Raw genomic sequence first — 254,342 nt, forward strand, 5'->3', positions numbered from 1 at the left:
TATGCATTATAGAACAGCAGAACTCCTCCATTTAACTTTTTGTGGATTTTTTTTCTATCCTTGGGGGGAAAACCCCTCTGTCTTGCTTTTCTTTCAAACAATGAGATAGAAACTTCTAAGTTCAGCTGTAACAGGACTAGGAAGTATCCTTAGAGAGTGAGGATTTATAAAAGTTATTTCAGGATAGCTGTGGCAGAGTTAAAGATTGGGTTTTTCTTTGCCTTCTAATGAAAAGATAAAGCCTTCAGGCTTTGGATGCAGCCAAACCCTCATCCAACAGAAAGAGATGAAAATGTGAATTAACCACTGTCCACAGAGGAAAAGCTTTACTGATGTCACACTGTCCTAGGCTGTCCTTTCTCCCAAATTCGCCCTAAACCAGGACAAATACAAACTTCAGCATTCCTGTCCAGAATTTTCCAAATTAATCAATTCTCTTTCAAGCTCATTCTTACCAGGAAACTACTCAAAATCAAACACCTTGAGAAAAGTTGAGGTTTGGTCCCTCTATCCAAAATAATCTCAAAAAATTTAATCAAGTCTTGTATCTGAATGCACCCAGCAATGGATCCCAAGGAAGAAAGAAAGAGAAAAAGAGCAGAACAGACATTGAGAAATCCTGCCCCAATAAACCCTTCTACCTTTCAGCACTGCTGCCTTTGGGCCTTCCTAGCCCAGAGATTGCACACAGATCTATGTCTTTAATAGCTGTGAATAGCTTGCCCTTTGTAAATCTGTCTAGTGTTTTTTGAACCCATTCATACTTTCAGTATCCAAAACATCCTGTGGCAACAAATTTCACAATATAATTAGGCGTTGGCTGGAAAACTGCAAAGTAATTTTATTTATTTTAGATCTGCTTCCTGATGGCTTTGTTGCATGCCTGCCATTCTTTGAGTTACAAGGAAAATAATGAATAATTGTTCCCACGCCAGTCATGGTTTTACATACCTTTATATAAACCTCCATCCTCCACTCCTGCTTGGTACCTCTTCCCAAAGCTGAAAACTGCAGCTGACAACCCCCACCATGGGAACCACTCCAAACCTCTGAACAATATGCCTGCCTTTGTGCTTTTTCCTCATTCTGCTACAGCTTCTTTGGAGTTATTCCAGTAACACATCAAAGCTGTGCTAATCAATATTTTGATCATCAACTTAACTGTGTAAGCCTCTTTTTCTTAATTTTTTTTTTCCCTTCAAGCCAAGACTTGGTTATGGGACCTGATGAATGTAAAATTCAAAATACTCAGCACCTTGAACAATGTAGGTGCTTCTGTTGGTATCTATAGAAATGGGCTGACAGACAAGTAGGGATTTTTAGACACTGGGATTTATCTTAAGCACTAAAATTATCCAGGGCAAGCCAGCAGAAGTAATGCATGAAAATAGTCTCAGTCTGCTTTTAAAGAAATTAGGTTTGAAATTTAAAAAACATGAAAATTTTGAGTTTCCTTTATGTAAGTTGAAAATACTTTTATTATACTTATCACCACCTAAATGTCAATTTATTTTTAGTTAAATCCTTCATCCATTACTTAGAACACAGACCAATGGTTACTTTATCCACCAGTGGTTTCTTCTTGGCAAATTTTTTTCCACCTGAGGGAAAGAATTTAGGCAACTCAGACAACAGCAGAATGCTCAAACTTCAGGGAAAGGAAAGTTATTTTGGTAAGAAACCAAGCAATCTTAATGGTGATAAAGAAATAGTTCTGATGCTTTAAAACAGGGTTCAGAAAGCAAAAGTTCACTGCAAACAGCAGCATTAGAAATGATAAAGGACTAGAGGACTTTGTGCATTTTCTGTAGCAGAGTACACAATAAATCAGCTATGAGACACTGATTTCTGGTTTCAGAAATAAATGCCTTTTAATTAACATCCTACGTGGGTTTTGAGAACATAAAAGAACAGACAACTTAAAATACCCAGAAGAAATTGGTCATCAGTTAATTCAAAAAGACCTGATTATCAAATGTATGACATTTTCCCCTGATAAGCCTAAAAAATATTTCCTGGGAATGTGTTAACAATGGACATTTCCAGTGTTAAGCACCAGTTGCTACATCTAGTGGCTGCTGGTGTCTTAGGTCACGCCTTGCAAATTCCAGGGTTATTAATGCATTTGTGATTTATTAGAAACGGTGTCTGGAACACTTACTCATTCTTGGTTGCATCTGAATGAAAAAGAAAAAAAAAAATAAAGGATTACGGCCCGATGTCAGTGAACCTTAGTTTGGCAAATGAAAAATGTTATTAGTAACTTGGCAAAGTAAGACAAGTTAAATGATGAATTAAGTTCTCTTTAAAAACGATTAGGAAGTTGCAACTTTGGTTATATCCTGCAGCACAAGTTTGGGAAGTTATTTAGGCAAATAAGCTGGAAAGGAAGAGAATTAAAAGACAAAGAAATAAAAATCCCCACAAACATGAAAGCTACGATTGGCCTAATTACCACTATCATGCAAAACAGGCACATAAAACTACTGATCACCTTAAAAACATCCAGCACATCCCTGAAGGGCCACCTTGCTGCTGTTATTCTGGATTTGCTCATGTGTTCACCAAATTATTACATGCTGCAATTTATTTTGCAAGCTTTAAAGCAGTAATTAATTAAATTAGAAGTATTAATTGCAGGAGAAAGAAACACAGTTCATCTTTTCCCTTTTAGAGCTTGTACTCTGTGCTGGAAGGGAAAGCAGAAATCCCCAAACCTGACAGAAAAGCTTCTTCCAAACAGAAGAAATCTAAGGCATGACCTTAAAACATCAAAAGGAATTGTTTTTTGGTTTTTTTCCTAATCTAGACGCAGCAGACTTCAGTACGTATAAAATTTAAGCCTTTTCCTAAATCAGTTCTTCAGCTGCTAACAAAGTTTCTGAGCTTTCTCCCACTTAAATAAAATTCTTTTACTCAAATAATGAAATGAGCCTTTTAAATTATTATTAAAATATCAGCTTTTGCTGGTAAAGCAAAGGGAAAAAAACATGTTTTAACAGCAACAAATTATAACAATTAATCTAAACTTCCATTCAAAATTCAATTCCTTTCCTTTTGCAGTTTCAAGATTTTTCTGGTATGGTATCTGAGAGTTTGCTGTTGTATCCCACAGGCAGACAAAATTTCCATTTAGGATTTTCTACCTGGCCAAAGAATTGTGTCACTGTAAAAACTGCTCTGCATTTATACCTGTGCCTTCCCTCTGCAGACAATGCTCCCCAAGAAATAAAACACTAACTCACCCAGTAAGTCTATATTTAAGGACTATCAAGGCATATTTGTGATGCCTCTGACAACTCTCTTTTTTGAGGACTTTAATCCAGTACTATAAAGCTGGAAAAAGAGGAATCCCTACCCATTTCCTCCACTGCAGATGGAGAGCAAAAAAATCCATGCAAAAATACAATGCAACAATCATGAATTGACCTTTGTGTTACCCAAGAGAAAACTTGGGAATAACTGAAATTAATACATTGTAGGCTGCAAGAAGATCCCCTCTGATGTATTGTTCTAACTACTAAAAGAAAAATACTTTTAAAACAAACAATCAGTGCCATTGGTTTCAAGTGGATAGGCTGATTCTGAAGAAATTAAAAAATGAAAAATAACATCAGTGACATACTTCAGAAGCCGCCCACAGTTTTCTCTACAATATTAATGCATCTCTCTAAAAAACCTTAGAGTGGTATTTCTCAAACTGAGCCTCTGCCCCTCCTGGGAATTCTGAAAGGCTGAAAACAGTAGCAAGAAACCATTTGGTAATTTCTTTTTAGCTACAAAGGGAACTTAAAAATAAAAATCTTCTGAAACATTTTACAAAATAGGTTGAAACCAGGCTGATGTATGCTGGCAACAGCTCAGCTCCTCTAGAATATCAGGAAAAGTATTTATTTCTGCAGCAAGCCCTTACAGCCATCCCTTATTTCACAACGGTGAGGGAATGCAGCTACTGGCAGCAATTGAAATGAGTTCTGAATTTGTTGGCTTTTTTGAAGGGGGGAAATGAAAAAGATAATTTAAGTTATCAACTGGAAACTCACACCCAGAAAACACACTGGGGAGGATGCAGAAAAATGGGATCACAGGGAAAGGCTGGGATCACCTAGGGAGTGACAGAGGCTGAGCCAAGGGGAACTCGGCTGCTCAGTGCAGTAGGTGTAAAGTTAAGGAAATGCACTGCTTGTACTCTGTATAAAACAACTGCAGAAGAACTGGAGATTATTGCAATAACTGCCAGCATTCAAAACATCAGAAAAAGCTAGTATCAAAAATCTACAGGTCTAAAATATTAATATCAAACAGGCAGGGATGAGTGTAGAACTCAGAGTGTGCATTGAGAGCAAATTCCTCAGCTCGACAGGACATGGAGAGCTTTTTAACTGGGTATCATACAAGCTATTTTAAAAGTTCTAATTTAATTTTGTGTTCAGTACGTCTCTGCTAGAATGTCTGAGCCTGACATATGTTTTCATTGGTCTCTGAAAAATAATTCCCCACAATGAGTTTTAGATGTCTATTAAATTTCAGTCTCTCTGGCACAGAAATTCTGTACTATTTTGGACTGAAAAATCCTATATGAAAAAGCAAATATCAGTAAGGCTCAATGTTATACTTAACAGGTGTATTTGGCAATGAAATTAAGATTTGAATAAGCTTGCAAAGGTATTTTTTTTAAAAATTGTGATATCTCTGTAAATTCAGTCCCACTGAAATTGCTATGGAAATGCAGCTAAGAATTTCAACACCATAATGTTTATCTATTTTTAGGAATCAGTAAGTAAAGTGCTCTGAAAATCAAGACAGGCTTAAGACACATTGTTTTGCTAGTTGAAAATTATTTTTGCAGAGTAGAGCATAGGTGTACAAATGGCTGTACCTTAAGTGCCACATATAAAAATAGCCTTCAATATTTTTTTTATGAAGGCCTCTTAAAAAATTCCTCCAAAGTAAATAACTTATATGCCTACACAATATGATTCAACTACTTAATATAGTCAACTGTAGAGCAGAAAATTAAAAAATAATCCCCTTATCCCAGTTCCCTGTGTAACTGGATGACAAAGCAGACCTCAATCATCACTGCAAGATTTCCAGCAGCACCCAAGGAAACAAGTAAAAGCTGAGATTCCAGTAAAGATCTACTGTTATTACAAACATAAAAACACCATTTCCTTTGCAATTATCCATTAAATAAAATATGTAGAAATCTACTTAATTCACTATGACACTTCTGTATTTATAAAAGTTAAAACTATGCAGAGAGAAAGTTTTAAAAATCTTCTTCCAATTAAAAAATAAAATTCTAGTGAAAAATTATCTTGATTTAGCCAAGGGATAGAGACAAAGGATGTACAGGATTAAGGATTTTCTTAACAGAACTTCTGTCTCAGTTATTCTGTATATTTACAGTGCTGTATAAATTTAAGCACAAAATTACACTCTCCAGCCAAAGCCAAAGAACAGCCCTTTGAAAAATCAGAAAAGGAATGCAGCTGAAACATTTGCAGTTAAATTCACTGGGTGACCTTTAGATGCTGCTCCAGAACTGAACTGGGTTCTTTGGTACCTGTTTCCACACCAGCCACATCACACTGCTCTGGCCAGACCATTTCCTGAGCTCTGCCTCGACACAGAGCAGCAGCTCCTCACAGCCTCTCCTGCTCCTGAGCTGAACACAAATTCAATTAAAGGGGGGCTATGGGGAGGGGGAAGTTTCCAGGCTTTTGTAAAATTCCCTTATTTAAAGATCCTAATTGAAATTCCTAATATCTTGAGGTTTATTTAAGCCCTTACATATTTTTCTAACACTTGCATTTTTTCTACCTCCCACATTCGTTTTCTAAGTTCTAATATTCTCAACTCCCATTCAACTTCAAAATAAATAATTTCATCCAGGACTGTGATTGCACACTAATTTTATAAATATGCACACTACCAATAATAGTCTCAATGTATCTCTGTCTTTCTATACACTTAAATTTCTTTACTTTGATTTGCATTAGTGCATTCCAGGCTTATCACATTAACACTCCTGAAGAGGCAGGTTCAGACCATGTGAAAATGGAAACATTTACACTGCTCTAAACCAACTCTTTATCAAATGATCTTAGGTACTATGGTGGCTGCCAATAAATGCTTTTTGAAATAGGAAAGTGTAATACAGATAAGGAGAAGGAAGGTGATTACTAAAATCATTGAGCAGTTTTCATCCTCATTTTTTTTTTTCCGAGGGAGACTTTGCTTATTTTTGTATTGTAAAAAAGAGAGAGGGGAAAAAAAAACACACAAGTCTGAACACCAAGTCAACAGCAGACTCATGGTCAAAAACTCTGCTGTTCCTAACTTCCAGCTTTGTGCTTAAATACTGAAACACAACTATAGAATAACTTCCTCTTGGAATTATTCTAGGAGCAAAGGAATCTCTACCTGTAACCAGGAAGAATATCAGACCTTCAGGGTCAACCCCCAAAATCCAATATCTTCTTGTAGACTCTCAGGGCCAATACTGAGTATTTCTGAGAGCTTGGTTTCTTGCCTGTTATTTTCAACCGGGGACCTGGGCTAAAGGCTGCCATTATTACCGATTACAATACCTACCAAAACAAAAAGAAATTCACAAATGATGTTTTCTGAGAAACTGAAACTGTACAAATACGTTTTCCAAATATAAAAAAACCAGCTACTCACAGCTTACATGTAGACTACTAAATTGTATCCCATTTATATGCAGCATGCAACTGCTTTCACTTGAAGACACAGATCAGTTTGATAACTTTGGGATTTAATATCTATTAATCTTTAGCCTTAAAAATGTTCATCTACTGTAAAAATATAAACTATTTCCTGTTTTACTAGCAAATATACTCTTCAAAACTTCAGATGCAGATATAGAACTTACAGCTATAGATTTCTATATAAATCACTTAGTATAAGATTCAAATAAACTGAAATTCCTGTTAAGCCCCACAAACAAGGCACTGCTGCCAACCTCAGAAGAGTTTCAGGAAGAATTCCAACAGAAAAACTGTCAAAAAAGTTTGTAAATTTTTTTTATCTAGAAAATACATATTGCAGTAGACTCATAAACAAGATTCTTTCCCAAAGTACTAAAACATGAGATCTCAACAATTCCCTGTACAATCAGACTTAACTGGGAGCTCCACTACCAAAATGCCAGCTTGCTCTTTATCCATCTCATCTCTTATACAGCATCTTATTAAAGTAATTATTCATGAAAAGCAGGGAAGACAGTGTTTGGATATTTACAAAAAGGGCAGCAGAGTTTGTTTACAGTGGTTTGTAAACATATATTGATAATTATTTTGCTCAGAAGCAGAGAGCTGTTTTTGTCAGCACTGCTTTCCCAGTTCTCCCTCCAACAGCACAGAACTGGGACAGCTCCAACACAAATTAAAGCCACTTTTTTTGTAGCAGAATTTACTTCTCACTTAACATTAAACCCTTAAGGTATGGAATCTGCAAGCTGAAAGTTACAGTACCTGTTTCCTTTGGTCTTTAGACACTGAGGAAACACAGGAGCAGCCTAAGCTTTCATGCTTACTGATACATCCTGAGACTGAAACACTGCAAGTCTGGCTATTATATCATCTCCTAAAATCCCTGACACTGCAACTATATAGTGAGAGGCTTCCAAAAAGGAAACCAGAAAGAAATGTGTTTAAATGAGAAGGGGCAGGCAAATTAAACCAAAATTGCTTAATTGCTTGTATATCTTATTACCAACTTCCACCTTTCCTGAAATTCCCTTTCAATTTCAGATATGAACAAAAACAACACCACAAATCATTATAGGGAAAAAAAGGAAATTCCAAATGCTTATTTGTGTCAGCTACTGACAACAGATCTCAGCTGATTCACTTCCAGCCCACACCGACTTTCAGTTTCTTTACAGAATATATAGGTTATCTAATTCTCATTAAAAAATTACCACATTCAAAAAATAAAAGGAGCTGTAGGGGACAAAAAAAGTATATCTGAAACACCAGATCTTCTGTAGTGCAGAGATCATTCTAGATGGATGACAATTTGCCAGGCCATCTTAACATATTTGCATTGGCAAACGCTGCCAAATGCTTATCAGCAATTCCTATATGCTTTAGGAAATACTATGACTATGAAACATTAGTACAGCATTCCATGCTGAGAGAGGAAAACTTTCAGTAGATCTAGTGCACCAAAAACTGGGAATCAAAAGCAATCCGGAAATTCGGAGCCCAATACTTTTTCTAAATATCAGAAGTCACGATGAATTAAAATCTCTCGTATTTCAAAGACATCAACAAAATAAAATCAAAGCTACACAGCACATGAAATCCCTTCAAGTTGCAGGAATGAACTGTGGCATTTTTTTGTCTGGTTTAAGGGAGGGAAGGAGGGAATGTGGGAGAACACAAAGCAGCCAAAGCTCTCTTCTGCCCTAGTTGTAGCGCAGATGAAAAAGCCATCAACTGCCGAGGATTTGCGTGGCAATAAAAAAGCAAAACAAAAGACACTAAAAAACCCCTAAACAAACAACAAAACCAAACTCAAAAGTCTTACGTGCTAAGGCCAGAAATAAAATGAGATTTTACAGTTCACTCTTTTAAAATTAATGCTTCCCATAGATATTTAAACAAAACTAATTTAAATGAAGTACACTTAACATTAGCTCCTTTGACAAGTAAGAGTTTCCCAGTATCACAATCCCTTCACCTTCCCAGAAATTTTCTACTGCGTTTAAATAGCATAAAGGGGCAGAGAGGAAGCTTTTTTTTTCCTGGGGGCTAAATTCAAAGAAGGCTTTTAGAGGACATTGTGTCCTGTGATTAACTTCCCTTACATACATACTTGTCACTTCTTGTAAGAAATCCAGACAGGGTCGGCTACTTCCAGAAATACTTATTGAAACAGCCAGTGGGGTCTGTCCTTCATAGTTCCTTGTGTTAGTGTCTGCTCCATAATTATACAACATTTGTGCACAAAGCACATCATCTCTAAGAGCAGACAAGTGCAAGGGTGTCTGTCCATCTTCCAAGCGCCCCAAGTTTGTATCGGCCCCTCTCTGGAGGAACATTCGGCAGTACGAGTGATTGCTTTTGATCACAGCGTATCGCAACAGGAAACCGTTCTGAATGTCGATGTTGGCATTGTGGTCCAGGAGGATTTTCACACAGCTTGACCTCTCCCGGATAATGGCCAGCTGGAGTGGTGTAGTACCTTTATCACTGAGCGGATCAACCTCAGCCTTGAACTCCAGCAGGAGCCTGACAAAGGAGTCCCTGCCGTAGTGAGCAGCGACGTGCAGGGGAGTCCAGCCGTCGTTGCTCTTGGCGTTAATAATGTCACTCCTGTAGTCGGATTCCAGCATCAGGCGCGCGATCCTCGCCCGGCCGTGCATGGCTGCGTAATGCAGGGCGGTGAAGCCTCCAATTAAGTCCTTGACTGTGGGATCAGCTGAAGGTAAAATAAAATTTAAAAATAATTAGAAGGCGTTACGGTAATCCGGTGCTGGAAAAAAATAATTAACTAAAATAAATTCCAACGGTAATTGCTAGTCTTTCCAGGCATAGCATGACAGGATTTTTTGTACTTCAAACTAATTCTTGCTTTCATGAACATGCTATTTTTAAGACAAAGTTAGAAAAGAAGTTTTTTTGGTAACTCGTTCTTAAAAACAATTTTTTCTCATACATATGTTTCCATTTGACAAATACTTTTCCACATCTTCCTAGCACTCTCAGGAATTAATTACTAATTACTCAAATTTTTCTGTCCATCCAGTTTTCCCCCAGCTCTACAATACTACATTTCTTTCTCAATGTTCAACTTTTTATTTTCCCTTGTGTTGCTTCTTGGTCTTAAAAAGAAGCATGTGTAGAAACATCTGCTGTCCCAAATTGCGGATGTTTTGTGGTCTGGCAGCATTGTATTGTTTTTAGGGTGTAATGCTGTATTAGGTAAAATGTTTCTCTGTGGTCTGCAGGATTTCCAAAGCATGTAGGATATATGTTATTTTAGATTATCTTGATAAAGTCTCTTTTTATAGATGATGAAGCTGTTTAGAACCTGTTCTGAATTTATAGTTTCATAAGAGTTCAAGAATGTAAAACCCCACTTCTGAAAGGAGTCAGATAAACTGTTAGTGCAGAGTACAGGTAATTACAGATTTATTTCCTCTTCACACAGCACAAACACTCAGACTGATTTATTAATTTAAAAATTAAAATAATCCAATCAATTTACTTAATTTCCTCAGGACACCCAAACTTGTTATACAAGTGACTAATTAATTACCCAAGGCAAGGTGCCATTTCTCAGCTAGAGAACAAGCCAGGCTTTGAAGTTTCTCCTTCCACCATACATGGGTGCTGCTGTTGGACACTAAAAGCAAAAACTACACTGTGGAAATCTGAACACTTTCCCAATCTCAGTTAGATACCATCTGCACCAGAAGATCTGCTCTAAGTTCAAAACAAAAGATTAATTGCAGGCTACCCTAGACTGAACACACCTGAACACACAAAGGTGCAAACACAAAACAGGAATAAGCTTCCCAACCCACTGTGATCATATCCAGATAACACCAAGCAGATATTATATCAAAATGAAAAGACTGGAAGGGAGGAGTAGAGAGTACAGCTGCAAAGAAGATCCAGCAACTTTAAGGGCATTTTTAAATTGAAAGAGAAGATGGAGAGGAAGGAAGCAAACTAACAAAAAAAAAAACAAAAACAAAAAAAAAAAACCCAACAAAAAAATGAATTCAGCCTGGCTACACAGAGAAATAAGTTGTGAGAACTGCCTCTAGTGCACAGAACAGGAATAAACATAGAAATACGGGATATGTTAAGGAAAGTTTAGTTCCTTGCTAATGACAGCTTTCCTAATCTCCCATGAAAAGCAGAAGTCTCAGTGCTCTGAAAAGTCACACTAACCTGAACTAAAGGAATGAATGCACTACCCAGAGCTCAGCAGGAAAATGCAGCCAGTGACTGAATGGGTGCTCTTAACTTGCACTGTGATCATGTCCAAAATGCAGCAAAGAATCAGCACAACCCACACAAAGATAATATTTCAAAGTGATGCTGCTCCCAAGGTATCTTTATTCACAATAGCTCAGACTACTCTACATTGACTTCTGAGTGGTGATAAATAAAGTGGGTAACAGGCATGAGAACAAGCAGAGGGATGGTACAATCTGAGGGGCAGAACTGGGGACAAAGAGGGACACGATGGAAGGAGACAGCAGCAGGCAGAGCTGTCTTCCACCAAAAACTATTTTTAAAAGAAATAATGTTTCAGTTGTACCTTTTCTCTCCCACATTGCATAAGGCATGCAAGACATCATTTCTACCCCCAGATGAGGTGCAGGTCATTGCCAAAGCCTGTTTAATCAGTGCCATTTCCAAATTCAAGCAGATATGGCCCAACTTTTATATCTGCACCTATATGCACTTCTATACTTGTTGTTGTAATCCAAACCAAACAATTTCCTTGCAACACAAGGATGCCTTTTACCTACAGTTTTCAGTACCTTTCCACACCTTCTTTACTCCCAAAATGTCATTGCTTTGGACCACTAAAGTGAACCCAAAAATTACTAAGTCATGTAAGAGAAGTTTCCTTAGAAGGGTAGGAAAAAAGCCTCAGAGCTGGGCTAACAAGCTACACAAACAACCAACCTTTCCATAACAAACCCCTTAGAAAAACCTCGTGAAAATATACTGTAATTACCATTAAGATTATGGATTTCTAGTGAGCCAACAGTCTGCCTCTGGATTAGAGAAACAATTTTAACAGGATCAAAAGGTCTGCTGCTATTCCATCAATGTCCTGCTGCCACCTCCTGGAAAACTCCCGAATTTCACAGGAGCTTTTAGCAGAGGCTGGACCTGCATGAAATTGCAAACCAATTCCATCCACTCAGTCCCTGTCTCAGTAAAAGTAACACCCCAAAGCTGATGCTGCCTAAAGAACTTGTGCTGCTATGGGGCTACTGCCTGATTTTTCTAAAATTTTCAGTATCATGTAAAGCAACTCTCTTTCCCTGGAACATGAGCAAGGTAAAACTGAATTGGGAATGACTCTCAGATAACCTTTTAGAATCTGCAGAGGGGTAAAAACTACCTGGAAGTTTTAGCTAGAAAAGGATCAAGCCAGCACTTGCCAGTAGTTCTCTATGTCATCTGCATCCTGACTGTCAAACATTTCTTTCATTTCAAGCTTCCCACTCATATGGAGAGAGCAGATTATAGAAACATGAACAACTGCATTTGGTCATTTCCAATGTTCTTAAATATAAGGCAAAATACAATGGCACAAACCTTGAACAGCTTATCAAGGGTACCAATTACTGCAATCAAGCTCACTCCAGATAGAAAATCTGTAGCATTGAATGATACTGAGATTACTTTATTTCATGTGAAAGTTGGGTACATAAACTAGATATTAGTTATTTAAAGTCCACTGTTAATAAAACTCTTTCTAATACTGCAATCTAGAGGATATAAAGACTGATAGATAAAAGACTCATATTTCAGAGTTTCAATTTACAGCTCAGTGGGACAGTTTTCCTTTTTCTTTGACACCTTCCTTAGGTCACTCTATCACAGTAATTTGGAAGCCAAGAAAGCAATGCTTAAGCAATACTTCTGGCTTCATGGAGTACTTCTATTATTTCAAGCTTATTTCCCTCAGCTAGGGCTTAATTCTGACCACAAGGTTTAGAAGCATGGCTACATGCAGCTTCTGTTTTGAATTTGCTAAGATAACATTGATACAGAGATGTCCAGGAAAGCATTACTGTTCAGAGACAGAAGCACTTTAGGAGCTTGGGGGGGTAAGCATTTGGCATTCTCTAGATCCTCCCAGATTCTGCCTGACCTTACTAAAATTTAGATACCTTGAAGCCAAGACTAAAAATAAATTATAGGGCTGCTTGGCTACTTTCTCTTACTATTTCATATCTAGGAGCTTTAGTGAATTATTTCTTCATTTTAATATGAATAACCAGAAAGTGCTCAGTCAAAGGTATCACCAAGGGACAGCTATCTGGACACTTTCAAGATTTTAGCTTGTTGTAACATTAATAGTAGTGGTTGGAAATTAATAAAACATATTTCTCGTCCAGTGTTGGATTGTCTGTCTCTGTATGTCATATAAAAAATTTACAAAGTACACTAAAGGGAAAACAGGCTTGTTTTACTAGATTACTAAAAGCTACACTTTCTGTTTTGGGGTTGCTTTGTGACTCCAGATTGTTTTTATGGGTGGGAAGAGATGGCTTCATAGAATATTCACTTTAATAAAAGGAGGCAAATACACTAATAAAGTAAAATTCACTATTTCTCATGAAACTAAGTTTCTCTATGGCTATGATCAACTTTCTGCATTTCACCAGTTGCTAAATAATATTTGTTATCTGACTTATCCCCTCTGTATCTAGCTGGTATTTCTGCTGGCTTCATCCTTTAGTCTGGACTGCTTTTTCTGCATTTTCCCCATCTATCTGTGTCTCCTTCCTCAGCAGATAATAAAAAGCTTCCTGCTGTTCCACCACCTCCACTCAAACAGCCAATCTGCATGCACAACACTGTCCTCTGGCTCTTTTCTTTGCTGGTGAGCAATGATGGAAGAGAAAAAGCAAAAGCAGGAGGCGGACAGGTCATGACTCCCATAAGAATCTACTTTTTATTTCCAGGTCAGTGACCAGATTCCCTCTCAGCCTTTATTAGCCCAACTCACCCTCCATCCCACTAGCAGGCTATGCTGGGAGTGCTCTACCCTCAGCAACAGCCCACTGTGCTTTTCCCACTCCTATTTTCCCCATGAAAATATTCCCAGCTCTGCTCAGCTCCATCACCCTCCAGACAGCCACAACCACCACCAGCCACCCCTTCCTTCCCACCTCAGCTCCCTCTTTTCCCCAGAACTCCACAGGCTCCCTCTCACTGCCAATTTATTACCAATATATAGTTCAATACTCTCTATTTTACAACAGAAAAGGAGTTCTTCCTTCACCCCAGTATCTTTTTTTTGTTCCATGGGGATTAAACACCAGCAGCAAAACAATCCACTCCAGAGGGAGAAAAGCAGAGGCCACGTGAGCAAAGGTAGACACAAACCTCTGCCTAATGAGGGTGACATGATTAACTCAGCTTGTGAGAGTCAACTCACTTGCTGCTTAATAACTCATTTGTGACATTATTATGTGATAAATACTCATTATTTTTGTGCCTCTGTTTTGAGGGTAAACGAGGCAAGGCAGCAGGCAGTGCCAATTTTGGGGAGCGAGGCTCAGCTGCAGGGAAGCTGCTGTGGATGACTAAACCTCACACTATTTGTTACTCAACTTTCTCATCCTAGTGATTCAACTCCAAGCTGCCTCAGGACAAAGGTGTTTCATTACTGGCAGTTTTCATGAGGCACCACATTCAGCTGCTACTTTGTATGGGAAAGAGTAACAACAAAAATAAAAACAAACCGCTGCATCAGCAGCTCTGTATTATGAAAACCTATAAAATGAAAATACATAGGAATACAGAAGGGATTGGGGTTTTTTTATCATCTTTAAACTTACAGATAAAAAGCTAAAAGCAATGCATGTGACTTAAAGCCTTAAACTTTTGAAGGTTTGAGATTATCCGCATATATTACTTTTAAAAAGTGGAATTTAAAGTTATATACTATATAGAAATAAAATTTTTTCCCCTTCCAAGAAGGCCACGAGGATTTGCCCTTTCTATGTGGTTACAGTCTGTAGTAGGTGCATCCACAGAGTCCAGTTGCTCAGGCTGTATCTCACCACTGCTCTTAAGGAACAAATCACTGATTGTGCCATCATCACAGCCTGTTAATGCCACTCCACTTCCAGGATGATCCATAAGCTGACAAACCCAGTGACAGACACAAGGGGTCCATATGGCTCAGATACACAAAGCATCAGAGAGATCATTTCAGTTTCCTTGGGACTGAACACCTCATCATTCATTTGGTAAGAACAGTGCTGGAATAGAGGATGCTGTTCTTCAAGAGCACTGATCAGAACGTGGAGAACATCTACTGCTTTCCTCTCCAGCACCACTTTAAAAGATTAGGATGATCCCTTTCTAAAGCTTCAGGTGGCCTTGGAAGATGATAAAGCAAGGAGAAATTCTGACTGTACCACCTGAGGCATAATAATCACCCACATGAGTACCACTTAAATCAACAAAACTCACTCAGCTCTTGAAATAAAGTTTCATCGTGGCTGGATGCAGGAGAGCTGTAAACTCATCTGGATTAGCTGACACTGAAGTCCTTGCACAAAGAGGACTGTTTTCATAAAGTTTAGCAGATTCTGTTAAAGCCTATATTAAATTTAGTCTTTAATGCAATTGGTTAACCTGCTTTAGAATTCTGAAACAAGCTTCCCAAGGATTTAAATTCAGGGATCTGCCTTCCTCTAATAATACCCCCTAACAGAGAAGAGAACCCTGTAGTGAGTGCATTTCATTTTATAATGAGTCCTTATAATGCCCTATTTTCATAATGCTTATTCATTCCTTAAACAATTCCTAGGCAATGCTGGGAGGAAATAGTTATTAAAATATAAACCTAAGCTATGATGTCATTGACAGAGTATGCATCAGAAATAAACAGATATTAAGAACAAAAGAATAAAAAATAAAAATTACAAAAGATAACCAGAAGTTATCTAACCAATTTGTATCTAACCAATGCTGGAAAGCCCTGCAGTGCAAACTGGGACAGAAAGGTGTCAGATGATGTCCTGGGTTGGCTAAATGATGCTTTTATCCCCTGGGTTTGCTATATGATGCTTTTATCCCCAATTGTCTGTTCTGTTTATGCTGAATAATAAGTTTTGCACCTTTAAGACTTGTTCCAGAGAGTGGAGTGGGGGAGAGAAGCACACAGTTTGTTTGCAGACACTGCACTCACTCCTCCACATCACTACTCCTAAACTGTTGTTGTCTGCAGATAGACAGACAGCAAAACAGAACTCTCCTTTATTTTAATTAGTTTGAACTAGCTAAAGCAAAAAAGTTCCCTAAACTATAGATTTTTTTTCCTTTTTCTTTAAACCTACTCTAAACTAAACAGCCAAAAAACACCAACAACTCACAGCTATAGCCCACCAAGCCAGGCCGGAGCCACAACATTTCCAACGCCAAAAAAAACTAATAAAAGACTAAGTAAGCCAAACTGCAACCCCAAAAAGAGACTTTTCTGAGATGAAAAAAGTTTTCATCTCTTTTAAAACAACAAGAAGTTTTATTATTTATATTATTTTTCATTATTTATTTTTTTCCAATTTTCTCCAGAAAAAAGTTTTTTCCCAAACCGATAAAGAAAAGAACCAATTAAATCTACTGTTCTAAAAAAAAAAAAACCCTTTAAAAGTTCTCTCCCAAATTTACCCTAAACCAAAAAAAAAAAAAAAAAAAAAGAGATGAGTATAAAGCTTTTTCTCTGTGGGGAACTCCCAAATTTACCCTAAACCAAACAAATTGACGCTAAAGCAAATTTCCCCTAAACCAAAACAAATCCAGATGAGTATAAAGGTTTTTCTCTGTGGGGAACTCACCTCCATGTTCCAGAAAGACACGGACACATCTCTCCTTGCCCCTTGCTGCAGAGAAGTGGAGCAAGGTCCAGCCGTTGGCGTCGCGGCCGTTGGGGGAATAGCCCTGCTCCAGCATCTTGCGCACGGTGTGGACATCGCCGGCGGCCACGGCAGCCTGGATCTGCAGCTCTTCCTGCAGCTCAGGGTTCCTCCTGCAGTGGTGGTGTAACATCCTAGCTGAGTCTGGCCTTTACAGGAGCCTCATGAGCTCACACGAGTCACCTTCAGTCAATGGGAAGCAGGAATAAATTAGGATTGGGATCAGCAATGGGGGATGTAGGAAAGAAAGCATCGCGTTCCGTTATTCCTAAGACTTCTCTCTGTATGCTGGGAAAAGTGATGTTACGCGGAGGATAAACCCCAAATGATCTCACTCTTATTAGCAAAATCATAGTACATGGTGACATCACTGAACAGCAAAAGAAAAGGACACTTGCACATTATAAATAGTAAATGTTTTCTTCAGAAGTGACAGCATCAAACAGCAGCTCACAGTTAAAGCAACCACGCAATGAGCAAAATGAAAAATCTCCAGAAGCCACCATTCATTTCACAATCACACTGTGGTTAATATCACTACCTCCAGAGACACTGGTTAAATGGATTATTCAAACTATGGAATGGATGATCCAAACAGTTGCAGGGAACTGCCACTGCATTGCTACAGTAACTGAACTGTGATACTCTTTCTTTTTCTAGAAATGCACCCCTTGTAAGCTTCAGTGAAAATATCTTACAATAGAATCCTGTGACCTACTGCATGTGAGTATTAGTAACACTAATGATCAAATTGAAAACTTTAATTATCTTTTTTCCTTTTTCACCCTTTTTTTTTTATAATTAGAGTTTACTGTTTGTATTCTGGCTTGAGCACTTCTTAATTAGTACACACAGGCTGCAAAGAACTTCTACGTTCCAAAAATCAAATACGAGGATAATATTTTATGAGATCTGAAAATATATTTAAGTGCATTTACTACAGCCCTGTCAAACACCATGAGAACATATATCAGAATAATTCCATTTATAATTACCTTGATACAGTACATGAGAGCTGGGCCAAAAGGGTATCTAAAATAGCCACTATAAAAGAGCCTAGAAAGAAGCACACCTTGGGAAAGAGAGAAATACTCTGTACTCCATGCTCTGTTTGTAAAGTACCACCTGCAGTTCTACTTGGGGGCAAGAAAATGAACAGGTGTTTAGGGATTGTTCCCCAGCACACAAAGTTAAGTGATTGCATTTTCACATAAATTGTATAGTATATCCCATAGTCCTAAAATAGAAAGGAGTATTAGAAGAAAGAGTAAAAGCAGGGTATGAGAAAGGTAATGCTGAGCAACAGGAGCCTCAGAAAATACTCAAACGTGGATGGATATCAACACAGACCTAGAAGATTAAAAACAGAAATGTATTTAAACTCCTGCAAAGTTAATCAACATTAAAATACAAAGAAAAGTTCTAATGACGAAAATTAATTTCAAGCAAAACTTAAAATTTACAGGAATTTTTTGGTTTATTAGGATGTCAACACACATCATCACCTAAACCTTCTTTTAGGTATCAAAAAGACTTCCAGATCCTCATGATCCACAGGTCATTCAAAAGAAATTGCAATCACCTCCCCACATCCCACTGGACACTTGTTTTCCTGTGATGCAGGTATGCCCACAGACAAGAGAAAAGTGAAAGCATCAATCACTGCCAACTTTGCAGACAAAGGCACAGTGTGTGTTTGCTCTTCTACAACCTCCTCACGCCTATGGTAGGGAAGTTATTTATCTGCTTTTTGGAAAGATATAAACTTATAATTAACAGGTGCTGCAGTGACCCCACTTACCCTGCAAATATGGAAATTACACACAGCAAATGCCTGTCTTTGACATTTATAAATGCTTCAGCTTACCATGTATGGCAACAATCACTACTTCAGCATAGGGTTATTAAAGAAGACTTTTTAGCTCCATATGTTATGCATGGCTTAGAAACTGGCTTTGTTTTGTTTTACAGTGTGAACTTCATTATCTGAGGCTGGGAGGAAAGGGGATTTACAAAGCAGCAACTGCCAACTCAATAGGTCAGCTTTTGCAGCATATTCCAAAAATCAAACTTGGTTAATCTGATGACAATGGAAGTATTTCTATTGACTCTAACAAGCTTTTGCTAAGCTCTTTTCTAAACTCCAATTAGCACTTCAGAACATGCTCACCTATAAGACAGGGAGCTTGACTTCACTCTGCATCACACCACTAACAGCCCTGGTAATGAAATTCCAGCTGCAAGAGCAAGATCTTCTTTGGATTTGCAGATGAAAACTGACAGTAGAATCTAACTGATGATGATGAGTCATGCAAAACCCTTAAAAAATTCTAATTCAGACCATGTCTCTTCTAGCCCTAGTTTCTGAATACCTACAAAAACAAGATATGAAAACTTTTTTTTCAAACTGAGAATACCTGATCAAAACTTAATGTAAACAAACTTCATGATGCCATTTTTACAGTCCTTTCTTGTAAAGGACCAATACTTGCAAGCCCTCAAGTGATCCTGAAGGTTAAGGTCAGGCTAGTTGCTCAAAATGCTACAGAAAGAGATGGGATGACTGAAGAGATGAAATGAGATTTCTCATTTGAAGGGACAGCAGTATTCCTTCCCCCTGCAACTCTCTGTGAAGACAGTTGGTTGAGGAAAAGCAGAGCTCTCTCTCTCACACTTCTCAGCTGGTGGGTATATTTGTAATGCAGCATTATAAAAAATTGGCATTGGCTCCATATGTTGCATGTGACTAGCAGAGCTTATTCAAATGAGCTGGTACTAAAGTACATAAGTACTAAAACATACAAAGCAGAAGACAAAGTCAGGCAGCTCCTTTTATCACTTGCACAGTTTCTGTAAATATCCACTCTTCCATCTCACCCCTATGGCAAGCAATGAAATTCAAATGACAAGAATACTTAACCATAACATTAAAGGTTTCAGGATAGTTTTAGGTACACACCAGCTTTGAAAACATTTTTACTTCTGCTCCATAGATCATTTAAAACTCCTGTTTGCAAAGCCCCATTTAAGACATCAATCTTTGGAGAAGAGAAGGAGGACTACTGGAAGTAGTCCTTTGGCATTTAATATTTAATGTTTTGCAACTGTAATCAATCTCATTCAGGACTCAGCATGCATTTGGGTTGTTACATATTGGCTTTCTGCATGCAAGTAAAAAAACAAAAGGAAGCATAGGGGGGAAAAATAGACCTATATATTCTTGGTTATAATGATTTTATAGTGCCATGAAAATGGAGGACAGCAACAGTTACTTAATTGATTTTGCAAATACAACAGGATAAACTCAATGTGGTCCTGAATTACCTTATAAGAGGTTGTTACTCTTTGATGGATGTCCCACTCTTCATTGTCTTCACTGTTCATAATCTTCTGTGCCCATGTGTGTCAAACAACCTGCTACCCCTTCAAAAAAATGGTATTTCTTGTTAGTTGTAAAGAATAAAAGCCAGAGGTTTATTTACTTTTACTTTGTTTGGTTGTGAGAATGCCACATTTTCATGCAGCTATGTCAGGAAAGACCCAAAGTGTGTCTCCTATTGTTATCAAAGAATCCTCCAGAGGTTGGGGAGGACAGAGTTTGCTTCTGCCACATGAGGAAAAGGCTACAGGGAATATTTTATGGAAGACAAGAGAAATGAGGGATGTGCTTCCTCTCTGGAGTATACCTTGAAGAAATGGTCTACACTCTTCTCTAATAATTATGTGTATCTGCCCCTCCTGTATGGAACAAGAATGGATACAAAGGTTACAGTAGGCATTTCTGCCTCACTGCTCAACACCTCCCTGTGGGAGTCAGATGCCAGGAAAAACAGGATCCATTTAGTTCTTCCCAAACTACTCTTGCGGGTTTTTTATTTGTTTGTGGGATTTTTATTGTTGTTTTTGTATGGGGTTTGGTTTTTGGTTTTTTAAATCTCCATCCCATCTGTGTTTCCCTAAGTAAAGAATAAAACCTGAGCACACAGACCATTGAGCTGTGTCCTTCAGGTGGATTTGCAGAGCCACCAGGCTGTCTCCTGTCCCTCATGTGACAGCTCAAGCTGATACATGCTGTGTTTCACAAGCAGGTAAAGCCATCTCCACAGTACAAGAAAACCACCAGCTCAAAAATCTTCACCTTTTCTTCATATAGAACAACCAGCCTTTTAGAATCAAGGTTTACCAAAATCCAGTTACAACCCCTGTGCAGATTCCTCCTTCAGAGGAGCCCCTCCTTATCCCCCCCATCACCTGCACTTAATGGGATCAGCCCCAGACCATTCCTCCTGCACTCATCACTGTTATTTCACTAATTCTTTCTACTAATTCTTTCTTTATCTGACCTTTCATTTCCTTTGGCTGCAAACTTTTAGTGAAAGGCTCCCTTATCTCATCTGAGCACTGCAATCATGCAATAAACAATAAAACCATTAAATACTTAATTGTACAGCTGATCACACAAACCCAACTGTGACTCGTTTCTTCTGCAAACGAGTTGCACCAGAGCAGTTCCCTCAACTGTGCAGCTCTCTTAGATTAAGTTGAAATTTCTGCCACTTAATGCAACATAAAATCATCCTTTGCAATGATAGCTCAAAGAGGAGGATGAAAAAAGCCCTTTTTATCCCTCTTATGCACATTTTCCAAGAGCTTTGCTTCCCAAGATAAAACATACAAGGTCTTCAGATATGCTTACAGCCCTGCACAGAACTGCACTGCCATGACCTAATTTGATCACATTTCTAGCCTTGTTTTTTTGCCTAGATGATCAGTCGTTCACCTTTTTTTTTTTAATTTTTGCATGATTTTCACTTTAAAACCCACACATTTTTTATTAGCTGATGCAAATTAGAATTGCACTGACTTCACAGACTACAGACAAGGTAACAGATTGCTCCACTAAAAAAGTAACAAGCTTTTTTCCCCCCAAAGGAAAATTAGCTGCATATGGCAAGAGTAAGATCTGCAACTTTAATAAAAATAAGTCATATTTAGTAAGAGTAAAGCTCCCTCACTCAATGACTTAACAAAGTTTGATTAAAACACTAATAATTATAGTAGAGGCTGCACTAAATAAAAATAATAAGACAAACATCCTCATTATCTATTGATAATGTCTCATGTTGTCAAAGAGATCTTAGACTTTGCCACATCAATGTGTCACTTCTTTAAAGTCACGGCAAACATCATGTGGAAAATTAATTCCAACATATGTATACACTTACTTTAAAGAAAGTTAAAGGTTGGTACAAAAAGCAAGACCTCAAAATTCAGTATTTTGCTCATTCACATGGCCTGACAGAAAGAGCTGATCCCTAAACTCTGAGATTACACACCCAAGAGCAGAACAAGGACCATAAGTTCCTGATGTCAGCCTAACTCTGTCCAACAAGGGAAGTGTACCATTACACATGACATTCAGTATCTGGCATGGACCTCATCAGTGTAGGTCTGAGTTGCCTGTGGTTGAAGTATTCTGAGACATTTAAATCAAATAAACAACAGAAAAAAGGAAAGCCCTGTGGAATAAGGATAATCACATCAGCCTTCATTAGTCTCACAACTCACTTCTCCTACCCATTTCAAAGCTTGAACAAGCTAAATGTGTTCTCACTCACATGGCATTTTAAAAATGGTCACTATATTTTTGACAAACTAAATACAACCATCATTTCAGCTGTCACTCACGCTCCTATTCCAGGAGCTCTTCAGACAAGAGTAGGGCAAACAATTGTGTTGTCATTTGCATTCTCACATCACAATCGTGAAGTTTGCAAGTAACATGTGAAATATCAAAATTTCACAGAGCCTTATAATCCCAAATACATTTTCTGCTGAAAGTTCCATGCTACAGCCCAGAGATGAAGAGAGATATCCCTATGGTTGAGATAAAAATCACCAAGCAACACATGGGAGCTGCTGGCCCTGAAAGCAATGAGTTAACAGTGCATGAATCCAAAACATCACAGAGGAACTGCTGCTTCAAAGGGAAGAAGCCTTCACTCCTCACAAGGTGTCATTAAAAGTTACACATTTCTCATGAGAGCTCCTGTGAGGCCAGCTCATAGCTCGGACATACTAAATTTAAAATAACCAAAAAAGTTAACTTACAAGTGCCACACCAACTTCAGATGTTCCTAGAACTAGAGGTGGTGTTGTTACACACTAATAAGCAGCTGCTGTGTAGTTACATTCTGCAGGTGGGTGAAACTGAAGCACAGGGGTGTCATTTTACTACAATTATCCATCTCACTGAGAGGTTGTGAGGTCTAACTTTGGGCCTGATGGAGAATCAGAGATCACCCAGCTCAAGCAACTTTAGGTCTGCAAATCTGAGGGAAACTTCACCTTCAGCAAGCACAGCAACCACTCAGCATCCTCAGCACCCCTACCCATACACTGGCACCCTTAAGCACAAGCAGAGCCCTGAGAATAAAATCCTGCAATTCCTTCTGAAGGCAGGACCTCCATGCTGCTGCTAAAGCCAGGCCTGCCAGCTCCTTTTTCAGTAGAGAATGCTGCATCAGGTTCACACAGCCAGAGCCTCCTCCCTCAAGATGTGCGCTGACAAACTGCAGAGAGCTTGTGCTCTGCAGCATGCTTGGAGATCCTCGTGTACCAAGCAAAAAATACCAATTCCCCTCCAACTTCCAGCAGTGACACCACTAAGTTTTAAACAGCAGAAGTCAGGTGGAAGCTTAGCCTTATGAGTAATTAATTTGTAGCAAGTGTTAATTGCTAAGATCTATGTATTTTCACGTGATTTACTACCATTAGAGCACCCAAACACCAACACTGCAAGGAATGACAGAAGCAGGAACCAATGGTGAGTTCAAACCACATTAAAGGAGTCACTTCAGCCCTCATTCTCACAGCACAGCTGATAAAGCAACTGAGTGCTGTTTACAGAGTTTGGGCATTCAACAATCTCTAGAAATACATTTGATATATATTACTACTTAATACAGCCTAAAAGAATCCAAGTGGACAAAATTTTTTGGATGTCTTTAGTGGACACAGCGAGATTTTCACTGTGATAATATCCTTCTGTAAGCATTGCTGGAACAAAACAAAACCATCCCTCAGACAGCACATTTCCTTTAAGGGTTGAGAATTCCCAGTGAGGAAAAACAAACTCAAAATGAGGATATAGCCTGAAGACTAAAGCTTTCTCTAAAGGGCTGCTATACTTGCAACATACTGCATTTCTTCCAGGGATCAAGGGCAGGACTTCAGCATTTCAGTGATCTCTGTGCCTTGTTTCAGCCATGTGCAAATTTCTGCCAGAAGTTAATTCCCTGATTCCTGTGAACTCAATTCCAGTCTCTGCATCTGAATCAAACTTTGCTGCACTGGCATTTCACACTAGGAAGGAAATTCACAAATCAAATGAAAACTTAAGTCTCCTGTTGTGAATAAATCCCAAAGATCCCATGAATTGTTGGCACCACGAGGTGTTCTGTCAGAGCAGCTACAGCCCTGATGTGAGAGGCACTGGGTGGGTTGGGAAAAGGGAGTTAAAATAAACTAAATTCAGATGAAACAGCTGTGCAATAACTGCACGGGTAAGTTTGTACTGATGCACATCTGCCTCACCTATTAGCAGGAAAATCCCTCCTGGAATCATACTGGGCATGTCCACATGTTCTGCCATTACTCCTGAGTTATCAAAATAACATGGAAAATTTCTTCCCTGCACTTCCAAAGCGTGCCTCAGGAATTGCTGCACTTGTGTTACAGAGGGATTTTCTATTTAATCTTCAACACAGAGCAACCACTTTTTGTCTTGATCTAAAGACATCTGTATTGGAAAAATGATCCAGCCTTGACCAAGGCTGTTGGCAACAAACACTGCTGCTTCTCCTGCAGGCTAATGCTCAAAAACAATTGATTGCCAACAATGAACAACGTTTTGATACGGCCAGTGACATCTCTGAAAACACGACACAGACCACAGGGACCTCCAGGGAGGGCATTCTAGCCAAAAATCCAAGCTCACCTACATTTGAAACAGATTAAAATGGCTTCAAGACAGACCCTCCCTTAGGAGAAGGCGCAGAGTCTCCATCCTTTGGAGCACACTGACAGCAGGATGCAGAAAAAGTCTGACTGACATCATTCACCCCCCACTCTCTCTCCTAGGATCCATTTCTTCATCTCACCACGTAGAACACGCAATTCTCCCTACGAACAGCTCTCCCCCTGAAACACAACCTCCCTCCTACCAGCAGCACTGGCTTTCAGGACTCCTTTCATTTTTTCCCCTTAAGCACCCAACAGCATCATCTTCTTCTATGATCTCAGCCCAAAAAGTAAGTACTTGTAAGCAGACACCATCCAATTAAATTAATTTCAATTTTTGCAGCTCCGTTACAACACACACACAATAAAGTGACCCACACAGGAGTGAGGCATGACTAAAGCAAGGTACTGCAGTTACCAGGACCTAGCCTAAAATAAAGATTTTAGAATTGAAACAAAAAGAGAAGCAGTGCTGAACCCATAAATTTATGGAAAGACTTAAAGAAAAGATCCTTTTAACGACTTAGAGCAAAGTATTTTTAAGTGACACCCCTGAGATGAAGACACAAAAACCCCATTAAGTAGCAATTCATAATCAAAACAACATTTGCAGAATAATTTTGGAAAATTATAAAGCGTTACAAGAGGAACTGTACTTCAAATAGGATTCAGAGCTTTCAAACTTTAAAAAAAGGTCAACAGAAAGTAGGTTTTAAAAGAACAAAGAAATCTAATGCTACCTATTCAAATCCATAAAAACACAAGAGGCCCCAATCCCAGCCAAACCATGTGTCGAGGATGACTCTGAGAGTCTAAATGAATCATCACCTTTCTGGGGGCTTTTTGAGTGCTGTTTTCTCTCTTCTGTGTTATTTTGTTCTTTGGAGTCACTATTTTTAATTCTCCTTTAAGGCAGCTTAAACCTAAAAAAAAATAAAATAAAAGTAGAACTGAGCCACACAATGACATAAAAGAGAGCGATGAAGAACAGAATTGGTTAATACAAAAGCAATAGCTGGGCAAAATAGGAAGAGCCTTCACAAATTTGGAAGGAAAGGGGTTATTCATCAAAATCGGGATCTCTCCTGGAAAAGGAGGACACTCTCCCAGGATACTGAGGAGTTGAAGGGATAATAACGGCAGGACCGCTGCCCTGTCAAGGCAGCTCCTCCAGGGAATGGAAGTAAAGATAAGTGCTAAAGAATGGGACAGGAAGTAACCCAGAAAGCTGAGCTGCTGGGAAACCAAACCTCTCCCTCGCAGGAGTTCACGCTCCAGGAGCCGTCAGCGGCGCGCACACACACACACACACACACACACACAAAAAGCCGGCCAAGCCCCGGCGCACAGCCCCAAGGCCCGGCGGCCGCCGAGGCACCGGGGGCGCCGCCGGGGGCTGGGGACGGGGACCCCCCTCCTTGGGCAGCCCCGGGGGCGGCCCGGAGCCGGCCGGGGGAGCGGGCAGGGGCGGCGGGGGGCTGCGCAGCCCTTCCCGGAGGGAGCGGCGGGGGCTCCCCTCACGGCCCCGCACCCGCCGGAGGGGCTGCCCGGTGTGGGCGAGGGGAGGCCACGGGGTCGCGCCCCCCCCTCCCCGCGCCGCGAGGGACCCCGGGGCAGCCGGGGTTACCTGCGTGACCCGCGTGCCGGAGCGGGGCGGGCCGGGGGCCCCGGGCGCGGCCGCCCCCCGCGCTGGCGGCGGCGGCGGGCGGGGGGTCGGGGGGGCCGAGCCGAACGGGGACACTTCGCTCCGGGCCGCCCCCCTCGGCTCGCGGCGGGGTCGGCGGGCGGGGACTGACCCGCGCCGCGGCCAATCCGCGCCCGCCGCGCCGGCCCCGCCCCCGCCCGCGCGCCGCCGCCGCGCCGCCATTGGCCGCCGGGCTGACGGCGGGCCCGCCCCCGCCCGCGCGCCGCCGCCGCGTCCCATTGGCCGCCGGGCTGACGCGGCCCCGCCCCGCGGCCCCGCCCCGCTGCCGTAAAGCCGCGGAGGAGTGGGGGGTGGCTTTGCGACAGGGGCCGGCGGCGGCGGTTCCGGCGCTGTGACGGAGCGGAGTTTGGGCCTCGCGGTCCGCCGGGGGCGGGTGAGTGGCGAAAGTTGCCTGGCAGCGGCCGCCGGGCAGCGGGGCGGGGACGGGCCCGGGCCCGGGCGCTCCGCGGCTCGGGGTGACTAAGCGGGGCCGCGGGTGTGCGAACCGGAGGGGCGAGAGGCGCGGCCTGGAACGAAAGAGGCGGGCCCGCATCGGGAGGGGCGGAGTGATGTTTTATGGGCGTGGTTTGATTGTACGGGGGCGGGGCCTTGGGGAGCGATGGGGTCCGCTGGCGGGGAGCCCTGGAGGGGCTGAGGGAGAAACGGGCGGGTGAAGGAAAGGTCGCCGGGTGCTTGCGGGGGCCGGGGGTCTCCGCGCTGTGCGGATGCCGAGCTGGTGGCTGGGTGGGAGGCCTCGGCCGCCCTCAGCCTGGCAGGCCGGGGCTGTGAGGGCTCGGAAGGAGCGGCCGCTCCGTGCTCGCTCTGTCACCCCGAGTGTCGCGGTTCCGATGAGCTCCCAGCGCTGCCGGGGCCGGTGAGGGGGGTCCGGGTCCGCTCCTGCCGGCGGGGTCTGAGGGCGCCTGGCAGAACTGCAACCAAAGCGTCCGGCGTGCTGAGGTGTCACAGTGAACAGGGATTGCGCTGCTCAGGTTGTTTGCAAAGTCTGGAAGGAAATGACACGAATTTAGAGGCGTTTACAGTATTTCAGCACTGAGCAGAAGCTTATTTATTGCGAGATGAGCCTACGAAATCATTCCGGGTACAAGGAGTCCAAAGTGTATTTTATTCCTTAAATGCTATGATTATAAACAGATCCAGCGGCTTCAGATTCATACCCAAAAGTCATGGGCTGAGGTTTCATTTAGCTTTATCAGATACAATTTTATAATGAAACTAGGATGGGGTTTTGGATAGTTTTTTCTAGAAAAAAGGGCCTTTAAGGTCATCTCGTTCCATCCCCTGCCATGGCAGGGACACCTTCAGTATCCCCGATTGCTCCAAGCCCTGTCCAGCCTGGCCTTGGGCACTGCCAGGATCCAGGGGCAGCCACAGCTGCTCTGGGCACCTGTGCCAGGGCCTGCCCACCCTCACAGGGAACAATTCCTTCCTAATTTGACTGAACTACATTGTCGATAGCACATTTTCCTTTCTTTTTTTTTTCTTTTACTAACACAAATGGCTTATATTGGCACACAATAACTCAGAGATATAAGTGAAGAGGCATAAGTTTCTTCCCTCATTCTGTTTGCAGCTCCACTTGACTTTGGTTTTGATTTTAAAGCATTATTAATGATGAAAGTAACATACAAACCCCCTTTTTTTGTTTGTTTCTTATGTTCTGGGTAGTTTTCCTTTCTGTCTTTTATGTGATTAGTCTATATATAAGGTTTTTAGAACTGTTCCTGTTTATGCAGGAGTCTGGCTCTGTGAGGCATTGCCTTAATTGGTTTTTAGATGCTGTCGTGAGTAACTCAGATAAATAATACAAATCAGGGTTGGAGTTTGTCACTGCTTTTCTTTGCTCTTCAGCTTTGAGCTTTTCACTCTCGTGCTGTGTCTGAAACAAATTTAGTCCTTGTCTGATATTTTCTCCCTCTTTGAAGTAAATGCCTTCAAAATAAGCCCCCTCACTTTTCATTTCCTTCAATGGCTTACGTTTGTGCGCTGTTGTCATGTGTGAGTGAGACATATCTTAGAGATGCTTTTGTAAAGTTTGCAGATTAATGGTGGGACACAAATGTGCTCTGGGAGGATGCAGGAGGGCGCAGCCAGCACTGTGTGGTGGAGGTGGAATCCCACAGTGGGTCTCCTAGAAAAGTTCTGACTCCCTTCTGCCTTAACCACCCTGCTGGATCGTGTGGATTTGTGCATGAGATCTCTTCATCTACCACACGAGGTGATAATTCCAGCTGATCTCCAAAACAGGAGTAAATGTGCTGAGATGATTTTACTTTATTAGGTATTCATTTAGGAAGAAATAAAGCTCAAGGATGGGAACAATAGCTATATAAAATATTCAGAGTGATTTCTGAAGAAAATTTATGATGTTTCAGGTCATAAATTTCCACCTCAAGTAGAATTCTGAAAAGATTCTGCAAATGAAGGGGGAATTTATTGCCTGAAATACCAGATTTATTCTTAACATCCAGCAAAATGTGGAGTATGGGAGAGGATGGGGAAGGGTTCTTGCTTTTATCAGGTGAGGAACATGCTGTAACATTTTGGAGTTTCCAGGTCAGCCCTTGCTGAATGTGTCTTTAAAAATATCACACCAGAGGGAATTGTAGATTACTCCTGCAGGCAACTTCATGCTCTCACATTTTACTTTCTTTTCTGAAGGAAATGCTTCCTGATGGTGGGAGAAGTGATGAGTCAGGATAGCACATCTTGGGCTGCCTCTAATCCTTGGTGCCTTTGGGAAGCCATTTTGTCAATCCGTGCTTCCGTTGCAAAGAAAAAATCAGGTTGTAAAAATGAAGGTGTAATTTTCAATGTTTGATATTGCTTTAAAAACTTGTCAAGATTATAAGCTAGAACAGAAATGCCTCATATACCGACTTTTACAATTTCATTCTTTTCTAATATTCTGCTAAAAAGAACTGGTAATTTAAAATATTTGGTCTGATGACAAACGCAGGTAAAACTTAGAATTTCTTACTGGTTGGAAGACTAAACTGTTTTCTTCTTTTGGTAAGAAAGAGGAATTGCAGTATTTAAGTAAAAGCCAACTACAGGTGGATGGCTGCAGGATTCTGCCTGGTTGATTATGCCAGACTTAGAGATGGGGATCAAAAAAGTATGCAAAGTATGAATATTCCTATAATCAACTTTAGTTCCACTCCTAACTTCACCATAGATGAGTTTGTTGGTTTTAATTAAAAGAGATCTGGTTAGAGAGTATGTTAAAACTGCTCTAAGAAGATAAATATTACAGATGAGCATCACTCTTAATGTAGGTGAAAAAGAAACCCTGATATTTTTAAGGGTTTGTTGTTGGGGTTTTTTTTCCTGAGAAGATGGGGTATCTGTTTGGCCATTTACATACTGGACAGAAAATTGTGGGGGCTCAGGTGCTCACACTTCAGAGATTTGAATTCTTAGTAGCGCTTAATTTTAAGCTGTAGCAAATCTTCCAGTGCTGTAATTGAAGGATGTCTTCCATTGACAGGGAGAATAAAGACTTTTTTTTTTTTTTTACCTTTCCTGAATATGTTTAAATGTTTTTATTGGTTCTTAATAAATTTTGCACTCTGTTTTTAAATTTTTCTTTAATTTTCAGCTTCTTAGTCGCTGTGCCCTGGAGGTCAGCCCACCTTGAGCCTGTGTGCAGCAGAAGTCAAGACTTGTCCTCCCTTTGGCTTCCATTTTTTTGAGAGCTGTTTCCAGTTCCAGCCTCAGTGCAGCAATGAACATTGCCAGTTCAGAGGAAAATTTGCAGCTGAAATTTGATGCCTGTTTTTAGAGACATCTGTCACAAAAGAGTTTAGGTTCTAGTAGTTTTAGCAGTGTAGTCCAAGTTCTCATATCTTTGAAAGTAGCCCCTAATAACAATCTTTGGGTTTGTTAATTCCAGCAAATGAACTTTGGTGTTGGTAATATAATACTGGAGCTGTGAACTTCTTCCCAGCATGGGAATTCTTCATTTTAATGTCTCACTGAGACAGTTTTGTGCAGCTGAATTTGCATTTTCAAAACAAGTTTCATAATGGTAGCATTAACTCTGAAAATATGTTGTTCCTTTTTATTTTGCAGTTACTTGCAAAGTAACAGCAGAATGTTTTATTTATAGGTGACTTAGAAGAGAAATGCCCAGTGTGCTCCTGTTTCTCTGACTGGATGAAAGTGACCTGGAAGCTGATTTGCAGTGAGCAATCAGTGAAGCCACACAGTATTTTGTGGAATATTGCATGATCTCATCATGAAGCTCTCTCTCCTGCAGCAGATGTATAAGGATGTCCTGGCAGGCATTCCCCTAGCAAGGGAAAGCCATCATTATTCCTCTTTAATTAATCTGTGTGTGGAGCAGCCACCAGAAGGAGATGGATCCTGTCATCAGCAGCATCTGCCATCTTCTGCTGGTGGCACTGGGAGCCATCAGGACTCTGATATGTCAGATGTTGTCCCTGCAACAGATGATTTATCCAAGAGCTTTGCAAACATGAGCTCCTCGTTCTGCCCACGGGAGGTGACGCTGCTCCAGCTCACCCTGATCGAAATGATGGTGGCCAAAGCAGAGTCCCAGGAGACTGAGCTCCACACGAGACAGAAGTACTGTGAAATCTTTGTTCTTCTTCTGAAGGAGGCAAAAATTGACTCAAAATTGGTAACTGCTGAAAGATTTATTTAGGAAAGGAGGAAAAATAAAAAGGGATGTGCCTTAGATATTTTTTCTTTTTTACCTGTCTCCAGATTCACCTGCTGGGTTCTGATGACCGGCTGTTATCTCACATGGCCTCACAAAGTTTGGCATCTCTTGTGTATTTCCAGCTGAAGGAAGAGGTGAGTGTGGCATCACTTCACAGCTCAAAAAATGGCTTAGTGAACCTGTGCCTGCAGGTTGTTCCATTTCACTCTACAGCCAGGTTTTTCTAGTGTTTGTATTTTCTGAGAAACTTTGTCAATGGTGTCGGAAGAAGCCTGGAGTATAGAAGGCCAGGAGATCTGGTGTGTAACAGAGGCATAGAGTGTATTTATATATAAAAAATGTATAAAAATCTGGAATTTTATGAAACTCATTTAAGGTAAAATGGATGTAGATGATAAGAATCTCTTTAAAGTTGCAACGCAGATATTAAAAAAGCCATGATCTAGACTATCAGTATTTTTACAGTTCCTTGGTATCTGCTGGGTGATGCAGTAGATAAAACTAAATAATAACCTCTTGGAAGTTAATAAAATGCCTTGGTGTATGCTCTTGTTTGAATAACCCAATTACTTGAGGTTTTTTTTTTTAATTTGCTGTATATTTATTGAATATGTATTGCAGTCTCCATAGTAGCATCCTGAGCACAGATTTATTTCATAATTATGTTTGTAATATTTCTCATCAAGTTGTCTGGGAATTAGGAGTTCAGATCTGGTCTGTCTACAGAATTATCTGATTTTGGGTAGGTCACATGACATGAGGAGGTTTGGTTTTCCCTTTTTGGAACATACAGATAATTTCTATTGCATGCATATGTTGCTTCATGTTTGTAATTAAAGACCTAATTAATGGCCCAGGACAGACGTTGTTTCTACCCGTGTTTTGTCTGTGCCTACATTTCAACCTTTTTACCATACAATTTGAAATCACTGTGTTATGATTTCATGTCATTTGCATAACAACCGAGAGCATCCGTGATCGGGTTTGGAATTGTTTTCCTTAGGACGCTGTGGACGTGCCGTGGCTGAGCTTCAGCCTGGCCGCGCTGCTGGGCTTCCCCGGGAGCGCGGCGGTGCCCGGCTGCCTGTGGACCCTGGCGGCGATTCTCAAGGAGACGCTGAAGGACGCGCCCGCAGCCCGAGCAGGTACCGGCGGTGCCGCCAGGAGGAGCCGCTCACCCGGCGTTCCTCGGGAATGGTTCGGCTCCAGGACACCTCTACCCTTCCTTATACAGGGGGTGACAGAGTGCTGTTCAAATGCAGTGGCTTGAACGTATTTATGTTCTAAAAGTAGTCACAACACCGGTTAATTTCTTATTTACTGACTTATCTCTTACACCTCAGGTCAATAATATGCCTCTTGTTGCCATAGGTGCTCTGAAGAAGCTGTTGGCTCCTCTTGATGCAGTGCTTGAAGGATTTTATAATGCCATCCTGCTCCATCATTTTGACAGTCACCACTACACTTCACCTTATTCTGAAGCTGCAAACAATCTGATCAGTTTTATAGATCTGCTTGAAGCACTTTTGGTTTCCAGAATTGAACTGGAATTACCATTCAGGTGCCAGAGAATTTTATTTTTGAAAGTCTCTTATGTCCTCAGTGTTATAAGCTCATCGATTCCTTATGTAATCAAGAAGAAATTCATTTTGCTCCTTAAAAAATGTGTCCTTTGCAAGTCTAGAGAAGATGCTAAAGGTGGATCACAGTTCTTACAAACCCCATCTTTGTGTGAGGATATGCTTGCACTGAGTAATGTTGTTCTGCAGGTTGTGAATTTGACTTGGCTTAATCAGATCCCACTCAGTGGGAAGTCCAGCTACTTTGGAAGCAGTGAAACTGCTCCTGGACATGGTTCTCAAGGTGCTTCTGACCAAACTGTTCTCAGAGCCTTAAGTCTGGTTGTGCTTAAAGCACTGGAATTCAAGATTCACAACTCTGCAACAGAAGCAGAAATCAAAGGTAACAGTCCATTTAAATTTTGTTCATTAAGCAGCAAGAGTTTGAGCTTTCAGATTTTGTAGTCACAGCTCATTAAGACTGTAAATAGATTTCAGCTGAATTAGTGGTGGTGGGAGGGAGGAAGGAGAAGACCCACTCAAGAAACTGCTGTTGCCGTGTCCTGCCTAATTAGTTGTCTCCTTGCATTTTATCAAATCCTTAGCCCTGCAAGATGTTGGGCTTGAAACAGCTGCATTTGGGGTTGAAATTTTTACCTGTTAAGAACATTAAGCCAGCTTGAGAACACCAGGCTCTTCTTCAGCTGGACAAGGAGAGTCCCTAGCACAAGCATCTGCTCAGTTCAGGGTGGGGAACTGAAAGGAGCTGCAGGTAACACTCTTTTCTAAGGTGGAGGTAGAACTTCAAGCACCATTATGTATTTATTTTACTGAAGGTACAAGGCATTACTGGTCAGCCAAGTAATGTCATGAGGCAAAACCAGCTGGGGTATACTAGGTAATAAAGTTAAAGGTAAATAAAAATAAGGAAGCGCCAAAGTAAGGCACAGGGGAATTGTGGTACACAGAATCACAGAATGGCTTGGGTTAGAAGGGGCTTTAAAGATCATCCAGTTCCAACCCCTGCATGGGCAGGGACACTTTCCATTAGACCAGCTTGCTCCAGGCCCTGTCCAGTCTGGTCTGGACACTTCAGGAATGGGGCAGCCACATCTTCTCTGGGCTCTGTGCTAAGTCCTCACCAGCCTCTCAGAGAAGAATTTCCTCCTAGTATCCAGTCTAAGCCCTCTGGCAGTGGGAAGCCATTCCCCCTAGCCCTCTCCTTCCAGGCCCTTGTCCAACATCCTTCTCCAGCTCTTTTGGAGCATCTGTAGGCCCTGGAAGGGGCTCTAAGGTCTCCCTGGAGCCTTCTCTTCTCCAGGTGAGCACCCCCAGCTCTGCCAGCCTGGCCCAGAGCATCTCTGTGGCCTCCTCTGGACTGGCTCCAGCAGCTCCACATCCTCCCCATGTAAATGGTTGTGTTGTTTTTCACCCTGGCTGACACATCTGGCCCTTCCAGTTAGCAGGTGTGAGCATTCCTCCCCCAGCTGCTGCCTTGGGCTGGCTGGCTGCAGTGAGGGGCTGGGCTGGGTACAAGAAGGGCAGAGCTGCTGCTGTGCCAGGGCTGGGCTGGGGCAGCAATAATCTATTTACTGATGATGTGGCCAAAAGTAATTTCTGTTTCTTTTTAAACAAGGGTGAAATTTTACAGCACTTTAAATACATTGAGGTGTTTTAGTAGAAGTTCTAGACATAAACATTATTTCACTTTTTATATTTGTGTACTAGGCAGCAAGCCTGAAATCAATTTTAATTCATCCGTGTGAAAGAGCTACACCTTCCATAAGACAGCTTGTGAAACTTTTTCCAGATTTTTGGAAGATGTTATATTTGTGATGTCAGTTGCATTCTTAAAGATTTTTAAGTATTTGTAAAGAATATTTTACTTGTGATCCACCTTCTGAAAAATGTATGGAGACTGAGACTGTGAAAAAGCAAGTGAAAAGAAAAAATGTAGGCTATATCAATTTTAGATATCTCTGTGAAAATCCTTTCTCATTCTCCTTTCTTTTCCAGATTCATGACATAAAAATGAGTTTTTTAATTAGATTCAAACACCCCAACTGTCAAGAGGAATTTCAATCTGAAAAGAATGGTACTTCCTTATTTTACTGAAATTACAGGAAGTGTTTAAAACAAGCACCTAAATGCTTTAATATGCTAATTTCCCTTCCGGGAAGCTGCTTGATCTTCTTGTCATTAACATGGCTTAAAGTGGCTTAACTTTAATTAATTTCAATTTTGAGAATCATTTCCAGGTTTATAGGGAAGAGTTTCAGTCTGAAGAGTAACTATTAATAACAAAGATAATTTGATGTCCCTGTTATTTGCTGGGAGGAAAAACAAATCTTAAAGTCAAATATTAAGGAAAATCATGTAGTGATGCAGTAAATAAAATTGATTTCAATGTTGCAGGAAAACTTTGTTTTCTAAACATTGAGTGTGTGCTGTGTTACATCAAAAACTGCTCTGTAGTATCTCATTAGTATTGAAAGTGTAAGTTTTTTGACTTAAGGGAAAGAGTCTCTGTTTAATGAATACAAAGTGATTTTTATGAGTAAGCTACTGCACTAAAACAGCAAGAACTAATCTATAAAATTTGATGCTGTGATAAATCAGTTGAGCTAAGGAAAGAACTGCATTCATGAACTGTTATGCACTGTTAATTTAAAAAATAAAGAGTGTGTGTTGTTTGGCAATAAAAATGTATAGCCAAGTTCATGATTAATTTTGTTTTCCAGGAGACTTTGAGAGCTCCATGTCCCAGCTGCTGATGTTCTGGAGGAGTCATGGAAAGCCTTCCCCACACTCTCACCCAGCTGGGCATCACTGTGAATGGCTCTCCTTGGTTTTCATGGAGCAGGATGATGACATGTGGGAAGCTGCTAAAGCTTTATTGCTCATCTATTTAAAACTTGATAGGTCAGTCTATCTTCTTATTTCTGACAGAACTGTGAAGAATTGTACTTCAGTGAGGTTACTGGGACATTCCCATTGGTTGCTTTTGTTGGAAGCAAAATTATTTTTTTATAATTTAACCCCACCCCACCCCCCCCCAACCTCAGGATGATGTAATAATGTGTGGTGTAAGAGCTGATAATTTAAGTATTTTTTGGATGGAGATGGGAGTTGTGAAAGTTTCCTACTAAATAATTTATCATATCCTGTAATTCAGGATAATTGACTTCATGTCTAAAATAGTGGTTACAGATAAAAAGCAAGATTGCTTCCTTACAACACTGAAGGTTTGACAAGAATGGGATATTAGACTTAAACTTCAATAATTCAGGTACTTCTGGCTGAGTTTATAAGGATTGGCCCTATGGGAATTCCAGTTACTTGATATAAATGGTTCTTGCTAACAACTGAGAAGTGTTCTTCATGGATTTGTCCTGGATGTACAATGCTTCATTGTTGTTTAAATTACCTTACAAGATATTATGCTGATTTATACAAGGCTCCCAAGCTTCAGATGGGAAGATAATGCAAGTAACACCTTAGACACACACAATTCTCAGACACTTAACTACAAGTAGGCTCCTCTTCCAGTGTGTGTAACATTCTGAAAGTTAGCCTGAATTCAGGTTAACAAAAATATTCAAATAAGATTTTCATATTGATATTAAAGTACAGTTGATGTGTTGTAAGTACCTTTGTTTACTGCAGAAGGTTTCCTGAGTGCTCTTTAGGCCTGCTTTAAATGCTTGGCTTCCTGAGCTGTCCCATCTCCTGGTCCCAGCTGCCTTCATTCTTTCTCACTCTGATACAAAGACTTCTCTATTTGTTCTTAATTTTCACAAAATTAAAGAAAATAGCAAGAATTCATCTGGATATTGCTGCTTTTTTAAAAAAAATTATCTTCCACTAAATGATTTCCTGGCTTACTTTTCAGGTTACAGTGTGATGTTCCTGATAACCTAAGCCACAAAGAGGAGGAGTCCTGGCAGTTCCTTGTGCATGCAGGTGGATATAACCCACACTGTATATTTTTATTTTTTCTGGAAAAGATTGCATTTGATTCCACAGTACTTCTAGATTTTCTGATTTCATCAGAAACTTGCTTTCTGGAGTACTTGGTCAGGTACTTGAAGCTCCTTGGGAAGGAGTGGCCTCACTTTGTAGAGGTCTGTAACCATTTCGATACCAGGCACAGCGCTTTGCACGCAGTTTCTGTCAAGCAGAGCTGCGTGACTGGGGCGAGTTTGCAAAATGCTGTTTGTGCAGCAGAGCCACAGAGTGCGATGGCTTCGGCTCCTCACAATTGCCCGGTGTTTACAGCGCGGCAGGGTGGTAATGAGGCTGCAGAGTGGAGCCAGTCTGACTCACTGACCAGCGCTGATAGCGCGTCCCTGCTCGCTTCTCTTCAAAGCCTGGTTAATTATGACAGCTCAGAGGACTCGGAGGTGGAATCCGATGGAAAAGAGTGTTTGGTAAACACAAAGCAATTGCCTTCAAACAATGAGGGTGAGGTGAGGAGGAGGGAAACAGGTTGCAGCTGCAGAGATGATGACCGGAATTCACGAACCTCTGAAGTGTCGCCTCCGAAACTGAAGGGATCTCCTGCCTCATCCTGTTGGACTCGTATGGCATCTCCAGATAACATTGCTCCCCTAAGAGTAATGCTTTACAAATCAACCAAGTGTCTGGAAGAGCTGCAGGAGGCTATTTCTAGGTTGCAGAGGAGAAGTCTTTTCCCATATAATCCATCTGCGTTGTTGAAACTGCTGAGCCAGGTTGAGAAGATGAATAAATCCATGAATCCACAATAATCCAAAGTGTTCTTGTGGGGTTTTTTTAAACAAGTTCACCAGGGAATATTTCCATGAGATTAATGACTTGTTGCCTCATGCCTCTTGCACCAGTCAGTGCATTTAACCTCAGGCAGGGTGAACATGGATTTGGTTGGAACCCTAAAATCTGGCATTGCATCCAGTGATATGATCTGTGACCTGAGGGGCCTAAGCTCATTCATGGTGTGTATGTCAATGTACAGTAAATAAGGATTAGTTGTTGGATTTTCAACTTTTTGTAATAAATAACTCATGTGAAAGCATTTCAAAAATATATGCTAAAGTATTGTCAATTATACTCAATGTCATTCTATTTTTAGTTCATTGCCAGATTAGTAGTGGTTCATGGACTCAGGGCAAAGTTAATGCAACACTTGACTGCTTAGAAGTTGGGCTAAATAAAATAATATGGCTGGGGACAGTTTACTGTTCATCCTGTGTGTTCTGCATTGGTGCATTGCTCAAAGTGGACCTTCAGATGTCTACATTCCTTTAATTAAAAGAAAAAGTAGATGTGAAATTAAACCATATATTGTCTATGGAAAATTTTAGTTGAGCATTATAACTTTAGGTTTAGGTGATGCAGAAGTGACATTCCAACAGAATTTTTTGCATCCATCATGCATTTCCTGTAAATATAGGATGTATATTTAATAAATCAGAGAATTAGAAAATAAGTGACTCCAGTGCAGTGAGAAGGATATTGAAGATGTTAAATTATTATACTTATATCTTTTATTAGATGTAATTTGAATAACCAGAAGAGTGAGTGTCTGAGAGTTTGCCTGGGGGAGCAAGTTCAGAGCAGGATCCAAGGCAGTTGCACTTAGCAGGAAAGCACCTGATGCTCCTTCATTTACCCTGCAGCTTGTAATGATCTGCCAAGGGTTAGGCATTGGGAAAGTACTGACAACAGGAGCACTGGGAAAACCTCAGACCTCTTCAGAACTGTGGGAAGCAGCTTTCCTCCTAGGATCTGCTCTTGAAGGTAAGTGCTCTGTTCTGACTGAGAACAGGTGCTCTTTTCCCTTTGAATAGAAATTTAGTGTTAAATTAAAATAGATACTGAGCTGAGATGAGCAGTCTCTGGAGAAGGTTGCTGACTTTCAAATCTCTGTGGCCATCTTCTAGATTAGTCTTTAGCCCTGACAATCTGCAACTGGGAGGGGAAGAAAACTGGATGTATTTCATGGGATCCTTGAGCTGGCAGTTCCAGTGCTCTCCAGTGCCCCTGGAATGGTATGAGTGCACAGACAGGGAGGCTTGGACCTGTCTTACCCCTCCAGGGTGACAGCAGTATTTTAGGTAGGAAGGAGATCTGAATATTCTGGGTGTTTGCTGTACTGTGGTTTCTTCCTGAGATCAAGACAGAGGGGTTGTTGTGCAGAGGGGTGGGTGGGAATGTGAAGGAATGGAAACCTTTCCATTCATGCCTGCAGTTGCTGTAGTTGAGAGCTAACCCCAGAGTTGTCCAGGGCAACAACATGCCTGGCCTCTCTTTGTTTGAGCCCAGTTGTGCTGTAGCTGCTGAGTTGCTCATTTCTGTCAGGTCTAAAATCCCTCTGGGCGTGTTCAGAGCTGCAGCTCCAGACAACTTGGGAACTTTTTCAGTTCAAACACAGGAAGTGCCATGGGCAAGATGGTTGAGCAAGAGTTTCTCAAGTTCACAATTTTCAAAGTAGGTAGGTGCTTATATTTCAGTGAAATCCTTTCCACTATCCTCACTCCTTTTCTAATCTAGACTTTGCTGACTAGTTTATTTTAATTGGGTAATTCTGTTGTTTACACTGAACATAAGATTTAGTGTAGAAGATTGTTCAGCATTTCTTGATCTACACTTTGCCAGTTGGAAGTATCTAAATTGCAGCAATATCTCTGACACTGATATGATAAGCTGAGTGGGAAAGGTAGAGTGGTGTATGATAATTTTGGATAAATCCTAGGCTTATTTGTCAGTGATTACTATAACTGTATAAGCTTTTATAAAGAGTTTAGACATGTCAGGACAGTGTGTAGAGTGTAGCAAGAAATGTAGGTGTCCATAACCTGATTTTTTTAAATACAGCAAATCCAGTTGCAGTCCAATTGTATTTAATTCTTACAGGCTTGAGACTGATTGTGTGCCCACCTGATTATTAGAAGTATTAGAAGTTATGTTTCCCTTCTCATAAAGCCATGGTTTTAATTTTTAGAATGTTTTAGTTGTAAAAGTGGGTGAACATAGTTTGTATCTGGCAACTAGATACTTTAATGCGTTGATATTTTACCATTTATGACCTGGGATGGAGTTAAATTGAGGAGCTGGAGTTTTCTTATTGGACACAAATTGAGGGTGAACCGTGAAGGTGGATTGGACTTCTTTGGCTGTATTGATAAAACCAACCACAAAAAAAAGTACCTTGCTAAAGAATTTGTGTTTTAATCAATTGAGTGTAGAAAGTGGTTTGGTTAGGTTTTGGTTGGGTTTTTTCAATGATATAAATTTTTAGGCACAGCTGTTATTTCATGTCCTAGAACAAATTAATTCAGCTGCAGAACCTGTTACCAGTGTTAAGTTAGAACTTGGGAATTGGGTCAATGTGCCTTACCTTTGGATATTGAGCTGTCAACTTTTCTTGTATTATTTCAAAGCCAGACAGAACAATCAGGTGACCTGTGTGGACACAGTTTTCTATCTGAGGACAACTCCTGAAATGTTCACAGTTTGCCATTAATGCAGTTTGGTGGAGTTTACCTTCAACATCAATAGAATCAGTTAAGCTTTAATGAGGTAAGCAGTTAGCACTAGAAGATGCTTACAGGATGTGCTTTTTAAAAGAGTATTTTTTAATTTAATGTTTGTAGAGCTTGATTGAAGCTATAACTGAATCCAGGTGGTTCCACAGTTGTGGCTCTTCAAACTGGATTTTCTCCAATATTTTTATGGCTGCTTTTCATTCTGCTTTTAAGACTCATAGTGCAGGTTTTAATCCTGTAATACAAGAATAAAAACCAACCTTGGGAACCTCTATGCCTGCAGTACCCTTGTAAAGCTGGGAATAGGGAGCCTTGCTTGTTCCCTGGCTCATCACTGTAGGATAAATTTGTTTGTAGTTCTTCCAGAGTCAGTCTGGGATGTTTCTGAAGTCAGTATCAGAGATTTATCACAGTGTCAGTAGGAGTGAATATATTGTGGTCATAACAATGTTACTTCAGCGTGTTTTCCCTTAGAGTTATCCTAATGAGTTTGTAAATTCTTGGTGTATTTTGTTCAACCCTTCTGGGCTGTCTGGTTCACTCTGAAGCCCTGTTGGAAGCCAGTGATGTCAGAATGGATGGCAGCAGTTTTTTACTGTCTCTGCCCCCACAGCAGGCATGGACCTGGAGTTCATTGAGAAACATCTCAGGGATTTAAGCTTTTCTAAGTCATTATCTTCTTAACTGTTGTGTAAATGAGTTTATTGCTGATAACTGACAGAGATGTCCTTTAATGCACCAGCTGCCTTGGTGCTGGCTTACATCATGAATGGAAGGAACAAAATATATTTTATGGTAAAAATTTACATGGAAAATTACAATATCCTTAGTTATTTCTGATTCCTACTATCCCTGTACTGCAAAACATGAATTTTGCCAGTCAGCAGTGTCCTTTTAGGGGGGAGGTTTGGAAAAAATAGCACACACAACCTCAACAGTGCACACTGCTGAATGTTGGCTTCCTTAAAGTTTGTAGGGAAGGTTTGCAGGCCCTTATTATGAAATTGTCAGGAATTGTAGCTTCTAATTGGAGTTATCCAAGTATCTACCCCATCTCATCCTAGTTCTTGAGAGTTAAAAATTAATATTTTCTGTGGAACTTCTAAAATGTTCCAAATGCCCTTAGCATTTGAGAAAGTAATAGCCACATATTAATACATGAATAATAATTTGGAGTCTATTTTGCAAAGGAATGTATATTGATTAAGTAAAAAAGTCAAATTACAAAATCCTATGTCCATATTTCTTTCCTTGCTGGAAAGGAAAAAACTTTATTCTCAAGTGTCACCTTCCAGGGTTTGTCAGATCTTGGAGTAACTTTGTCACGACAGATCTTTCATGGTTCTTTCATGCAGGGATTTAACTGAAACAGAAATTAATGCTTTCTGGGCATTTACCTCTAGTACTTGGCTTCCTTGATAGTATTTATTTTCTTCAAAAAATTTGTGCCTTTCTGCTGATGCCATTGCAGCTACTGTGAAAGTCAGGCAAAGACACATTAAGCAGCAAATACCAAACTCAACCAAATTTTTTAAAAAGTTATATCTTCAAGGGAGAATCCAGTACTTGGTCACCTTCAACAGAGCATTGGTCCTTCTAAAGGAGGGTTTCTTCACCTCAGCTAAAATCACTGACCAGTGTGATGCCACTATTTTCTGTACAATTATTTACAATTATTTTCTGTAATTGTCACTTAGTGCTGATGCATACGTGGGAATTGCTGAGTGTGAAGCATCAAAGGAATTGTCTTTGTTTCACCAAGCAAATGCTCATATTTTGTTTTCTGTGGGTCAATAAAGATTGATGCTCCAGGAGTCTCCCAGCAACGTAATCAAACAATGTTGCAGGATTGTCTTATGTGCAAGTGTTACAAATTGTTGAGGTTTATTTTCATACTGTTGTTAAACCAGTGCTTCCAGCTCCAAGGATTAATTTTTTTTGAATCCTATGATATTCCTATGTTGTTGGAGATGGATTAAGAAACTCTGAGTTGATTGGATTAATTGTTAAATCTCTTACTGCTGCAGCCAGAAGATTGAGTGAATTCTTCTCCTAGATGTTCAGATAGTGGCAGCACAGGAGTGTTGGGTGAATTGGCAGTGCTGTAGGTGGAGAGGAAAATGTGACTTTTGCCTTTGCAAATGTACTGGAACAAACGTGCTGGCAGTTCCTTATATAGATAAGCAGTTATATTTGACTTTTCTGGTGTTTCTGGTTAACAGAAAAGGGACTTGGACAAGTATGGACAAGTTGATGCTAAATCAAGGGAAAGGAAAAAAAAGCCTTCTCACCAAGATAATTTAAAGACCAAACAATTAGGATTTTGCATAAAGAATGTCACAACCAAACTGTGAGAAGATGAACTCTTCAGCAAATCTCATCCCTGTGCCCCTGCATAGGAGAGGATTCTTAATTCCTGTCCAGGAGGCTTATTGATACAGGGTGTGTTCAGCATTTAAATGGAATACAGCCAGGGGTTGTAAGAGCATAATTGTGGTGTTCCTGGCCTTGGTGGTTGAGTGTGTGAGAGAAGTTGGTTGGAAGGCAGTGCCCCCCAGGTAAGGTCTTTTCCTGGAGCCCTTTTTCCTAAGGCATATCCAAAGCCTGTGGCAGGGTGGATCAGCAGCAGTGAGTTCCTTCCCTGCACTGACTTTGTCCTTCCATTTTTGCTCCTGATATCCTCTCTTCACCCACGTCATCCAAGTCATCTTCCTCCTTATTGCTAAAGCCCAGATTCTCAAAGTAATGCATTTTCTTTCTGGCTAAAATTCATCAAGTTCTGAAACAATAATTTCAAAAGATTTAATTGATTTGAAGATTTCAGCCTGTGTGTTCAAATTTTCCTAATTTGTACCTGCAATGGCATTTGTGGATGATAAATATCTATTGCATTAATGGCTGCATTCAAGATCAGGTATCTAGTCTTTATTTATGACAGATGGCATTACTAATTAATTACTAACGAGCCTCTCCTTAGTGAACCTTTCCCTGTAAGGATCTGGATGATGAATCAGGTCATACTGGGAGGAAACATCATGAGGAAAAAGCTTTCTGAGAGAATTTTCTGAGAGAGTTTTTAATTCCTTTTGTGTAAGGGAAGGGTGGCATATTAGAAGGTGTGAATTCCTGTGGAAGGAAGGATTTTGTCTTTTCAACTACAGATTACAAGGTTTTGAATTAGGATATTGTGACACATGACTTGGAATGATTAATTTTCAGGCTCCTGTTGATTCAGGCACCGGATGTACAGGAATGTCAAGGCTTTTAGTTTAATCTTGAAGGAATTCATGATGGCAAGGAGATGGGTTTCACTGGTGGTGAAGAGAGAATTCAGAGTGCAAATGATTATTAGATCAAATTGATTCTTACTTTTCCTCCATGTATACATATGGTTGAGATTTGTTTAACACTCTACCATTGAGAGAATCAAAAATGTTAGCAAAAATGGTTAGGTACTAACAGACAGTATATCTAAAACATTTATTTTTGGCTCCCCACATTCATTCCAGGATTTTTTATTTTTTTTTTTTTATATTAAGGGAAAAAAAGAAACCCTTAGGGGTTTTGGGGATTGTTTTGGTGTTTCTTCTCCTTCCCTGTTGTGTGTGGCAGGTGCCACCACACACAACAGCTCTGATTTTAGGAGCTTAAGATTTAATACAGTCTCAAAGATTTGCCAGGAGGATTTTCTCTAGTGAGAAAGTTTACTAATACTATAAACTCTCTTATGTAACTGCTTGGAACCTCAGCTGAAAGCTCACACCCATTGTGTGGATTCACTGTAATTCATTACATGAATTCAGCTGACTGGATTCTGAAAGAAGCAAATTTTTCTTACTTTGTTGTAATACTTTTTTTTTTTCTGAGAACTTATACATAATTCCCAGTGATATGTAAAATAATTGAGTCAAATACATGTCTCCATTATCTAGCTATATTTAGTTATATTATTATATTGTTATATTAAAATGTCCAGTGAATTAGTAGATATTGTGCTGCAAGTAAGAAATAGTAGCACTTAAACTTTAAAATTTCTATTTTCTCAGTGAGATGTGCAGACTAAGGTATATTTTTGGTTTGATTTTATTTTTTAGCATTCAAATTTAAGACTCCTGCAGGATATGCCCTATAGAGGTTCAGGGATAATTGTATGGTCAGTGGCCACTTTAATCAAGGGGGTATGATTAGCTTGTTATTTACCACAGAATATCTTTAATCTTGTAATAGTATCCTATATAGGTGGTGCCAGCCTAACAAATGCTGCTCAAAAAGGGTGTTAAAACATGTGTTCCTTTTTATTTTTGTAGCAGTCCCATGCTTGCTCCAGTCAACCAAACTTTTTTTTTTTTTTTTTTTTGCAATTTGTTGTAACACTGAAGAAATTGTGGTTTTAAGCATAAGAAAGATGTTGGTGCCAATTACCTCTTCCATTTCTGGCCCAGCATTGGTCAAGTGATGTATGAATCAGCTTGCTCTAGGCTTTCCTAATTGGCAGAGAGTTCCTAAATCTTCTGCTTGGTTCACAGCAGTGGTTCATTCAGATGTGGGAAAGTTTGGAGATTATTTAAAGCAACAGCCAAGCCATAATCTTTTCTGAAATACCCTTTCATGTTTAATGTTTTCTGGTGCATCAGGTTATTGAATAGTGCTCCCAGTTTCATGGAAGGACCAAAGACTTGTAATAGGTGCAAGATAGAGTACCTAAAGAAATGCTGTCTGAAGAAACCCACGTTTTTCTCACAAGGAATAATAAATGAAGAGGTTCCAAATATTGCCTGGGTCCCATCTTCTTTCATGGCAGGCTTGGGGGTTCAGATGGGAGTTTCAGTATGCTCCAGAGGAGCTGTGGGAAGGAAGGCCTGCAGGAGGGAGCCTCTCCACTGTTGTTCCCACAGAGCCTTCTGTGGTTTGAGAACTCTTGGAGCCCCACAGCACTGATGGCTGGGGGCCTTACCAGTTACTGCTCTGTTTCTTCATTCTTGTGCTCTCCCACAGCCATCTGCTCCTGCCTTCCTTCTGACAGAGAGAGGGCTGGCTCAGATGGAGCTTTGGCTCAACTCTGGCAAGTCTGGTCCCATTTCCTGGGCTGCTGTTTGCTGACTGCAAGCAGGAAGAAAAGGCTAATAAAAGGTTCTTGGCTCCTGGCTTTTCTGTGAGGTTCTCTTCACCACATTAATGTGTCCACCAGAATGCCAATACTTCTGAAGGTTGTTGTTATTTGAAACTGGGGAGAGCTGCTGAGGAATGACTTTCAGCTTGATTCCTTAGTCATGGAATTAAAAAATAAATTAAACAGTCAGGTTAAGTAAAACTGCCATGTTTCTGTGGTGTCTCTAACCAAACACATGCTCAGTGTGTGCTTTCTTCTGCTTTAGGAATTTCAGAAATTCCATTTTTGATCTTCTGAGGAACTGGAACACTTGTTGTAGAACATTCAGTTGATTGAGGCTGGAAGTACTGCTGAGAGTGCTCAATAGCAGCAGAAACCTTTCTCTAACTTTATTCAAAACCCCCCACTTCATCTAACAGCTGTCAGAGTGAAGTGATGTTTTTGGTGCTCCCTTTTCTGCACCCTCAGCAGGCTCAGCATCCTCCCGTGCGTGTGGGGAGCAATTTACAGCCAGCCAAATTCTCATCGTGCAACAGAGGCCACGTGACTTCAAACATTTCTTCATCTGCTGTGTTGAAAGGAGCAGGGAAGGCAGTGGCACTGCTGCTGCTGCTGAGTTTCACGGGGTGATGTGGATGACATCAGGATTGCCTTCAGTCAGAAATCTTGAAGTGCAGCTTTGCTGGGCGGGTCTCAGAAGAATTTGAAAGGGTTCTGGAGATAGGGCGTGTTTACCTCGGTCAGAGTAGTGAGTGTGATGCCTCTTCCCTGCTAACGTGCTCATAGTCTCTGACTGCAATATCAGGAAGGTAAGAGTTCCTTTTTCTGCCCTTTTTTCCTGGCCTGGTACCTTTTGTTGGGGTTTTTTCCCCTCTCCTCGCATCACCCTGTGTTCTGAATTGTCAGCATGTGCTTGGTCTCTAATGTTGTTTAATAAGGGAAGAGTAGAGTAACTCCCATGAGTAGTCTTCAGATAAAGAGTGGAATGACATTAATGAGATTTTATACTTTGCCACTAAGTATTCCAACCTATGAGAACTGCTTCCTATTGTGGGAAAAAAGAAAAAAGATAATACAGGTTACAGTAGTAGCTTTCCTTTCTACTTCTTGTACCATTATCCTGTTAAGTGCCTGTAACAGCACTTCTTTGTGAACTGGGAGGAAATTCTTAACAGGAATAAATGTTAACTAAGGATATCAGTGTGATTATATAAGAGAAAAAAACCCTTGATTTTGAGTAGTTTGTAAAAGCTGCTTCTAAATTTTTATGTAAAATGCTAAGGAAAAAAAACTCCTTTAAGAAACTCAGTTAACAGAGGTTTGGGGTTTTTTTTGTAAAACTTCTCTTTTGAAGCTCTGAAGAAGCTTGTGCTATAAATAACACACCTAAACTGGCTGCTAGAGAGGGTTATTTCATAGTAACGCCACAACATTCAGATGGAAGAACCCCAATCACGTTGCAATGTATCTCTATTTTTCACTACCTTCCCAGCTCAGCCCTTCAGCTGGCTGCCACGGCTGATGGAGAGGCTGTGCTGTGGATGAAAATTTCCCTTGCATTTGTTAGGACATGAAAAGGATGGCAAAGTGGCTGAAATAATGAAAGACCAGTTTGGTTCTGGCTCCTCCTCTGGGTGTCTTGGTGGGTGGGGAATGTCTGGGCTGGATGATATCCCTGCTCAGGAGGGATAACAGGGGGAGCTGGGAACCCCAGGAACGGGGATGCACAGCAGCCTTGGCTCAGCTCTGGAGATCACAGATGGCTGAGTGGGAGCCCCTGGTGCACACCATGGCTGAAGGTTCTCTGGCAAACAGAGTTCTGCAGGGTGCAAAGGCACCAGTCCTGTCCCTTCCAAGGGCCAATTTAAAACCTTGAGTCATTCACTGAGGGTGGAAAAGCCAGGAGTCTCTCCACCCTCAGGTCTCCTCTCTGGTTCTCCTCTCTATTCTGCTGCCTCCACGTGCTCTGTGCTCCCACTGCTTGTCCTGACCTCTGTGTCCCCTGTGCTGCTCAATTCTTCCCTGCCCTTAACTCTCACCTGAAATAAGTGACACAACTCTGGTAAAATCTCCATTATGTAGCTTAGCATTTTAAGTTAGACTTCAAGTTTGTATTTCAAACAAAGCTTTGGTAAGCTGAAAAAAACAAATCTTTTTTGCGGCTTTCCCCAGTAGTAAAAATTTGAAGTCTCATAATTTGAAAGCTTTTTCTTTACATTCTGATAAGTGTTACTAAGTTCTCAAAGCAACATGTGTTGTTCCTTTAGGATTGTTCAAACTTTCTGTGAATTAATCATCTATCAAGAACCTCTAGCTTGGATAGAGTTAGGGTTTTTTCCCAACAACTACTTTTTACCTCAAAATTGTTGCAGTTACTTGAGTTATTTCACAGCTCTTTATTCCACTCTGTTCATCTTATGGATTTCTAAAGCTTAAAAGTGGACATAGTTTGCACTGTAACTGTACAGTGAGAGAACTGTATTTCACTTTCCTCAGCAGCCTGCCATCACTTAAAACCATTTTAGCTGCTCAAAAATGATTTACCTTTAAGTAGAGAGGGAGCATGGTGACTTTCACCCAGAAAATGAATTATTTCAAAGAAGTCAGATTCACTTTTTTGTGGTTTTGTTTTCCTACCAGAGAACAGGGAAAAATAAAAACTCACTTGCCACCTGAATTGAGATATATTCCAAGTGCTATTTTTGCCTGCTCAGTATAATACCCAAGTTACAAGAAAGAACAGTAAAAAGTGAAAGAACAGTAAAAAGTAAAATGCTGCAATTGCCCTGTAATGAGGCACTTAAAGTGTTTACAGTTGAGATTTGTACAAGCCAGGGAGTAAATGTGAAGTTAAAGGTCTCACAGCAATCTTAATTCAGCTGTTTGAATTCAGTATTTTGGGGTTTCATTGTAAGAAACTGAGTCCAGCAGCTTTATTCTGTGCTGCCCCTGCTGCTGTGTGGGCTGGGAGAGGTGTCAGCCAGCCCTGCCTCAGGCTGTGCAGAATTCAGCTGGAATCCTGTTTTCCCACTGGCACCAACCAGGTAAGACAGGATGCAAAGAGGTGGCAGCATCAATCCAACATCCTGCCTTCAGTCCCTTGCTCCACAAAGCACAGGTCAGTGTGCAGGACCCACCTCTGTTCAGCTGTTTCATGCTGGTAGATGCACTTGGATTCTTCACACATTGTCAAAAAGAAAAACCCAGTCTGTTTGTGGTAGAACACATATCTGCAGCTGAAACCTGTGTGTAAACTCCTGGAAATATTGCAGAGTCTTAAGCAAAACCAAAGCCTGTGATATGGTGGATCTGATCTTTATTTGCTCTTTTAAACCACTTTTATTTCATGTTGAGGATGAACAGCTTTGCTATCTGTTTTGATATCTGAGGCTTGATGTTTCCCAACAGTCACTGCACCAGCTTTGCCAGCTCTGCCAAATTATAAGGGGAATAGGAGAATTATGTTCTTCTTGCTGGTTTCAGTCTTTCCCTGTTACCTCTGGAGCCTCACTGAGGAGACTAAGGGGATGCTTAGGAGAATTAAGGTCACATTCACTTGCATGTTTGTGTTGTTGATCCACTGGGTTTTGCAATTTATTCAGTAAATAAGGATAGGAAATCCTCCTAATACATCCTGCAAACCTGGATATCTCCTTCTCTTAGTCCTGGCTTTGGAAACACAGTTTTCAAGCAAGAGTTTTTGAGCAGAGAGTACAATCAAAGCTTTGGCTCAGTTTCTTTTTATTAATTCCTCAGACTGCGGCAGCCAGAAATTCCACTTCAAAGCAGCTCCTGAATTTGTTTTGCAAAATGCAGCCACACAGCTTTTGTCAACCCCAGATTTGCCCTTTTTCTTTTTTTTTTTTTTTTTTTCTTTGCTTAATATCATTAAAAATGAGGGCTTTTTTATTGAATATATCCAGGATCCAAGAGACAGCACTTTGAAAGAAACTTCACATTAGTACTTGCCAACTGTGTGGGCTTTCCTTTAATTATAAAGGATGCAGCTCCTGAAGTAATCATTCCTGATTTTCCTGTTTTGCACTAGCCCATTAAAACTAGATTAAGCTACAGAGGTGATCCTTCCATAACAGGGAGATGATTTGATTTCTTTACTGGGAGTATTTAATCCCTGCAATGCAGAGGAACTTGAGTTTTTTAAAATATCTTTATTTTTGACTGACTTTTTGCCTCTTCCAGAGCAAGGATTCCAGTTTTTTCAAGGAAAGTGCTTCTGACAGTGCTGCTCTATGGACAGGGATCTGGTGAAGGCAGAGGTTTTTCACCCTAGGCTGGGCAGAATGAGTCACTCACTGCTGCATTTCTCACTGCTGCTTGCTGCGTGCTGCCACAGGGTGTGAGGAGAAGCTCTGAGCTCAGCACTCAGCAATAGGAGGTTTAGGCTGAGTAGGATTTAAAATTTTTAGTTGGAGCTGGTCCCAAATCAGGCCAAGCTTGACCTTTGCATCTGCTGCCCATTCTTTAAAAGCAGTGTTTGCAGGGGAGAGAACTCGTGACAGTTTGTGCAAGTAAAAACCATCTACATCTGAAATCTAGCATTTCCAGCCTGATCCCAGCACTGGGGCTGGTGGCCACAGCTGTCCCCTTGTCCTGCTCAGGTCAGTGTTTGTAAGGAATTCCTCACCTCCCAGGTGCTCCAGGAACCTGAAGGGAGGCATGAAAGCAGCCCAGATATTTCACTGCTGCTGTTAGGAAGATGGAAACCTTCATGGTTTCCCAGGGAATGGCCTGATTTGCTGCAGTGAAAACATCCAATTTAAAGGTAATGAAACTTAAGAACAGGCTGTAGACAGATTTGGAATCTCATCATTGCTTTTGTCAGAATCACTTGGGCAGTGTTCCTCAGGGATGGTCTAACCCCCATGGGCCAGTCCTGGTACAAATAAAGGGATTACAGAAGGAAGAGTTCCAGTGAATCTACCTTTTGATGAATCTGTTTAGTGATTGTGAGGAAAGATTTCCCCTGAAATATGTGAACTCTGGATCAGACCTCAAATCCCAGAATTCCCTAATATTTTAAGATTATGCATGTACTTATGAGCTTAGTTTAATAGTTCTATATTAACTAGTTTAAGAGGTAATCATATGGTGAGGCATCCATGTGTTGAAGAATACCATCAATTAGAGAGATCCCAAGAATCCTATAAGAAAATATTCACTACTGGGCTTTTGTAAGGTTTCAATGTTTTGGGGTGCATGTTCAGCCCCAGCCCATCTCACCACAAGGCAACTGTGAGTGCTCCTTCCACTGGGCCATACCAGACTGGCCTCTTTTATTACAGTTTGGGATAGCTTGCAGTGCACAGTCTAGCTAAAAAATATAATATATTAGGAAGCAGAACTGTGTAACAAGGCTTTCCCTTGGTCTTCTGCTGTCTGCAAGCCTTTCTGTCTGACCCAAAATGTCACGTTTCAAAGCCCTGCTTCATTAGGGTGGCGCCTGCAAGCTGCTGTTTAGGGTCTGTTAGCAGCCCCAGCATAAATCCCCACTTCCAGGAGTTTATAATTCAGCAGTAAAACATTGCTCTAGGCTGGAACTTGGCATATAAAGTCTCTCAGGAACAATTGTGATTTCTCCCTCCTTTATTTTTGCATTTATTTATACACACACACATGATTCATTCAGGAGATTTTTACTGTCCCCTTCCTGCATTTAAAAAGATTAAATGACTGGGTTATTAATAGTTCAATTCTGACTACTGTGCTGGGCCAGTCCATGGATCTGCAGTTTGCCAGCTCTATTTGATGGATGCAGGTCTCTGTTCCACAAACCTGCTCCAAGCTTAGTGCAAACAGCCCAGTGTGGACCAGCAGTGGTTTTTTGGCTGTTAATTAACATGGGCTCCAGTGTTAATTAAAGCTGTGTCCAGGTCTGGGATGCTCTGGGCATGGTGTCCTGAGCCTGCTGCAGGCACAACTAAAACCCTGTGTTCCCTGGAAGAACATGGCAAGGGCTGAAACCATGAAACCATGCCTGACCTTGGCATGGTTTGATCTCAACTCAAGATATTGCTGGGAGATCTTCTGATGAGATAAAGATATGGCTGAAATCATCCTCCCAGCTCAACTGTTTCCTCATCAAGGCTATGTTTCAATGGTATCAGTTATTTCCTCAAGTTTTTCCTGGTTTACAGAAAATTTTAGCATGGTAAAAGTAATTCAAGTTTACTATTCCTAGAAATCATGGAAAAATTGTGTTTCAGCCTTATGGAAAATACTGTAGTAACTTCTATTTTTCTTCAACATTAGGATATTTTTATAGGCTATATAACATGCTTGTACTGTAAAGTCCATACAAATAAATAAGAGAGAATAGCAATTTCTAAATATATAATGTAGACTGCAAAAGTTAAAAAGGAGGTTTTACAAGAATGAAATGCTTTAGTCCAAGTGATTTTATTTTTCCTCCCAGAACTTATTTTAGACATTTGTTCCTGATCTAGGTTTTGGTCACAGTTAAATCATATAATTTCCCACAATTCCTGGAAAAAGCTTGCTGTGCGCTGCATTTCCCCCCCCCCCACTTGTTCTGTGCACAGGTGTTTGCAAATTCAGGATATATTTCCATTAGCATATTAGACAGCAGTAATTCATCAGTGCAATGCCCTCATTACTATGGAATTGAGGCACTCCCTGGACCTTCTCATCTCTTTTCCACTCTTCCTCCCACTTATATTTAATTTATAAAGGCAGCCCCAGGAAGATCAGTTCTCATTAGTATGAATATGATAGATAATACATGAGTGTTGCAGGAGATTTGACCAGGTGCTAAGCAGGGCAGTGTGAGTGGCTGGAAGGAGGCAGCAGGTTCCTCCCTGTGCAGGTTTCAAAGGCCCTGTATTGCTTTATAGCAGGTAAAAATTTGGCTTTATTATTTTATCTTCTGCTGGGTTATAATCCCACCTCTTTGCTCTAAACCAAGAGGGTTTTAATTTCCTGTATGTTTCTTTTTCCCCCCTGAGAACACTGACTTTACTGGCTTCACACCAAAAGGCTCAATATGGGTTTTTTTCATGCATTTTCTCTTTAATATGTGAGGAATAAATGAAATTCTCTATTTACTCAGCATGGCATACATCCTAAAGACACTCAACAGCTGGTTCTGGTGGGAGAATATCTGGATGCCCATCAACTGCACATGGGCAGATTTTGTGGACCGTGAGGGACTTGTGTTTCCCAAACCCCATCAGCTGTACGCCACAATCCCGTACGCTTTTGTGCTGCTCATCATCCGCTTCTTCAGTGAGAGGTAAGAAACTGAAATGCAATTCATCCTCATTCATGCTGAAAATGAGATATCTGTAGAGCAATGTAATGTTTTATAAAGGAGGATTAGTTGGTGGTTTACTGGGAAGATCTAGTACAGATAAAACAGCAGGTGAAAAATGGGAAAATATTTTCATTATTAGGTATGTGTGGCTGTGGTCCAATCCAGAAGAGAAATATTTCTATCTAGCTTTTCTAGAACAGCATTTGGATATTTCTGATGATCTTTTTTCCATTCTAAACCATTTGGGCTTCCTTTTCCTCTTTCAGTGGAAGGCTAGAGAGATTTGTCCTCTCAACCAAACCTCTCATTTGGTCCTGCACCAGAACGTTCGTGTGATGTTGATAGACCCCAGGTGTCTCTCTTTGGCCAAGCTAAGCAGACTGGAGGGATCTCAAAGCTTCATGTGAACATTTTATGCAGATCTAGTAAAGCTGGTTGCTTTTTTTTTCCCCTCTCTTTGGCACCAAAAAGTGAATTGCTTCTGCAGCTGGAATCTTGGGGGACAGGCAGATGTTGGCTCCACAGAAAAAAGCTACAATCATATTAAGATTTGCCGTGTTTTGACTTATTTATTTATACCTTTTTTGCTTTACTTTCTTTTCTTTTTCCTCTAAAAGATGTGATTAGTAGGTTTTTATAATTATTTCAGGACAGAATGAGGAAATTTGGAATGTCGTAAGTTGGACAGACTTAAACCAGAAGCAGATAAGATCATTCATGCTGGAAATGAAAAGTAATTCGGATCATATGTTCATAACCATTGCCAGTGTGTCTCACTGCAGTGCTGAGGGTAATTAGCCCACACATCTGGCTGCAGTGAGTCTGGGGAAAGCTGACCACTGCTCTGAGCAATGAGGAATCCATGGCTGATACAGCAGGAGGGAGGGGCTGCTCCTGAACACCCTGCCCAAGCAGGAAGGTGAAATCTTTGGAGCACTTTGCAGTGATTTGGGGTGGAAAAGGGAGGGAAAGAGAATCTATCAGAATCAGGGAATGGCTGTGTGCCACAGGCTGGATCCAGCATTGATCTGTGCTGGTGGCCCAGTGAAGAAGGTGCCAAGTGACTTTGCCACTGGAGGAACTTGCCCAGCATCAGTCCCTGAGCTCACATGGGACAGCATCTGGTCTCCTTTCACTCAGCCCCAACACTCCTCTGATGACCATGAAAGTCAGGATGTTTCCTTGAGTTTAACAGCATTTCATGGCCACAAACTGCATTCCTTGGGTCTTCTTTATTGTATAACAGCTGATAAATTGTGGTTCCCTCTTGGGATTAGCTAGGGGAGGTCCCTTTTTCTCAGTGCACTGGCACGTTCTATGGTGGATTAAATTGAATCCGATTTGTTTTCTTTGTATCCTGGCATGAGAACAGCCAAGGTCCTGTAACTGTGTTGTGTTTTTAAAGCTTTTCCTGCTGTGTCTTTTCAGATATGTTGCTATACCTTTAGCAAAAGCCTTGGGTATAAAGAATGTAAGACGTGTGAAGCCACAGCCTAATCCTGTGCTAGAGAGTTATTTCCGGGAGTGCTCAAGACAACCATCCCAAGTAAGGATTCTCATTCTTCCAAACTCATTTTACTTTTGGAAAATCCCACTCTTACTGTTTCAATCAGCTCTCAGCAATGACATCATGGGATGAGTTCCAGCTGATTGACAGATGACAATTTATTTGGGTTTTTGTTGCTGTTCTGCTGACAAGGATATATGGCATCCGAAACAGAAAATACATTTAAGATGTTTAATTTTCTGGCATGCTGTTCTAGGCTACATTGTTAATAATATTTCCAGTGAAGATTAGTGTTCCATCTTTAACTCATTCTGCCTGGAGAAAGCTTCAGCTGATGTCTGTTGTTGGAAAGCAGGATTGTATTTAGTGCAGGAATGCTGGCACGGAAGCCTTTTGATCCGTTATGTTACTGCATACTTAATCCTGGCTTATGTGAGAAAGAAAAGCAATCCTTCTATTACCCTGCTGTTTGTTTTTAAAATTGAACAAGGAAAAAAGACTAGCCAATGCTTGACACCTCCAAAAATGAGGCCATTGATTTTTTTATGGGAGGCAGGTACTTTGCTGTGAGTGCTGCCTCAGGAAGTTCCCTTACCTGACTACAGTTCCCAAACAATTGCAGTTTTCCTACACTGGTTTTGAAAAGAAATATGTGCTTTCTAGTAATGAGGGATTTTGATAATTATTGATAGTGGAACTTGGCATTCTATCCCTAACTTTGTTATTCTTTCATTGTGTCCTTTGCCTGATAACATCAGGAATAAATGCATGGGTGTTCACACACGAGCTCCTCTCTCTCTGGGCAAGTATCCCAATCTCAGTTTCATTCCTTCCTTCTGCTTGAGTACAGCTGGACATTTGATTTCTGGAAGGAAGCACAGCATTTTTAGACTCCTCAGAGCATGGGAAAGATTTAAGCTGCCTCCTTCAGGTGTCCAGCCTGGGGACCAGTGTGCCTGGGAAAGGCTGGCTGGCAGCTGAGGGCACGTGGGCTCTGCTGTATGGACATAGAGTCGCTATTCCTGTGTGGCAGGTGGAGAGCTGGGAGCCAGCAGGGTGGGCTGGACACGGTGGCTGTTTGCACTCCAGCCCTCCCTGGCAGCTCAGGTGCCTTTTCTCACATTCCAGAGGTTTCCCTGAGGGTAGGAGACTCCCTGGACTGGCCTCACCTCGGTGGAGGCAGCTGCTGCCACCCACTATTTGCATACTTCCCTTGGGAGCAAAGAACTTCCCCAGGGATGAGCCAAACACTCTCCTTGCTCCTGAGGCAGCCCTGGGAGGTCAAACCACACTTCTGCACTTGGGGATGGAGGAGAGGCAGGAAGGCCACAGGCTGCTGCATGTGGGGCACTGAGCTCCCCAAAGTGCAGGAGTGTCACTGCCTTGTGCTGGGCACGTGCTGGCCTGGCCACTGTGGGAGCTCAGGGGATGCAGAGACCCCAGTGTGGCACCCCCATGGCCATGTGCAGTTCTAGGCCCTGCTCCACCCTCAGTTCTGCTGTTGGAGGGGGGCACTCTGCACCTTGCTCAGGAGGATAGATTGACTTTGGATTTGAGAGCAGAGCTCAGGTCACTTTAATTCCAGGCCACTTTTAATCTGTGGGACTCATAGATAAACAAATTTTAATATTTATGATTAGGTAAGATATTAGGTGCCATGTCCATGTCTGTTCAATTATGGCACTTCCCCCTCCAGCCTAAGCTCTCATCTAACAGTAAAAGTTCTATCTCTGAAACTCTCAGGAGTGACCAGAAAGACAATAGCAGAGTTTGTGAATCTGTTCATTTCGTGCCTGCATTATTTACATGAATAAAAATCCAGGGTTTCTGTGGGCATTACTCAAAAATACCCTCCATGCATATTTAATATTGGTACTATTTTTAAATTAAGACCTTGCAACAGTGGGAAGCTCCTCTGTGAAGTACAAAATAAATGAAAATTACATCTCCTGTTAACACTGTTCCATTTCTTGCAGTCAGAGATCAAAGGCCTTGCCAAGAAGTGCAACTGCACCGTCCACTTGGTGGAGAAATGGTTCAGGAGGCGGCGAAACCTGGAGATCCCAACCGTGCTCCGGAAATTCCAGGAGGCTTTGTAAGGATACACAATGCCTTTGGTTATCATTGCTATCATCTTTCTTTTGGAAGAAAATTATTGAGGTCCCCCCTTTCCAGAAGGCTGGGTCTGCCTGATGGGGGTTTTGGTTTCTGAATGCACAAAGTTGAAATTATTTAGTAGCAGTTCTCCAAATGATGGTTAAAAGTTTAGGTGAACTGTTTCTCCTGGAAAAAAAAAAAAAAAACCCCTTAAAATATTTTACAGTTTTTTTCCTTGTGGAATAATGGATTTGTAGGCTCCTGGTACAACATATAAGATGAAAACAGGCAGAGAATATGAAAATATTTTCCCGTCTGCCAGTAATCATAGGATAACAACAATGCTTACCCTAGGGTAAGTTTGTACCCATGCTGTCATTTTGGGATGCTGTCATGTGTACCAAAGTCAGTTTCAGAGCAGGAATTGTGGCATCCAGACTGAAGGACAGGTGCCACAGCTTGATCATGGGATACTGTGTGAAACAGGAACTCAGAGTCCCTGCTGAGAGTGGGCCAGTGAGCAGCTTTGAGTGACAGTAATGAATATGTAAGAAGTTTCAAAACCTCCTGCATATGATTTTTCACTTATGTGTGAGAACTTCCTCATACCTAAACACTTTAAGTGTGATCTAAAATCTCACACAAATTGCAAATCCCCAAATGGGCACAGCTCATCCCTTTTGGGTACTGACATGAGCTGTACCAGTGTAAAGCACTTTCAAATGCTCTGTGTATTTGGCTTTACATTAGCCTAATTACATTTGCAAAACTTCACCTGATTAGAACATTGAACCTCTGTAACTGTAGATCAGCTTAAGGCATGAGGGTTAAAAGTACAGCACAGAGCTTAAAGCTGAGTACTTTATCAAGATTATTTCCAGTGTTAATCAATGTGATGATGATTTAGTGGTGTCCTCAGTCAGACATAAATCCAGATGATAGACAGAGGTGTCTCTTTGAAGTCTGAGCTGAGTAAAGTCTCCTGCCATGGTTTATGTCTGCTGTTGTTTTGGGGATCAGTTAGTTTGGTTCCAGAAGTGACAATAAGATTTCCTGCTCTTGCTAAAAGACCTGCCTGCCATGTGTGCCAGTCTCTAGTAACACACAGCTAAAGACTGAAATTCCAACTTGCTTGGTAGCTTGAGTGAGAATGAAGCAAACAGGTTTCTCTTGTGCAATTTTGTGAACCTTGCTCTGCTCTTTGTCAGTGAATTTAATTGAATATAATTCTCTAGGCAAAAAAAAAGAGGAACAGAGTTATTCCACTCTAATAGTCAGTGTTATGAGCGTTATGAAATTTTTTGAAAGCCTGCAATCTCCAAGATCTTTTTTCTGAATGACAAGGAAAATCTGATGAGCCAGATCTAAACCATACTTATGCTATTAGTGCTCCCAGTTAGGCAACCCTGGGGTTTGGAAAGCCCTTTGCATGAAACTTCACTGCCTTGTAAGATTTACCAGCCTTTAACTTCCCCTACCAAGTTCTTTTTTGTTACATTCACTTCAAGAGAAAAGATTCCTGAAGTTAAACCAGAAAATCCTCTTGCACAACTCTTGTTCAGTGCTCTCTCTGGTGGCCAGGATCAGAGTTTAAGAAGCACTTGAGTAAAATTTGGCATATTTGGATGAGTTTTACTTCATGTTTTATTCACCAAATTCATAAAGAAGCTGGGCTCAGTGTAAAATGAGGCAGTGCTCTGGCAGCCTTGCACACAGAATGAGTTCATCTGAAGTGCTGTTTATGGCCAAATGCATTCAATATATAAAATATATAATAGGGCTGGGGACTAATGGCACAGTCTTGTAGGTGCTCTGTGCTTTGAATCCTATTCAGAAAACCCCACTTGCACTTTACAACCAACACAGAATCAATTCTGCCATATTCACTGGCCACTCACACCTTGTTTGGAATGGGAGGCATGAGGGCACAAGCAGCTGCTGTGTAAGGTCTGTCCCGTGCCAGTGTTGTGTTTTCCAGCACCTCTTGGTTAACTCTGAGCCAGGTATTCCGTGTGGACTCCACTCTGCAATTTCCACCATGTACCTCTGTGCTTCTCCTGTTCATGCAGTGCTTGTTGTGTAGCGTTATTTTCAAATCATCTGAGGGAAGATAGTTTAAAGTTGAGAAGAAAAACAGTTGTTTATCACATGTGTATCAAGTGGCAATTTTATAATTATTTTCCTGACTTCTTTCTCAGGTGTGAGACAATTTATTTTGTCTCACCTCCAACATTCCACATCATCATTTTTGTTTGTTGTTTTTATCATAAAACACAGTCTCAGCCTTTGAAAAATCTCATTCTTTCTCCTGGAATATCAGCTTCCAGGGGATGTGGGGCTCAGAAAGTAAGGGCTGCTTTTACCACACAGGTTCTCCTCCTCTTCTCTCATTTGGCACTTCATTAAAGCTTGCCAAAGACCCCAATGTCATTTTCTACATCTCTCAATCCACTGCTACAGTGTTCTTGTGATGCTTTCTCCTTTTTGAGTTGTCTGGGAGTTGCTTGCTTCTCTCCTCTGGAATACTCTGGTTCTAGAAGTTCTCAGCAGCTCTGGGGCCCTGTGCCTGTCCCTGTGTCACAGCCTTCCTTTGCTGTGAAGTCCTGCACTGTTTCCTACTGGACTTGCAGAGCTGCTCAGGGGAAAGGTCAGGCTTGACCTGCCCAGGGGAAGAGTGGAAAGGAAGGAGTTTTCCATCACCTGTCGAGGTGGGAGTGGGAATGCTTGGGCTGAGGCTGCAGCCACACCCAGTGCTAGGGACAATGCCTCCCACACAGGCTCCAGAGTCATCAGCACTCCGACAGCAGCCTGCTCTGCCACCCAAAAGCAGCAGCACACTTCACCGAGATGCTCAAGAGCTTTTTCCCTTTGCTGACTTAGCAAGCTGATGGTGCAAAGCTGGAAGGTTTATCTGCCTTGCTGGATATCCATTTAATCTACAAAAAGCTTAGATCAGGCTAAATTCTGGCACACCTAGTCAAAGATGAGGTTATAGTTAATTGAGACCTTGTAGCAAGATTTAGACTAACCCAGTAGATTCTAATAATTCATAAGGCTCCCCTGTTGTCAGCAATTGGTGTTGAGAGAGATGAAGTGAATGAACCCAGGAAAAGGTTTGTGTTCTCAAACATTAATTTTTAGGGGATTTATTACACCTTTTGTGGTCATTCTCTTGATCAGTTCATGCCTGGCTGGAAAATTACTGCTATCATGACAATTCAAATATCTGTATCATGATAATGTAAAAGAATTTCCTTATTTAGCAGTGAATCAAACCTTAAATATTTAAGTGTTAATAATTCAAATACAGTTAATATGTGTCTATCCTTAACATTGAGTGTGAGGCCACATTTATGTGAAGATTGTCTGTGATGTACAATGATCTGTAGTAACTGTGGCTCAGGACAATATCTTTACAAAATATAATGGTTTGTTCCTATTTTTTCATTTCAATTTTGCAGCTGGCGATTTTCATTCTATCTGACATCCTCCATTGTTGGATTTATATTTCTGTATGATGTAAGTTAACTTTTTGAAAGATTGATACTTTATTTAAACAAAATAATTTCTAGATTTTCTTGAATCGCATTGAAAGACTGTGAATTCAATGCCTCTGTGGGATCAGATCTTTGCTGTATGTAATCTGGATGTTGGGCTGCATTATGCACTGAGATTTAATTTTTAAGTTAAACTTTAGACCTTCTATGACAAAGGAATTTATGAGCAATCAGTATTTTTAAGGCAAGCTTGAAGAAGTCACGCAGATGGTTTTACAACATGCCTTGTTAACACCTACAAGTGCATCACATGGCCATGTTTTCCTCAGAGGACACCATAAACTTTTTTTGGCAGCACTTTTGGTGGTCACAGCTATTTACTGAGGTGTTGCTGCTGAGTCAGAAGTTGGGAATAACAGAGATTGGTGCTTGCAGCTCGGTGAGCCCTGCCTGGGGTGTCATTAGTGCTTCCCCAGGCAGCGGAACAGATCCCGGCGTGTCTCTGCTCATCTGGCCCTTGTCCCCAAACACTGCTTCTCATCCTCATCCCCTGCTCTGTGTGACTGGTAAACACAGCACATCTAATCACTGTGGCAACATATCTTGAGTAATTGCAGTAATAAAACACACACCCACTGCTTTGGATGATGAAATTGTGAACTGGAACGTTTCAGGTGTCCTGAAGAGAAGCCAAAAAGCTGGGAACAATATAATAAATCTGAGCTGCAAGTTCCCTTTAGAAATTGGTGGAGAACAGTTATCAAGATTACAGCTTCTTAGCCTGCTCCACTTAGAGAGAGTTTAAGTAGTGAAGATTTTGAGTTAAGGTGATAATTGTTGCTGAGCTGAGCAGTGTCTGACTGAGGTGTCTTCCCCAGAAACCCTGGTTTTACGACATCTGGCAGACGTGGGTTGGTTATCCGTTTCAGGTGAGCTTTTTGGCACCGGGCCAGTGGCCTCCAGGCATTCCAGGTATTTCCCCATTGGAAGGGATAATTTACAGCGGCCTTTTCCCTCCACACGGGCACCACCCACAGAGGTGTGGCACCAAATCCTGCCCTTTTCGGGAAGTGCTGCCGACTGCTGCAGGACTTCCCTGGGATCAGCCTGTGCGGCAAGTTCCCCCTGCAGCCCCCACCCCGGGACCAGTTACTCACTGCAGATGTTATCAGTGTTCCCAGACTGGGTGCAGAACCCTTGCCCTGCTCCAGGCCCCACGGTGCTTCAAGGCACTGTTATTGAAATAACTCTGCCCCATCCCACTGCCTTCCTATTCCTGTCCTAGGCAGGGGCCAGGAATACAAATAATCCTGCCTCCAGCTGAGCTTTCCCAGCTCCTGCTACACACCTGGGAAATGTACTGACCTAAGGGAGCAGCCCAGCTCTGCTCTTCCCTGGGCAGATCCATAGGATTTTAGCATAAATAATTGACATTTCAGTCTATTATTTTAATTGTTCACCAAAACCGAGGGGGTTTATTTGCAGTTGTTTGTAATTAAATGCAGAAGGATTCTGCTTGTAGTTCTGTGACAGAAACATGGAGAAAAAGCATGTTAAAATCCAGAGGTGGGGGAGGAACTGTGGGAATTGAGAGTTTGGGCTGAGCAAAGGTTAACGTACTTGGCTCTCAGAACATCCTTCTTAATGAAGCCCAGGACAGGAATTTAATTTAGCTTAATTTTTTAAGCAAGAGTCACCAGAGGAGCCGAAGTCAGGAAAGGAAAAAAGAAGTAATCTCACTTGACATTTACTTTTTCCTGTTCTCAGAGTTAACTGTGTTTCTCCTCATCACAGACCTTGCTGCCATCCCAGTACTGGTACTACATGGCCGAGATCGGCTTTTACTGGTCTCTCATATTTACCCTCGGCATTGACATCAAGCGGAAGGCAAGTGCTTGCGCCTGTGGGCGCTTGGTGAGCGGGGAGAGGGAGCGGCAGCGCCTGGAGCGGCTTTGGCGCAGCCACGGGAGGGCAGCATCAGCCCGCACAGCCCGGGGGCTGCCCGGCCAGGGACCCCCAGGGGCTGGCATTCACCTCGATTTCCCTCTGTCCCCCCCAGGATTTCATGGCTCACGTCGTTCATCACCTGGCAGCCATCGGGCTGATGAGCGGCTCTTGGTGCGGCAATTACGTGCGGCTTGGAACTCTGGTGATGTTCGTGCACGACACTGCCGATTTCTGGCTCGAGGTAACCCTGCTGTCCAGCTGTCAGGATTTTTTTTTTTTAATTTTTTTTTTTTTTCTGCTTTGAGTTTTTTGGTTTTGGTGTCAGCGACATTTTAATCTTTCTGCCACGAGTTTCATATGATCCCTTCCTATCCCCGCAGAGACACAGCTTGGCAGATTTGTAACTTGTAAGATAAAAAAGAGCTTCTAGATAATTTAAGCTGATACTTTGTTACACAATACTTTATGAGCAAGAAGCAGAAGAGAATTTCCTCAGAACAGGGACTGGAAATAAAGCTGCCTCCCTGGGTTATTCGTGTTTCACTGATAAAATTAGACCAGGTTGTCACTGAGGTTGGAAAAGACCTCTGGCATCAAGTCTAACCTGTATCAGGTATTTTCTGGCAGAAGAAAAGTTTCTTCTCCTGGACTCAAGGCAAAGTCCCTTCCCTGCACAAAATATCAGTGGCAGGGTTTAAGAGGTGTCCTACTCTGCAGAGAGCACTGTGATCAGAGTGGCTTCTGGGCTTTTTGGAAGACACACACAGTGTTTCTTCACTAGAATTACCCTGAGTTTGTAACACCAGGTTTGAGGGCACAGTTTCATCACCTCCTTTGGTGGCAGTGCCAGTGTAAGCAGTCCTTGTGGGCTCTTGTGTGCCACTGTCCATTTCTGTTCCTGATTATCTTACTGTATCAGAACAACTAATTGTGGGGTTGTGCACTTGGGATTGGTCCAGATTAAACAGGTTTTCTTGCTGGCTTACTTTTAATCCTGAATTGCTCCTAGGTCCAATTAACTCTGTGGCCTTACAAAGAGTTGAGTTGACAACTGGTAGGGCAGCACTTGGATGGAAACTGGAGTTGAGTACCAGAACAATGTAATTCAGCCCTGCCACTCAAAAGGAGGAGGAAAAGAAACTAAGTTAATCAAGCTGCTGTTTAAAACTTAGGCTTGGCACCTGCAGCTTTGCTCCCACTTTGCCCAGGGTGGTTCCTAATGGAGCAGGGGGAGCTGGACAGTTCATTTAGGGGAGAAGCAGCACTTAGAGCCCTTATTAGTGGGATAGAGACCAGCACTGAGATCTCCTGCTCTCAAAAAGGAGAAGCCAGGAGCTGAATCAGGCCCTGAGCAGGGTCAGTAACAGGCATGTCCCAAACACCTGCATTTAAGGGGTCTCCTGAATGTGCAGGTGTGGCAGCAGCTTCTCTTGGAATTCAGTCTGTTTGGAATCTGGTGGAAAAATGAGGAATTATCTCTGTTCTAAAGAGCACTTTGTGTTTCTGTGACACCTTATATTCTGGTCTGAGTGCTGTTCTTTAGGCCTTTGATGCAGAGTCCTTTCCTTTGAGATAAAAAGAGAAATATAAACAAAGAATCTGGTCTGATGGTGCTTTATTAGGTATCAGTAAAATGATTGCTTTACATGTCAAACTGGGAAGAAATACTCTTCCTGCTTAGGTGGAAGATGAGTCTTTATTTATAAAAACACAGAATTTATTTCAGAGAATATTTATAATATGTTTGGGGATTTTTATCCACTGCAGGCAGCCAAAATGTTTAATTATGCTCGCTGGGAGAAAACTTGCAACATACTGTTCATCATCTTCTCTATTGCATTCTTCATCACCAGGATGATCCTGTTCCCCTTCTGGTAAGCAAGATTTAATCCAGTCCCAGGCTTTTACTTCACTCTCACTCCCCCTGAAAGTTTAGTGTTGGTTGTGATGGAAAAAGGAAAGGAATGGACTGGACTTGAAAATTCTGCTAGTGAGAAAATTGACAAAAACTGCCCTTTTCTTTAAAAATTATTATGTAAAAATAATTTTAAATGAGCCTCTTTAACATAAATATTTATTGATGTGTTACGTAACTTGCTTTGTAAATAGCAGTTAAATGCTACTAGCCCCTGCATTTTCAAGGGGACTGAGCTCCTTAACTAAGAGAAATCCTTTTCCTTTTCATTCCACCCTTTCTGCTGTAGTTGCAAAGTCAGAGTACATGACTGTAGTTCATTTTTTAGAGCCTTCTTTATGCTACCCGGTCCTTGGGTAGTGCCTCACCTCACCCACATGAGGATCCCTCAGAGAAGTTTAGGTGAACCAATTAATTTATGAAGTCAGCACAAATAAATCTTAACTTGCTAAATACTTGCATGCCTTTGGAGTGCTATGATTTAATCTGCTTTGGAGTATCCACATGGGTGCTTAACATGTTTATCTTTTAAAAAGTGTTTAATGTGTTTCACATTCACAGCTCTAATTTGCCCCTCCCTGCACATGGACAAACCCTTAGAGACTCAGGCTGGTTAAATTAATACTTCTGAACATTGATCAACATAAGGCTTTAATTTCCTGTAGTATTTTCTTTCAGAAATGCTGATGTCTTTTACTTTATTGTTGTTTTTTTAATTAACTGTACAAGTGATCTGCAATCATTTTGCTTCACTGAGTTTCTTGTTCTTCAGTTCTTGAGCTTGGAAGTGAAACACGATGAGATTAAAGGGACTCAAAGAGCCCCAAATAATACAGAAGTAGTGAAGTCTGAAGATGGACAAAACATATGTTAATTAACAAAAAGCCCTGTTGCAAAGCCTCTAGGATTTTCTCTGGAGTGTGGATTTCAGATTAGAGAGAATTTGCACTAAAAAAGGCATAGGCAGGCTCTGAGTTGCACAGTATCTAGACCACACAGAGATGGAGATCTGAAAAACAGGGACTTTTTCTAACCTCACTTAGAGTACTTCCATGCCAGACTCAAATTTCTCATCTTCTGAAGTCTGTATTTCAACAGAGATGCATAATCTAGTTAAGGCAGGGCTTGTTAATTAATCTACCATCTTTGCAGAGCTTTTTAATATTAATCAGCTTGGAATATGAAATTAGAAATAAGTGTAAATAGCATAAGGAAGAGATCTTGCACCATAACAATAATCTTTGTTTTTTAGGATTCTTCGTGCCACGCTATATCTGCCTACCTACTATTCCACCACTCCTGTCATAGCATATTTTTTATTCAATGGGATGCTATTAACCCTCCAAGGCTTGCATTTATATTGGGGTTATTTAATTTTCAAGATTTTGAAAAGGTTCGTTTTCCTAAAGGTAAGAAATTTTTTTCTTCAGAAAAATATGTGAAATATCAAACTGATGCCAATACCTCCAATTGATTTACTTGGAATTTTATTGTTATCCTGAGTTTTCAAGTCAGAATGTCTGATAGGGATCTGCAGAGCAGGGAGATGTTCAAATGTGCTTTGCACCTCTTGTTGTCACACCCAATGTCTTGGTTGGAATACAAAGACTTCAGCTAGAATGAGGTTTTTTTTGCCTGTATTTGATGTTTTGTACCAATAGTAAATGAGAAATGAGCTGTCCCAGAACCTGAAGCCCTAAAATGGTCCAGAACTCCTCAGGAATTCCTGTGTTCTGAGTGAAAGCAATCTTTTGTCACTGGGCTTTGTAGGAACTTACCAAAAAAGAAGTGAGTGAGTGAGTGAGTGAGTGAGTGAGTGAGTGAGTGAGTGAGTGAGTGAGTGATAAGAGCTTTGACTACAATTTTTCTGCAGTATTTAAATTTCTTCAGGTTTGCCTAAATCTGAGGTCACCTAAACTTGAGCACTGGTTTTGGATCACAAAGACCAAATTAAGCATATCTGGTATTATATTATGACTCAATGAAATAGTGTCATATTCAGCTGGAGCAGAGGAACAGTGCAAGTCTGGTCTGCTTTTTACCTTGTAGAGAAAACTCACATGGGAAAAATCTCTGGATAAAACTGCCATTTATGTCTCATTTGATTGCCTGAAGTAGTGACATTTTCACAAGGTCTCGTGCCATGAAATGTGCAGGGTAGATAAAATATTTATCAAAAAGCATTTAAGGGAAGGCCTCTGGAGAATGTCTCTAAGATTTGGCACAAGTATTGACAGATACATTTTTCTAGTTAAGATGAAATTTTAGTTGTGCTGTTGGAGAATGGTATTTTTTCTGAGGCTCAAGAAACAAAAACTTAATTAAACTGAGTGTCCTTTTATCTGAAGCAGTTCAGGCTGTGAAGCATCTTTAGGAAATAGAAATATTCCTTTCTCCCTATGTTTAATTGTTGAGTGCTAACAGGAACCATCCTGTAATTATTGGATTTTTGGATTCCATCAAATCTTACACAAACACACAGCTGGGTATCATAGAGAGACCCAACATCTGCCCTAGAAGTTACAAACTCAGCCCCTGTAAGACAGCAAACAGCAGCACAGAAGGGACAAATCTGTGGACGAAATAGTTTGTGTTGCTGTGCCTCTAAAACAAGCTTTTATGTTCCTTAGACACTGAGAATTTTGTATTTCTTGTGTCTCATTTACCTCTGCTTGACTAATTACTACATTAGTTCTGGCCTAGGTGTAAAGTGCTTTACTTCTTGCTTTCTTTTGTGATTTTGGCCCTGTCTCTGTGCTGTTCTTGTTCCCTGTGCACAACCCCTCTTCAGAATGGAGAGACATCCCTGTTCCTCCCAGCTGAGGAAGAGGAAGGCTGGGCAGAGCTCTCCATCCACACTGGCTGAGGTTCAGAGTGCCAGAAGGTGTCAGATGCAGTGGTGAGCAGGACATTGCCAGGCCAGCTATATAAGGCCACCCTGCCCTGCCTGCTCTGTGCCTTTGTAAGGGGCAGAAATGTTTTATTTTGAGACAAGAGCTTTGCTGTGTTCGTCACTGCTAAAAAATGGGAAAGCACCAAGCCTGCATCCTTACCACGGATTTTTGATTCCTTATACAGCTCTCTGAGAAGATGGTTTCCAAATAACATTTTTACAGTGGTAGCAGCAGCAGCCTGGGCCCTTTTCAGTCTGGATGACTTCAGCTGGCTTGCATGTGCAGCCTGTTTTCCATAGCAGTGGCAAACTTGGCTGTGAAAGCAGCCAGTGCCTCCAGAGCTGGAAAGGCAACGTTGAAAAGAATGGTGTTGGCAAGGAGGGTTTTTCTACCAACATCTTTGTTACAGACAGGCTGCACACAAATAGCTGCTGCTATTTTAGGGAAATACCAGTGGACCATCATTCTGGTGTTAGTAGGGGTTTGTTTCTCTGCCCAAGACTAGCTGTTTTCTGAATGAAAACTTAGCAATTTCTGATATTTTTCTTGAAGCAACAGTTAGCTACTTCAGATGGAAAAATGAAGTCATGGTGTAACTGGGAATAGAGACTTCTGTTGTTTAACTGAAGGAAGCTCTGAGCATGGAAGGGTGTAAGGAAGTTTTTCAGTGCCCTCTTGTGCCTCAGTCCTGGAGTTTTGGGGTCACTGCACCCTCGAGAGTTGGTGGCTTCTTCCATGCTTTCCTCTTGCCCATGAGGAGAAGACTTTTATTGAGAGTGGCTGGTCAGAAGCTCTTCATCTCAGCTGTCACCTCCCCCTGCACTGACAGAGGGGACAGTTGCCCTCAGCCCTCTGGGACGACTGCTCAGCCAACTGACTTGCTTCAGCAAAAAAGAGCTTGGACTAAAAGTCTTGTGTTTTTCCTCCTCCTTAATACTGCAGTGAGACATGGCTGAAAATGAGGGAAAAGGAAAGAAGGGAGATGATTTTCTGCCATCCCTCTGTGTCCTGTTTTCCCAGCCATGGGACTCTGCCCAAGGTCTGGTGGCACAGAGCAGCACTGGTGGCCTCCAGGCTCGGGGGACTTGTGCCACCTTTCCCTTGGTGCCCTGGGAATGCCCTAAAAACAGGGAGCTCTCCATCCACAAGCTCAGCTGCAATCAGCTACTTCACATTAGGAAGCTTCTAATTTTCCATAGGGGTAAACTTGAGGGTTCAGAATTTTTTTTCTTTATTTTTTCCCTCTGGAAAATAGAAATGTTCCCTAAATGTCCTTTCTCACGTGACATTTGTGACCTTGTGTATGAGTAAGGCCTGTAAGCAAAGCCCTTCGAGGTCAGACCTGTAGCCATGAACCAGTTCTGCTTTGGGAGGAAGGAGGACATTCTTCAGTGTAATTTCTTTTCAAGTTAGGTCAGGCAATTGCAATGTTAGCTGCTGGCTGCCATCTTGATGTCCAAGGCCTTTTGTTGCTAGGAAACTCCGTGTGTTTCTGTAATATTGTTCAATTACATGGTTAAATTACCCACTTGTATCAAGTTTCAAGCACCACTGAAACATGTCTAGTCATCATGTCTGCACATATGAGAATATTTTAGGAAAATTGAAAAAGCATATAGAGAAGTATGTACATATGCACTGATTTAAAACATCTCGCCAGGAAAATCCCGTGGAGATTAAACATTTTATTTCCAAGGTCAGAAAAAGGGAGTGAATGACAGCAGCTTATAGCCACATTATTATGGCAAATTAAGATGTAAAATATATGTTAAACCCATTACACACTGAGTTAAGGTTTTGAGACTATGGTGCTTTAAATCTTGAAAAATGTGTAAGTTGTAGGAAATGGGCATGATGTCCACATGTCTCAGATACTTCAGGGCTGATGCAAAGTCCATCAGTGGAGGGTAATGGCAGGTTTCTAACAGACTGTAATGTGTCCAGGAATAGGTTTTCCTGCTCTTGTAATTGTTTTGCCACCATCAGACCACCTTCAGGGAAGGCAGTGAGCTGCTCACTAATGGCTGCTGTTATTTGGGAGTCCTCAGCAGCAGTTTCCTTGGATTCACTGCGCTTCTTTCCTCTTCCTGAAGCAGAAAGCACCCTGCACTGCAGTAGATCAGGATTTTGGACTTGTCGCTCTTTAAAAACCTGTCCATGTTCAATATTCCTTTGGCATTTTGTGCTTGGTAAGCTTTTTAAAGACTGCTTGAGTGTATCTTTGTCCATGGTTTGTTCAGTCCTTATTTGGCCCAAATTCCCAAGGCAACAGTGAGAGTTAGTGTTCAAAGAATGACTAAAAAGAGTAGGGGAAACTGAAAATTATAAGAAAATACTATTTTGGGTTGAAATGAGAGCTGTGAAGTGCTTGTTATGATACTTCTGCTGTTCCCAGCCATAATTTTTCTACTGCAGCATTTTCCCTCTTACTTTTTTTATGCTTGATCTGCTGGCATCAAACAAATGGAAATTTAATGAGAATTAGCACATTCAGTGAGAAGTAATTTCCTTTAGAAAATTGCCATACTACAGGAGTTAAACAGAGGACAGGCTTTATTTCCTAACCTAGTGGCACATAAGATTTTGTTTTCTTGTGTGTTTTGTCAGGCCTGTGCTGCCCAGTGACTGTTGGGGTGCTGGTGGTAAAACAGACCTGGAGATGCACTTGCCTTAATTCCATGTGGCTGTTTTGAAAGGAGCAATACATTCTAGAGGATATTGATAATCTAGTGAGTTACATTTTCATGACTGGAACTGGGAAGTTGTGGAAAAGCTTTTCCTGGATATTTTGTTGTTCCCTTCCCTGGGAAGTGCCAGTTCTGCTCTGGAGTTTGAGCTCTCTCAGTGGAGGGTTGGCACAAACATAAAACAGATTGAACTAGATGAGCAGGGGTTGCTTTTTCTCCATTTTAAAGGAAAACAGGTTGCGGAGAAGTTGGATTTTTTGGTTCTCAACAGATGAATATTTATAGCAGATTTTCTCATGAGGATGGCTTACTGGGGGAACAAAATAGGCTAAATGAAAGCTTTCCCTCTTAGACATGAAAACCAGTCAATCTGGGAGCCTTCCCAGTTGCTTGAAATGATTGCCCTGGGGACATAAGCTGTTTAATAGCCTGGAGATGGGAGTTAGCCAGCCAGGTCAGCAGCGTGGAGGCTCTTGCCCTAGTAAAGGGAAATTACTTCCTGCTATGACTTTCTTTCATCTGCATATTTCCCATTCTCCTGCAGCAATCTAGTTAAACCCAAAGCCTGGCTGCAAGTCTCACTTGATGGTGCCAAATTGATCCAAGGGAGGAGGGTGGGAGACAGGCAGAAGGAGCATGGAGGTGTTTGGGGTTTGCTGGATGGTATTTACAGTGGTAGGCAAAGAGCAGAGGAGCCCTGGAGTCAAGGCTGCCCCAGACATGGGTATGGTCAAAGTGCAGCCCAACAGAGCCTGTGAAAGAGGAAAAGCCACCAGCTCTTCTCCACTGTGCCAATCCAAGATCACTCTTTGGTCTCTGGGGCCTGAACCAGTTTTCCTGGCACTGGGAATTAAAAGGCAGATTTCTGTTTAGAGCTTTGCATTTACTCCAGATTCTGAACAGGGTCAGCAGCTGAGCAGTGACTTCCAGAGGTGTGTTCTGTAGGCTTAGTGGACTGTGTGTTACACCACACACTAAAATATACTTCTCAGCTTTCAATACAGCAGCAATGTTCTTTGCTGGATTTTTAAAATTATTTTTTATAAACTCTGCTTATATGCCCATAATTCCATTATATTTTTCACTTGAACATTATATAAAAATCAGGTAAAGCTGCAAAAACCTGGGTTAAAGGCTGTTCTGATGATTGTGGAGGGATGAACTGATGAGAAACCACAGGAAATAAATTGTGGGCATTTGGGTGTGATAGATGGGTGGTGAAGGTATGCTGGGGTGGGAGCACTGGGGCAGAGTACCCTTGCACAGCCCTGCTGTGCACACACAGGACTGTGCAGGAGCAGCTCCAGTGCCCAGGCCAGGCTCCAGCAAACTGAGGGTGTGGATGCTCCCTTTGCCTGTCTCACGTTGGCTGAGCCATAAGCAGCCCTGGTGTGCTGCAATAAAATCCTGCTCCTTCCAAAGCTGCTGAGCTGCGCTCCAGTAGGAGCTGTAGATGACCAGTGCCTCTAAGAACAGCAAGCCAAGCCTCCCTGCAGTCCTGAGGCTTCCTGGCCTGGCCATGCCCGAGGGTTGATGCAGGGCCAGGCTCTCAGCTGGTAGGAGTGAGCCCGGCTCGGTGGGGTTGTGTCACTTCTCACCAGCAATGGATCTGGCCAAACCAGCACCCTCGCCCCTCTCTGCGTGTTCCCTGGCACAAGGCAGCTCCACTTATAGCAAATCCCCCATCCAAATGGTTCTTTTGATGTGCAAGTTCCTAATTCAGAGGGAAGACAAATGTTGGTAAAGTTTTTGCTCTAAAATTAATTGCTTTACCTTGCTGTTCACAGAAGGGCATTTACTGACGGATTTTCTGGCTTCTCATTTTAACTGCTTGTATCTTTTAATTTTCTAGCAGGATCTTTATGAAATGTTCCATTTCTTGCTAGTTTTATATATACACCTATATAAAAATAATATATGTGTAATAGTGTGCATATGTATTTATTTTTTCAATTGCCAAAAATCAATTCACAGAGCGAACCCTAAGCCTTTACAGAACTTTTGATGCCTTCATTTACTATTTTTAATATATTCTGCAGAGATTTGAATTGTGAATGTGTTATGAGGTGAATAATTCTTATATTTTCAGAGGGAGTTACTGAACTGCAATCTGGTGAATCGATTTTAAAAAAGATGGAAATAAAGCTAGTTAATGATAGGATAATATCAATTGAGAAAATTGTTCTGTTTTGTATTTAAAGAAAATGTTTCCCTAGGAGGACCTAGGAGCGCTCCAAAATCATAATTCCATGGCAAGAAGGGAGGAAATCCTTTCAAGGAGCAGTTTGTCCTCTGTAACACAATTGCAGTGAGTGTTGATCAGGCACAGGACACTGCAGGTTCCCCTCTGCAGGAAGCCCATGGGAGTCTGAGCAGGCAGGGATGGGTGTGCAGCAGCTCCAGGCTGGGATTTGTCTTGTCTAACTTAGGCCTGGCCATTTCCAGGGTCCCTCTGTAACCAGTGGAGGAAGAGTGGGGTCCCCATCTCTGTATATTTGGCTCAATAAGGAAACTGCATCAACTTTGTTCACTGGGTGCCACTGAAAGTGTTCCATACCCAGCCTTGATACCAGAGTGGTTACAAGGACTGGGTGGATTTTAAGTATTGCAGTATCGATATAGGAAAAAAGCATTACTTGTTAGGTATGCCACTGAAAATGAGGTTGATGTTTAAGTATGGATATAAAGTTTAGATGCATCACAACAGGAGCGGAATGGTCTCTGAGGACGTAGAGAAATGTCCCTGCTGGACAGAAGTCCTGTCACACACCTGTGTGTTGTGGCCTCAGTTCACAGTGCTACAAGGCTTCTGCAGGGATACTCCTTAGCAGCTGTGTTGTTTCAAAACATTATTGAGTGCAGTATCATACCTCACTGAGAACAGCACGAGTGTCTGATCAGCTGTTTTGCAGCCAAAACAGCATTTCTAAGGAGTAAAAGTGCATGTTCTGATAAAAGTTCATACCACTGAACTCCTTGGCTTAAAGCAAGTTCTGTCCTAGGGTAAAAAAAAGTTCACTACAGAGAACAGCATCAAATGCCTATTATACTGTTCTTTGTTTCTTTGCCAACTGTGGATTTAAAATTGGAATAATTCAGAAAGCAGTGGGACATTATGAGTCACCCGGTACCTCCTGGGCCTTTGACATTATCGTAAAGCCCCGCAGGCCGCGTGCGAGGTTCACTCAGTGCATTTCAATAACTCAGCCAGCAGACTCTGAGCAGCACAGAGCCTGATTAGCTGCAAACAATGCCTTGGTTCTTCAGAGCCCTCAGGGCACTCAGCCCCAGCTCCAGGTGTGCTGTGCTCAGGGACACCACCAGCCAGGTTTTCGTGGGGTTAAATTTATCCTGTCAGTCAAAATCACGGACGTGTTCAAGTAGCAACATCTAGTTTTATAAAGTTATTCTTTCTAATAATTGTGGAATTAGTGGAACTTTTAATTTTTTACAAGTCTTCTTTGAGTTCCCTCTGAAAACTGTCAGTGGAAAGCTTGAGGAATGGATATTACATGGAAGAGATTAAATAAGAGGACTTTTTGCCACAAGATGTCCAATACAATTAACTTAGAAAGTCTGCATCTTCATTTTAAAACTGCAGAAAGCAGAGTCCAACTGTGCATCTTCCATGGAAGATAAACATTATTTATGTTGCCTAGTGTGTATGAGCTGAAAAGGGAAATGTATTTTCCAATAAAATCTTCCAGGCTGGAAATACAGAAGAGTTTGCTTGAATCCAAATGTATATTGCTTAGTCTCAATAGGAAAGTAAAGACTTATTAAGTCATGTCAGCTGAGTTGAATTATTGATGTTGAATTCAACATGTTGAACTCAGAGATTCATCAACTTTATAGTATTATATGTTAGAAAAGTATCCCTTTCTATCTATTTGGACTGACTTTTTATAATCTCTCTTGTTTATTATCTCTTTTATTTGAGGCAGTGGTTGCTGACCTGACTAATAACTTTCATCTTTGTACTTCAAGCTGTTTCCATATGTGCAGGTGCTGTGGAATTTACTGTCTTTACATTGAAAAATCAAGATCTAGTCAATGTGTTTGTGGATGTTTAAATGAAAATATTTTTAAGGTAGATTTAAGGCATAAGGTTCTCATTTTAATAGAAGATACATTTAAGAGTCAGAAAATTCCAACTAAATGTTAAGAATAAGTATTTGAAAGTCAAGAAATCAGAATTTCACCAGATTAGAAAACAAAATTCTGCAATCAGCTCTGAATTGTTTTGACACATCAGTACTTGGTAGGAGAAATCCAATTAACTTTGTGGGTGTAATCTGTGCTTAGCCCAAAAAATTAATTGGTGCTAGTCTTGTCCAGTTTTAGCCAAATTGAAATCTTCTGATGCTGCTGAGAAGCCTGGAGTCAGTGTTGATCCCACCAGGTGAGTTAGGCCTAGACCATCTCCCACCACTCACATGGACACAGTTGGAATCATGGAATGGTTTGGGTTGGAAAGGACCTTAAAGCTCATCCCAGCCCACCCCTGCCATGGGCAGGGACACCTTCCACTGTCCCAGGCTGCTCCAAGCCTGTCCTGGCTTTGGGCACTTGCAGAGATCCCTCCCCAGCTGCTCTGGGCACCTGTCCAGACCTCCCCATCCTCACAGGAACTGACATTTGCCAGCAAGGGCCATTCCCCTTCTGAGAAAGCAGAGGCACGTTGCTAAGGTTTCCTCTCTGTTTGTAGGATCAATCCACGTTGCTATAATTTATTTTTGCCTTCTAATACTGCCTGGCACTGTCTTTGCCTCTGCTCTTACACCTTGCACTTGAAGTACCCTGCTGTGGCGGATATGGAGCCCTGGCTGCAGTGTGACCAACTTTGCTTAGAGGGCCCTTTACTGTTCATCTAGTGCTGATGGCTTCAATGACATGTTCTAACAGCAGTGAAATGCAAGAAGCCAAAGCTACCTTAACAAATCCGGTTCATTTAACTAAAAGAGGCAGACTGAGCAGCAGGTGGAAGGGTTAAACAAAAGGAAAAAAAAAGATTATAAAAGTTTGTAGCTTTGGCTTCACTACAAATGGCTCTCTTGCAGACTTTAAAGCATTAGTGTTGCTTCTCATAAACCTTGAAACCATTCATCCATTTAGAAAGATTAAATTGGTTAGTCATCCAGAACAGAAAATGTACACATCCATTTTGTCTGTTACCCAAAACCAGCTGAAGTATAAGAAATGCAGTTGATGCCATTAAACTGAAGCATTGAGTATTAATGATGGCCTCAGCTGTGGTATTTACAGTTTGCCAGCTCTTGTGTTCCTGATAGTGTATTCATCTGCTGCTGCTCAGGGACAGTCAGAGAGAGCCTTTGAGCTGGAAAACATGAGTAAAATATATGATGTGAGGGGCTCAGAGAAAACATCTTGGTATTAAAGCAGAGAAAATCCTACAAATGTTACAACTTTTGTTATTATTAGAAAGTCAAAGTTAAGAGGCACAAACTTCACTTAGGATATCCTAATATATTTATAATGGTCTGTTAAACAGTTTGCAAAGACAGGTTTGTTTGGATTTCCAGTTACAGATGAAGCTATTGCTATTTCAAGTTCTGTCACTTAAACAAGCCAGACAAAAATGGCCAGACTCTCCTAAAGCAGGAATTTGTAGAGGCACTTGGTCAGGAAGCAAGTTTATTTTTACAAAATCTAATAAAAATTAGATTTAATTTAGCAGCATTTTTTTCTTGATTAATATCAGAATTTCAGAAGTAACACTCTTTCCCAGAATTAAGAAAATTGGCAGTGATTACTTCAGAATATGAAAAAATTTAATTCTGCTGCTTTGAAATCTGTAAGATGTTCTCTCAAAGGCAGGGATTTGCAGTGAGCTGGAAAAAAACATGACATGTTTTTAAATTTACTACATATAGTGCCTTTAATCAGAGCATCCAGCTTGACAGCATTAAAACTGGGAAGCCAACTCTATCTGAGTTTCCAGTTCCATGCTGGAAATGCCAGCTCATTCCTATAGGAAACAGGAATCAATATCACAAACTGGCCATCATTCAAAGCAGAGCAGTTTGCCAGCTGTTCTAAAGCACATGCCTGAGCACCAGCAACTTGTGTGCAGCACAAGGAGGGACTCCAAATGAAATACCACAAACTTCCCTGACATTATTCCCAGGGAGTCCCAAAGTGCTGCTCCTGTCACTGCCCACAGTGCAGCCTCAGGGAGATGAGAGCATTTCCAGGGTGTGCAGTGGATTTGCATCAGACACTGCTTAGGATTAGTTTGCTTTTCTTTCTGAAATATTTCTGGTGGCAGAAAAGCAACAATCTTCCCCCCACCCCCTCAGCATTTGTCTTTTACTGCAGATACAAATGGCAAAAATACCAGGAGGGAGTGAGGTGATCTGAAAGAGCCAGAACCTCATAAATTGTGTGGGAAAGGCTGTCTTGCCTTTTCTCTAACTGATGGCATGCCAAGTTTATTTTACAGTATTTACAGTAAGATTTGTTTGTTTTGATACCCTTTGTAAGTTGTTAGGGAAAAAGCAAAAGAAAATCTCCAGGAAGTTTATAGTTTGTGATGAGCCAGAGCTCAGGCTTTAATTTGCTTTCTAGCCCTATATTTTTACTAGGAGTGTAATATATGAAGGGACATGAGATTGCAATTGGATGAGTTATTACTGGGCTGCTATTTATTTTCTCTGTATGAATTTGGTGCTTCAGAAAGACCTCAGAGCAGCACGCTAAGGAAGTGGAATTGTTGGTTCATTCCAAGAGCAGATACAGGAGGGGCAGGAACAGCCCTGGTTTCTCCTCTGTGTCGCTGCTCTGACCTTGGCACATCACAGGGAGCACAAGCAGCCTCTGCCTGTGTAGCTGAGGTGCAGATGGATGGCATGAGAGCAGATTTCTCCATGCTGGAGTGGTCCCTGTGTGGCTGTGCAGGCAGGGGATTGTCTGTGCTGAATTCCTGCCAGCTCCAGCACAGGCTCAGGTGGCAGAGCTCTGTCATGAGGAGAAGCCCCAGCATCCTGCAGTACAAAGAGACACAAAAAGTGGTGCCTGTTCTCAGGAATTAGGAAGAAGTGTTTTCTGGATGTACAACATCTCTCACTAGAGCATCCTGCCCCGAGTCTGTGGAGCAGGTCACCCACTGGTGTGGAAAGTCCTCCAGGCAGGTGCTGCTCTTGTGAGCTTGTTGCACTGAAGGGAAAATAGGGGTGTTTGGGTTTAATGCTGAAGCCTCAATTTTTTGAAACAAACTTCTGAACACATTTTGGAGCCTTGGGTTATGGCAGGAGTTGAGAAATAAGAAACTAATGGTGTGGGTTTTTATGTGCCATGACAAACAGCACAGCATGGTCTCACCTCTCCCTGAAACACGGGGTAGATGTGATGACTTTTCTCTCTGTGGTGGAAACATTCACTATTTCCATTTTTGACTGTCTGGCATGAAGCATGACTGCCAAATGCTAGGAGTTGTCCCTATGGAGCTGGGGAGGGATTTTCCTGAGGGCATTTTCCTGCCTTGCTGACCCCTTCCATCCCTGCTCCTGGAGCTGCCATTCTCCCCTGGGCACTTCCCTCAGCAGGGTGATGAACCCAAGATGCACAACAGCTGTACAGACACAGCCTCCCCCATGCCAGTGTTGATGTGCTGTGTATACCACTGAGCAGGAAAGACCATTTTAGGGTCAGCAAGTGTCTTTGAGCAAAGCTGGTGCCAGGAGATGCTGGCACAACTCATCACTGTTTAGTTTACACCTGTCAGAAGCAGGCAGCCTCTCAGCTCCTGTGTTTGGGTGAGTGTATTCATCATATTTAGCTTTTAAACAATATTCTTTTCATCTTCCCTGCACTTCACAGCTGTAAATTAATCCCACAGCACCCAGGGATTAATAGCCACACTTTACAGGGAAAAGCAGAAATGAACAAGAAGCGGTCAAGTGGCTGGGTTGAGGTCATGGAAGCAGTTTTGTCTAAAGAACATTTGGTTCTGCAAAATGAAAGTGCTGCTAATTGATCTCCCCTTGGATGTCAGCCTCCATTTTGGGGGCAGGGTGTGTTTCTGGGGGGCAGTAAAATGTGTTCACAGTGCTTTCTTCTCCCTAGGACTTGAAAGATGATCGGAGTGATGAAGAGGAGGAAGATTCTCTTACAGACACTGAAGAGGAGTCCACAAAGAGTGGCAGCAAGAACAGCAGTGGGTCAAGCAAACACCTCCTGAGCAGCAGTCACCACTAGCCCTGTCCTGCCTCACCTCCTGCAGCGATTCCTGCTCTGGTTTCAGCCCAACCTACAGGACAGGATTTAAGTCAAAAGGCTTGTGAGAGACTGTGATTGATTTATTGTTGGCTACTCGGCCTGGAAAAAAGCCCAGTTTGGAGGGGAGGGAGAAATTGCATAACATGACAAAATGTGTTAATGACCCACTTTCAGAATCGTTGTGGAGTGTGTGAAAGATGTTTGGACATGCTGACTGACAGTGCTCCACAAGGGCAAAGCTCAAGAGAGTCAAGTAATTTAGTGTCCCGTTGACTCTAATGTTGTTTTTCAATCTGATATAAGATATATTTCATCAAACAATTTAAATCACAGATGTTTTGTGGTAGGTAGGTAGTGTGAGCTCCATTAGGAACCAGAATTACTCAATGTGGGAAAAATTTGATAGTGCTGTACAGTGACTGGCATTTTATCTGTACTTTTCAGTTTAAACCCTCATCAAAATGGGTATTTTTCTGACTTATATTTCATTTCCTGGAGGCCAGGGGAAGTGAACATGGAGGAATTCAAATTACTTGTCTGTGAACGGTTGGCTTCAGTGTAGAAATATAGTCTTTCTCTGAAGTGATAGATAGCTGAAATATTGTGTCAAGGAAGTCACTGTTAAAACAGCAAAACTCAGCCCCAATTCTCCATTGAGCTCCAGGCTTCTCAAATGTCTTTCAGTCATTTTGGCCCAGTGTTAGAACAGAAGGTGCAGAGGGAAGAGAAGAGGGGAAATGGGAATTGGGAAAAACACCCTCTGCTCCTCACTCATCTTCAGACCAGAAAGTTAAAGCCAAATCTCATCCATTCCCTTCTTGTGACCTTGTCTCACAGCTTTGGATGCTGCCTTCTCTGGAGTGAGGCCACCAAGCTCTGATTTGTGGTTCTGGAGTGTTCACTGCAGGTACCTGGGCACTGGGGAGCACAGGACTGGCACAGGATGTCACACTGTCACTGCTGGGGGTTCTTTGATACCAGGATCTGTATTTCCATCTCTGCTCTTTTATAAAATGGGGAATCACATCAGCTAGACCCAAATTTGGATGTGTGGGACTTCAGCCACAGGGTGTTTATGCTGTAACCCGTGGGTAACAGCTCCTCTTACCCAAAGTGCCTCTATCCTAAATCTGCACTTCTGTTCTAACACAAGTGGGGCTGCAGCAGCATTTTCAGTCCTGGGGCTCTCCATGAAGAGCACAGGCCTTGTAAACAGGGTGGTGCCAGTCCCATTTCCCTCTGCATTAGCTCACAGGGTCATAAAGGATTTGTGTCATAAGTTTGGGAGGTGAGAGGCTCTGCATGTGGTTCTACAGTAGCTGAGATCATCTGGGGAGCTAAATGCAGTAGTTTGATGGAGGCCAGGGGAGCACTCCCAGAGCAGCCTCAGGCAGAGCGCTCGGGTCAGAGCGGCTCCGTTCCCCTCCTGCAGGAATTGGTGACCTACAGGAAGTGTTACAGGACTGACTTGTTTTCCCAAGGTTTCCTTGGCAAGTGGGATGTCATTCAGTGACTGAAGCATTGAAAGAATGGGAAATGTTTGGGATCTCAGATATGAAGAAAGAAGTCTGTTTCATGCAGTTACAAGAAGCTGTAGGAAGGCTTTGGTACAGAGGCTTTTTTTACAGTGTCTACATTTTTACTTGTATTTTGACCATTTTGGACCCAAATGTGCATCTTTTACCACAAAGGGAATTACACTGAGGAAGAGGCATGGGCAACAGCTTCTGAGAAGGAAGGGAGATGTGTGGTGGTGGAAAAGGACCCCTGTCCTGGTGCTTGTGGTTCACTTGGGCTGAGCGGGCAGAACCCTGTGAGCAGCCTTTGGCCACCAGTGCCCTTCCTGCACGGATGAGGAGAACACCTTAAATACTGCAGGGAGGGATTATGGGGAGTTTAGGCACTGATGGCAACATGCAAAGCAACTGCAGAGTTTGGCAGGGGCACAGTTGTTATCGGGGCCCGTTTATTGCCTGAGTGAAAAACACTTTCCTAACAAAACGTGGAAATCCGGCGTCTTGGAGGATTTACACTTCCTTGGGAGAGACAACGGCGCTTTCTTCGAGATCTAACGGGCTTTGGGAGGTGGCCAGGGTATTATCATTCGATTTTGGTGCCAGAAGCTTTCCTCCTATGACTAGGAAAGGAATTTAGGAAAGGAAACACAAAGGATGATGTTGTCACAGGAATGAGCCTCTGAACAACTACTGATTTTTAAACTGGAATTTATAGTCTCCTTGAGGCCAAAACTTTGCCTTTCCTACTCAGGACAAGTCTCCCACTGAAGCCAATTAACTCTATTGGAGTCTTGCCTAGGAAAAATTTTGGACTGCAGTCATCCAACCTAATTGCAAGAACTGTTGTTCTAAGTTGATGTGAAACTGGGATTTTAGAGGAAGAACAAAAGGTAGATAAATACACTCAGGTATAAAACTTTGAGGGAAATTTTGGGTGAGTACAGAAGAATATGGAAGTAACTTCTTATCCTGAAGGTGAAGTCTGGCCACAGTAAGCAACTAAGTAAGATTGCAGGAGGAGGGGTGGAAGGCAGGCAGGCCATGGAGGGCCCTTTCCAGGGATTACTGTCATGGACAACCAAGGGGATTAGACCGAAAAATTCGGAATGTAAATCACTAGATCCTGGTAATAAATACCCACAGCACAGAAAGAAGTGGGAATGGGCTGTCAGAGTGTCCTCTGTTAACATCAGATTGGTCATTCCTGGAGTTATGTGCATTTAATTTCCCCCTTTCTACTGATGGAAACTCAGAAAGAAGAAGCTGAGATCATGGGGGCACAATTTCTGCTAAAGAAATTTATGTCATGGTGCTTCAAGATTTTCAGTCTATTCAATGCAATGCAATGAAGATTCAACATTTTTATAATCTTGTTGTACAAAGAGTCTCAAAGTGCAGGTGCAGAACAGCTGTGGGTGTGTGTGGGAGCACAGGTAGACTCTGACATTTTCTTTTTACCATTTCACACACTGTGTCCTGGTTCAATGAGTTGACACTGTGCATCTGGCTTTGCTGTGTCACTTTGACTGTGCCACATATTTCTGATAGAGCTCTAGACTGCAAATCAAATCTTAGTCCATAAGATGCAGGGGAAACTCTTCTGTTCTGTTTAATTTCTCTGGATTTAGTTCATATATTCCTGTCCATGTGTACTCTGCTTCCTCCATACTTGTGTCAGATTTGTCAGTCTGCTCTGGATTGGGTTTACAGATCTCCTTTAACCACAGAACTCATTTTGACTGTTCATGTTATTTGGTATAATTATCACTTTTTTGTTCTTAATGGCACTGACTTTGGTAAATTGAAATACACACTACAAATAAATATTTTTTAAAAGAGGTGTCTAGGTAAGGATTTCCTTGTTTTCTCTGCCTTGCAGTGTCCTCCTCTCTGCTTGCCATTCCCTCCAAGATTTTCAAAGGGAGCATCATTCATTCAGGAAATAATTCCTTACTCTTCCAAGTTTTTCTGTTGCCTGGAATAAGCTGGATGGCCCACAATCTTCACAAGACCTAACAGCAATGTCTGTAAATGAACTTGTGGTTTTCTGAACAATTAACAAGTGGAGAGGAAGCAAAATTAATGGGGGCATCACTCATCCTTTGTATTATTCAAGGTTTAAGCTTTGATTAAAGTACTTGTGAGTGCTCCTGAGTACACCAGGAATGTTACACCTGCTTGTACCTCCACCCAGCTGGGTTTTGAGGTGCACAGTAGGGTTGCCTAGGAAGCTGTGTGTGTTCCAGCAGGTTGTTGTGGCATTATCAGTGGCTCATCACCAGCACCTGTGAGACAGCTCAGCCATGGATCTTCAGCTGGCAAAAGCAGGAAAGCTCTGCAGAAAACAAGGGGGTTGTGCCCATTTGTATCAACTGAAAAACTGCTCCATATTTCCTCTTTCCATTTCTGCCTCCCTGCTTGGGAAGATTGCAGAGGTTCTCACCATCTCCTCCCATGGGCAATCAAACAGAAGGGAAGGTGTTTCAGCCCAAATAATGAACTCTAGCAGAACCCTTTGGTTTTATTAGCTGATTTTTTTAAGCTTATGAGTAAGAATAAAGTAGACGGAAAACAAACCGAGCAGGGCTGTGTGAGTTTTGGCTACAAACAACTTGCAAACTGTGAAGAATAAAAAAAAAAAAAGTTGCTGAATTTGGAAGAAAAACACCATCTCCACAGGCACTTCCCCCAGCTGTGGGTTTGAAGAGCAGCAATCACCAGGAATGACAATCCATGCTGAGCCCACGGATGCAGCCCAGGTGTGAGAGCTCCAGAGCAGGCCCAGGGCTGCCCCTGAGCTGGGAACCTTTGGTGAGGATCCACACATGAGCCGTGAATGTACCTGGGAGCTGATTTCACCCAAAATCACTGGAAATTATTGTTCCTGGTTCCCTGGCAGTTTGATGGGCTCCCTCCAAGGAAAAGGAGGTGATCAAAGCAGTGTGATCTCCACCCAGGCTGGCTACAGAGAGCTTCAAGAGGGGCTCTGAGAGGTCATTGGACTGGAGAACCCTCTCTGGGGCTACCTGAAGTTTCTACTGTAACAGAAGACAAGGCTGAAAGCACAAGCCTGAGCTTTAGCACACAAATCTGCAAACACAAAGTCATAACAACCCACACAGGATAATGTTGTTGATGTTCCAATAGTCTCAAGATTTATGAAAATAGCCTCTATTTACTCAGCTGGAGTGAGCCCTATTCTTCTGAGTTTTGTTTCCCCATAAAGCATTCAGAGGAGACCCCATAATCATTTCAAAGTCAGAAACATTAAGTGGAATAACAAGTATAAACCCTCTCCACAGTGACTTTGAAGTGCAAGAAGCATGGCCTTGTAGCCATGGAGCTCTGTTTTGAGCTGGGTGGGAAGAAACAGGTCCCAGGCAGTTGTTTCAGGTGGTGAAAAGTCCATATTTTTCCTACCACAAAAGAAGCTGGTCTAAAAGAAGGTAAGTTGAGCAGGGAAATAAGTGATTAAATTTCCACTGAAATTCACAGGAGTTTTTCTCATGATACTGGTGAGAATTAGGCCCAGATCTCATGTGAGCAATAACAAGGACAGCACAGCACTGCATTCTCTTGCCATCAGGCACAGCCCCAGGGCAAAATCCTCCCTGGAAAATTAATATTTCTGTTTGCAGGACCCTCACCTGAGCACAGCTCTGCCTCTTTCCAAGCTGGGCACGTATCCTCTTAAAGACATTCCTGGCAAAGCAGTCCTCTCTTTTTCAAGGCAGAATCCTCACTTCCAGCGAGCACTCTGCATCCTGTCCCCTGCCTGCTCAGGATCTGAGCAATGCCTGGGTTCCCTTGCCCACAATCCAAGGCCAAATTTACCAGGAAGAGGTGAAATAGCTGCTGTGGTTGTCACAAGTGCCTCAGCACGTGGGTGCAGCTGGAGAGAGAAGGGAGCAGAGGGAAAAGCAGGAGCAGAAATGGCTGGGACAACACAGCAATGGCTTAAACACAGAACCGACATCACCAAGAATCACAAAGCAGAGCAGGATCAATCTTAGCAGGAACAAGTCCCAAGAGAAGGAGGAGGAAAAAGACAGTAGTTGTGTACGCAGCATTCCGAGCAGCAGCAGCAGCCAGCATTGCCTGGACTCAGGGATGAACTTTGCAGCCAGGACAGCTCCTTCTCCCTGGGCACCGGCACCTTCACACAGCCCAGCCAGAGTTCCCAGGGCAGAGCAAAGCAGGAGGATCTGGGAAAAGCTCCTTCACAAAGTTCCCAGTATGTGAGTGAGGGGACTGGGCTGGGGCTGGGCCAGGGCAGCCATGGGTAGAGCCCAGCAGACCTGCAGCTGTGGCAATGACCCCAACCTTCACCTCCAGTTGCTGCGTGAGCCTGACTCCCCCGTGGACCCCAGAGCTGGTTCTGTGCTTTTCCTGGCTGGCTGGAAATCCCAGGAGTCCCAGAAGAGCTCCTGGAAGATTTCTGTGTTTGCTTTCTACAACAAAGAGCAGGAGAAAGCTGCTAAAAGGCCTTCCTGCTGCATCTCTGGGTAAGTGTCTCAGTTGTCATGGGCTGTAGACAGAACAGGAGAAATCCTAGGATTTTATAAGAATCTGTGAGAAGCAGGAGCTAAATCTTATCAGGTTGTGCTAAATCTTGTCAGGCTGTGCAAATCCTACCTAGTTCCTTTGCTGATTTAAAGGAGGAATTATTCAGCAACCAAAGAATGTCTCATACATTTCCCCAATGCAAGGGCAGCGAGGTCAGGTAGTGATTGTGCGTTTGCAGCTTTTTTTATCCCTTTGGGTCCTGCAGGGGTGAGCAGAGAGCAGGACCCTGTAGCGATGTCCCCTTGGGCCTAAGGGCAGGACTGTTCTGTAACCCTGACAGTTCTGCGGGGCATGCGGAGCATCAGTGAACTGGGGAATGCTTCCCTCCGCCTCTGGTTGCCCTTGGAGGGCGCAGCGCTGCTGGACCCGCTGCGGTGAGAGCGCCCCGGGCCCTCCCGTGCCAGCCCGTGTCGGTGACCGGGTCATTGCTGCGAGGCCCCACGAGGTGGCAATAGCAGGACACGGCTCCCGTCGGGACACGGCTCCGGGAGCGCTGCTGTCCGTCTTTCTGCCCCCGAAAACAGATTCCCTTGAATATCGCCTTGAATATGCAAACTTCACACGGCTGGTATTTGCACTTGATCGGTCCCTGACAGTGAAACAGGTGTCGGGTAAAAAACTGCTAAATTTTGCTGAGATTGAGTGTTTGGTGCCAGCCCAGAGGCCCCGTGCGCTGGTGTCCCAAGGGCTGGCATCTGCTGGGTGTCACTGCTGGCCCTTTCCCTGTAGTGCAGCAGTGTCCTGCTTTCTCTCCTGGTGCCAGAGCTGTACCTGGTGTTTCTGGGGTAGAGAAGAAAGGATGTTAAATCTGCTCTGACACTGCTTTACTGCCTGTCATTTATCATACTGTCTCTTTAACCTACATATTTTTCAGCCACAGGGTTTGTGGCTGGTGGTAGGTGAAGTCCTGTTCTCATCTATATCCTTAATGTCTGTAATGCAAATAAGGAGGATAAATCTCGCAGAATAATGAGGGTTACACTGCCATTCTAATGATGCCATTCTGATGGTGCCATTCCACCTCAGGAGACAGGCTCTCCAGCACAAGCATGAGGTGCAAACTCCTACACTCCCCACGGGTGTCAGCAGGAAAAAGGGACCCATTGGTCCAAACAAACTGCTTTAATCCCATTTGGCACAACCCTCGTGGTCAGGCTGTGCTCAGCTATGAGAGCTGGGATCTGGTTTGCTTTGATAGCAGGATGAAAACTTTCCATGAGCTCTCTCCATAGCTGTGGGTGGACAGGAGGTGTTTGGATGCTGGGTGACCATCTCTGGTTCCCAGCTGACCCCAGCTCTTCCCTGGGATTCACTCAGAGCCAGGAGTCAGCTGGGTTTGACTTGCCTGTCCCTGCAGGTTGGAGCTTTGGGGTTGCCTGCAGGCTCTCTCCATGCAGGGTTTCCCTGGGCTGGTGCAGCACAGTTCCCTCCATCCCAGCTCACAGAAGGGGCTGGTGGATGCTCCCTGCCAGCAGGTCACTGACACACACCTCCCCTCCTTTCCTGTGTGTGCCCAGCCCAGAATTCCTGACAGCTGGCAGGTTAAACAGTCCTAGAGTGACACTGATGCTTGGCTGTTATGAACAAACACCTGCAGCCAAGCCAAAGCCAATTGCCAGCTCTGTTGGGAGAGATGATCCAGCAGCAGAGGAGCATCTCAACTCTGTTCCTGGTTCACTGTATGACCTTGCAGAAAAATGACAATATTGGCCCCAAATGGACTGGGATGAGGTATTGGTGGCTGTTGCTGATTAGGAGCAGGATGTGTTTCAGACTCCAGGCGTGTTGCACCCTCCAGACCTCGCACTGACCCTCTTGTTAGTGACTCTGAGCACTGTGCTGACGTGGGCACTGGGGTTTCCTCTCTGGCTGTGGAGGAAAAGGCAGCCCTTGCCATCCCTTAGAGGAATGTGAGGGGAACAGCACCTGCCAAAGTGCACAGGGCTACAGATGTGGCCCTGCAGTAGTCACAGCACATCCTGCCCACCCTGCTCCTTTATCCCCTGAGGACAAACGTGCTTTCACTGCTTTCAGTGAGCTCCACAGCCTGGAGATGCAAACTTGCACCCGGTCCAGGCTTCGGTAGCATCCATGCAGATGGATGAAGTGCCCTGTGCATCCCCTTGGCATCACCTCTTCCAAGCCCTGCACCACCTTCTTGGCTTACAGATCTCCCCCTCTGGCTCCCTGTGTCCTGCTGCAAGGAGCAGGCAGAGAAGGAGAAGCCTTATATGAAATTTTCAGTTTGGGGGAATGATCCTCATCCAAGGCAGGTGTTGGACACAAAGGGAAATGATTGAGAGGAGATGGAAAACACCAGATGTGGGATATTGCCAGTGCCAAGGAGGTGGCACCTGCATGAGGGGTTTGCCATTGTCAGCACCAAGCATTCAGAGCTTCTGCCTCCATACACACACACACAAAATCAATAGCATCATTTTTAAGAAAGGATTATCTTAACAATTATCAAACAATCCCATGGTTAGGAACTTTTTTAGTTTGCTCCTGGGCAAAAACCCTCCAGGCTTCTCCAAGCTCACTTTCCCAGCCTGTCAGGAGGTCAAACATTGAGTTAAATGAGAAATCAATCTCATGATTGCAGGAGCCAAGGTCCAGAGAGGAAAAACCCAAACAAACCATAAATCATAACAAAAGAAAATGCCAGCTATTCCCAGGTTCCTGATAACATCATCAGAGGTGGCAACACTGGACTCCATAAAAAGCCTGGCTGAACTTTAGGGTCAAGCAGGGCAGCTCTTTGCTTTGTCCGTTTGTCCCCGCATGCCTGGGGAGTGACGCGTGGCTGACCCGGCCGATGGTATCTGTGCACAGCCTGCCATCCCAGCCTGACCTGCACCACTCCTGTCTGTCTGTCTGTCTGTCTGTCTGAAAACCCCAGCATGGCCTGCCTGGAGGTGCTGGAGCACTTTCATTTCTAATTTCTCTACACAAAGTGCTGCCTGCCCCGAGGGAGCGGATTCTCCCAGCACCCTGCAGTTGTGTTGCTCAGCTGGGAGTATGTTCTTGTGTATTCCTGGCTTTTCTCACCTGCTGTGGCCTGTGTGCAGTTATTTTCTGGTCCTGATCCCTGCAAATCTGCACCAAAGTTACCCTGGAAGGTTTTGCACAGACAGCAGTGGCACCAGGGTAGGAATGGAGCCAGATGTGAAGCAACCTGGAATTTCAGGAGTCCATTCCTCAGCCCCTATCCCACAGGAATATTTTTCTTCTCATTTCTCAGTATTCTGTGGAGCAGGGTGTTTGTCCCCACTGCATCTGGGTGAAGCTGGGAGCCCCCTGGAGATAGGCAGGGGGAAAGTGTTTGCAGGGAAGATCTTCAGGGAAAGCCTCATGTGATGCACTCACTGTGAGACAGACTCAGCTCAGCCAAAGCAAACTGCCTGTGACAAAAGGGACCCTTGTCAGCCTGTGGATAAAATCCCCTGCCAGGAGAAAGACAAGGACAGCTCTCCTGCCATGGTCTCAGCTGAATTGGAGCAGGCTGTGCACTCCCCTGAGGACACAGGTGCTGGTGGCTCAGCTCTGTCCCTGGACACCTCCAGGGTCACTGTCACTTTTCTTTCTGCTCTGCTATTCCCAGGAGCTCATGAGCAGACTGTCCATTTCGAGCCCGACTTGAGAGAGGTGTCCCAGAGGGAGATTTTCTCTTGCAGGCTTGGGAGAATTCAGGCTGCTGTAAGGAGAGACCCCCTAAATGCCTCTGCTGAGGCTGCATGAACAGTACTGGATGCTGGTGATCCACTTAGAATCGTTTAGGCTGAAAAAGACCTTAAAGATGGTTGAGACCACCTGTAAGAAGTGAGTCCAGCATGAAGCAGCACAGCCTGAAACACCCTCCACCAAAGAGCTTTAATTGAACCTCTGGCTCAGTGTGTAAAGCCAGTCTGTAAGAAAACCACTGTTGGCACCTCTGAAACTACTTGTGCTTATTTGGCTGATGATTTGAAGTTACAAAAGAACTTTTGTTGGTCCCTACTTGTCACTAAACTGTCTCTGGCCTCTTTGGGGGGTCATTTGCACAGGTAACAGCAGCACCTGCCAGGTTTGTGCCCAAGCAGCCTGGCCAAGCTCTGCAGCCCCCGGAGGGGAGGAAATTGCCGATTCCCAAAGGCTGCAGAGAGCGGAGGAGCTGCGGGGAGAGCAGCAAAAGCATCGGAGTGTCCCGGCAGGAGAGCAGCACCTGTGGGGTCGGGGAGAGGACCAGGACAGGAAGGGTTTGGAGAAGGGAGAAGCTGAGCAGCGGCCAAGTTAACCCTTCCCATGCTGGCATTTTCCAGGCGGCGAGCCAAGTGGCTGCTCGGGAAGATGGATATAACACATGTCTGCAGTCTCCAAAGGGTTATTAACTCTGCAATAATGGCCATGAAACTTGGCTTCCTCGATGTACATTTAAAATTGAAGGAAAAAAACCTACCCCAACACCAGTTTCAGAGGGGGAAAGGGCTTGTTTCCTAGGAACTGCAGGGCCAAATCCATCTCTGTGATGGTGAGAGGAGAAACCCCCCTCCCCACGGGCTGGGAGCAGGGGAGCAATGCAACCACCCAACAGCACCACACTCCTGCCACACACACCTTATCCTTATCAATAGCAATTTCAAGGCATTTTTGAAAAGTCCATGGTGTTCAATTAATGTGTGTCACTGGAACGTTGGGATTTGGATTCAAGAAAACCACCAGTGCTGCTCCTAAGACAGATTCCTCTTCTGTTGTGTGGGTAATCTGTGGGGCTTGTCCCTTGCTCCTGGCTCCAGCCCTTGGCAACACCAAGGCCTGCCTGGGATGTTGCCCCTGTCCTGGGGTTTGCAGCCTCTTGGGCTCCTGTCCAAATGCTCTGGAAGCCTGGGATGCTCCATTGGGATTATCCCTACTCCAGTGTAGTCTGTGCCAGCCAGCCCAGCCACTGAGCAAGTCCTTCCATGCAGTAAGTTACAGACTTCTCTTTATTGGTGCCTCTCTTCCCCCACACTATTAAATTTATTCTTTCTCTGTATTGTTATTATTTTTCTGGCAGAGGACTTTGGAAGGTGGGAGAAAGGATCTACTAAAAAGTGAAACAAATCTGAGCCCCCTTGTCAAACCCTTGCGAGGCACCAGCTCCAGTCCCTCAGCAAATGAAGTCAGGGGGTGGTCTGGGTCTAAACGTGGCTGTGGAGGGCTCAGGCCAGGTTTGGCAGCTCACAAATCAAATTGCCTCGTGGCTCTCGGGAGCAGAGGATTGCCACAGAATGGGGGAGCTCTGCCCCACTCTGTGCCAGCCAGGGCCTGGCCTTGGAGAGAGGCATTGGAATCATTGGTTCACAGCAGGGCAGGAGGGAAATTCAAGCTCTGAGGTTTTGTTTTCTGTGTTATGTTACACTATTGACACAGAGCAAGGCAGCCCCAAACTGAGATTTTGTCTCACTTGAATGGGTCCAGGCCAGTCCCTTTGCTTTGGTAAATTCTTATTAGGAGCAGAGAGAGCCCTGAAAGAGAGAGTGGGAAACACAGAGCTATTAAAACTCATCTGATCTCATGTTAATAAAGAGTTTGAGCCACGGATCTTGGCTTACTCTGATTTTCCTGCTGGGAGCTGCTTGCAGGTCCCCAGTTTTGCTCTTGCTGCTGAGCACAGATAACATCCTCCAGGTGCCATCCCACAGGAGGGACAAGGGGTATTCCTGAGGCCACAGCAGGAGGTGGGACATGCTCCTGTGTCCGTGAGGTGCTGCAGAGGCCCTGTGCAGGGCAGGGCTTTCTGAGGTGCTACACCAGCCCATGGTGGGTGTCCCTTGGTGCCTGGAAAAGCACAGCCAGCAGGGTGAAGAGCTGGCAGCAGCTCCAAGGTTCTGACTCTCAAACAGCCTCTCTCCTTGTACAGGAGCAGCTCACCAAGAAAATGTGGCTCTTGCTGCCTGTTCAATGCCTGGAAGAAGGAGAATGGTGTTAACGTGCTCATGTCTCTCACCAGTCCTGTTCCCAGCTCCAAACACCCTTTTCTCAGCACTTCCCCAGTGCCTGCCCTCCCTGGGATGAGCATCCAAACCTAATTCCACTTGTTTGGGACTCAGAGCCACTCCTGCTGTCAGTACGGCTCTGGACAATTCTGGTGGAAGTGCTGCAGGGAGATCTGCCAGAGTCATTCACACTTTTTTATGGGTCTTCCTTTGAATTCCTCTACAATTTCAGCAACAAAGTTGCAGATTTTTGCAAAGTTTAAACTCTAGGACGCTGCTCTGCTGGGCCACCACAATTTAAATCTGCTAACAGGTTGGGTCTTGACTGCTTTCCGTGACTCAACCATGCCAGGAGCACAGGATCCCATCCAAAGCCCACCAAGCACAGCGGAAACCTTTCTGCTCTTGGAAATCACCCTACAGATTCCAACAGCCCCTGTCCAAATTAACTCTTCCTGATCCCTGCACAGCTGAGGACATGCAGGATGTGGCCCAGCCAGGGGGAAGGAGCTCAGTGAAAATGGGAATTGGTAGCAAAAATCAATTTTTATATATCTTTATGCACTTTATGTTTCTTATTTTCATCCATGCAATGAGTGCTTCAGGAGTATGTGGTGTCCTTGCCCAAAATCTTTGTATGTCCATATACTGTGGTCTGGGATGACCCTGCTTGAGCAGGGAGCTTTGACCAGATGTGCCTCTGTGGTGCCTTCCAACCTAACCCATTCTATGATATCGCCAACCTAATTTTTTTCCTGATCTTCCAAGCCCTGGCACCGGCCTTGTGGTTGGCGCTGGGAAAGGAATATGACTGTCAAGCGAGCTGCCGTAACCGTGTCTAAATTCAATTAATGCTGAGGAAGGGGAGAGGAAGGAAACACGACGGGGCTGCCCAGGGACGGGATACCGCCCGCCAGACCCCCTGACCCGGCCGGGATGTTCCCGGCGGCTCCGCGGCTCCCTCAGGGCCCGGCCCGGGGCAGGAGAGGGCGCCCCCTACCGGCCGGCCTCTCCCACGTGCGTTCCCCCCTCGCGGCGCGCAGCCAATGGGGGAGCGGGGGGCGTGTCTCGGCGGCCGCCGCCGCCAATGGGCGCGCGGAGCCGCGGCGGGGGGCGTGGCCGGGCGCGCGCCGCGGCGATCCCCGGTGCCGAGGGCGGGCAGGGCGCACTCGGGCCCCGCTCCCGTCGCTGCGCTGCGCGCTCGGCCCCGCCGCCGCACTACCATGTTTGACGGCTGCCTCCTGCCCCTCGTCGTGCTCTGTCTGCTGCTCTGCGGACTGGACGCCGGCACAGGTAGCGCTCCCAGCCGCCCCGGCTCCCCTTCCCCGGCGGCGCTGACAGGGTCCGGTCCCGGGCGGCAGCGTGCGGGCGCGGAGCGCTGGGCACGCACCGCATCCCCTGCGTGGCCGCGGTCCCAGCCCGCGGGATGAATTGCTCCAGGCTTTTGTATTTTCTTTTCCTGTCCTCCCGCTGCTGCTGTAGCGTTCCATGTGGAAAGCTGCTGACTGTCCTTGGCTGCTGCTGCGGCTCGCTCTGCTTTTCCCCTTCTCCCTGCAGATTTTTATTGGGGTTGGTGAAATGCGATGCTTGTGTCTGAGCTATATATATATATATATATTTTATATTTTTTTAATGATACAAGTAGCTTTAGCGTTTGCTCTGTTCCTCTCTTCCTGCACGCTTCTGTCTCTAATATATGTGTATATAGAGAGAAATAAATCGCCGTGCTCCGCTGCCTCCATTGTCTGCGCAGCCCGTTCCCGGTTTCCAGCGGGGCTGTCTGCGCTGAAACCCGAGCGCGGGGCTGTCCCGGGGAGCGGGGGGTGCCGCAGCCACCGGCCGCCCCGTCGGGCCGCAGCTCCGGGGTGCGAGCGCCTGAGCCTCTCTCCTTCTCGCCTGCAGCTGGCGGAGCGGAGCTGGAAGTGGTGATCCCGGAGCGAGTGCCGCTGGAGAAGATCCACCTGCTGCCGCCCGGAGGGGATCGCGGCGGCCCCCGGCGCCGGCGGGCAGCGGCGGAGCAGGACGAGGAGGAGGAGGCTGTGCTGCTCCGCCTGCCCGCCGCCGGCGCCGAGCTGTACCTGCACCTCCGCCGCGACCTGCGCTTCCTGGCCCGGGGCTTCGCGGTGGAGCAGCGGCGCGGGGAGGCGCGGCGGCCCCCGCGGGAGCGGCTCTGCTTCTACTCGGGACACGCTCTGAACCGCAGCGACTCCTTCGCCTCCCTCAGCACCTGCGCCGGGCTGGTACTGCCATCCCACCCTTCTTCCCCACCTCAGGGCTGGTGCTGCCATCCCACCCCGCTCCTTCCCTCAGGGCCCGCTCCTCCCCTCAGGGCCGGTGCTGCCATCCCGGCCCGCTCTCCCCTCAGGACCGGTGCTGCCATCGCACCCTTCTTCCTTTCCTCAGGGCCGGTGCTGCCATCCCGGCCTGCTCCTCCCCTCAGGGCTGGTGCTGCCATCGCACCCTTCTTCCTTTCCTCAGGGCTGGTGCTGCCATCCCGGCCTGCTCCCTTCCTCAGGCCGGGTCCTGCCAGCCCCATGAGGCGGGATACCTGCCCTCAGGGAGGTGACTCTCCTGTCCCCTCGCCTCACTGTCCCCTCAGCTCCCAGGCCCTGCCAAGCACCGCCGCTGTCCCATGGTGGGTGTTCTGCCCACCCTGGCTCTCCCTGTGGAGTTGCCTCAGCCATCCCTGAGGGGCTCAGGCCCTGCAGTTCCATTGTGGGTGGGTGGCAGAACCCAAGGGTGCTGTAGAGGAGCCTCCTGATGGAAGAGAACATCTTGTGTCACTGTCCCCAGGCATGGGGCAGGTGGCTGTGTCCCGCTGGGGTGATTTGGTGCCATCCTGGCTGATGCTGTGGCAGCTCTGCAGCTGGCTCTTCCCAGGCTCCTGCTCTCAGTGTTGGGATGTTCACTGTGGTCAGGGAGCAGCCAGTGCCCCAGCAGGGTCACAGGAACATCCCACTCAGGGGGGCTTTTCCCACCACAAGTGTCAGGATTTCTCTGCCCCAGGCTGTAGTTTCAGGTGGCTCTGCAGGGCCTGGCTCTCCTCTGAGCATCCCAGTAGGAGCAGGTGATCTTGTGTGGGACAGAAAGTTTCTCTGTGTTTGAGACTGATGCGTAAGACATTGAGTAGTTTGCAATTATTGTTGATAACTTTTAAAGTACTTCAGGAAGTCAGCGGGTCATTAGGCAGTGATTCCCAGCAGATGGTCCTGGAAGGTGTGCCTGTCAGCACAGACCTGATGGTGGAGATTTATCCTTAAAGCGTAGTGAGGAGCAGTTCATGCTCTGCCCTCGGGGCTCCTGCCTTCGTTCCGGAGCCATTTGAGGGCGCTGTGCCTCAGGATTAAAAAAACCCCAGCAAACAGAGATGCTGAGGTCTGAGTGGCACTGGAAGTTGAGCTGAGTTCCACCGAGAGCAGCTTAAAACTAATATCTCTAGTTCAAGCCTTAAATCACTAACAGCTCTATGCTTTTGCCACCAGGGATCAGGACCACTGTTTTGTTAATCCTGCTGGACTTCCAAAGCTGGAAAGCACAAACAAACAGAGGAGAAACCTTTAAAAAAAGAGGAATGTAGTTGTAGGCACAGTATTAACTGCCTGAGATCAGGGAATGGAGGAGGGGGTGATAAAGCTTGGCAAAATTCCCAGCAGGAAAGCTGAAAAAGAGACAAGACTAGTTAGTCTTAGCTCACTACTCAGCAAAAGTGAACAGCAATATTGCAGTACCTGTTTGGATCATGGCAATTCTAAGCAATGGCTAAATTGACATAACTGGGCTGGATCAGCCTGGAATCAGTGTGAAAGCTGCTGGTTTGTGCCAAAGCCCCTTGTGTTAGTGGCAGTCCTGGTAAAGCTCTGCTTGCCTTTGCCTTGGACCTGGTCCTGGCAGTGCTCAGAGTGCTGTGGGCAGATGTGTTGAGAGAGAGCTGTTTCTGCATGTTGGGATATTCCTTTCCTGTTAGAGGAATCCATTCATCCTCTTCATCCAGATAATCACCAGGCATGGGAAAGGGCTAGAAGCAGGTGCATGGTACATTTGGATGAGTTAAGGTTAAAACACCCTTGTAAGCTCAAAACTAGAGAACAGAAAACTCCAGTGTCTTGAGGATTAGCCTGAACTTAAGATGGATGAAACTAAACTTAAGATGAACCTCATTAATTATTGAAATGGTTTCATTGAAATAATCCATACCCCCATGTAGATGAACTTTATTTTAGCTGAGTGGACCATTTTGGTTTCTTAAGTCTGTCTTCAAACATGAAACATCTCACATTTTAGGCTGTTTTCAGTGTTTACACAGTGGCCACACTAAACCAGCATACCTGTAGTGAAAGCTGTCTAATGTAGTGGTAAGATGTTTTCTGGGATCAGAGGAATCAAAAGTTTGCCCCAAATTGTCTAGGAAGTCTTTAATGTGCTATGAGTTGAGAGCAGGTGACTCTAGAGCCTAAAATTTTTTGCCTTCTAATCTGGCAATTTTAAAATACTAAGACCATCACTTAAAAAAAAAATATTTTCCCATTGCTTCCTTGAGCCCTGTTTGCTGCAGGAAGAATAAGACTTTGCCCTCAGCAGCAGCTTCACAGGTAGGACATGGGCCAGACCTGCTGGGCCAGAGGAAAGACCTGGGTAGTGGAAACCTTGCAGCCTGTTTGTGCTGGCATTTGTCTTGTGAGCAGTGCTAGTGCTGCAGTGGGGGTTTCCTGAAAATTCCAGCAGGGGAATGCTCATTGGACTCTGACTGGGTGATCAGGACATCTCCTTCAGAAAAGCTGCTTGCCAAGAGGTAGAGTGGGCAGTAATGCTGTGTCCTGATCTCCAGCTGGCTCAGGCCTTGCTGTAATCACATTCTCAGCCATGCCATAAATCATAGCAAAAGTGATAGAAAATGATCAGGGCGAGTGGAGTTCTAGTAAAAACAAAATCCCTGACACAGTGGCACGAAAGCTGAGCTGCAGCCAGGCTGAGCAATTGCTTCCTGGCGATGGGATCAGATTCCCAGTGTGGCATCTGAAGGTTGGGCCCTGGTTTTCAAGCTCTGCTGGCAGATGCTGCTGTTAACCTGTGTGTGGCTGCTGCAGCTCTGCTTTGGGAAGGGTGGCTGAGCTCTGTGAGCTCAGAGTGAGGTAAAAGCTGCTCTACCCAAGGTCTCACCATTGAAATACAGCTCAAGTGCTGGTGTGAGGATGCTCCAGTGCTCCCGTTCCTCGTGACAAGCTGGGAATGGAGCCTAGAGAGGCACAGGGTTCCTGGAAAGTGCTGCTGCCTTCCCCTTGGCAGCCCCGGCCTCTGGGGAGTGCAGCTGTGCCAGCACTTGGACTCTGGCCACAGCTCAGGGCTGCACTGCCCTGCCCTGCTGCTGGGCACTCACAGGCAGCTCTGCAGCCCTGGGACCATCACTACAGGACAGCAGCCAGTGCAGGAACTTTGTGTTTTGGAAAGTTCCAGCTTTGTAAGGCCACAGTTGAGTCACTGTCACGTGCTGAAGTGCTGGACTGCAGCATCAGCCCCTTAGAGCAGGTGTAGGCTTTTCATACCTGTACCTGCGTTTTGGAAACAGTTACAGTTTTGAGAGGGTCATGAGTCCATGTCAAAATAAGCATTATAATTAGAAATTAAAAGAAACTCTTGAAAACTGTTCAGCAGCCAAAAGGTGACAATCACTGGGATGCATTTAAAGGCAGAGGTTTGATTCTAAATAACTTCCATTTTAAAACCCAGAGTCTTTGATCTTGGGTTCAGGATTGCTCTTTGTCTTGTCTCTATATAAGGTGGCATGTCCTTCTCAGTTGAATTTAGAGAATAGTTTGTGCCTCCCTCCAGTTCAGGCTGGTTCATGGAGTTCTCCTGGAGAAGAGGAACAAGGATGCACAAGAGGCTGCCGTGTGTCAGGGTTAGGCCAGTCTGGGTGTCAGGGGTGGGTGAGTGATGAAGTTGAGCACTTCCCTGGCGGCTCATCCTGTGCCACAGGTACCTTAGGCTGGTGGATTGCCAGTTTCACTGCAGAGGGAGCTGGTGCCTGGTTCAGAGCGGGTGCTGCAGCTCAGGGAGCTCCATCCTGGCCAGGGAAGTGTTTTCTGTGTGCACCAGGGCGGTGCTGCCCCGCAGGTGACTCGGGAGCCTCTGCTGCCGTGGGAAGCAGGGCAGAGCAGGCGTGTGGGGATTAAAGATGATACAATTTCCCCCGAGGAAACCTTCAGCTCCACTGAACTCTCCTGTCTGGGAGAGGAGCTGTCTGGCATTCATCCATAGCTGGGCCACAAGCTGAAAAGTTAAACCTCTTAAATTACTGTGCTGGGTTTCCTTGTGCTGGGATTTTCTTTCCTCTTCCACAGTGGACAAGAGGGAGAAGATGTTGGGGTTTCCTTGTCTAGCAGAGTTGGAGGCCAGGGCAGATATTCCTGGGTATGTTCTGCTCTCAGAACTGAGTGTAAACCTGAAATGACTCTGGAACAAGACTTAATTTAAAGCTCTTCTTTTCAATTTGCTTGAATTGCACTTTTAAATAATAACCAAGCAAAGCTGAAACATGTTTAATAAGGGTGGGACTAAAACCCACATGAAGTTTATTAAACTGTATTTGTGGGTTGTTTTGTTCTTCACTTTAAACATTAACTTCCTTTTAACTCTGAGGAAATGGTTAAACAACAATTTACAGCGTAACAGTTGAGAAATTGAGAAGGGGATGGAATTTGTCAGATGTTTAAATCTGTTCTCTTTTCAGCATGTTCTATGTATGTAACTAATGAACACTTAGGAGCAAGAGAAAAATCTGTTAAAGATTCAGCATTTCACAGATCTCCTTCAAAGATGTTGTGAAAATAAAAAGGGCTGGAAAAACAGTGTAACTGTTGGAGAGTATTAACATGTGGGAAGGTCGGGAACCATGTGCAGAGAGCACTGAGGATTTGGATCCCTGTTCTGAGCAAGCCCTGGAGCTGCAGCAGCTCCAGCAGCACTACCAGGGCACAGGGACAGAGCCAAGGAGGCAGGATGGGGTCACACAAAGGCTGTGCCACTGCCATTCCAGTGTCACTCTGTGAGGACCTTCCTCCTTTCCCTGCTGCATTTAGCCCAAGAAAAGCTCCACTGTAGCAGAGGAGTGGTACAAGAGTAGATGACAGTGAGCAGGTTGCTTGAGTGACCCCTGTGTGTGTGAAACCCTGGATAAGAGCACATGGGAATGTTCTGGTGGTGAGCAATGTTGAGCTGATTTCTAAAATAAGGATGTGAATTATCCTTAATGTGAAAGATCTTGCCACTGTTAGGCACAGTGGTGAGTGGGGCTGTAGTGGGAAGTGTGGATTATTGTTTGTTTTAATCAGCTTGTCAGTTTGCCTGCCTTTGGGGGGCTGAAATCATTCCAGCCTTTCCTGTTAGCAGAGCTGCAGGGCTCTGTCAGCTGCATGGTCTGGCCACACCAACTGTAAAATTAATGCAGATGGTGGTGAACTCCTGCACTCCTCTGAATTTTTGGGTTCCTGTGTCTCAGCTCCTCCAGGATGGTGGGGCTGGGCAGCTGCTTTTCCCAAAATTCAGCTATCCCAGGATCTGGCACAGCAGCAGGTCCTGGACTCCCACAGGGAGAGAAGGATGGGAGGGAGTATCCCAGCTCTTGATGTGCATCTCCCCAGGCAAATGGGAATTGGCAGGTCCAAAGCATTTCACTTAATTGGAGTGATTTCCTGGGATGTGGGAAAAGTAGCTCCAAGGGTTACCTGGTATTCTGTACTTTTACTTCCTTACTTCTTTTTACTTCCTTGTCTTCAAAATCCAAAGCCCTCTTCAGTCCCTCAACTCAGACAAGACAAGAAAAGCCCAGAGCCTCTGGTTTAGGGCTGATTTCTGATCTCTCATGCTGGGATTAGCACAAGGCAGCATCTGCAGGATTTGAGGGATGTAAATGAGGAATGCATTTCTTATGGAAAAAGCAAAATAATGACCAGACTATTTAAGTTGCAGGGTCCAAAAGATCTCCTTGGGCCAGCAGGTTTGGGGACTCTGCAGAACCCAACTGGCAAGTCTGGGGGAATTTTTAGCATTTTTAACTCCCTAGGGATGCTTTACAGGCCTCATCCTGCAAACCCTTCCTGCTTGAAACTCTATTTGCCTGTTCAGATTGAGCTTGAGATGCTTCCCAACGTATTCCAGGGTGAAGACTCATGGCTCTTTCTCTCCATAGGTTTCACAATTCCACAGCAAATGTGAAACATAAGTCTTTTCCAATGGTTTAAATTATTTTCACTCCTGATGCCAGAAAATTGGGATAATGTGGGGTGGTGATGAAACTGACTTCTTCTTACACGCTTTTGGCACCAGCTGAAATGGTTGGCAGTCTGTCAGGAGCTCTGGTGTGGCTTTTAGTACCATGGCACCAGATTTATAACCCTTCTTCTAAATAATTAAAACCTATATTAAAAAAGGGGGTTGGGGCTACCTCCCAGCTGGAAGATTGGAACAAGGAGGGGAAATAGTGGAGAACATCATAAAGGAGGCTGAAAGAACAAGTCACCAGAGCTTTTGCTGTCTCTGGAGCAACTCTGACAAAGCCCAACTTGTGATTTAAGTGAAAAGGCAGCGCTTTGGACACTCCAGGCAGAGGGGGTCTTGTAAACTGCTGAGCATTCTGTAGGCCCTAGGAATAATGTTGGGTTTTCTCTGTATGCAGGAAGTGCCAAGGCATTTTATCCTTAAGCAATTCTCTGTCCCAAGAGCCAGGTCTCTTTTGGAAGGCCCCAGAGAGGTGTCTCTTGTCACCTCAGAGACAGGGCACTGATTGTCTCTGCTGTGCTTTGCAGCCATGCCCAGTGGAGACACCAACTTTTACAGTTTTCTCTTTGTCCAAGCTCCCTTTGGAAATCAGTGACCCCTCTTGAGAGCCCCTGAATGCTGTTCAGTTCGTGTGGCTGTCAGAGGAGGAGAGCTCTCATTTCTGCTGCAGAAATTCCTCTTGCTGGAAATACTGGGCCAAAGGGATTTCCTGGGTGTACGTGAGGACGGGATTTGGCAGGGAGGTGTGGAAATGTGCAATATACAGTATGGATGTAATGTATATTATAAATCATACTAGTACAGTCAGCTGTTGAACATACAGCATTTGGATGTACGTGCAGAGCATTTCTTTGGAGAGTTGCCTGGCTGGCACAGAGTGTGGGGAGGGGGGACCAGGAAAGCCTGGCCTCTGTTTTTGTGTGCAGGATGGGTGCTGGAGCTCTCTGGAAGCACCTTTACCTCTCAGGTGCACAGTCCTGGCAGAGCAGATGAGCCCTTCTGTTGTTAACAGAAGTTAAATCCGACCTCAAGACTTCTCTCAAGGGGGAGGTACAGGGCAGAGCTGTGTTTTGAGCCTTTTAATTGCAATATAAATAATCACTGGATTAGTGCAATGAAAAATAAGAACTCCTCACTGCAAATACCCACTTTGTGCAACATGTTACAGCCTTGGTGTTGATTACTAAACCTGGAGGCTTTGTTAAGTTTTAAGGTGATAACTTTCCTTTCACTCTGTTCTTTTCATGCCAGAAAAGGAGTGGAAAAAGCATAAAAGAACCTTAAAAGCTCTGGGTTGTGAGCAGAGGAGGGCTCTCCTGGGGCAGAAGCTGGCTTCCAAAGGTGTTCTTGCCAGCCCTGCTGTAAGGTCTGGACTTGGTGCAAGGAAGGCAGGGATTTAGTGCTCTGACCTGGACCCTATGGAGTTATTTAGGCAGGGTCTTTGCCTTCCTAGTGTCACTTATTCCAGGAATGGTGGAAAATCCTGAAACTGGGGCAGTACAACAGTCCCTTCCTGACTTCACCTCTGAAACCCAACCCATGGCCTGCAGGGAGAGCAGAGCTGACTGTGTGGCCCCTAATGTAGTCAGGAAGAGGTGTTTGGTCCCAAAAATGCTGTGTGGCTCTGCAGGTCACACTTGCATCAGTTCACTCAGTGTTCCTTGTGAGGGTGGTGCCCACAGGGTGCAGGCAGTGTCACCTCTGTGCTCTGAGACAGTAAATGCCTTTCAATAGCAGGGCAGTCCTGGCAGCTGGAGAGGTGATTTTGAAGGGATTTCTGTTAACAGGATTTATTTGTCCTCATGTGAGCCGAGCATCTTGTAAAACACACATATTTGTGGCACTGTGTCTGGAGGGGGAGGAGGAAGGGAAAGCAAAAGTGTTGACAGGAATCCCCACCTTTCCTTTGTTCAGTGCATTGTTTCTAGTGCTCAGTAATATAAAAAGTAAACAAGAGAAGCAGATGAAGTTCTTTATTCTGTATTACACAGGCTGAACACAACCATCATCCCGTTGTTTCCTCACACTGCAAATGTGAGGAAATGATGGGATTATGGCTGTGAAATGACCTGGGTGAAATTTCCTGGGTTTCAGACCAGGCTGGATAGACAAGGCTTGGGCACCAAACTGATGGGGTTTTTTTTTGTTCTGTTTTGTGCACAGGTTGGCTACATCCAGCTTGGGTCAGAGCAGCTGCTGATCCAACCTGTGAATGCATCTGAGAGCTCCTTCAGTGGGAAGGAACATTTCATCAGGCGGAGACGATCCACCAAGCCTGGCCACCCCTCCAGGCCCCAGGGCCCTGAGGAGCACTGCAAGGTTGTGGCAGGTGAGCTTGGAGTGGCTCCAGAGAGCAGCCATGGCAATTCTGCTTGGATTTTGTGATTCTGGTGGGTGGGCAGCTGGGGCTGGGGAGGCATGGCACGTGTGGGTGAATCCTGTTTCTGCTTCAGGCTGGAGTCACATCACAGCCATGAGGTTATGCTGTAACACTGGACATGTGAGATGATAAATTCTGCTCTAATCTTGCAGTGTGACCACTGTTCAGGGAGGGATTCACTGGGTTTTTAGCAAAGGTTCAGGATTTTTAACTGAAGTCAGTGTTGATGGGGACTCTTCCATCTCGCCTTTCTTCTGGAGTTGTGCTGAGCAGGCAGGGATAGAATGGTGATCCTCACATTTCAGAGGGTGGAAAACATCATTTCACCTGCTTTGATATAATTGAATCACAAGTATCATCTATGGAGTCCAACTCCAGGGATCCAGCTCATAATGGGATAAAGGGATATCTGGAGATGGAAGAGATGCACAGTTTGTCTTTCAGAGGAATCTGCTTTCTTTTTCAGCTTCTCATGCCATCATTCTTACTTCTGTGTAGGAGAGCACACAATCCATGTCAGGGTCAACTGAGCAGACTTTGTATTCTTTTATGGCTTTAAATTGCTTTTGTAAGAGCTTGTGTGCATTTGGAGCTACTAGATGTAGTTCAGAAGGTGACTTTTTTAAACTAGGAGCTTGATTTTGCTTTTTCTTTCTGGTGTTTGATTCATCAAACTTAAACTCTATCTGATAAAACAGCTGTTATACCATATATTATAATGTGCTATAATTTTTCAGGAGAAAATGGCCAACTCTGTTCATTGATCATATCCTGTCTTCTCCCACTTTCAAAGCTACACAGGCAAATTGCCAGCTGATATAAACTATTTTTTTGCTTCTTCAGAGTAATTAAATTTTATCATTTCTGGAATTCTCTCTGGGTGTGTTGCAGAGGGGGTATTTTTTATGCACTCTGTGAAATCTCTTCATTAGGTTGCAGTGTCCCTGTATTTTCTGCTCCTTTCATTCCTCTCCTGCCTTCTTCTGGATGGGTTCCATAAATGGAGCAGTGGGTTCTGCTGCTGGGGAGCAGGGCTGGGGGGATTTTCTGGGCACAGGAATGAGGATCACTGGTGTGGGAAGAGCTGAGTGCTCAGGGACAAGGGCTGCTGCTGGATGTGGAAGGTTGTGGCAGCAACAGGAGGCACAAAAATCTTCCTTGTGGGAGCAGCAGTGGAAGGGGCCTGAAGGAGCTCACTGGAGCAGGCAGGAGCCTGAAGTTTCCTTGTAAGGCTTTGTATCTCAGTTTTTGTATTTAACCACACCTATGCACCAGCAAAACAACCTGTGCCTGCTTCTGCAGTGGGTGCTGGTAAATCCTGCAGCCAGGACCTTTATTTTCTCCTGTGTGGAGCTGAGCTCTTAATAGTTCAGCAGGTTTATCATTCTCAGGGGTTCAGACTAAGCCAATCTGCCCTCTGATTCTCTGAGAGTGAAATCTTGGATCTGGTTACAGTTACAGATCCCTTATGTCTCTTTTCAGAGAAAACATCAGAATTCAGCACTGCTCTGATTTCCCAGCCAAGTTCTGTAGGTGCTGCAGCCCTGTGGTCACAGAAAATGCATTTCAGAATTCTTACACTGTAAAATGAGACAGCCATTAGTTAAAATCTGAATTGAACCAGGATCAGTCCAGGAAATGAGCCTCACCCTTTGGCCACTGAACCTTTTGACCTGTTTTCTAGGGGCAGGATGCTCCCTGTCCTTGGCAGAGCTGGAATTCCCTCCCTGAGAAGAGGAACTGAAGGAAGGAAACTGGGGAGACACTGGGTAATAATTACATGGCATCACAAAGGGAAAGAGGAGCTGAGTGAGCATGAAGGTACTGAAAGAAGACACTGATAAAAGAGCATTTCCAGTGGCACCTCCTGCTTCCTGAGGGCCTCTGGGGAGCCCCTGCTACACTGGAACAGAATTCCCATCCCTTGGGTGCTGACTCTTGCTGTGCTAGAAGGGAGCCAAGCCTTGCTTGGCAGTAGCCCTGATCTAAAATAATGCAATTGCTCATGGATTTCCCCCTTAAAGGCCGACCCCTGGATCTTTGTCATTGTTGAGGGACAGAAATGTAACTCATGGCTGTTAATAGGCTTAGCACATTAATGACCTAATTGCCTCCTGTCTGCTTTGGATTAACTTTTGTGCATAAGGAGTTTAGAAATGAAAAAATTAATCCTGTCTGACACACAAAAAGTCCATTTCTAATAAAACTGTGTGGAAGTGACCATCTAGGAGGGTGCTTCCAGAGTTTCTCCTGGGAAACTTTACAGGGAATCTCACCAATGTGGACTGGCCAGATTTGTACTAGAGGTTGTTTTCCAGTGGCTTAAAATTTGGCTCACCCAGGCTAAAACTTGGCAGGAAAGGTTGGAGGTTGTAAATACATGGGGATATTTCTATGCCAGACATTTAGGTACAAACCTTGTATTGTAGAATGACATAGACAGAAAAAGACAGGTCTGTGTAAATACAGTATAAAATGAGTATTTTTCAAGGGCACAGAACTGCCATGCTTGGGCATTTTTCAGTCCTTTACTGCTGTTCTTGTATTTTCTGAATACACAAGAATCACCTCTGTATGTATTTTCTTCTTCAAATTCTGTAATTCAGAGGTAGCTGGCATAATCTGGGGTTATTTGGGAATCAAAGCACAAAACATAAGATGAATTTTTAATGCTAACTATTGATCATGCCATAAAAATTTAAACAGGGCTAAATTGCTCAATGGCAAATTTCCTGTGATATATGAACTTAATAACTTGTAAAACAAAGGTGCTTGGTGATGTAATGTGTGAGCATTTGGAGGAGGAGCAGGAAAGCACTTTAGGAAGGCAAAATGAACTAAATTAGGAAGTGCTGCTGGGGGCACAGAGAGCACAGCTTTCCAAGGGCTGTGTTCCACCCAGAGATGTGGTGCCCTCCCTGCAGACCCCAGCACTGGGAGGGGGAAAGTGGCTTGGGGCCAGGTAAAGCCATCAGGCTGGTTTGATAAGGGCTGGTTACAATCTCTAAAACAACTCCCTTAGTCTGAGTGGTGTTACATGTCCTGCAGCACTCAAAATTATTTTTAGGTCTGCAGGAGAACTTCATGGGAGCCAAATTTCTCCTGGAATAATCTGTATAAGAGGATTAATCTGGCTGTAGTCAAGAATGGGAAAGTACTTAAGGTTTTGCATGACTGGATCCTTGAGATTTGAACCTGAAAGTGTCTGCTAATGGGTTAAAAAAATCCCAGAGCTGATGTTTTAATTCCTTTGTTTGAATTCCAAAGTGCTCCAGCAGCAAAGGAGGGATCCCATCACCATGGGCCAGGTGCTATTGTTAGTCATATGATATGTGAATATGTTTTATTTTTATCACCTGTCATCCAGCAAGAGAGAGAGAGTTCAAGTCACAATGCACATTTCTGCTCAGGCATGAACATGAGCCCCTGTGAGGCAAACACAAAACCTTTTAAAAGGTTCCCAGGTGCACATGCAGTGAGGGGGAAGGAAGGGAAGGTTGGGTTTCACTTGCTCTGAGCAGGGAGTGGTGAGGAACGGGGGAAACAGCTCCACAGCAGTGATGGGAAACACCTCTCATCTCTGGACACTGGGCAGCATCTGCACACAGCTCCTGTCACACCCTGCTCTCACTTTAAACACCAGCTCTGACAACTTGCTTGTCAAAGGTCCTGGATGAGTGGTTTTGCTATGGAGAGAGTGGAGTCAAAGGGAGTTTTGTTTGCAGGCTTTAATAGATACAAGTAAGTTTCCCTGCAGAAGAGCCAGGCAGGAGAGAAAGATCTCTTTTTAAGGCATCATACATGATTTTTGCAGTGCCCAACCTCTGAGATAGAGCTTCTTTCATTGTCCTCTCTCTGTGAGCTTGGGACATATAATAAATGTTTCCATGTGACAATATCCACCACAGCCTCAGCTGCAGTAAATGGGTTATTTTTCTGAACTATCATGGAACAACAGTAGTTTAACTATTTACTGAGATTTGCATGTTTTCTTTGCCATCAGAGTCTATGAATAGGAAAACAATACAGTTTTTCTTACTTTTGAGAAGGTACCAGTGTTCAAGACAGAATCAAAGCCTGTTGTGAAAGCATAGGAATCTCCTCTAACCATGTCATAAAGCTTTCTGTTTCTTCAGGAAAAGTAAGTTCTGTTACAACTTCTCCAAAGGTCTCCAGTGATGTATTAAAGTCTCCTTACATAGGAAGGATTTGATATAAAATACAGTCCAGGAGCACAAGAGAGAGCAGCTTGTCTTTGGACAGAAGGTTGTTATTTCATGTTTATGATATAGACCTCATAAATTACTCTTAAATGTGGGTTTGCTTTAAACCCTTTTGTCAGTTTAAATGAACCAGTTTTCCTTTCATGCAAATGTGCTGCACATACAGTGAAATAACAGGAAGATCAATATTTTAATTCACAAAATAACAACGTGTTGCTTCTCTGCACAGTTACTTTGCAACCTGTTTTAACAATTTATCAAAGCTGGTAATAATTTAAGTAAGTGCTGGTGTACAGGTATCAAATGTAGGGAATGCTTTCCCTGAGCAGGTATAAATCTTAAACACATGTTACTGCTAGGTTGCATTTCCCCATCTTTAATCATTGTCTCCTAGCTGTGTTTTCTCTGCAGGTTTGACTTGGCCTGAAAGAGCAGTTGTTATGGCCAAAAACATGTGCACTAAAAATAGAGAGATGTAATGCAACCTGTATTAGTCCATATTAGGAAGCAGCTGTTGGAGAATTAAAGCAGATTTCAACAATGGGCTCCACAGAAGATGTAATGTGATTAAGTGTTTGCAAGCACAGGAGGATTCCCTGTATCAGGAACTCAGCACTGTGCCCATGGGAGTGTGTCTCACTTCTGTGGATAAATCCCTTGGTTTTTCCAGGTCCCTTCTCTTCCTGACGGGGAGTCTGGGTTTTCCCTGCAAGCCTGTGATTGTTTCCTCATGGCTGGTAAACAGCAGCCTCCTGCAGCAGTCTGGCACTCAGAAGTGTCCTTTTCCATCACTTGTGGCAGGTGAGGCTTTACTGCAGGTCTGTTCTGGATGATTCCCTCAGTGTGGATCATGAGGAGTGAGAGGGACTCCAGGTTCTCCTCCCTCTGCTGTCAAGGCCAAAAAGAGACACAAAAAGGAAATGTAAATGTACATAGTGGATGGATTTCTTTCCTTTCCAGAGCAGCTGTGCTGCTCCTTTGCTTGGTTCCTGATAAAGCTGAGTGCTGGTTGGCATTGAAATCCAGCCTGGCAGGTGGTGATGAGCTCCATTGTCAGTGTCCACTGTCCTTGTCTCAGGACATTCATGGATATTCCATGGTCATATATTCATGATTAGATTTCATTCTGGCTAGAAAAGCAGAGAGTTAGTTCCTGGACTAAGGTGGATTGCTCATCTTTTAGGTGTCTTTGCTTCTTCCATGTTATCACTGTCCATAGCTCAAGCCATGCTCACTGTGCCTGCTCCTGCTCCACTAAATTGTTTTATTTATGTGCCATGAGTCCTTGTTTGTGCCACCAGGAAAGTGTCCTTTCCATGGCACATGGGTGTGCACAATCCAGGAGGTGGGACTGACTCTCTGAATCCTGGTGATAAATTGAACCCTTGAGCAGAGATCACAGTGCTTATCCTGACCTGCCATTAAAACAAAGCCCTCATGAGTTGTGTTGATGACTGAGTTTGTTTTGCAGAAGAATAAGGTTTTAACTGGTATGTCCAAGCCACAGATTAGCTTGGATAACAATCCTTGCAGCAAAATCTGTGGTGTTTTGAGATGCAGCTCAGAGTTCATGACTTCTGTCTCAAGTTCTTGTTTGCTGCTTTGCCAGAGAAATAGTCATGAACTTGTGATTTAGTATGAAAGTGACTGTTTGGGAGAAAAAAAATAAACAAAAAAAACCCCAAAGCAAAACAAGGCCATTTTTGGAAGGTGAATTAGGGAATAATGGATCATTCTGCTCTGCAATAATTTTTGCTAGCAGTTGATGCCTGATTTTGCCATTCCAGTTAGAGAGAAACTGGAGATGCAGTTTTGTAGGACAGAGCATTAAAAATGAGAGGACAGCTCTCAGTCTGTAATCAGCTGTTCTTTCAATAAGCAACCATTTGTAATTCCTGAACTTCAGGCAATCCTCTGGCATCAGCTGGCTGTGGTAAATCTGAAATTCCAAGGTTTTGGTGGAGATATAACAGGCCAGGGTACAGAGATAATTCTTGTGCTGCATCCTGGCAGAGGCAAAGGGGCTCCCTGTCTGTGATTAATCACCTTTTGAGAGGTGCTTCTCTCCTGCTGCTGCTACCAGGGACATTTTGTGGCATCCTGTCCCTCTGATAATTCGGCAGTGACACAGGGTTTTAGGTTGAGTAGTAAGAATACACCTCAAGATTTTCCTTCCTCTAATTTCTAGGCTTGGTTTGTGTGCAGGATCTCCCTTTTCTTTCTGTTTTGCTTTGGAGAGGTGATGATTTTTACTTTTAGGTGAAGCTAATAAAACCTGCCTAATGTGAGTACCAGTCAGAGGTTCTCTGGAAATTCCTGGGGCTTAGGGAGAATTAATTTTAGCTGTTTGCCCCACTTGGATGCCCTCTCTTCTTTTTTATGCTGCTGAAATAACAGGACATGGTATAACAGAGCTTGCCCTCCATCAAGGGTATGGGGAGATGTTAAAGGGGTCATGGGAGGAGGGAAGGGAGCAAAGGGCTCCTGAGGAAGAGCTGGAGAGGGTTTTTAAGGCTGCAATAGAAAAGAGCTTCTAAGGAGAAATCTGGCCTTGCAGAAAGGATTCTGCAGTTTAACTTTTATTTGTGGCTTTTGTTGAACAGCATCCAGAAACCGTCAGTGGGTTTGACAAGAATGAGGTAGCTAAAATTACAAAGGGAAAGATCAGGCAGGAAAAATAATGGAAGGCTGTAGGAGAAGATGTTGCTTTTAGATGAGTCTGGGAAATACAGTTGGAAGGGAGGTAGGAGGAACAGGAAAGGACTCTGCACTTACAGCAAGAATCTGCCAAAAGCCAGACAGTGCTAGACAGTGCTTTTGGTGTGTAATAGGAAAAGGTCATTTGGGGCGGTTGCTCTGGAATTGCACATCTGTTGAGTTGCCATAAAAAGCACTGAACGTCAGGAGTTTTCTACAGAGGCCTCAGAAGAGCCTTGTTGTGCTTCTGATCACAGTGGGGACTCTGCTGCTTCCCATTCTGAGGGAGACTTCAAAGCCTGCAGGACGTGGTGTGATCATGTGGCTTGGAAGGTGGTGAGCCAGGCAAGGGTAAATGAAAGTCACCTAATGAACTTGTGCAGTGTCACAGCCATTTTTTGCTGAGGATCTGGGGCTGTTTCACCCTTCTCCCTTCACCTCACAGTCCTGAATTTTGTGGATTTTTTGGTCCAATAGACTGCATAACGCACTCTCAGAGTGACTGGCCAAAGAGTAATGTCCCCTGTGCCCAGTCACCTGCAGCATGTACGTGCTGTGTTGTAGATTGGCTCTTTCAGCTCATATTTCATACTAAATTCTCTGACCTCTTAAGCAGGGAACACCTGACTCCTAAAATCATGTGCTGTGTGCTCCCTGCAATGTAAACTCCTCTGACAGCTCCTGCCCGTGGTTTATGGCCTCTTATGCCTTCACACTAACACTTGACATCTGCACCACAAAATTTGTAACATCAGTTTGTTCAAATAAAGAATCCACCAAGCATTTAATCCTTGGTTTAATGGCTGATGTTTATTTTAGTTTGGGGTTTCATGCACTCATGGAGGGATTCTCTGCCCATGGTCCATAAATCTTGCAGGGCAGGAATGAGACTTCTCTGTGCTGGCTTGTTTCTGAAGTGAGGCTCTAGAGACGGGGTATTTTTATTTTTTGGATACCTCCATAAAACTGACTGACTTTCAGGTATGAGCTGCAAGTGCACTTAATGAGGATTTTTCCTGCTGGTTTTGGATCTTTCTCTTCATCAAACATCTGTGATACAGGACATGCGTTTCCTTTCTCTTTGTTGTGGTTCAGCCATGCAAATGCCTTCTTTTCTCTATGTGCTTGATTATTCTGGAAAATTATTTGCATTTGTGGTAGGCAGGAGGATGCAAAGAGAGACCACTGTGAAAGTGGACAGAAATGACAAAACAATTTACCCTATGCAGGAGCTACAAACTTGAACAACCTCTCTTTTTTTAAGTAGCTGGTGCTGCTGTGCCTGTTGTGGAGGGTGCAGCAGTGACCTCCTGAGCTCTTTGTGGGCTCCCTCGAGTCCTGTTGTCTGTTTTAGGTGCAGGTAAATTACACTTGGGCAGTGTGAAGGGGAGGTAAGAGCAGGAGCCTGGATTCTCCTGTCAGGTCACTCTGGCTGTGTTTCCAGGCAGCCTGTGGGGTGCTGGTTTTCCACACACATCCTCCAATCCCAAGCACTGGTGGAAAGCAGCCAGCCCACAGGGAGAAGGGGGCCCAGAGGCTGTGTGTGAAGCAAGGCTGCCCAGCCCTCTGCCAGGAGCCCCTTTGGCTGCTGCTCTCCAGGAGTCACAGCTTGCAGAGTTTTGTTCTGCTGCAGAGGTGCCAATTCCTTCGCCTGCCCCTGGAGGAGAGACCACACTGGCAAATGACCATGGCATGGCCTCTTCTCCCCAGAGTGAGCTCCAGTCCAGCAGAGTCAGTTCCTCCTCTGACACAATGTCTTCTTTCTCACCAAAAAGAGATTTTTAAGGGAAAAACCGGAGAAATCCAATATTTTTGTTCCACTTAAACTTTTTTACACAGCTCATTCAATGCCAGGCCAAGACTTAGCTGAATCAAGGCTTAGCCCCTCCGTAAGAACTTCTCTACAGGTATGAGATTTGTACCACCTGGAAACATTTATTAGGGGATTGCCAGAACAAGAATTTGATGGGGAAATGCTGCTGTTTTCAGGAAGGTTCTGACTGATAGCAGTAAGACCCAAAATGTCAGTGTTTTTACTGAAATAATTCACCTTTTCTTTTTTCTTTGATTTCTCTTTGGTATTTGAATGATAATGTTGACTACCTGTAGCTAAAGATGTGCTGCTGTGCAGATGGAGGGATGGGAAATGAATAGAATGAAAGAAATAAAGTAACACACAAACATGTGAGCTGTTCCACAAGAGTTTGAAATCATCTCCATCTCATAGCTGGCAAATCAAAGGTGCATTCAGCTCTCCTTGTTTCTTGCTTTTTCTTGTATTTCAATATTTTAAATTTTATTTATTTTATTTTTATTATAGAGATCCTCTGCTCTGGGGCAGCTTTGCCATGCAGCCTATGTGAAAACAAGCCTTGAAACTTGGTTATTTTCATCTTTGCTGCTGGCATGCAGCTTCCATAATTTATGATCACCCCCCATTTTCATTTTTTTTTCTTGTCCATAGACTCCTGTCTGTCTCTTTCAACCCAGGGGGATGTTTCCAAACTCTCTTAAAAAAAATCAAATTTCATGGTTGTTTTCTCAGTTTAAAATATGTACCAAGTGTTGACAGTTGATGCCTTGGGCAGAAAAAGCACGTGCAGAATTGTACTGGATGACTGAAGAAAGCCAGGAATGAGGAGATGGGATGGACGTGGTGAAATGTGCATATTGACAAGGCAGAAAATGCATGAATGGATGAAGGCAGGGAGTCCATTTCAGGTGGGCTTTGGGGGGCTTGCAGCTGATGGGGTTTGTCACCCTGAATGCAGGAGGGTCAGTCAGGAAAAGCTGATGATCTGGGAAAGAAGGGAAATTCAAGCTGAATTATGTCAGGGAGCTGGTAAACAGGCTGTGGAAAATCAGGATCAGTGAACACCAGCTCAGCTCTGGCTGCTGCTTTGCTCAGAGAGGGTCTCAGGGTAAATCTAGAGAAAATTAAAAAGTGATTCTCTGCTCTGGGGAGCGAGCAGCACGTGTTGTGTGACATAAGAGGGATTTGTCTGACCATCCATTAGGCTCTGTCCCATGTCAGTTTTGCACTGAATGTTGTGTTTGTGCTGTTTCAGGACTTATGTGTTCTGTTCCCTTTTCCACAGGAAAAAATCAATAGTAATAGCAGTGTCAGTATCACAGGTGGAACAGTAAGCAGAGATCATTTCAGTGAATCTTAGAAGTCTGTTTCTTATTGCAAGAATAAATTTCTTTTAATTACTTCATTTGCTTCTTTCTTTTTACAATTTAAAACATGAACACAATTTTGTGGCTGCCGTGAAGTGAGCAGGTTTGAATTCATATCTGAACTTAATTTCTCCTTTGGTCATGGCTCAGCTGCTTTGAACATCTGCCTGTGAAACACAGTTCACCTTTCAGCTTAGAAGAAGACAAATTATTAATACATCAGTCCTTTAGTTGGTAGGAAGGAAGGTTTAACTTATCTGTAACATTTTTATTTGAGTTAGTTAATTTTTTCTTTTTCCCGAACTTATGTTTTGTCACATCATCTGCTGTTCTCGCACCCAGGGGCACACACGTACCTGCAATGCAACCTCTTCTTTAACCAGCCAAGAACACTTCAATTTAAAGGTTGTTACAACCTGAATACACACCAGGGTGTTTGGTGAAAAGGCTGGGAGTGTTTTGTTATGATCTGCCAGCCTTAAAAGGCACTTTGACCTTTCAGAAAAGAAGAGGCAGAAGAAGGTGAAGGCCACGAGCGACTGGCGGGAGCGGAGGAACGCGATCCGCCTCACCAGCGAGTACACGGTGGAGACGCTGGTGGTGGCAGATGCTGACATGGTGCAGTACCATGGAGCTGAGGCTGCCCAAAGGTTCATCCTCACTGTTATGAATATGGTAAGTAGGCATTTTACTCTTCAAAGAGGAAACAAGAATAAGCAGGACATATCCAGGGTCGGATAAAGCTGACTTGGCAGCAGAAATCAACAACTGGTTTGACCTTCAGGTATGAGAAAAGGTTTTGGTTTTCTTGTGTTATGTGCCCCTTCTCCACTTGTGTTATTCCTGGTATTTGCCACAATAAAACCCCATTTTTCAAAACTGAAAATGTAAGTTTTCACATAGGAAATAGTGGTTCAGGAGTGGTGTTTTCTACCAGGCTTTTGGTGCTGCTGTGGTTTACCTTGGAGGAGGGTCTTGTCTGACATGTTTCTTGGGTTCCTAAAGATTCCTCTGCCACACCTGTTTCACAAAAGATATGGCTCATTGTTCTAGGCAGTTAAAGCCAGCAGTCATATTGCTTTCCAGCAGAAGACCTGGCTTTAAGTCCAAAATGATTTTTGTCTCTGATTTTTACACAATGAAAATGGCTGCTTCCCTTGATGTAGAAAATGTGGCAAACTCATGACCAAACTGCTGGCTGATCCCATTCTTTTCACCCAGAGCTGCATGAAGTGATGCTGATCATACCTATGAGTTGTTGGTGGAATTGGGCTTGAAAATCATTCTAGAAATCCTAGGGATATATTTTGGAGTGAGGGGAATCTTTGGAAATTGCAGGCTCTTGGGAAGTGTGGGTGTTAATTTGTGAGCTGTCCCTGTAGAGAGGCCTTCTGGCTCAGCTGATAAGGGAACACAAAGCCTCCCACAGGGAATGCTCACTCAGCTGTTGGCAGTGCCACTAAGGAGGTAATGGCTAAATTGGATGTAGACATGGAAAACTCTGCTCAGAGGCTGCAGGGGTCCTTGCAGAGGCATTTGCACAAGAAAGTCTTGGAGGAAGCTCATGTTCCTTTGCCCATGCTATTGTAATATCCAGGAACAGCTCATTCTCCTCACTGTGCCTCTGCTGGTGTTTATGAGCAGCAAATTGGCTTGGGAAAAAATAACAGTCCTGAGCAGTAATTGCCTGGTCATGCTTCCAGTGAAGAGATGGATGCTCAGCATAAACCAGCTATGGAACAACAGCTTTTTAAGAGGTCTTGTGTTCCTTCATCAAGCACTGGTGTGAGAGAGCCCTCCTGGAGGCTGACTGAGTAGGGAGTTTGATTAGTCTTTTGCATTAATGAGCTGCTTTTCTATGTCCCTTCCTCTCCCTTTTATTTGGCCTCCCAGTTGTCACTTGATTAGGCTCCACTGTGGCTCTGCAGTTACTTTTGATGACCCTCATGCCAGCAGGTCAATGATTTCACTGTGGCCATTGGGGATGTCTGTGTTGTGCAGCTTTTTCAGCCTGTGAAGATGGTTAGGGATGAACAGACTGATGGACCAAGTCCTAAACAAAAGGTGGCTGTGGGTCTTTGAATGATGTCTGTCCAGGCTGAGGTGCTGCAGAACATCTCAGCAACATCAGCTTGCCAGGTGTGACTAAATCTGTATGGGGAGGTGCTCAGAGATGGGCTGGCTTCTCTAAACCCATCTATTAAACAAATATTGAAGGTTAGTTTCCTGTGGATTAGGCTGATGGGCTTTTAAGCTGGGTTCTGATGCTGTAGGGTGAGCTCACCCCTTTATTGGACACCAGAGAGAGCACATGGAGAGGACTCTTGGATGAGGAACACGTTCATGTGACATCTCCTCAGGTGCAAGGTCCAGCTGAAATGCTTCCCACTGTTAAGTCATTGCTCCTGGGGGCTCACTGCTGTGAGGTTTTTCTGATGTCTGATAGGATCTGAAGTCATGTTTCAGCTCTTCAGCCTTCACAGGGGCAATGGGAGGGTCTCTCCCTCAGCCACCTACATTCCCACGCTCTGAGGAACATTTTTCAGGTTTGAAGGAAGGCTTGAGAGTGACTGCAAGACCAAAAGATAGAGAGGACTAAGGATAGGCAAACACAGAGATGGCATCACTGCATAAATCTTTTATTCTGTGGTGATAAAACCAGGTGGAATTCAGAGAATCAAATGGCATTTTTATGTTACATTTGTGTAATGAAAGCTGACCTTCATCACAGGAAAAGAAGCTGAAGGATAATTCAGAAAAATGTATTTCAGAGAGATAATCATGAGGTTTGGGGAGGCCTTAAGCCAAGCTCTTGGCTGCTTGGATCTTTGTTTCTGTCAGCCTTGGGTGTCTGTTAGCTGGGGGACAGGATTTGCCCCATGATATTAGGCAGTGCTTATTCAGCTATACTGCAGGATGGCAGGCTGCCTCTAAAAGAAACCAGAATGTTAATTTTGGCTTGGGTGCTTGCATTTAAGCAAATAGAACATTACTGGTCAGGGGTATATTAACTTAACTCCTCTCTGTAAGCCATTACGTTTACTGTCAAACCACAAAACAAGCATTAAGAGGTCTTATTAATGCATTTTATATTTATAGACATTTTAAATAAAGTGATCTGCCTTAAAGTATTTAATATCTATTTATGTTACAAGAATTTCTGAAGGAGGAAAAAGTCAGCATTACAAAATATGGGTTTATTGCTCCCTTGGTAAATGAGAATCTTAGAGGAAAAAACCCCACCACCCTCTTCTAGAATAACAGCTTAAAAGCACAGCAAACCCATTTTGGAACCCAGAAATAACAGGTAGCACTTCATGTAGCAAATGCTGTGTTTTTAATGTTATTCTGTAGTTCCATGCCCCTGAACAGAGAGTGGATTCACATTAAAAGTACTTGTTTTTTGTGAATGTCACTGTAGAGGAGCAAGCTCTTCCATTTACTAAACTAATGCTTGAAATTATAAGACAGGTTTTTCCAAGATCATGGAAGAATTTCCCTCTAAGGTGCTCTGTAATGTATGAGTAGGAACAAGCAGGGCTCCAGGGATTTGAGTTGGCTTTTTTCAAGTCACCACTGCTAAAAAGAAATCTTTTCTTGTTTTCTGGCAAGGTGTTTGATTCAGCACTATTTTCCAAACAGGTGCTGAAGTTGTTGTCAAATGCCACCATGCACAGCTGCAGCCTTAGCAAGGCAGTGAGGAATGGAAGAACATGGACAGGGAGCAATACCAGCAGAGCTGTGGGGATGCAAAACCACCTACTTAGATATAGGTGCTGATCTCTTTTTCTAGGTTAAACTCCCTTGTTACTGAGCTTTGTTGCAGTGTTTGCATTCCAGTTCTTGTCTCACCTTTGGCTTGAGAGCATCTCCTGTTCATGTCCTCCTTCTGTAGTGACCAGTGTTCAGAACTTCCTCTGAATTCCATTCCCAAGTGCCTTTGTGGTAAATCCAGCTTTAAAACATGCTTATTTTGCTCACCCATTCTGCTGGCAGCTAATTTCTCAGTGCATTTCATCCACGTGGAGCTGTGAGGGTGGATGTTCTGTTCTTGCAGGAGTTCTGTGCTTTTGTTTGCTCTTGTGGTTGCTTTTCATCTGAAAGAAGTGACCAGTAAATGAAAAAGGAGATTCTAGAAACTGCACTGGTCTCTGCTGTGTCTGGTTTTCATGGTTTAGGTTTTCAGCTTTCTGGTTCTGGAGATAACTGGTTCAAGTGGTGATAAATGGGGATGAGAGCCTTTGGAAAGTCCAGTCCATGGCTGTTGTGTGGCTGAGGATGAGGAGTGGCTGTTTCCAGGCAGGCTCTGAGCAGGGAGTTGTGGATGTTGGCTCCTTGCAGAGTGCAGAGCTGACTTTGCAAACCCAGTCCCACCCAGACTGACCCTCAGAGCATTTGGAGACAGAGACATCTGAATTTCTGAATTTCCAAGACCACAACACAGTCGTTTAACAGCTGCTTTCTATGGGTTTGAAAACCTAAAAAAAAAAATGGGTTGGTTTGGGTTTGGTTTTTTTTGTCCCCTAAGTGTATTTTTTTGGGTTTTGCAATAAATTACAACTGTGGCTTGGTTTGGAGCTTGCCTTTTTCCCTGAGAGTGCAGTGTGGAGGGAGATTTTCTGCAGTGTGTGTCAGTTCTCCTGCAGCTGTTGCTAAGCCATGAGATTACTGTGGAAGCTCTTTGCAGCAGCAAGCAGGAACTTGAAGTTAGTGATCTTTTGGATGTCATTAAGAGGGAAAATTCTTATGTTGTTCTTTAGGAATGATACTGTTTTACTCTCTGAAGCCTGAGTTTTACGCTCCACAGATTGTTTTTCATTTTGGATTTCCCCTGTGAGGGTTTTTTATGTTAAAAAAGCAGATAAAATCATTTTTATCATGCTTGCATTGATGGATTTATATGTCTGTGCTCTTGAGGGCTGGCACATAAAGGCTCCAGAGCTGCCACTGATAATGAGCTCCCTTACCTTGGTCTGGAATTTTCATGATGAGAACAGGGACATAAGGGAAAGTAAGGGAAAAGGATCTGAGTGTTTCATCACTGTCTGCAGATTTCTCTTTTTGCTCCAGCAGCCCCAGGAGAAGGAGTTATGTCAACTGTATCTTATAAAAAGCTATGAATATGTTCTTTTTCATAATGTTTAAAGGAGTAATTTGAAAGCTTGGCTTTAGGTGGGTGTTAGAAATCCTATAGCACTTTTCAAAACAAGAGAAAGACAGCCTCAGTAACCTGACTAAGGCTTCTGCTGTCCAAACCTCATCCAGCAGCCAAGGCAATGGGAAGGCTCCTGCTTGAGTGCAGTGCTCAGGGAAGAAAAAAGGGAAAAAAAGTCAATTTACCCCCAGGGTTGCTGTTCTAAACTCCAAAACATCTGAAAGACACACATCTCCCTCCCACCGTCCACCTGCAGAGGAAGCTCTTGAGAATTTAAAAAAAAAATTAAATGATGTAGTTTAGTTCCTCTCTGAGCCCAATTCCTTATGTCTGTGTTTGCTTTGTGCGTGCTGGGGCAGGCCTGCACAGCTTATGCCAGAACTGCATTTGTTCTGCCCCTTCCATGTCAGAGCTGAGGGGAGAAGGAAAGGCAGGAGGAATGCAAACAGAGGAGGATGGTTCAGCCTTGAAGCTTTCCTGTTTTCTTTAGGGCATTCTGCACAGTAAAGCTCTGTCAGAGAAATGCAGGTGAAGGGGGAGATGCCAGAGACAGGCTTTATTCTCTTCTTGTTCTACTGCACTTCCCCTTCCATTTTTTCTGCCTGTTGTTATCGTTCCTTACCATATCTTCTGTTTCCAGAGCTCACCCTACTTCTGATGACTCCACACAGAGAAGTCAGTGCAGAAGTGAAGAAGCTCCCCTGCAGCAGGGCACCCACAACACTTCAGTCACATTGACCACTTTTGCCATCCCTTCCTTTCATCCCAGTGATCCAGAACCTCCATTTCTTTTCCATCCAAGCTGCTTTCTGCCACTTGTGGTGATGTTCTAAACAAGTAAACTCTGCACTCTCCATGGCAGAGTTTCATGCAGCTGACACTTCTGTTCCCAGCTGCCTTGTTTTATTAAAAGGTCCTAAACCACCCAAATATTTTTACTTTTCCCCTGTTGGAAGCAGTCACAGCAGCCTGAAGGGTGTGATGCAATTGCAGGCTTGAGGAAGGGTGGCCCTTGGTGTTGGGAGGGGGCAGGGAGGTGTCTGTGAGTCAGTCTCTCTGTCTGTGCAGCAGGAAATCTTGAGAACATCTGCAGTGGGAAATCCCATTCCTCATGGCCTGGTACCAGTTATCCCACCCCCCAACCTGGCACGTGCTGCAGGTGGACACTTGGATGTAATGTGGAACAACTCAGACACACTGAGTCTCTGGGGTTTGGTTTTCTTGTTGGCTGGGTGAGAAAGGCAGAAGGTTCTTGCTGCCATGATGGAATTCCATTCTTAGCAGGAAAGACCTATGTATTTGAATCGTTTTATTTTAAATTCAGCTGGATCCTGTGATGATGCTTCCTCTGGGCACAACTTACCTGGCACAGCCTGCTTTAAATCCAGCTGGGAACAACCTGAGCTGTGTCAGGCTCATATTTTTTTATCAAGTCATTTAAAAGTCAGTTTGCCTTCTCTATGGGGTTACTTCTAGCCTTAAAGCTCATGATCTGAGAGAAGTTTCCCTCTGAAAGGACAGTGCTGAGTGGGGCTGAGACCCAGAGCTGCCTCATGCTGGACATGGATGCTCCCAGCCCTCCCCACAGGGCACAGCAGAGCCTGGCAGGAGAGCTGGGGAGGCCTCTGTGAAAATGTCTTCAAAAGAGGAGGAAAAAGCTGAATGGTGGAAAAAAGTGGGGGAAAAACCCAGGTGAGAGCAGGAGGATGAGGAGCTCCTGGTGCTGGAGCAGAGGTGCCCTCCAGCCTGTGGGGAGACCATGGTGGGGCAGCTGGCTGTGCCCAGCACTGTGACCTGAGGTGAGGAGCCTGTGCTGGAGCAGGATCTCCTGATGGGAACTGCAGCCCATGGAGAGGATCCATCCTGCAACAGGGCAAAAGTGTGAGGAGGGAGCAGCAGAGAGAGCTGTTCCAGAGGACAGTCCCCATTCCCCATCCACCTGCCTGGCTCTGGGTGAGGGGGAAGGAGTCAGGAATGCAGGAGTAAAGATGACGTATGGGGAAGGTGTTGTTTCAATTTATCTTTTTTTTTTTTCTCTGTATACAAATTACTTTAATCGGCGAATTAAATTTTCTCCAAGTGTGTGTTGCCTGTTACTGTTAAGTGATATCCCTCTCAGAGGGAAAGGTTAATGTTCCTTCAAGGCAATACCATCAGCCTGGGGCTCCTTTGGCCTTCATTTAAGAAAATAAGCAAACAAAGCTTGAATAAACAAGCAAAGTGAAGCCTCTTGCACTCCCAGGGACTTTTTTTTGGTTTAGTGTCCAATTGCTGCTGATATCACTGGTGGATGGGAATAAAAGTGCAGTCAGAATTATCTTTGGGATAGAGAGCACAATAGGAAAAGAGGAAGGGCTGGCAGCTTTCAAGATGCCATCCTGAACTGTCCAGCAGCTGGTGCTTGGTGGGCAAGTTTTGTCAGGGCAAACAGCCTTTGGAATCAGTGGTGTTTGGATTTGTCTGTGCTGGCTCTGGAGGCAGCTTGGCTGCTCTGATGGGAAGCCAAGCACCAGCACCCAGCAGGCTCAGTGGTAAGGACCTGTTTGCTGGGATTATTCTCATGTCATGAGTGGGAACTTCATGGGATGGCCAGAGCTAGTGGGGAGCTGGGAAACCAAAGATCCATCCATCCATCCATCCATCCATCCATCCATCCATCCATCCATCCATCCATCCCTCCATCCATCCCAGAGAGTGTTTGTCAGCCTCTGTAGTGGTGCAGCAGATCTCCACTTACACAGGGGTCATCTGTCAGAGCCCTTCTGTGCAAATGTCAAGTTTATCCCTGCCAGGTCTGTAGAGAGAGGCCTGAAGTGCTCTCCCAGCACATCTCCAGGCTGAGCAAATAGTGCCAGCCCTTGTGTGCACTTGTACACCAGCCCCAGGGTACAGAAGTGGCTCCTTGTGCTCAGCTGAAGGTCACTGGGTCAAACACTGAGTAGCTCTGTCTTGCAATCTGTGCCTAAAGTGTAGGAAACATTTATGTGTGTGCTTAAATCCAACCACAAACACTGGAGAGCTTCTTCCACTGAGCACATTCCTGAACATTTGCACAAATAGGAAAAATACCAAGCGTTGAAAGCATGATGTGCAAGATGTGCTCGTGTCTGAGGTTTGCTGTAGGAAATTTCTGAGCCTGGGTGATGCTTGTAGCCAAAGGAGCAGTGAGCAAGGAATATTGCTTACCTGGGGCCAAACCTGCCTCTCATTTGTCAGGAGTCTCACTTCACTGGTCTTGATTTTGGTTTTTTTGACCAAGTAGGGGATACAATATTCACCCAAGGCCTTTTATGTGGCCTTTTACACCTTTTGAAATAAACCCTTCCCTCACCTTTTTGATAGTGTCTAGTTAAAACATTTGTACACTGAGAAACGGGTGGAATAAAATCCTGGGATCAATTAAGATCTTATGTTCTAACCTATAAAAATGAGGTGAAGTATCTGAGCTGGAATGCAAAATCTGGAGAAAGTAGTAAGGTAGTTTCCGGTGCTATTTTTGTATTTCCTGAGGCTTGTGTCATTATGTGCTGCCTTATTACTATTCTCTTATATAAGATATGAAAATAACAGAGGGAAATTGCTTTTCCATTCTATTTCCTGAAGTCTAAAACACGCCATTATTTCATCTTGCATTCAGATATCTCTGATATTTAAATGCTGAAGATCCATGGTAGTTGAATGCTTCATAACGTATGTCCATGCTCCTGAGACTTTATCTTTAGAGCTCCTTTGGAATATTTTTCTCCTTATCGCAGCAACTCTTAAATATTCTTTATTTTATTGAGTGTAGTAGCACAATCCATGTGGGGGGAGTTTTTGTGTAAATTTTTAAAAGGAGAAATGTCTAACTTTAGTCACAATTAGTTTCTTCTACTATTACTAGGTCTTGATATTTCTACTAATAAGCTTTGGATGTTTTTCTTTGCTTTTTGACAGGTGTACAACATGTTCCAGCATCAAAGCCTGGGAATTAAAGTCAACATTCGAGTGACCAAGCTAGTCCTGCTCCACAGTCGCCCTGTGAGTCCCAGCCCCTTTCTCTCCTGCTCCTGGAACTGCTCTGTGCTGTCCCACAGGCTGGGAGGGGGATGTGGGGCCTCAGCATCACAAACTGTGAGGAGTTGCCCGTTCCACTTCACCAGGCAGCATTAAAGGTGGGAAGTACAGGGGCTGTGGGAGTGAAAGGAACCAGAATCCTTTTATTTATCCTTCCTGGTAAGGCTGTCTGCTTGTAGCTGCAAACCAGTATGAAGTTAGCTGTTACAGAGAGGTCTGATGCTTTATCTAAACACTGGGGATAATAATTTCTACTTTTATATATATATATATATATATTTTTTTTTTTTTTTTCCCAAAGGCAAAGTTGTCCATCGGGCATCATGGAGAGAGATCTCTGGAGAGCTTCTGTCAGTGGCAAAATGAAGAATATGGTGGGGCAAAATACCTTGGTAACAACCAGGTTCCTGGTGCCAGGGATGACACCCCTCCTGTGGATGCTGCTGTTTTTGTGACCAGGTATGGGAAGGTCTGGTTTTTGTTACAGCCAGTAATGCCCATGGCCAGTGATGGGGTTATCTGGTCAGGCAGAAATGTAAGAGGAAGATGACATATTTGCTGCTCAGGTGGCTCAGGTGAAAGTGCTCTGTGTTGGTTTTGTGCATTCTTAACAAGGTTGTACAAAAGCATCTCTCCCTTTGAGCCAAGGTGTCACAGTCAGGGTCAGGACGTGGCTGTAGCACAGGGGGGCTTTTTCCTCACCCCAGCTGGTAGGAGTGGAAAAAACAGGGAGGTTTTGGAGCCCTTCTTCCTAGGAGAAGGCAGGTGTGGAACTGAACACAGCTGAGCTCAGGTGCTCTGTGTGCAGTTAGGGGTGAATCAGCTGAGCAGAGAGTGTGGCAGCAGTGGGCAGGGAGTTATCTCCTAAAGAAAGAGGGAGAGAAATACCATAAACTAAATTAATTTTTTCTCTCTTTACCTGAAGAAATAACCACTTTAACAACTCTCCTCTATCACAACTGAGGTAGAGGAGGGATGTCATTCTGATTGGTTTGTGTATTTGAAAACTCATGCATTTATTTCAGATGTGAAATGATCTTTACAGAAATATTTGATCAAAATTCTTTGCACTTTGTAATTCTGAACTTACTGATCTGTCAAACACATCAGATAAAGCAAGAAAAAGGGTGTTTAGGGACAGCAATCTTTTTTCTCTAACTATCTGAGCTCAACTTCACAATACAATGCATGTCCCATGTTCCTCACAGTTACTACAAATTCTGAACAGCACATTCGTGGTGTTTTAAGTTTTTTGCATCCTTTAAGATGTAAAAATATTAATTTTTACAGAAGTGATCTCTGAATAATGAAAGTGAGCACAAAATTATGGTGTAATGGTGCTAGAAAAACACTACTTCCTACCCCCTTGTCCCCCAGTTTGAGACAGGAAATATCTGTATTGCAGTTCAATATTACTCACCTCTTTCACTTCTTTTCTCTGCCAACAATTTAAGTAGAAATACATGTTTTTGTATAAACTGCCATCCTGATTGCAATAATCTCCAGTGTTAGATTTGTGTTAACAGCCCCACTGCAAACTGTCCATGGGATTCTGGTGAGTGTTCAGTGCAAGAGCTGGTGAGCAGGGCATGAAGCCAGCAAAGTTCCTGAGCACTCTCCTCCCCAGACGTGTGTGCAGCTCCCCCAAACCCTGCTCCCTCCTCTGTATTCACTGCAGTGCACCAGGCACTTGTGCAGATATTTAACAGTTTAGACAGGGGGAATAGTTCCTTTGAAGTCAACTGGCTGCACATCCTGGTTGTAGTCAAGCATGTGCTCCACTGGATCAGGGCCTAAATAAATAACTAACATTTTTGTTAACCTCATCTGGGTATCCAGTTGTCCTGCATGACAAGTGAGGCAGAGGGAATCTCTTCTGATGGGCTCTGAGCACAGGGTGGGGGGAATGAGCCGAGCATTTCATCTCTGCTGCTCTCAAAACTGAATGCATAATGTCAGGCTAAATGAGCTGGACTCAGGCTTCTGAGGAAGAACTGTAAAAGAATTGGTAGGAGGAATTGTTCTGTGGATTTGCAGGGTTTGGCAGTGGGAATAGCTGGGAAAGTTCAGGTTTGGTTGGGTTAGAAACCAGATTCAGCTTTGGTGAGAAGGTTCAGGCCAGGGAGCACATGGCTGTGCACAGCAGCAGCATTTTTGGCTGCAGTGTGCACTTGGAGTCTTTCCACCCTTCTTGCTTGTCCTGTCATCCTTAACCCATCCTGCTTCTGCTGCATGGAGGATGCTGCATTGCTTGGAGGGCTTCTGGGCCAGCAGCCCCATGCCTGTGTCAGGGAAATGCATTTTTCTCCTCTTGGCTTTGGAAATGTGTGTGTGTGTGTCCCTGGACCCTCCCCAGACTGTACAGATGGACCAGTGGTAGAGGAGTGGGAGCAGCAGCATGTCCAGCACGAGCAATTGCGCCAGGAAAAGCAGAAGCTGAATTTTCAGCAGCTGCAGCTGCTTTAAGGACTAGAAACAGATTCTTTGGGGTCAAGCTGAAGAAATCCCTGTGGTTCCAGTCTGGCTGGGTTCATTTGAAACACCAAGGCACTCTTGCCTTTTGAAACTTCACCTCTAAGTGATGTTTCCCATACCCTCGTTTGTATGCAAAAGTAGATTATGTAGGTGGCAAATATTCCTCTTGTGGGATTTAAGGTATCCACCTGAGTTCCAGGTAAGGGACATACTGTGCCTGTGGAATAAGATGCATTGTCCAGCTCAGTAAATAAGTGAGACAGTGGGAATAATCTGCCACAGCTGAATATAGTGTTGTGGTCTCTATAACCATCACAATTTTCTCATTTAGATTCTGGTTTTGAACTTGCAGAAATTCAAGTCTCTAGCATCTTTGGATAGTGTACTTCATATTTTACCAGACAGCTGACAAGAATAACTTCTGTCTGCAGAATCTGTGTCTTAGTGATTTTACAAGCATGTCTCATTTGAAACACATTCCCTCTCTTGATCCCTCTGCCTTTTGCATTCCTGGGAAATCTTCAGGCACACTGATGTTATCCCAGCTCCTGGCTGGAGGTGTTTGGGTCAGCTATTAGACTGTAGGTGATGTGATAGCAGAGCAAAGAGTGTCCCAGCACTGACAGGAGCAGAATTCAGAGCTGTCTTTAAGCAAAGACTTGTTTTCTCCTGACACAGTGGTGTAGTTGTTCCATTTACAGCCTGGTCCTCCCTTCCACACTTCTCCAGCTCTTTGCCTTCCCATTAAATGGGCAAATGGAGGAATTCACTGTGCATGGAGGAAACTGGGCACATAGTGCTGCTGAATGTACCTATGGATGTGGAAAGTTTATTTTGGCAGGTTCTGCACTGTACCAGTTTCCTGTGTCCTTTAACTTTATGACCCTGCAGGGTTAGATTGGTCGAAAGATGTCCTTTGAAGGATGCTGGGAATGGCCACTTAACAGAATGCTTCTTATTCCTGTTGCACAGTTCAACTTCTGTCCTTCTTTCTCACAGGAAGGACTTGAATTGCAGAGTTCAGCTTAGCACAGTTAGGTATTTTTTTCCAGTTGGTGGGAGCCAGATGGAAGAGTGACTGTAGGAGGAGTTCTGAGCTCTTTTGGCTGTTTTTATTGAACAAAAGAACTAAATTGTTGTCATTTTTTGAGAATTGTTGTACTCTGCTAGTGGAAACCTCTGCTGGGTACCACCCATGATAATGACTGAGAATTTCACAGGTCACAGGATGAGAACTTGTGTCCTGCTTGATTCAGTCAATGGCTAAAAGTGAAGAGTAAAACTAGTTCACAGCTAGAGCTGTGATTTCAATGTTGATTATCCAAGACCTTGTGTGATAAGGTCAGATGTTGGACTTGAGCTGCAGCTCCTGCAGTAAGAGTTTTATTTCAACACAGCTCTGTAAAAAATTCTGCTAACAGGACTGTGTCTCTGTGGTAAGAGACCTTTGCACATGCAATAAATATTAAAATACCTTTCCTGCATTGTTGAGTGTCATTATAGTATCAGTCATGTCAAGCTCTCACTTCAAAATTACCCATGCAGCTGAGCTCAAAAATGTGCCAGAGAGACAACTGTGACTGAAACCTTTTGAAAAGCAGATCAGTGTCAGGTGCCAGGATGGAGCCATTTAAATCACAGGTGTGACTGAGCCACGGGTGAGACAGATCACTCTCAACACCTTTCCATGCAGTGTTCTCCCTCTGGCTGCCAGGGAAGGACTGTAGGAGTTTCAGCATGGGCTTTGTGATGAGGTGTGCCCTTGCCTTTGGAAGCAGACTGAGACACACCAAGCTGGTTTGTGACTAAAGGTCTGGATGTGCTTTTCTGTTTGGCCACACAGTTTTGGGATAAAATATTTGCAATGATCCAGATGGTTTAAATCCTGGTGTATTTGAATAGAAGATGGAGTCTCTTGGTCTTGTGTTTATCACAGTTTTAAGGATGGGCTGAGCAGGTTTTTTACTTGATTTGCCAGCGATGTCCAATTCTGCTGCTGATGTGCTTCAACCCTTTCCCTGACCAAACAGCCCCACAGCACTCTCTTCACACACAATGGTTGTTCTACCTCTGTAGGAGAGTCTGCAAGGTGTGCTGGATCATTTACTGACCCCTTATTTGCTGGCATGGTGGTAATTCCTCTGTGGAGCTGCCAGAAAGTGCCAGACACCTTTTGGTGTGGGACAGTGTGAGCAGCAGAAATTCTGTGCGTTATTTGCAGGGCTGGACAGGCTCTGGAGGGAGAGAAAGGCTTTCCTAGCTGTGGCCTCCTGCCATCCACTAATAGTTCAGCTATCTGTTGTCACAAGAAAAGCATCTGTTTGATTTAGCAGTTTATATAACATAATAAGTCCTTAAATAAACCTCTGTCAAGCTGACTCTGGGAAGCCGAGCAGGCGCGCTGGTGCCAGCTCTGTCAGGAGACTGTCATTAGTCTTCCTTGGGAAGGCTGCAATGCCAAGGTGTTGAGACACAGGCTGCAGTGAAAAATGAAAGCTGGGGCTGGTGTGTGGTCGTAGCTTCCGATTTTTGGTTGGTTCCTGTCTGATTTTTTTAACACTTTGATGGTTGTTATGGTTTTTCTGCACTGAAGCATGGTTGGTTTTCAGTATGTGCTGAACGAGAGCTGGGAATGGCTGTTTGTGCTCTCCTTCCAAGCCCTTGACAGCTTGATTTGTGGCTTTCAAAGGAGTTTGGTGTGGAGGGTCTGGATTCATCAGCCACAGTCCTGGGCCTTAAATCTCTTTTCCTATAAACCCTAGTTTCATAACTTTCTTCAAGGAAAGAGCGCTTTTAATATTTATCTATTTTTATATTTCTTCTAAGTATTTTCTTTTTCTAAGTATTTATCTTTCTCAAAGTGTTTTTGATCTTTCTCCTGCCAAACTCTTACACTGCAAACCCCAAGGGGACTCAGGCATTTCAAATGGCACACTCCAAATGTACCAATGGGATTCTCTTGCCTCCTCCCAGGCTGGGGAAAGCCAAGGTGATGGAGACTACAGTTCCTCAGCTTCCCTTGGCTTAAAGAACTTCTGAAATGTTTTAGCACACGTGATGTTTCTCTGCAACTCCTCTTCATGGTGGATTGCACTGCAAAGCAGCCCTGGTGAAGAGAGCTCCTAAAAGTTTAGGCCTAAGTACTTCTTGAAATGCATTCAAGATATTAATTTAGTTATAAAATACTTCTCCCCACACACACACACTTGTTTTTCTGTCATGAGGAACCTCGTGTACTAAATCTCACATGAAATGTCAGTGCTTTGATGGTGAGCTTCAAGGCTTTTATTCTGTTTAATACAGCTCCTTGGATCCCTGGCTGATTCGTGGGTGCCACTGGCATCTGTAGTATCTTCTCCTGCCTTGATGAGATGTGGGGAACAAATGGAGTCTCTTGAACCTCTCCGTGTTGGATTTGAACCATAACATGGCAAATCTGAGTGTAATAAGTTTAGCTGAAGCCAATTTACCCATTACCAGGAAAATCCTGAAATTCTCCTTCTTTTGTGTCAACATCTGTCTTTCTCTGTTTAGTCCTGCTTTTTTCATGTTCTTTTCTATTCTAGTGAAGAATTGAGAATTTCTGGGTACATATTATTAGTTCTGTGCCTTCACACATCTCCTACTCCCCCTGTCTTTTAGGGTGCATCACAGGGTGTCTGCTCCTTATTGTTACAATTCTCTTGTGGAAGGAGCTTCAGTTTTAATCCAGTTGTGGAATAAATCAGACATCACAGACTGAGGCAGGGCTGGTTTAGGTGCTGATCTTAAGTCTGATGATGGGGCTGATTCACATAATTCTCTGTAATCTCAGTAGCAATCAGGGCTGCTATCTGCGTTGTCATCGTGTACACTGCACAGCAGCCTTACAAAATCCCAGACCTCAACACCCATGATATGTGAGTCATGCACCACTGCTTCTCCCTGCTCTGGAGGCACAGGATACATTTCACTTCTGTTCTGTTTTCCTTTCTAGGACAGATTTCTGCGTGCACAAAGACGAGCCTTGTGACACTGTGGGTAAGTGCAAGAGGCAGGGGAGGGGATTTTGATAGGCACCTCTGTGCTAAGAGGGGTGTTCTGGGCAATATTTCACCCCTTGGTTTGCTGTCATGTTGGTTTTGCTGTCATGTTGGTTTTGCTGTTCTGTGTACCTCTGTGATGCAGATATGGATTAGTATGAGCTAGAAATAAGCCATTAAATTTTAACCCCTCCTAAGCCCGGAGGTCTCTGCGTTCAGGAGTTATTCTTGAGTATTTCTGCTTCTTTGGAGTGGATGCAGAAGAAACTGCCTCTTGGTGTGTCTGTATAATGTTCCTTTCAATTCTCTCACCTCAAACAAGAATTTCCTAGCTAAGGAGTGTATTTCCCATTGTAAGAACCATTGTGACATTCCCAGATCAAGCTGGCACTCAGACACTGGAGAAGAATACCTCATTGTGGGAAAGCCAACTTAAATCTTCTTTTCAGCCTCCTGCTCCTCCTACTTCCTAACCGCCTTTACTTGTGTCCAAAGCCTGCATACACAGGGTCCTTACATCCCACACATTAAATACTTGGTTTATTTATTTCACTCAGGTAGCAGTAACCTTCACAGTGTTCTCCTGGTTTGTTTTTTTTTAATCCCCACAGTGGCAGCAGTGTTTGGAGGCACAGCTCAACATCCTCTCTGTGATGATAGCATGAACTTTTTTAAACTTGCCTCAAAGTCAGGTGGCCTCTCATCCTCCATTCTGAATAAACTTGGGATGGATCCTAATTTTCTGCTGTACTTACACCCCAGTGTTCAGGGAGACACTTGCAGGGATTGTGGGCAGTGGGTGATGCAGAGCAGGGAGGGAAGTGCCTTCAGCAGGAGCCCTGTGGAAGGCTCATCTTGGAATGCAGCTCCTTCCCTCTCTGGTGGGGGGATCAGGTGAAAGGAGGAGATACAGAGCTGGAGGATACATACCTATGAGCAAGGACTGGCCTCTGTGTCCAAGCTTTTTCCATTTGGAATCCCTCACAGTGTGTTTATTCTGTGTCCAATGGAAAACACACTTCCACTGAGGAAGGTTTTTACACTGTGTGCCTGCACCTGGAGGTGGCTGTGGTAAGATACAATAAAGAAGTTAAAAAAAAAAAGAGAAGCTGATGGAAGACACATGCTGACTAAAGTCAGAGCTCTTTCCATATTTAAAGAGAATATTGTTGAAGATCTCTATTCAGGGAATTATATTACCAGAGACAGCATGACTAAGGAAATATTTTTATGACTTCTTTTCTGTTCTTACAATACCCAAATTATTTCTTGTGCTGCTGCTTGCTGCACACTGTGGCTGCAGTGGAGAAAGTAGTAGATCACAGCAATGAAGATTAAACTCACTTGTTACTCTTTCCAGCACAGTTTTCCAAGATATTTAGAGAGTGAATATTCCTGGGACAAAACCAGTCTGGCCTCTGCTCTCTTCAGTCCTGCTTTTCCTACCTTCTCCTCTGACAGTTTGATTATGTGGCAGCAAAGCACTTATATCTTCACTTATGCATTTTCTGTGCCCCATTTGGCCCTGTTGTGCCATTTGGATTTTTTTCATGGCAGAGGAAGAATAAATTAATTAATGTTCTTTTGTGACACACAGCTGGTTTGAGAAAGTGGTAGTGTTGGGAGTACTGAATTTTAACCATGCCAGACATTCTCTGGTTGTCCTCCTTTGTCAGGATTGGGTAAAGCAGGTGTCAGTTGCAGATAGGTTTTTAATAGCCAGGCTTCCATGCCATGTGCACACACCTGGGTGACATGAGCAGCAGTGTAACATGGCTTGGGCTTGGGCTTAATAGGTCTGCAACAATTGTACAGGTGGATGCCCATTGATCCTCCATTCTGGCTTAGGAAGGTTTATCTTGGTGTTTCAACCATCTCTGCTGTAGCCAGATTCCTGTTTATCACTCCAGCTCCCAGATACCCCTCCCAAATCAGCAGGGCTGCCTGTGGGACCAAGAAATGAGTCCAGGAGTGACATCAGGTTTGGTCTTAGTGGTTATGCTGAGGTTGCTGCACTCCCCAAAGTCCTCAAAACAGCAGCTTGCTTTCATTTCTTGCTTTACACTGAACAGAAGAAGAACATCTCAGCAGATTCATGTGTGTTTTTACACCTGCTTATGGCTGAGGGTGGCCCTTGCAATGCCAATGCTGCCATCCTGTAAATGCAATGAGTGCTCCTAAACCAGGAGACTGCTGCTCTATATAAGGCAGAGAATCTGGACTCTTAGACTCCTGATTTCTATTCCCAGCTCTGGCACAGACTTATTTTGTGACATTTGGCAAGTCACTTGCATTCTGAATGCTTCTGTCTACCTCTGTGAAATGAGGATTTTGAGTGCAAAGCTACAGGAGATTGCATGGCTGAGGGTGGTCTCCTGTAAAGAGTGTGGGGTTCTTGGGGATGTGATGTAGTACAATTCTAGAATCTAATGTTGCTTAGTCATGTTCAAGAGACTCTAAGGAATCTGTTGGATTATATGTCCTGAAATAAGAGGACTCAGAGTGCTGTAGGTAATGTTATTTTCAGTGACAATGCCTTGATTTTCTTTACATTGTGAGAAATAAGAACTTACCCTGGTGGAAGCCTTGAGACCCAGCTGTTGTTGGGAAGTGGGATTATGAAGTTTAAATGGCTCATAAGAGGTGTTCATTTGTGCTCTGGAAGATCCATATTGAAAAACCTGTCTGGAATCTTTGCCTGCCATGCAGACCCAGCAAGAAAGCAGCAGCAGGAGGTTTGTATTTGTGTTCTGGCAGGGCCCCTCACTGAAACCAGTTGCTCTGGGGACTTGGTTCAAATTTTCTTGGCCCAGCTGCCAGGGTAGTGTGGAGGGTTACATAATGGCAGAAACAAGCTCAAAAATGGAGAAAATGTGTATGTGTGTCTTGGGGTGATACCCCAGTGGAACAGAACCATGTTTGTGTGAGAAATTGTTTGTTAATGCTCATTGCCCTACTTGGTTGGGTAAGGTAGGCCTGGGAATGGGTGGATTCCAGAGGAGGTGGACAGAAGGAAAACAATATTCCTGTGTGGAACTGTGGTGTTTCAACAGCCCTGCTGTGGGATCCACTCCTCAGTTTGACAGGAAGGTTCTCTTGGTGTGACACAGCCTTGTCACACACCAGTCACAATTCCTGAGTCTGCTTCGGGCTCATCCCTCACCCAGAGCTGCCGTTTCCTGCAGAACAATCTCTGTTCCAGCAGAGCTGCTCCCAGCCAGCCAAACTGCCAGTTTAATGTCTTGCTATTAATATCAGGCTGCAGCTTGGAGCCTTGCACACTGTCAGAATCCAACCTTTCTGTGACATAAGCAGATTGAGAATGCCCCTTTCGTTCAATATTTCCACTGCCAGTGCCAAATAAGCAGCTTTACAGTTAGTTAGGAATGATCCTGCATATTTCAAGGCAAAGCTTGGCCTTCATTCCTCAGTGTACATGTTACCCCAGATCCAGGCTGAAGCTTCCCTGTATTCAGCTAATAATAAAATTGGGGGCAGTGTGGAATTGGGAAAGGGAAAATGAGAATGTGTCTTAAATATCCTTAAATTGCCCTGGTTAAAAATGACTTTGCCTCTGCTGCAGTCACATGGGCTCCTCTGTGGCCTGATGTTGGGGAAAAGAAAGCAGAGTAAGTGTGTGTACTGCAGAGGGGCAGGCTGAGCTGAAGGAATAGCTGCCTGGAGAAAACCAAGCACAGAGTGGAGGTGATTGAGAAACACAGTTTTCCAGACTCTTTCCACAAGTGAATCAGTGTTTGGAGAAAAACATTCCCATCTACTGGCTGTTTATTGCAGTAAAGTATTTCAAAATATGCCCAGGTTTGGCAAAAGAGGATCTGTGGTCTGTGTCTCCAAGTAGGATTTTTATTCCATGTAAAACACCTGAATAAGGGACTGCACATTTTTATCTTTTCCTTGGCCATTTGCCACCTCTGGCTGGCCTGTCCACAGCAGGAGACAATTCTGGTCATCCTGCCTGTACTGTTCATTTAAATCTTCCTCCCTGGGTTGGGTTGATTGCAGTGCTTTGCCAGTGTCACAACAAAGAATTCATCCCCAAGGAAAGGGAGAAGACTAGCTGGTTTGCTCTGAGTGGAAAAGGAATTCTCACATTAAAAACATTTTCCATAGTGGTTGATGTTGAATGTTTCTGTATATTCCAGGGCGGGTTTTTATTTGATGCCAGAATAAATAGAAATACCTGCTGCTTAAAACAATTCATTAGAGCAGCAGTGCCTGGCTTTAGCAAAAGCCTTGCTGGGACTGTCCTTCAGACCAAACCCAAACCCAGCTTAATGCATTAAAATGAGCACACTGGAGGTTAAGATGCCTCTTAAAAAAACACTGTCAACTTGATTTGGTGTTTGGGAAAGAAAGGGACCTCAGAGCACTGCAAATTTCTGTCACTTGTGGCTCTGCAAGGCAGTGGAGTCAGGCTGCTGCTTTAGGAAACCATGGGGAGCTGTGGTCCAGTGCAGTGGGAGAGTTTTTCCCTTGCCTTTTGGTTGCTAGGGGATAAATGCTGGGCTGCACAGCCCAGACAGTGCTGAACTGTGCTATTGGGCATATTCATCACTACCCACCCTACCCACCACAGCCTTCCAGTTTCTCTTCACCAGCCAGCAATCCCTCCTCTTCCAAATTCCCACTAAAAATTCATGTGCCAAGCAAGTGTAATATGAGATTGCATAAATCTCAACAGAGCCCTGGGATAAGCACAGCCACTCAGGTACTTGGGAATTCCTGCTGCTGTAACCCTTGCTCTGCCTCACTCAGTGTCCTGTCTGTGCTTTTCCTTTTCTTGTTTTGGGACGTGGCTTCAGCCAGGCTGCCTCGCTGTGCACTAAAGCCCAGAGGAGAATCCTGCTCACACCAGCCTCAGAGTCCTGGTGGTGGCTTCATTGGGGTCAGGATCCTGCTCCTGGTCTTAGGTGTTGCCTGAGACATGCAACCCTCCTGATACCATCTTACATTCTGCTGTTGTTGTTAAGAAAAGTAGAGCATTTGTATTTTATTTGCCTTTGGGTTTGTTTTGCAGCTCAGTAGTCTTGTTTAAGTTTGTCTTTATTCATTCCATGTACTGAGGGCACTGGTGGATTCTTGATCTCCTTGGCTGAAAAAGTTACTGTCCTTAGCTGGGAGCTCATATTGTCCTGCTGCAATGAGTTTTTGTAGAAAATATGATCACTCTTCTCTTTGGGAATTTACCAATCTGTGAGTGCTATCGACTCACAGTTATGTCAGCTTTTAACATTTTCTCTCTGTTTCATGTCTTAGGTGAAGGAAATAACTTATGTAATTAAAACAAATGCAAGTGTTTAGTGGGGAGAGGATTAGTTACAGGTTTTCTGTACATTTCCCATTTTTCCCTCTTCCATGTATTTCCAGTTCCCAGCTCGGAGGTCTCGCAGACCCTCAGTTGCTCTCATGATTAACTCCCTTCCCTTTCCTTTCCCCTCTTTCTCTTTGGGGTTAGTTCAGGGCTCATAGGAGCTCTTGTCAGTTCTGTTCCTTCATGTTGCCTTTGTTCAGCTGGGCCTGGGCAGGCAGAGCTGCTGTTCCCAGGGGCCCTGCAGGGTCTGGTTTCCATCACTCAGACCTCGGGACGTGCCCACCGAGGTCATGGAATTTCCCTACATTTACTCCACTTCAGTCTTCATAAACCTCCAGCAGTTCCTCATTAGTTCTCCTCAATACATCATTTTCCTTTTGCAGCCCCCAAAATGTGTTTCAGGCCCTTTTATTTTCCCATTATTTATCTGTCTGTCATGCCCACCCATCCCAGCAGATAAAACAGTGGCCTCGCAGTGTGGTGTGTGTTTGAAGCTTGTTCTCAGGGAGCTGGAACTAAACACTGTCAGCAGGGAGGAATAACACACTTCCTGCTCTGTACCTGGCCTTTCATCTCCTCCCTCAAACTGCTATTGGGAATTAATGCTCATTGATGTTTAAGCTGGTTTCTGAAATATGTTCACTCATTGTCAGTCTGAAATATGTTCACAGTCATTGTCAGATGTAGGGCAACGTGTCCAAAATCTTCCCATCAACTTCCCACCCTGTTTTAGTTTGTTGGCTTGTCTCTGCTCATCCCAAATCTTGCTTTTCTTGTTGATTGCTCCCTCCTGACCTTCTGACTTTGACAGAGCTTTTGTCTTTGTTGTGCCTCTCCCCAAAGCTGGTGCTGGATGTTTAGGCTGATTTTAGCTTGAAAGCTTTGCCTTCTCCCATAGTTTTATTAATGGTTCATGGGGATGTGTTTTGATAAATGCAAGTGAGCAACTGTGGAAAGGACCCATAGTGCTTTACCAGGCTACATATTATTGAATAAATATTCTCCAGGCCATCACATCTCAGCATTATACAGGGTGGTGATTCCTGGTTGAATGAAATCCATCTTGATAGAATTATCATAGAATTTTAGAACGATTTGGGACCATCAAAGCCCAGCTCATTCCAGCCCTCTGCCATGAGACATTTTCCAGTACACCAGATTGTTCCAGTCCCATCCAGCCTGGCTTTTTTCACAAAATTCAGTGGCTACCAGAACTATGGTTCTTTCCCCTCAGGAATCCAGGACTCCAGCCCAAATCCCAGCCTGGTGTCTCACTGGTGGGTAACTAAGCTGCTGTCTGCTGCCTTTATTGAAAGGAGTAAGTCACGAGGGAAAATATTTGCCATGACTTTGTTGATATTTTTTCTGATACTCTGACTTTATTCTTTGATTTCAACTCCATCTCATAAATCACTTTATGTGCTAAATCATTGTGCAGCTTGACTGGTGCAGGTGCAAACATGTCCTGCATTCCACTCCAGGGCCATTTCTGTCTGTGTGAAATTATATAGACATGTACACAAAGCACCTGGGAATTTTGGTCTCATAGCTTAAAGGGCAGATACCTGCATGTGATGTTCCTCTCCCCATCTCTTTCCCCCTCACCCTCTTGCTATGTCTGGGGCTTTGACATGCAATCACTCTGGGGGAAAAGGCTTGTTAGGACTGTTTGAACTAATTCCCAGTGAATTTACAGGATAGTGTCCTTCAGAAGCAATTCAGTACACTTTCATGGTGACATGGAGAAAAAACAATCAGAAGTGTAATATTTTAATATTTTATTTTGTGTGACAGGCAGGTCTTAGGGTTTTGGTTCTCCTGAATATATTAGGCCAGGACTTCTAAATTACAGTTTTATTTCCTAGACATCTTTGTGCCTCAATTGTTTCCTAAATTAGAGATGATTTGTGGGACACTGCTTGAGAACCAAGGCTTTGCTTACGGCTAAGCAGCATTTAATGATGATTTAAAGAAATCTCTGCTGTTTATCTCGGAAAGGGGTCATTGTGTTTGCAAACAGAGAAGCAGGAGCCTAAATAATGTCCAGCTAAGCCCACTGAGCCAAACAACTGTCAGGAAAAGCTCTGGAACTGCTCCTGGCTACTGTGTGTGTGAGGCTGAGAAGCCTTTGAGGCCGACACGAGCAGAACAAGCTCATTATATTTGGTCTGTGGACAGACCATTCGTGTCTTTTGGAGTTTGTAGTATTTCTGCTCTTGTCTCTTGCCTCATCCATGTAAATGGAGATTTGCCATGCTTGCTGCACTGCTTCACTCTGCAGCTCCATCACTTCCCCTTGCTGAGGGTTTGTTTCTCTGGGGGATTCTCACCAGAATGATCATAAAACAAATAAAATCATCAATTCTGCTTTCATAGCTCACCCTGCTTCTTACTTCCCATTTTGTAATAAAAGGTTGTGGAAAGATAAATAGTATTTCTTTTCCACAGTGTCAGACCTGCTGTCAGTGCTCTATAAATAACCCCTCTGGGCTGGGAATGCCAACCCCGGGCTCTCTGCAGCAGAAAGCAGAATTTTCTGCTATGACACGCTTCAGGCCAGGTGGACAGGGGAAAATGAGACTCATAAAAACCATTTCTCCCTGGTTCTCATCCAAGAACATAGAATGATTTTGCACATCCCCATTTCCAGCCCGGCGCCGTACCCGTTAATTCCTGGTGCCTCCCTGACAGACCATGAAACAACACATTCAGGGCTTTTTGCACTGTATTTTATTGGGGAAAAAAAAAGAATGTATTGAGAGGAGAAGGAAATGAATTTGTAAACAGGGCCTTTCCTCAGTAAAATCCAAAGCTCTGTACCAAAGAGATCAGAGCTGTGATCCCCTTGGTGCAAGGCTACCACAGGCAGCTCCACTTCCTTGGACCCCAGCCAGTTCTTCAGGTCAGTGAAATAGTGGTTAAGCCCTTCAACAGGCCAGAGGTTTGTGTTCCTCCTTTCCACTGCCTGGGTCCTTGTTTTCCCCTGTGTTTACACATTCCTGGTCAGTTTGCTGCAGACTGCAGCACTTCCAGAAAGCTGACGCGTTTATAATCGAGAAACCTCGGAGGTTTTTCTTCTCCTGTCAGACATAGATGGCTTTTATCCAGTTGACTGCTTTACAGTGCCTTTATCCTTTGCTGGCTTGAAAACATTTCAGATAGTTCCTATTGTTTTATAGACCCTGTAGCTAGAAAACCAAGCTTGTGTAAAAACATCTGTACATAGCTGTGCAATAGGCTGCAGACATGCAGGGTAATAAGGCATGATTGCATTCATTGTAGCATTTGCTCCACTGGATAATCAAATAGAAGCATTCCAGTTGCACACAGGATATGTAAGGGTAAAGGAAGGAAATGAAGGACAGTTGCCTACTGTACTTTTACATTTCTTTTGTTTTGCAGCTGCCAAGGTGAAAGGCAATTTTGAGAGTGAGTTTTAAATAACGTAGAGATGAGATTTTACTGGTGATAACCAAGAAAAGCACAATGGGAAGTGTGCATAAAACTTTCCCTCCCCTTCCCCAAGAAGGGATTTTGATCTGTGCTGATTTTTTTTTCATTTGAATTGTTTTTTTCCCAGCTTTGGTTGATCATCTGGTAACATGACCTGGTATTATACCTAACCCATTTTGCAGGGTGTCTGGTCCTGGCAGGATTTTGCTACACCAAGTGCACTGAGTAGACTGAAAGTCACTTTAAATCCTTGGAATGTTGTTGGGTTTTATTTAACAATTCTCCCCTGCCTCAGCACAAGCTCCAAGCTTTTCAGCTGGGATTGTGCTCCACATAATGCAAATAGGAATTGAGTATCTAACAGTACTCTGCAGCACTGAAAATCTTCACTGTGTTTACAAACACTGAAAACGTTCCCTGTGTTTACCAGTGTGCTGAAAATTCAGTGGGGAGTGTGCACCAGCCAGCTGTGATCCACTACAAGCTCATTCCATGGCTGGAAATATTAATGGCAGGTGCTGTGGGGAAGGTGATGAAATTTTGAGCTGACCCAAGAATGCACAGACACATTCTGGAAATAAATTACTGTCTCTAAATGCATGGCAGAATACTTTGAATTTTACACATACAGATTTGATCAGATATTCCTTGTAGAAAATACTGGGGTTTCTTTATCAAGTCCTTGCCAGTTTAGATAGGAAGGTGACTGCAGATAGTGAAATTTTAGCCAAGTTATCACTGACAGGTGTATATACATATATGTGTGTATTTGTGTGTCTTGAACAGAAGTGGATTTCCTTGGAATTTTATTTGTACACAGGTTCTGCTATGTAGGTTTACTAATTTCAGGTTCAGAATCCTGTCATGTGCAAGGGTTTTGCCTGGATTAGGTTGACAAGTCTTTTTACCTTTTAGATCAGCTGATAGAAATACATTGAACTTATCAGAATAATAATACTAAAACCCACAGACTCAACCCATCAAATATCTTTGTCCTCCTGTACTCTTTCAGCATGATTTGTAGAATGTGATGGATTTCTGTGTTTGCTTAGCTTGGAATTAGCCTTGTATTCCTGCTTTGGCTGGTGGTGATGAGCAGTCAGCAGGTTGAAGGCATTTGTTGGTTTTGTGTGTTTGTTTCATACATTTTTGTGGGGCTGTTTGCACTAAGGCTCTGCCTGGCCATGGCTGGCTGCTGGGTACACATGAGTGTTCTGCTGAGGATCTGCTTGTTGGTTTTGCTAATATCATCCATCAAGCTCCAGCATGTACAGCAGTATTTGTGCTGTAGCAGACAAACAGTGTAAACACTGCAGTTATTTATAAGAAAACTGGCCAGTGAGTTAGAAAACTCTGTGTGGATGTTTTTATTTATTGAAAACGAGTCTATCAGTCTAATCAGACTTTGTTGTTCTTGAAATGACAGGAAAATAGGAGGCTGAAATTACATTTCTATTTATAATGTATATTTTGTATTTCTGTTTAAGAAACCTGTATGCTCCTGTTTCTTTTGTGTGCTCCAGTTTGTTTGCTTTTCTGGCTCTGTCAGTCAGAGAGCAAATGTTGTCTCCAGCTTGGTCTTGTCTGGGTGCAAGAGTGGATGAAATTCCTGCTATAGCTCTCTTGACCTGTGTCCTGGCTCCTGGGAAAGTGCGGGTGCTCCTTCTAATCCCTTTGATGGCTCTTCCAAGTGTCTGTTCACTTCAGAGGGGCAGCATTGCTCACTGGAGCTGCTCTGCCCTGCCAGATGGTTTCCCTGTGATTCCTGCCTGACCTGTACCACATTCAGCAGCATCTGAACAGAGGTGCTTTCCTGTGGGAATCCTGGGATCCTGCAAAAGTGTTGCTTAAGGGCTGCTGAAGTTCTAAACTTTGTAGTTTCCTTTCAGCAATGTCTGTTACCTCACCAGAGTTCAATAATTATGTTTCAGTTTTATGTTCTTCCTCCTGGTATCTGATTCCTTTTTCCATGATGTTCTCTGATTTGCCCCAGATTTCTTTCTCTAGGTTATCTGTCTCACTTGGATTTTCCATTTCCCTTCTCCCTCTGGGGAGCTGAGGGAGGGCCAGAGGTTCCTGGCACAGCCCTCCTGTGCTGGCATTCCCTGGGATGTCTCTCTGCACCTGAGGAGCTGTGCAGGGTGTGATGCTCCTGGCTCAGAGCACAGGGCTGGATTCTGAGAGCATTTGGCCCTTTCCATGATGAACCATGTGCTGCACACCCAGCACAGAATTCTCAGTCAGGGGCACGGGGCTTTGGCTCAGAACTGGAAGTGTCACCCAGGCAGGTATTGAGGAGCTCTTGCATTTCCTGGGGTGTTTTATTTAGAAATACGTGGGACTAGAAGGGACACTTCTGTCCCTGTTGGGAGAACTTCAGCACAAAGCCCTGGAGCAGTGACATGAGCACAAAGTGTCCCTGGCTCCTGCAGGATCCTGTGACTATTTTTTTTAATGCTGTCACTGTCAGCCTCCTGGGCTGTCACTGCTGAATTGAGTCCATGAAGGCCCCAGGACTGGGACTGTGTCTTGACTTGTGCCTGTGAGGCACCAGGGACTCTCTGGCTGCTGTCAATCATTGCAGGGAGCCCAGTGGTAGTCATCCAAAGTTGTGTTTTCTTTCACTGGAGCTCAAGTTTGAACATGAGAGATTTCTTTTTATGAAGTGTGAGAAAAGCTCAGGCTGGTCTTTTTCAGAGTGAGAATTTCTCTGTAGCTGGTGGCTTTAAAAGTGGCATTTCATTTCTGAGCAATCTAGAGAAAGGGGTACTTTAAAAACTAGATTCAGGACATATTAAAAATATCTCCAGCCATGTTACCTCTGAAATTAGCCATTGCTTCTCTTCAGTCAGGCTGATGCTGTGATGTGTTATGTCTGCATAAACCACCTTGAGGGTCATTCCCTTCCTGGGCAGTGGGTGCCAGGATGGGCAGCTCTGTTTGGGAACCCAGAGGAGAGGCCCTTTGGGTTAGCAGTAACCCAAATATTTTACCCTGTTTTGGTGGGTGTGTCTGTGCTGTCTTTGTGCTGTCTCCCCCTGTGATGTGCTTTGTGCTGTCTCCCCCTGTGATGGCTGTTCCATAGTATTTTTATAACCCATTGGCCAATTGGAATTAAACTTGGGGATATGGAGCTCAGAAATATTAGGCTTTCAGAAGTTTTCTGAAAATTAGGAAGCTAAGCAGAGGAAGGAGTCATCTCCCTCTGATGCTGCCTGGGAAGGAAAGATTGTAGCATCCACATTTACATCAGGAGCCCCAAGTGGAAGTGGTAATCCCTAGGAAATCAAGCCATTAATTTTGCAATAAGTTTAGGGATTTTTTATTTATTCTCACCTCCCTTTCCTTGGTGCTGTTGTGCTCTACCAGAACAAATGTGATGCCTGTTGGTGGTGTGTGAGGAGAGGAGCAGAGCCATGGCACTCACTGCCTGCTGCCATGGAAGGATCATTTTCACTCCTCAGCCCTGGCAGCAGAGGTATCAGCCAGGGCTGCTGAGGGCAGGTGCTGGGGAGCAGCTTTGCAACCCAAGCTCTGACTTAACAGAGAAACTCAACCCCATTACCCTCATCAGGCACAGCACTAGGGTTTGTCAGGCTGTGAGGTTAAATCAGCACTCAGCAAAGAATTAACACAGAAGGGCTGAATCAAGAATTTCTAAATGAGTTTATCAGTGCTGGCTTGCAGCTCACCAGTGGGAAGCCAGGAGCTTCAGCAGCCCTGGAAGTCAGGATGTGGGAGCTGCAGATGAGAAATATCACAGGAGCAGTTTGGGAAAGGGTCTGTTTGGGGTTGGATCACTGTGCATCATCCCATTTGCTGCCTTCCCTGCAGCTCACCTGATGCTGCCAGGAGAACAGCTTTGACATGCATACAGCACCTAAAAATAAAATACACTTAAATATGAACATGTTTCAGAAGTACAGATTCATTCAGGTTCTGAGAGTAATAATTGCTGAGTCATTCTGTAAGAACATGGGAACAATTTAATGGGGAGCTGTGGAAGAATGCCATGCATCAGCAGCACAGGTGTTCAGCCATCTCCAGAACACTCAGCAGGCTGGGCTGACACTCTCCAGACACTGAAATAATATTCATTAATGTTGTTTAACCATTGCAGGACTGATCCTTGCTCATGAGCCCACCCCTGACCAGCACCACAGCAGGGTGAGATAGGCATGGCTCAGGAAAGCTCTTGTAACTGTTAAAAGAATCTTTTAATTTAATTTGCAAAGCTTCATGAGTTTCTTAGTGTTTGTAACTACAGGAAGGGAAAAACTGGAACTGAATTCTGGACCCTGTCTGTTTGCTCTTAAAGCAGATGCTGTTTGGTACAGAGACTCCAAATATTTTTTCTGAATAATTGCCAAGTCTGACCTGTCTCTTCATTCTGGAAGGGAGATAGTGAGGAATTTAAAGGCTCCAGAATCCCTGCTGCTGAATTCCATTCCTTTTAAAGACTGTTAGCAGTCTCATTAAAAGCTTTGATTTGATATTTTTCTTCCTTCTCTCTGAATTCAGGCCCTCTGTTGAAGCAGGTGGCTCAGATGAGTTGCAGGGACAAACTGACAAGTCCAAAAGTGGAATTGACAGAACTTATCTGAAAAAAGGAAGATGAAAATAGCCCCAGGCTGGTTTTAGAGCCCTACACAGTTTGCAGAGCTGCAGCTATGGCAGGCAGTGCCAGGGTTGCTTTTCCATTCCTTGGGGGATGGAAGCCTGCAGGTGGGAATCCATCCTGAGGACAGGTGTTGGCAGACTGACACAGGCATGTAGCAGAGTGCTGGGAATGGAAGAGTTATGTTTTTTCTCTTTTTTCTGGTGAGTTATTTCCTGAAAGATGCAGCTTAGGGGACAACTGATGCAATTCTTGAGTTCAGGCCTCTTCCACCAGACAGCACAGATCAAAATGAAAATACTGAAATAGTGACTCTGATAACATCTGGGAAAGGGAAGGATGAGATTAATAAAGGCTGTTTAGAGCAAGAGCAGGTGGAGCTCTCTCCTTTTGTCAAGCTATCCAGCAGGTGAGAGATGTGGAGTCATTTTTATCCTGTGTCTCTGTGCTGCAGCCACTGCAGTGAAAGACATTTACTCCCAGAGCTCCACAAACCCTGCACCCAGTGCTGAGGCCTGCTGCTGCCCTGATGGGCTGCCTGCCTGTTTCATATTGTCATGCTGATGTTTCCATTCAGGTGGGAGGGGAAGGTCCTGCTTAACTCTCCAGCAGCTGTGGAAAGGACTGGCAGGTTCCTCCCCTGAACACCATGAGTCCAACACAAGATATTCAAATCCAAATGCCTTTGAGCCCCAGGCAGAGGTGACTTTGGAGGGCCAGGATCCAAATCCTGATTTGCAGCTTGGTTTCCCTGTTGTTGGTGATGTTTTCTTTGAGTTCTCAGTCTCTGTTTCTGTAGCCTTTCAAAAGCATCAGATCTCTGCTGCCTTCTGCCAGATCTGATGCTTTTCTGGTGTGAGGTATCCCTGAACAACATTGTCCCCTGTGCCTCTCTCATTTTCTCTCACTATCTTGTATCTCTCTGATTTCCATCTCTTGTTCCTATACCAGTTCCAGCAGCTGTCCCTCCTTTATGCTCAGTGCCAGGTTTTGCCCACACCTCCCTGCCTGAACAAGTCCATGTCCTCAGACTTGTTCAGTAATTCCTCAGTGAACCCATGATGCCAGAGACTTCTAACCCAGGGCTGGAGATCCATTTTTCTCCAGCAGTGAGTACACACAGACATTCTCAGGGAGCTCATCTTCCTTTCTGATCTTATCTGCTGCCCTCCTTGACCCCTGCCTCCCTCAGAAGTGACTCCCTGCTGCCTATGAGATCAAAGTCATGTTTCCTGAAGCCTTCTGGAAAACCCATATTATCTCCATTTGCTACTTTTCTGTCCCTGTCTCTTCTCATTCCCTTATCACTTCCCATTTCTCTTCCTGCCTTCTTCACTAAATATGAATTATGCCAGGCTTCTGTATTCTTCCCACCACGGTGTGTTAACTCAGTCCAATCCTCAGCTGGAATCCCTCTCTCAGATCCACCTGGTCAGCTCTTCCTCTGCCTTTCCTCTCAGCAGCTGTCCTAATATATCTTGGAGTGATCCAGCCCATGTAATCCCTGTGTGTGTGTGAGCATGGAGGCTTTCAGCGCCAGGCTGTGATGTCTGTAGGCAGATGGTGAATTAGCTGCCTGCATTTGGGAATCAGCATTCAGGAATGGTGGTGTGATTTGGACTAAATGTCCCAAACTCCATATTTAACTGGAGAAACAGGATTGCAGGAAGGAGCTGTGTTTGAGATCTGCATTCAGCAGCAGCCCAGGCTCTGGGGAGTGTTGGGGAGAAGCTCTCTGGAATGTGGCTGTTAGCATATCAAAGTAGAGTAAACATGGAGATGATACCCTGCTTCCTCTGCCCCAGTTAATTAAGGCACTCCTCATGTCTCCGTGGAAGGGAGGATTTATTAATGTGCTGTCATCCAGGGGAGTGATGGTTGCTGAAAGGGAGGAGCCATTAATGGCACGGGGGATGTCACGCTGAACAAAGAGCAGATGTCAGAGACACAGGGAATTTCTTTTATCTTCTGCTTTGCTGAGGTCTCAGATCCTGGTGTTTTATCATAAAAGCTTAGAAAAGTAGGGCTGGAAAGAACTTCAGGTGGGCTTTTAGTGCATTCCCTTGCTGCAAGGCAAGATCAGTGGCACCTGTGTCCCTGATGGATATCTGCTCCGTGGGGCTGAGCAGGGTGCTCGTTTCCAGCTTTCTCTGAATCCAGTGAACACCACACCTCTCCTCAGCTCTGGTCAGTGTGGTGAATATTTGTGTTTGATCCTGGTGAATGGCACTGGAAAGGAATGTGGTTTCACAGATGCCTGTGCCAAACCTCTGAGTGTTTCCAAAGGTTGTCTGCTCTTATAAAGCAGCATGAATAATGATGTTTTTGTAGGCATTGGTTAAAGGGATCTTCTTGGCCAAAAAAAGTGTTAGAGCATCTCTCAGCTGTCTTATCTCACTGCATTTGGTGTCTGAAACAGCTTTTGCTGGTGTGGTTGAGGACAGATATTCCTGAAACTGGGAGAAGTCTCAGTCTCTTCTACTGTCTGGGCAGCCCCTGTGCCTAAATCAGTGAATTAGCAGAGTGCAAATCCAATGCAAACAACATTGGAATAAAGCTCTTGCTAATGTTGGGGAATGTCTGTGTGTGGGCAGGTTGGTAAAGGGGCAGATAAATGATTCATCCATTAAACTTGTAAAACCTCAGGAGGGTTCCCAAGAAACAGAAAAGCCCTGCAGAAAGACTGAGAGGTGAAACTGAGGGTTGGCCGTGCTCGCGAGGGGATTCCACAGGCTCCATTAATTGCTGTCCTGCAGGGTAATTAAACAGAGAAAAGGAAGATAGCAAAAGCACTCCTCTAAGCTCTGATGATTAAATCTTGCTGCCTCTGCAGGTTTACAGACATGAAGAGGTCTGGCCTCACAAAGGTATTTTTATCAGGAAGGTGCTGAGGAGGGCAGCTGGTTTAGGTGTCAGGTAATTTGTTTGGAAATAGGCAGTGCACTCCTGCCTAGGCTCCAGTGTGGGATGGAAGAATTGACTGAGTTCTGTGGTGCTGCAGTGGTGCCATGGCTAAAATTTGGGTGTTTCTGCCTGAATCACAATCCTTCCACAAAGAGTGAGGCACTTGGTTGAATCTGGCTTGTTCAGCCAGAGCCCTGGTCTTGTGAAATGTTATCCAGGGCCACTCATCAGACCCTTGGGTATTGTATCAATATTCAATGCCAAGGATCTCTAGTTATTCCTAAGAAACTGAAAACTATCTCCTGCCAGAGGTATTGAGCATTTCATTCATTTGTGCTGTGAGGACCTTGTGTTCTTGTGAGGACTTTATCCTTGTGAGCTCCTGAAACATCAGCTGGCACTGTGAATATCAGGGAGAGATTTGATCTGTTAGTCCTTCAGGGTGAGTGTAATGAAAATCAGGAGATTCAGAAAGTACCTACACTTTGTGTTCCAGCTGTTTATGTTTCTTGCTGGGCTTTTGGAATTCTGACAGCAGTTGTGTACACTGGAAATGACTGTTTTCAGAGGAAGAAGTTATTTTATTGAGTATTACAGGACAGCTGTCTGAGTTCTGGGAAAGTTGTGCTGCAGGTCGTGGTGAATAGAGTTTTTATAGGGGTCATGGTGACATTCAGGGCAGGCTATATAAGAGGATTCTGTGCTGATGCACATTTGCAACAAGTTGCCCAGGCACAGAAAGTCAGGATCTGGTGGGTATTCTCAGGAGTCCTGGTAGCTTCCATCAGCTGATCCATGACATCAGAAGCTCTTCCTCTATAAAGAATTGAGTTCAAAATACTGTGACTTGCACTGGTGTGATTATGAGCTTGTTTTCCTACTGACTGTAGCTGTGTCTCTTGCACTGGATGGTTGCACTGTAATTTCTAGAGTTGTGGTTCATGATGAGTGTGTTATTTCCTGTGTGGTTTTTGTTAAATGCAGTAACAATGAAAATTATTGCTGAAGGAAACAGTTTCCATACATGAATATTAAACTCTAATGGAAACCATGTTGTTACTGCAAGATTAACAGAAATTGGCATCTTGGAGGACTATCCGGCATTAAGCCAAATTAATCTGTGCCACTAAGATTGCATGTCCAGCTTTGAATTAGGACATTCTCATAAATGAAGGAACAGCTCACCCTGTTCACTCCTCTGGATGATCCCTGTAAACCAGACTTGGCCTGCAGGCTCAGTGGTGACAGCCTCAGCCTGTCTGTGTTGTATGTGCTGGAGAGGGCCCTTCCATGGATACAGTTCTTTTTCACCTGGATACTGCTGGCTCTTGAGACCTGTGTTTATTCAGCTGTAGAACAGTGTTAGTACCTATCTTGGAGGCAGTTTAGTGGGTTTCTTCTTTAATGTTTCTTAAATTTTGGAACATTTTCTATGTAGTCTTTATAGAAAGGGAGAAGTATTTTTCATTTTAAGTATCACAAGCACTGAAAGATTCCCTTGGTGACTGATTTGATGTGTAAATACAGGCAGGGCATCTCTGTCAAATATATCATTGCCATTGAGTGGAAAGGCAGAGCATGAATCACTTCAGGGTTTCCTGATTTTACTCCTGTAGGATGTTAAGAGAGGCTACAGGAATGTAATTGATGGCAATGTGTGAGCTGCACAAATTGAAAATCATGGGAGGATGAGAAAAACATCAGCTCCACACCAAACTAGTAATGATGGGGAATGGGAGCTTTGCTGTGAGCATGTGGATGTGCAGGGAGTCTCTGTCTGTGCCAAGCAGACTTCAGGACTGGGAGTTTGGCTCCCTTCCCAACAGCAAACACATTGAGCAGGAGGAGAGCCAGCCAAGTTTTAATCAAGTAAAAGTTCTGTATCCAGAGGTGTTTGGCAAAAGAAGAGATTAAAGTATTAGGAGTGCAATGAAAACAAGACATTAGAGAGTTGAAAGCTGGAGTACCTGGACAAACCACTTGCTGAGTGAATACTCCAGAGCCACCAGGGGGGAGCCCCAGGTGTTTGGAGCAGGACAAAATGGGAACCCACACACCAGGACTTGTCTTCTCCCAGCTTTGGCCATGCAAGTGTGTAATGTCCTCATGCCTCGCTGGGCTGGGGAGAGATGGGATCATTCCCCTTGGAGATGCTGCTGGTGCAGGGCTCAGAGCTGGCAGCAAGGCCAACAGCTGCAAACTGTTTATGTATGACAAGTTTTTGGATAAATGTGAGTTTACACAGTTGCCTGTGTCCCAGGCTTTGCTGTGGAAGTGCAGATAGCTCTGTGTGTCCAAGCCCAAGCACAGAAGTTATGGGCTATAATTGTGTAATTTCTCAGGAGAGAAAGGAAAAAACCCTTGTGCTTGGTGATAGTAAAAATAGTAATTGGCTTTCCTTTCCCTCTTCCACTGATGCTCCTGCTTGACCTCTTTTATATATTAAAAATAGATTTGTGGTAATTGCTGGGAGCATATCTGAAAGATAAGGACATTTTCCCCCAAAGAAAGTCACTATCTGTATATTTGCAGAGGCACATGAGAAGTGTGGGGCTTTCTTAAAAAATAAAAGACAAAAATCCCAGTTCAGCTTCCTTCCTTATTTTTTGTTTTCACACGCATACACCTGTCTCACAGACAGGGCCAGAAGCAAAATTACCAAATAAAAGCATTTCCTCTTATATTATTCTCAGCCTGGTAGAACCATGGCATGCCAGGATTTTCACAAACATGTTAGAATTTGTGAAGTTTTTATTCCAGTTCTGCAGACTTGAAAGGCTCAGATAAAAATCTGGAAATTTAAAAGGCAAACAACAGTTTCCATTCATCCCAATGAAGACATAAATCATGTTAATGCAGCTACCAAGGCATTGTGCTACTATTGTTGTTGGTTAAAGGTGTGTTTTTCTCTGCATATCAGTTATGTGGATCATTGTACTGGCTTACAAAAAAGTTGCATTTATGTTAATGGTTCAGCTAGATTTACTAAAGATCTGGAGTATGTTTGCAGATCAATAATTTATTTGCTGTTGATATTCTGATGAGAGGAATTCATGCTAAAATGTAAGGGTCCATAGGAAAATTATAGTCTTAGGAAATAGTTTGATAGAAAAAAATAGATTTCAAAAACGTTTTTAAAGCAAGCTTTTTCAGGCTTAAAATGTGATACCAATTTGTTATAACTGGCTTGCTGTTCCAGAATGACTCTTATTAATAAGAACTCAGCAGTTCATGAGCTGGACTTCTTACTGAGTTCATTCCATGTGTTCCAAAGGTTTCTGCTCTTCCAGGATTATGAGTTTCTCTGCCCAGTCCATTTCTGTAATAATAAACTAATTTTAAATGGCTACATTATTTAATTGATCATTGCAGATATTATAAAATGGCCACACAGGATTCACATTAAGCACTGAAAATAGCTTATAAAAATAGATGACTAAGAGTCTGTAACTGAGCCACAGTCACTACTTCTTTGACCACTGGTGGATGTACAAGTCCTTAATCATTACTTTTCCACCTTTGAATAATGAGGGTTTTAGCACAGAGCAAAAGCCAAAATAATAATGTGGATATGCATTGCCAGGTTCAGCGGGGATTAGAGCCTCTAAATAAAGACTTCAGAAGAATTACTATTTGGTATCATTTATTTGACATTTTAATTGGTATTTAACATATTTAAATATATTGGCAGAATTCTAGACTGTTCTGCTACACCACACCTCTCAAAAATAGGAATGTTGCCCCCTTCTACCTCCATGATGGCAAACACAGACCCAGCCTCATTTTATAAAATCTCTCAGAGGGAATTTAGCATGAATAATTTCAAGCAAAACTGACTTATCTGATTGACCCCTGAGCCTGAAATGCAATTGTTGCTTCTCAGTTAAAACCTCATATGTCAGACACAACTGAGAGGTATTGGCACAGGTGAGTGGAAGATAGAGGTGGAATAATCAGGTTTATAGAAGAAATAAAACACTTTTGGTAAAAGTCCTGCTCTGTCATTTCTGCCTAAAACTGCTGAAAGGGAACCAAAATATCTCTCCCTATTCAGTAAAGGTGTCTTTCAGCTGATTCAAATACTGGTTTTGGCTTCCCTTTAGCCAAAAAGGGGCACATTCATTGGGCTACCAGGTGTGTGGACTGAGCTTGCAATCTCAAAAATCTTTCCCAAAGAAGTCTGTTCCTTCCTGAGCAATTCCTTGATGTCCTTTGGACTATTCTGCATGTAAGAAGCAAGTCAGTCCAAGAAGAGTGCTGAAGTCCAGCCTTTTAGGCCCTTGATTTAAAAGGTTAAATCTTGATCTCATTTTTTTGTTTGTGGTATGAATCTGCCCTTTCACAGTCAGCATTTTTTGAGTAAGCAAGTGTTAGTGCCTGATTTCTGCCTTCACTCTTCTCTGCAAGTGCTGAAGTAAAAGGCTGTTGGCCATCCCTTCATTCCATCCAGAACACCCCTGGCAACTAATATCCACATCCTTGTTGTTGTCAAACCTCATAAAAACAGAGCTGGACTTCTTCCAGGTCTAAAGTTTTACATTTGCACCCTGATAAACACAGCTTTGTCAGCTCTGAGAGGAAAAGAAAAAAAGGGAAGCCAGGGAGATCCTGGCTCCATTGCATGGTCATGGTCTGCAGCTCCATGCAGGCACCCCTCCATGGAACCAGCACTGCAGTGAGGAAGTAGATTCCTTGAGTGCTGATAAATACAAATAAAAGCAGATATATGCACTGGGGCACCCTGAGGTGCCAGCACAGCATTCCCAGGGGCAGTGGCACTTGCAGCAGGGCCCACTCTGGCTGCAGGAAGGGCAGATGAGGACTATTGGTTTTCCACAGCAGAGGTTCCATGCCATAACTTTTGAATTCCTTTTTGGCCTCAGCCTCAAACCATTCGTGGTGCCCACACAAACAGGAGAATACTGTGCATGGATCAAATCCTAAATTCCACTCAGTAATAGGAGACTTGTGCCACCTACATTGGCTTTGTGACTCACCAGCAGTGCTTTGCCAGCTCTCCTGGCTCTGACACTCTCGCTTGCTTCTGAGCGTGGAAAGAAGGGAAAATGTAAGATCTTTTCAGAGTCTCTGCTTTATTGTTTTATCCCTGCTGCCTGACTTCATTCTGAAAATCAGAACTCCATTTAAATGCTTGTTCAGGCTCCTTCACTGCATCTTCTAATGCTGTAGTAGAGGGTATTAGTAGACATGTTTAGATGAGTTTTTGGGTCAGTGAAATTATCTTTGAGACAGTTAAATATATTTTCCAACAAAAGCAGTGGAGGTGAGTGTGTTTTACTTATTTCCTGTCTGACAAAACTCTGGACTGATTCTTCACTAGGATGAGGAAGAAACTGCTCAGATGATCTTGTATGGAAACTGCTCTAATGTTTTTCATTCTGGTTGCATTTTTGGTCACTTTGCTTGTTACTGCTGTATGGTTTAAATGAATGAGCTGTTTCACTGGTTCTGATGGGAACATTCTCTGTGTTTCTGTTGCAGGAATTGCTTACCTAGGAGGCGTCTGCAGTGCCAAGAGAAAATGTGTTCTTGCTGAAGACAACGGTCTCAATCTGGCATTCACAATTGCACATGAACTTGGGCACAAGTAAGAACTTGTCTTCTGTTTCCTTCTTTTCTTTTGCCACTGCAGGGTGCTTTTATTTAAAGCCAGACAAGTGCAATTACTAGAGTGGTGTGTTTGTTATGGTTTCATAAATGTAGCACATTGATACATAACCTAATTTTCAGGAGGCTTATGTAAATACCCATTTTAGTACACAGAAATCTTTCTAGCTGTTCTTCCTCTGTTTTCAGCTCTCTGTTCTGATTCTGGGAAGCACAAAGAGGCCTCAATCTCTTAAATGATTGACAGTAATAGAGACAAATTCTGATTTCCTTTATTGCATAGAGTAGGTCCACAAAATCAACATGAGCTTCCAAATCTTTGAACTTGCTAAGTTTTCTCTGAAGTTCAGGTGTCTGTGTCAAGGACTTTAATAGTTAAATAGTTTGGTAATGGTTTCATCTCTGCATGTGAAGTGATCTGCTTTGACTGAAATGGTAAACATCAGTATTTTGGAAATGCCCTTAAGCAGAATTATTTGATCAACAAAAAGAATTCCTATAACTTGATTTATCAGCTCAATCACACTTAAGTAAGACACTTTGAACACACTGGAAAAAGCAGAAAAGAACGTGACAAGTCCTAGTCAGGCAGCAATTTGAAGAATGAGATTACTGGGTACTTTCTGCAGGTGACTTTGGAGCCTCTTTAAAGCTGCCTATAAATATCCCATGGGCAGAAGAAAACAGAATTGACTGGAAGAGTCAGCTGCATGCTCTTAGTGCAGAGAACGAGTTAACCAAAGGTCAGCTCCACATTCCCTGCTCTCCAGGCCCAGTGTCACTGCACTTACTCACAACACTGATGAGCTTTTTCCCCTTTCCATTGACATCACTCTGGTTGTGGTGTCACAGTTGGGCTGTTGAAGGTACAGAATTAGGCCAGGAACAAAGTTATACAGGGGGCAGGACTGTGCCTGGGGGGGTTTTCAAGCACTCCTTCCTTCAGCCTCTCTGGATGTAAGGTGGGAAATCCCAGCTGTGTTCCTGCAGTGAGAAGTTGTGCCTGAGGTTTTTCTGCACCCTTCCTGCAGCTCATGTGTCTGGTGTATCTTCCTTTCTGCAGTAAGAAGTATTTCACAGCTAACTCAGAGCCAATGGAGCGTGTTCAGGTTCTGGCCAATCTCATTCCATGACAAATAATTACTTTATGGCAATGTATTTCAAAGTTGCATGGAGGATATTTAGGTTACCTACCAAAAATGAATCTCCTGTTCACCCTCCAGTGACACCAAAGGCAGCTGAGCCAAACCGAGGGTGGTTTCAGCAGAAATGAAGGACATTTGGTTTTGGTTTTATTTAGATTGCATGCCAAGATGTTAAACTGAGCCTAAACTTAATAACAAATTAACCTGTGGGTAATGCTAAGGGAAATTCAGCACTCATCTTTGGATGGGCCAAGAGCAAGAGGGAAAATACTTGAGCTGCAGAAAATCCAGCTGTGTGAAAGAGTGAGACTGGTCTGCCCTGGTGTTTGCCAAGTTTCTCAGCAGAGCTGACAAGCTTCCTTCTAATAATGCCTTGCAAAAAAATCCCCATCATAAATAGGGGATGTAATGCTTTCAGATACAGCTCTCCATCTGTGCAGAAAATTGCCAGCTCCATTTTCTTTTCTGAGGGCAGTTTTGGTGGTAAGACCACAATGTCTCTTTCCTCTGCTGGTTTTCTTTCTTTGCCTTCATCTTGGAGAACTATTTCAGGAGTACTGGAGGGGAGTGGTGGCTGCAAGGGCCAGTTTGGGGAGCCAAGGCTTGGGGGTAATGTGGCTCTGGGAGGGCACAGGAGCCAGGAGGGCTCCACCTGAAGGTTGTAGAAGCTGTTGGGAGGATTTTGCTGCCACAGGTGTTTGGGGACATGTTCCAGGTTATCTCACTCCACAAGGAGTTGCAATTCTCTGTCGCCCCCTCTGCCTTGCCACCAGCAGCCTAATCAACCCCCAAATCAAAACAGAGCGGGGAAATGCCATGTCTGTCACCCCCCAACCTGAACAACAAAATCATCCCTCTGTGCTGTCACCCACCGGGGCCTGGCTGCTCATTTCAACCTCTGACCAGTTGTCTGGTGTCTTCTGCAGGCCAACAGCAATCCTTTCATTAACCTTACAAGGTGTCAGGCCTTATTCTTCTGGTGTTGACCTGCAGTAGGATGCTCTGAGCAGTCCTGTTTCACCACATCTTCTGCAAATAGAAGAATTCTTTGCAGACTTTAGTTTTTGAGTGAAATGTAAGGAAACCTATTGCAGACATGAACACAAAGAAGCTGACATGAGCTTTGAAAATGAAAACCAAGGAAAACTAGGTGTAAGTTTCTTAATTTAAAATAAAGTCCAATCAAAACTTACATCCATATTGGCAAAAATATAAATTTTGGAGAGCCATAATTTTGAGCTTTATTGAAGTCTGATTTCCTTATGAGTGTAGAAAAGTTGAGATTTATTATTCTTTCCTTAAGACTAACAAATGTCTGTGGAGATCACAAGCCCAATTTGGCATTCACAGATAGTTTCTGATGTGGACTTTGGAAAAAGTGAATGGATTACTAATTGATGTGTCAGATTCCTAATCTGCCACTAATGTCATTTGGACTGACTGCAAAAAACACTATTCCGGACAGCTGCACTGTGAAAACATGGAGACACCATTAAATAGGTCCATTAGGATGAAATAGGTCCTATGGAAGTTGAAGGATGGAAGTTCATCTTTAGGTTTAACCTGTGGAGTTGTTGCTTGATGATGGGGTGAGGGATGTGACTTTGGTATTTAAATCTCCAAGTTTGTACTGGTAGTTTTGGTCCATGGACACAAATGGAACATCCATCTGTATTTAGATACAATTTTTGCTACAAAGGATCCAGGAGCAGAGTCTTGCTGTTACACAAAGGTGACAGGCAGGGAGCCCAGTGAATGTGTATTGAGCCTGCAAATCATAAACTTCTTCCCACACAAGACAGGACCCCCACAAGCCTTGTTCCTTCAGTCAGCTGGGTCAGCAGTGATGTCTTCTAAAACAGCATACTTGAGTGTAACCAGCGTTTGTTGGATTTTATCCAGGGTTTGCTGGATGGGGTCCTGACCTACACCTGACCCAGAGATCGCAGTGGTCACTGAAGTCTTATAATGTACCAGTCTGAGATCTTCATATTATAAACATAATATGAACACTGAGCATTTCTTACTCTCATCTTTCCTCAGAATTGCAGGGCAAGTCCATCAGTAAAAGCCTAAAAGTGCCCTGCTTTTGTCACCAGGGTCCTGACTGGTGCCTCCCTGCTCCTCCACGTCCATGAACTGCACCAGCATGAGCCTGGTCTGAGATTCACACCCCAAAGACCACCCTGAACAACCGGCTTGGAGGAAAATAGTGCCACTTCCCCCCCTCCTACTTCACTCTTTGCCTACAGCAGTGACTTTGTTACCATTTTTAAGTCCTTCTCCAAAGAAAAAGTCAAACAAGTTTTTGGAAACAAAAGCTGGGATTCATGCGTGTATCCGTGCAGCCAGGGGGTTTTCAGGACAACAATGCCAGCTTTGTTGCCATTGCTGTTTCTTTCACCAGCCTCAGCTTTCCTGTTGTGGGATGGGGGCAGGCTTGAGTGAGGAGGGAAGATTCCCATTGATGAGCCAGAGGAACCTGGCACTGCCTGGATGGGGAGAGGATGGCCCGAGGTGATGTGGCTGGGAGCCACGCTGGGGCAGATGCCCTTAGGAAAGGGGATTAAAATCAACTGACAATAAGCAAGGAGCTGCCTCCTGCCAACAGCCTGAAACCACACGGCCTCAAACTTGAAGCTGAAACAGATGAGGACAAAAACCAGTCCAAAGGTAAAAGCTCATAATGCACAAACCAAACAGCTCAGGGCTTGGAATCAGACAAAGAGAAGGGTTTGGAACCAGCAGGTTTCTCTCCAGTGTGCTTATTTGCTTTAGATGTTAGTATTGATAGCTGTAGCTTGAGTAAAATTACTTCAGAGTGCGTAATTCTTTGCTGCCTTTGTGTTGTCTCAAGCATCGTGGTGTTGCAGGTGAGGGAGAAGCACTCTGGCTGTTGCCTCTGTGGGCTGTATTTGTGCTGATGGACTTGTGAATAACATTGGCCTCCCTGGTCAGTGTAGCTCTGCACCCAGCAGAGATTGATGCAGATGTGCCAGAATATGAAAACACTGTGGGCTGAGGAGTGTCCATGAGCAGATCTCAGAGGTGCACAGTGATGCCCTGTAACAATTTACACCAGCAAAGCCACTCCCTGTGGTGCAGCTAGTCAGGATGCCTGAGAACCAAGCAGGAAATTGTCCCCCTTCTCCCCTGCCCCACAATTTATAAAAAATCGGTCATAATGCATTTTAAAAATGAGATGTTTCAAGTGGAAGCTGAGGACCACCCCAGTAAATGTGAGAGATCTGTGCAGACAGGTGATGCTGCAGAGTGCACACTGTGCTGGTAGAAACCTTCTGGGTCAGACTGTGCTGCCATTCCAGTCAGAGCAGTGCCAGCAGATTGGAGCCAGACAGCCAAATCATGGTGCTGGGGCAAAGGCAGTGCTTCTGGAAGCCATGGAGAAATGGAGGGACCTCTGCTAAAAATTCTCTCCTTTTATCCAGGGGTTATAACATTTAGGTGCAGGATGTGGGAGCTGAGAAGCTGTTTTGAAAGAAAAAATGCCAACAACCCTCTGTGTTTTTCAGAGCAGCTCAGCACAGTCTAACCCTTGAGCTCAGGGTTCTACTAGTGGAGGCAGCTGAGTGTAGTTTCTGTCCTGGCTGATTTTAAACATTAACCCTGTCTTTTAAAAAAGTCTCTCACCTGGGCTTCTTTTTCTTTTCTGTGTTTCTCTGAGTTAGTCTCACATTTATCAGGCAGGTTCTGCCTGACCTGAATTTCTGTGGAACATTTTTCTTTGTTGCTGTTGCAGAAGTACACTGATGTGTCCCCAGTTATTTCATACCTCCCAAAAGGCATGAAAACCAATGTTACGTAAATTGTAGAATCAAACATGCAGAAGCACCAAAGTCTCAGTTTCAGGGTTATCCAGACAACTTCAGTTATAATTCTGCTCCCTCTGTACTGCAAATGAGGTCAAACTTCTCTTCACAGGGTAGGATTTCAGCATGTAGTTAAAGCCTTTACTTAAACACATACCCACAGGCATCTTATTCACTCCTGTGAATTATTATTTTACTAGAGAGAGCTCTTGCAAAGAGGTGCCCATGCTGTGTGTCTGTAGGGTAGCACCCAGTTGTGCTCAGGGATGCAGCCTGTGGCTGCCAGGATCTGTCCAGTGGCTGGACAAACCTCTGCAGTGGCAGTTTGGGTGCAGATCCTGTGTTGGGGAGCTGTGGTTCCCTTGGTGCCTTCATAAAGCCTGTGTGGCGCTTCTGACCACGCTGTGTGTCAGAACCCACATCTCTGCATTTGGAGTGGTGGAAAATCAAGGTCAGTTGGATCCCAAGGAGCTCTGGAGCCAGAGGCAATCTCATGCAGACTTTATTCTTGCAAACTCAGGTATTACTGACTCTGCTGCACCAGAACTTCCTGAGTAGCTGGGAGTTGCATTCAGGCAGTGCCTGCCCCAGCTCTGTTCTCCTGGGGCCAGAATCCCCTCTTGAAATCTCCCAGGAGGATGTGGCTGTTGCAGTATCCTGCAGTCTCAGGAGTACTGGGAGGGTCTGGCTGCTGTGTAGACATACCCTGGGGCTGGCCAGAAATGCTGGCAGCAGTCTGTACCCACCCTGGAGTTGCTAATTTTATTTTCTACCATTTGTGTTGTAAATCTGTTGAGGAATGTCTCTCTCTCCCCGTTCCCAGGCTCCCTTTTCGAGCTCCCCTCCTCCCAGGTTTCATTCTTCTTCCACAGATAATTGCAAGCACATTTTCACAGTTAAGTTGCCCTTCTCTGTACAACTCCAAAGGACATAATGGAACACTGCCTATTGCATCCTGTGTGCTGTACACCAGAGTGGTATGATCTAAGCAAAGCAGTTATTTAATAACAGCTTCTGGTTCACAGAAAGAATAGGTATATCCTAACATTTCAGGAGATGCTTCTTCCACTTCTGGTAACACACTGAGGGGTCTGTTTTAGATAAAACAAATTATTATGATGTACCTTAGTAGCTTGATAATAACTTTCTGAAAACCATGTCCTTAGTCAAAAGGAAGCAGAGATCAAAGACAGGTTTAAACATATTAAAAAAACAATCAGTGGAGACTTCTGACAGTGTGGATGATTTGACCTGGGGAGGAGGCAGTGGTGGAGCAGCACTGAACAGAAAGTGTGTTGGCCCACTGTAAGGCAGTACAGGACACCTGAGCAAGTCCCAGAAGCAGCAGATCCCTGTGGTATTGACCTTGTCTGGGCAGGTTGTTTTCGCAATGGCAGTGGGATCACACAGAGAAAAATTTAAAAAAATATACGAAAATTAAGTACAAAAATCACACAGAGAAATAGAATATTGGGGAGGAGAAATTGAGAGGTTTGGTAGTATTGTGCTCTGGATAGACTTCAGTTTGTGTATTTTTTTTTTGTTTATGTAAAGATGCAAGATATTTCCAGGTGCATTAACTTACTAATCCAGGCACAGTGGCACGGTACCTTCCTTCTATCATGATTATCTGTTTCACCTTTGTACCATCCAAATTTGATAGTTTATTTACAGTACTGGAATGTAATAACATTAGAACTGGGCGTGGGAATCTCCACGTCCCGTTGCTTTCTGCACTCTTGTGGCAAGCATTAGTTCTGGGCAAGGCTTTCTTGCTGCTTTGTGGAAGATCTGTGTAATCCCTAGGGAAGCAACATTCCCTTGCAGTCCCTCTAATTTCTTTGTTTTTGAGCATCTTGTACAGCTTTACTTAACATAATAAAACTGCAGCAAACAGGCGAACCGACAGCCATTTAGAAACACAATTTTTGTTTAATCAATAGCTTTGTAGCTTTGCCAGCTCTGCCTTTCTTTTGAAGGCTTACTCTGCTGAGTAAGCCAGGCCTGTGTTAAGTAGCTGGGCTGTAATGATTTGGCAAACCTTGCATCTGCTTCCTGCCACGAGGGTTCTGGTTTCATACTCCACTGGCTTTGCTGGCAGCAGCCTGGTGCACCCAGTGACCCAAAACATAGGGACAGCACAAGTCCCCATTGTGCAGCCTCCCACTGCACACCAGCACAGGAAATATTAGGTTTGTAAGTGCCATTTACCAAATAATAATTTGTTTTTATACAAGGGCAGTGATCTAGATGAAATATTTACTTTTCCACTAGCAGTTGGGTTCCAATAGCCTGTAACCCGTGCTGTCTGCCTGGCCTGCTGAGTTCAACAGGTTCCAGGTGAAAATTACTTCCCGAGCTGGGGAAGGTGATAAATCCCAGCCTGTCACTTGGAAAAGCCTTTGGTAGTAAGTCAACAGCAGCAGCAATGCCAGTGGAAATGTTGTTGCCTCTAAAAATGTGGTTTCCTTTAGCTGCTACGTCAGTGGAAGGCTGTGCTGGGGTGGAACAGGGTTGGCTGCCTCTTGGCCAACAGTTGTGTTGGGAAATAAAATTCAGCAAATAGGAGTTTACTGGAGAAATGAAGTAAACAGGCCTGCTTTGTTCTCAGTGATCCCTTTCCATTTGCAAAATCCTCCCTACATCAGATGCCAGGCCTGTTTCCATTGCTGGATCCAGCCCAGCTGGGAGTTTGTTGTCTACATCTTTATTTGAACCCCAGTTTCCATAAAAAAGAGGAGAATAGCCCACAGTTTTCTGCTTTTGTTTTTGCTTAGGTAAAGCAAATCAAAGCCAGAGGAATCTGATCATAATGATTTGCTCTCAGTTGCTTGAAAAGTTTCCCTCCTGCTGGGCTCTAATTAGCTCAGGGCCTTAAAAATGAGTATTTTTCACTGTACCTTCTTTCTGTGCTCCAAAGCCCAGTGGGACACTCATCTTCTACACCACATCTTATCCACATTTGGGACAGTTTGATCCCTCAGAAGTTTCTCATGTCCACCCTGTGGTAGCTGTTTCTCACCTGTCAGTGACAGTCCAAATCCTGCCTGGCTCTTCCTGCTCCCTGCTGGGCTCCTTTCCTCCCGCCCTGCTGTTTGCCAGCATCACTCTGGAGACAGATAATAAAGTGGCAGATTTCTAATCTGGCTTTTAAATATTCATTTTAATTGCACAGTAAAACTGGACTGCAGGATAAAGAAATGCTCCCTAGAAACAGTTTGTGCTGCTTGGTCCAGGTAGTTTCTGTACTTAGGGAAAGTGTCTTTCCTTCTCAGGAAAAACACAGCTTCCTTTCTTCCTCCTGAAAACACAACCAGCAGCACTTTTCAATGGGTAAATTCTTTCCTGTCTGGTTCCTCCTTTATCTCAAGTAAAGCTGCTTGCTGTGTAACATGGGGTAGATTTAGTCCAAGAACACAGAACTCTTCCCTACTACCCATCATGAGTCACCATGGTCAGAAATGGTCAAATTTTGATAAAAGTGCAGATTGTCTGCATTTAGTAGCTTTAAAGAAATGCTGCAATCTGGATTTTCCCACAGGAGCATTATAATAACAACTTTGCCCTCAGCTTTCCTGCCTGTGTGCACAAGCATCACTTCATTTAAAGTATCACCTCCACTGTGTATTTATTTTATCTCTTTCTCCATTATTTCACTGTTATTGACACATTTCCAGTACTAATTCAGATATGATCCTGAGGGCTTTCTCCAATCAAAGAAAAAGCCAACTTGTTTGCTTAGGAAAATGTATTCATATTTTCTTTTTAAATGTTAGGTACCACCTTCCATACCTGCACTCCTGAGCTGTTTATGGTGTGTGTTGAAGTAACTTCACCAGGTTTGCCAAATGTGTGATTACAGGAGCCCCTCTGAGCACAATGAACAGAACATGAGAAGGGCTCATACACATTTGCAGAAAGCTGTCACCAGTTAAATGACACACACCCTGCACCTCTTATCAGCTAGGGACCCTCTGAAACAGTATCTTCTCATAAAAATAACAGACTTTTTTCTTTCTCTGTAAGTTGTCTTCACATTAACATGTTCAAGCCAAAGTTACTCAAAGCAAGAGTGTCTTTTCAAGTCACTTTTTACTTTCCTCATGTTGTTTCCTTAGACAATATGGAAGCTAACTTGACTTGATTGACTGAGGTTTGTAGGCAGCCAGGCACACCCACTACCCAAAGAATTTCACTGCAGTATTGGTCTGAACATCTCATTGCCAAATTGCTTTGATACCAAGCCATAATTTGCAGCATTCCTGTTGGATATCGAGTCTCTCCCTGCTGATAAAAGGAGTGAAACTGAGATAACTTGCTGAACTTCTGCAATCATTTACCAAACTGCCAAGGCCAGGTCGTTCTGCTATTATAAATTATGTTACCAGCTGAACCATTATGAAAAATCCCAGGGGTTTAGGGAGCTGGTGTATGAGAGTGCCAGTATTGGAAACAAAATTTTAGAATTGGATTATTTGTTTCCTGTGTAGCTTTTTTCCTAAAAAAAATTCTGGTGGGTTTTTCCTCATTTTTGGAAGAAAAAGAGCCCAGAGGTTTGTTACTGTCCACTGCAGTCACCTGTTGTATTGGTGGATCAGTGCAGGAGGGTCACATAAGGATGGATTTCTTCTTGCACTGAATCTGCAAGCCCACAGTGATTGACATTGTGGACCAAGAGAGAGGATGAAAAATATTTCTGTGAAATGGACTTCTGCTGCTCTGAGAGCCATCAAACACATACCCACTGCCCTGTCTGGGGACTGCAAAACACTGATGCTGGTAGGATTTATATATTGCATTTACTTCACACCTTGTTGCCTTTTGATGTTGGCCATCTCCTCCTTCCCACCTCCAGGGATGGAGAATTCATCTCCCAGTGTGGGGCAGGCAGCCAGCATTCCTGACTCCTACGGTGCATTCCCCAGGCTGTCCCACTTCCCCAGCCCTGCCTGGGGGTGGCTTCCTGATGGGGCAGAGCGTGGGACATCTGGGCTACTCGTGTTGCACGTATTTGGCAAATATTCCACACCATGTCTGCCCTCTCCTTGCTTCTCTTTGAAGGGTGTCTTGTGTTGCAGCTCTGCATTCAGGTTTGGCACTCGGTCATTTGCTGCAGTTGACTGGAGGCTTTCAGTGGTTTCACAGGAGTTTTGGAAAAGTGATTGCACACAGAGCCTCCCCTGGGGTTTCTGACACTCTGAGTGACAGGGCTGTCAGTGCTCACTGAGCTTTTGTCTCTCTTCTCTCCTGGGTGGGAAATCCCACCCAGCTATCCCAGGGTTTGGTCTTTTTTCCACCCTACAATTTATTTTCCCTTTTCATCTTCTGAGGAAATGCATGTCACATTTTCGGGAGGACTCGTTCTCACCCACTTCAGGCAGTGCTGAAAGCAAGCAGCTTGTTACCCTTCAGCTTGTTCCTTCTGCTGTGCCCCGGGGTGCTTTCCAAAAACAAGGAGCTACAGATGGAGCACAGCAGCCTCTGTGCAGTGAGCAGTCCTTCTCTGCCCACCACTGGTTCATTCATAGTCTTTGTGCTCCTTCTGCAACACTTTTCTGTGTTCTGAAACCAGATTGAAGCTAGTGAGAAAGAAAGAATTTTGTATGTCCAAGAAGTGGATTTAATCACTTGGAGGGCAAGGAAACAGCTTAGTGCAAACATTTTCGTGGAGGCATCCTCAGATAAATTTATTCTTACTTTAGGGTCACAGCTCAGCTGTGATCATGACAAACAGCCAGTGTGAGACAAGTGATTCCCACAGAGAGTCACTGATCCATGTTGTACAGTGAGTGCTTTTGGATATATTTATATTCAGCTCCTCAACAGGGATTGACTGAAGGAATTATAGCAACCCTTGACTCCTGCTGGTGCTGTTGTGTCAGAAATCTGCTGTGTGTTTTTGGCAGGTATGAAAGAATGTGTGAGGGTGTAGAAATGCTCAGCATGTGGTTGGATGCCTGCATGGAGATGGGATAGTACTTTAAGGAAGGAGGAAAGATTCATGTAAGATGCTAAATGGATCTTGGAAAGGAGAGACCATTGACATCAGAAGGCAGAAGGGTATTTTCCTGAGGTAATGCTACCTCTGCAATGCTGAGTTTCTGCCAAATTTATTTTTATATATATTGATCAACTTTAGCATTTTGTAGTACTTTGTATTTGGTGGAGCACTCCTTTTTCTGCCCCTGTTCCCTCAGAACCTGCCAGCTCTTAGAAGAAACTGTGAGGCTTTTTTCAGGAAAAGGTTGATATGCAGTGGCCACATCCTAGAAAGGAGGGAGGCCCTTGGAGGAATGGTGGATGTTCACTTGCTTTGCAGCTGGATTCCTTCATCTCAGCAAAGGTGCTGGAGTGCCTGTCCTGCTGTGAGATACCCACTGTGAAACAGCAAGGGCTGCTCAGAGAGAATCCCATGAGCAAATGTCTGCTGGAGAAAGGAGTCAATGTGAGCATGGGGCGTTGATGGGGAGAGGATCCTAAGGTAATTCACCCTGTTCTTCATGGCCTTGGTCAGGCTTCAGTCAAACCATGTAAAGGTCTGGTGTTTATACCAGTAAGCTTTTGAGTGCAAGGCCACAGTGGGTGTGCCTGCTATGTCACTCGTGTGCTTTCTGTCCCTGCCATGTCACTCTCATGTATTTTTTGTCCCTGCCATGTCCGTCTCATGTGCTCTCTGTCCCTTGCAGCACAAGCTTGTACTTTGCTGCCTTCCAGATTCCACGGCAAAAGAGCTAATTCTTTTTAAATGAAAACCATATCATGAAGGGCTGGATCTGTCATGCAGCTGAATAAACCACAGCTTTCCACACTGTTATTCACCATAGGCGTTCGTGTGTTCTCACTCGCTGTTGTTGACTTCTTGGCTGCTTGATGAGTAGATAACCATATAAAATATCTGGTTACTTCATTATTGGAGAGTGACATAAACTTGGTTATGAAAACAACAGTCCAGTAGTCATGGCTCCCTTTAAATGTTGACTTTCCTGATTAAAAAAGCCCCAAAAGTACAGCACCCATCCTGAACACCCCTGTGCTAGATAACACTGTGTACACAATGACCAGCCTCAGTTACTTCAAATGCTTTAAGTAGGATCATCTCCCTCTCTTCATCACTGCTCCCCAAAGTGTTCCTGACACTTTCTGGAATAGTCAAAGCATATTTAAGAAACAGTGTTTACATGTTTGAAAAGGAGAGGGTGAAAAAACCTGCTTTCCATTAAACCAATGGCCTCAGTGGCCGCTGGTTTTATAAGAAGGTTGCACAAGATGTTTCCTTGCCTCCTCCCTCAGTGAGAGCTCAGCTCACCTCAGCATTTTCACAGGATTTGTTTGTTTGTCCAAGCCTCCCTTGGCCCCATCTGACATCTCTGGCCATCTCTGCTTCTCTTAGAGGCATCACCTTCCTGGGTCACCTTCTGAAAGTTACTGTCCTCACTTTGCCCTGCAGCTCCTGTTACAATTCCAGCTCAAATGAGCACCCCTGCTTCAGTCCTTTCTCTGTTAAGCCTTTATTCTCAACTGGATGGAAACCTCCTAACTTGCAAGATGATCAGCATTTTATATTGAAATGTTCAACATGTTGAACCAGTTCAGAAGTAGGCATCTTTCCAGTGATGCAGCTTCAATTTCAAATGTTAATAAAAATTCCTAACATTGAACTCAATCTGGGAGTGGACAGCTCACAGGCTGGATGATGTGGGGGTGCTGTCTAAGAGTTCAGACTCTTAGCAGGAGCTGCTAAGAGCTGTTGGTGTGCACCCTCTGCTTAGATTTGAGTTTCATGGCCATGTTTAATGTTCTCAGCTGCCAGCCCACACCCTGTGTAACCTCCTCCCATGTCAGCATCTTCCTTTGTGCTTGACATTAGATGCACTGCAGAGATGGGATTTCCTTCTCAAACCTTCTGAGACCTGATAGGAGGTGGGAAGGGGAGGAATTTTGTCCTTCATATGGAAAAACAGATGGCATTTGTGCATGTCTAAATAGCTGTGGGGCACTGTCATCCTGCCCACTCTGACATGCCAGAGCAGGTAAATTACAGCTTCCCTTCTCCCTTCCCTCTCCCACTCTGTGAGGATGTTGTTCAGTCTCCCCTCCTTTTGCATTTATTGTTCTGCAGTAGACTTTAGAATGAAATCTTGTGCTTAGTCCTGGCTCTGCATTTAATGCTGGATTACTTGTGGGTGAGTCATGGCAAGCTGGGTCACAGGGAAGGACTTCTCTCATATTCTCTTCTGAGAAGGTCAGTGGTGACATGCAAGGCTGGTACTGCCTAGCCCATAGCAATGTTTCCTTGCAGAAACAAAGCCTTTAGGAGAACATCTGCAGGGTAAGGCATGTTACGGGTAGAGAAAACGTGCTGCCCAGCAATCCAGTATCAGCCAAACATGTAAAAACCTTAGTGGTCCCACTGAACTTTTCACTCAGAGCATGAGATATCTCTGCCTTCTCCTGTCCCCCCTGTATTTGGGATACAGCTGTCATGGGCTCTTTCCTCAATTCTCTGAGGCCATGTTGCTCTGCAGGGCTGGCCCCAAGGAGCTCTTCCTATTTAATGTGTTGCTGAACTTACACAGTTACAGCTCTTTGTGAGTTGGTTCTTTGGAAAGGCTCCTTTGGATTTCTGTCTGTGGGAGTGAGAGACAGCCTGCTGTCCTCATTTCCTTCTTGGCAGCTGGACATCCTCCCTGCCCTTTGGAGAACTGAGGTAAGTGCAGTTGTGTGGAGAGCAATCAATTGTTTGTCATGCATGTTTAATAAACAGCTGGGGTGACAGCCAGGACACCTTGGGTAGCCTTGATAGCCATGAGTTTCTGAAGTGATCCAGTGTTTGACTCACGCTGAGTTATTTGCAGGCAAATGGAATGGTTTGACTTTCAGAGGGAGGTGATGGAGGTGGCATTTCCATATCTATGTGTCTTTTTTTCAGTCTTCCCTTCTTCATATTTCTTTTTTTCAGTTGCTACCCTTTTTCTGAAGGAAAGTGCTGCTGCTGCTGGTGTTTTCTATCAAACTTGCCTCTTGTCCCAGCTTTACGTCTCTCCCTGCTAAGGGAGAGTGATGATAACTGTCCTGGGGATTTGTCCAGTGGTCTCTTACCAGCCAGCGCTGCAGCTGTTGAACAGATTTTTCAAGCATCTCCTAAATCAGTTTCTCCCAGCCCTTGGCATTATCCTCTTACTCAGATTTGGGGTTTCTATTGAGGGTCATAGTGGCTCTGGTGAGGATTTGTGTACGTGACCTCAAGAACATTGAGGTGCAGCAGTGCATTGGATGCAGTAGGAGGCTTTCCACAGGCTTTGGTGCACTTTGGCTCAGGCTTGTGAAGAAAAACAGGAAACACTGGAAAACACACCAAGAGTAAACAGAGCAGTTTAGTTACATTAACTGTCTAGAGGAGAAACTCCACAAATGACCCAAACAAACAAAGCAAGTGCATTGGTTCAGCATTGGTGTGGGAAAACACAGGGCTGATAATTGAGTTTAGCTTAAAAGAATTACACAAGAAATTGGCCAGCTCAGGCCCAGAGTGTAATTCTGGCATCCTGACCCAGTTCTGATTGCTGCATAGGCTTCAGGGAGGCCAGAGCTCCCAGAGACTGCATGCTATTTTTTATTCATAGCAGTGCTACTTTAAAGCCTTGCTCTCCAAAAACACTGCATCAAAGAGATCTGTTGTTGCTGCCTCCCTGTGACTCCTGATCAGATTTGCCTTGCTGTGATTCTGTTAACAGTCAGGGCTCACACTGGTCAGTCAGCTTGTGTCTGGCCTCACACATGATGAGCCACAGTAAATGTGCTGCAGGACTCCTCCAGCGAGGCCGTGGTGTCTTTGACTGGTGAGCAATGCATTATTTATATTAGGAAAGAAGCTGGAGTGTGAAACCAGAGTCCCAGGGTGCCTACTCTGAGTAAACATTGAATGGAAGGAGTTGAAGAGCTGACAGAATGAGCTGTCCTTGCTTGCCTTTGTGGACTCTCATTGTCTTCAGGAGGAGAATGTGGTGAACTGAAAGGCTGAAGTTTCCCGTGGGGTTGGGATGGAGCAGTGACTGTGGTGGCAACAGCACAAAGGGAAACTGAGTCCTGCTCATCCATAATGGCTCTGCTGGCTTTGTAAAGGGTAACAGGCAGCATTCTGATAAAATGGATGTTTATGTCTCAGGGAGCACACAGGGCAGTGGGTTTGCAGGGCAATGCAGTGTCATTTTGACATTGCTACTTCTAATCTAAGAGCTTTTCTTATCAACTCTTTGTTCAAGATCAGTTCATGTAAGAATAGAACTTCCCAAAGCACAATATTTCAAGAGACTGATTACCTGCTTCTAATTCCACGTGAATTCTGAATAGCAGGTAAGATTAGATGGTCACAAATGAAATGTAAACTATTGATTCAGTTTGCACTGGTGTTTAGTACAAGCACACACTGCTCTGTCCCATTTTTTTCTGTTTAAAGGAGGGGGACTGTTCATTAGTGAAAAGAATCAGCGTAGCATTGCATTTACTGCTTGTTTAGGAAAACCTGGTCCCTTTGATGTAGCTGGAGACCCTTGAACTTCAGAAAAGAATGTGTTAGCATGCAAGGGTATGCCTTAGTCCTGCAGGTCATTTAATCATTTTCTCAAGTGAGTCATTGTAAGGTAAAATAGATGCTGAGAAAAGTTCTGCATTGCCAATTAAAACAGGCTCCAAAGGTGTTGCTGGTTTCATTCTACCAGAAACTCATCACTGAGAGGCCAGGAGGGGTTGCCTGTGTACCTTGAGGCCAGATCCCAAACTAATATAAACTGGCAAAGCTCTTTTGCCTTATACCAATAAAGGTATTCCTTGCAGGCTCAATTCCTTTATGCTTGTGACTTTTAAAAGACTTTCTGTTAGGAAAACAGGAATGATTCAGAAATGGGTAGATTTCCACACATGTAAGAATTGAATGAATTTCAGAAGAAGCCTGTAAATAACTTGAGGTGTGAGTTCTGATTCGTTCTTTATAGAGGACAAATTTTATCTACCTCAAATCCCCTGTGAAATAAAGCTGAGTGAACACTGGCAGCCTCAGCATTTGTCCTAGGCAAGACATCTTCCATGAGATCAGGTTTAAGATAAAGTTAAGGGCAGGAATGTACTAATTAGTAAGTGCTACTCTTGTTTTTTGCCAACAAAACCTCACTTTCAACAGATTTGACAAAAAATAATTGAAGCTAATCAGAAAGCTAAAGCATTTCTTATATTTACAACTCCAGACTAAACACTAGACTTTTCTGGAAGGGATAAAATCAGGGATCCTAAAGCACTTGCAAAGTCAGGAAGATGATTTGTTTTCAGCCTTTTGAGATGGAACACCTGATGTGGCAACCAGGGAGCCATTCAGGAAGCTTCCAGAACAGGAGAACTGCCAGATCCCATCCCACAGAAACAGAGTATAAACCAAAAAGGACCCAGCTTTGAGTGTCAGCACTGTGGCAGTCACAAGGCAGACAAGCTGCAAGAAACCTTGGAAACCTGCCTGGTCTCCCTTGGAAAAGTTATCAGGATTGCTGCGTGCCCACAAGCCTTCACACTGGCATTTTGGGGCAAACTTTGTTCTGGAAGGCTCCTGACAAGCTCACATCCCTTGCTTCATGGTGCTGAGCCCTTCCTTTCCTGACTTTTAGGAACAGAATCTTTAGATGGGCTTATTTGCATTGGAGAAATACTGCTGGAACTTTCATCCTAGCATGTGAGGAGTTTTCTCTGTGTAGAAACAACATGGGTAAAATATTTGGAGTGAAACCCAGGCTGCATTGAAGTCAATAGCAAAACTACCATTCACTTCAGTGGAGCAGGAATTTCACTCTTTACTGTTTTGAAGTTAGAGTTACTAATAGACTGTTAGATTATTCCTGTGTGCATCTAACAAAATGTGCTTGATGTTAATGTTTCTGCAGTGTTCAAAAACCACAAAGGTTTAAAAACAAGAATAACTATGAACTTCTGAGTCTAAAAATTACATTGAATGTAGTTTTGCTAGGAATAATAATAATAATGTCCCTGGAGATAAACCTAAAATAATAGACTCCACCATATAATCTTCACTGTAAGCTAAAAATAGCAGAGATGGTGGTTCAATCTAAGCCATAATTATCAAAGTGCTGAAGTGGGTTTTGGTTCACTGCTACTAGAAATGGATGTCGTGTCTGGGCTCTGAACAGTCAAGTCCCACAACTGGGGAGGAGCAAAGCCAAGAGCACAGTCAGAAAGCAAACAGGAGCCTCAGATTTGTAGGGAAATAGCATGGATTAAGCAGTGAATATTTAAAGGGACTGCTCCTGGCTTGCTCCAGCCAGCCAGCTGGAGACCCACTGAGTTCTGTATTTTCAGCCCCAAATTGGTGATGTTTTGCTAGAAGGTGGCACTGGCCATAGAAGGCACCTTTCTTCTGAAAGTCATTTTCCATTTCACTTTGGAATTGAAGGAGGAATGTTACTGTTTCAAAGAGTTACTACTCTGTATAATTCTGGATAAGGGTTTTAATGTTCATTTTGAAGCAGGATGGAAAATCCTTAACTCACTTTCACTGCCAGGCAAGTTGTTGTGGTAGGCTGAGTGTTGGACTGAGTGTAGCAGGTGACCTTGGTCACACCTTTTTCCTTGTTCACAAAGTTTTACCTGAAGCAGAACAGTCTCACCTTCCTGTAGTGGCAGCAGGGCTTTATTCTGAACCTGAACCTGCTGTAGCAGCCCAATGGTGAACACTCCCCTGATGACAGAAGGGTCCTGAGGGAGAAGTTGGATGGAGGTTGAAGTAACACATTTCTGTTTCTGAGTGCTTTTGGAAATCCTCACTGAATGTGTTTGAATTCCTCTATGTGTTTATACAACACAATCTGCTGTTTGTTTAGATGGTTTGTTTTGCTGAGTAGATCCCATTCTGTCCTTGCTGAGATGGGCATGGGGCAGTCCTGGTGCTTGTTTGGACAGTGCTTGCAGAAATGGGGCTTGGCTTTGCCTCAGGCTCCAGGCTAAACAGTGCTGTGACAGAGTCAGAGCCTAATTTAGGTTGGAAGGGCCTAGGAGAAAAGTCTATAAGAAACACATTTAAAAGTTTCAAACACACAAATACCAAACACTTTGTGAAATTAAGGCAATGGATAAAATAAAGAACCTCTAGTTCATTTATTGAACAGGGCAGTGCATGGCTGATTGTGTGTGGTATGGGCAGCCTGTTGTCCAGCTGGTAATCCCTGAGAGTGTCATTGCTGAGGGCAGTGGGAATGAGAAACCCACATCATACCTTGACAAGTTTTTTCTCTTGTCTTGTTCTAATCCAACAGCATGGGGATGAGCCACGATGATGATCATCAGCCCTGTGCTGGGAGGTCTCACATCATGTCTGGAGAATGGGTGAAGGGCAGGAACCCAAGTGACCTTTCCTGGTCTTCCTGCAGCCGAGACGACCTCGAAAACTTCCTAAAGTAAGGATTGTGCTGAGTGTCAAAAATCCTACCAGGCAAGAATCCACTCGGTTGCTTTAAAGTGAAAGTATTAACAATGTTCCTTTTAAAAAAGTGTAGGTGTGTCATTGGGGTATGCAAATTTGAACCTGTCGCCTTTGCAATAGCACCTTGAAACTGAGGATTGAAGAGAGGCAGATGAATTATGTGCAGTTGTCAATGTACTGATAACATCTTTTAAAAAATCCCATATCACCTTTTTTTACAGAAAATGCCCTTCAATTTTGCAATGACAGAAATCTGTGTGTAGGTGGCTTGCAGGAATCTCTGCTTAAAGATGCTGCAGCTTTATGCTGTGGCTTTTACTCTCTTGTTATTAAATAACTTTTATTTTATTGAAACTTGACTTTGCCTGGAGGTTATTCTGATGTGTTTTCTCACTCCTCAATGAATGTTGGTCTAAAACAGTTCACTATAAACTTCTTTTCCACTGCATCCATGTTTCAGTTCATCATATTCAGTTCTTCCGGAAGGATTTCTGTCCTGCTGCTTGTTAAATCTCATGAACTACAGGAAGCACTGGAATTATCTGAACTCTGCAGATCTAATCTTAAATTTACAGTACAGCTCTCTGACAAACAGTGCCTGGCACAATGCTTTGTGCTAGGAGTGGGTTCAGCATGGAAAATTTTCCACTCTGGGGGTTAGAGGTGGGAAAGAAAGGAAAATAATGAAAGAAAATGGGATATTTAATGCCACATTAAAGGCATGAATTAGAAAAAGAAGTTACATCTGAACTCATCTGGTTGCAACTGGTCCCTGATATGACAGTGATATTGCAATTTGTAAAAGATTGCTGTGAAGGCAAAGAGAAAAATCTTTTTGTGCCTGTGATGGATAAGAAAAAAATGTCACAATTCAGCTGTGGGGATTGAGGTGAGACATGATGGAAGACTTTGTAGCTGGCATTTTAAGGTGAATGAAGCTTTGGGCTGGATTGCCTGAGGGCCGAATTGAGTCTCCTTCAGATTTCTAGAAAAGGTTTAGACAAAAGTTTAACTCAGAATGTTGTGAATGTTGGTTTAGACAAAAGTTTAACCCAGAGTGTTGTGAATGTTATCTCTCCTGCCTTGAGGCCTGGGGCCGCAGGTGACTTCCCAAGGCCCTTTATATCCATAGCTCTCAACGATTCACAAGACTTCCAGGGAAAACCCCACAGTTTCACACTGTTAAAGAGAGGACAGGGCTCCTCTGTAGCAGTGACTAACACTGCCGTTCAGGGGGCTTTCCCTGAGGACATTTTTCCTTGCTGCCCTGCCAGGTCCAAGGTGAGCACCTGCCTGCTGCTGACCGACCCCCGCAGCCAGTACTCGGTGCGGCTCCCTCACAAGCTGCCCGGCATGCACTACAGCGCCGACGAGCAGTGCCAGATCCTTTTTGGCACCAACGCCACCTTCTGTAAGGATATGGAGGTAAGAGCTCGTGGGTTGGAGCTGGAAACAAGGTGGGAAGTGGAAATAAAGCTGCTAAGCCCTGGGGAGGAGAAAAGAAGTCTGTGTTTCCCTCAGGTTCAGCGCTGCTGGTGGAAAATCAAACGGCCTCGAGCTCTGTCAGCTGCTCCTGCTTAGGCCTCATCCTTCTTTCCCCTTGGTAATCTCCCAGAGCAGACTCAGAAAAACTGGTGTTTGCACGTTGTTCCCTTTTGAGATTGTTTTGCTGAAATGCTCTGTAGAGATTGTTTTCCTGGAAGTTCAGCTGAGGTGAAAGTCTCTCCTCACAAGAGTGTTTGGCGACTTCCACAGAGTCAGCTTAGATGGCTGGCTGGGCGTGCACAGACCTCACCTTCAGACACTGCAGTGTTCTGAGGAGCTGATTCTTAACTGTGCTGAGGAAATATTGATGTCTGCTTGTTTCATGAAGCCTTACCAAATTCTGTGCAGAATCCTGTGTGTTTTCTAAGCAGCATGATGTTTAATCAGGATGTGGGTGCAGTGTGGGGTATCTTGGGGCTGGTTGGCAAAATGGGAACATTGACTGTTGCTGTCTCTAGGAGCAGGTTGGGCTTGAGATGAGGCTGTTGGACTCATCTCTGGAATTTAGACAGCCAAGTTTTTCATAAGGTATTACACATAATCAGATCTTTTAATTCTGAGCAGATCTTATCCCCTGCTTTTGACAGGGAGTGGGGTAGTGCCTGCTTCCAGCATGGCCTTGGAGATATCCAAAAAAAAGTCCTGAAGCTGTGTGGGGTCACCAGCACCAGCTGGCAGCATCTCCTCCTGTACAGACAGGCAAGAAGCAGACAGGTTTCTTGCTGTTAATAACCGGCCATCTGTATTTTTTAGTTGTCCCTCATTCCCACTCTGAACAAGCTTGAGATCTTAAATCAGTGTTAAGAAAGAAAACAATAATCAGAGATAACTGGGGTTTTTAAGTGCCAAATTGCTAACACTGTGGAACACGTGCAAGTCCTGGGAAAATGCTCTTAGTTTCACATTAGCTGTTTTATTTATTTTGGACTTGGAAACTAGCTAATATAAAACAAAGGAAAAGAATCTGGACAGGTTGTATTTCCCAGCTCCATCAAGAAAATGCAGACCACCAGGACTACTGTACTGGAAGCAAAGTGTTAGAATATAGGTCTGTAAAGAAAACCTCAGATCTACCCAGCATGACTCAAGTTCTTCCACTTGTGTGGGTGTCACCCAGCTGGGCTGCTCTTGGAAGGGATTTTTGCTATTTCCCTTGTTGTGATAAAAAACCCATTTTGTTTCTGGATATTCCAGTGCCTGATGACAGTGTCAGCCCGCTGGTAGGTGGTCAGCATTTCTCACACAGGAGTTGCATGTCCAGTCTGGAATTGCTTCAGGGACTTGTTGTTTGCCAGAATAATGTGCCAAGAGGCACCGTTCTCTGTGAGACACAGACAGCAGGTGTTTGTGTCTCCCAAGATTTTTCACCAGTCTAATTATTTGACACTTTAGAACACAATGGAAAATGTGCTCTTTTTCTCCATCTCTCTCCCAAAAGAGAAGCATATTTTGTGAGGACATTAGTGCTTCCTAATGAAAAACCTGGTAGAACTGCAGCAGATTCAAACTAATTTGCAGTCCCTTATTTAGAATTATTTCTGTTGCAGATGTGCATTAAGAATTAGCATTCACCCTGTGAAGCTCTGGATCAGTTATGTCACATGCCATTAGTTTAAGCTTGTGTTTACATCCTGTTATGCTACTCTGAATTGGTGTTTGATAGCAAGGAAAGGAAATTCTTTAGAGGAAATGATCACTTTTGATTTTTAAAGCTCTGAATTTTGTGTTCATTTCACCTTTGTGTTCCTCAGGCCTCATCTGCAGAATACTTGTATCATAAGTCTCAAAGCTGTCTACAAAAATATGAACCAAAAAAAAAATTGGCATTGGTCACTGGCATTAGCTGTAGAAATTATTGGCAAATACAGCTGTCTCCTCTTTTAGCCAATGGTAATGTGGTATTTTTAATTCAATAAAGTATTAAAAAAATCCAAATGTAAAAGCAATAAACATTTGACAGTAAATATTTGTTACGAAAAGGAAATAAGCTTCAGGAAATGAGCCTGCTCAATCTTTTTATGATTACATGTGTCTGCTGCCTATTTTCTTATATAATAAGAGAGTTACATTACAATATTTCTTTGGAGATAGTTGAGCTGCATAATTATATCAGGCAAACTAGAGGCCCTATATTCAAAAACGCCATGCAGTTTGGTTAGGGCAAACTTGAGAGGTTAGGTAACTCCAAAATTTCAACATTTTTGAGAAACACAGAAATTTCTGTGCAGTAAGCTCTCTCCTTTAACAGCATCAAAGCCCTGTTTTTTGAGGGAATGTGATCTTTGCTTTCACAGGGAGTCAGGTCCCTCAATGCTTGGCAGTGGCTGGGCCTCCCACACCAGTCCAACAAGATAGTTAATCCAGGAGTATTCACCCAGTTTTGAGATTGAATCCCCAAAATTCTTCTTCCATTTTGTTTTAAGGATAACTCAGATGCCTTAGAACAAAACTGTAGCTCTCTGTTTGCCAAACCAGCTATCCTGCAGCTATTCTGCTCCAAATTTACAGAAGAGAAATTAAAACATATGAGCAAGGCTCAGCTTTACATACACCAAACCTCCTTTCTCCTTTCCTTCTGCATTTTAATGTACTAAAAAATGAGTTTATGATAGATGATCCACAGTCTGTTGTAACCTGTGACCTCCAAGATGTATAATTCAGGATCTGTAACCTCAATGTTGGGTAGGGTTTTTAGTGCCTGTCACCTCTTTAAGGGGCTGTGAATCAGGCTGTTAGCCTGGGCTCCTGCTAGGCCAGGGAACGAGTGTGCAGGGCCAAGGAACAAGTGTGCAGGGCCAGAGGACAAGTGTGCAGGGCCAGGGAACAAGTGTGCAGGGCTAGGGAACAAGTGTGCAGGGCCAGGGAACGAGTGTGCAAGGCCAGGGAACAAGTGTGCAGGGCCAGGGAACAAGTGTGCAGGGCCAGGGAACGAGTGTGCAAGGCCAGGGAACAAGTGTGCAGGGCCAGGGAACGAGTGTGCAGGGCCAGGGAACAAGTGTGCAGGGCCAGAGGACAAGTGTGCAAGGCCAGGGAACAAGTGTGCAGGGCCAGGGAACGAGTGTGCAGGGCCAGGGAACGAGTGTGCAGGGCCAGGGAACAAGTGTGCAGGGCCAGGCTGGACAGGCTTGGAGCACCCTGGGGTAGAGCAAGGTGTCCCTGCCCATGGCAGGGAGGTGGAACTGGGTGAACTTTAAGGTCCCTTCCAACCCAAACCATTCTATGGTTCTATGATTAATGAATCTCTCAAGAGCCTTCAGTAGATCCCCCTTCATATCCAAGTTACAGAGTTCTCCTGGAGTACACAAAGGGATCAAAGTGTTCTCTGTTCATCTTTCCCATTGCAAATGTCAGCCATTGTCTGATGCACGCAAGTGCTTATCTAGCAGGCTGTACAAGTGTCTGCCATGGCAGGCATGCTGCCTGGCTCCAGCTGGGAAGCTGCACAGTGCTGGGAAATGAGCTCCTTGGTGAGCTTTGGCCCACCTGACAGGTTACACAGTGGCCTTTATTTTGAGGCAGACAAGTTGCTTTTAGAGAAGTGAACGTGCCATTCTCCAGCTCTGAGCAACATCATGGTAATTGCAGGAGAAGCTGGTCAGAAACGCCCCTGTGACGCTGCACGGGCCTTATCAGTGCACCCCAAACACACAGACACCCCGGGGGGCTCTGGCTGCTCAGTGCTGCTGTGAGCCCCGGGCTGGCATGGCAGAGTTGTGCAAATTACAGGCAATTCCACCTGGCTGGCCTCTGTCCTTCAGCTCCACACTGGGCTATGAATCAGCTATTGTGAATCGGTTTGACCCCTCCAGGGAGGAAGCAGAGAGCTCCAGCCCCAGCCAGGCAGTGATGCCTCAGCAGGAGTTAACCCTTTGCTGCCCCTGTGCTTTTTCCAAGAGGAATAGCACGAGTGGTTTCTGCTCAGTCTTTCAGGGAGCAGAAATTCTTCAAAACTAATTTCTCCCCCAGAAATTCATCAAAACACATCTGAAACTCCCATGGAAACATTCTGCGTGTTTAATCTTTATTTTTCAGGCTGGCACACCTACCAACAGAGGCTTTTGCACTGAAATCATGTTTAGGGGGGGAAAAATGTGATCTCTATCTCACGTATCCATTTGGCTTTTTGTTTTTTAAGCCTTTTGGCTTCTTTATTATTAACACATTTTTGTGGGGTTTTATGTAACTGTTATCATCCCCATTGTTTTGAGTCAAAACTGGGCTGAGGCTGGAGTGGCACTTGCAAGGAGATTAGCTTTGCTACCAAGAGATTTTTTTTTCTGACAAGAGACACTGTCAACTCAGATGTAGCTGGGAATGTGAATTTTGACATAGCTCTGTTTTTAGAAATACTAAACCAGCTAGAACTGGCTCCACTGTTTTTCTTAGGTTCAGGTAGTTTTTTAACAAATTTAGGTATTTTCCAATATCTACAAGCTACAGAACAAGGGGGCAAAGTTGATTGCAAGCCAAAGGAGACAAAGTAGACTTCTTGGCTAATGTGGAAAAAGAGAGGAGCCAAAAACAAAGTAAAGAAAAAGTAGCAATTGTAATGATCAAGTGGTTTTAATGTTCTCCTTGAGTTTCCATATTTGCTGTGTGGTGGTGAGTATAATTCAGCAATTGTAGGTCTCTCTGTGGTCTTGGTCTTGCAAAGAGGCTGCTGGAGTGGCCTTTTGGGCTCTGTGCATGGGAATCAATGGGGCTCTGTTTGCCTTTTCTCTGCAGGGCCATTTGTGAGATGCAGACCATGATAGTGAGCCCTATTATTTAGTAATGTATAGAATATTTACAAGAACGTGGTAATTAGAATGAAAGCTGGTTTATGCTGAAAATAATAGGTTGCATTGTCATTTTCTTTACAACCAGGGACTTTGTCTACATAGTAATACTAATAAATCTGGAAGAGGATGGGTTGGGTTTTTCTTGAGGCTTGCAGGATAGAAGCCTGGCAATTCTAAAATAAAATTGGCTGATTTTTCTTTTTTTTTTTTTTTTTTTTTTGAGAAGTAAAGGTAGCAATTAACTTAATTGCTATTCTATAGTTTATAGTTTTCCTCATGTAGATTGTCAGAATTCAGACTATTTTCACATTGCCTGTTTCTATGAAGCTGAAATGTCTTATTTCACTACTTCTGTTTGTTGCAAAAATACCTTTTTCTCTTTATTTTCAGTGGAAATACTTTTTGTTTAAGAGAGGGAGAGAACGAGAGAGAAGCAGAGTTCCTGCCTGGGCAGCACAGCCCAGTTTACAATTATTGGAATGCTTCAGAAATTTTTGTACGTGTTTCAGTTTGGAAGATGGTCAAAACACATTCTGGTGCAGTGGTTTAAAGAAAAATAAAAAGAGAGAAGGGAACCAAAATAAAATTATAAAAATACAATGTGGAAATTTCAGAATATAAACATAATAAACTCTTAACAATAGTAGAGAGAGCCTATTAAGAATTAAACACTTGAGCTTGGCAAGTTTTCATTTCTTATTAAGACAAGGGGAGGGAGAAAGAATCAGTGTAGCCTTGTGATGTGGCATCTACAGCTAAAGTCTAAACTTTACAAAATTAGCCAGAATAGGACTGAGTATCAGCCTGAAAATTGTGTGTAACAAGCTTGAAGGGCATTCAGACTTCTCCCACTGGCTGCTGGGAGCTTCCCATCTGCAAAACACTTCAAAAGAAACTCCTTAGTTTTCACAACCACATCTGAATGGTGTGTGTACAAATCTATATTTATTTTTTGTCCCTACCTTCTCTTTTCCCATGGCCAAGAAATACAATCCATGATTTCATTCTTTTAATTTTCCTATTTTTTGTTTTTAGTGGACAATTCTGCCTGTTGTTCAAAACAAATCAATATTTTTTAAATCTGACACTCGGGTGTTAAGGCCTGAGGAGCAGACTGGGAACTGTTGAGTGAACATTGCTCCCAAGAACAGCTCTTTTGGACATTGGTAATAAGTCACAGTACAAAATTCCAGTCATTTAATTCAAAGACTCTGCTCCAGTGCTTTATTCCATGGGCCTCTACTTCTGGGTTTGACCATATAAACACACTTCTATGATTTTTCCAGCTGATGTGACACATTTGTTTTGTGTTCTCTCATTTAAGATGCTAAACCTGAGCTCAGCAAAGCTGAAGAGCTCACCCAGTCAGAGTTGTGTGTTGGTAGGGAAGTACATCAAACTTGTCCTTTCCTCCTTGGATTTTTCCATGTCTGTGAATCCCTGGAGCTGGTGATGTGAGTGCCCTAAAGGCACTGGAGAGATTTGTATTCAGCATAATGTTTTGCCATAAAATTAGCTTGTGGTCTTATGAATGCTCTCTTTCCAATCTCTTTCTTTTGACTAATAATTTAATTCCAGGTAGATGAAAAAAATTAAATAAAACTGGTGCTTTGCAAAGAAATATTTTAGACTGTGAAGGTTTTTAGTTTTCCTTGATAGCACCAGAGACAGCTGAAAGCAGAGACAGTGTTTTCCTGTTTCATTGTTTGCTTCCCAAAAAAAAAAAAAACAGAAAGTGTTTCTGTTCCTTTGTGCCTTCCTTGCAGTCTGGGAGTCTTCCCCTGCTTGTCTGGCACTATCTTGGAATGTCAGCTCTAGACACAGGTCAGCAGTTTGGCCACTGGGACATGGATCTGAGTTTCACAATTATCTTGTCTGGGTTAACGTGGCTCCTTTCCAAAAGTGCCTTCCAGTTCTACAGGATTTGAATTTGGAACACTTCTCATCTCATTTTCAGCAGCAAGAAGCTCCATCAAACAGTGTTGCTCACCTCCCTTGTGATTGCTGTGGGTTTTTAGGCACCCAAAATTAAAGACAGTGATGGTGTAGAAGTTGGGGACATTGTTTTTGTCACTTTATGTAAAGAGTTGCTGCTCAGAAGCATCCTGTGAGGCTTTGAGAACATTTGCACTGTGCTTTGGACAGGAAAAAAAGAGTAAATTGTGTGTTTATTTTACTTAATAGATGTTAATTAGAATCCCATTCATAAGCACATTTTCTCTCCTGGTTAGCAATGTGCTGGCAAAATAAGAGAGTTCTGATACTTCATGGAAAGCCAGCCTATTTAGAAGCAAGCCTGTGTGTTAAGAGGTCTCTTGCTCCTCTGCCTTAAGGATATTTACTTTTTTAAAGTCCTTATTCATAGTCCCCTCATTTTGACAGAAAAATTGGTTTCTGGTGGTTTAATTCTGCTGCTAGAAATAAGAGGCTCCTCTTTCCAGTGGGCAGCAGAAACAAATTCATCTCCAGGAGAAATAAATGTTTCTTTCCTTGGATGCAGACAAGGTAAAGGAGTGAATATACAGGGAATGAAGAAGCTTCTGTAGAGTTGTTCCATGGTGGGAAGGACATCTTTATTCATTGGATTCTCTTTATGCTTTGGAGCTTTGGAAGGTCCCCTTGCAGGTAATAATCTGAGGGTTTGATTTGAGGGAGTCTTGTGATCCCATGTGAGGTCGTGGGGCAGGATCACACAGATTTCATGGGGCAGGATCACACAGATTTTGGCAGCAGTGCTGATGCAATAGCCACCCCAGGAGGAGCTCCAGACTCGCTGCCCGAGGACCAGGAGCTGCCTGGAGTGACTTTGCCATTCCTCATTTCCAGCTGCAGCACTGAGCTAAGGAACCTCAAACAGATCCCTGCACTGAGCCATGCCTGAGCTCTGCAGGCTGGGATCTGTGTGGGGATGGAGTCCCAGGGAAGGGAGCACCATCCTGGGAAAGTGTGAGAAACTGGGAAGGGTGGGAAGGGCCAGAGCCAGAGCCTGGCTTCAGCTGGAGCAGGCAGTGACACAGGAGCCTGTGGCTGTGACACTGAGCAGAGAGCTCTGAGCAGCTCTGCTTCAGCTCATCTCCCAGCAGACTTTCAGCAAGACATTTAATCCCTTTCTGTTCTTCATCTTTCCACCTAGAACAGAGTGATAAAACTTCCTTTATCCCCAAGCTCCCAGGAGTCTGTTTAGATGGTGAGATCTTTGGGGGAGAGAAAACACCTGGCACAGTGAGGCCCCTTTGTCAAATGGCTGCCATTGTAATCCCTGTAATCGGAAGCGCCGCTCACCTGCCCAGCACATCTCTCCCAGCTTGGGAGTTTCCAGAGCCTGACCTCTCCCAGGACTGCTTCCTAACAGCTGTGCAGACAAGCTTTCCTAGCTCCCAGGAGTTTCTGAATGCCTAAAATTTGTACTTTCATAGCAATTTCATTTTATTTCAGTTTCTAATTTTTATTTTGCTATATAAATTCCTTAACAGTTCAGTTAAAAAAGCATTTCTTTCTTTTTTTAAAAATAATTTCAAATTTTTATTGAAACACTACTTCTCAACAGCCATCTCGCTTTTTAAAAAATTATTTTTGTCTTGGAAATATTTCAAACTGGGAGCTGATCCAAAGATGACCTTTCCCCACAGACAGTTTCAACAAATCAATATTTTTCCAGTGCGAAATATCTGTCATTGGAAAATCTTCCCTGGCACTTCTTGAACGCTGTAGGGAATGCTCTGCAGGCAGGGACCTGCCATCTGAAAGCTGGTTGCTGAATGCAGAATTAGCACTAATGCAGTTCTTTTGATGGCTTCTTCTGTATCAGTATAAGCTCTGAGCTGCCACTCACATACAACAACTTCCTTTCAAGTCCTGCCATTTCTCACTTGGATATTTCCCCACAAAGCTGGCTGTTTAACCATTAAAAAGTCACTGACTGCTTTGCTGTTTAATGGGGAGTTTTGTTTGGGTTCCTATTGTGGCTGAGGAGGATACATGATCTCTTTTGAACAGAGCTATTAACATGATAAAGTATCTTGGGAACATCCAATCCCAAAGCCGATGGTTTCATCTTTGCTGGGATATCTCAACACTGTTAAATGCAGGGGACTGGGCTAACGAGGGTCTGGGCTTTGGGTGGTGTGGCACCAGAACACAGAGCTCAGCACCATTACCAGATTTTTCTGTAACTGTTTCCTGAAATATGCTTTGCAGTTTCTGAATCAAACACAGGGATGCTATAAAAATCCAATGTCTTCTATACCTCGAAGGTGGGACATTTCAGAAAGGTTGGTGTTGCTGAGAGAGGTATTTCCTTTATTTATTTCCCTACAATTATGTGTGTGTATACATGAATATGTGGGCATAGACACACACATAGATATGCACACACCACACCCACATGTATGTGAATATTTGCACCCTCTGTATCCCTACTCTGAGCTGTTTTGCAGGTGCAAACACACATTTTTGAGGTGATCTCTGCCCATTTCTTCCCCATGCCATGGCTCATACTTGGGTGTGTGACCTGGCTTTATCACCTTCCATGTTCTTGTGGGCTATGGAGGGATTCTGGTTAGCAACCAAAATTGTAAAAAAAAGCTGTATGTGACCTGGCTTTATCACCTTCCATGTTCTTGTGGGCTATGGAGGGATTCTGGTTAGCAACCAAAATTGTAAAAAAAAGCTGTTTCATTTTTATGACTTTGTTTCGACCACCACCCAGTCTGTCTTCCCAGTTTTACATCCAAGAGCAGAAATTAACCCTAATTTACATGAAGTTATGATCCAGGGACCTGAAGCTGAACAAACACTGGTCTTGTGTAATGCACAGATATTTAGCAATGGTGCTCATATATGCCTAGAACAACTTCTTCTGGGATGTAGTGAATTCCATCACATCTTCAGCCAGGATGCTCCTCTGACAGAGAGCAGAAGCAGAGGGTTTCCTTCTGGGGGCAAAATTTCTGTCTGGGTCGTTCAAGAGATTTGGCTGGAGTGTTTCTCCTCACATTCTGCTCTGAAGCTTTGTGGTTATATGCAAGAGAGGGGTTGAAGACTGGAAAAGTGGAAATACTTGCTGTCTGCATCTTTTCATTTCCAAAGCTTCCCTTCATTTTACTTACCAATATTGTCCCTAGCCACAGTTTGGAAGGAGGTTTTGCTGGTAGTGCCTTCACACTGTGGTTTATTGACTAGATTTGTGTTCTTTCTGTAATGCTTATGGATGGTTAATTGATGAACTTCTTGATTTTAGTCCTCTCCAGAAGGCAGGGGGTGGAGAATCTGGGAGTTATGAGGTAGAACAATGAATTTCTCAGTAAGCTCTGAAATCTCTGCCTTGTCAATGTTTCTATACCTGTCAATAAAACTGTGTGTGATGTCTTCATGGCTAATTGATGCTTAAGTGCTTTCAGAGCTGTGGGTAAACCACTAATTAGTCACAGTCATTTAGTCAAAATTACCAAAGACTGATATTTTCCCATATGCTCTATTTGTTCAGAGAAAATCTCTTGAAAATTCATTGATTTAGGTTTCCCTGGAGTATTTGCTGTTGTTTGGTTGTTTGTTTGACAATGACTTTCTGCATTGTGGTTAATACAGATGCTGAATTGTGCTGTCTGCTCCCAGTTTTTGTGAATGTTCTTTGGGTTTAAATAGTGAAAAATTCTCTTTCCAGAAAGAAATGTGGAAATGGAGCAGGATGCAGATACTGCTGTGATAACTGTTTTGTTTCAGTATGTTCTACATCGTCACTAGGACTGGGATTTATCTCATCTGCACCCTCTCTTGTACAGATCTATTTTATAGAGACATGATGTGTTTTATAGAGACATACCAACATGCCTGTACACAAAACACACGTGCACCCACAGTCTCTTACATTACATTGGGGAAGAACCATGAGGCTGAGGCGTGTTGACTCAACTGTTTAATGAGGTGCAATAAATCTTGACAAGACCAGCTGGCACTAGAGTCAGGTTTCTCATCTTTTTACCATTACATTGAAATGTGAACAATAGTGGAAAGAAATGTAATTCTTCTTTGTTGTTCTTCTGGTACTCAGCTATGTAGCACTGTACTGGAATCATCCCCTTCCGTGGTATGCAAAGCATGGTGGATGCTGTGGAAAATGTTACCGATGCAAAGGTCCCTTTTCCTGGTGCTTTCTCTTAAATTCTGAAGATGCTTTGATCTGGCAGGTCACAGTTGTGGTCAGCCCTGAGATCCCTGCAGCACACACTGGCTGAGCAGAGCAGCAGCACTGGGCAATGTTCCCTAGAATATTCCCATTCTTTGACCCTGCCTGTCACCAAGCTCCTCCTCTGCTGTACAGCACACCATGACATCCTTTCCTCTTTCTCATTCCACCTTCTCCCCAGGGGCATTGCTGGCTGATTATTGCTACCACCAGCTGCAGTTACTTCAGTATATTTTTTTTTAAAGTAGGAGTAATTAAGTATCTTGGACATCTAAGCATTTGGCATGGTTCCAAAGCACCCAACGTGGCCTCCCATATAGGATTCCTTTCTAATGGACCAGATTTATTCTTGTGAAAAGAAATCTGTTCAAATAGCACACTTTTTGTTTGGGGTAGGTTTTGTTCCTGTCAGTGGCATCCATCAATCTCTTTCATGTTTCCGGCCTCACCACTTAATGCAAATCAACCCTTAAAAAATAATTGCTCCCAAACCAACTAGATGCCTCTGGATTCACTTGAGAAAGACTGCCTGAGCTTTGAAGTGTATCTCAGAATGATGGCTGGCATTTCCAAAAGTAATAACTGCACCTCCTTTCTTTGTGATTACAGCATTTGATGTGTGCTGGGCTCTGGTGCCTGGTGGAAGGAGACACATCCTGTAAGACAAAGTTGGATCCCCCTCTGGATGGCACCGAATGTGGCGCAGACAAGGTAATCAGGATGCTCAGCAGCTGTCACTTCTTGTTTCCCAGCATTGGGAAAAGTGTTTCCAAGATGTTCAGTATTTACCATAAACCCATTGCTGGTCATGTTCTGGGTTGTATTTGAGGTAGAAAGTGTGCAGAGCATTTAGTCTGACATTTGGGGAGGTGCAGAAGATGGGGAAAGAAAAAGAGGCTACTTTATAGTTACTACAAGTAGCTCAAATTCAGTGATGTTCTGTTCTTTTTGAGGTATAATTGGCTGTATTTGTTTATATATGTGTTTTTTGGAACTTGACTGGTTTGGTAACTCTCAGCCCCTTATTTACTGGTTTTGGACTCTAATTTATTTTTTTTTAATCTATGGTATAGTTGTGAAGGTAAGAAAGGGTAAAATTAAGAAGCTGGCTGCTGAAATCAAGGATAAAGATAAACAATGACAAGAAAAACTGGGTCCTGGAAGCCATGACAAGGAAACTGAAAAAAAAAAAAAAAGTTTTTATGCCCATGTTTTTCTAACTGGAGGAGTCCTGATGACTCTTTCATAAGGTTTCTTAGCTGTGCTCACTGTGTCACATCCTGGACAGGCCAAGTTACTGCTTGGTCAGGAGCCAGCACAACCTATTAGAATCACAGGGGTTTGGGGCTTTGGCCAAGTTAAGTCCAAAATACTTCAATCATTTTGTACATACTGGGAGCAGTGCTGATGCAGGCATTGCTTTGGGGTATAATTTCTTGGACTCAGTTGCTGTGAATCGTGGGGCTTTAAGTCTTAGTACTTAGATAATTATCTGCTTTATAAAGTAAGGGGCTCAATTCTGTGATTGTTTATTTAATGACAGAACCCTCTTCAGGGGCTTGGTGAGAGTGACACTTAAACTTTTACATTTCACCTCCTCCCTTCCTCCTTCCCCTACTGCCATCTCACCAAAGCCTCGAATCCCTAGAAACTTAAACGTGGACTTGTTGCAATCCCTCAGTCACCTGTGCAAGGTGAGGGCTCCCTCCCAGGCTGTGCTAACGTGGTGTCCTTGCAGTGGTGCCGAGCTGGGGAGTGTGTCAGTAAAACCCCCATCCCTGAGCACGTGGACGGCGACTGGAGCGTGTGGAGCCCCTGGAGCATGTGCAGCCGGACGTGCGGAACAGGCGTGCGCTTCAGGCAGCGGAAATGTGACAATCCCCCGTGAGTGCTCACACCATCCTGCCTCCTTCTGCCGTGCTGGCAGCCTTCTCCCTCCTGGGAAACCCTTGCTGCAGGAGTACAGGGGAGAAATGGGCAGCAGAGCTGGGCAGAAGCCCTGAGAAATTTCTCATTCACAAGCTGTGATGACCAGGTTGGAATCCTGGAGTGACTTGAAGTGGTTTTGTGCAAGTGGCCTGAAGGGTCACCTTTGGAAGTTTCCCATTGCAGTGATTCAAAGGTGGATACAGTTGAAGTAGATACGTGTAGTTTGGCAGAAAAACTGATGCTGTGTTTCCCCTCCAGTGCTACAGTGAATGAGGAGGGGCTGATCTGGATCTACCAACCAAAGTGAGCCAATGTGCCTTAGAGATCAGTGCTTGCTCTGGGCTTGGGGAGCAGGGCAGTGGCTGACAATGATCAGGGTGTTCCTGAGCTGTGTTGGCAAAGCCCCTTGAGATGCTCTGTAGGTCAGGATGTGCTGCATAAGAACAGGAAGGTTTTCATGTATGCAGAGAGCCGTGGGTGCTGTTTAGCTCCTGCACAGTGACTACAAACAAGTCCGTGCTCTCTGCATGGGCTTGGATTTTTTCTGACTCAGGATGAAATGTAGGTGTTGTCCTTCATCCCCCAGGTCAGTTGAGGCCTATCTGGAAGTCTCTTCATTGTTTTGGGGTCTTGAAGAGGTTACAATGGTGCCATTTAACTGGCCACCCAATTGTGTTTATTATAACTTCACAGCCTTGGGAGCAGCCCTCCAAGTGCAGTATCTCTGACTTTATTCAGATTTTATGTTTTCTTCTACACACAAAGTACCCAAAGCTTTTCTTTTTAAATTGGGGCTGAAATTCTGCGTAGCAACGCAGTCACTTCAAAGACATGCCTAGATGATGGATAGGCTCACAATTGCTGCTGTTGACCTGTAATCATGTGAAAAAGGATATTTTTGTTTATTGCTCTCCTTATCTGAGTTGCAGTTGCATGTCTGTAATATCCAGGTTTGATTTTTACCAGCTCATTTTCCTGAAAAGGGGACTGAGCTGGTTTCTTTGCTGTCAGCTACAGTGCTGACCAAACCTAAATCCATTCATCATCGTTCATTAAATTACAGGAAATGCTCCTTCCAACACTGCACACTGATTTTAAAATTCTCTCGCTCATATACATTCTTGGCTGGAGATACACACGTGATCTTCTTTAGCTTCAAATTCCTGGCCTCAGCCCACTTCTGCAGCTGGTTTATTCGCTGTCCAGAAATACTGGCTAAGGGATTTATCTTTTATTTTGTATATATTTGGTCTTGGGATTTTTTTTACAGGAATCTCTGCTCCTGCCAGCTGACTCTTGAGCCTGTGGGACTATCAGTATTTTTAAACCAGTTACTTCACTGTTTGATTTGGTTTTTCCTCTCTGTAATTTCTTTGAACATTTACATGCATTGCCTCCCCATGGTTGTAAGGAATGTGTCATAAGCCAGTTTGCACGTGCAGACTTTTGGGTTATACTGCCTTGTGTTCCTGTCTAGGCTTTGGACTGAGGAGAAAACCTTGGCTTAAACAGAACATCTCTTCTCCAGTCCCCTCTTGTCATGTAAAAGGGTCACAGCAGCATAAATGGACTTAGAGTTCTTCAGTTCCCTTAGTTGGTGGATTCTCTTGCCATAAATACAGTGAAGTGTGGCTGCCTACCAGAATATCTCACACAGTCACTGTTTCAGACATGTGCCAGGAGGGGCTTGGATTGCAGTGTTTATTGGAAATCCCAGATTTGAGCTCATAAGTGCAAGGCTTGGGACCTGGAATTCCAGATTCCATGCTTACCTGTGGTTTTTTGTTTGTATTTTGTTTTATTTTGCAAAGAAAACACAGGCTATTGCTGAGAGTTTGAGTTTTCCTTCTTCTCTGGGGATTCATAAATAAAAACAGCTAAGTTTTGCAGGTGCTTAATTCTGATGTTGCATTAGTGGCCCTTCCTGTATGTTTAAAAAACAAATGTGTGGAATGGATTTCATGGATGGAGGTTATCTGCAGCACAGGTTTGTTTTTAAATACCATGTCTGCAGTGCAGGTTATAGCTGCTTCTGTGGCACTTGAATTGCAAGGAGATCACGTGCTGATGGGATGTTTGCTGTGTCTCCATCCTCAGGAGTGTTTGAGGCAGGGGGCAGAGGAAGGGTGGGAGGGGGAAGATGGAACATTCCAGGTGTGTGGTGCTGACCCTGCTTTCGTTCCCCTCTGCAGCCCGGGGCCGGGTGGGAAGAACTGCCGGGGAGCCAGCGTGGAGCACACGGTGTGTGAGAACCTGCCCTGCCCCAAAGGGGTGCCCAGCTTCAGGGACCAGCAGTGCCAGGCCCATGACAGGTACACCAACAAGAAGAAAAGCCTCCTGACAGCTGTCATCGTGGATGGTGAGTTTTTTTCATCTCCCTCTGTAATTCCTCACTGTTCTTTTGCTGCAGTTTCTCATCTGCAGGGCTCCATTGTTGGTGAGAAGGCTGCAATAGGCCCGCTTTAGCTACAGCTGAAGGACTAATTACAATTAATTGTTCTTGATGCTGCCCTGCTGTTCCTTTAGCCTCCTTAATAGAACACAGAGAGTTGTCAATGCTTTACTCATCTTTTTAAAATGCTGGGAGAGAAGTGCCTTAACTTGATTCCCAGTCTGAAATTCCCAGACTGGGAGAGAGCTGGGAATTTAAATGTGGAAAAGTTCCGGTTAGTTTGGAACTGGAAAGAAAGGTGGATTCCCTGTGCCATATTTTAATTTATGACACTTTGGGGCATCTCAGCATATGTGGTGAGTGACTTGATCATTCTTATCACACTGATGAGTGTTCCCTGTAACAAACATCTTCCCTTTACAGATACACAAAACTGTATTGACTGATTGGTTTTCTGTGCTGTTAAAGCCCAGTCTCATCAATGTAACCCTTTAAATAGTGTTACTTTAAACTGGGGAAATGACAGGCCTAAACTGAAAGCCTCATGTTCTTTCAAAGATGAGATATCCAAATGTACTCATGTAGAGAATGCATCACCATTGCCTCAGACACTTTTTTGTGCTGTTCCCAAGGGCAGTTGTCATATTTCTTTTCCCAGATAAGCCATGTGAGCTCTTCTGCTCCCCACTGGGCAAGGATTCTCCTGTGCTGGTGGCAGACAGAGTCCTGGATGGAACTCCCTGTGGGCCCTATGAGACAGACCTCTGTGTACATGGCAAGTGCCAGGTGGAGTAACCTTCTCTTGTTCTATTTGTGGTGTGAGGTTCAGCCTGGGGCAGCGCTGTGCTGGGGGCTGGGAGGCTGTCCCTGAGGGCTTTATAGGGCTCACTACAAGTGCTCCGTGGCTCTGTTGTTGGTCTGAGCACTGCACTGATTGCCCAAGGTATGATATTATTCCTGAACAGCTGGCAATGCTCAAAAAATCACATTTGCATGTGTGCATGGCTTGGGTGAGAAGGGACTTCTGTGAGGGGAGCAGATTGGAGGAGAAGTCTGGCCTGCTTAACTGCTCTTTTTGGCTATTAGAGGAGTCACTGATAAAAGCACTGAAGCTGCAAATCAGCTTACCAATTGTCACTAGCCTGTTACCAGCATTATCTTGCAGAATCATGATGCTTTTGGGTCCACCTGGTTCCTTAGAAATACTGAGGAAGCCTTTCAGTACCAGTGGCTCCTTGGCTCCTGCAGCTACATGAGCCAGAGTCTTCAGATTGAATTCTCTTTTCCTTAGAGTGGTGGCCCATAACCATTGCAGTGATTATTTCTCTCTAACCAAATAACACACACACCCAAAATGAGCTGTGGGAAGTAAAACTTCATGGTTTGCTGAGAGAGTTTGTAACACATTAAATGCTAAGGAGGGCAGCTCTTAGAGCTGGTGCTTCAGGTTCCTCAAAAATTTAGTAGAGGTGTGTAGATCCATATAAGATGGAGATTTAATGTTTACACAGGGGAAGAAAGATGAGAAAATGTGTATTTAAAGATCATAAAAGACAGGAAGTTGTTTGGAGTGGGTGCTCCTGATGATGGGTTCAGGTCATTTGTCAGTTTGACAGGGCAGACCCTCCATGAGTTTCCTCTCTCCTGATCATGGAGCACATGTTCAAAGTGTGCTGCACACACCACAGTGGTGGGAAAGACAGTTCACTTGGCTACAGCAGCTTTGCCAGGGCTGGATTCTTCCTGGCAATTTTTCCCTTTAAGTTTCTCCTCATCCAGATGTGTATCCTGTAGTAAGAGTTGCTCTTCGTGGTATTAACCAGCCCTCTGTATCCACCACAACAGCTTTTTAGCATCACCTTTTATTTCCACTAACTTCACAGGTTTGCCCTGGGGGCACAGGGCACGCCAAATTTGGCATTATTTCTGTTTTCTGTGAGTGGTTAAGAAATGCCAATTTTTATTGCTTTGAGCCTTCCAGGCAGGGAGATAAATGAACATAATACCCACCTGGGTGTGAGAGAGGCTTTGGGGACACAAAGCAGCTTTACTAATAACAATGCAAAGAGAGAAGTGAAAAATCTTTGGATTGAATTTTGCACTGCTGCAGGAGACACTTCCCACTGTTTCTTGACAAATGATGCTGAAGAGGCACTTTTAATTCACTCTTTCTAATTTATTCCAATGAAGAATATAAATAGCAGCAGTCTGGGGAGCCAGTATTAGTTTGATTCTTTATAATACAAAGTGCTTTGCACATAGAGCCAGGTTCATGGTGCATCCCAAGTTACTTAATTTTTCTCAGTTTTTGGCAATATCTGAAAAAAGCTAAAACAAAAACCCATTAATAACCTTTTATAGTCAGGCCAGCTGTGCACCTCCAGCTGTGTGCCATTGACCATTACTCTGGGCTGGCCGGTTTTATTGCTCCAAACCTTCAGAACTGCCACAAATGGTAAATCAGACATCATGGCAAGGCACCTTTTTTTCATCCAGGGAGGATCAGTAGCCAGCTCCCTCCAAATGAATTCCTTTATGAGCACAGAGCACTGGAGGCACATCACGAAAAGCAAATTGCACTCTGAGTCGGGGGCAACTGCCTCTAACTGTGCAGAGAGGTGATGACAGCTGCAGAACATTCAGTCCATTTGCATCTGGCTGAGAAAAAATGTGAAATGATCAGTTCAAGCCGAGCAGATTTGAAAGCCCTGTGAACTCATTTATAATGCTCCTCTGCCATATATGCAGTGCAGAGCTGAGAATTGCCATATGTGCCTGTGTACCCCATTTGCCACAGATACTTGTCTAACTAGCTGCCTATTAAACCAATTTAATTGCCATATTCATTTAATTACTCCTCTCCTTGTTTCTTTACCCAGCACAGACAAAGCCTGGCAATAAGCATTGCAGGGGGCCTGGAGAACAGAATAAGTGCTGAAATCAGAGGGTGGTATTACTGTTATTTATTTCCTTATGTAATCCTTCTAGTTAGAGGCTCTCAAAGGCAGGAATGACACATTGTCAGTGCAACAGACAAATTAGCAGTAACCATTGCCTGTGAACATCTAGCCCAGGAAATGTAATAGATCTTCTCCCTTCACTAGATGCTCCTAAATGCAGCTCGTGGATCGTTCTTGGGTGATGAATGAATGTAGAGAAAAAACTGTTGCAAGGAGAGGAGGGTTTTGAGAAGGAAAGCAGGAACAGATTCTCTGAAGCCTCAAAGTGCCCCAAATACATTTAGGCACTAAGGGAATTTGTCCTTCAGTTGTACTTTGTGAAGTTACTACAGTTTCTCTTTAAAGCTGAACCCCAATCTAAAAGGTGTCAATGAAGCCTTTGCTGTCAGCCTCACTATCCCTGAAACAAAATCATCAAAGGCAGCAGCATCTCTGCATTTATCCCTTACACCTGAAGGCAGCTGGAGTGAGTAAACTTGGTTATTACTTTGATCATGCATAGAAGCACCAAAGAGCAAAGTCAGCCCTAAATTTAGCATGGGGGTTCCTAAATCACCTAGACTTTTTCTAGCCTTACTCCTTGTTTTTAAGATGAATCATAAGGTCTTAATTTATTTTTTCCTTGTTTATTTGAGTTGGTTTTGAGGCTGAACATTTCAAATGCACAATTTCTTACCATCCTCTGAGCAAACTGGATCCCCTGTTCAAAGCATATGTAGGTCTTTGACCTTTCATCCTCAAAATGCACATGGTCTTCTAGCAAGGAGAATTTATTTTCCCCAGAGATTTTTCAGAGACAGAAAATCTGTAGCAGGCTGGAGAACAAGAGCAGCCTGATGTGTTGGAAGAGGAGGAGGAGGGTGACTGCTCATTTAGGCTTTGCAGCAATTTGCTTTCCCTGTCATGGGCACTGCAGCCATGGGGAAGGTGGGGTTGGGCACTGCAACCTGCACCTCACACTGGGTTCATCTCCTCCCATTTCCCTTCAAGTGACAAATGGCTTTCAGGGAGAGGATTCCCTGAGGGTTTTGCTCTTCCCTGGGCCCGTGGGGTGTGTGTTTGATATGAGAACAGGGCACTTTCTAACCCCTTACAGTGTTTTGCTCTGTGCTGCTGAGGTTAATTCAAAACTGCTGGCAGAAGTGGAGCTAAAAAAAGTGTCAGATGTCACAGAGCAGAGGGGTGAGGAGAAGACAAGCTGCTCAGCTGACTGGTGTGATGCACATGACCTTGTGCTGGCTTTTCTCAAAGGAGGATTAGTCTGACCCTCATGACAGCATGAGAACTTTCCAGTGGGGACTACAGATTGTGCTTCAGGATGTAATTTAAGGTCTCTGTGAAAAGAGAGACCTCCTGTGTAGCAAGAACTGGGCTAGAGATCAAGGGCAGTCTTTGCTGTGATTTAACAATTTAAGAGGTGAAGATGTTTTGGCTCTATCTGCAGTTTTCTCATGAATGTTTTGTCATATCACACCTCCTTTCAACTGGCTGGTGAATCCACAGTGTGTTTAATGAGGATAAGCCACATATTAGGCTGTCCTGGCACAACAGAATTGTTACAGAACTATTTTTTTCTGAAAGTGATTGTCACACTCTATGAAAGGGGAGCACAAATTGGAAAATGGACAGATTTTCAAAAATAGCTTCTGTAAACTGGACAGGCAGAGTGTCAGGAGAGTGCCACAGGTGGCAGAGGAGAAATTGAAGTTGTCTACTGGACCTGCTTCTGGCAAACAGTTTTTTACATACTTAGTACCCACTTTTTGCATTTGATTGATGCCTGGAGTTCTGGCTTTGTCTCCTCACTTGAGTATTTTCCATGTATTATTCATATTCCTGCATTACAAACTGTGGTACAAGATGTTCCAGACTGGGTAGCTTGTCTCCATACAACAACTTGGCTTAGCACTGAACTTTGATAAATTATTTAGTGCATGTGCACAAAATCCAGAAGGGTTGTCTGAACTACAGAAACCTGTTGTATAATTGCCTTTTTGTTTTTTTTCATGTCTGGATCTGTAGCAATGTAATCTGAGGTTTAAAAGAGTATCAGGGATTTTGGTGAGTAAGGCATAGTGGCAAAAGCAAGTCTTTGTCGATATCCTACTAGTTTGTGGTGTACTTTGCAGTGGGATATGAAAAACAAAAATCCCATGCTGTTTCCCCAGTTTTTCTTCCATGTTATCCCATGGAAAGCATATAATAGAACAGAAGCAAAGGAGTTCCTGGGATAGGAAAGAACTTTGCATTATTTGCATGTTCTCTCATGAGCACAGAGGTTTTGACACATAGCCTTCAATATCTAAGTGTGAAAAATCATAAATTATTGTGTCTAACACCCCCATGAGCTGCTGAGGGATCTAAGCACAAAGTCAATGGCAGATCACATTGCAGATCTAATGCAGATGAGATAATACAGATTTAAAATAGGATGTGTCTAACTCCTGATCCTGCAGAGCTGCTCTGATTCAGACAAAATCTGAAGGCTTGGGAAATGACAGGAAGATGTTTGCTGAACTAACTCCTACAGGGACTCCAACCCTTAGCACAAAACTTGTTGTGGAACAGAAATTGGAGTAACTCAGAGAGGAACTGCTTGATCAGGGACCCAGACTCACCTCACCCAGCCCTGACAGCCCCCACAACCCTCCACAGGGGCAGAGGTGTTTAAAACAATGCAATAAGAATTCTCTTCCCCTCAGATCTGAATGTCACTTGCTCACATCTGCACATTCCTGTTTCATGTGGTCCATCCCTGGAGGTATCAATGGCATTGGATATTATGGACAGAAGGAATTGGCAGTGTAGATGAATCTGTCATAACCAGCCTGCTCTGTACATGATTAATTTGTAAAGTGGCACATGTTGCATCAGTATTTATATTTGATCCATTGAGACAGCCAGTTAGTTCAGCATATGGGAAGCATTACAGTTTTGTGAGCCTACAATGTCATTTCTTGCACAGAGTGGGTGTATATAACAAAAATAATTGTGTTTATGTAGCAAAACATACCCTCACAAGCTGTATCAATTGAGCTCTTTCACAGCCATTGAAAATACAAATAAAAATATCATTAAAAAATACCCAAGCAATACAGAGAATAGTTCACACAGAAGAATCCAAGTGATATATATTCAAAAGAGAAGAGTTTTCCTATGCTGGAGCCAGCTATGACTGAAGCTGGAAATACCACCCAACAAGCAGTACTTTCAGATGTTTAATTATAAAAATGAGAAGAAGGAGGAGGGAGGGAAGGAAGGGTGGATGGAGATATTAGCTTAAAGAGAATTAATTTCAGGCCTTTGGCTCAGCAAACGTGCGGTTACCTGCCAATTTAAAGGTTGGTGGCTAGTTCCAAAAAGTGGTGCCAGAGCAGGAGACTGCCTGGGTGAAATAGCCCTAAAAACCTGTGGATACATTTCTGACTGTCCATGCTGAGGACTTGAAGCCCTAAAAGACTTATTTTCATGTTTCTTGCCAGCAGTCCCATGTTTTAAAGCTGCTTCCCTTCTTACCAGTCCATTGAAGACTGATGGAACTGAAAGTATCCAGCAATTGCTGGATGGGCTGGTCTATGGGCTCAGTCTGCTCATCTGCAGGATAACTCTTGGGTCAGAAAACATGGGATGTTATTGTTATTTACAGGGTCTTTCTTCCTTCAGAATGTAAAGCTTCCCTTTTCTGCTTCTAAATTTAATGAATCCCCTTACCTTGATTGGTTGGAGTGGACAGGGAGCACCACAAAGCAAGTGAGAGATGGCAAAGATCAAACAACTCCCTTCAATTATTTAGGTTTAAGGGATACTTTCTGCACTGTTGAAACTTGCCTTTTGAGCAGTGAAACTTGGGATTTTCCCTTTGCATATGGTTAATTAAGGCTTCACATTGTGGAAAGCTTTCTGCAGGCTGAGGACAGCTCTGTAGTTAAAGGATGGGCAGTATAATACACAGAGCATGTTGTCAGTGGGAAACTGCTGATGTACACACTGCATAGTTTCTCCAGCCAGTGCTGGAGTCTCAGGAGCTCTCACACCTTGGAGAATCTCTCAATTAACAGCCCAAGGACTGCTGGCAGATGCTTTGCACCCACAAAGGTGACAGCCACTGTGTTCTGCCCTCCCAGTCCTGTCTCTTCCCCTTTGATTTTACTGATCCACTTGTTTTAAGAGTGGCCATGGTGGTGGTTTTAAGAGTATTTTCCATGTGGGGAGTTCTCAAAGGATCAGAGTGACCAAGGTGGTCACTGCAATGCATTTCTAAATGACTTTGCAGCTTTTGGAATCCACTGTCAAATCTTACCCAAAGCTGTTTCATTATGTACTGTTATTAAATGTACTCTTATTAAATGCACTTTCAGTTTGGAAGTGATTGGAAGGCTTGGGGAGAGGGAAACGGGCTCTAATGTTTATGTAGACAACACTAAAGTGCTTCCAAGGTATTTTTCCCCCATAAAGTAGCAAGAATGCACCAATTTTCATCTTGAAGCCAAAGAAAAATGTGTTTTATTCTCTTAGAGATATTCCTTTGTAAGAAGCCATTTCCTGGCCCTAACGTGATGGGGGCCTTAAGTCTCAGGGCCCGGATTGAGGGAAAAGTTTGTCCTGTGAATGGGAGCAATGGTGCCATTGGTACCATTGAAGAGGAGGGTGCAAGGGCCATTCCCAGTTCCTTCACTCACAGGGAACAGGGTGAAAATGAAAGGTAAAAACCAGCAAAGATATTGGGAATTACATTTGTGGATTCAGTGGGTTCTCTCCATGCCTCTCAAGGGCTTCTCAAGTGGAAGGGTGTCAGTGAGCAAGTAAAGGTGTGAGGAGATGGCTTGTCTTGAACCCCAGTCTCAGATGAGAGGGGACCCAGCCTTCCCAAGCTTTGCTGGCTCCCACTGGTTTCCATTATCTGGGAAACTCCAGCGTGAATACAAAGCATGTGATTGCCAACTCCCCATTCTTTCCCTGCCTCTGTTAGAGTCCTACAGACTCCTCATGTAGCTCTGGGAATAAGTGTGGTTCAACACTCATTATGTTCCCTTTATTCATCTGTGTGCTCACATAGTGCTAATAACAATGCAGCACAATAAAAGATAGCGCCAGAGCCTTAAATTAAACACAGCCTTTCCAGTATCTCAGCAGGGTGGCAGGCAGGCGTTCATTTCCAGCTGCCTTTCAGCAACCCCATTAATAAATCATCCTGATTTTCCTGGAAGGAGAACTGCTGGGACATCCTTCTGTTCTGGGGGCAGAATCACGTTCAATATCCCAAAATTATTTGTTGGACATGGGTGTGAAGTTCAGGCTTGAGAATTGCAACTGCCAGGAACTCCAGGGTCTTCTCCTTCTTTTAACTCCCATTTATGCATTTATACAGTTTTTTCCTGCTGTTCCTGTGCACCAATGTAGGTGCTGTGCCAGTTAATGAGCAGCATTTCCCTGGTATGTGTTTAGGATGATCACCCTCTCTCAGCATGTCTGTCCCTAATGATCTACCCAGACAAGCTCTGCATCAGCACACAGTGGAACACTGGCAATCTTTGATCCCTGAAATACATCTGGACTGAGGCAGTGGCCAGGGTCTTCTGAAACAAGGGGAATGTTGGAATTCTGATCCAAATTGCATTGCTTACACACAGCCAGGCTCAGATAAACAGCCGAGTTCTCTTAATATTTCCCTGCTTACCCTATTTTTCAAAATGTTTGTTGTTTTGATTGTTCCCTAAGATATCTCTCCAACTTTCCTCTGGCTTCATCACAGGAAGGCAAAGAAGGGAGAGACCCAATAGCCTCATTCAAATAAGTCTTACTAGTGACAGTCCTGCTACTCATTTGCCAAGAAACTGTTTATCTATGCAGAATAAATCTTAAACTCACTTTTAATAGTGCAATCTCTACTAATAACTTGCATAATGACAAGGCTTTTTTCAGTAGAAATTTATGTTTTAAGAGTGAATTGCTGATCAGTTTGAGGGTCTTACATGGATAGAATACAAGATTCATTTACATAGATTAATGACAGTGTTGTCAGCCTCAAGATCTACAAGAGTGGAATGTTCACCATCATAACCCATGAATGCTTTGTGAATAAGGAAGATCATGGTGATAATTCCCATAGCTACATGCAGAATATTGTGACTCTTCCCTTGTGTGGAAGCAGAACTGTAGGTTTTATTAGAAAAAAAGAAATAGATACGTATAGAAAATTATTAAAACACCCTTTATAATGAAGCTTTAGGTGAAACTGTTAGATTTTATAATTTATTTTTCAGTTGAATGTTGATTCTTAGTACAGTGCAAGCATGTGGAAAATTTCATAATTGCATGGGCAATCTTGTGGTAGAAATTGGCCTGATACGGAACTAACCTGCTTCCACTGAACTATTCTTTCATTTCAGCTATCTTGAGCCATCTGATTAATGAGGTCTTTTTTCAGGTATTTCAAAAGTTTAATTAAGATTGAATGTTTTCTCCCCATTCAGGTTTTCAGTCAATGTCAATCTTAGTGTTGACCTCATTGTTTAGAGATGCTCTAACCTTGAAAACAAAGTAATGGGGGTCTCTGGTTGTTGTCATTAGAAAATTGGCTGTGATGGGATCATTGGCTCAGCTGCCAAAGAGGATCGCTGTGGGATCTGCAGTGGAGATGGGAAAACCTGCAAGGTGGTGAAAGGAGACTTCAACCACACCAAGGGCATGGGTGAGTAACACTCTGGGGTTCTTCTGCCTGCTGCAGGAGAGTTGGGGCAGCAGTAACAGCTCTTCCTCTTGGATAGCACTGGGGTCACCTAGCAAAAACAGCTCTAGGAAGCTCCTAAGGAACACAAACCCCAACTCACTTCAGGTGTGATATCCCATCTGCTTCTTACTCGTTCACCCAGATACCAGCCACTGCCTCTGCCTGAAATTCAGACTGAAGCTGTGTTTCTCATTCTGAGTGCTACTGATGCTGGTGATTTTAAATAGGAGACAAAATCACAGAATCTTTCCCAGTGGGAGGGAAGTTGGATTTCAGCACCATCTTTGAGGTCTCAGAATGATGCATGTTGCATGTTGTAGATGATTCATGTTATAATCAGAATATCTCAGCTAAAGGAAAGAGTAGTGCACTCCCCTCTGCATATTTTTACTGATTCCCTGCCAGCAAAAATATCCAGTATAGGATATAAGACTTTTCCCTTTCTTGTTAAACATTAATGTATGTACAGCTTGGTGTTTGAATTAGTCTTTGTTCCAGGGTTTCTGTACTACACTTCTGAGAACCCTGTTATCACACATCCTTATTAGCCAAAGGGAGGGAAAGCCACGTCCAGACTTGGAAACTGCTCCAGGAGGAAACAATTGTCCAGAAAAAAAAATTATTTCCCATTCAGTGAATACACAACTGGCATTTCTGTATGGAGAAATACATTCAATGTGCTGCTCCAGGGCTGAGTTCCACAAAGCACATGAAAATCCCCTCTAAGCACACACTTCTGTCCAGTTTAGCAGCTAAAGCAGCACCAGTGCTTAGCAGCTCCCTTTAGTCCAGGCCTCAGCTCTGAAGTCTGAGGCTCTAATTTTCTTCACTGACCTCTTCCTCTGCACCCTCCTCCTCCTCACCTGTGGAGCCAGCTGGAATCTGTCACCTCCTGTGAGATGCAGGTAGGATTTCCCACCTGCACCACATCTCTCTGGAGTCCATCTGTGTGCTTGGCCAAACTGTTGAATGGTTTCCTGCATTAATGCTTTTGACTCTTTTGTCCCATTTTCCACCCACTTACAGCAAGCCTTTTGCATTTGATGCAAGTGGTGGGAAAAGTTCCTCATTTCCACTGAAAAATCCCAGCTATTCTCCATTTCTGTAGCAGGTTATACAGCTTTCATGGATTTCTTACATACTGCTGAAGAGTAGCTATCTTTTTTCCAAGGAGTCTACAAAACATCTTGTGCAGATAAATACAGAATACAGAATTTCTGGGTCACTGCCAGGAGGTTGCACCCATTTCCAGCTACACAGACTGCTTGAGGTGGTGACTTTACAAGGCTGCAGGAGCAGAGCAGCTTCAGCCTTAAGTGGCTGCCAGGACTCTGCAGGAGGTTTTCACCCCCAGTGCCCTGGAACCTAATCAGAAAGAATTCCTGATGACTCATGAGCAGTGTTCAAGCATTCAGATTCTCTGCTGATCATCTCAGACACACAAACCTGTCAAAGTGTTGCTTTGTCAGTAAAATGTTTCCACCTTAGCCATCTCACATAATCTACAAGATAATTGTTTTTACCAGTATAACCTCATAACCATTTATTAGGTGTTTTGTTTTATTTTTTTATTTAATTTGGAAAGTTAATTACATTTTATGTGTGCTTCCATCCATTTCTGTTCACATGCTGTTTTGCAGAATCAGGTCCTCAGGTGAACCCACTGAATTTCATGCAGTAAGCAAAGCTCCAGGTCTGGGTATCACAAGTGAATGTGGCATTACTCAAGGGAAAAAAAGGCTTTTTATTTTAAATTGACAGTCATGCAAAAATGTGCAAAAATTTGATGAAAGCTGGGGCAAAGAAAGATCCACAATATTCTGGTGATAACAAGTTCAAGGTTTGGGTGTGTAAACAATTGCACAGTTCAGTGGCAAATCCTCATGACCTGGCTGCATTCCAAGTCAAGGCCAAGACCCCGAGTCCAGTGTGCTGAGTTATTATTTCAAAAGAGAATAGACTTCAAACATCAAGACATTGATTCTTCTGGAGTGGTATCTGTTTGGGGAATGGCAGCTGCAGCCTTGAGCCTTGGCTCTGCCTGTGGGACTCCTCTGGCTGCAGGATTGGTCCCTCTGTGTCCTGTGATTGCAAATGATGTTGTGGAGCCCTGTGAACTGAACTAAACCCCTGCCAACTCCTTTCTGTTTCTTAGTAACCAATAGTCATTGTAAGAAGGTTTCCACATGTGTGATGGCAAAGGCAAAGGCTGTTCCCAAGTGTTTCTCGTGTAAGATGCTTGAATGCTGTTTGCAGTGTCAGTGGGTGTCGGTGAAATCCTTTGGTGTTGGTCCTTTATCTTCGTTTTGTCGGATTAGATGGGGAAATTTGCTATCAAAAGCCATGGATAAGCTTCAAGTCCTTTTACTATTTCACTTGCCTTGTCAGAGATACAATACAGATCCTTTCCTTTTAGGGAACCTATCTGTGGAAAGGAAGCCAAATTTTCAAGCACCAAGCCAAAAGAACGAGATCTATTTCTTTTTCCCCCAACTTAAATATCACAGAGGTTCTGCCACCCTGGTGGGAAAGATGGTGGAACATTCAAAGTGCCTTGTAGAAGATCCAGCAGTTCAGCTCTTAGCACCTGTGATCCAGGGTGATCCAACTGGAAATGGACCCCATTTTTCTGCTGCAGAGAACGTCAAAAGCCTTAATTTATGATGCTAAACATCACATACACTTGTGTGCAGCTGGCTGTCTTCAGCAGGCCAGCTGAATGCACTGTTTAGACTGAGGTTTCCTTTCGACTGGCAGCATGCCTTGTACCTATTTCTACAAAATAATTTGTCAAAACCAAACACAGAGTTGTTCTGAAATCCACCTCTGTCACTCTGCCACTGTACAGGGGACCTAGAAATGAAGGACAGCTCTTGGACTCCTGTCTGTTGAGGAGCTGATTTATCACTGACAACTTCTCCAAGGTTGTGCCTGTAATGCTCAGAGACCTGGGTCTGTCTATCCTGATTTTTCTCAACCACATCAAGATTTTCATTTATTATTGTAATTCAAAAGGATTTATGGTTATAATTCAAAAGAATGACCACAGATGTTTGGATTTTCTTTTTTAATGGCAGAATCTAATAAGGTGAGATATGCCAGTTGTTGTAACTGTCATTTTGGGAAATTTGCTAGGAATTTTTCTTTTTAAGATGGTGGAAATGTAGAGGTTTTATTGCATATGCTGTTTGTCCTACACTTGCTAAAAGAATTTTGAACAGTAGTGCTGTCGTGCTGGCTGGGAGCATCTTTAGCCAACACAAAAATATCTTTTTTTATCAATAGGGTGCCCATGTAAATTACAAGAAAATAGAACTCTACCTAATCTTTAACTCAGAGATCACTTATAGGGGTTTCATCAGAACATGCAAGTTAGAAATCCCAGTTACCAACTTTGCAGCAATAGCAGAAGGCTTTGAAATTTATCCATGGCTCTTCAGAGAAATTATTTTCTTACAACCGAGCTATCCCATGGCTGGAAGTGGACAGGTGCCAATGCAGGATTTGTTCTCAAACTAAAAGCAAAGGAGAATTATCACAGCTGTTCAGAAAACAGACACATAATTTGTACTCCACTGCAACAAGTAGCAAATCTGCAAGGTGGGAAGGAGGTGGAGTCTGGGATGCTCAGCTGGTGCCTATCCCTGAAGTGCCATGGAAGCTTTGCTGGCCTTGGCTGGCAGGTAGGCAGGACAGCCTGATCTCCTTGGCTTCTACCCTGAAATGTTTGTTCAAAGCACTTTTGGGAGGTTTGATAATGAGCTGGGCACTGTTGACCTTCTCACACCTGATTTTGGTGTGTACAGGGATAAGATAGGAAGATGCAGTGCCAGGGGTTGGTACTTTCAGCCATGGGATCGTTTGTCCTTCACCTCTGAGTCCATCTTTCACTGCAGTGTGAACCAGACCAGTTTTGCAGTAGATCAGTGGCATTCTGAAGTTCACACTAAACTTTCTGTTCTTTCTGGGAGTAATAACAATGGCTAACAATGGATTTTTCTGTGTGGGCTGCTTTCCCCTTGCAAATCTCTCCAGCATTTAAATGAAGATACAGTAGCCACTGTTCATATATTAATCTCCTTGATGACAAAGCCACCTCTTTGTTCTGGTGTCTCTCCTAATACAAGTTATACCATAAAACTTGTATCTAGGATTTGCTTCAATCACAGTCTTACATTCCTGAGACACTGATGTAATGCAGATTATCCAGAAAGATTGGTGTGTGCCAAAGTAACTGTTCCCAAGGTGGAGTATACTGCATACAGCACCATAAATTATCAAATAATTAAGTTCTCCTGTTGTATTTTCAAAGCTTCATCTTAACACGCTGATTTATGGGTGAAATTACTAAAAATACTGCCTGATAGTTGCCAAATCGGTCTTTAACCAGTTCCTCATTTAAAGATGAACTTTAAGCCCAACCTTGCAAACCCTGGCCTTGCAGACAATTATCCTTAGACCTAACAGAGCTTTGAAAGTCCTTGACTGGGGGCCAACTCTGAGACTTTTTTTGGTCATTCTAGCTGACACTTGATAATCTTTCTGGCAATCTGCAGTTACAATTTGCTTAATAAAATGTGCCTGGAAAACACTGGAGGTGTTTCCTGGTGCAGTTATCTCAAAGATCAGGAATCTATGACCACAAGCCTCCCACCAGCTTTGAGGACCAGAGTAGAATGGTGGAGGTGATCCAAGTTTGTACCTGTGGCAAATTTGCATGGGTGATATCCAGTCTGTTTGCAGCAGAATTCGACCACTAACTCACCCAGCATTGCTGGAGGTAATGAATGAGAGTGTCCAGGTGCTCCTGGTGGAACATGCCCAAGGTTCTGCTTCACCTCTGAGAGGACAGGTCAGATCCAAACCCCTGCAAAGCATTTGGCAGTTCTCTGACAGGAGAGTGAAGGTCAGCAGTCAGGTTTGTGGCACAGTGAGATAACACAGTGTGTTTCTTTTTATTCAGGAGCTGTGAGTGCAGCCCCCCAAAGCCATCAATCAGGATTAGAAATTACACAAGGAGAAAAAATCTGGTGTGAGACCAAACCAAACAGTCTCCAGAACTAATACTCTGTTAATAGCTCACACTTGACTATTGTAAAATGTAACACAAAAATCACCTTTCCACGTGGTGTTTCTCTCATGGCACAGTGATGAAATGAGTGTATTTAATGGCTTGAGCTGAGCCTCCAGAGTTTGCTCACCTCTAAAGCAGTGTGACACACTCCTGGCTGCTGCTGGGACAGATCCAGAGTTCACTGAACTTAGTGACTGCCTTCCACTAAATTCAGAGTAACTTTGTCTCCAACCCCTGCATGATTTAGCATTTGTATCTGGTTTAAAAACTAAATAAGTAAATAGTTCCCTAGTAGGTACATTAAATTAGCTGAAACTTGGGCATGTTCCAAACTGGCTTCCTAACAGGGATGCTCGGGGTGTATCAGGAGCTGTTTCCTTGTGACAGACTCTCACTGGTCACACTTTTGCTGTGTGTTCATGTCTTGAGTAGCTGTTGGTTGGGTTTACATGCAGCTGCATGGGATGCAGTGGGGATGTTTGATATCTGACTGTATTGACTGTGATTTGGTATCTCAGCTGAAGAAAAACCAACTCCTGGCAATGTCTAGGATGAAGCTCAACATCTGTTTGCTCTGATTTCATAACAGATTTCCGTATTGCCTTTGTAAAATTGACCCTGGAAGTAATGATTTTTCCTGGTGAAACCCAGGCTGGAACAGCAGCTGGGAGAGCCTCTGCTCTGGCTTCTGTGCACAGGCAAGGTCTGAGCTCTGCTGTCCCTCTCTCTGGTTTTCCTGCAAGGGATGAGTGACCATTTCTGACATATCCTGAGTAAGGGAGAAGTAATTGAGGAGGAACAAGTGCAAAGAGAACTGAGTTGAAGGGTGAGATGAAAGTGTCATTCAGATACAACAAATCAGGGAAAGAGAGAGCCTGTCTGGCCCAAGTCAGCTGCCCACCTTCTGCACCTGATGAAGCCCAAGAGCTCAAGCCTTACTCATGAAATGAATAGTCAGGAAATGAATCCACCATCTGAGACCCCAAATCTGTCTCACTCCATGTCACAATGGAAGGAGAATCACTTAGTCCTGAGGTGCAAGAGATTGTCACCATACCCCTTGGAGTCCTCCCTGTATCAGCACAGCAAAGGCAGGGCTGCACTTTCATCCCTAAAATAGCTCGCTGAACACTGCTAAGTGCTAAAGGAATCACTGCTCCCTGTGCCAGCACTTCTCCTACCCATTGCTCTAGACAGCCACAATTCCCATAAAGGCATCACTGACACACAACAGCTTCACAGAGCCCTTTAAAGCAAGAAAAGTGGATGAGGGAATATACAGGATAAGCTGCTTAACATCTAAAAGAAAGAGGACAGCAATAACCCCAAAAAGGTGCCAAGTGATACACTGCAAAGTAAACTGGGTGGCCAATTAGAAGGAATCAAGTCATGGTTGTGATGAGATTAGTGTCATCTACAGAGACTTGATTCAAAGTCCATTGAAGCCAGTGGAAAAACTCTGCCTGGCTCTTTGAAATGGGCCCTGGTGTTCCTCTGCTTTATTATTTAAAGGCACCGCTTCCACCCCATGGAGCAAGTCTGTAACTCCACATGTCTCCATAGTGGGGGAAAAGAGGCTGCATTTCCTTGTAGCTCCTGCTTATTCATACTGTATTCTGTGAGTAAAAAGTGGTCTTTGAAAAAGTGTTTAGAGATGGCCAGTGGTCCTGGAGAAACTCCCAGCTCTGTTATTGCGTTAAATCTGAGCTGTTGAATTCTCAGCAGCCTAGTGCAAGGAGACTCATTATTTCCTCCAGATTTTTTGTACAGAGCTGAAATGTAAATGAAAACAAGCTTTTCCCCAGATTTGTCCCACTAACTCCCTCTGTTCAGTTTTAGCATCATCAAAAAGTTTTGTGGAAGTGAATCCTTTTTGACACCACAGCCTGGACAGGGAAGACAAAGCAGGAACAACTTTTGGAAACATCTCACGTGTCTGTTCTGTGCAGTGTTGCTCCTGACAGTCACACTTTGCAGTGTCCTCGTGCATCCCTGTCAGTACTGCAGGAAAACCAGGGTGATTCAAAGGGTGCAGATCTAATTAGAGCTAATTAACAAGCCTGTAGTCACAGCTAAGCAGCACTTATGCATTTCTGCTGATATATTAATCATGACCACGCCTGTGACAGCAGTGAGAAGTGGCTGCCAGCACAGGGATCTCATCTGGAGTGTTTTTCACTCAGTCCTGAGCCTGGAGTTGAGTTTTTCTCAGGGAGATATGGGATGGCTGCTCCTGGCCCTGCCCTGCTTTCATTCACCCCTTTTTTGTTGCTCTAGGTTACATCGAAGCCGCTGTGATCCCTGCGGGTGCCCGGCGGATCAGAGTGGTTGAGGACAAACCTGCTCACAGCTTTCTGGGTAAAAAGAAAAAAGTAAAAATGTTTTAATTAAAATCCAGCTCTGTTTTCTTTTAAAAATGACCCTTCTCTAAGCGACTTGTAAGGTTTGTTGCTGCCAGGGAGGGATTGGTGATTTGAGTCTTGCTGCAATCTCTGCTTTTGTGGCTTGGTTTCATGATGTTTGTGATGTGATAGTATGCGACACTTACAGTCCCTGTGCAACCTGGAAGGACCAGAGAGTACTTTTATATACAGACAGAAGAGTTCCTGAGCAGAACTTGGCAGTGGCTTGCACAGGGCTGCCAGGAGCACACAGCACTTCAGGAGGGAGTGGGGAAGAGAACAGTGTGTTTAGAGAAGGGAATGGCAGAGGTACTGATAGGAAGGCGCCCAGCTCAGTCTGAAGCAGAGGCAGGACAGGGCAGCTGATATCCCTCAGTAACCTGCTGCCATTTCCTACAGCAGCACTGAACCCAAGACCTGATCCTGCATTCTGAGATGGGCTTGGCTGCAGCCTCTAGTCCACTTGCCTCTATTTTATCAGGCAAAAAAATTTGTTTAATCCTCTTGTGGTTTCTACTTCTGCATTCCTTTAGAGGGGAACAGGCATCCTCTCCTCCTTTTCCTATTGGGAAAAAATGGTTTAGACGTGGCTGATGGGTAGGATTTGCATGTGAGGTTGTTGTAGGGCAGAGTCTGTCAATGAATTTGTTGTTCAGTTACTCATTGCATAAATTAAAGGTCAGAATGGCATTTGTAAAGTGCAGCCAGTCAGTTACACTGAGGATCTGTTAGTCTGATCTTCTGCCTCTTCTCTCCAATGTTTGAGGCATTTCCATCTCTGTCATTACTGTGCAATAGATAAAGGGTTTTATCCCCCTCTGCTTCTAGGGAGTCCAAGATACAGAAATGCTAATGCCCCATTAGCCCTGAATTTACACAGGAAGCCTGTGGCAGAGCAGAGGCTTCAAAGAAAATTGGCCAAGATCCAAAAAAACCCAACATTGTCCCAGAGCTGCATGGCCATGGACTTGCTTCCAGAGAGGAAGGAACTCTGAGAGGATTGCAGAGCTTGTCACTCTCTCATTTGTGGAAGAGGAAACTGAGGTGTTGTAACTTGCTCATGGCTATGCAGGGAGTCAGAACAAAGTCCAGACCTTGGTCTCTGATTTCCACATCTTTTGCTTGTAATTCTTCATCTCCAGCCAAAAGGAGATGTTCATATCCAGCTCTGGAATATCGGATGCTGCTGAAAATGTTTGCATAGTGGCTGTGTCAGGGTTTCAGCTCTAGTGCTATTGATTTTCTGTCTTGAGATGTTGCTGCAGTTGGTAATATCACTGGGAAAGATGTTTTTGTTCTCTTTCATTCCAGATTCAGGGGGAAAAAGGAGGGCAGATTATGTCATTCAGCTGCCCTTTGATTAAAACCATTGGCATTTGTGCCACTTCTTGGTAGGAAGGAATATCACCACTGCTCCTGTTTCCATAACGCTTTAGCCAGAGGATCCCGCCTACACATGAGATGTTTGACATAGCAAAGCCTGGTGGAATAATGGGAGCCAGTGTTTCTTTGGGTTTTGCAAGTGCTCTGCCTTCTGGAAACCAGGCTTTTTGTTTGTCTTGGTGGGGTTTGCACAGGGTATTTGGGCTTTGGCAGATAGCAGAGCACTGAGAGTCTTACATGAGTTAGAAACTGCCCTTCCTTGAGACAACATAACCTTGACTAAAGCAGATGGTTCCCCACTGGGTGGTGAGGATTAAGATTGTGTATTTTTGAGAGCAGGAGCTGGCCCTGTTTGCATCACATAAAGATAGATAAAAATCTGGCTCTTTTAAAACTTTTAGTGCTTTCAGCTCTTTGTTTCATGGTCAGGAGCCAGGAGAACCTCTCTAAGCTTTCCAAGGTTTTCTCTTTCAAGGAACACTCAACACAAAGAAAAGATACCCAATGCCTTGCTGAACTGAGATGAAGAATAGTAGCAGGAGGGTTCCATAGGGCAATAAAGATGACCAAGAAAGAAACCTCAATCACTCTTAAATTCAGGTCTGAGTGTGGAAGGATTTTCTATTTCAATAGCACTGACAAAGCTGAGTCCAATCAGGTCTTATTTCTACTCAGAACCAGGTACAACATTCTGGAAGGAAGCCCAGCATAATTTGGAATCATTATTCCATGTGCTGGGAGCAGTGCCTGAAGAATTTCCCTCCACCTACAGGCAACCCACGCTGGCTGCCTTGGCTGGCTGTAACTCTCAAAAACCACCTTGAACAGGAAATGCCTGGGCAGTTTGTGTCCACAGGCTGGGAAGCAAGCTGGAGAGACCCAAGGTGGAAATAAAGATCTGAGTGGATGCCAGGTTTAGAAGTTGATTGGTCAGTTCTTGCCTTCCAGCCAACAAGAAAAACAGAAGTTACAGGTTGTTGCTGGGATTCCTATTCCTCCTCCTCTTCTACTGTACGAATTTGAGTTTAGTTCTGTCACCTCTGGGGCAGGGCACACAGCCAGTGGTTGTGTGTGGCAAAAGCCATTGGAGTTCCCTGTGTCTGAGACATGGAAGGTTTTGTAGCTGCAGCAGTGATCTTGCTGATGGAGTAATGGAGGCAAACAGCAATGGAAACACTTTGGCCCAAGTGCTCTGCTCAGTCCCCAGTGCAATTCCTGCAATCCTTGAAGAGCACCTTTGGGAACAGGTCTGTTTCCAAATTCTCCATCTCCTCAGCCACTAAGGGCTGCGGTGCCTGCAATCAAAATCAAACCCTGCCCAGAAAAGAGGTTCAAAAGATGAAACGTTGGTTTTCATCAGCAAATTATCTCCCTTTGATGGTGAACTGGAACCAAAGCATGACTTAAGTCACTCAAACTCTTAGACAGTTTGGAGCACATGCTGGACTATCTTTCCTAGTCAGCCATGCTGCTTGGAGATAGTTTTATCTCACCCACAACTTTGATCTGCCTGGAAGCCACTAGGTCTTGGCAGAGGAAAGCAATCCTGCTTCAGAATTGTGTCTGCAGCTTGCAGAAGGTACTTTGTAAACTGAGGAACAAAGCAGAAAGAGAAGTGAGCCACAGGGAGAGACACATTGCTGCAGCATGCAAATGCCAGGACACCATCTTACCCCTGGGCTGTGTGCCAGGGGAAACTTTCCTCAGAAAAAATACTCTTCCACTTCAGTTCCCCTTCACCCTGATTTTGGAGTCTCTGCTGGCACTCTGAGAGCTGTCAGGAAGGTTGTGTGCAGCAGGACAGATATCCACCTTTTTCCAGGATTCCCAATGTTCCCAGTGTAGATGCAGAGAACCTTGTGACCTCCACATGCTCCAGATTCCCCCCGAGTTCAGACCTCACAAATAAAATAAACAAATATATATATATATATATGTCCTAAACACACCCAGGAGGGTTTGCTGGCTATGGAGGCTTAATCCAAAGGGATGACAATAGGAGACTTCCCATTGACTTCCAAAGGCTTTAAACAGCTTCTCTTTCCTTCTTGCAACACACTCAGTTAAGTGAGGACAAAGTTCTTTACTGGAAGAGGATAAAATAGGCATGAGATGCTAGAGGTTAAAAAAACATCTTGTTAAAGGCTTAGCCAAAAGACACAGTTAACCTTGAACTAAGGAAGCCCAGTAACACGTGGGATATTCTGTCTGTCTGCTGTCAGGGCAGATTTGATCACAGTGAATGGATCTCCACAAAGGGGCCTGGCACTTTCTGCTGCAGCAGGGTCTGCCAATTTTCTCTTCCCTCAGTGCATCACACCAACATCTGGATAACTCTGCTTCCGTTCTAACACAGAAAACACATCAATCCCTAAATCAGCTTCCACTGATGAGTCAACAGTAATGTGATGCCCTTATGGCTGGAGTTGTCTTTGAGTGTTTGAAGGACATCAGTGATCCTGATGCAAAAGTTGGGCTAGAAGAAAGGACACACAAGTCCAAGTATCTTTTCTTCTCAATATTCATCTTTCTTCTGAAGTTGAGCTTTCCATGTTGACCTTAGTGAGGCACAGAGGCGCAGGATGGGTGAGACCCTCCTCACCTGACCTCATACATACATCCAGCACTTGGACTCTGAAAAGAGGGTGGCCAAGTTCACATTTTGCCCACTGACCTGCCCCTGCTTTGTGACTTAACTTTTCTGTACAGCTCTAACAGCTGAATGTTAATTTTTTTTTATGTTTGGTTATGGGGCACACACAAACACAGCATCAGTTGTGTATTGCATTTGCAGTATGCACTGTATCAACAAAAATTGGATTGCTCTTTTTCTCAAGGAGAGTTTAGGAAAATGTGGTCTCAAAATCTGGAAACTGAAAGAAAATTCTGCTTGGAAATTAAATTGCAGATTTGTCTTGTTGCATTTAAAAGGAGAGTGTAGAAATAAATGATCTATGAATTTTATGTTAATTCTTCAAAATATCTTCATCAAATGAAGTACAGAATATATCCATGTTAGAAACATCACAATGGGAGAGGTTTTATTCCTTTAAACTCACATCCATTACAAGCTTTCTGCATCTTGTGCTTGAGGCACCTTGAGACAAAGGCTCAGTAGTCTGTATTGTAATTACAAATTTGCTTGCATTTCATTCCGTGGTGTTTGGTTCATTGCAGCTTTAAAAGATTCCAGTAAGAGATCCATTAACAGCGACTGGAAAATTGAGCTTCCTGGTGAGTTTCAGATCGCAGGCACCACTGTCCGGTACGTGCGAAGGGGGCTGTGGGAGAAAATCTCTGCCAAAGGACCAACTAAAATACCACTGCACTTGATGGTAACTTTATATCCTTTGTTTGTGTTTCTTAAGTGATGCAACAGAAAGGGTTTATATCCTAGCTGAAAGTTAAATTTTGATTGTTTGCTTGCTCACCACAGTGTTCTTTTGCAGCATTGCAGGGGCTGGAGAAGCCCAGCTCTCACTCAGAAAGTGATGCTCCATCCTGGGAGAACAGGCAGTGTTCATTGAGCTCATGTCCAGTGCAGGAAATCCCTGTAATGTGTCACAGGTCCATTCTAGAGGATGTAGGTTCCCAAGGACCTGAATTATTTCTTGGACATGCCTGATCACACACATAAAAGCATATTTGCTGAAATGTCTTTTCATATTATGCCAGAATGTATTCTGTGTTTAAATACTCTGTTCTCTTACAGAAGAGGTGCAAATCTAGCATTCACAGATGGTATATGTGAATTTGAATCTAAGTAATGACTTAATTACACACAAATGTTCTTTGTTTTCTCTGTATTGTTTTTTCATTTGTACGTAGTTTAAGGTGTTTTTTGACATTTTTTCTTAATGTTCAGCATAGCCCTTCTGTTAACCCAGCTTGGTATTTTGTGAACAGCTATGTGGCTGGACATGAATGAGAAGTCCACAGGGGTGAGAAGAGCTGGACTGTGGTCGCAGAGCTGTCACTGGTGGGTGACAGGGTGACCCATGGGCCAGTCCCTTAATGCTGGTGTAACCTTAACATTTGTATTTTTGAGACAGCTGTAATAATTCCTGTCTCATATATCTGTTCCTGTTTAAAAGTCTGCAGAAAGCTTTACAGGTTCTGTAGCAAGGTTTGCATAGAAAGTATATTTGTTTCTTTCATTGTTTCCTGTAACTTTTTATTCTATTCCATTTTTTTCTATGCTGTTTCTTCTCCTTGTGACTTTTTTCCATGTTTATTCTCTGAAGGCTGACTGTAAGCACTGCTAAAAAATCAGCATTCTCTCCCTTCCCTCACCTGATTTTTTTGGCTGCTGGTGTTCATTGTGCAACACTTCCTGACCCAGTTTGAAAAGCTCCAAAGATGCCTGAACTTTTCACACACACAAAAAGCTGACAGTAATATCCACTTTGTCAATACCTTCTTGGTGTCAAAATCTGCTGCACAGGGACATGAGGGGTTTTGTCTTTGCTTTCTCAGACAGATGAGTGAGTTTACAGGCTCACAGACCAGTGTCAAGCTGGATCAAAGAGGTTACAGCTGGAGTAGTCAGAGGTGCAGGGTTGAGCTCACCAGCACCTTCCTGGCTCACCTGTGTAGTCCAGGGTGTGCCCACTCAAAGAAAGTGTATTACAGGTGTATTACACCCTCTTCACCATCAGAAACATCAGCTTCTTCTGGACTTTGGCCTTAACACAAGCCTTCCCTCCTGAAACCAGGACTCTGACAAAGTACTTTGTACTGCTAAGATCTTCCCAAGCTCATGTGAGAAACAGGAGTTGCACAGGTACCGTTTGGGAGGATGCTGTGCAGGGTTCCTTTGGCAGCTCCTGGAACCTTCCAGGGCATTACTTGGTTGAGGTCCACTGCAGTAAAATCTGTATTTTGGCATTTTGTGTACCTCAACATCAGCAGAGCTTTGATTTTAAAGAAATGCTCAGTTTCCCTTCATTAAGGAGTAAGTAGCTAACGTAGGAGTGATTTTGAGCTTCTCCATGAGCTTCTCCAGATACAGACAGGCCCTTTCAGCAGGCATAAGCAGAGGAAATGTTCCTTCTTCACCTTTTTCACAGAAATTATTAAAAATGAGGAATGTAAAAATTACCAGACCATTAAAATACATGTGGTTTTAAATCACTGCCAGTGGTAAACAAAGCACGCATGAAGTCTTTGCTTCGAATCAGATACAAATCTTTTCCCTGATACAGGGTGGTGGGTTTCATTCTTTCAACACAGGAAAGGCAGGATGGTTACCAGTTCCCTCTAAATAGAAAACTGTTGTTCAAACAGTGATGGAATACACTGGACTGACAAAGAGCCAGAAGCTTCAGTCAATCCATTGTGACCTGCATTTGAAACCAATTATACACACATACACACACCCCCCAATTATATATGGCTACGAAATTGCATGAAATTGGTTTCATATGGGCCTTTAGATTCACTGGTCTCGCACCATATTGAGATAATAAGGATTTCTTTTTAGGAGTTGCTTTTTAATACTTGAGGCATTTCTCCAAGTGCATTGCTCTGTGTGTATTTCTTGGAGAAACTGGTGTTTGTGTAAGTAGGCCTGTGCTGGTCCCCCTTGTGCAACAGAGGACAACCCAACACTCCCAGAGCAGAAGGGGGCTTTAGACAAGGCTGACTGATCAGTTCTCTAGAACAGGAGTTTGTATCTCCTGCACTTCAGGAAAGCTGGGCTCAAGCTCTCTGCCTCTGCCTGTCTGGTGTTTGAATTGTGTTTAGAAAAACCAACATTGTTCTTTGAAATTGTAATGATGGCTGGCTGGTTTCAACCCTGGTATTCAGTCCTGGAAGTGAGGCTCCCTCTGTAGCTGAAGCAAAATCATTTCCTTGTTCCCCACATCCTCTGGGAGGGGCTCATCTGCCCAGGGTTCTGCCCTGTGCAGAGCAGCTCAAGGGTGCTGAGTTTGTGGAGCCCCCTCAGTGTTCACAGCACAAGCTGCCAGGACCCCTTCTTTCAGCACATTTGTGTGGTTAAATGAGCTCCTGACAGCTTTAGTGAGATTATTGGTTAAGTAGGAATGATTGTGCAAATCTGAAGGGGAAACAATTATTGTTGGGGGATAATAGCATTTGCAAATTTGTCTTTTTTCAAACAGGCAGCTGCTTGCTCCACTTATGAGAGCCTTTATTTGGTAAGGCATTGCTCTTTTTTCAGTAGGTGGCAAAAGCCAGCACAATTCACCTGTCTAATGCTGCTCAGATCATGGGATAATAAGTATAAGTAGGTTTAAAGCCACAGCATGAACATTACAGTAGTACTTCTATGGCATTTGTTAATACTGTGGTAACTCAGATTCCATGGATCCTGTTCTCCGTGGGATATCTTCCAATCAGTTCTGATTCAAGCCAGGGAAAGTGAGAGCCAAATGAAGTCCAACATGCAAATCAAAACAGGACCAGTACTCTCATCTGCCCATGGTGAAAACATAAACATTTTTCTCTGTTCCTTTGTTAACAGACAGGGAATTCTGGTGTAATAACACCAGAGACATCACAAGTGATTCCATAGGAAATAGCCTGCTGTTGGAAACAGGTTTCACCTTCCTCTAGCAATATGCAGGGATGAAAATATACATTGCCAGAAGCTGTGTGATACAGCTTTTTCTTATTTCTGTTTTCTGAGACATAAAACCCTGCTGCTACAGCTTGTCAGCTGGAATAGTCATGCTTGCCTTGAGTGCCACATTCACCAGGAGACAAGGGACTTTGTGTGCTGCAGTTGTTTTTGAGAAGCATCACCTTGTTCTTTCAGATGTTTAACTCTAGATGCTCTTTAAAATGGTTGGTATATGAAAAGTGCTGATTTAATGCTTCCTGTTGTCTTTCTCTTTGAATAGCCAGTGTCCTGCTGATCACATACAAGGCTGGAAGTTATGCCTTGAATTCCAAGTTTAGACATCCCTGTGCTGCTTTAAATATTCACAAATCATAAGCAGTTCTTGCTCCTGCAGTTGCCCTGTTTTAGCAGTACCATTGTAATCTAAGTTTTCTAGATAAAGATTTGGTTGCCTTTCACAAGGTATTTATACTTTAGGGATTTTTTCCTGAGCCAGCATTTCCAGCAGTGCTATCTCAGCCTGTTGGCTCTCCCAGCACAGTGTGTTGCAACAGCCTCTCTTTTCTGCTGAACCAGGTGCTGTTATTCCACGACCAGAATTATGGAATTCATTATGAATACACCATCCCTGTAAACTATACTGCTGAAAACAGAAGTGAGCCAGAAAAGCAACAGGACTCCTTGTACATCTGGACACACAGTGGATGGGAAGGATGCAGTGTGCAGTGTGGAGGAGGTAGGGACACCAGGAAGCTTGGTGGAAATTCCTGAGTGCTGTTTGCAGCCTCCAGCCACAGGAGAGGTGGAAATTGGCCATGAAAATGGACTTTGCTGTAATGAATTCAGTGAAAGCTCATTCTCACCGGCTCTCCCTGCTCTGATCCCCATCCCCACAGTTAATTTCCAGCCAGCCTTTTGGCAGGGACACTGCTCTGTCACTGCAGATTCTGTGTGCAGCCCCAGCCCCCAGCACATTCCTGGAGCAGCATCTCACAGGTGTCCAGGCACGCTCAGGGAAAGGCCCTTCCCTCCCCAGGGATGGAGCAGGGCAGTGCTGCTGGGGCAGCTCCTGGGGATCTGCATCAGGTGCTCCCACCCAGGAGCACCTGGCAAAGCTCCTTCCCAGAGCATCCCTGGATGTGCCCAGACAGATCTGCTGCAGCCCTGGGAGTTGGTGCTGTGAGAGCAGAGGCTGCTTTGTCAGACACTGTCCATTGCATGTGCAGTGCTGGAAGGAGGAGGTTGTTCCCTGAGGAAAACAGATCATTTCCAAGCGTTCTGGGCAGTCTGTCTGCACCAGCAGCCTCAGTTATTTATGATGTGACATGACAGGAGGAAAGAGCTCATCTTCACATTTACAGGCTCACTGCCCTCAGTGCACTGAAATTACTGATGTTTTTCTGTAAATAGGACTCACTTTAGAATAGACACTCTTGCATTAAAATAATAATTTTGAAGCCATTAAACCCTCACATGAGGGAAAAGGAAATTTATTTGTGGCTCTTCTGATTTTTGTTGTAAGCCTGTTACAAATTTGAATCAAATCAGTGTCTTCCAGCATGGCTCCCACCAGCACTAGCTTGATAATTGGTCTTTTATTTTAGTTGTCCAATGCTTTTGCTACTTATCCAAGCTGAGAAGGGACTTTCTCCTTTCCATACAGATGTTTGCATATTTTTTATTAACAGAACATGAGTTATTTTTTATTTTCAGCTGCAGATGGTGAATAAACTCAATCTGACACAGTCTCAGGGTTAGAAAACAAACCTGAGAAACCAAAATTAGCAGTGAGGCAAAGTCACACAGAGCAGGAGTATCACTTTCCTTGTCACATCTGGTCACTGTCATGCTCCCTGTGGCACAGCTTTCCTGATGCCACTCCGTGGAAGGCTGAGCCCTGAGGGCCACACTGGATGAGGGAAACTCCTGGTGCACAGTTTGTGTGAGAAATGCTGGCTCCTCCAGAGATGCCTCCTGCCACAAGGATTTTAAAGCAGTATATCTGGAGGAGCAGGAGATGAGAAACAATTTGTTTTGGTGGCTTTATTTTCTCTTTGTGAAATATGAACAAGCTCAGTTAATGACTCTTGAACCTCGGTCAGTCCTTTTCATGCAGACTTCCTGCCCCGGAGCAGCAGGAGGCAGCTGTCCTGTCATTATCAGTCACATTAGCAGGGAGTGGGAGGTTGTGTCACTTCAGCACATCTGCCCGGGGTGATGACAGGGCACAGCTACCTGTGGAGGAGGAACCAGAAACGAAAACAAATTGTTTTAAAGCTCCTTTCCACGTTAAACACTAGAAGGAGAAAGCCCAGGCTGGATGCTCATGTGAAACAGTCAATTGCATGATTATTGGGGAAAGATTTGTAGCTTTTCTGGAAAAAAACCAACCCAAAACATGCCAGTACAAAGGTCAGGCAGAAGTGGAGAATAAGATTTCTTGCAGAGGTGGTAGAATACATCTGGTAGAGGGAGCAGGGAGCTCCAAGCTTTTGAGTTTTGGAGTTTTGATGAGTGGAGGTGGTTTTGTTCAGAGTTCTTTTTGATTTGGCTTCCAGGTGAGAGGAGAACCATCGTGTCCTGCACTCGGATCATTAACAAGACCATGACACTGGTGAATGACAGTGACTGCCAGCGAGTGACCCGCCCCGAGCCCCAGGTCAGGAAATGTAACACACACCCCTGCCAGTCACGGTAAGGAGTTAAAAACACTAAAACCAATATCCTTTTCCTTCAGAAACTGCCCCTTTCCAAAGCCTCCGTCTGGTGAACACAGTGCAAATGTCTCAAAGTATTGGGACACGTTAGCCACGATAAGTAAGCAGCTGTAATATTCATTTCCTTTTGTTGAGCAGGTCAGATTTTCATTACCTCAGACAAAGCCCATTTAATTTGTGGTCAGTAAGGCCAGATTCCATGCAGGCTGCCTTCATACATTGTTTGGGGATGGTTTTCTTTTTCCCTTGGTTGCCTCCTGGGAGACAGAATTTACAGTATAAAGTTAGACAAGAGTAGAGTGACTGCATATCTAACCTTTCTTTTTTTGAATCAGCACAGAATGGGGTCTGATTAACTGTCAAACAGTACTACAAAAACCCTGAAGCCAATAAATTAAATTATGATGAAACACATTTTAGATGTTTTTCTCAGTAAGGGTGCTTTTCTCCTCACTACTTATTAGAGATCTCTAAAAATAATAAAAGTTTTTTTTTTTTAATTTGGCAAGCACTTTCAGCTGAAATTATTTTGATCTGTGTTATATTAAAAAAGACATTTCTGGCCAAAATGACAAAAGAGAGGAAGGTAAATTAATTTGTTCAGTTTGTTTCCTGACAAAAAAGTTCACTCTTGTTCTGCGGTGATGTTTAGCATTGTAGTGTAGAAACTCCAATTTTGATAGTAGTTAGAATAACACCAGGATCAGGGGTTTGATCCATGTGTAGGCCATTCACTTCAGAGGTGGGCTCAATGATCCTTGTGGGTTCCTTCCAACTCAGAATATTCTGTGATAAAATCAATTTCAGATAAAGCCAAACAATACCTAAAAAAGCATATTCAAACCAACCTGCTGGCTGCTGCATCTTGGATAATCAGACAAGCCAGGGAAATGCACCTACAAAGCTAATCCTGCTGGCAGAGGCAATGGGGAGAACAGCAGGCAGCACACTTCCTTCTAATTAGAGCTGCACTCTGATTAAAGTGCCCTGGAGCAGGGAAATGCAGTGTCAGGTCATCCATCAATAAGGCTGGTTCAGGTTTCAGTTTCTGTCTGCACTGCCTGTTATTGCTGCTGGACAATATTGGCTGTACAGCTTGCAGTACTGAAAGGTATAATGAGATACCCTGGTGTGTAAGGAGAGCCAAAGTCCCCATGGCTTCAAGGAAACAACTGTTTCCTTCAAGAAGGAAGTCCAGTGAGGCTGGGATTTCTGTCATGCCACTCTCTCAGAAAGAAACAAAAAGCATCTGCTTGTGTTGCTGCCCTGGCATGAAGTATTTCTCCCAGATCTTTTGGAAAGCTGTCAGGAGTAGGCTGGAGTGAGCCCAGGCAGGTATAGGAGGGGTTCCAGGTGGTAGAGATGAACAAAAGCAACTTTAAAAGTTCTGGAAGTTGTGGGCAGGTTCTGCCTCTACCAGCTGAGAGCAAGGATGGGAAGTTCTGGCCGTGTCACAGCCCTGAGACCCACAGTGTGCTCTGAGGGAGGTCTCTTTGGTGCCCTCCCACCATGGCACTGCTGCCTGTCAGGGCAGTGACAGTGGGTGAGGTTAAATCACACAAAACCTCCTCAGAAAGGATTATTCTGCTCCTGTATCCCGCCTGTGTTCCTCTGGGGAATTTGGTCCAGCCCTTAATGTTATTCCAAGGTCTCTCTTCTCCTGTGTGGAGCCAGCAGGCAGTTTATGGGCACAGCTCACACAGCTCTGCCCAGCTGCAGTCAGCTCTGGCACAGGGACACTCTTGTTGGTCTATTTTTTTTCAGAGCAATGACAGCAGACACTGTCAATGTGCTTAGAACCTGGAAAGGCCACAGAATCCTTGCTGATGATCTGATAGACCACACTCCCTCACTCCCTCCGTGTAGAGTACACTTTCACACTTAACATGCTTTTAACTGGAAACATTTTCAGAAGCACATTCTCTGTGCCTCTGTAGAATTTAAATTTCCACTTGCGTTTGCCCACCCAGACATTAGAAAAGCATGCTTAGCATATTCTCTGACCAAGAACATCTTAAAGAAACCATTCTCTTTCACCATGTCAATGCTTTTTTTATGAGCCCTGAATTTGTTTTAGGGTTTCAAGTAAAATTATTGTAGCATCTTGTTACAATAAGGTCCTTTCCCATTTCCACTCAGACCTAAGCCCTTCACCTGAGTTCAGAAGATGGAACAATGCTCTCCTTTCTCTGGTAAACCAGCTCTGTTTTGTGCATTCTGAATTGCATTTGCACTTTCACTCCAAATTTAGGAGAATCACCTTTCAGAGTATTTATCTCTAGAGGGGGGTCTTTTGGCCAGCACAGGACTGGGTCAGAGGACACTCAGTCTCTGTTTCACTTTGGGATGGGCTGTGTGACTTTAGTTCACTATCCCACACTGTCCCTTTGTTTCCTCTCTCAATCCATGTATAAGCTGGATTGCAAACTCTTTGGGTTGGGGTGAGATCATATTGTTTAAGTGGAGGAAGAGGCTGTTGCTGTTGAGATTGTAATAAAAATAAAATAAACAGTTACCCACATTTATAAAGTGATCAGGAGGAAAAAAGGATATGTTATTAATAACAGTGTCTTTCTTCCAGCACGATCCCAAAGTGCTTTGTAAATTATATATCCCTTTGAACTTCAGCCACCTCTCAGGAGAGCCAAATAATGTAGGGCAGGGGACAGTACTTTCATGAGGCCAAGGAGAAGATTGGAATTCTCCAACTGCAACCCAGCATCTGAGGAAAACAAAGCAGGATTTAAAACTTGATTGGATACACTGACATGTTTTAAAATTAAACGTCAGAGAAGAGAATTTTCTTAAGGGTTTTGTTGAAACTGGCAAAAATAAAAGAATCTTTCATTCTTTATTATTGTTACTCTTTCACCTTTTAAAAAAATGCCTCTTTTTCTTCTTATTTTATTTTTTATGTTCCTTGACCCTCTTTTTCCATTAAATTCTTTACAGCTTCCTTTCCTGTCCCAACTGCACCCTATTAGCACCTCTTTATTCTAATCCTTTGCCTAGCTCTTTAGGTATTTTTTACAAAACCCTGCTGTAACCAGATGGAATCTGGATTCCTGCATGCAGCGTGGATGGGTCGCTTCCAGCACGCCCAGCACCAACCCAAATACAGCGGCAGGGCCAGCCCTGGGGCTGGCACCACACTCACAAATCACAGATCCCATCAGCTGTTTTCACTGAAAACACAGCTCGGCCACTGGCCACACACTTCTGCCTGCATGGCTGGGGCTGTGGCTATGAAACTGCTCTCCTCCAAGGCAGGAAAAGCACCAAAACCACATGAAATTCCCCAACTGTTGGACTTGTAATGGACTGTGTGCAAACGCTGGTAATTTTTCTCCTCTTTGCTGTAAGAGATTTTAGGAGAGGTTAAGTTCTTTCAGGGGTCTGCTGAATATTTGGTGTTCTTACATGGATGCTGAACAGCAGCATATGCCAGAAATCCCTGGCTGCATCTACAGAAAACCACAGGAGACCCTGAGCACTTATTTTCACTGTTTAGGACTTGAAAATATCTCCTGAGCCCCAGGGTTAGTTTTCTGCTACTACCAGCAGCATATCTTAGACTGCTTTCTATAAGCTGAGCTTTTCCCACAGGCTCCTTCCCGCCCTGGAAGGCTCTCCTTGTTCATGTGGGTCAGAACCTTTTATTTCCAGCCTAAGTTACTCACTGTCATTTTTTCAGCCTTTTTTTTTTTGTGCATCAGCTCTGTTCCTTTTCTTACAGAGTATTTTCCCTCCCTTCCTTTCAGCCTTGGGCTATTTGCCACAGGACACAACAAACCATTGTATCTCCTCCTTCAATCATTTTTCTGGGCTAAATCCATTACTTTAACTTCTTACTGCTTTTTTCATTGCTGCATCATATTTGTGGCTTACAGTCATTCGAGATGTTTTCCTCCTCATTTATTTCATTGTATGAACCCTACTTCAACACAAAAATGCTTGTTATTGGTCCCTGAGCCCTCAGCCTTGCACTGTGTGCTGTTTATTTCCATCCTAGTTTTGTTATTGCAGTACTGAAGGTTATTCAGTTCTTCCTGTTTGACATCCTAATCCTCTGAGGCATTGACACTGCTTCTAGGCTTTGTATTGTCAGCATTTTCTTCAATTTTCCAGCAGTTTTCTTCTTTTTTGTGCCAAGGTCATTAATGAGCATACTAAATTAGATCAAATGCAAGACAGACCTTTCAGGAAGCCCACTAGTAACTGATCTAAATTCCTTTCATACCTGATCCTCCTTTGCAGCACTAAAGGTAGATGGGAGGCCAGCTCTCACCTCTCTATGAATTACACAATTATATCTATGTTTCTCAGCATGTCACCAGTAAGCATTTCCCATGCAGCAAAAGGAGTTCTTCACCAAACAGATTAAATCTACCACATTTCCTTTGTCTGGAAAACCAGAGAAATGCAGCCAAGGAGTTTTGCCTGGAGCAAGCCTATCTTGCATCCTTTTACCACTGTGTCCTTGATTATTGTTGCCCTCCAAATCATCTCTAAAAGCTGGCACACTGCTGAGGTCAGCTCTGTGGTTACATGGGTCACTTCCTTCTTTCTTTCTTTCTTCTCTTTTCCTTTCATTTTTCCATCCATGGGCTGGAATCCAGCACCAGGCTCCCCAAGGGTTCACACACCACATCAGTGCCCACTGGGGGAAAATAAAGCCAGTTAGAGTCAGTCAAGGCCCCAGTTGGCTCAGCACCTCAAAAACATGTCCAAAGGCTGGGGAGTGCCAAAATAATGGTGTCTCAGTGTGTGATGGTTGATAGTGCCCATTGCTTTGACTCCTGGTCTGATTTAGGCTTAGGGTGTATCCATGTGCTGCCTGAGAGTCCACTCTGCCCTCTAGACTTCACCATATCCCTGTGAGAGTGCTCTGTTTAACAGCCCAGGAATACAGGAATCAGAATAATACAGAAATCAGTCTGTCTCCCTGACTCTGGGCTGTTTGCACCCCATTTCTGTGTGTTCTCATCACAGGTAGATGGGGGGCAAAACAATCTCAGATTTATTTTGTGAGGTGGTTGTCTTGCAAATACTAGAATTTGGGGGGAACAATATGATGGAAAACTCTTTGAGAACGTCAGCAAATTCCTCACAGGTCTGTACAGAAATGGCACTAAACTGCAGGGATGGGGGTGTTTGTTAACTGAAGGGGCTGAGCTGGATATTTGATGGCTCCAGATGGGTCAGTCCTTTCATTAATGCAGTTTATCATCCATAAGGTTCAATCCCAGCAGGTTCAAACCCTTGTCTGTGCCTTGTGCTGAGAAACATCTTTGATGTGCATTGGATTTGGCTACATGAAAAAAAAAGAAAAGAAGGAACAGCCGTGGGGAGGGTTTCATTTTAGCCTGGAAATCTGGCATCAATAGTAATGTTAGCACCCTCTGATCCAAGGAGGCACCACGTAAGAGTTCATTTTGAAGTACTTCCCAAAGCTGGAGTTGGGATCTCCAGAATCAGCTTGAGCTTAATGAATTTGCCAGGACTGTGCAGGAGGGGCTGGAGCAGGGAATGCTGCGCTCTGGTGGCAGCTCCTCGGGGCACTGCCTGCAGCAGGGCTCCGTGGGCATTGCAGCAGCAAAAACCAAAATGCTGCACACCAGAAAACCTGAGAGATTCCACCTTTGTGAGGGGTGGCTGATGTCTTGCTGTGGGCACATCTGGGGCCCAGGTCAGCTGATGCTGATCCCCATCCACCAAAAGGAGGCAAAAACTCCTGTGCTCCAGGTTGTAGGCAGGTCATCAAGTGCCAGTCAGTAGCTAATTAACCACTGAAAGACAATTTGCTTGTATCTTCCAGCAAATCCAACAGCTCAACTCAGTGGAGCAATTCTGGCAGAGAAGGCTGGGGAACAGACAGTGTAGAATGAAAAGTGCTCTTTGGCTACTGCTAAATGCACTTACATCAAACACTCCAAGCTGATTTGCTGGAGCAGGAGTTAATTTGGCATTATTTTCCACAAGGAGTCATGAGACAGGTCCCTTAGCTTTGGTGTAAACACCCAGGCTGGCTTCAATCACTTCTTCCCAGTGCAATGTTTGACTCACAACCTTGTGGTTGACCATTGCCTTGTTTTAAAATGTTGCATGATCTGTGCTGCTTTGTTTTGAAGCTCTTCAGGCCAAGTGCTGTTCTAACCCACAGAAAAGGATTAGCAGGATAATATAGCAAAATATTTAATTGTGAAATCCACTCCTCCTGCTGCCTGCTGTAATGATCTTCACAGTTTGCATCGTGTGCTGGGAGCTGAGGAGGCACTGCCTTCCTGGAAAGGCAGGGAGTGGAGCTGGAAACCAGTTGCCCCATTAAAGCTACACCTACCATGGAGGTGGGTAGGGAAAACTCACTGCAGAGGAGCTCTGAGAGTGCTGAAATTCTGTCCCTTGGTGCCACCTCCTCACACTGACCCCACACTGAGTCCTCCAAAACTGAGAGATCTGCTCATGTGGGGGAGGAGGAGAGGGAACAATGGCTTCCATCTGAAAAAAGAACTTCCCAAGGTGTATGTAAATTATAAAACATTGTTCCATGGCCAATCTTATTGGTGGGAAATTGAAAAAGAAAAAAAAAGAGCTGTCAAAATGATAATCACTAAAGAAAAAAAGAAACCTGTGTGAGTGAAAGTTGGCAAGTCTGTTAGCAGAATGACTACTGTACTGGAAAATTACTGAGCACTGTTTATAAAGGCAATCAGACAGGAATGTTAGTCTTGGAGTCCTACTTTCAACATCAGCAGCTGTATTATTCTACTAGATTCCTTGTACTTTTCTCCAAAAAAAAAAAAAAAAAGCCTTTTAGTGACTGGGTGTGGCACAACCTGTTCCCAAAAGACAAGATTCACCTGATTGTTTTGAGCCCAGTGCAGCAGAGAGGTGGTGGAGAGCCTCAGGAGTGTGTGGGGAGAGGACAGTCCAATAGCAGTGTGTGTGTGTTTCATGGAAAACACAATTCCATTTGTAAAGAAACTTTTCTTCTACACAGCCGAGCATGAGCTTGGTTTGACAGCTGTAAGCAAAGTATATCTGTCAGTTCCACATGACTGATTCTCAGAAATCTTTTCCAATTCTTCTTGCTAAAATTATCCAATGTAAAAACCCAGCCCTGCTGAAAGCTGGTCTGACTTTTGCCTAAATCAGTAGAGCCACAGTTTCCTCCAGGTGCCTCAGAAAACTGAGTGACTTCAACATGATTTTGTGTCACAAACTGGTGCTAAAGACAACCAGTGCTAACTGGGCATGGACTTACCCTCACCTGTGCATTAAACCAAAAGGTTTTCAGTAAAATCTCACATTACAGGGTTTAGGTGTGTTTCTGTCACCTGGCTTTTTCAGACATATTTTGTAGGAAGTTTCCTCTGATGCTTTACTCAGCAGTAGCACAGGCTCTAAACTGTAGGTAAGAGCCAGCTCTAAAAAAACAGGTCCTTCATCCATTTTGTCTTCCTAACTTTTTTCCCCCAAATCTTTAGCTCCAAGCTCTCATTTGCAGACATTCATCTCCCCTGGGTTTATGTACATTGTGCTGCAGGCTTTTTTTTTTTTCCTAGAAAATGTGGGAGTCTTAGGCAAGCAGGTAGAGTAGATAATTCAAGGTTAAAAACTAATCCAGACCATAGAAAGATCAAATGATGAACTGAATCTCCAAAAGATATTTCAAGTTTGCTCCAGGGGCCTGCCAGATGAGTGTTGCCAAAGCAGATTAGAAGAACTCCCAATTCCTCAGAAGAGATACTGAGAGGTCAGAGGTTGAGGAAGACTCAGAAGACAAAGATTTAGAGCAGCCCTCTCAGATTGCATGTCCTGCCCATCCCAGCTTTTTGAAGCTTTTGAAAATCACACCCTTCTGGGCATATTTTAGCTGGAAAGACAGCCACTGACTGGGGTAAAATCTCTGCTTAAAAGCTCATCACTTTCTTCCTGATTCTAACCACCAGCAGGGATCACTTAGCTCTGGAATCTTCTGCAGAGGTAAGATTACAAAAAATAATAATACCAGGGATGAAGGCATCCCTGTGGCTGTGAAAAGATGAGTGTGTTTGTCACGTAAATCAGTGTTTGTTGGCAAAGTGAGAGGCTCTCCTGGGACCCCAGCTGGAGCACTCCCTGCTCCCACAGAAGATAGGTTATAACCTGGGAGGGAAAGACCAAGCTGAAAGGAACTCTGGTGTCAAGCAATCCCTAAGATCAGTTTACAGGCTTAAAGTGTAACTGGAAGCCAAATTCTGTATATGATATACACAGGGCTTAGTGTACAGCAGTTAATTGGCTTAGTTAATAATGCAGAGCCAGCCTGGGGTTTGGAGTTAGAACACTGGAGTTATTTTTGACATTGTCATAAGAAAAATGCCTCCTTTTTTTAAAGAAAATCACCCTCTAAGTAGGTCTTGTTGTTAAACAAACTCAGGTGTGTTCAGAAGGTGTAATGACAGTGTAGAGACAAAAATTTACCTGTGCTGTAATTTAATAGTTACCATAATGTGATACTATTTGTACATCACATTTTTCTCCCCTGTCTGTATATTACTTGCAGATAGTAATTCTGCTAATATCTTGCTGCAAATTCCTTCCAAAAATTTGAAACTGGCAGGAATTTTCATCTTTAATCACTTTATCTATAAATCCTTTGTCTTTCCACATTGGTTGTGAACATTGTTGAAATATAGTTGCAGTGTTCCTGTGTGTTACAGGCACTAAAACAATATTTTCAGCTGCCTGTGAAGGAGAATTTGAGGGAACTGTGGGGGTTCAGGGCACTGCCAGGATTGTGTGTAGCACTCACCTTTACTTGCTTGCCAGATTGCTTTTACCAGCCATTGATTCAAGCAAAGATTTCACTGAGAGGATGAAGTTCAGTGGTCAAAGTGATCATCATCCCTTGGTGCTTTTGAAAATAACCTACTTTACATATTAGTATTATTCAGACATTTAATCTCACTTGTCTCCTGGATGTGAAAGTAAAAACAACACTTGAAAATAGCCTTTAATTTCTGAGTATTTTGACTGTCGCAGGCAGGGCAGAGTGGGCTGTGAGGTTTCAGAGATCCCTTACAGCATTCCCCCACCTGATCTGTAACCACAGGGTTGGGATCAGGAGTGGATGTAGAGAATGGTGGCTGAAGCTGGAGATTGTTTTCACCACAGACACATCTTTGTATTGGTACCCTGGGTTTCAGCTCGTTCCCTATGTAATCTTTCTTCTCATGATGATGGTAATAATTGTTTTTTCTGTGCTAATTTTCTAGTTGCACTCTGTCATGTCCAGCAAACAGGGTAGAAACCAGGTGATTTCTCCCCTCCACAAGAGCAACAAACAAAAAATATTAGAAAGGAATTTTCCTTCCTAAAAGAAGGCCATAACCTTTCTTCTTAAGGCATCTTGGAAATAGTTGGCATGCTGTGTGCTGCCCATCCTAAGTGCAAGCTCACAGACAGCCTCTGCCAAGAATGTATTTTTATCTTTCTCCTTTACTTTCAGCCCCTTTCCCTTTTTCTTCTGCCAGTAGCTGTAGATCACAGTGAGAGCACAGTGCTGAAGTGAATATTAGCTGAGTGGAGCCTGGGCAGAGCCCTTTGCCAGCCTTGTGACTCACACTCAGCTCATAAAGCACAGTCATTCCTGCCCTCCAGGCCTTTGTCAGGAGGTTCCTTCCCCCAGGTGGATAATTCCCTCACGTTTCTCCAACAGGGCAGAGCTCAGCTGATACCAAGGAGGCCTGGCTATTCACTTTCATGAACGCTGATTTCTGCACTTCAGGGCTATTTTTGTCAGGCTTTCAGCCCTGGTATTCAATTTCCCAGCTGACATTTTCCCATTCCATAGGAGAAATACCAGCCCTGGGCCACAGAGATGCACCAAAACTGCAGTCTGGAGAAACAGGTTTGGTGTCTCATCAGCTGTTTTAGCCAACAGAAATTCACAGATGTGTCAGTAAACTGCTCTAATGCACAGGAACATTTGAGCAGGGCCCTGTTCCACAAAAGACAGGTGGCCAGTCTGCCCAGTGCTGCTCAAACCAAATGGCTTCTGCCTGCACTGTCAGCACAGTCATCAGTGCTGTCACACCACTCATGGCATTCACAAATGAATTCATGACAGTTGCAGCAGGTGAAGATGTTCCTACAAATGGTGCTGAGCTGATTTTCTCTCCTTCAGGGAAGGGTAATCGTTTTTTAATTCATTTCAGACAAGTAACATACAACAACTTCAAAAGAAATGTGGTAAATAAGTTGTTCTACCTGGGTTACAGGAGTCTCCAGCAGAATGAGATAGTATTTCTCAGCAGACCTTTTTGAGAAGTCTTGTTTGGGCCCCTTAGCCCAGGACTGGGTGACAGGTAAAAGATTCATGGTGTAAGGATACAGATCTGGATGACAGTCCTAAATAACAGGCTAGAAGGTCAATTGCCTGGTGAGAAAGGCATGAGAGCCTTCTGGTGCTCAGTGGCTGCACAGTTATTGCTCCAGTCCCTCACTCCATGCAGGAATGCCTGTAATTACAGAGAACATGCTCTCACTGACTGATTGCAGGAAGCTGAAGATCGATGCTGCTTTTCTTTTAGAAAAAAATGTCATTCCCTCCATCCCTCCTCTTTCAGATCCTTCTTAGACACTTTATTCACTGCTTGTAGCCCCACTGTGGTGCTTCCAGCCCTCGCTGGAGTCAGTGGAGCTGGAAGACAGAGCAGGGAGGATTCCTCCTTTCCCTTGCAAGGAATGGTTTTGCAGGACAGTCTGCAGACAAGTCTGTCTCTATCTGAGAGAAAAAAAAACCAGCCCCACTGCAGAGAGTAGGGTTAAAGGGAATGATGCAGAGTTTGGGGTTTTGCCTGACATGGAGTCAAGAGGGAATATTCCCTCGCATACTGACACTGCTGCTTTACACACTTCAGCTCCCAGAGGGGATCAGTGAGCTCAGGGTGACAGCAGCACAGCACCATCAAAGCACCCACACAGCCAGGAAGAGCTGTCCATTTTTCACTGGCTTTAAGTGAAGCATAATGTTTTATTCCAACAGCTTGCTAACCTGTATCCTCTGGCTCCTTCCCAGGTGGGTGACTGGCCACTGGAGTCCCTGCTCTGCCACGTGTGAGAAGGGAGTGCAGCACCGGGAGGTCACTTGTGTCTATCAGCTGCAGAACGGCACCTACGTCAACACCAGGGACCTCTACTGCCTGGGCAGCAAACCTGCCACGGTGCAGAGCTGTGAGGGCAGGGACTGCCTGTCCATCTGGGAAGCATCAGAGTGGTCAAAGGTAGGACCTTCACTGGAGAGGAGCCAGACTGCTCAGAGCTCTGGATACACTGGCCTTAATGCATGGTCAGCATCCCCACAGCACTGGAGTGCTGGGCAGGACTCTCATCTGCTGAGATGAGCAGTAAAGAAGTCAGGTTTGGTTTCCAGACCAGATGAGTTAGTAAGGCAGGGTTTAGATATGCTCTACTGACTTATCTTTCCATCTGAAAACTCTGACCAAGAAGGGAAAATGTTTCACTGACCTGAGGCCAGAAGTGCAGTAACCCAGGGCTTCTGACTCCATTTAAATGTGGTGTGAATAAATACCAGGCTTATCAGGCATCTGCATGTTACAGAGAATGGACAATCTTTGGGCCCTATCCAGACTTCTTTTGTATAATTCTAGGAAGAAGAAAAAGCTGATTATATTTCGTATAAAAGATGCATCTCAGAGTAGCTGCAGAGTTAAGACATTTTTCCCAAGTGCTACGAATGCATTTCTGAAGTAAATAATGGGAGCTCTAGATAGTTACCCTGTGTTTTGTTTAGCAGGAGTGTGCCTGCAGTTCATGACCAGGACTCAGCTAGTACAGGGCAGCTTTGTCTGTACCTGTGAGTAGCAGTCCTTACAGGATGTCCATGTTCACTTTGATTTTGTATTTGCTGGGCTCACCTGAGTGATGAGCTCTTTTCACTCTGGCTGCAGGGTTACAGCTCTACCAGCCTCATTCCAGCCTGGCTGTCCAGCAACAGCCCTTCCTGTGGGAAGGATTCCTCATTATTCCCCTCCATTTGGAACAGGGAGCTCCTGTTTAAAACATTGTCAAAGAGGTTTTGCTAGATACTATTGTTAGAAATGTGCTTAAAGTCACAGAAGCTCAGGACAGAAGGGATCCTGAGGAGCAGTGTCTCCTCACAAACACAATGGGATTTCATTGTGCACCTCCTGGACAGGAAATCTTAGTTTGGCAAGAGAGGTGATGGTTAAGTGAGAGCAGTGTTCCCTTTCAGTGGGGTGCTGGATCCTTCACTGGTGCATGAGATTCTTTTGTTATAAAAGATGTGCACAAACACACCAAGGTTTTAGTAAGTTGTCTCATAGGCCTTTTGTGTGCTCCCCTTTCAGAGGATGCCCTCTCTATTTCTTATAGCTAAACCAGCTGAACTGTTTATAGCTGAGATTAGGGTGCAATTCCTACCTGGTTTACATGTGGATTTTTTCCTTGAGTCTTTTGTTAACAATCCCAGGTACTTCTGTCTCCCTTTTATGGAATAGAGAATGTCAAGTTACAGATCAGTGGAAATCTTCCATATCCATGACCATGTAACTCCTTTACAAACACACAGCATTTTTAGATAATTTTTTCAATAGATGGTTCACTTCTCCTTTGATACATTTATTTACTTTTGTTGGGTCTGTAACTGTGCACTTGTGTTTTAAATTTGTTATTCTGACCCATTTCTGCTGTTATGAAGCTCAGTTGACTCCAGGACACATTTGATACTCTGCCAATGTGAACTCTTCTCACACCTAGGACTTTCTTCAGTGGTAATCACTTTATTCCTTAGCATTTTAATCTGATGTTGAGGAATAAATAAATATCACTGATATTGTATCATTTTATAAATCTATTTTCTGTTCTGTTTTTTTTTTTTAACTTCTTGCTCATGCAACACAGTTGACTGCGCTGATGTCTGGTCCCTGGTCAAAAATGTGTGTTTTCACAGCAAATTCCAATACAATCTTCATCATGGAAAAAATTAAGTTCCCCTTGTATTGCCAAACACTTGAGATTGTTTTGGACAAAGTACTGCTCGACCCATTTTTAATGATAAAAATAGAGACTGTCAGGAGAAGGTGAATGTTTCTACTGTTAGAGAAATAGAGTGGAAAAAAATATGGATTTCCTTCAGATAAAGGAGTTGTGTCTTAACTGCAAAGTTGTGTTGCTCCTTTGCAAAGCTTCATGGGATCTGACAAAGTAATTTGTTAATAAAATAAGACTTAGTGATCTTGAGTGAACACACAGAACTGTGTCTATTAATTTGTGGACTCTGTAAAATCTATGTATTAAGAAATTCTTCATGAAAACAGATGACTTGAGGAAAAGAAAAAAACCACTTAAAGAGGGTGATTTATATGTGACCACCAAAGATCTGTTGGAAACCTTCTTGCTCATGCTGTTTTGTCTAGGAAAGTATATGCAGTATTAATCTGTGAATGACTTAAAAGCTGTGGGAAGAACAAACAGTTGGTGTTTTTCCCAGACTTGCTTGTAAAACCCACCTAGAGATTTCTCCTACTGTGAAAAATACTCCCACTTCAGCTTGATTTACTTCAAGTAAATTGGATCGTTCCAAAGATTTTTATATATTGAGCTTTGTAGTTTGAGATGAACGAGTGCAACCCTGAGGAGTCCACCCTGGGGCCTGAGGAAAATGATACATAATTTGGGAAAGTCTACCCAACTTGGGGCAAATTCATGGCTTTAAGGTACCATTTAGGGAGCTCCAGCCTGGGATCTCTGGCAAGCCTTGCTCTCTGAGCAGTCCAGCAAAGCATTTTGTGGAATTCTGCAAAGCTGGGAAGAATTCACCCCCCTGTCTTAGCAGAACTCTAGATTGTGCTCCTTACAAAGATGTTACATCCGTGAGGGGTCGCGCCGTGAGCAGCACACAGTAAATTAAGTGGAAGGTTTCCCAGATTCTCAAGAAGTCACTTTGTAGTGCTGTGAAGTATTTAAAGGCATGTCTGTTTGCTTGCCAGCTCATAAACGCTTGTCATTCATGTCCTTAACAAGGCCAGCAGGTCAGAACTGCCTGGATTTTGTTTTTAAGACAGTTAGACAGGCATGCTGAGATTTGTCCATTTGATGTAATTTATATCAAGCTGACGCTTGTTTCCAGCATAGACCCCCTGGATGGAGAAGCTTCTTGGAACACGTTCAAAAGACCTCACAGAATATCTCATATCTGCACTATTTATTCAGTGTCAAATCAACCGTCTTTTCCCTGCTGGCCCCCTGAAGGGGAGAACTTGACATGCCAGGGGAGGTTAGTTTTTATCTCAGCTGGTACATAGATCATTTCTCCACCCACCTGTCCCCAGCGGCTCTGCAAGACAATTTCTCACTCTTAACCACTGCAGTGGCATGAGAATGAGGAGCAGGCAGACTGGCTGTGCTCAGGGGTGGTGACAAGGACTCAGGTGGCTGTGACAGCAGGTGCTCTGTTACCAAACTGGTTATTGAAAACAGAAATTTGGGTCCAGTTCATGCCAGTGTCCTTTCCCTACCTCGTACAGCCAAGAAAAATCAAGACAAATTCTTCACTAAACAAGAATTTCCAGCCATTGGCAAAGATAGCAAGTGAGTGACCAGATATCCCTGCTCTTTAGAAGCTAATCCCATGGAGCCCAGGCACAAAAACATTGTGGGTAATTTGTGCTCACTCAGTAAATGTTTGTTAGAGTTTTTCAGAATAAAGATAGTGATGGCAAATCAAAATGTGAACGTGATGTGTGTGTTTCACATGAGAAGGTGTGAGAATTGTGACTTTGCCATGATATACACAAACTGTACTAGAGAAACGTGTTTATAACAGTGGTCTCATGCTGCTGTGATTGAAAATTACATTTAACACCACCATTTATCACCCTTGATGTATCCCATGATACATCAAGGGATTGGCAGTTCTGTGTAGTGAATCTCAGTGTATCCTTCAGTATGAACCAGGAGCTCTTGAACACAAGGTTTAGTGGCACCAATTGTAGCAAAAAGCCAGCTGACATTTTTCAAAGAAGGTTGATTTTCAGAATTGCCGTTTTTCATAAGTAAAATGTTTCACAAGCAGTCATCATGCTTTTCAAATTACTCATATATGAGTGGCTTAGATTATTGTAATAAAACCTTATGGGTTATCATTTTCCTCAGTGTTCATAACCCCAGCTTTTCCTCTGAGCTGTGTTACCAACATAAAAGCCATCATTTCTAAGCACCATGTAACAAAAAACCAAACCCCTGTTTTTTTGCAGTGCTCAGCAGACTGTGGCAGAGGAATTCAGAAAAGAACAGTGACGTGCACAAACTCCCAAGGGAAATGTGATGCAGCCACCAGGCCGAGAGACGAGGAGCAGTGCGAGGATCACACCGGCTGCTACGAGTGGAAAACAGGAGACTGGTCCAAGGTAACAGCAAACACCTTGTGCTGTTTTCTTTCTGAGAGCAAAGATGTTCAGGGTGCTGAGCTCCTGTCTGCTGTCTGCATTAATTTGCAGTTTAAATATTTAGGAAGCAAAAGTTTACCTGGTTTTCAGGGCAGCCTGGGATCTACACACATTGTCCAGTCCTAGACTCATTCCAGCCACCTGAAATGAAAGAGAGGCTTCAGATTAAAGGCAGAGATAAAACCTCAGTCCCTTCCTCAGGGCTGGAGCTTACCTTCACTTAGGCCTGTCTGAACATTGTTTCTCCAGTGACATCAGTGGAATTAATTCCTGAATGCAGTGGATTAAACCAGAGCAGAGTCTGCTCTGTATTTGCATTCTGATCTTAAAGTAATATGAGGTTTTGCTTGGGAAGGAGGCCTGGCAGTGTGAGAAACTCAACCCTTGCCAGTGTTGTTCAGAAAGCATCCTTTACATTACTGACTCCGTGTTTGCATAAAGGGCTACAAATTCCCAGCAATATTATATTTCAGTTTGTTTTTATCTTATCTTTCTAACTGTGCTGTTCTTTAAACAGAAAACCTACTTTCTGTTCTGGAATGTACGGCATGTGCAGAAACCACTGGGATACAGTAGTTCACTTTGCTTTCCAAAAACCCAAACTCCAGCAAGCAAAATCCAATGAAGCAGAGGCCCAGGATGGGCAAATTGGCTTATCTGTGATTGCTTTTTTTTTTAGGAATTACAGCTATGTATATACTCTGTCATAGATACATGAATTTAGTGGTGTCAGTGCTGGAGAATGCAGGAAGAACCTGCCACATACAGAGTGTCTGTATTTATGCTGAGCCAGGAATTTATGTCACAAGATGTTTACAGTATTGAACATTATTTTATTCATAACCTGGCACTCAGAGTCCATGCAAGCTGGCCAAAACAAACAGTCCCCATGTGTTAACAGGTGAAATAACATTATTTATTTATTTATTTATTTATTTGTGGAACACTAAAACATTTTGGCATGCAAATGGACCTGGGTTCTCTAGATAGGGAGGAATATGAAATAATTGTGTATTCACCGATTACGTGGATTGAAAGTTCAGTGTTGTGTGAGCAGTTCCAATCTGATAAAGATGTTGGCTCACTGTTGGGAGGGCTGCAGCCTTACATGGGTCACAGTAAACAGTTGTTTGATGGGTTTAATGTCTGCATGTGAGCAGGGCAGGATCAGTGCAAAATCACTTGTTGTTTGTGATTCTTAACTCAGGATCAGGATCATCCCTGTGCAGGAGGGCACAAAAGCTTGTGTGCTGCATATGTGGCTGCTTCTGTCTGCAGGGAGCTTGTGCCAGTGCTCTGCTTCCCAGGAATTTCACCCTGTGTGAGTGCAGCAGGATGTTCTTGGACTTAGATTTGGTTTGTAATGAGCATTTAAAATTCTAGACATATTGGTTAATTCTGACCGGACACTTAGGTCACTCAATTAGATTCTTATTCTCTGAGTAGAGGGGTAGAGATTACAGAAAAGGGTAGGTAAAATTCTTAGAAGAAAATGTATTGTTCCAGAAACCCAGATAGCTGAAATGTTTAAGATGGAATTAAATTCTTCACAAATCCTGAGTGAAGGATTTTCATCATGAGAATCCAGAAGCTTTAATACAGGGCTTGGACTTAGGAGGGGTGCCTTTACAGCTATCAACAACTCTGGCTTAAAACAGTTCCTCCTTTAAGGAGAAACACAAAGTCTGTAGCCATTAGCTTATAGTGAACTCTTTAAAATGCATCCTTCCAGGGCAAAATTCCACTGTAAAGCATTTGTTCCCAGCCCTGTAAAAGTCACTGTGAGAGTGCTTTGCTGACTAAGATGGAAACTTTTTCTGTTAATACAAATTGATCTCAGAACAAGCAACAACTTTGTGCAATTAATGTGTTGTGCATTTGTTGCTTATTGTTGAGAACCATCAGGGAAGCACGATTTAACTAACAGTGGTAATTATCAGAGATTAAAATAATGGGCCTTGATGCTTTGTGTGCAAACAGCTTGCCTGGTGACTTGGCCACTGATCCTTAATTTCCCAAACCAAGATCCTCTTTGAAGATGCTGGGAAGTCATGTAAGAGAGAGGAAAAACCTCGTTTAAAAAGTCAAGTCCAGATACAACTTGTAAATAGAGCAGGCTGTTTGGGTGGTATGACAGTGTTAGTTTTGTGTTAGTAGTGGCAGTATTTGTAGAACACACAGACTGTGCATGAGGAGATGGATCAGCTCCCCCAGGAGCTCCCAGCAGAAGTAAAACCTCCACACCTACCCCAGACAAATTTTTAAGTCCTTTTAAGTGATTTTAAGTCCTCAGCTCTCTTGTAGAAGAGGTGAGGACTGGAGATGAGGCCATGCTGATCTGAGACCTGCACCCACCAGCCAAACCTCATCTACTGCCTTAGCAACAGCTCTGCAGCCATTATCCATGGCTGAAAGAAGAGGGATTTTATCCCATTTTCTGTCAGGTTTATTTGCAGCTGGTCCTTGCTGTGTCCTGTAGCTTTTGGAAAGCATTTGGAGCTAATTGTCATGTTTGTATATTCTTAATATATTTGCAGCATGTTTCAAGTGTTACACAAGAAACTGATATATCTCCTTCACTTTGCAAACACATCAGGCCAAGTTTGTAAAGTTATTTAAAATGGCTCTGAGTTTGCCTTTGTTAGCCCAGTGCTTGAGATACAAACTGCACTGGAATTCTGAAGACAGAGAGTTACCACTGCTACTAAACTTGCAGCTTCTCTACACTGCTGCCACTTCTCTTTTAAACCCATTACCTTAAAGGGATATAAGCATTATTTTTAGCATTTAACTCAGCATGAGTGATACAATACTTCTGGCCCCAGAGTCTTCAAACCTAATAGAAATATGATTTGCACAATGCAAGACCCACTGAAGGTGTTAAACTGAAATAATTATTCTATTTTTGCCTGGATTCTTCAGAATTGCAATTCGTTATATCATCCTTTTTTGTACATGATGCAATATAGAAAAAGGAGTCCAAGCCATCTCCCATTCAGTCATTTCTTCCAAGAGGAAATTCCACATCCAGTTTGCATTCAGTTAAAGAAACAAACATCTCATACACTCGTTCTGCTTTGAAATAGTTCCTCCTTGTTTGAAATCTGAGCTGTTAAATGTTCTAGCACTGGAAGCGTTTTTACATTTTTGTTGTAGTTGTGCTGGTCAGAGGAACAAACACAGGTTGCTCAGTTTCCCAACACTTGCTCAGACTCCCAGACTGCTGAAAATGTGCCTCTTGATGCTTTAGCAAGACAGTAGCCCATTCTTTCATGGTGAATTATATTTTTGCTGACAAACTTTACATCGAGGATTACATTCCTGCAAGAACAGAGCGTGTCTTTATGTGTGTGTCTCTCTGGGGAGCTGAGCAGGACACACAGCCCAGCTCCACACCATTCCCTGCCCCAGGCTGTGCTGGAAGGGGCTCTGCAGGACATGGGCCTGGCAATGGAGTCACTGGAAACGTGTCCCAGATGATGCAGGGAGCTGGAGGTGTTGGTGAGTTGTGGTGGTGACACAGAACTTGTGCTTGGAGCTGAGCAGCACCAGGGGCTGCTTTTTAGCCACCCAAGGCTCTCATCCTCAGCTCTCTCCCCTTCTGCTCCAGCAGTGATGTGGCAGGAAAAGATGGCCCAGGGGAGAACTTAGTGCTCTCCACAACCACCTCAGAGCAGGCTGTGTTGAGGTGAGGGTCAGGCTCTTCTCCCAGACAACCAGGGATAGCACAAGGGAGGTTCAAGTTGGATGTTAAGAAAATGTTCATCACTGAAAGAGTGGTTAAGCATTGGAACAGGCTCTCCAGGGAAGTGGTGGAGTCACCATCCCTGGAAGTGCTCAAAACCCAAGCAGATGTGGCACTCAATGCTAGGGTTTAGTGGGCAAGGTGGTGTTTGGTGAAAGGTTGGACTTGACCTTGGAGGTCTTTCCCAACCTTAGTAATTCTTTAGTTCTGTACAGTCCAAGGCTACATTTTTTGAGTTCCTTTCCTTCAGTTGTCCTTTGAACTCTTCTAAGATAAAATTGAGGAGGCAAGGTTATATAGCAGGAGCAATTCTCCACAGAATTTTTATGGATTTTTATTTCCAGTTTTACTTAATTATTTCTTATTTCACGTGTCTCAAATTCTGTCCTGACTGAAGTTCTGTATTTGGAGCCAATAGCACAGAATGGTTCAGGGCTCCCAGTTTCATTTTTTTGACTATTCTTCATTTCTCTGGTGTTGTATCAAGAAAGGTGGAATTACAAGCCAGACACACAAGCTCCATCATTAGCTTTGACTTTCACAAGGGGCATTTTCAGCTCTGTGGGTGGAAGTTTAAATATAAAACTTCTGTCCCTCAGGCAACAATTTAGCTCATTAACCTATTATATTACCTAGCCCAATGAAAAGATTTTTAGAAGAAGAAAGACACATAGAAGCCTTGTAGCATGTTGGCTTTGCCATATTTTTTTCTTTGCAGTTACAGTAGGTGCTCTGTAAATACTAAGGCCTGTATTAATCTCAGATAACCCAGTGTAAATCCAGGGTAACTGTCTTTCATTCTTCCCTACAACCCACTGGCCACAGGCCAAGGATCTCACTCAGCACATTGGGTCACATATCAGTCTCTCTTACCTGAGGGTAAACCCAGATTAATTCAGGCACTTGAGTTTATGCAGGTTTATGCCACTGCCCAGCAGAGCAGGATCTGACCTGGTGGGCTGTGCACAATCTTTGGGTCTTGGGTAGGAACCATCACAGATTTGTGCTCTTAGGAGAAAGCAAATTTATGGCACATCAAGCTGAGCTTCAACTAGCAGAGAAAGTAGAGGAAAAATCCATTTCTACCACTTCACATCTTGTATAACCACCTGGCACAACTTCCACTGGATTCAGAGAGATTGAACACTCCAGAAATGGAAAGCCCCAGTAAGGATCAGCTTGGCAAAGTGTAATGTTAAACAACATTCTTGTTGCCAAATAGTGTCAATAGTGATAAAGCACATCTGAAAAATCACCCAGAGCCACCTGCCCTCCCTGGGCATCAAGAGTTGCCAATTCCTTCACAGAACTTGCTGAGCCTGTGAAATGCTGGACATGGGTTCTCATCCCAGGAGGACATTAACAGTAGGGAGAGAAAAAAAGAATCTAATTTCCTGGAAGAAAAATACTGGCTTTGTGCCAGACATTGAGGTGCTTCACACTGAAGATCAGCAGTCATTCATCACAGTGGGTGGTAACAAGGATTTGTAATTGCAAATTAATTGTTTTGGCAGGATTACAAGAGGTCTTATTCTCTGAGAGATAAACCTCCAGCCTTGCAGTGCACCATAAAACATGTTGGGTTTTGGGTTTTTTTTTCCAAAAATACAATCTCCCAGTGCCAGGAAGGCATATTTTCCAAGCTCCAAATTATTGGGAACGTCAACAAAATCCTCTATGTGCCTCACTTTTAATGATTAATTCATATTACATAATAAGAAGAGTAAATCAATGACAGCTGTGGTTTGAGAGGTGTATTCAAAGCTGTTATAAATATAGAAGCAAAACTGTCCTTTGTTCTAACATTCATTACAAATTCATGGCTTGACCTGACATCGGTTTATGATAAGCTATGGACAACTTGGTTATTCTTCATAAAGGTCAGAACTAAGTTAATCTTCTTCTACCTTGGAGAAAATAACTTTTCTTGTTGGATTGAGAGAAAACTCTGCAGGAGGGATGGTAGCTTAAAACTGCAGTGGCACGTCAGAGCTGACAGACCCATCCCTGCCACTGAACAACTTTGTGATTTATGGCTGCTCACGTCCTTCAGCAGCACTGGGAGGTTGTCCACAGGCCTCACTGATGCACATCAGTTGTTCTCCAGAAGCTGATGGAGCTGGGTGGGACAGCAGAGGATCCAACAAGCTTTAGTAGTCACATTCCCTGCTTCTGTGGTCCTGGAAATGGCCAGGAGCCAGAGCATCTGTCCTAGAGCTAAGTCCTGTCCCATGGACTGCTCTGAGTTGTGGTTCCCTGTGGTTTGTGGCTCTGGCACACGATCACTGATGTGCAAACCAGAGCCTTTCTTGCCAACATCTAGATCTCAAAGCACCCCTCCCTACAGGAGATGAGATCAAATGGCCCAAAATTGGTTTTACCAGCAAGGAACAGTCTTGGGTTTGAGCAGGGCTTCAGTAAGATGAATGCCACCCTTCTGCTCTGTGATTGTCTGTCCCCATGTCTGTGGAATGTCTTCAGCTGTGGGCAGAGGTGGAAATGTTGCATCATGGCACTAAAACAAGGTTGAGCCTGTGCCTGGGCTTGGGCTAAGAGCCAGCCCCAGTGGATGCAGCTCTAGTTGAGAACTGGACATGGAAAAGGAAGAGATGCTGACTGCAGAGCTGGCCATGTCCTTCCCCTGGGCACTGCAGGCTCCAGGAACCAGGTCCTGTTTGTGCCTTCCAAGCTGCTCCTTGTTTGCACAACAAATTGCACAGCTCATCTCCACTGGAGTTTCTGGGAACATCCCTGGTACAAATTATTGTGAAGGTTCTGTAGTAAAGGAGAATGAGCTGCAAGAAGATCAGATTGATCTGAACACTGAAAAAGATCAATGTTTTGTTTGAAGTGGAGCACGCTCTGCCTTGGTGTTTTTGTCTCATATTCCAACACAGCCTCCAGTGATCCTATTAACTGGAAGAGTAACTTCTCTTCTTTGATATTTTATTTAAAAGCCTGGTCCATTAAGTGCATTTTTTTGATGGAGAGTTAAAGCCTTCCACCAAGACCAGTGGATTGGAAATGAAATTCCATTGTGATTTTTTTTACTCTTGTTTTTTAAAGTGAAAAAGGAGAAAGGGTGAAAGACATGCCTGTTCAAGTATTGACATTAATTTTCTCTGAGTTTGTCTGAGATGTTACAGTGTCTAGGATCATGTTTTTGAAAATATGAGTAGTAATTCACCATTTAAATTCTGTAATACCAGTCTGAGGAGGATTTTCCCCTTGAATACCTACAGCACACAGTCTGTACTGCTGGCAGGGACTGCTGTAATTTCCCAGTCCTTTCCATACCCTTTTGAGATTTACAATGACTGCCAAGGCATTAAGGGGACAATCTCCCAGAACACCTTTAAGGAGCAATGAGCACCAGTGTGACTGACTGCAAAGAGATGAAACAGTGTTAGCTGGTGTCACACATGTCAGAGCTGGGTAGCTCCATGTCCAGAAAATGCTCAGGCGGGACTGAATGAGAGATGAACAGCCTCTTGCTGAAATTAAAAAAACCCAAGGAGTCCTTAGTTTAATTACTTTCCTTAATAGATTGCACTGGGGGAGCATTGATCATTAACTGATGAATAACTAATAGTAACTAATAATGCATTCAGTGGGGCTTCAGTTCCCAGGATGTCCTCTCAGGATAACACCTGGGGTGGGGATAGAGCTCATGTGAGCCCTGAGAGCCTGGCTCATGGCAAGCAGCTCACAGTGCTGTAGGAACAGGGATTCTCCAGCCTGGCCCAAGTTCTGTGATCCCATGGATGTCCATTACTACTGGGGCTATTTAAAATTACCTTGATTATGCCTTTTGCATTAGGTGTTTTTCACCAGCAGGTCCTTGCATTTGTCCTGCTGGAATAAGCTCTGGAGTATTTCCACTTTCTGCCACAGGTCCAGCCATGGCACAAGTGCAGTAGGTGACCTGCTAGAATATGGGCCCAGTGGGCAGCCCTGTGTCACCTCACAGTTCTGCTTGAGCCTGTTCTTCAAATCCAGTTTGAAACCTTGTGAGAAGTAAATTCTGTCTGATTGGAATATTGGATTAAATGGCATTTTCTCATCAGCACCCACCTGGGCTCCACTGCACAAGTACTTTAGGGGCACTGTCACTACCCAGAATATTCATGTGTTCAGCCTTTAATCTCTGAACTCTCTGTACACAATGGAGCTTTTCAGAATAGCAAAGCCAAGCTTAATTATGCAGTGAGACATGCTGGATGTGCTGGTCAGGTCTTGTTCCTTGGGGTCGTGCAGTTTGAAAGTACAGCTGTAGGCGGTTTGCAAAAATTGCTTCTCTTTTCCTGCTAAGATACTGTCACATCAGCCACGAGCATTTGCTGCCATAATTTATTGTTTCTTCCCATACTGAGTCAGAAGGGTATGCATTTTTTTCTTCTTGGCTAAATTAAACAAATCAGTCATTTCACAAAAGTTTCCAAATGAAAGATTGTTGTAAGCAAGACCAGATATGTTCTTTTACAGATCTGGGGTTCAAAAAGAAGGAAAAAAAAAAAAAAAAAAAAAAAAAAAAGAAAAGAACAAGGAAGCTTGAAAAACAGCTTACAGTTTGCTTTGGGCTAATTAGATCTTATCAGTGAAAAGACAGATATTTCTTTCTTTAGCATGATGCCATGGTGAAAGTTGACCTGGTGTTTATGAAAGCATATTGCATGCTGCTTTTCAGCTAGAGCTGTGGGGTTTAAAGGAGTGATCCTCATAAAAAGCCTGATGTGAAGGTGTGTGGAGCACTGGCTCTCAGAGCACACATGTGTGTGCTATTAAGGTCCCGGGAAGGGAGCAATTACAGGACCTTTGTCATTCATCTCAGATGCTGTGTTAGAATGTTTTTAATAGGAACTTCTCTTGCTTTCTTTCTGACTTTCATAGAGGCAAGGAATAAGACCCCCGAGGGGAAAAACACTCTACCCTAACGCCTTGAATGCTTGAACTCTGAAGTCAGTAAAGCATGACTCTATCTCTCAATATTGGAGCTTTAGCCATGGTGTTATCCTTGGCTCCAGCAACTTCCAGCAAACTGGGGGCAAACCAGTATCTCTAAACATCAGATGCCTGCAGACTGATGAATAAAGAGAACACCCCATCTTGCCTGCAGCTGACTTGTGACAGTCATCTAGAACTGGATCTCCTTCTGACAGATCAGCCCTCTCTGTGCTGCAGTGTGCTCAGGATTGGCTGGAGGGATGCTGTGACCTCCTGCTTCTGCTGGGAAAAGTTTCTTAAAAAAATATTTTTACGTCTATCCCTTGGAGGTTAGAAAAGTGACATTTCTGAAGGTGTGCTGGTCTGAAATGTATCCCAGCATCCCAGGAGCCCTCAGCAATAATCCATTATCCCTTTCAGTCCTGAACCTGTGTCTGTGCTGGTAAATCTGTACCTTTTGTGTCCCCATTAAGCCTCAACAAAGGGATTCTTTGGACTGTCTGTTGTGCTGCCCCACAGCAGCCCTGCCCTGGCTTAAGTCATTCTCATTCCTCTCTCTTTCTCTGCCATCTTTTGTAGACCAGATGTTGATGAAGGCCCTGACAGATCTCAGCACTTTCTGTAAATTCATTTTATTTTAATACCTAATATTCTCCTGAGGCATTTGCTTTCAAAGCAATTAGACATCTGTCAGCACCTTTGCTAGATTTCAAGCTTTCATATCAGTATCCTAAGGTGGAAATAGCATTCCAGTTGAAAAATCATAGCTTGCTCCTAAGGTTAGAGTTTTTCAGTGAGTAAATCTTCTTTAAGCTGTTGAATGCAGCTGCTGCCTTGACAATTTGTGAGTTTATTTCCTTCTGGATATCCCCACTGGCTTGCATGTTACTGCCAAGGAATGTGAATGCAGGCATTTTTGTCTTGCTTTGCCTTCCTAAGCAGTGTTTGAACTGGGAGTTACAGGGGCTCTCATTAGTTTCACTTTTTGTAGCTGTTCATTAACCACTTCAATTTTACAGTGCTGAGCAACCCTTTGATCTTTGCATGGGGTGGATTTCCAGTTTACTGTGCTTGTGTTGTCAGTTTAGGGCATTATGGTTAAATTCTGTGCATTTTGCACGTGCGTTTTGGTGATGGTGGCACCACTGGCAGGGCCTGGTGGAAGGGAAAATCCACTTCTTCCTTTGGCACCAGCATCTCTGCTCAACCCCTTGTCCCAGCCCCAGCTTCCCAGAGGAGGGACATTGCTGGGGGGTCTTCTCTGCTGGATCCAGCCCTGAAAATTGTTCTGTGGATTTGGTTCCTTGCTCCACAAACATTTGGGAATGGAGAGTCCATAGCAGCGCATTTAGCTGTCCAGAGAAGGAAAGAAGGTATTTATGAGAATTTGCTGTGCAGTTGGAGTTTGATTTTTATGCCTCTTTTAATGATGTCCTCTTCCAATAGTGCAGCATGAGTAACAATTCCCCCTTTGTATGTATTTTGTATCTATTCCTATTTCCTATTGAAATTCCTAGGAAAGAAACTATCCAAGTACCGAGCTGAAAATTTCGTCTTAAAATAAGCCAGATGTCCAACCTTCCTTTAGCTGCCAAGCCCTAAAGAGTTCAAGAAAGATGTTAAAATCTGTCTTCCTGGCTGTGAAAAACTAATTGCATAGCATAGGTGATGATCCCAGTCTCCCAGGAGAAGGAATAAAACTGCTTCAGGCAAAAGCTCTGCTGTTATTTGTCTGAGGATTGGAGCTGGCAGTGTCTGTGGAAAAAAGTTTCACTGCTTGCCCTCCTTGCTGCTTAACAAATGCAGAGACAGGAACACAGATAAAGGTGGGTGAGTGTTTGTGTGTTGGTATCTGAAAAGCTCATTCACCTTATAAAAAAATGCTGGTTTTGTCCTCTTTTCCCTTCTTTCTCCCTGTGTTCCCCTTGTTAAGAGCACAGGGAGTGCTTAAAAGCCAGAGAGGTTTCAGGCTCACTGTTGCAATCATGTGAAGGAAGCCCATGGCCTGAGTTATTTAATGCCTGTGTGATAACAGCAATTCTGTTTGCAAAATGGATGTACAATTCCCCTCCCAAAGCAAGGAGTTTGGGGAGGATTAAGATTAGTAAACCACTGTGAAGACTAAAAGTGCCACTGAATCCTGAGGATTAAAGGTTCCATTTGACTGCTGAAGTGGAAGGCCCTAATAGTTGCATTTATCAGGATGAAAATAGTTCACTTTAAATCCAGCCTGACTGGCTTCCAGGCTGGTGGAAGTCACTGAGGGCACTCAGTGCTGGGAAAGAGCTGAGGGACACACAAAACTAATGTAATGTCCAGACCTCACTGCATAAATTCAGATTGTGAAGGGGATTTACATCAGAGACTTTAATTCCTGATTTTTGGAATAGCTCACTGTAGGGCAGGAGAAGGGTTCATTCAGCATAATCCTAAATGCTATAACCATTGCTGAGGTAGTATTTGATAGTGGTCATTTTTTAATGCAAATTCAACACCTGAAAAATCTAAGTGTAAAAATATCTGTCATAAAATGGTGTGCTGAACCTAAATTGAAATAAGAAGATTGTAAAGGAAAAAACCCAAACAGCAAGGGTTTCTTGTGGTACTTCCAGACCAAAATGACCACAGCTTTGCTGTACTCACCCCCCTTGGTTGTGGAAGTGGAGCCCTGTGTGCATCCACACGTTCTGCCCTTGGTCTCACAAGCATCCACACTGCACACACAGGATTTGTGCCTGAACTTCAGTCCAACCTCAGTGATGCCCAACTCCTGAACCTCTCCAGTGTTTGGCATCTCTCTTTTGAGAATTGCCTCTCTGAGGTGATGGTGGTTTTCAGGGAGAAAGCTCCAATGCCCTGACTTTGGTGAGGAACAGCAGAGGACAGAAAACATGACCTTTTTTAACATCATTCTGTGATACCTCCTGGGCTTTCCCTCACCTCCTCCTCTCCCCCATCGTTTGCTTGTGTGTGGCTTTAGCAGAAACAGGAATCTTACCCAAGTCTTGCAAGCCATTGTTTCTTTATGTTAAATACAAGGTTATTTTATTGACTCCAGCTGCTGCACCTCCCTGTGCTCACTGTGTTTGCTTTATTAAAATTGAACAGCGTGCAAGTAGGACATTGTAAATCACAAGTGACTGGGCCAGAGGAAGAGGGAGGGAGAGGGAGGGACTCTGACTGTATGACAACAAAGAGAGCACATGAACAGGCTGGGCCTCCTGGCTAATAGCAGCCAAAACTCATGAGTACAATTTGCAATTGCTCCCAGGAGGACAGGCAAGGGCCAGACAGTTAGCAGGGATAGATGGGAGTGAAACTGGAATACCTGATGTGTTGTCTCCAGAACAGAGCTTCTCAGGGCTCTGGGCACACAGGAGCTGCCAGCCTCTGCTGGAATCCTGGGGTTTATCTGATGTCAGTGCCTGCCTGTGGAAGAAGCCTTGTTAGACCATCCAAGTCCTGGAGAAGGCTTTTAAACCAAGAACCACCGGGTCCCTCACAGAGAGGGAGGTGGAAGCTGCTGGTCCATAATTCAGCATTAAACATTTTTCAGCTTTGCCTCTTCATGACTGGTGGGAGGAATTGCATTTTTGTCTACTTGAGCCCCATGGGCATCCACAGAGAACAGTCAGAGTAGGTAGAAAGACAACAGGTTCCTTCCCTGTGCCAGGAGAGCTCCTCTGCTCACAGAAGGTGCAGAACCATCACAGACAGCGCAGCAGCCACACAGAGTGTCCCTGGCTGCCACGGTGCCCCAGCTGTGAGCCCTCGGCAGCACAGGAGCAGTGACTTTGCTGTGCTGTGCCGTGTGAGCTCAGTGTGCTCTCTCCTGCAGTGCTCCTCCACGTGCGGCAAGGGGCTGCAGTCGCGGGTGGTGCAGTGCATGCACAAGGTGACCGGGCGCCACGGCAGCGAGTGCCCCGCGCTGGCCAAGCCCGCAGCCTACAGGCAGTGCCACCAGGAGGTCTGCAACGACAGGATCAACGTCAACACCATCACCTCGCCCAGGCTCGGTGAGTCAGGGCCCTGGGGGGAAGGTGCCGGCTGCCCAGGGGCTGCAGTGATTGTCCAGGGCCAGAAATTGGGAGAGGGTCAGCCAGACTGCAGCCTAAATGTGGGTAGGTCCTGTCTGAGCCCTGCCTCAGGCTGTGCCTGGATGGAGTGCTTGGCATGGCAGAGGATGGAGCTGAGAGCAGCAGGAGCGCACAAATGGTGGCTGATTGATTGGATTGATTGATTGATCACAGGTGAGGGAGCTGGCAGGTGCATTGTTCTCCATCACAAACCCTTCCACACGCTGCCTGTGCTGCAGTGAGTGTGAAGTAGGATCATTTATTCATGGTGCCCCAAGAAAATACAAAACCCTGACAGGTGGTTTGATGGATTCATTTGCCCAGAGGGGCAAGAGAGCATCCAGCCTCTTCCTGACCCTGTGCTTTTCTGTCACTGTCCTCCTCCTCACCCTCCCTGCGTTCCTTGTGTCCCTGGCTGGGATGGAAATTTGGTGATAACCATCTGTCTCTTGAAACACCTAAGACATGCCACTAATTAAGAATGCCTCTGTTAATACAAATTTGTGGGGATCTCATGATTTTCCACATTGGTTTATAAGGGGACAAAAATATAAATATACTAAATATATATTTTTCTGAACTTCAGCCATGTGTGTCCCCCTGCAGCTCCAAGAACCAAGTTGGTTTCTTTACATTTCACACATCATCACCAGTAAGATGAAGCTAAATTGAGGCATCAGCTACACTGACCCAGCCTCATGGGTGCCTCCTGTCCCCTTTTGGTAGAAGAGTTGTAAACAAGAAGAGGTTACCAGAAAGAGCAGCCTCCTCTCTCACATCTGAGCTGATCTTACAGGCTAAGAAACCTCCAACACACATGAAAACACAGAGCTGCTAAATAAAAAAGAACCATTTTCTAATAATGCTCTCCAGTATTAAATAACACTTTAACTAGGACTGGACTTCAAGCTTCTGAACTGAAATTTGTTCCCCAAAAATTTAACAGATGTTTTAAGAGAAAATAGGGAGTTTCATTCTTGCAAATGCACTCATGCTGAGGGGTTTCTGTCCTCTCTTGGTATGAGAATACTTCCCAGATATTTTAGCACTAAGAGCATAGTGGAAGGAAAACATTTCATTTGAGAAGTAAGCCCTTGATACACTGATGAGATAAGAATTCCATCCTAATTCACGTTTTAGGACAAAGCAATAAAATGCTCATGTGTTTAGAAGACTGAGCAGGCTCAAGTCCCTGCTGAAAATAATCTGCAAGCAATTTGGGATGCTTTTGTTTCTAAACCAGGCTTGGAATCACCAGAGCCAGAAACAATGATATTTGATATTAGTGGAAAGACATATCATTGAGTGTTTTGCTCTTTTTGCTTATAAACAATTCTAATTGGATTATCTTTAAACAGAATTTTCTCTTTTCTGCAATGGAAGCAAACAAAAAAAAAAAAGTCAGAAAAAGATCCCAGTAGTCTACAGACCCCATGCTGCCTTGCCCCTACTTCAGAATGGTTTTTTGTCTTGGATAACATTTCCAAAAATATCTCAGTGTGGAGTTCACCTCACCTGGCTTTTATGTCCGTGTCCACTGTCTCTCATTGATGACACATTCAGAGGGATTTATCCTGTCACTTCTTTCCTGTCTTCCTTCACAACCTATGAGGGACCTTGGAACCTCTGAAACATTAGTCCTGGCCTTGTTTGTGGCTCAGTTTCTCTTATGTGAACTCTCCCATCTCAGGTTCATAAGCTCTGTCTCAGGTGTTCTTGCCAGGTGTGTGATTTATTCATCTCCATCCCCTTGTGTGCCGTGTGGAGTTCAGGGCCTTAAATCTGGGCTGCATCTTTGGGTGTTTTGTTCATCCAGGCCTGTTTGCCTCTGAGACAAAACAGGGGCAACGGGAGGAGGTTTTCACTCCCCGTTCATGTCCAGGGAAGGAAGGAAGCACTTCCAGAGCCTGAGATTTTGGCAGAGAGAACCTCACCTGCTCTCCAGCGCCGGCAGCGAGCGTGGCCCTCCCTCCCCTCGGCTGCAGGGCTTTGGTCACACCTGCAGTGCTGTTCCCTGGCTAACCTGGCAGTTTCTCCTTTCTTGTCTCCTCCCAAGCTGCCCTCACCTACAAGTGCACGGGGGACCAGTGGACAGTGTACTGCAGGGTGATCCGGGAGAAGAACCTGTGCCAGGACATGCGGTGGTACCAGCGCTGCTGCCAGACCTGCAGAGACTTTTATGCAAACAAGATGCAGCAGAAGAGTTAATGAAGCTGTGCCTCTCCTTAGAGTCTTCCAGCTGTTTGTATGGAAATCACAGACTAGTAGGTCTGAGTACTGGAACTTCATGAGTTGCTACAGCGTGGTGGATCCCAAAGCACACCTAATGAGACTTGAAACTAATCCTACAGACTGGATACCAAAGTCATCTGCTCATCCACCTTAAAAAAACACACAGAAAGGGTCATCTCAAGGAGCCAATAATTTCTGAATATTTTGACATCCTCACATTTTTCTTTAATGCTTTTTTAATATATTAAATCACCAGCCACTGGATGGCTTGCTACCATTAAAGAAAAGGACAAGAGTTGCAAAGTGATTACATTGGATAAGGTTATGGGTACCTCCATGGAGGGAGGCCTCTGGCAAAATAATTCAGCAAAGGTAGAGACATTACTTAATCTTTTAATCTTGGCTTTTATCTGTTGTTTTCAATTCCCAGCGGTTATCCCACTGCAGAGTGGGCTTGGAGGGACATGCATCAATGAAAGGCTTAGTTTAAAGAGAGGATTTTCTGTAAAAGCTCGTGAAAACTGATAGCAGAGGATGGACATCTCTGAATTTCCTACAGAAAACTCAGTATAATTATATCCAATATTCCAAGTCATATTTTTAGAGCCACTAATAGGTAGTGCTTTTCCTTCTAATTTTAAAAAACAATCCTCTCTGTCTTTTCCCCAGAATAAGAGAGTTCCTTTTATGAAATCTAATTTTTCTCGGAGCTTAATGAAATGAAAGCTTATTAACAGCCGTAGATAGTTACTTTTAAACAAGAACCATTTACATGAGATGGGAGAAGCCAGAAATCATTTCATCCAGTAGAGCTCACTGAGGGATTGCTTGGCCTGAGCTCTCTCCAATTTTTAGAAATCAATCAGATAATGAGACTGTTGGTTCTTATAAGAGGACTGTGAAACTGGATAGGGTTGGAACAGAAACTGAATTTGGAAGTCTTTGTGAAAAGGATGTAGTGGGGAGCAGAGCAGGTGTTTTCTATCTCTGGGCTCTTTTACACAGCTGAGGTTATGTAGCTTTTGGAGTAATCAGAAGTAGCCAGGGATGCAAGACATTCAAAGTGTAACCTGGAGCTTGTGGGAGGCCAAGGGCTCAGACTTCCACTGCTGTCTTTGAATGCTCCCTGTGTCACTTGTGTGGTGCTGTCAGGTTTGGTGCTATAGGTTTGGTGCTGTCAGAGCACTTACAGGTGCTGCACACACAATAATCTCTGCCATGTCTCTGCACTTTAAACCAGGCTCCTCTCTGTGATGTGAGACTTGAAACAGGAGCTCTGCCCAGGGCAGGCCTTGTCCCCTCCCTTGTCACACACACCAGTGTCTCCCCATCACATCTTGCTCCAACAAGCATCATTCCCTTGCCAGGGCCCAAGGCCATGGTGGAGTTTCAGCCCCCTCCTGGTGACAGGAGCAGCCCTTTGGATAATTGCAGCTTTGTGAGTACAGAGCTCTGGAACTGCGTGGGACTGTTTGACTCCTGGGAGCTGAGCACAGAGCCAAGCCCAGCTGCTCCCCCAGCCCCTGGGCCAGGCTGCCTGGCAGCTCTCACCTGGCCCCAGGTTGTCTTTGTTGCTGTTGTCTCTTTTTGTCAATGCAAGGAAGGACAAAGACTCTGAGTACCTATCATGTCTTTAAAGCAATTTTTGCTTAGTACCATTCTTTCCATATCCAGGACCTCACTGGAATAACCTATTAGCATTTTATTAAGGGCTAAATTTTTCAAGCACAGGGAGATAATGGTCATCAACAGACTAACCCTGTGTGGGCTTCACATTTACATCTGTGCTTGTGAGTGTGCAGATGAGTGTGTGTGCACCAGGGCTGGCCTGATGCACAAGGACACATTTGCACACCTCTTTTCTTCAAGTGCCTGTCTCAAACAGATCTGCTTTCCAATGCCTCAGATGATTTTCTCTATCAGGGAAATGATTCCAGCTTGGTTTTTGTTATACTGGATTTTTTTTTTTTTTCAATTTATAATCAGGATTAGACCTCCTTTTTCTGTTATTCCCACCCTGTTACCCAGCCCAGAGATTGTGTAAGTACTTGGCAAGTAATCAAGGGAAAATTGCTGGAGGGGGTGACAGGGTGAAGATTTAGACAAAACCAGGTGATACTCAATTAGGCAAATTAACAGGTAGAAGAACTGCTAATGAGAAAGTTCCAAGAGATCAGACAGAGCCCAGAGAACCTGGTTTATGTTCTTAACCCACAGTGGTGTTTCCCCTTTAGCCTGCAGTGACACTGGGACTGTCCTTGCTGCCTCCCTGCCCCACAGCCACCCCTGACACCCCTCACTCCGTTTGGAATTTGCTGTTTTCTTCTCATGGGCAACATTTTCTCTGTTACCTTGGCAGAATTGTGTGAATTATCATTGCTGGGAATCAAAGGTGCTTCTCCACAGCAGGAGCATTTTCCTTCTGGTGCTGATCTGTGACCCTCTCTAGGCAAAAGGTAGGACATAGGATATGAAGGATTTTAGGGTTTGTGTTTTTCAGTAATAATTCACTACAGGCCACTGGCCAGAGCAGGGTGCTAGGCTGGTTAGATCTCTGGCCTGACCCAGAACCATTTGGGTTCTGCACCCAAAGGACACTTGGGTCCGAGTTCTGGGTCCTACCTAAGGAAACAGGAGTTTACAAGGATTTTTTTCAATTGTATGAGCACTGAGAAAAAACCACCTCACTTGTTCTCACAGCTCACAGATTAGCATGCATCAGCCTTTTATTTTTTATATCAACCCCCCAACATTATGAAGAACTGATGGCACAACACAGCTCCATTTTATTCAATTCTCTTACTTCATATGGTGACAACTATCACATCACAGCCAGAAAAATAATAAGAAAAAAAATTAATTCTGTTCAATATTCCTGCACTTCTGGTTTTTATCACTGTATAGGAGCTTCACAATGAAGTCACAGCTATGCTCTGCCCTCAGTTCCCACATTCTGGTGAAAAGAAAAGCTGTTTGTTTCAGTGTGTCTACAACAATACTTTTCTTAGTTGTTCCTAAGAGATTGATGCTCTTTTGATTACAGTGGTGGTATTTCCATATTGTAAACAATACTCTGTACTGTTACTAAAGTACTGTACATTTCTAGTTGCACAATTGTGTTATTGAGTGTAGATTCTCACTATCTCATGTATGGTGCTATTTTTTGTCGGTGGAAAAGAATCTTAGCAGTTGATTATTGCTTGATATTTTATTATAATACAGGGATATATTCTCCATGGCAATAATATCATTTAAGTTTTCTCATTACAGAGTGAAATGTATATATTTTTCCATTAGCTAATTTGCATATGTACTGTATCCATGGTAATTTTCTTCTTGGTGCTGGTTATAAATAGAAAAAGATAAAAAACAGTCAAACTGAATAGAACCAGTTGTAAATGAAAGCCAAAAAAAAAAAAAAAGAAAAAATATCATTCCATTTTGAACAAATTGAATGAATAATAAATTTATTTTTTCCATAACAACTTTAATAAGGTTTCTGAACTTGAAGCAAAAATACAAAGCAAACCCAAAGCATGGAAATGAAGAGAAAGGAGTGAAACTGTAAGTGGTACATTATGCATCTGTGTAATACTGAACTGAGACTGGGATTTGGATAAATCCAAGCCAACTGTTTAATTGCTGTGGTCGGTGTAAAAGCTCATTTGGCAGTAAAATTCTGACACCTCAGAGTTCTCAGTGTGCTAAAAACCAAGAAGTGATGGGTCTTGTCCTGGTCAGGTTGCAAAATAAAGCACGGGGATGTTAACACCTGAATGATGCCTTGCCAGGTCTGTGGTCAGTGACACAAGAGTAGGAAATTCCTGTGTGGGAAGAGCTTGCCAGGCTGTGTTTGGGATATCTGTGTGTGCCTGGGCAGGCTGTGGGGAGGGGGAGCTTCTGCCTGGGGAGAGGGATGTTCTGAGGGTGCTTTTGGGGAAGGTTGTTCTTGCTGTGCCTGAGCTGGGAGGGAGCAGCAGCTCCACAGGCACCCCCTGACAACGAGCAGTGCTGAGCATGTGGAAATTTATACTGGAGCAAAACAATCCCATCCATTGGGAAGGTACTGCATAACCTAGCTGCACTCTCCCCTAGTGTGAAGTAAACAGAATTACTTCAGTGCCACGTGTTTTGGATGTCTTTGTTGTAGGCACTGGCCAGAATGTTTGTGCTGTTAGCTGCCCCCAGCAGGGTGAAGGTTGTTTCTGCAGTCAGATACACCTGTAGGATCCTCTCCCAGCCTGCCTTACAGAGATGCCATCATCTGTATCCCACTCCAGCTCAATTCTTGTTAAAAGGGCACTTGGAGGTGGGAGCAGCATCTTTCTAAAGCAGCCTTAAAATCCAGGAACATGGTGGAGTGGTGGACTTGGCACTGCTGGGTTGGACTTGGTGATCTTAAAGGTCTTTTCCCACCCAAAAAATTCTATGATTTTATAACAAACCAAAGCAGAGTTGGTGTGAGAGCCCTCCTCCCACAATGACTTCCAGAAATGGAGTTTATACTTTAATAGCAGAGCTCATTTCCTGATCTCACATGGCATTCATGGCACAGCACTGATGGGCTTCTGAGGCAGCCTTGGGAGATCAGCCCAGTGCCAGCCTGCACAGGACCCTTCACAGCAGCACTGCAGAGCCTCCATCCAAGTGTGCTGTGCATTAACACATCATCCTGTTTGTGCCTTGCCTGCAGTCAACATCTGATTGCAATTGTTGACCTGTTTGAACAATAAAACCTAGCTCTGAGCCTGGGGAAGCCAAAGGGCTTTGCATTAAGCTGGGCTATGGCAGTGGGTGGGAGGGGTGTAAGGAATGCTGTCATACATTTGGCTTGAAATGTTCCTGGTATGTGCCAATACCTCTGCTAGAAATCCAGCAGGATTATATACTTACTTTGCCTATTTTGCATGTAGCCATTTGCTGTTTCTCTCATTCCTAATCCCCATTTCTACCCAAGACATTGCCCTTCCCTGTGAGCTCAGTTGTGGTTTTTTTTATTTAAGACACCTCAGCCAAGGTCACTAAAGGCAGTGGGGTCAGAGGGCTCTGGTGCTGTGGCACAGAATGATCAGGAGGAAAGCAAAATCCCTTCTCCCCTCCTTGGAGGTCACTTCTGCCTCCAGCAACTCCACCTGCTCCCTTCACTCTCCTGGTGTCCATGGCAGCCTCAGCTGTCTCTTGCAGCAAGCTGGCAGCACTCTGCTTGCTCTGGAAGGAATTTGCTTCCAAAATGTGGAACACTTTTATCCCCACATCAGCTCACTGAGTACCACTGCTGAGGACTCTGCTCTCTGGCAGAGTGAAAACCAAATGTTCCTTTGTGCTTTCCCCAACACCACATGGAGCATCTCCATGGGGAAAGGGATGTTTTCTCCTTGCTGGAGAGTGTCAGTGCAAACACCAGTGTGCTGTGCAGCTCCAGGCAGAGAAGATCCGTGCCAGATGTGCTCCCAGTCCATGCACTCACACTTCTGATGGTGTCAGGAAGAATGGGATGGGATGCTGCTCTCCATGTGGCCTGGAAAGGAGGAAAACACTCATTTTTCACCAGGAGAGCACTGGCAGCTCCCCAGTCTGCAGGGCTGGCTCCACCACCCCACAAACCACCTGAAGGATCTCTGACAGCTCTCTGGAAGGTCACTGCACACCACAGCATCACTGGAGCCTTTCTGGAGACAGGGAGTGAAAGTACTTGGACTGCTGAAAGACTGGTGAAAAAGGGGAATCCTCTAACAGAGTCTTCATGTTGCACCAAGATCACTGCAGCCTGTCCAGCAAAACCAGACAAGCCATTCTTGGGTTGGACTTCATTCATTTTCTTACAAAAGACATTATTGGAACGTTTTTCAGCTCCCATTTCTTTCCTCAGCTCTGCACTTTTCCCCTTGATTTTGTCTCTAATGACAAAAGGACCCAACCAGACTGCAGCTTTGTTTGGCACCAAACTTCCCTCCTGAGATGATCACACAAGAAGCCTTTTATCACTCTGGGGGCTCTGAGCCAGAGCTGCTCGTGGTGGAAGTGGCTGGGACTGTAACCCCAGGCTGTGGTGGGACGAGAGTCAAGCTCAGGCTGTCAGCAAGGGGACCTGCAGCAATTCCCTGCCAGGACACATCTGAACTCCTGAGCCTGCTTCCTCCAGTGCTGCTCTCATTTAGGAGAAGGTATGAAATCCACATCTAGACTGAATTTAAAGAATAAAATAGAAATCCTCTCCAGAATCATGGTCTCACTCCTCAGAAAATCACAACAAATTGAACCTCCCCTGTTCCCCACTGCTCAATAACAACATTTGGTTTTCTCACAGAGCTGGTGCCTCCTGTGCTGTGCTGTGCTGGCTTCAGCACTGCCAGCTCTGTTCCCTGCCCAGGTTTGTGTTGAGGAAGAAGGGCCCTGCTGGAATTCTGGAATTCTGCTCTCCTCAGGCATCACCACCCTGGAGCTGCTCTCGCTCGAGGCTTCTTCCTCCCATCACATCACTGGCCAGCAATGCCTTGGGGAGGGGACAGTGACACTGAGCCCAAGAAATGCTGTCAGCCACATTTCCCAGAGGGTAAGGAAGATTCCGTCTCTTTCTTTTTTGTTTTATTAATTTTTTTCCGAACCATGTTTTGCTAAAGAAACAATTTTAAAGGGGAAAAAGGAAAACTTACATTATTGCGTAAGCAAGATGGAAAAGAGCTTTCTGTGGGTATTCATGTGCCATTCTCCCTGCAACAACAACTCTGCCTGTGCTGTGGCTGCCTGAGTGTTCAGCAGGGGTGGTTTTGCAGCAGCTGTGTGCACAGTACCTTCCATCACAAGCCCTGTTCCCTGGCTGTCCCCACGGCTCAGTTTATTTGTGTGCAAGGCAGCTGAGAGGTTATCGAGCTTCCCATCAGCTGTACAAACTCACAGCAGCCCCAGCTCTGTGGGTGTCCCTTTCTGAGAGCTGCACTTGGGGGTAATCAGCTCTGGGGCAGCTCCTAGCAAAGATCTGCTCCTTCTGCAGGGGAGTTGCTGCCTGTGCTTGTGCCACAAGCTATGGGGGATCCATATGTGTAGCCATATGTGTAAGAAAGAAAAAGCTTATTTGTTTGTTTTCAGCCTCCCTATAGGATGGTTCTAAAAGCAGAATTATCCTTCACTATGGGGAAAAAAAAGATAAAATTGACAAAAACACCCTCATATTTGTCAAAATTTTTGTAGATGTTTTTCAAGGTATCACTAAATCCTGCCACGCACCTCCCTTTCCTCCCCTGCCTTCCCCAAATGCTTCCATTTTTGGCTAAAAAATCCCAAGTTTGGGATTTTTGGACCAACAATGTCAGCCAAAACCCAGGCTCTCTTCTCTAATTTTTCTACTTAATTTTTCAACTATCTTCTGGCAAAGCAGAAGCACTGTTTTGATGGAAAGTTTTTCAACCAGCTCTGCTCATTAATTTCTGCCAGCAGTCACAGAACAGTGCATCTTGCAGGAGAGAGTGTCTGAAGGGCCCAGTGTGAGGCAGGAATGAGTAACACTCCTCTCCCAGCTGTGTGCCCCAGCCAGCTCCCTGCTCCTAATGAGAGACATCTTTCTAGAGAGGCTTCCAGCCTAAATCTCTCTTGGCAAGTCAGCTCAGTAACTCAGGTACTTTGCCAGGTTAGAGGAAGATGTGGGTGGGCATAGAGGGATCTCCTCTGAGCAAAGGAGCCTGGGACTCTGAGGAGCCACATTGTCCATCTCTTATCTGCTTGGACTCATTTTGGACTCCTGCAGGCAAGCAGCAGTTGGCAGGGAAGGCTGGGGAGGTGGGGCTGGTCCAGCTCCCTTTCAAGGCTGGTTTCAGTGTGCTGCAATGGTGATGTTCAATAACCAGCAGCTGAGCCAGGCACAGCCATGAGCTGTGTCCATGGAACCCTGAGATCTGCAGGGACAAGATCCTGAAGTGGCTGCAATGACACCAGCACTTCCCTGCTGTGTCTGTTACCCATCTGTCCATGAGGAAGGGATTTTTTACACTGAGCTCAAGGGAAGCCCAGCTCCTCTCACTTTTGGGTTCCTGTGATGACAGGAGCCTGGGAGGCAAAGAAGGAAGATGTTCTTACAGAGTAGCCAAATTTTTCAGTGTTTGGCCTCAGCAGCCAAAGGAGCATCTGCCCATTGGCTCCATGGACAATCTCCTCAGGGAAAAGCCATCCATCCACAGTCCCTGACATTTGCAAAGTGCTCTGAGATCTTTCAGTGAAAGATCTTTTAGATGTGCAAAACTTTATAGCCTTTCTCTGACCATGACTGATTTTAGGGGGTTAACTTAGGAACAGGAAATACAGTGACTAAAGGAAAGCCATTAATATTAAATTCTACCCTTTGCCAGATTGTCTTGTGTTATCTTTACTCTTTCATGAAATATTTTCCAGTTTTCCTCGCAGGGCATTCCTTACAGGGGCAGCAGCTAAGGAGCTGTAACTTGGCACATCTCCACCTGCTTTTCTGTAGCAGTGCACATTTGTGCTCTGGGATTTGAAGAATTTCCTTAGCCTCTAGAATTGATATGCAAACAGTCAGCTGTACAGACATCAATCTGTCCAGTAGACATGCCTTGTGACCTAAGGAATAATACAGGTGGTCAGCACCATGCTGGTGACTCCTGAATTTCTGGAGCAAGCAGAATCGTTTTCCTACGTCAAGAAGACGGGAGGTCCTGTGTACACCCTCGAGTCATCTGCTGTGCTTGACTGATCACAAAACACCCACCAAGATTTCCCTAACAAAGTCCTTCATTTCTGCCAAGGAAAGCAAAGATTTTCAGGAAATGAGAGATGTGACCTTGCCACCTCCCAAACAGCTCGGGGGTCTCAAGATGCTCATCTCAGCAGAGGGATGCTCGTGCCAGAGCAAACGTGGAGCCCTGTGTGGTCAGTGCTCTCCCAGCATCCCTCCCTCCATCAGCTCTGTTGTGGTAAAAACAGAAATGGCCAAACTTGGTCCTCCCCTGCCTGTTTGCTGTGAGGCTGTAAGTCCCACTGTGTCCAGGTGCTGCTGTGTGAGCAGGTGTGGAATGAGGGATGTTAAGACTGGGGGAGATGAGTGTTGATAGTTGCATAACCCAGCTCAAACCACTTCCCACACTCGTGATTTCAGCACAGCCAAAAGCTGTGCTTGAGCTTCTGGGCACCCTGTGGGCACCTAAAGCCTAAGGGGAAATTTTAAGAGAGAAAGAAATGGCTCCAGAGAGCCCTATAACTCTAAGCAAGTTGTTCACTAGGACAGTCACCATTTCTGTTAAAAATAAGTCTTTCATTTCCCATTGATACTTCTCAGGCTGCAAGGGGAGCCATTCTCCTGCTGCTGGAGGCTGTAGCTGCAGACACAGCCTTGGAAGGGAAGCTGCTCTCATGGCTACAGCAGAGGAATGGGAAGCACGAGATCTGGCATGAAGTGCTGCTCCCATTGAAGCCAGTGGGATGTTTGCCATTGGCTTCAGGAGAAGCCAAGATTTCAGTCTGCAGCCAGATTTGCTGGTGTGCTGTTCTATCCTGAGAGCAGGAGCAGAGAGGGTTCTTGGTTTCCTGATAAAGCCCTTGCTGCTTCAGCTCCCCTGCTGCCTTCTCACCTCACACTGGCCCCTCCCTGCTTTCAAACCTTAGGCCTCTTTCAAAGCCTTGATGGAGAGAATTGTGCATGTTTTGTGCCTATGGTTTGTCCCATGGTTGGAGCTCTTGGACATCCTCTCCACTGGGAATTGTGGACAGTGCTGGAGAGGGGCATAAGGCAATTAAAACAACAGGACAGGATGGGATAAGAGACTTAGATGAAGGAACACAGATGGGATTTGCTGCAGGTAAATAACTGTGTCTTCTTCTCCAGGCAGCAGCTTGGATCAGCTCTAGAATTAACTCTGAGTGGTTCAAGAGAGCCTGGAGACATTGTAGAGGTGGTCCAAGGTGGGCTTCCCTGCTTTACACCTTCACACCAACATGTTGGGAACCTTGATAATTTAATCAGCATTTTTCCTCATCTCCCTCTGTCAGGCTTAGGTGGGAGCCAAAATGTGTGAGTGATGAGCTGTGGTGCAGGTACTCATGAGCCTGTTAGTGAACCTTTCCCAAATTACACTGATCCCCCTGCCAGCCCAAAGGCTGCTGTGCTGCTGTAGTGGCTTAGGTGTTAATCAGTGCATTATCCAGAGCTCCACAATGTTTGCACACCCAGCACCCATGGGTTGGTGCCTTCCTCTCAAAAGCAGCTGAAGGAAGTGATTACAGAGTCAATCAAGATTCTACCAAGCAGCCCCAGTTTGGCCTGTAGAGGTCCAAGCTGTTTTTATTTGAGTGGACACATGGTGGAGCCTCTGCATGCCAAGGAAAAGAAACATTGCAAATAATTCTTGCTCTTCATTTTTATTTCTCCCCATTTAGGATGGCTCTCTCTGTTCTTTGTGTGGGATTGGTCTCTGCTGCCCCTTTCAGGGAACATCTGTAAGCACATCACATCTGTTAAAAAAGGCAGGAAGGTTGATCTGCTGGACCAAGAAGTTGTCCTGAATTTCCTCACCTCTCCAGATGCCTGATGTTTGCCAGCTTCTGCTCCTGGCCAGCCACAGTTTGTGTTCTCTGGCCACCTGGGACCTGATCTCCTTCCTCTGACACTTCCACAGAGCAGCCCCTGGGAGAGACTTTCTGGTGAGTTGAAACCGTGGTGATGTATTTTATCTCCACAAACAAGTTGTTGCAAATGTAGGTGTTTAAAGCTGAGATAATGATCATATAGAGATCCATAGCTAAGAGTTTTACTGTGATTTTCTCCAGAAAGTTAAATCAAAGCTACCCAGAAGTTGAGCTCTGGTGCTGGAGCGCACCCCAGTGTTACCTCTTTAGGCACAAAGATTTTTACAGGCAAAAATACTCTTTGTTCTGATAATAAATGGGGAAGAACAGGGCAGAAAGCAAAGAAAAACCCAAACAATGCCATATTCTCTGCTGACTGCTGGGCTTAGCTCTGCAGCACAATTTCCCATCTCTTCCACATCATTCTGAGATTCCTCCCCAAAAGGGTCTTATCAGTAGATAAGTGGTTGCCTCTGAGCCAGCTCTTTTCTTCTGGTTCAGTGGCTGGCACGATGTTTGCATGAACTCTAAACCATCAACTTGTTGCTCTCTGATTTTCTTTGCTGATATCATCCCCACCAGCTCTCACATTTCCTAGGGCAAGCACAATCAAGCACAATCACACAAAACAAATCAGAATAAACAGAATTAGTGCTCATTCTTTCTTGACAACATGCCTGTAGGGGGTTTTTGTCTCCCTTAGCAAATTCAATCCAGCTCCTTTCTCTCAAGTTAATTCACTGTAGCTGCTTCCACAGGCTCTGGGTTACAGGTAACAATGAGAGGAGAGGATTGTGCTTTGCTTTGAGCAAGAGCTCAGCATTTGTGTGTTTTGCATTTTAAGGAATGGGGTGAGGTGGGGGTTGCTTGATCCACTTCCCACTGATTCTCTGTCATATTCCCTCTGCTGCTGGTGATGTCCAACCTGGGAACACAAAAGATGGCACTTTGCACCTTTCATCTGCTCATGTGTCCCTTTAATTCTTCTAATGGTTCCTCTTCTTTTTTTTTGTCTCATATACAGGCTCTGATTTTAGCACTCCAGGCACAGGGCCTGGGATGGCTTTCCCAGGATCCTGGCAGATTTAAAGGCCAATATTGCTCCCATGCACCCACATCCCACACTGAGGGTGTCCTTGTGAGTGTGACCCTGGAGCCAGCTTCTCATGCAGGACACCAGGGTGAAACTCCCTTCTGGCACCCAGGCCTTGGACCTACAAAGTCTGTGTGGTTGGTGTCTTTGAACATTCCCTGGGACTGTTTCCTGAAGAGAGAGCAGCATTTGGCCCTTGGCTTTTAGGAGAGTTTCCCAACACCAACCTCAAATCAAATGGAAACACTTTCCTCCCCCTTCAGACCAGGACAAAGACTGAGGGTGGGGTTTTAAGGCTAATGAAGCTTTTGGTGTGGTTTTTTTTTCCTCCTGTCAGCTGAGGAGGTTCCTGGCACTATGATAAAAGCCCCCAGTGCCCACTGGGGCTCCTCTCCTTGTGGTGAACATGCTCCTGAGAGACACAAAGGTTTCCCCAGAAGCACATTCCCATTCCATGGCTCCAATTAGAGAAGATTTTCTGTTTGTTGCTAACAATGTTCTTCCTTGCCTTTGGCTCAGCAGGAACCTGATTAGTGACTTCCCAGGGTCCTGGAAACCCGAGGGAATTAATTTGCCTTTAATTTTGTCCAAGCTGATACTTAGGGGAGCAGCTGGGAACATTGTAAAGCAGCTCCTGGCAGTGAAGAGTCCCAGCAAAGCATTTCCCAGAGCCTGGTAGTGATGCTCAGGCTGCCCACCTGAAGCCAGCCCATGCAGGGAGCTGCAGCATTAACCAGGGAAAGACATGGCCCTGCTCCTCTTCCTTTTCCTTACAACAGCTGGGTTTGGCCAGCTGGGCTTTGGTGGTGCCTGGTGACCACACTGTGTTTGTGATACTTTGCTGCTGTTCACAGCTTTTTCCAGTGTTTATTGACAGCCAGACACATCCTTCATTCTCTTGGTGGGTGCTCATCCCAGCTTCCCAGGATCTGGGCTGTTCTGACATGCCAGCATGTTGTGCAGGATTGGGTGAAGCAGTGCCTTGCCCTGTAACTCAGGGACCACTGTGCCATAGGAACCACACTAGCACTGCTTGCCTGGGGACTTCTAAAGCACTATGAGCTCCTTGGAAGGGCCAGGGTAGGTGCAAACCTGCTCTGTTACTCTGGGGTTAAAGGATGTCTGAGATGATGGTTTGAAGTGAAAACAGCAGCCAGCAGAGCAGCTCACACATCCCTAGAGATGGTCACTTCATAGTTTGGGGCATTTTTGGGGGTACTTCACTTCCCAGGTGAAGCTAGCTTGGGGCTGGGACCCCTCTACAGGGATTCCATCAGGGCCATGCTCAGCCTT

At 43.8% G+C, this 254,342-nt stretch overlaps 4 protein-coding genes across 6 annotated transcripts; 3 read left to right on the top strand and 1 right to left on the bottom strand.

Annotated features, from left to right (window-relative positions):
• Positions 1–1,845: 1,845 nt before the first annotated feature.
• ASB7 (ankyrin repeat and SOCS box containing 7) lies at positions 1,846–26,404 on the bottom strand. The gene is made up of 6 exons (XM_059482569.1): positions 26,316–26,404; positions 25,517–25,611; positions 19,991–20,089; positions 16,589–16,849; positions 8,851–9,456; positions 1,846–2,177 (listed from the first exon to the last, which is right to left on the bottom strand). The coding sequence occupies exons 4-6, from the start codon at positions 16,797–16,799 to the stop codon at positions 2,158–2,160; spliced, it is 837 nt and encodes a 278-aa protein (XP_059338552.1). The 5' UTR covers positions 16,800–16,849; positions 19,991–20,089; positions 25,517–25,611; positions 26,316–26,404; the 3' UTR covers positions 1,846–2,157.
• Positions 26,405–26,722: 318 nt separating this feature from the next.
• LINS1 (lines homolog 1) lies at positions 26,723–37,857 on the top strand. Of its 3 annotated transcripts, XM_059482566.1 has the most exons (8): positions 26,745–26,766; positions 29,052–29,176; positions 30,502–31,035; positions 31,122–31,211; positions 32,081–32,222; positions 32,449–33,039; positions 35,378–35,558; positions 36,529–37,857. In XM_059482566.1, the coding sequence occupies exons 3-8, from the start codon at positions 30,631–30,633 to the stop codon at positions 37,403–37,405; spliced, it is 2,286 nt and encodes a 761-aa protein (XP_059338549.1). In that variant the 5' UTR covers positions 26,745–26,766; positions 29,052–29,176; positions 30,502–30,630; the 3' UTR covers positions 37,406–37,857. The 3 variants fall into 3 exon arrangements, with proteins under 3 accessions (XP_059338550.1, XP_059338549.1, XP_059338551.1); XM_059482567.1 differs by lacking the exon at positions 29,052–29,176 and having other exon boundaries at positions 26,723–26,766; XM_059482568.1 differs by lacking the exons at positions 26,745–26,766; positions 29,052–29,176 and adding an exon at positions 28,571–28,608 and having other exon boundaries at positions 30,502–30,576.
• An 8,160-nt stretch (positions 37,858–46,017) lies between these two features.
• CERS3 (ceramide synthase 3) lies at positions 46,018–78,280 on the top strand. Its single transcript, XM_059482532.1, has 11 exons — positions 46,018–46,081; positions 52,360–52,542; positions 53,992–54,109; positions 56,047–56,165; positions 59,629–59,686; positions 60,543–60,593; positions 61,459–61,551; positions 61,724–61,852; positions 63,379–63,485; positions 64,779–64,935; positions 77,193–78,280. Exons 2-11 carry the CDS (start codon positions 52,361–52,363, stop codon positions 77,322–77,324), a joined length of 1,146 nt encoding a protein of 381 aa, XP_059338515.1. The 5' UTR covers positions 46,018–46,081; position 52,360; the 3' UTR covers positions 77,325–78,280.
• A 12,325-nt stretch (positions 78,281–90,605) lies between these two features.
• On the top strand, positions 90,606–241,819 carry ADAMTS17 (ADAM metallopeptidase with thrombospondin type 1 motif 17). Its single transcript, XM_059482237.1, has 24 exons — positions 90,606–90,675; positions 91,285–91,622; positions 99,820–99,985; positions 110,639–110,811; positions 119,228–119,311; positions 119,649–119,806; positions 125,799–125,842; positions 147,654–147,759; positions 166,065–166,205; positions 167,506–167,656; positions 179,351–179,452; positions 180,480–180,625; positions 182,863–183,029; positions 183,721–183,848; positions 192,593–192,713; positions 194,908–194,982; positions 200,104–200,184; positions 204,789–204,946; positions 208,771–208,930; positions 210,753–210,888; positions 221,977–222,181; positions 226,196–226,348; positions 238,915–239,092; positions 241,209–241,819. The coding sequence occupies exons 1-24, from the start codon at positions 90,606–90,608 to the stop codon at positions 241,358–241,360; spliced, it is 3,393 nt and encodes a 1,130-aa protein (XP_059338220.1). The 3' UTR covers positions 241,361–241,819.
• Positions 241,820–254,342: the final 12,523 nt, after the last annotated feature.

The sequence above is a fragment of the Ammospiza nelsoni genome, chromosome 14 (assembly GCF_027579445.1).
Source record: "Ammospiza nelsoni isolate bAmmNel1 chromosome 14, bAmmNel1.pri, whole genome shotgun sequence".
Taxonomy (NCBI): domain Eukaryota; kingdom Metazoa; phylum Chordata; class Aves; order Passeriformes; family Passerellidae; genus Ammospiza; species Ammospiza nelsoni.

Bases quoted from the DNA above. Each gene is read 5' to 3' on its own strand.
- ASB7 (XM_059482569.1), bottom strand. From the start codon at position 16,799: ATGTTACACCACCACTGCAGGAGGAACCCTGAGCTGCAGGAAGAGCTG. The intron at 9,457-16,588 runs GTGAGTTCCCCA...TTTTACCTTCAG, and splicing joins TGTCTTTCTGGAACATGGAG to CTGATCCCACAGTCAAGGAC. The intron at 2,178-8,850 runs GTATGTATGTAA...TTTTTCATTCAG, and splicing joins TTTCTTACAAGAAGTGACAA to ATGCAACCAAGAATGAGTAA.
- LINS1 (XM_059482567.1), top strand. From the start codon at position 30,631: ATGAAGCTCTCTCTCCTGCAGCAGATGTATAAGGATGTCCTGGCAGGC. The intron at 33,040-35,377 runs GTAACAGTCCAT...TTTGTTTTCCAG, and splicing joins AACAGAAGCAGAAATCAAAG to GAGACTTTGAGAGCTCCATG. The intron at 35,559-36,528 runs GTCAGTCTATCT...CTTACTTTTCAG, and splicing joins ATCTATTTAAAACTTGATAG to GTTACAGTGTGATGTTCCTG.
- CERS3 (XM_059482532.1), top strand. From the start codon at position 52,361: ATGGCATACATCCTAAAGACACTCAACAGCTGGTTCTGGTGGGAGAAT. The intron at 61,853-63,378 runs GTAACCCTGCTG...TATCCACTGCAG, and splicing joins CTGCCGATTTCTGGCTCGAG to GCAGCCAAAATGTTTAATTA. The intron at 63,486-64,778 runs GTAAGCAAGATT...TTTGTTTTTTAG, and splicing joins ATGATCCTGTTCCCCTTCTG to GATTCTTCGTGCCACGCTAT.
- ADAMTS17 (XM_059482237.1), top strand. From the start codon at position 90,606: ATGTTTGACGGCTGCCTCCTGCCCCTCGTCGTGCTCTGTCTGCTGCTC. The intron at 179,453-180,479 runs GTAATCAGGATG...GTGTCCTTGCAG, and splicing joins CCGAATGTGGCGCAGACAAG to TGGTGCCGAGCTGGGGAGTG. The intron at 208,931-210,752 runs GTAGGGACACCA...TTTGGCTTCCAG, and splicing joins CAGTGTGCAGTGTGGAGGAG to GTGAGAGGAGAACCATCGTG.